General features: G+C 40.3%; 5 protein-coding genes and 1 long non-coding RNA gene across 7 annotated transcripts; 1 reads left to right on the top strand and 5 right to left on the bottom strand.

Moving 5' to 3' along the window:
- Positions 1–16,654: 16,654 nt before the first annotated feature.
- On the top strand, positions 16,655–204,889 carry CASK (calcium/calmodulin dependent serine protein kinase). Of its 2 annotated transcripts, XM_084201210.1 has the most exons (26): positions 16,655–16,925; positions 66,406–66,518; positions 96,399–96,504; positions 102,280–102,357; positions 103,668–103,740; positions 122,283–122,385; positions 132,684–132,859; positions 134,943–135,065; positions 137,351–137,434; positions 139,011–139,110; positions 151,836–151,957; positions 167,239–167,316; positions 168,607–168,687; positions 172,405–172,593; positions 173,751–173,829; positions 176,128–176,213; positions 177,273–177,341; positions 182,758–182,826; positions 184,215–184,250; positions 187,036–187,232; positions 188,467–188,582; positions 193,310–193,390; positions 193,484–193,564; positions 195,688–195,890; positions 197,683–197,766; positions 203,473–204,889. In XM_084201210.1, exons 1-26 carry the CDS (start codon positions 16,867–16,869, stop codon positions 203,647–203,649), a joined length of 2,763 nt encoding a protein of 920 aa, XP_084057336.1. In that variant the 5' UTR covers positions 16,655–16,866; the 3' UTR covers positions 203,650–204,889. The 2 variants fall into 2 exon arrangements, with proteins under 2 accessions (XP_084057336.1, XP_084057337.1); XM_084201211.1 differs by lacking the exon at positions 182,758–182,826.
- On the bottom strand, positions 109,080–110,135 carry GPR82 (G protein-coupled receptor 82; the record flags this gene model as incomplete). The annotated part of the gene is made up of 1 exon (XM_084201472.1): positions 109,080–110,135. One exon carries the CDS (start codon positions 110,133–110,135, stop codon positions 109,080–109,082), a length of 1,056 nt encoding a protein of 351 aa, XP_084057598.1.
- GPR34 (G protein-coupled receptor 34) lies at positions 115,958–120,665 on the bottom strand. Its single transcript, XM_084201389.1, has 2 exons — positions 120,571–120,665; positions 115,958–118,829 (listed from the first exon to the last, which is right to left on the bottom strand). Exon 2 carries the CDS (start codon positions 118,805–118,807, stop codon positions 117,662–117,664), a length of 1,146 nt encoding a protein of 381 aa, XP_084057515.1. The 5' UTR covers positions 118,808–118,829; positions 120,571–120,665; the 3' UTR covers positions 115,958–117,661.
- On the bottom strand, positions 170,637–177,430 carry LOC311151073. The gene is made up of 3 exons (XR_014615974.1): positions 177,296–177,430; positions 172,492–172,625; positions 170,637–170,957 (listed from the first exon to the last, which is right to left on the bottom strand). It is a non-coding gene; the product is annotated as an uncharacterized lncRNA (long non-coding RNA).
- Positions 204,890–221,098: 16,209 nt separating the features above from the next.
- On the bottom strand, positions 221,099–222,505 carry NYX (nyctalopin; the record flags this gene model as incomplete). Its single annotated transcript, XM_084226342.1, has 1 exon — positions 221,099–222,505. One exon carries the CDS (start codon positions 222,503–222,505, stop codon positions 221,099–221,101), a length of 1,407 nt encoding a protein of 468 aa, XP_084082468.1.
- A 30,299-nt stretch (positions 222,506–252,804) lies between these two features.
- Positions 252,805–270,010, bottom strand: DDX3X (DEAD-box helicase 3 X-linked). Its single transcript, XM_084201202.1, has 17 exons — positions 269,859–270,010; positions 267,685–267,742; positions 266,653–266,703; positions 261,905–262,028; positions 260,645–260,788; positions 260,464–260,563; positions 259,791–259,926; positions 259,350–259,435; positions 258,644–258,742; positions 258,410–258,570; positions 258,092–258,236; positions 257,832–257,976; positions 257,330–257,511; positions 257,122–257,239; positions 256,546–256,702; positions 255,628–255,755; positions 252,805–255,327 (listed from the first exon to the last, which is right to left on the bottom strand). Exons 1-17 carry the CDS (start codon positions 269,901–269,903, stop codon positions 255,245–255,247), a joined length of 1,962 nt encoding a protein of 653 aa, XP_084057328.1. The 5' UTR covers positions 269,904–270,010; the 3' UTR covers positions 252,805–255,244.
- Between the last annotated feature and the right edge of the window lie 18,348 nt (positions 270,011–288,358).

A 288,358-nucleotide genomic window follows, 5' to 3' on the forward strand; every position in this document is an offset into this window, starting at 1 on the left:
GGTCATGAGCTCCTCAACCTGATAAAGGAGCTGCTCTGTGCCTATACACTGACTGTCTCCTGCTGACTGAGACTGAAAATATCCACAAAAGCATTCCTTATAAACAGAAATACCTGCATCTAAGTATAAACATATTGCCTAAACTAATTATTATAGTCAATTTTATGTACCCCTTGTGAAAATAAACTCCCTGGTTAAAAAGAATGAAGCATCTGACTATCCCAAATATGAAAGTGGCTCTGTCTGCTGGGTTTTTCTATTGTTCATATTCATTCTTCTAATTAGCACCTTTGATTTCCAAATGGGTAGACTCAATGACACCAGCTCATCTAGGATCATGTCAGCAGCTGTTGACAGTCCCTGGCGCTTCAGATGAGGAAGACAAAATCCAATTTTTTAATGCAAAGATGAAATAGCCACTCCATTTCCTCATTTTAATATTTGTTTTTACTATCTTTTCTCTTCAGTGCTATCCCTCGTTTAGTATGTTCTAATTGAGGACATAAGTCTTTAAAATTCCTCCATCTGGCTCTACTCTTGGCCTCAGAAGTATAGTACAGTATCCATTGCTACCTATTATCCATTCTGTCTTCAGTTAAATATGATGTTTCATCTCTTTTGTTTGATGTTTGGATTGTTTGAACATCTTTTTGCTCTTGTATCGCAATTAAAAATACAAGAACATGAAATATCTTCCCTTTTTTAATGTGCACTCTACAGCTACATATTCTCTTCTTACCTAGATAATCCTAACATGGAAATCCTTTATATGGAAATCTTTCCACATCATTCCTCCCAGTTGCTTCTAAACTCTTCTTTTCTGCCACTCATTCTTTTCATATGATATGTAGAATTGAAAGGTTCCAAATAAACATACCACAGATTTATTCCATACAAATCCATAAATTCTTCCATGCCACTCCTAGGTGTGCACCGACATTTTCACTCAAATTTTTTTCTTTTTACTGGTTGCCATTAACTTTGACCTCTGACAGCAGTTCAGGTAATTCTTCCAAACTGCAATACCCACATTAATTTTCATCTGATGCTCAGTGACCTAGCTGAGCTATCTCTGTAGTGCTCTTTGGTCTTCTCTTGTTTTAATTATCCCAGACAATTTTGTCGTATTGCAAACGTTGCCACCTCACTGACCATTCTTTTACAGATTGCAAATTACATTAATCACCGAGTCCTGGTACTCAGCCTCAGGCCATTCTGCCACTTCTTCTGACATTTCTGTGTCTGTCTCTCGGTGTTTCTATAACAACTTTCTTTTCCTCCACAACAGCTAGCTTTTTTTCACAGGTTTCTACAAAGAATTTTTCAGACATTAAACATTTTTTAATTATTATTTTCTGTAGAAAATATTCCATCTTCCTTGATGGAAAAGTGTTTGTTCCTACCACGTTATATCCTCTTAGGTGCCTCGTACCTATTCATAATTGTTTAATCCCATTTACCCAGCAGTCAAGCAAAGCTCACAAGGGCTGTAATCACAAGATTGTCCAGAGCACTTACAATCTGTTCAGCTCTCTAATACCTCTGCAGTGTCTCTCATTCCCCATTTGAGCTGTAGCTCCCTGGAATATAAAAGCCGGCCCGGTGATGCAGGCACAAGGCTCAGAGTCAGCTCTGGATTCTTGCTCCGGCTCTGCCAGCTCCTGGCAGCGTAACCTTCAGTAAGTTTCCTAACCTTTCCACGCCTCCCTCCTTTCTCCAGTGCAGGTGGTGCTTCACAAGGTCACAGATTTGCCAGATCCCTGTTTGTCTCAGTGCTGAATCCTGGGGGTTTCTGCCATGCCTCCATCAGAGCAGCACAAGGCAGGGTACGTGAGCACAGAGCAAGCAGCGTCCTGCTCCTCTGCACATCCCTGAATACTCTGACAGCTATCCAAGGATTTCCTCTCTGGGTGGAACAGGGAGCACCAAGCAGAGGCACAGCTTCAAACCACCCACCTCCAGGAGCAGACACATCTGGAAAAGCTGTGTTTTCATTTTTTTATGAAGCCTGATTATTAATGTTTTGTAAAATTCTTGGAGAGCCTTGGTAGGAAAGTTTTACCACCTGCTAGGTATTAGACTTCTGTATATATTTCCAAGCAGGGCACAGTTGCCAAATGTTTAGGTTCAACTTTAACCATTCTAATGCTGGGCTGGGGGGAAATTCTCATGAGAAACCAAATATTCTTGCTGAATGAATGTTTTACACCACTCATTTTTCTGGTTTCTGTCTCAATAGCCCCCATTGCTTCCTGTCCCTTAAGTGGTCCTTGTAATCATGTATTTAAACTTTTTTGTCAAATGTGTATCTTCCCTCTCAAATGCAGAATTTGATAGTATTAAAGCACTGATATGCTGCAGATATTAGTTTCAAGGTCCTGACACATTTAACATAATTAAAGCATCTGAACAGTTTGTTCCAGTATTGTCATTTTAGCACTGTATTGGTTTTTGACTACATGAAGTATTACACAGTATCCTAACTGCAGAAGGTCTGAGATAAATTACACCACTTGAACTTTTAATATATTTACTCAGGCAGTAGCTTGAAGGAAAGTTCATAGAAGCAAATCTATTAGGCAAATTAGGGTTGTAACTTTTTGGCAGCTTCATTTAAAATATTAGTCAAAATTAGTGAAGCAATTTAGTCCCATTCAAAATTATGCAAGACCAATATGCAAATAGAAGGGAGAGAGCCTTAGAAATGTAGAACAATTACTATTTGAATACATGGGTATTTAAATAAATGCACCACAGAAAGACCAGCCAATGACAGCTGGTTATCCTACAGTGTAGGCTGGCTTTGATCTCCACATTCCACGTATTTCTTTCCTTATTTCAGCAGAACTTTTGACTTTCTCTCTGCCAAAGCATCTATGGCTGACTTCAGAGCAAACCTTTTTTTTTTTCTCTTTTCTTTTCTTTTCTTTTCTTTTCTTTTCTTTTCTTTTCTTTTCTTTTCTTTTCTTTTCTTTTCTCTTCTCTTCTTTTCTTTTCTTTTCTTTTCTTTTCTTTTCTTTTCTTTTCTTTTCTTTTCTTTTCTTTTCTTTTCTTTTCTTTTCTTTTCTTTTCTTTTCTCTTTTCCACATGCTGATACTTGAATCAGAAAATATTATTCTGATTTTGTGTTATGTTTGTGTAGGACACAATTCCTCCTTACGTCTGTATGCTGTGTTAAAAACAGATTATTTAATTGTTTGATCATTCATGCTGAGTTCCTGGCAGCAGCCTGTCATACTATAAAGATAACTTTTCACTGAGTATCTCTCCCATAAGTACTAGGAAGACAGGAGAAAAAAATACATAAATTGTAATAATTTATCCATGTTTATGTCCAGTCTACATGACCTGAAGGTCAACTCTAAAGGTTTGGTGTATCCAGCAGCAAGAAGAAGCAGCAAAGAAATTATCCAGGGCAGGCTATATACTGAATTTGGTGGGGGACTCCTCAGCTGGTATTTCCCCTGCATCATCTCCCCCTTGGAGAAAGGTCTTTTTACTGTGGTGGTTGAAAATGAGCCAGGCATGCTTTCAGAGGGTACTTGGATTTAATTATCACCATCTAGAGGGCTGATTCAGGTAAACAGACAACACAAAGTTTTCAGACACTTAAACACACACTTAGCCCTACATATTAGGGGTCCCAAGTTTAAGGAGCAGATCACACATGTGATCTTTTACTGTGCTACAGAATTGAACCCCAGGGGTTTAGAAGTGTGTGGCAACAAGCTTTCTCTGTGCTATTTCTCCTCAAAATGTTTTCCAGGACGTTGTGCCTATCTGTCAAAGAATGACAAAGGTGCTTAAAGTTGACCTTGAGTCAAACAAAGAGGAAAAAAAAAAGATTTAATTTTTAGTCAAGAACCAAGTTTAATCAATTATTTTAATAAGATTAATTTAACACAGTCTCATGAGCAATCTTCTGCTATATTTAGGGCTACCGTGTCATTTTTGTAACATGGAAAATCAAAGAATAAAGAGGAAAAGGTAAAATAAAAAATCAGGCAAGTGCATAATCCAGGGCAAAAAATTACCAGCTTCCTCTTATTTGAAGCGAGAGGTTAAACTTACAAGAAAACAAAAATCAGAAGTTCTTTTGAAAACCTTTTTATTTCCAATGTAATCCCAATAAAAGCAGGCTGTGCTGAGTAACAGCACCGTGGTCTGCTGAGGGTGACAGCTGCTGAGACCTGTGATGTTTTTGCATTGAAGGTGGAAACCCTCAAGTGTTGAAATGGAAAATTTTTAATTACTATAAAATTGCCAGCAGGTTTTTTGCCTATCCACAGTAAATTATTTCTGTAAACACTTTCAGCATTGGGGAGAACGTTTCAGAGATGAGTGGTTAGTTATGAGTGACATGCAGAAACTCAAAGTGTGAGACCTGAACATTTCCTGAGCCACAGCTACTGTGGGCTGACAGTGGCAGCTGTAGAGCAGCCAGGGCAGGGAACCACAGCTTTCCAGAGCTCTGGAAAATGCCAAGAGCTGGTGCTCAGAGCCAGGTTAAGCCATGGCAGTCAGAGAGATACCAGACAGGAATGAATCACCCAAACATCTTGGCTCTGTAGGCTTACAGAATAAAACCCAGGACCAAAAATAAAACTAAGGGTGTAACTTCACTGACAACTACAATGGACAGCACAGATACCTGAGGCAATTTGAAATTGGTGAGCTTTCAGGGGAGCAAATTAACCCATGCACAGCTTTGTGCTTTCATGTACAACCAGCTTAACCAGTGAGCACACTCTCAGAGATTTTGTCATAGCTGCTTTAGTTTATGAGGTTTAAACTAAGGCATATAATCTTAAAACTGGGATGTGCTGGATGCTTAGGGACCAATAGACATCCATTCTGCTTGTAGCAGTCATGGCAGAAGCTCCTGTGTTCAGTCAAAAATGAGCTGGGTACCTTGAGCAATTTAAATAATAAGTCTTCATTAATCCATCTCATTTTCTAGAATGGTTTAGGAAATGATCACACGAGGGAGGTTGATGTTATCATTAGTATACCTAGCCTGACAGACAAGAAAGGGTTTAAAGATTCCTTGGAGAGACAAATGTTGCATGCAAATTTGTGCCTGACAGAGCTGCCAGAACCAGCTTTCTAAGCCTGGCACTCTGCAGAGCAGAGGACACAGCAAAGCACTCGAGAAGCAAGTGCCACTGCCAGTGACAAAACTCTTGAGAAGCTGAAGGAGTGAGAGGCCTGTGAAAGTAATCACAACATAAAGTTTTCTTCCACCCACTCCAAGAAAGAAAATGGTGCAAGCTCTCTTCCAGTGATGGTGCTGAGGCCCTGGCACAGGGAAGCTGTGGCTGCCCATTCCTGGAAGAGCTCAAGGCCAGCTTGGATGGAGTTCTGAGCAACCTGGCCCAGGGGAAGGTGTCCCTGCCCATGGCAGGGGAGTTGGAATGAGATGACTTTGAAGGTCCCTTCCAACCCAAGCCATTCTGTGCCTCTGTGATTCTCTTTCAGTTGCATGTGGGTGTCAATAGTTGCCAGCACCACAACTAAAAAGGTTCATGCTCTCATTCCCCAGAGATAAGTTTTAGCTGAAATTGGCTGTCTGCCACAGGGACCTGGGAAGTAGCACTTTAAAGAACAACATTTAGCTACAGAAACATGATTTGCAAGTTAAATGCAAACCTAGGAAACTTTTGGTGGCTGCAGACACACTCACCCACTTAAAGACTGAGCTGATTCCAGGTCCAGAGTCAGATTTTACATGAATCAAGCAGATTAAAAAAAAAAAAAGTCAACACAGAATACAGACTTTGTTTGTCAAACCTGCTCTTACAAACAAGTTTTTTACAAAATATAATTAAAACTATTTACATACTCTGCCTAGTATATTATTCTGTCTTTACTGATAATCTTTATCAAGCTCGAATTGGGGGATGCTCTTAATGTCAGATGGATGCTTAAAGAAACTGTAGTGATCATTTTAAAGATGTCTTTGAAAAATTATAAAATGAGCAAAGGAAATTCATTTAGGGATTGAAAACTCTAAGAAAAGGGTATAGAGATTTGTCCTGATCCTAAACAAATGAATTCATCCAGGAAGTGGTAAGACTTGCCATATGATACAGCAAGTACTTGTTCCCAATGCAAAGGAGAAACAAGCTTGCATGTCCTGGCTGGAAAGGAAAATCTGCAGTCAGCAGTCCCTTATCCTAGATGTGTATTGAGAGTATTCTCATTTTCCTGGAACAGTGCTGCCAGAAAAGATAACAGCTTAGAAAGATGGCATTTAATTTTGGACCCTTATGCTAGGCCTGGCATACCTGATACAGGAATGTCTGACATCTATTGGGCTCCTGTTTACCCATTCTGTTCTGAAATATAAGTTTAGTCATATAACCATAACCTGCATCATCCCCAGCCTCTACAGGCCAGCAGAAAGTGTTAAAGAATACACAGGAATGGATGACAATTCTGATAGTACCTAGTGCTGTTAATAAGTGGCACCATTGTAACATGACTTGTTACTTGCTTACATTTTATTCAACTGAAAACAAGAGTGCCTGCTCTTGAGTGCTTACTAGGAATTCATGTCAGTCACAGCAACCAGCAGATACATGGGAAAAATAAGAGGTGGGGGAAGGTAAAAGGGAAGCATAATCTGGGATACCAGGAGCTGTCACCATTTTGTAAGAAACAACTGTGGGAATGAGGAGCAATGACTGTAAACAGCAATGATGTTGTAAGAAATATCCTATGGCCAGAGACAAACATGACACAGCAGGGGGACAGATGCAGAGGAATACGTGACACTCTCTCCAAAGGAAAAGTCCCAGCACTGCCATCTCACCTGAGAATTTCTGACAGCCAAGAGCCACAGCAGGTTGTGTCACTGATGTATTTTTTCTGAAAAATCCTTTTGCCAGGATTTCTTATCCTGGGAAGCTGAGAAGCCTCAGAGAAGAATGAAAACAATAATTATGTGATTGCTTCTCCTGTGTTTGCTGCTTTGGAATGTGGTCTGGACATTGTTTACCAGCTGGTCATTGTTTCATTGGTTTCATGTGAATTGTTTTGACTTAATGACCAATCACGGTCCAGCTGTGTCAAGGCTCTGGAAAGACTCACAAGTTTTCATTATTATCTTTTAGCCTTCTGTCTGTATACTTTCTCTATTCCTTAGTATAGTTTTAGTATAGCATTCTTCATAATATAATAATATCATATCAAATTAACCTCCTAAGAACATGGAGTCAGATTCATCTTTCCTTCCAATGGCAGGGACCCCAGAAAATACCCCAGGTTGAGATGAATTTGTTTCAGGATGTGGCACAAGTGGAGCTAACAGACCTGCTGCCATCTGACAGCAGGAGTATTGATACTCTGGGAGATATTTCCAACTCCATGAATCAGCGCAGAGCACCTCAGACTAATTGAACATGTGCTTGTTCATTAAGTTAGATTAAGTTAGGAACTGAACTTCCTTATTATGTTAATGTTTAATTTCAGGATGCAGAGGGAAGTTGCTGAGAACCTTGTCTTTAAGAGGTTCTGGCTTGAACCAGTTGTTAAATACAAGCTACAAATTGCACTGCTCTTGTTAGGAGCTCACACTCCAAGTCAGACAGATCCCTATCAAACTCCGTGGTGCCTGCTGGTTCCAGAACACAGAAATATTTAGGAGACATTTTTTCCTTTCTGTGAAAGCCAGACAAGGAAAAAAATACCTTTCCCATTTTTTTAAAAGCTAGTAATCTTCTCCTTTTCTTTTAGGGCATTTATTACTATATTAACAGAAGAGTTTAAAGCATCCCCCTTTGAAAGATCAAAGGAAAAAATCTCTATTTTTTTATAAAGGAAACTTGATGGAGCTCCTTACTGCCTCCCCAGCATATCCAGAGTGATTATGCCTTAGAAATGTCTCTATCTGTTGCTGACTGTCTGTAAAGGAAATCCAGACAATTAGCTGAGATGGAGATCATTGAGGCCTAAACTTAATGAGATGATTTTTATATGATTCTTTGTTAGAAACCTACAGGATGAGAAAACCAGAATTGACCACTGCTTGTCAAAATCTTGGTTTACCTCACCAGCTGGCCGCTGGCTGTATGTGCCTAGCAGAGGCAAACCAAGTGCTTTTCCCTGTCCATAATTCATTCCTGGTCTTTGTGCCCTTCACATCCTTGAGCTGACGTGATTCTGGACAGGTACAGCTACTCTGGGCCACATCTGCTCTCTGATTAGCTTCATACTTTCAACCAAAGGCACCAAAGGAAGGACAACACAACCCCATGTAAACCTCTTAGTACTATGAGTCACAGCTTTTCCACTTATGATAGTACTTACCCACTGATCTGACAATTACTGCAAATAAGTACTTAGAAGATTTTTAGACAGCATCTCCTGTCTTCTGAAAGGAGGAAACACTTGCTCTTGTCCAGCCCTTGTTTGAAATAATCAATTATTATGACTGAACTCAAGCTTCCAGTCCAAGAGGTGCCCTTCACTGACACCTGTAATGACTGAGCATAGGCACAGCCAAAGCCTGTGGGTGTGGAGCACAAAATGGACACTGGAAAAGCCTCAGAGAGAACACAAACAGCAAGGGAGACTGAGGGATCTGAGGGTGACAGCATGGGAAGGACACCATTCTTCTGTGTGCATTTCTGCTCTGGGCTGGCCTCAGAGATGTTTCTCTGTCCCTGTGCGTCTGACAGGACAGAGGTTTGGGTGGACTGTCAGCAATATGTGTTACTTCTGGCTATTTTCCTCACAGAAAAATTAATTATTCTTAGAGGTTTGTCCTTCTTAAGTTACTGTAAAAATATAATCCTGAGAACTTAGTTCTGCTAGATTCTTTTTTATTCCTTGTGCTAAGGACACCACCAGCATCAGACAGAGCTTCTGATTAGGAGTCATCATGCATAATATGAGGTTAGAACAGGTATTTGCAGCTCTTTAGAAAGTGTTTACATATTTCCATGATCCTTGGTTTTTCTCTGCTTCTATGATAACATATTTTACATTAGTGAAGGAGCAGAGAGATGTGTTTGATGATGCTGTACACCTGGAGCTGAAAGAAAATTGAGGGCAAGTCTTGTCTCCAGATGAGCACTGATGGCCAAGAGAAGCCTAAAGCTGAGCATATTGGCCTGATGTAAAAACACCAGGCAAAGCATCACTGAGGACCACACTTTACTACAGCATAAATAACAATTTGCTCACCTATGTGTCTCTCTCCTGTCCTTAAATCAAGATCCTTCTCCCACTTCTTCCCACCTTCTGTTATATTCTCCACTGGTGTTCCAATAGTGAGAGCAAATAGGGCAGCAATCACAAAAATAGGCTCCTACTTAGCACACAAGTGCCTTTTCCCAAGGAGAAAAAATTGCCTTTGTGGAAGCATTTTTTCCTTCCAAATGAAAAGGCCCCAAGCTACTCACAGAAGTGTCCGCTGAGATTTGGACTCTGTGCAGTGCACAGGTGATCATCAAGGGAGAATGGCTGGAATTTCTTCAAAATAAGGCAGAGCCAATAAAGGAATTGGCCAGAGAGAGGCTGTGCACTGGGTCTAGAGAGAGCTGTTCTAAAGTGTGGCAGTCTTTTTCTCTCTCTGCTTCTCCAAACTTCAGTTTCACAACAGCTTTTCAGCTGCAGCCAGAGTGTCAGGCTCCCAGCACAGTGAATGCTGTGGACACTGCCAGGGATGAGGATGCCCATGGCCAGTCCCCTTGGATGGCTGTCACAGTCCTGCAGCCAACATAAGCCAGAGGAAAAAAGGACATTTTTCAACCCATTTTTCCCTTTGACAGACATGAAAAGAACTCCTGGAAAACCTTACCAGGAGTTTTTCTCTTACTAAATTTCAAAGATCTGTTGCAAACCATCTACGGTTTGGATTCCTGCAGGTAAAAAGTTTACAATAATTTTCTCAGTTGTAACTTGGCCAATCTGAATCAGGAAGCCAATACCAATTCTTTCCATTGCAGGTGGTTTTACTCATGAAGTACAAAATAGCCTTTAAGTTTGGGTGTGAATAATCATGCAGTCCCAGCATAATACTCTAGAAAGGGAAAGCATAAGAGGGAGAAGGAAGTGGGAAGTAACTAAATGGTCAGGCAGAGGGTGCTCACTCTTCTGGGAAGATATTCCCCATCTGAAAAAAAAAAAAAAAAAAAAAAGGAGGCTGAGAACACCAGGAGAAAAAGAAAAAAGCTGGATGACAAAGAGCAAGATGAAATACTTAGTAAACAACTACTTACAGAATTAGTATTTTCTTCTAAAGTTATAAAATGTGGCAAGCTTAGCTTACCCTGAGGCTATAGGATAAGTGGTAAAGCCATAGCTGTGTCTTAGAAGACTTCAACTGTAAACCTTGTCAGCTTTTGTATTGCATTACTGCACATTAATAGTGATCTGGGAAATGCAGTAAGAAAAATTAGGTATTTTAAACCTCATAAATAGGGTTTGGAAAATAAATTGGTGGCAGAATGGGGACAAAATAGAGGACAAAGTTTGGAATGAAAAATGAAACACAGAATAAAACTATGAGGGGCTGAGAACACAAGAAATGCCCTAATGGGTTCACCTAACTCTCCTTACCTGAGAGGGAAGACTGAGATCAGTCTCAGTGGCCTTCCTGGGTAAGGAGATTATTTGAATTCCAGGTGTGATGACTCTGGGGACTCACCTGAATGTAAAGAAGTTGACTGTATAATTTGTAGTGAAAACTGAATTTACACCTTCAAAAATAGAAACAGAGCAGTGGCAGTAGGAGATAGCTTTGAAAGTGCATGAAAGCCTGGTCACAGCCTGCAACCCTTCCTTTTCCCAGCACCTACTGTTGTTGTACCAGGCCTGCCCCACAGCCCACCCCTGCCTATTCCATCCAGGGGTTTTCTTTTAATGAAGTGTCATTCCTGAAATGCTTTCATTCCTTTTTGAACCTCCTGGTATTATTGGTGTCCACAGCTTCCCGTGGCAGCAAGTTCTCAAAAAGTTTGCTATCCAGTGTGTGTGTGTACAATATTTTTTGTGAAAGTAGGATCTATCTTAAATTACCTTCCTGCTTGCTTTATGGATCAGTAGTGCAGGGTTTGAACAACAACTCTGTTTTCACCTTCATGCTTTTGTAAACCTCAGTTATACCTTACCTCAGGTGTCTTCTCTGCAAATTGACAAATCCCACCCTTTTTCCCTCTCCTTGCAAGGCAGCTGGCTCATCCCTGGGTTGGTTTTCTTGCCGTTCTCCCTCTGTTCCCTTGCAAACTCCTTTGCCATCTTCCTGGAGATGGGAAGGCCCAAAAAGTCCCAGCCCTCCAGGTGTGGGTGCACCAGAGTTTTATGTGGAGGCAAAATGACACTTTCTGCCTTGTTTTCATGCCTCTCCTGACACACCCAATACTTTTTTTTGGTCACTGTCAGTGCACCCTGCAGCAGTGGTTTCAGAAAACTACCTGGCTGAGTCTGAGGGATCTTCCCAGAGCTGCAAGCACCAGTTCCAAGCCCAGCACCCAGCAGGGATGGTGTAGCTCAGGATTTCCTCTCAATGAAGTATTCCCTGCCATTTATCTACATCAAAGCTCCTCATTTGCTCTGCTTTGTGGGGCCCTTCTGGAGTTTCTATTAGGGTGGCACCTGTCTAGTCAAATGAGCTTAATAATCTTGTACAAAACACAGAAGAGTGAGAAATGCAAGAAAGAAGGAAAGAAAGACATGAAAGGAAAACAAAAAGGTAACTACTTTTCATTTTTTTTTTGTGCTAGTACTTAGCATTTTGATATTGCCTTTAAAATGTGATTTTTAATTATTTTTCTTTATATAGGTGCATGACTGCAGCATATGGTTGCAAATGATGAAAAGATAACTGGAATTTTCAGTTGGTTTTATTACCTGGTTTTAACCCCTCTAAGAAATTTTTACTTTAAGAAAGTTTCAATAAAAGCATCCTGGAGAGATTTCCTCTACAGTTCTCATAATTTAATCCATACTCATCAATGAGGAAAAGCTGCAGCTGGGGAGAAATAAATAAACACCTCCAGTAATGCAATCAAGGCACAGCTACATGGTACACAAGGAAGGGGAAAATCAGCAGAATGGCAAGGAATAGCTAAAGAAATTCAATTAAATAAGGGTTTGTGTAATTTTAAAGTGTTCCTCTCTCTTTTGATGTTGTCAGCTGTTCTTACCTGGAACTGTTTCACCTTTGGAAGTTGATTTTGAAAGGTGACTTGTGATACTTCTGACAGTATCAGATTGGGCTACCTTTGGTTTAGTTTAATGCCTATCTCCAGTAGTGTTACCATAATTTCTGTTTAATTCTGAGTAAAATCTAATTGCAGGTGAGGAAAGTGACCAAGACCTGTCTGGTTACTGGCCCTGGGTCAGCGTGAGCCGTGCCAGAGGAAGGGGATGCGGTCACCACGTCTCAAGGGCAGCGAAATCAAATTCCTCATTCCAAAGAGGCACCTCTCAGCCTGCTGCCCAAGGAAAGGAGGTTTTGCCATGCTCACACTACACCGAACTTTCCCAGGAACTTTTGAACCTGGCGGTCAATTCCAACAGAATCAGTCGGGGGCAAGGTACAGATGCCTGAGATAAGCTCCAACCGCTTTTGGAAGAGAAGCGGCTGCAGAAGAGATCTGGTGGTGGCTTCCATGAGGAAAGGTGGCACTGAGAGTCCCCTTCTCATTGAGCCATGCAGAACTGACACTGTGAAGGAACTTAAAAACAACTCCACTAGCGGGGAAAAAATGCAGCTGGAGATTATCTTCCCAGACAAACATCACTCACCTGTTAAGACAAGCATTCGTGGGAAACCTGGCCTCCTTAATTGCAGTGTGGCACAACTTGTGTGCTACACCTGAGCTCTGCAGCTGCAGCCTACCCTGCCACATGGCAGATTCTGAGCTGATTTAATTACAGACTTTTGTAAGAAGTCATCCAGACCTACTCCAGGTCAGCTGATGGCTTTTGAGGGTTCTTTTCACGAACAGCTTTTACAAGGACTGAAAATGTCTGTGCCTGTGATCAAAACACTTTCTCTTTTCAACCAAAACACATTTCTACTGCCCAAAGTATGAACTGTTTTCAGCTCATAAAACTTGCACACCTAAACAATATGGCAGTATGTCAGAAACCTGGTAGGCCTGCAATATTCTCTCTTACAAATTACATCAGCTCATACTCATCTTCAGTGTTGTTCTCAAAGTTTGTAAGAGGGAGGGAACTAATACCTGGGTTACAGATCAAAGCACCCTGTTATAACTGGAATTCCTGTTATAATTGGAATCTGAGGAACAGGATTTGGTGCTTCCTACATCTGTGGAATAACAGAACGCTGTCAAACCGCTGAAATTTCTTGTTCTTCATGATCATCTACTTTTTCCATCAAACTTTTAAGTGAAAATACCATAAAGGTTCTTTGGGTAACTGTTCCAAAACCAACTTTTGAACAACTTATCTGCCCTGTGGCTCACGCTGCGCAGACTCTATGTGGAAACCCTGAGAAGACCCAAGGCAAATAAAATTTGAAAACCCCACAAAATTTTTAGAAATAAGTTTTCTAGTGCCCAAGCCCACACTCAGCTACTCCTTAGCATATTTTGAATGCAATAGTGGTTAACCTAAACATACACAACCTTAACCAGCCTGCCCAGAATCTGGCAGACAGGCAGCTCAAACACCTGCAGTGCTTTGGGGAAGGCTACCAGGGGCTGTAGGGCATTCCCTACTGTGAACATTCAATGTCCTTCTCTTGCTCTTTCCTGATCAAAAAGTCCCTCTCCCAGCTCTGTAATAACTGATCTGTTTGCAGACCATTACCTTGCCAGTAAATAATTTCAGGTCTCAAGTGCAAAGTAGCTTCTGCTCCTACGTCAAACATTATGGTTACACACTTCTTGATGAGATGTTAGACGTACATATTTCAGAATTATTCATTTAATCCCAGAATCTATAAGTATCCACACTGGATACATGGGTGAAAATCAAGAATGCTTGCTTACAAAAGGGAATGGCTACTTTTGAACTTGTGGCTGGAATGTCTGATCACAAACACACCTGTAAATGCTTCGCTTGGATTATCGTGCTACTGGGTCCTGGCTGCTGGCAGACTAATGCTCATATTATTCTGAGCCCATTCAATGTGAAAGAGAGTTACAGCACAGTTCTCAATTGTTCCAGTAACTGCTGATGCAGTGGTATCCTTGCTGTGTTTGCTGGCTCACTCTGCAACTTTTTATGATCCAGATCTACACACAAATCCTGCTTCAGACAGATTTTTCTCATGCAACTCAAACAGGAGGCAGCACCCGTGTTCACCCTCTTCCTGCACTGAGCTGGACAACTCACAGTTTTGATGGATCCACCTTGCTTCTTGTGAGCCTAGTGAATGCTAGGCTGCTCTGAAAAGCACATTCTTTGCTCAAGGATGGGGAAAAAATAAAAGACCAACCAAAAAATAAATGCAAACCCCCAAAAAATTAGTAAGCTCGGTCCATCAGATTAAAAAAAGCAGTCACAACCTTTGTTCCTTAAGTAAGCCAGATGCCTACTGGCATTCCCTGGATGGCTGGGAATGGATCACCTCTCCTCAGCAAAAGCCCATTTTTGTTCCATGTCTCCCAGCTTCCTTTGCAGGAACTTCCTCCCCACAACCAACACCCAACCCGGGCCCCAGGATCTTGTCCTTTAGCAGAAAGCCACATTTATGTGCTGCCTATTCCCAAAACCAACCCAAGGGTCCTCTGAAGTTCTTAAAGGGTTTGCTCTATTCCAATATTCTGGCACAAAGGCCCCCATATATTATGCCAGGTAAACTTTTATTCAGTTTAAACTGTCAAAAACTGGGCAATGTGGCCTGGTGTGACACACAAACTTGGCATCCAGAGGAAGGCAACACCTCAGGCGATGCTGCTGGAGCAGCCAAAGCATCTGCCCCAGCTCAGGAGGAGATCCATCACCAGCAGTTTTCTCCCTTGTGCACTTTTTTATTGTTCTTTATGTTTCCCATGATGGCTCTGCAGACAATTTCAGCTCAAGTGAACACTCACCCATATTCTAAAAATTCTTACTGAGTGACCTGTGTGGGACTCAGCCTTGTGGGCCTCCAAGAGGAAAAAAAAATGGGTGCCCACGTTTAGCTGTGTGAAATTTAGAGAACAGTTTAAATATATCAGCTTTCTGTTTGTAGTCCAAAGAGCAGATGGTGGTTTAAATATTTTTAAAAGGTTTGTATGGGATGGAGTGCAGCCCCACAGGAATGTCTCTCACCCTGTAAGACAGCACTGTGCAGCGATGTAATTATTGGACATAATTAATTAGATGTAATTATTTTCACTATTTTTTCTTGATTTTTTTTTTCCTTTTTAAAGTTGTCTGGAGACAGGAACAAGGTAAAGTGCTGTCAGCTTTATCTTTCAAAGCCAACCTTTAGACCATTTCATCAAGCAATTCTGCTCTGACAGTTTTTTTCTCTGTCTGGGGAATAATTCCACCATTTACCTATGTTAAGGAGCTTTAGGAAGTCGCACGTGTGCTAATGTACCTTAACAGAAACACTTTTTATAAACTGCAAGGGCTCCTGACTAATCCCTTCAAGAGAGCTTTGCTTTCTTCCACAAACCAGCCAAGTTTTCAAAAACTTGGAGAGGCACACACGTGCAACATGTTACAGACGGTGTAAGGATGAATGGGGGAAGCACTCAGGTGTTTTAAGGCTCACCGGGGTCCCGCACGTTGTTTTTAGGGCCTCTTGCACGAACGCCAGCCAGCGGTGACGCGCACAGCTGGAGCGGCGGCCGAAGCCGCACTCCCAAAAGGCGAATTCGCTGCTTTCAGGGATAAAGAGCGGCTTTCCCAGCAACAAAGGCGCTTCAGATCGTGCTGCAGAAAATACTCACATCCCGCTGGAATGAACAGAATGAAAATTAAAGCGCTGCACAAAGCTGGACGAGCCCGGTTCGCGCAGAGGTTCTTTATTGCCACAGCCCGGTTCGCGCGAAGGAGGGCGCGCGGCGGGAGCCCCCTCGTGCCCGCCGCGGGGGCGATGGGGGCGATACGGGCGATAGTGGCGATAAGGGCCGCCGGCGCGATAAGAGCGAGCGCACCCGCGCCCCGACCCCCTCCCCGCGCCATGACGTCACACCCCCCTCCTCGCGCCATGACGTCACCGCGCCTGCGCGAGCCCCCGCCCCCCCCCCCCGCGCCTTCCTGGACCCCTCGAGCGGGCGGTTGGGGGCGTGGCTCTTCGTGCGCGTGCGCGCGCGCCCCCGGCGGCGCCCGCCCCCGTGACGGGTTTGCGTGACGGCGGCGGCGGCACCGGGAGCACGCGCGCGTGCCCGCCCGCCCGCCCTTCGGTACTGCGAGCGCCTATCGCGACCGCCTGTCGCGACCGCCGCCTCTCCGCCGCCGCCTCCTCTTCACGCCCGGGAGCGGAATCAGCGCCCGCGCCTAGGCTCCCCCCGCCTTTCCCCCTCCCACTATTATTCTCCCTCCCGGCGCTCCCGCCCGCCCGGGAACGCGCGCCCCGCTCCCGCCCGGCGAGGGAGTGACCCGGCGCTGCCGCCCGCCCCGATCCCCTCCATGGCTCCCGCGCCGCCCCGCTGAGCCGGAGCCGCCCGCCGGGAGCCGCGGCTGAGCGCGGGAGGGAGGGGGCGGGAGGGGGGTGGGAGGCGGGGGCGCGGGGGGTGCGACACGCGCGGGGAGCGGCGGCGGCCGCGGCAGGAGGCGGAGGAGGAGCGGCAGGAGCGGGGAGTCCCGGCGCGGCCGCGGGAGCCCCGGGCGGGCGGGCGGCGCTGGGAGCGGCCGGGATTTACCGTGGTGGCGGTGGGCGCTGAGCGGCGGGGGAGCCGGGCGTCCCCGGGGCCGCCGCCTCTCGGGCTGAGCCCCCCCGCCCGGACCATGGCCGACGACGACGTGCTGTTCGAGGACGTGTACGAGCTCTGCGAGGTGATCGGCAAGTGAGTGCGGCGGGGAGCGGGCAGGGCAGGGCAGGGCTGGGCGGGGGGAGCGCTGCCCCGCGCCCCCCGCCCGCAGCGGGCACCGGGATGCTCCGCCCGGGACCCACCTGAGTCGCCGCCGGCGGGTCCGTGTGGGGTCCGGGTCCCCCCCCGTGGCCGGTGCCCACCGTCCTCGTCACACGGGAGGCGGAAGGGGGAGAAGTGACCCCATGTTTCCTCAGCCACCATGATTAACCACCTCGCCTCGCCATCGCAGCCTGGCTGCAGCAAGCGGCAACCACTTCCCACCCCTTTTCTTCTCCTCCCCCCCGATATCCCATTCCTGGCACACCCATCAAGGATTGCCTCTTGGGGAAGGGAGAGGGAAAATAGCTCTCCGTAGATCCACCTATTCGCTGGGTGTCTGCATATTTGTGCGCCAGGTGTTGGATTTTCCTCTTCTTTGCTGCATAATAACTGGCTTGGTAGTGGCGCTCGGGTAATGCTCGGTTCTCGTCCAGATCCATCACTCTGGCTCGTGTGGAAATGGAGATGTACAAGGCAGGAGGAGTGCTTGGCCTTTTGAGTCTTATTATGCAACTGCTGTTAAACCGATGCTCGAGGCTTGTATGAAACCTGGGAGTTGAGGCAGCGGCTGGCGTTCCCCAGCTGCTGTTTCGGGTTACCGCTGTTGGGTGAAAATGACAATTCGAGTCACCAAGAATATGCAGAGACTCCCCCAAATCAGATGGTGATAAAGAATTAAACATGAACTCTATTCTCCCCTGCCCCCATATTTCTGTGACTGCTCAGTTTTGAAATCCATTCTTTATTTCTTCATCGTCTTTTATGTATTTTCTGTAGTTGTGTCTGTGTTGCAGAAAGGACAGGAAAGATACAGTGATACTGAGACTGCCTAATTTTCTGTGTGTCTGATTCCAAAGCTGAGATTGCTCTGCAAGCCTTAGTAGTGACACTGTTCAGCGTGCCTGGAGTTTTCTTCTTCATGACAATGGATTTTATGAGAATAATTGAGTGTGTTTTGGTTATAAACAAAGAATGTTTCCTGCATGTATTCTCTTGCCCGCTCTCCACCCTGATGCTTTTCAGTGTATATGGAGTGCTGTCTGCTTTCAAAGCCGGGGCTAAAAATATTCCAGAATTAATCTTTTCTCGAGATTATACTGAAATGCTGGTCTTGGACATAGCAGGTGGCTTTGTTGTCAGCAGAAGTTTCAGCACTCAGTTGTGTCGTTTCACAAGACACTACCACCTTGCTCCTAACACAACTTTTAAAAATATTAAGCTCAAGGGCCTTGTTTGCCATCATAAATGGTATATGATTGCTTTAACTTGATGCTGTTGAGGAGCTTCTGTAGAAGCAGAACTCTTGTTGCTAAAGGTGTTTTGAATACAATTTTTGGCACCCTCCTTTCACATGTGGTTTTATGCTAACCACTGCAGCTCACACTCGGATTTATTCCTGCCGGATTGCCATTAGCAGGAAGGTGCAGTGCTTATGCATGACCGCACACCCTTTCAGAGGATGGATGATCGATTCACAGGGGGCCAGATGTTTGCACATCTCCACTGACTTTTTGTTCTGTGGCCGGAGATTTTCGAAGCTCTAAACCGGTGGATTAGGTGTTAGCTGCAGAAGTTCCGCACGAGATTTAGGTAGTGTAGAGAGTGTTGTGATGTAACTAGATCTAACAGATAAATATTGAATCACAGCAGCAGGGTGATGCCAAGAACAGTGTAGCAAAAGCAGGGTGTATCACTGAAAATAGCAGCAGTGGTGGTGTGAAGGGCTGATAGCTGGTTGTGATTACTCAGGTTTTTCCGCACAGATGTCAAGTCCATCGTCTAAAAATACAAAAACATTTAAAATATAAATACACAACTTTCACATACAATTTATGAGTGGTATTCCTGTTTCTTAGCAATGCTATGCAGGTAAATTCCAAAGGACCAGAGGTGCAGCATCTTTATTTAACTTACAGATTCTGGGTGCCACCTTGCCTGTCCATAAGAAACTTCAGGAAAGCTGCTGTAAATCTGATTTGAATCGCTACATATGCATCTGACCAAACATTTTTCACTGAAACATACACTAAATGTCTGCATGGCCCTGGGATTTGTTATTGATTGAGACAATGATTTAGTTCTTGCAGCTAGCACATCTGGCTCTGATTTGCATTTCGGACACATGAAATACTAAAATGTGTAATTTATCTTTCCTAAATAGATAGTTACCATTGTCCCTTAGGGGTAGTAAAAGGTATTTTCATAAAAGGTGTGGGAAAGAGGTCTTTGCCTGTAAAATGTCTGAGTGTTTAGTCAAAGTTCTCATACAATTTACCAGAGAAATCAGGAGATACTTTCTTGGCTGACAGTAGACAGTCTAATTTGTTGAGGCATATTCTGATCTTTAGGATAAGCTTTAAACAATTCTAAATACAATAAACTGATAAGACTGACTTTGAGTAAACGCAGCAATAATAGCTTTTGGTAAGGAACAATTACAGGGTAATAGTATATGAATGAATTGATGGGAATGACAATGATAAATGTTCATTATGTGACATTTAGTGTGTTTAAGTTCTGCAAACATGCATTTTTCATTTTTAAGGGGTGTGGGTGGAAAGAAAGGCCAGGAGGGATAGAGAGAAATTCTAGTTCATGTTTTCATTAGAGAAAATGTTAGGGGAAATCTTATTTTGCATATATTTCCAGTATACCTTTCCATTGCTGAAAGCTATATGAAAATACAAATTGGAATAACAATTCAGATTTCTCATTGAACTTTTTAAAGTGGCATTTATGACACTAAATACATTAGTCATGTATTTTTACTTAACCAGACATGTTGTGTTTGAGGTTACCATCTCTTCAACTTGGCTGACACAAACATTCTTCAGAAAGAAATAAATTGGGGATTTCTTTATTAGCCTTCAAAAATTTGTTAACATATCTCAGGATAAGTGATAGTGATGAAAAATACAAGTGTGCCATTTTTTTTCTAACTTGATTCCAGGTGACTTTGAAGAGATTCTCCCTGTGTATTGGTTGAGAAGTACACAGTCTAAAATCTCTAAGCTGTTCCTGTGTGGCTCAGGCCATGTGTTTGATTGACAGCTCACAGATAGTTGTGCTGAGTGTACTTGTTTATTTTTTATTAGAATTTTCATTCAAAATGCTTTGAGTAGTTTATAAAACGTAGTAGGTGTAAAATTGAAACTTCTTGGCTACTCATCCAAGGTGCAGACTGTTCTATCATAGAAGCTCCACATACACATAGCTGGAGTTTTCTTTATGCCAGAGAGGGAGAATGCCTGTCTTCAGTAGGTGTTGAATCTAGAAGCGTGAGGTGAGGTTTTTATGATAGAGCCTTGTTCTGCAAGGACTTTATTTTAAATTATCTGGTTTTACGTTTCTGTACCTCTTAAGATCCATATCCGTTTATGTTAGCATTAGAGGAGAACCATAAAGATCGTCTGACCTTTCTAACAGTAGGACTTACTTAAAATTTCTCCAGGTGTTTAAGTTGTAAATACAATGGGATAAAGATGATAGTCATTTATTTGTGTTTAAAAGGGCTTTGGTCACAATTGAAGTCATTAGTCCTGAGGTGCTTAAGGAAGAGCATGGCTGGCAGCTGGAGGGAGGGGATCCTGCCCCTCTGCTCAGCCCTGTGAGGATCAGCTGGGGTGCTGTGTCCAGTTCTGGGCTCCTGAGGACAGGACAGACATGGAGCTCCTGGAGCTGATCTACTGGACAGTGACAAAGGTGACGGAGGGACTGGAGCATCTCAGTGAGACAGGCTGAGGGAGCTGGGCCTGTCCAGCCTGGAGAAGAGAGGGCAGAGAGAGCCCTCATCCCTGTGTGTCAGTGTCTGCAGGGAGGCTCAGGGGATGGACCAGGCTCTGCTCTGTGGGGCGATGGGACAAGAGGCAGCAGGAGATTGATGCCCAGAAGTTCCACCTGAGGATGAGGAAGAATTTCTTTCCTGTGCACTGGAGCTGATTGTCCAGAGAAGGCGTGGAGTCTCCCTCACTGGACACAATCCTGTGCCATGTGCTGTGGGATGACCCTGCTTGAGCAGAGAGGTGGGACCAAATGACCGACCCATGGTGGTCCATTCCAACCTGATCCATTCTGTGATATTAATAGCCACTTAAACTGTACATTTTTGTAATTTTTTTCTTCTGTTTGTGGGCTGTACGTGCCATCACTGTGTGTGTAGTAGTGCAGTTGTTGGCATTTCCAGTACCCAAGGATACCATCATGTTTAGTGCTAATGCTGTCAGAGCTTCCAGGACATTCTCTGCAAACTTGGTTGAGGCTAATCCTCTTCTGCACTGCACGTGTGAGGATTTTAGTTTGTTTTTATCCCTCCTTGCTCTGTGCTGGGATCAATCTCTCTGCTTGGGCTCTTCCATCTAGTAAAGAGTAGTTAAAGGGCAAGAGCCAGCAGGCATTGCTCCCTTCTCCTTCCAGACTGCCAACGCAGCTGGAACACCACAGATGTGAGCTGAGGATGCAAAGTCATGGGACAGGGTTTATTTGTTTGTTTGTTTTGGTTTTTTTTTCCATTAAAATTTGAAGGCTTCTAGCCCAGTGAAGTCAGACAGGGGATGGTGGTTGCAATTCTATCCTAAGCTCTTACCTGGAGTTGGAGGTGCTTTAGATGTATGCCTCAGTCTGGGAGTGTTCAAGGAAAAGGATGACAGAGCTTATGGATTCCTTTTCCAAGAAATACTGAAAACTTTTAATAATTGTAATTATTGTGGTAACAAAACTATGTAGAGATATTTTGATGGTTTCAGTGGTATTGTTTTTTATTATTGCCTCCATTTTCACTCACAGGAATTAGAATGCTGTTGACTCTCAAACCCAGTTTTACTCTAGTACGCTGTTGAGATTTTGCATTTCCTGTAAAACCAATGCAAATAACTGATGGGTGTAATTAATGACAAATCAAATGGAAATGTGAAACAACTGTTGTATGTACTCACTGTTTGTAAAGGGGGGGAAGGGAACTTCTTTGGGATATGGCAACTGATTTGTCTAGTTTAGCTTTTGAGTTTTTTAGTGCTGTTTGAAACTCTTTGCTAATAAAACATTCTTGGCTGTTGTCACTGTAACAGTAAGAGTAACAGATTATTACAAATATTTGATTTAAGCATGAGGTTGTAATGTGCATTTCTTCAGGAAAATAGTGGTTGATTATTTGTAGTGTATAATTGCCAGAGTATATCCTTAGGTAAGTTATTCTGCTATGGATTTTAGCTGTAGCAGTGACCCATTTCTACTTAAGAGGCTCTGCCTACTTAAGAGAAGCAGCTGAATACAGAATAGAATGAACAAACCTGGTTGCAGAGTACATTTCAACTACTACTCTATTTGTATGGCTTTTTCTAATATTGATAACGAGCAGCCCTCCTGTGTAGCTCCTTCTTGAGCAAGACTTCTTTCATGGAAGAGGTTGCTAGGCGCATTGGAATGAGCTGCCCAGGGGGGTGGAGGAGTCACCATCCCTGGAGCTGTTCATGAGATGACTGGATGTGGCACTCAGTGCCATCCATGGTTGAGTTGACAGGGTGGTGATTGGTCAGAGGTTGGAGTCAGTATCTTGGGGGTGTTTTTCCAACATAAATGATTCTGTGATTCTTATGATGTGAACAAGACAGCTGTAGCGATTGGGAAGTTGAGTATTGCTTAAGAGGGGAGTTTGGAGGAATTTAATCTGGGAAGATACAAGCTGAGTAAGATTGTGCAGGGGCTTTGCAAATATGTTTACTTGTTTAAATACCCAAGAGAAGGAAGCCTCGAAAATGACCAAATCTGAGCAGACTAGTCCTGTGTAATTTCAGCCTGAAAGTTTGAAGATTTTAGACCAATTCGCTACTGAGATTCTGGTTCAGATGTCTGTGAGAAGTTGTGGGATGAAAAAAGTGACCTTGACTTGAAGAATTGCTAAGTTAGGAGTTTGATATTTTAATAAAAATAGTATGAAGCTTCAGAAAAATGGGGGCCAGGCTTCAAGACCCAAGTGATTCTTGCTTCAATCTTCTGAATTTCAATTCAAACATAGTACTTAAAATAAAATGCTCCAGGATAAAGAAATATTAGGGAAGGAAGAGAGACATTTTATGTCAACAGCCACTCACCTACTTAGCCCTCTCTCTGATACACTGTGCTTTTTTATAATCTTTTATACAGATGTCACTACTATGAAAGGTAATCAAGCATTATTAACCTCAGTACGATGTTTCCAAAGATCACTTCTCAGAAACTTGTAGTCATATTAAATGTGTCATCTAAAGAAGGATGACTCCAGAAATGAGTGGTTGTTATAAGTAGGTATTTCGTGCCGAATTGTGGAGTTCATAAAAATAGCTCTCATGAATGAAGGGAGTACTTTTTTTAATATGCAGCATGACTATTAGCGTGGCCAGAACTATCATCCCTACCTGTTAAAAAAATTAAACTTACTTCTTGAGATAGTGTATCAGCTATTCCCAGCAAAAGAGTCCCAAGAAACTTTTATTTTTCTTTGCCTACATCAGATAAGTGTGTAAGAAGATACCTTGGTAAGGCATCTAAAGCATGGGAAGAGAGTGCCTTGAGTTCAGCATGGCTGTAAACTGAACTGTGCTTTGTGTGCCAAGTTAGTACCTTCTCTTCATAAACTTTGCGCTGCATTCAGAATGGGTTGCAGTGTTCCTTGGGAGGTGTCTGTTGGTGCAAGGAATGCTGCCCTTGTTGGAAACAGCAGTGCACAGCAAAACTGTGGCATTTCAGTTACCTTTGTGTGTCCTTTTTGGAAATGAAAACAGTGAAATAAAGTTTGAATAATTTTTGGAGCTTGACCATCAAAGACCTTTACATTGTAATTGGGGTTTATTTTTTCACTTCAGTTTGTATCTCTTTCCAGACATATTACTAAAACCTTTTACAGGATAAATTTAAGACTAAAAGGACTGAAGATTGTTGTCTAATGTATTCTCACAGGACAGAATTGAATGTACCTTGGTTGACAAGTGCCTTGCTCTTTTATTTTCATCACTTTTTTTTTAGAATAGGATAAGAAGGGGTAGCCAGCAAGTTAGTCCATATGTTCTTTTGTTGGAGTGGGGCTGTGTTTTCCTTCCAGGCTTAGATTTGTTAGAATTCTTGTGTTATCAATATTTTGCCAATTTCTGTGTTGACTTAACTTTTGCAGAAGTCAGTAGTTAGAACATGTTTCCAGCACCTGAAAACATTAATATTTGATGCATAGTTCTTACAAACTTTCAAAGTTCATTGTCTGTTTAAGAAGTTCTGAATATTTGCCTTCTACCAGGGATTCTAAATAGCATTTGGTTGAATAGATTTTTACTTGGCTCCTTCACCTGTTTCTTTGGCTACCCAATGGGAGGTCACTGGGTGCAGCTACTCTGATTTCATTTTTTCCTAACACCTCAGTTTTCTTTTCTGGATTATGTGGACATAAGCAGTTATTCCTAGCATTTACTATTGAGTAAATTTCCTAGGAAATTTATGAACTAGGAAATTGTGAACTAAGAAAGTTGTACAAAACTTTCCTCTGAACAAATTTTTTAGAAGTGAAAGCTGGGGTGTATAGGCATTTACAGTGGTTCAAAATGTGTTCTGTTCAGTTGTTTGGAAGCACTTTAAGGCAAGTTGCAAAACTAGTTTTGTCTTATCAAAGTGTCAGTTCTACTGCAGCTGAGATTAAGAAACCCTTAGAATTTCAAAGTGTGCCTTTCCTAGGAACACGTAATTCTAGGGTAACTTATGACTTTATATAAATTCAGTTACCAGAGTTTGGAAGGCAGTTGACTTTTGCAAGTTGAATTTTTGTTCCAAAGATCACTAGGAGTAAGGAAGGAAGTCTTAACTGTAGAGAAGTTGAGGCTTCTCAGGTACAGTCTTTAAGATACTCAGAACTTCATGTAATCTTTTTCTAGGTGTCTTGTTATGTGGGTCTGTGAAGTAGACATAACACCACCAAAAGCAAAAAAAAAAAAAAAAAAAAAAAAGAAAAATCTAAAGAACTACTTCTAAAGAAAGTTCAGCTTGTCCTGACCATCTCAGAACTTAGGCATGTTCCTCTACCTCTTTTTTTCTCCCACTTTCATTCTGGGGAGAGGGTCTATGAGTGAAATCTTTGGCTGTGTCCTTGATGTTCCAGCTCAGAGAAGGCAGCCGAAGGAGTGTGTAACTGCTTTACTTCCACACTGCTCCAGAGAAATCCTGATAATCCAAATGGAGTTGTCATCTGCCCACTTTCTCCTTTTTATTTTGGCTCCAGATGTTGCTCCTGATACTGAATGGAGCTGACCAGCTCTGAACCGTGGGAAAGCACTCATTTACACTCAATTAGAGGGATCAATACACCTGTAAATGGAAGGGATAGTGAAGAAGCAAGTGAGGTAATCTTATCTCCCTTCTTCAAACCACTCCTCCACCCCCCTCCTTCTGGTTAGGAGAAGATGATAGAGGAGGTGGGAGTGAGGTGGCCTGTGAAGATGACAAACAATTTAGGGAATTATATATAAAGTGAGATGATCTTTTCTACATCAGTAGTGATCCAAACTAGTAATTTTTCCTAGAAAAGAGCTTCGTGGAGCTCTTTGTTTACCGGGGTTAAACTTGAATGCAGCAGCAGATAAGTTGTGTTTGGATGGGTTTAGAGAAGAGACCTGTCTGCTCAGCACTGGTCTGGCTGCATGCAGAGCAGGAGCCAGGGTGGGAATTGAGGTGAAATGCTCCACCTCTGTGATCCTACAGCCTCAGCAAGTATATCATAGTTCATATGAAGGAGAGCTGTGACAAGTTGTAGCTGTGCTGGAGGTTGTGCAAACATGGCAGTGTACCCTTCTCCTCTTTGTGCCCTGTGTTAGGAGTGTGTGAGGGCATCTTGGCAACAGGAGCTGAATTAAGTTTGCTGCTGCTGGAAGAAGGAGGCATTGCTCTCGGAGATCTTGCTCTCTTTTGTACCCCAAGTGATCCCCCCTTCCCCTGTGCCAACTCCCACATTCACCTGGTCTGCATGAGCCAGGTGCCTGACAGAAATGCTCACTTGCTGGGTGGTTTTTCTGCTGTTTTCACTGGCTGAACCAGACCTACAGTGCAGTCAGGGCTTGCTCAAGGTAGAAGACTCAGGGATGGAGAGAGATGAAGTGTGCAGGCACCTCTCCCCTCTTCTCATCTTTGGCAACAGTGAGTTACTATGACCATAGAAAATGCTTTGTCAGGTTTTTTTTTTTAAACATGTTTTGCTTTTTTTGTATAATCAGGAAGTTAGCTTCCAAACCCTTTTCTGCAATAATCCAGACAATGGTAAGGAAAGGGCAAGAAAAAAGGAAACAGTTTACTTTTTTTGAGGGAAAGGAAATTTAACGTTCCAGATTAACATGCAATTATTAACACACACACACACACACAAAAGGAGTTGTTTTTATGATCTTAATTTGTTTTTTCCTTCTTCCTATACACATATTCCTATTCCCTGTAATTAAAACCATGCACTAACTTTACATCAGAACCTCACTTCATTCAGGTTTTAATTGGTGACACAGCCAATTAAAATTAGGAAGGCAACTGAGTCTGGGATTTTTATTTGTTGAATATTTGAATTAATTCTTTGAAGCATACTAGCTTCTGATATGGTTAGATGTTCTTCAAATGTGCATGTGCCTTGTTGGGTCCTTCAGAACTTAAAATGTTCACAGTTGAGTGTACTCGGAACAGCAAGTGTGCTTTGATGTTTGTGGGTAATTCTAATCTTTATAGAAACCAAATCTGTTACTTCTGGTTCTGGTGTGATTGTGTGCAGAAGCTCTGATAGCATATTTAGGAATGTTGAAGAAATTCAAAACCAAAGTTTTCCTGAGCAACCTATTTTTAGATTTTGTTTTACTCTAAACTTAAATGTATAATGTGTTGTATTGATCAAGAACTTGTTTCAGTTAACATGTCTGCCTTTCTGTCAATTTGTTTTTTGGGGTTTTTTGTTTGGGTTTTTGTTTCCTGTCTTTTTAGGAAAAGTTCTGTGTTAGTGCATCTGGATCAAGTTTAGATTGAAAATTACCAACTTCCATTTGCAGAAAACACTGTTTTCCTTTCTACAGCCCACCAAACTAGAAGTAACCTTTTTCTTAGTGTGTTTCTGCAAGTATCCTAATTTCAGACCTTCAGCATTACAGACATGACAGGAACAAAAGGGGCTTTCAAAACTGAAGGTCAGACAGAACTGTATTGCTCAGTTAGAGCTATTAGATTAAGATGATTTTTCTTACTTTTTCCTTTCTGGAAAAAGCAGTTATCTGTTGGCCGAGTTTCTCGGATGTTCAGCCCTTAAGGTTCAATTATCTTTAAAAGCATAAAGTAAACAGGGTGCTTAAAATATCAGAAGTTCTTTCCCTAATCTTAGATCTCAAGTGTGTCAATTTTTTTTATCAGCTGCAGGCACTTGTAATTGTAAAGTATTCAAAACTTCATAGCTGCCATTGAGATACACTTTGAGGATACTTCCTCAGCTCTTGCAGATGAATCTTCTTACTTGGATTCTTAGTTTGAAGTTTTCAAAAGTTCAAGTTGTCTGTTTGCTGTGTTGATAAGAGGTGTTTCCAAGTAGATTGCTGACTGTAGAGTTGTTTTGTGTTTGTGCTTGAAATACTTAAAATTTGCTCAGAACAGGGACTGGGATTCAGATTTTTTGCTTTGTGAAGATTATCATCATGGATACTTCACTTCCCTTCTTAGTGGGTCTGGTGATTTTTAAATGATTCCATAAAACATCAGCTGGGAGTTTTGATTCTTGTATCTTCCAGCCTGACGAGTGCTTTCACAGACACTGTGTGCTAGGGAAGGATTTTAATTTGAGTGTCCTGATTTTGGGAAGATTGCTCCAAGCAGTGATGATGCAGTGGCATGGACAAGTTCTGAGAACATGTTCCAGGTAGCAGCAAGGCAAAATCCACAGCAGAACGGTTGGTTTGGGTATTCTCCATGCTGGTGAGCTGCAGTGTCTCTTGAGATGGTGCTTTTCAATATCCAGCATCCTTTAGGTGTTGTGTTAAACAGCAAACTCAGAAGTATAATCTGAAATTACTCTCAGGGATGCAGTTAAGCAGAAAGGTGAGGTCACTCTGAAAGGTGAAACTTATGTGATTGTTTCCCTGAATGTTCATTGTATTTCATAATGGGACTCATATTGCCAATGTATTTTTAAAAATTTAAAGTGTTCCAGAAAAGTAATTTGGGAGATTCTCTTCTCAAAACCCAGACTATATCCAGCTTTTCAGTATTTGTTAAAATTGCAAAGACAAGGAAGAGTGTAAGAATAATACCTTCCTGAAATGTGGTTTCAGATATATGGCTGGAACATTCAGAAATCAGTGGTGACTTGTGAGAGTATTGATGCATGTTAGAATTTAAACATGTGTTTTGCTGAAAGCTGCTTTCAAATTCTTTCTTTCATATGTGCTAAAAATTGATCTGTGATGTTTTTGCATTTAAAAATAGTCTTGCAGTGGCTTGTAGCTGTTCTTACTGATAGGTTTCCCCTTTTTTTGTCACTTTTTGAAAAAGAAAAAAAAAGAAAAAGCAACTTGAATTGTTTACCATTTGGACAAAGCTGTAAGAATTACTCAGAACTTTTTGTTTAACTTTTCCTCGTACATTCAGATGCTAGCTTGAGACTTTGCTGCCATCTTTCGTTTCTTGATGAAATTTATCTTGAGCTGCTATTTGGTCCTGTATTTTCATCTGTATTCTTAAAAAGACAGATTTTGGCTGGATTTCATGACTGCTGTTAGAAGAATTTGTTTTGTAAAGCTTGTGTTAGTGGGACACATAGCTGGCCCCTGTGGTTTTTTCCCCTGAGAATACATTAGGGAGTTTTTCTAAGGAGAAATATCTTGTTTTTTTAATATCTTTTATTCTTCTTTGTTTCACCTGCAGATACAGCTTTAGTTAATAAACCCATTTCCTGCATTTTTTGCTCTCATTTTGTCTATTAAATTTTGTAAGTCTTCTGTTACTGTATTTACTGTGATAAAGGCAGTATATTCTGTTGGATGGTTATTGAATATAGAACAGGTTTGGATTTTGTTGGTCTCTTCAGTACCAGCATTTTATTTCCAGTTTGAGTGTCAATACACCTGAATGTTTTTTAAATGTTTCTTTGCCAGTTTTCATTATTTTAGCAGATCTTTTGTAATGTGACACTCCTCGGTAGTTCTGCCAAAGCTTCATTCTGGATTTTTTTCCCCCTGCTTTTCCTCATATTTCTTTTCCTATCAATAACAACTTTTCCTAACAACTTGTATATGAAGTTTCACATGGTATATTCTGGCTCAGACTGAGATCTCCTTTAGTTTTCTTCAGACTCACTGGGCTCCTAACAGACTGTAGGATGGCTGTCAGTCAGAATTTTGCTCCCATGGAAACTGGCTTGCTGCAAAATCAAACTGCAGTTTCAGTGTCTGAAACCTGAGCTAACAAAAGGTTTCTCAGAGTTACAAGAGCCTTTGAAAAAGTGTCATCATTTTACAGGTTTATCTTTGAATCTCCAACTGAGACTGTAGTGTTGAGACCTGTGTTTGTTTTCTGTTGAGGGAGTGGTACAGGGTAACCTGTTCTGTTACTGTCTCAAAGTCCTGATGACAGTTCAGGTATTTAATGTGACTTTTTTTATTTTTTTTGGTTGGTTGGGTTGGGTTTTTCCCTCTGTAAGAGCTGTAGAGGAAAGTGCTTTTCTTTTCACAGGTTGACTTTGCCTCTGCAGCATGGAAAAAGTAAAGTTGTGTGGCTTCACTGTTTCTGCCTAGAATTCAAGGAAGAGAGGTGGTTCTCTGCAGTGGAATTGTGTTCCTGTGAGCATGTGTGGAAGAAGGAAGTTTATCTGATCTCTTCTCACCAGCGGGAAATAAGATCTGGGCCTACTTGTCTTAGCAACCATTCTTCTCTACCCAGTGTGTTTCTGGGAAAATAAGGGTTTTTCAGCAACAATGCTTATAAAACAAGTGCTTTACGCCTAAAATGTATGAACCTGCTCCACTCTTTCCTGTATACTCTAATTAGCAGAACGTGCTTTTTGTATTTTTCACATTTTCTACTTTCTCTAATCTCTGTGATTTTTCATTAAAAAATGCTGCTTTTTTTTTTTCCTTGCTGCTTTATTTAGGCTGATGCTGTCTTACAGGATAACTCCTGAAATCACAGGAAAACTTACATACGTGCTGCTCAAGTTAAAGGAGTTCCAGAAATACAAGTCTCCAAGAGAAAGGAGAAAGTTGTATCTCCAAAGTCTGAAGCATGTCTTGTGCAGGAGTTCATGTTTTGTAGAAAACTCATTGGAAGGGTTGTGTGATCCTGCCCTGTTAGTATGTCAGAGCTGATACCAACACTGTGTGTTGGGTTGGGTTTTTTTTTTAAGTTTATCCACCTGTAAATGGGCTGGTAAAATCCTTCTTTTTTTTTGCCCATTCTCCTTCACTTCTAGCAAATATTAATATTAATCTTCTGTCCTATCAGCTTAAATGCTCTTTGGAAATGTGTTGTTTATAAAGCTTCAGAAAATATGCTGTTCTTTAATGATGTGCAAAAGTCTTTAATCAGCATTCCTTTGAGCAGCTCAAATGCTCAGAGGTGTGCTATGTCCAAAATCACATTTGACTGAGTGCTGGTTAAGTAATTTCACTTGTTTCCAGTTAAGACCCTGCAAAAAATGCAAACCTCCTATTTTTTCGTCTGTTTTAATGGATGGGAGCTGAGTTGTTATTGCCAGACTCAGGAGCACATTGTTGATCCTGGCATACTTAGTGTCTGCAGTAGGAGTGAGAAAGAGGACAGTTGGATCTGATGTGAAAGTATCCTCTATTTTTGTGGTTGTTGTTTTGTACCCCAAGTAGTTCCAAATGTTTTCACAGTCCTTCCTAGTCCTCTTTCTCAGTAGAGCATCTTTATGTTACTCCTCCTTTTTAACAGGTAGGTTGGGAAGGGCTGCTGTTCAGTGTTAGTGAGCTACTAATCAACGAGGTAAATATGGTTTGGAATGATCCAATGTCCAGAATTCTCAGTGTGTTTATGAATGTTTGGTGCTATTCAGAGTGGACTGAAAAAAGTGTTCAGCTTCTCATATTTGAAGGTGAGTTGCTAATTAAAATTGATTAGCATGTGCTCTTTTACCAGTTAAAATGGTTTCTTGATTTAAGTTCTTGAGAAAATGTGTCTAGTAGTAGAGATTCTAACTATAGTCAGATAGTTCTCATAAAAACAGTTTATTTAAATTGTAGTCCATGTTAATTTATGTAAATAGTTGGTAATGTTTATGCAGTGTATGAAAATGCTACAGCTTTCTATAGGCAATTCTGTAAAATGAGAATTATCTCCTTGTGAGGAAGCTAACAGCAAGTAGTAGAAAATATTTACAATATTAATATCATGGCTCAACTTTATCTTTGTCTTGTCCAGAAAGGAGTTTCTGTGCAAGTGTTCATTTTCAAAGCTTTTTATGTAGTAAAATGTATACAATGAAGTTCATAAAAAACCCAAAAAAATCTTATCAAGCAGTGTTCCTTGAGATGTGTCCCCGCTCCCTTTTTCTCATTTTTGTTCACGTTCTTGCTCTTTTGGGTGGCTGAACTAGACTGGTGAAAAAAATCAGGATTAAAAAGTGTCTTTCTCCCCTCACCCCTTTCATAGGTTTCACACTCAGTCATTTTCTTTAGGGATTTTGGCCAGTTTTCCAACTACACTGCAATTACTCTTAAAATTTTAATCTTCACCTGAATAGGAATTGGGGAGCAATGGAGCCATGAAAACAGTTAAACCAGGAAGCCAGTTTATCAGAAAAAAGATTACATGTCTGTATCTTTGGAAAGAGAGCAAGAGAGCACAGATTATACTTTTTTTTTTTTTTTTTTTTTTTTAATCTCCCAGACAAATATTTTCTGCTTCTCAGTGGATTGATTACATGTGGTTGTCATGTGCTGGAAAACATTAGTGGGAGAAGGGACCTTTCAGTGATGCTGCCTTAGTGGTACTTGGAATCTAGTTTGTCACAGAGGGATATCACATAGTTAACACAATTATCTATTCCTTGAGTGTCATGTGTAGAAATTCATTTGTTGAGAACCAGACTAGCACCTTTCTTGAATGATCCAAAGAAAAAAAACCCCAATATGTGGAGGAGGATCAGGAGGTCATTAACAGTTTTGAATATACTTTTTTTTTTTAAGAGCTTTTAGTTTGGCATAGTATTCCTCCAGATTATATTTGAAGTCACATTTGGACTAAACCCTTGACAATAAAGCAGATGTTTTAAAGCTTTGTTTAGGCAGATACCTGCAGAAAGGTGAAGACTGTAAAGATGGAATTTTCTAGCCACATGAAGGGAGTCCTTTCTCCTTAAGAGATGAAATGAGCAAACAGTTGGAAATAACCAATCTTGTAAGTAAGGCTCGACCCAAGTGCTGCTACCCTGGACACACAGTTGAACTGTGACATCTGTGAACTATTTAAAATGATTTCTAGATACCCTATAGCACTCTTTGCATGGATTGTTTTCTGCACCCAGAGGGAAGGGAAGAAGCAAGATCTGAATCTCAAGAGGTGTGCAGTATTGCTTTAGTCTTTTCAGTTGAACTTTAACTTAAAAATGGGGCAGGGGGCTTTCATTATTTAGTCTGTAGTATGTGTTTGCACCGAGAGTCAGAAATGGGATCTCCATTCGTTGGGGTAGTTGAGGTGGCAGCTCTTGACCTACTCAGCTGCTTCTCACTTGAATGTGGAGAGAAAAAGCAGATAACTGTGACCATCATTCTTCCTGGTTCTGTCACTGGCACTTTAGGTTAGGAGTAAATCAGACTTGGTTTTTTGCAAGGTAGGATAGAATTGAAATGAATGCTTGAACAAACTGATGAAAGAAAACCTTGCTGAGCTGCTTCAAGTCCTTATTTTAATTAGTACATTCAGTTCTGAAATATGGCCTAAGCTTACCCAAGAGAGTTTTATAATAAGCTGATAAATGTCTGTGGGGGCAAAAACGGGTTTGTTCATTTGCTTCTTTTTAAAACACATGCATAGCATAATTTTCAGTGTATTGGGAGAGAAAAACTGAGTTTTATACAAACTGCTTGGCTGTAAATCCTTCCTTTCAGCATTCAGCCTTACTGCAGCTGGGAAGGTTCATGTGGAACAGCCTTGAAACTTTTTTCTACTTGTTGTTGCTGTACTGAAGCTGCATCTGCACCAAAGGCTGTGGCAGATTTATCATCTCCTGCCGTGTCTATAGAAGTCTTTCACCACCAGTCACAGTGTGTATTTCAGTTGTCTTTTGCCAGTTTCTCATTGCCAAGACGGAGCCTTGTCTGCACCCAAATTTGAGGCAGGTAAATGCATTTACTGTAGCATCTGCAAGCCTCTTTTCTTTTGCCTTCTACTGTTGCTGTTATTTTTGTTGTTATTATTATTGCTGTTATTGTTATAGAGGTAGGTGGATGTTATATTTTGTGAGAATTTGTTTTAATTCCATTTCTGGGACTTCCCCCCCCTTGACTTGTCTTCAGGTCTCAACAGTGACTGAACACTGTCAGATACCTTACATCAGAAAAGGTAATATATGCTCAGAGAAAACTACCTGCTGAAATATTTTCATGCTGCTCTGTCCAGGCTAAAGATGCTATTTTTTTGGACCTATCACTCATACTGAGCTGCCAAGTTTTAGCTTAATTAGTATTTTGCCATTGCTGCTTTAAGATGAATAAAATGATTATGTTTTTCCAAATATCCCCAGTGCAGATGTTTTTGGAACATATTCACATCTCTTATGGGTTATTACACATAAAAGCAAATTAAAAGTTTGAGCTATTTTATTGTGACAAGCTGAAGGGATACTTATCTGTGGTTTAATGGCATTGAGTTAGTCATTGGGCTTTTTATCCTGGTAGCAGTAAATAGGCAGTTTCTAGGGATGAAGTTCTACATTTAAAAAATCCCAGCTTTATATATCTACAATGTAATTTCATTCTTTTGCCCCCTCAGAATTAGCTTTAGTCAGATAATGTGCCTCCTAAAGTCACTGGTGAGTTCCAGCCACTGCTTTTGTCAAAGAATCTACAGCTGTGTATTAAATGGAATTGATTCAGGGCTGTGTTTAGACCAAAGGTTTTGCCCAAATTCTACTTGGAGAAGCCTGGCAGGGCCTTGGCTGTAGGCTATGGTTCACTTTGTAAGCATTCTGGTCTCTTTATGTCCTATTTTAAAGCTTTCTGTGTACCTTAATTTTATATTGTGTTGAACAGAATTGATGGTTACATTCTGGACCAGTCAGTCAGATGTGGAGCCCTACAATCCTGCTGTTCTACCTGGGTGTTTCTGTACCCAAAAATACACAATTCTCCAGGTAGTGGGGAATTTAGGTTGTATTCTTGCCTGTGAATTAAACTTCAGTTTACAGGTTGTAGCTTCAAATTCTGTTTATTCATCTTGTTCCATGCTGCTGTAAGGAAGAGCACTTCAGTCCATTAAAGTGTGATGTGCTCCTTCTGGCTGTTTGTGTACAGTCCCTCTCATGAATGCTGGGTTTTGGTTTGGGTTTTGTGGTTTGGGATTTTTTATTTTTACTTTGAAGAATCAGTTTGGTTTATTAATTTTTCCAGGTGAAGTCTTTTGTGCAATAATGACTGTTTTAGCTTGTATAAAGAGATAAAAGGTATATCATAACAAAAATAGTTGAGGTAAAAATTGAAGAATGTCATTGAGGGTCATAAAGACGGCTTTAACAAATCCAGGAAAAAAGGAAGAAAGAGAATAGATGCCAATATTTAAAGAATACTGACCTAGAATTCTGTGAAATTGATTATAGTTGCATTTTCGATCCAACATACAAAACTTCTGTAAGGACGATAAATACAAAGAAATGAAGACTGGAGAAAAGCAGAAGCAACAATGTTTTAGAGCATAAAGTTGTAAAAACCCTTTGTTTTCTCACTAAGAATTACTGTGTTATAATGTTTTATGGAAAAGGTATGAAAAAGCAGTCATTGGAACAGACAATACATTGGAAAAATAGTAATTCTAAAATTTCCTGCAGCAGCTTTTAAAGAAGTGACTGATTCATTGTTTATGTGTTTGGTAAGTGAAGGATTTCAAGGTTTAGGGCTTCTGTAAAAATCTGAGAAAAATCTACATATTTTGTTTAAAAACTAAAACCTAGTTTTAAAAAAAATTTATAACTTCTCAGTGCTTTGCCTTTTCTCTTTTTTTTTTTCTGTTATTCCTGAAGGGGAGGGAGTAGGAATCATTGAAATCCTGGCCAAGTGGATTTTTGGAAGCTTGCTTTTTTAATTGGAGCATGGTCCAGCCTGCTTCTGCTGATGCTGCAGGATGAGAAAGAAGAGGAACAGAAGTTGGAATAGGAAGCTGCTGAGAGAAAGATTCCTACTGAGGGTGACTGTGGGAGGAAGAAAGAGGAAAAAAGATGAGTAAAGTAGGTTCTTAGGAAGGAAAAAGGAGCAGAATTTGAAAAGTGAAATTGAAGAACCAGCCAGAGGAGATCTTGTGATTACCAGCCTGCAAGGATAGACGAAGTGAGTTGAGGGAGGGAAAAGCAACAGCAAGTAGAAATTTATTTACTGATTAATAACAGGATATTTGTGAAGATAAGAGGGAAAAAATCCCAGATGAGCTAAAGGTTGTGGAAAAGGCACAGCTGGTGCTGGAGAAGGGGGAAGAGGAATGGAAGTGAGAATTATGAAAGGCAGGATTAGGATTAGTGAGGTGATAATCAAACATGAGAGAGACCATTTTGGCAAAGCAGAGTTTGCAGAAGGGTGTAAAGACTGATTCATGAGTAGGGATGGAATGTTTGACAAGTTTATGGCCATCAACTCTTCTGCATTCAGTGGCTTTTAAGTTGAATGTTATTTAATTGCAGTGATTTATTTCTTTATTTGTGTGCCATTTAGCCAGAAGAGCAAAAGAGTCGGGGTTCTTAGTATGATAAAATAAGATATGAGCAAAAATGTGGATTTCAGAAAACTGTACTGAGCTGAATCATGGGATAATGGTGTGTGGTAATAGTTGATTGTTGTCAGCCATCTCAAGTTATATTTTCCCTGTTTCTTAATCCTTATATTTTAACTGATTAGATTACTCCTGCTAAATCTTCCTTCTTGCTCTTCCCTTGTCTCCAGTGGTTGTGGCACAGCTTCCTTCATTTTAAATAAACTAGGTTAATTTAAATGTTTCAAAAATTCTGTGAAGTTAGTCTAGCTTGCTCAGACTAAAGCAGGTTAGGGAACAATTGCAGGAATCCCAAGGTGAGGGATGGAATCGTGTTCATCTCCAGTAGAGGAAACAGCACTTGGTTATAGCTCTGTTTGACAGCTCTCTGCCAGCTTGGATTACCTGATCCTGTTTGCATGCACTGTGCATAGAAATTCTCAATTTAGCAAGAGTCATTTGGGCCTTTTTTTTATTAATACAAACTTGCTAACATTATATGAAAACATTATTGGCACAACCGACCTTGAAGACATTCGCTTGACAAAATTTGTCAACTGATGCTCAGTTGACAGACTTATTTTTAGACAGTGTAGAAAATACAGAAAAATTTTGTACCTCTTGGCAGACTTCTCTTAAAATCTGGCTGTCAGAACAGACCTTTCCTTTGTTTGTTTAGCTTGCTTAAGTTTTGGTGGGTTTTTTTTGGTGTTTTGGGGTGGGGTTTTTTGTGATGGTTTGGGGTTTTTTTCGTCTCCTGCAGTTGAATGATCAATGTATTCTCTATTAATATCAAAATTCTGAGTCTTGTGGATTTCATCTATCTACGTGTTGCTTCTACTTCTGTCTTTCTTCTGAAAGACTAAGTTTCTCCACTTTTTGGAATTCTTAGTATTTTGTTTTTCGTTACCACTTCCATATGACGCATGTAAATCACTGGTTTAAAAAAATAATCCTGCTAGCATTGCAAACTGAAAAATTATCCAGGGCTACTTAGTAAGTGTGACTTTTAAAATTAGCAAGTGTGACACTTTCTTCATTTCCTGTGATGTGCAGTGTGAACACTGTAACCAGACTGGCTTTTTAAATCTAGTGTCTAGACTTGAATGAGTGACGCAGGAATCAGCATAGGGCTGGTTTGTATCCTTGTATCTTGATTTCCTGTATCCTCTCCTCACAGTGTTCCTGAGTAAGAGTGGGATTGTACAAGGTCAGCAGCTGACACAATTCACCTTCAGCTGCTTTTGGCATCTTACAAAGAAAAAGAGCTGATTAAATGTTATGGAAGGATGTTGCTATGTAGAAATACTTATTTTACAAACTTAAATCTGAAAATTATCTTTGGAAGCACTGCTTTTCTGTAAAAGAATCTTCTGTACAGACATAATAAAAAATAGCACTTGCTCATATAGTATTTTTGTATAGTGGCTTACCAGAAATCAGGCATTGTAATTTTACATTTCCTTCTTAGAAATGTGCAAGATACTGTGATGCCATTCAGCTTTCCATGTCTCTATAGAATTGTGTGATGCTCTTATCTGTCACTGAAAAAGAAGATTCCAGTGTATGGATGTAGTCAGAAGATGGGGTTTTGTGTCAATCAGACAGTTATTTATATTCAGTCAACAATAGAAAATGGTGCTCTGTCCCTCCTCCCTGCAGATTTTTTCTGTCTTTTATGCTGCTGGAAAGAAGCAGGGCATTGTCACCTCTGCCTCAGACTAATAAGGCTGGAAATGCTTAATGTATTGTATAGTAAAAAATGCAGTGAAAACTCTCTTGCTGCTGGCCTCTTTCAATGTCTGAAGATTTATGGGTGGGAATAAAAAAGAATATCCTTTTAAACCTTTTTTGCTGTTGCAGTTTTCTCTCTTGTATAGTGACCCATCATTCCAGAGGCAGTAGAGTGGATAAATAAGATTTGTGTTGCATTGTTGCTTGGGCAAAACAAACAAAAAAAGCTTGAGGACTCAGATAAGTGAATGAAGTTTTGGAAATGAATGAGTTATGCCATGCATGATCACCATGTGTGTGCTGTTGGACCAAAGCAAAGTGCTTGGCTGTGTATTCCTGATAACCTCTTAGCTGATGAAAGACTAGTGCCAGCTAGTCCTTTACACTTCCTCTTCTCTAGGCTACACAAGTTCATTTTCCTCAGATTGCCCACATGGAACAAATGTTTGAAATTTAATTGGATGGTTGATTTGTCAATTGTTTTCAAGGATCTTTGGTCCCTACTCACAACTGGCTCATCCTGGTTTTTTTTCCCCTCCCATTGGAAAAAGAAATCATGGTAGATAAAGAGAAAGCAAAGGATATTGTCTCTCTGGACTTCAGAAGGGCATTTGAAAATGTGTCCCTTAAGATTCTTGGGAAAGTAAAGGAATAGAGGCTGGTTGAGCACACAGTGAGGAGGATTGGACAGGGTGCTTATTGGTGGCACAGAGTCCAGCTGGAGGCCAGAAACCATCATGGTACCCCGAGGGTCAGGACTGGGTGCAGTGCTCTTCAGCGCGCTCATTCATGGTCTGGGTGATGGCACGGTCTGCTCCTCAGCAGCTTTGCTGATGGCACCAAACTGGGACGAGTGGCTGCTACCCCAGAGAGGGTCCTGATGCCACCAGGGAGTCCCTGGCAGGCTGGGGCAATGGGCTGGCAGCACCCTCATGCAGTCCCACCAGGATAAGTGTGGAAAGTGCTTGGTGTGGGGAGGAACACCCCCAGGAAGCAGAAGGGCTGCAGGGGGTGTCTGTAGGGCAGTCTGTGCTGGTGGCCAACAAGGTGAACACCAACTAGCCATGAGCCCTTGTGATAAAAAAGGGACTGTGACGTCCTGGCTTGCCTCTGGAGGAGTGTCACCAGAAGGCTTAGGGAGGTGAGAGGAGCAATGGGCACAAGCTGAAACACGAGACTAACTGATGGTGGGGAAACATTTTACTGTGAGGATGACTGAGCACTGTCCCAGATTGCTCAGAGGGCTTGTTGAGTCTCCATCCCTGGAGATGGTTCAAAGCAGATGGTTCTTGGCAGCTCACTGTGTGTGGCCCTGCTTGATGAAGAGGGGTGGACCAGATGACCTCCAGAGTTTCCCTCCAGCCTCAACCATTCTCTTATTCTGTGTACATGATTTAGAGAAACATCACTCCTGGCTTTTATAAGGTCTGGGACAAGTTTCTCAGCAGGAGGCTGAAGCATTGAGTTTTTAATTGGATGCAGGCAAGGTTTGCATATGGCAGCTGCTTTTGATGTTTCTGAGGTAGAATGGCCTCTGTACTTTATTCAGTATCTTACAGTTTATAAAATCAGTGGGAATGGGATGCACAGTTCCTACGTGCTCAGATTTGCTGAGATCAGAAGTATGTTGAAAATCTGGCTATAATATACCTTCAAGTTTGTCATCTTAAGTTGGAGCTTTCATTTAGTACTAAAAGGTATTAGAAAGCACTTCAGGCCTCATATCCTTCTAAACCTGAGGGCCATACGCAACTTCCAAAACATTTGGAAACATTTCTTACTATGTCTCAATTCTTAATTGCTACCTCATTCACTTTGTGTATATGGCAATGACTTCTCCCACAGTGTGGTGCTATTGTGTTTAACTCTGTAAAGCTGGTAACAACTGGAATAAATCATTCTTTAAAAGGGTACAAGACAATAAAGCTGCAGCTAACAAGGATCCTAATGTTTTCCTCCTTTTGAACACTGCTTTCCACTTAACATTTCTTGTAGAAGCTGTGAGAATGGACAAGGTTTGCATGGAGTTATGTGCTAGTAAACCTAATTATTTTCAAAGTTTTAATGGCTTCTCAGCCTCCTCTAATTCTGCATGGTGAAGAGAAGCAAAAAATGGAATGTTTTTCGAAGCTTGTGTTTCACTGCATCCATCAAGAAACATGAATGAACATGCATGTTCCTCTTGGTTTTCCATGTGGACTTCTCTCAGGAAGGGAGATAACAACAGTAGGCAAAACACCTGGGTACAAGGTGCTTGTAAATCTCTGCTAAATTATTGTAGGTATTTGACTAGGCTGCTGGACCACCATTGCTAAACTTAGAAGCAAATGGTCTTCTGCACAGAAGTGGAAAAAGATGAGCTTAACTTAAAACCATTATATAATTATGGAGTTGATTTTCTCTTTCCTCCCCTTCAAATGATAGTGAAATTTAAACTGAAATGTTAAACCAGGGGGATATTATACAGAGATCACCTCACATTGAAAGTCAGGTGTAAAAAAAGGTCACCATTAATTGTTTTATTTCCTGTAATGAAATGTGCCCAGCTGCTTGAAGTTCATAGTTTGTTCTGCTTGTTCTTTTCTTTTTTCTTTTTTTTAAATTTTGTTTTCAATCTTAATTGTGACCCAGGAATTTGTGTTTCCTAAGAGGAAGTTGTTTCTTACGACTGATTTACACTAACGCGTCCATGAATGATTCTTAGGGCTTTGTTTGCCTTTCTGGCACGCACTTCAAGTACCTTATTTTTCACTCCATTGCATAAAATGACTTCAGATTATTTTTCTTTCTTTTTAAAAATCTGATCATCATGTTCTTCTTTTACTGAGTTGCATCTTTCCACCTCCAGTGGCATCTGTGCAGCAGTAATGTTTACTCTTGTCTGTTTTAGCCACGTGGGTCTGTGATTTTATGCCTCTCCTGTTGCTGAGACCTAGTGCCAAAGACCAAAATTAGCTTATCTAAATCCAGTTACAAAAAGGTATTAGTTCTTGAATTTGTCTTGCTGATTTAGTATGCATATATAGGCTTTTGCTTGAAGGTGATGTAATGAAAGGCTTGTTTGCTGTGATTGTTGGAGTTCAGGAGGTCCTTTAATGCAATATTCTGCAGTTATTAAAGGTGTGAAAAGTTTTCAAGGGTAGTGTTGCTAACAGCCTTAACATGGTGTTGCTTAAGCTTTAAAATGTTTTGAAGAAACTGAAGCTTATGCAGTTATTTTTAAGCTATTGCCTCTTAAATAAACAAATCTTCAAATAACTGTTAAATAGGCTAATGAGACTTATCTGGCCTTCACCATGTTTATGCTATAAATAGATCTAAAGCCAGTCCTTGGCAGCAGGCCCCTTAACAGGCTTGTGGGTGCTTTACAGCCTGACCTGTGTGTCTGGGGGACCCACCTGGTGACTAAGCTCACTTTTTAAATGGACCTTCTTTCAGTGGTGAAAGTAAATAAGAAAAGAAGTAAAAATTTTTAGTCATGGGAAAAGAGGGAGGGGGATGAATCCTTCTAGTGATTTTTAGCTCTTAAAATCTTCAGGAGTTAGCAGCATGCCTCACTAATTAGTTGGATAAATTCATTGTAAAATATCCAGGGAGTGTTCAGCTCTTCTCTTGAGTATACCATGCTTAACCCATCACAATTGATATAATTTATCATTTCCTCAGTGATTAAAAAAAGATATAAGTATAAATTGATATGCAAAAGAGCACAAAGGATCACCTGTTTCAGACTTGCAGCTCCAGAAGAGTAAATGTAAAATACCTTTTCCATAGTTACATTATACTTGAACTTGTGTGGTAATTGGACCAAATGTCCTCAAAATTTACTACACAAGAATGGGAGACCAAAGATCACCTGAACTGTTTATATATAGAATTTAATTTTTTGCAGAAATTTTAAGATGATGGGGGGCTTGTCAGATAGAAATAATTTTCTTGTCAAGAGAAAGAATTTAAAAATCCTTTTCAGGAAAGCATAATGCTATTTCTCTAATTTAAATGACCTTGTAGGTATTTGATGAGTAATTAGGTTTTCAAAGAAGGACTATTTAGATTATTTTCTGAAAGTGGTTAAACACCCATGTATACAAAGTGGCAGAAGTGCATCAGAGTTGTTGCCTATTATGCTTTATCCATTAAAAAAATATATTTGTGATGATGTGCTGTGCATTCTAACTGTTTTATGCAAAGCAGCATGTCGTGGTTTCTGTACAGTACAGTGACACACACGGAGGAATTTCATGAGGGGCAAAGCAGTTTCTTCATTAACAGGGCCAAGATGTGTGCTTAGGTGCTGGTAGTACTGAAACCTGTCAGTTCTGTGCTGTCTGTAAGCTGGTTTTGCTTAATAGTGGAATTAGTTGCAGTAGTCACTTGCTTGGAAGTCTTGACTGCTTAGGAGATTAAGGGAAGTTTCTGATTTGCAACCCAGTCACAGAGAAATTAATTTTAAAACAAAACTACTGAGACTAACAGCTGAGAAACTAATAATATCTCATTATGTTTATGAGCTGAAAAATAGTAAGGCAGCAAATTAAAATTTGGGAGAAGTTGGGGTTTTTTTAATCTGTACTCCTTTTTGCAGTGAGTATTATTAATGTGTGCTTGCATTTCCTCCAAACATAATTTGTTTGGGTTTGAGTATATGGTTATAGCTTTAGTGCTGGCCATGATATAGAAAATATTGTTATTCTGTAAAAAAACTGTTTTGTAACATAATTCTGGCAAATACTTTTAATATCAGTACATAAAGACAATTAATTTCAGGAGCACATTCCCCCTGCCAATTCTGACAAGTCCGGCTTTGGCAAGCACACAGGGAAATAAAGAAAATAATTTCACTAGTAATTGGAGAATGTATTATTTGGCCATTTTATTTAGAACTCTTAATTTTTTTCTAGTGTAAGATAAGTGAGAAATAAAAAAGATACCATTTTTCTCAATTCCACACTTATATGTCCAAGCACAGTCAGTATTCTAGAGCTGTGTTTGTCATGTGTACTGTGTATGCATATAAACACAATTTATAGGGTATCTAATCTGTTTCTTAGAAAAATATACATAAATTTGTCAGAAGGTTCATCTTATAACATCATGGAGAAAAGTGAACATTTGTCATTGCATTCTTGCATGGTCTTGGGAGCTCTTTGTACCTCTGTGTCTGAGAGATTTTTGACGAGGAGCATCACCAGCAGAGGCAAATGAGTGTTGTAATTGCTCAGATTCTGTTGTTTTGGGCATAGTGAAACTTACTAATATGGGCACTGTTTAATGGGTTTTCCTGTGTGTGGTAATGCCTTACAGCATAGTCCTTGGACAGTAATTTTAGTGGTTTTACTTCTTTTGTTTGAGGTTCTCTAAAGCCAAGGTTGTGGCCTAAGCAGATGCTACTTATGAGTGGTGAGACCATTTTCAATTAAGTGTAAACAAATGAAATATTTTCCAAATCAGCCACCAGTGAGCAGTGATTCTTTAATATAAACCAACAGTGCTACTGTTTTTGATTGCAAGCACAATGGTGTAAGTTAGACACAATGACAACTTTCTTAACAACTTCCTTAACTGAGTTTTTCTTCTTTAACTTTTCCCGTAACTGCTTTTCTTATATTCCTTATGAATCTGTTTATCTTTCTGTTCAAAACTGAAGAATAATTTGTGATACTGAATAAAACTAGATGTCAATATGTACCAAAGAGCTAATAATCATTGAAGTGCCTGTGGAATTCCTGTACAATTTCCAGCTAACTTTATTGCATGCTGTAAAAATTTCTGTACTGCTGCTGTTTTGTAAAATAAACTGATCTCTGTACATCATCTTCAATGGATAAAATACATCTCAAAATAATACTACAGGGGTTTTTTTCCTAAGAGCAAAAAAAGTTTGTCCTGTGCACAAACTGTGACCAAACAAAAAGAATTTTCAAACACAACAAAACAAAAACACAACAAAACCAAGCCAGAAAACCCCCACAACAAAACAAAACCTCACAAACATACACAACCCTTCCTGCATTTCTTGTTGAGGAGCCACATTATGTGTTTACAGAAGCTCTGTAGTGATTCAAGTAATGAAATAACATTAAGTGAATTAGGTGACCATAAGGAATATGTGCAGAGTTTAATTCTATGTTCTCAATGTGTCTCAAATTAAAATACATAGCACTGCAAGGGGCTTTATTTTGTTGTGACTGTTGAGGGTAGCATCTTATTTTTTTGTGTTAGACATGCAGACTCCTGTTCTCTAAACTCCTCTTTTGTGTGTGGCTTTTCTAGCCCTGACAGATGGTTCAAACTGGACCAGAGGAGAGAGTGCCCTTCTTTGTGTCGTTAATGTAATCATTGCTGTCTGTGAATTTTCGTGAGTGAGAGCTACTTAATCTTGTTTCTGAGACAAAACTACTGGTTTCCTGACATTTTTATTAGTTTTAACAAGGATTTTGGCCTTGGACTTTGTATGTGTTTTGAGAATTGTTAGAATTACTGCTTGTTCATGATAAAATATTCAAAGAGAATTGGAATGCAATCAGTAAAATGCATGTTGTTATGGGATTAGAGTTACATTAAACTCTTCTGTCAGCACTCATTAGAGGAAGTATTGTCTATGATTTTTCAACCTGTGTGAGTAAAACTTGCTTAACTTCTTCCTACAAACACTGTTCTTCCATAGTTGTTATGGCTTGGGCATATTTCAGTGTTGGTAGAAGTATTTGCTTTATTTCTTTAATATTGGTAACACTAAGTCTGTCATTCAGATAAGCAGTAGGACTGCAATTCAGGTTTACAGACACTTAAGAGATTTCACTATTTCTGGACTATGGCTTGCTTTACACCTGCAGTTCACATTTTGGGTAAATTGAGTTACATCTTTCTCAAATAGAATTCTGTATTGTCTCTTTTAAATATGTAGAAGTAAATATCATCTATCTCAAGGTTGTGTGAATATAACTTAGGGTTGACATTTTCATGATAAAAAAATCCTTTCAATGGCCTGCATTGTTTTATATAAAAATTGTGCCCTGGCAGTACTAATAAATTGAGAAATGTTAAATCTACCAAACTTGGGTTATTGATTTTACCAGCAAAACAGGTCTGTGTTTCAATCCTCTAACATCTAACATGATTCTGTTTTTAGTATTATCTGTACATAGCTCTGCAGTTCAAAGCTGATCGAGCATTCAGTGCAAAACCTTTTGTTCCAAGCCCTGGTTACAGCAGCTTGCTCTTTGCTTTTGAGACTGACTCTTCAAACTGAAGAACAGAATGAATTGTGTGCTGATTTTGGATTTGTGGCACATACTGAAGTTGCTTTCTAGTTGAAACATCTCTTGTTAGCTGATTCTTACATCGTGATGTTAACTGAGGGTGAAAAAAAGCACATGAAATCTGAACTTGAGCAGCAGTGCCTGGGACCAAAACTTCTACAAACTTCTGTAGTGTACAGCTAAACAAATTCTGCTTTCTGGAGTGTCATTTTTGGAAAACTTCTTTCTGCATTGGTCACTGTCCTGCTTTCAGCTGGGATAATTTTCCTCCTAGTGCCTAGTATAGTGCAGTGTTTGGGATTTGGGATGTTGGTGTTGTTGCTGAGCAGCACTTCCAGGGAGTCAAGGCCTTTTTGGTCCTCAGCCCATCCCAGCAGGGAGAGGCTGGGGCTGCACAGGGGCTGGGAGGGGACACAGCCAGGACAGCTGGCCCAAAGGATATCCCAGACCATGTAGGTATAAACTAAAGGGAGGAAGATGGCAGGAGGCTGCTGCTCAGGCTGCTGGACTTCAGCCAGCAGGTGGGGAGCAATTGCATTGTGCATCACTTGTTTGGCTTGTAATAATAATAAATCATTATTATAATATTATTATTAATACTAATTTCCCCTTTTACTTTTGTCCTGTTCAGCTGTCTTTATCTCAGCCCACAACTTTCTTTTTTTCTCTCCCCATCCCACTGGAGCTGGGGAGTGAGTGAGTGCCTGGGTTTGCTCCTTGCTGGGTTTACCGACCTAGAACAGAGACTGGATGGAGCTAAAGAATAAAGTGGGGATTTATTAAAAGGCCTCAATGATCCACCTTGGGCAGTACAAGAGCCCAGCCAGGGCTGTACCCAAGATGAACCCAAAATGGTCACAAAATGGACAATGGGTCACAGGGTCCCAAACTTCTATAAGATCTGGTCCATTTGCATATTGGAGCTAATTGTCCAATTACAGCTTTAGCCCATGAACTCCCATCCTTCTTGTTTTTCTCTCTTCAGTCCCCATTGTTTATGCTCTTGGGCCTGAGATCTGGATTGGCTGTCCTTGGTCCCCAGCTAGGGAAGGAATTGTTTTGTCTCCCTGCTCTGTGAAGAGAGCTTACTACCCCTAATATGAAGCTTAGACTTACCCACTAAAGCAGAAAAGAATCTGAAAAATATAAAAGTTAAAACCTGAGGCATCAAACCCACAACAGTTACCAACATAGTGCCATTATTAACTAGTACTGAGAATATGAGCCAGTGAAATTTTCTTTTATTTTCTTTATTTTATTTTTATTTCTTTCATTTTCTTAATATCTGTATTTTAATACTCATGCAGTGACTGTGGCTAGATTTCATACCACTTGCATGCATCTTGCCCTCCAGATGCTCCAACTGTATATTATGATTTAGGGCATATACCTGTGATCCTAAAAAAAGCTTGGAAATAAGTTCAAATAATACTGGAAATGTGAAAAGGAGTGTAACTATTTCTGCCCATAGGTTACGTGGTGTATCTCCTCATAGAGTGTTTTTAGAAGATTGCTGCCAAAGCATTGAAATGTTGAAGTTAATTTAGCATTCACTTTGTGAATTCAGAAAAGAAAAAAGGAAAATCAAGAGATTAATTACACTATGTAAATTTGAGAAAGAGCAAATTGAACTCTTCAGTCACTTCTTAATATTAATTCTTCAAAGGGAAACAATTAGATTTTTAATATGTGTTAAATTTTTTCGTTTGTCTGATATTTTTTCTTTTTAGTTACTGTTTTTTCTAGATGTCTGCCTAAGAGTGGTATGACTTAATGTTTCCAAGTCACATCAGTATATATCATAGTTTAATTCTTAATGGTGTTTGAGAGGAAGATGGATATTAACATTGGACTTTAACAGAGCTGTGTAAACCATATGACACTTCTGGCCTTTCTCAAAGCATCTTTAAACACTCCAAAATTTACCCATGTAGTACTTGAAAACGAGCCTATCTTTCCCCAAGAACAAATATGCAAAAAAGATGTAACAGTGTTAATCCCTTTCTGTTTGCAGTTTAGGTTGTTTTGAAGTATGTGATGTATTTTTCTCTATTACCAATGTGAGATTTAGATCTCTTTGTAACGGAGAAATATTGTTTAAAATCAGTAGACCTGCAGTATGGGTGTGTCTCCATTGCTGTTTTTTTCTTTTTTTCTCAGTTCAGAAGTGCTCTTTTGAATTAAGTCTCTTGATCATCCAATCTTAATGTGTTTTTTGGTTTGTGACAGCCCAGATGTTGGTTGTGGTGTGTGTCAAGACTCACACAAACCTGATGGAGTGACGTCAACACAGATGTAAAGAGACAATTTAATGTATCCTGTTAGCAGAACAGAGCACTGTGGTTTAATGCACTGTGCATTCTATTCTGTAAATATTGTGACATTACTGGAGAGCTGGACCTGTTGAGCCCGGAGAAGGGGAGGCCCAGGAAGGATCTCACTAATGTACAAATATCTGAAGAAAGGGTTTGTCCTGGTTTAGGGCAAATTTGGGAGAAAACCTCCCAAGGGGGCCCCTCCAGAAAGCAAACCCACACAACCCCTTCCCCCCACCAGTTTGGGAAGGAATCTTGGAGAGAAGTGGAAAGAACCTGTTTATTTAACAGGCACAGCACCCCCCAGCACACAAAATGAACAATACAGGATGACAGCACTCTGTCACAGCTCTGAAAAAGATGACAAATTCAGAAAGTCTCTCCTGGGGTGGTCGCTCTGGTATCAGTCCCTCCGGCGCTGGGGCAGCTGCTGCAGCCACAGGGTGAAAACTCTCGGTGTTCCCAGGGCCCAGTCCAGAGCAGGTTTGAGTAGGTCCAAAAAAAGGGAAAGGAGAAACAGTGCAGAAAGAAATTTGTACTGCTTAGCTAAACTAACTCATGAGCAGAAGCAAAAAGCAAGAGCAAGCAGAAGCGCAGCAGAAGCAAGAAGCAAGAGCAAAGCCAAAAGCAAAAGCAGCACTGTGTACTGTCCCGTCTGTGTGTCCTGCCAGCCATGGGGGAGCGGCTGAACAGAAGCCAAAACAAAACTTTGCTCTTCAGAGCCAGCCTTGAAGGCACAGAACATAATATCCAGCATAAACAGCACACACGAATGGGGATACAAGCATCATAACCTCACCCTAGGACAGGGTTCAAAGAGGACAGAGGCAGTGGCACAAAGTTGAGCACCAGGAAACACTTTTTAACTCTGAGGGCTCCCAAGCCCTGGCACATCCTGCCAAGGAAGATTCTTGATTGTTGGAGATAGTCAAAAGTCACCTGGACATGGTCCTGGGCAGTTGGCTCTAGGAGGCTCTGCTGGAGCAGGGGCTTGGACCAAATGGCCTCCAGAGGTCACTTCCCACCTGAGAAATGCACTGTACAGTAAAAAACAAATATGGAAGCAAATGTGGAAAATACAGATGGTCTGAAGTCTGTGGGAAATAGCACTGCATTGCTTTAAATAGTTGGTTCCCTTCTAAAAAGAAGGGGTTTGTGTACATAATTTAGGAACTTGTTTATATGTACATATTGGAAAGTCTGCCAAATAGTGCTCACTTAAAATTATTTTCTATTTGGCTTGTGACTTGGGAGATTTTTTCAGGTAGGTGTTATGCCTAAAATAACTTCTGAATTTGCATAATTACAGAAGTGCAGTGTAGGTTATCTAATTGATAGTGAAATAAGTGTTTTGGAGAGCTGCTTTTTAGTGGTCATCTGTTTGTATACAAAATCATTGAAATTTCAGCATTTTTAATATCTAGGAAGAGCAAAAAGGTTTTGTTTCAGCATTTTGTATCCTGTGATTCTCACCTAATTTACATGTGGTTTTGAATGATAGGTTAACTCTTTGAATCTAAACTTTAAGCATAAGTGAATTAGCTTTTAATAGAAAAGTCATGGGATGTGAATTCTGCTTTCATATGAGTGAGATATTCGCTTTTTTTTTATAATTAAGCTTCTGGCTGGAATAATTTTAGTGGAATTTGAATTAGTGTAAAATAGAAGAGTATCAGTACAAAAGAGAAGCCAAACTTGTTTTGTAAATAAAATTTTTCCAATATTTTTGAGACATGTCTGATTCTGCTAGCAATCTTTTATCCTTTAACACTGGCAGCAAGCGCTCAGGTTACACTGTCCTTTCCTTGTTCCACACTGGTTGCAGTAACATCTGTTTCTGAAGGAGGTGATCCCTTCCAAGGGCCAGAAGAGAACTGAAAACCAACCCCTAAAAGCCCAGTTCTTTGTGATGGGTTGTTTTTCACTGGGTCCCTTCCTTGCCTGTCTCACCCCTGTGGCCACACCTTTGCCCAGGATGACAGGAGGAACCTGGCAGAAGTGGAAGGACAGGATTTCCTCATTTCCTGATTACCTGGATAATAGTTCTTCTTAAAGCACCCACCCAGCCATAGTCCAGGTGGCAGCTGGAGTCACTTTTGGCATTTCCCCAACTTTTCTGCTCTTGTAAAATGTCCAGAGGTGCAGCAGAGCACAGAAAAGAGTCATTGAAGTCTGGCCAAAATAATCTGCTTGCATGTAAAGTAGGTACATAAGAGTGGAAAGCTCTCTGCTCGTGCTGGAAATTCATGTTCAGTAATAAGTTTTTTATTGGTGGTATTTGGTTTTGACCCAAAACAGTGCCTAAATTGCATTTAAATTACTCTAAGGTATGTACAAAAATGTTTATACTCTCTTTTTTTAGTAAATGTGTGTTCTGTTTGTTATTTTAATGCATTAAGGACAGCTGCTCCTACAGTCTGTCCAATGCACAACCTGCTCTCTGGGTGTTCCTGGGAAGGAAGGCTGCTAGGAAGGCAGCCAGCCTTGAAAGACCTGTTCAGATGCTGTGAGAAAGTTTCTGTGCTTTAGCTTTGTTTTGAGCATTTAACTTTGTCATTCAGCCACAGCTGTAACATTCAGGCAGTTTGGTGTGGCCTGTGTTGATCTTAAGGTGCAAAGAAAGGTGCTCTGTGCAAGACAGAGGCAACTTAAAATGGAAGACAATGCATTTCCAGGAACTGCAGTTGATGTTTAGCTTTTAAGGATAACTTTTTAATTGTGTTACAAATACAACAGAAAAAACATTTACTGAAACTGTAGTTCTTGCATATAGGAAGTGCCTTCACTAGTGAGGCATCCTTGGTCACCTACTGAAGGAACTTATCTCTAAAGATATCAAGAAAATGTGGTCATTTAGAGTGCTGCAAGGGAGGCAACCAAAGAAGGGTCATGCTGAGCTTCATGACCATGGAGAGAAGAATTTTAAGAGCTTACTACAAAGTTCTAATATGAACAAAGTCTGAGCAGATTCTCACTGTTGCTGTGTTGGCAGCTGTAGTTTTTTTCATAACTTTCAGCATAACTTTTTGCAAACAGAAGAAGACTAAAATGCTTTGAGAAAAGGAGGCTCATCCATTTGTATTTTCTCTGTTGGTAAATTTGTGATACCTGTATTTCTTTGCTAGTGTACATGAAAGCACAGAGGTACCTTTTTCTCTGTTGGTATATCAGGATTGCTTGAATCCCACATGAAAAACTTCATAAACTGCTTTTTGCTTCTCCCAAACTGGCCTTATTTGCTCTCAGTAGAGCAGTTGGAAACTTTAATTTAGGCAGGCTGTGATGTGGCTTTTAAGATCTTTTTAGGGAAATTTTAGGTTTTTTTAGGGTTTTTTAAGGAATTTTAGGTTTTTTAGGGAAATTTTTAAAAAGTAGGGAAGGGGCTCTCCTATGTCATTTTGGTAGATGGTAAGGTCCTGTGGCTCTGCATTTCACTCACAGCTTCTGAAGAGCTGAGAGGTGAAGGAGAGATGTCCCCTGTAATTTCCTTCTGTAGCTGATACCAGGGGTTTAGCCAGGGAGAGGGGACATGAATACCAGATGTAATTGCATACCTGCAGTGAGCTCTTGTGAATATCTGTGCTTACCAATGTGGAAACATAACCAATTTTCAAAGCCTTTAACTTTTTTTAAAGAGCTTTGGAAATGAGCATTTGTGATACTAAGATAATTTGGTGTTGTTGTTAAATTATGCCTGTGGATTTAAGTAACTCAGCTGTTTGCAAATAATCTGCATTCTGTGTCCTTCTGTTTCACTTCTGCTGTCTGTAGAGGAATTTTCTTTTAACTTAAATTCAGGGCCTGTTATTCCCAGATAAAGATCTGATGCACAACATAAAAATATTGATTTAAATATTTGTGTAGGACTGTCTGTTGTTAGATTGTGATCTGAAGCTAAACCTTTGTCAATAGATGGGAAAGATTGATAGGCAGACAGAGAAGATGGGACATAACTGTGCATTCTAACCAAAAATCCAACTCTCTGCTGGAATAAACTCTTCATTATAAATCATGAATATAAATGTCACAAAACTGGCATGGGCTCCTTGTGTTGCTCTTTAGCTTGCAATTTGCAGTAGTGGAGCTTTCCATGTGCTAAAGACAGTGATTTCTGCAAATTACACATCAGTAATTGTCAGGAAGTGTGGTAGATTTCAGCAATGCACTGAGTTTACACTTTTATTGGGATTTGACTTCTTTAACTTTCCTGAAGAAACAATAAAAGTCTGTCCTTGTTTTTCTGTTTGCACTAATGTGCAGATTTTAGCTAATGGGTGAAAAGAGTAGAGAACACAGTGCCAATGAAAGAGCTTTTTATGCAGCTGACAAAAGATATCAAAGTCAGTCCTGCTGAATTGGGTTTTTGCTGTTCTGAGAAGTTAAATCTTGATGTGCTTCACAGACACGAGCACATCTCTGTCTTTTAGTCAGCTGAAGTCTGTGACTGCTGAATTTTGCTCAATTCTTTTTACAGGAAGGCTCAGTTTGTTGTCTGATGCACGGTGTTGTTGATAAAGGCTTCCAAACACTATCACATTTAATATCACTTAAATTACTGGGGTTTTTTGCATTGTTGACCCATTGTGTGAGAAGTTTTTGTGCTGGTGTGCTATAATAATTAAAATATCTAAGGGAGGGGAAATTGATACCTCAGATGTGCATTTTTTGCAAGAATAAATGAAACTGAAAACATATTATGGTTGTATCAGCCTTTTTTGTTTGTTTGGGGTTTTTTTGTTCAGAAGGCAATAACTTGGTTTGGTATCTTGTATGCTTGGTCTTTGAAGAATAGGAACTTCAGTAAAATTAAAATATAGAAGAATGATCTGAGCTACTTAATGATGGCCCAGTAACGCAGTCTCAGATGCACCTAATTTTCAGAGAAGAAAAGCAGATTTTAAAATGATTGCAAGAGATTTGACTGGAACGTATATTTGAATTGCTTTGCAATACAACATTTTAATTACGTGTGCATATATGGGGGGAGGTTCAGGGTGTGAATATATGCATCACATATATCTATGCCAATATACATTACAAAAAATGTACTCATTCAACTCTTGAAAAGGCTAAATCTGGCTTGGAAAGGCTAAATCTTTCAATCTCCTTGAAATTGCTGTTGTTTTGAATGAGTTTTGAATATTAGAGCAGTTTTACCAGGGAATTTAATATAGGGATTTCTCATGGTGTGCAGCAACTGCTGCTTTAAATATGTTGCCTTGTGTTCATTTTAATTAGAAATTTACTTTAGTGCTATCAACCAATAAAGTTTCAACCTTCAGGGCATTGCTGAGGTTCCAGTGAAGCCATAACTTGTTGGAGGAGTTTATCAGGGGAGAGCTCACCTGCAGTGCTGCTTCCAGCTCTGGGTCCCCAGCCCCAGGGAAGGATGTGGGGCTGATGGACGAGGGGACACAAGGATACCCAGAGGTCTGGGTCACCTCTGCTGCCAAGAGACCTGAGGTTGTTCATCCTGGAGAAGAAAAGGCACCAGGGAGACCTTATTGTGGCCTTTCAGTACTTTAGAGGGTATTTTAAAATGGAGAGAGACTTTTTTACAGTCCTGTGGTGACAATAGTGTGTGCAACAGTTCTAAACTGAAATGGAGTAGGTTAAAATTGGACATGACTTTGGACATTCTTTGCAGTGAGGGTGATGAGACATTATACTTTGGTTTTTATTTCCCTCTCAGTCCCAAAACATTGCCCCATATAGCTGCTATGAAGAAAATCAACTCCCCAGCCCATAACAGCACAAAAGTGTAAAGTGCTCCTTTTCTAGGGTGATTATCCTGTTGGCACAACTGCTTTGCCCTGGCTTTGTGGAACCTGTCTCTTCCTAACAAGCCTTAGCTGTCAAAGTTGATCTCGTGGACTCCTAAAAGCCAAATAAACCCTTGCTGACAACTTCACTTGCATAAGCAGTTGCCCAGTTACTGACTCAAACAGTGCTGGATGGGTGTTTGAAGGGACTAACAACCATCATAAGCTTTCTTGGAAGTTTTGGAGGTTGGTTGTGGTTGGGTTTTGGTTTTCACTTTCACATGTATCACACGAAGTATTGGTTGTTGGGTATTTATATCTTTACGTCTTTATAAGCAGTGTTGTGTAGTTATTTGGAAAGCATGCCAGCAGGGAGTTGTGTTCTGTGGTTGAGCAATGCTGTGTATTCTCTGCAGTCTGTAGCACTTGTCTTTCTCTTTTCTTCCCTCTTCAAATTGTTTTGACTAGAGAAGCATAATAAAGAAAATATAGTATGATAATTTGATTTCTTCGTCCTATTTCCTTCTCCCCCGTCTTCAACTGCCAGCGCATTTCTCCTCATTCACTTTTCCCTAAATGTTGCCTTTCTTAGCAGTTAACTTCTGGTTCTGTTTTCTGTAGCCTTCAATTCATCTAAAAATATGGTTAGGCTTGAATTTTCAATGCAATTTCTAGTATAAAACAGAAGGCTGCTATGGTAGGGCTCCATTGTGTAGGTATATACTATTAGTCCAAAAGCAATTGGTACTTTTTAATCCTGATTTGTTCACATTTGTAACCCGATTTTTTGATTATTTGGGATTCTTCATAGCCTTAAGAATATGTCATCATTCAAACCAGAGGAGCAGTTGAATTCTATATTTTTGCCTTTTTACAGCCAGGGAAGTTGGTGTGGAGATGTGCTTATTTCTCATGTGTGTATAGTCTGGAACAAAGCTGGAAGCTGCATTTTTGCTGCTGGGCTCCTTTCCAGTGACAGCAGCACCAGCTGCTTGTGGCAGCCAAATAAGCAATGCTTGGGAATGCCTCAAATAGGCAGCAGCAAGTTTCTTACTGATCAGTCTCCTGATTCTTCTTTAGGACTTCTACCAGTGTCACTGGATATTTTTAATTTTGTTTCATTTTAAGAACATCAGTGCACAGGTGGTTTGGTGCTTTGAGACAGTAATTTAGGGAAGGAATTTGATTCTGTGGCCCAAATGAGGAACCACAGCATTTATCACTTCAGGTGAAATCACTTCTGGTTTGGTTTGAATTTGAAGTGACATGACTGAAAGAATACTTCTGCTTTTTGGTGTGAGAACATAAGGAAACAAACTGAGATCTGCTCATGGACCCAAGGTGTTGCTTGGCTGCCTCATTTCACTGTTCAGTCCTTGAACATAAGTAAAGGGCAGCTGGAACCTGCTGGTGAAATGCTGATGCTGTTCCTGACCTGGACCATGGATTCAGCTTCCTATTTTTGTCAGTGCCCAAAGGTCAGATAATCACTTGCAGGAGTGTGGGATGTTTCAGCATGAGCACTTTATTTGGTCATGCACTGATGGAGTCAATGCTCTGATTCCTGCTTTTTCTATTTCCAGGAGTAATTTGTTGTTTGGTCTTTTTTGAAAAGCAGTAGTAAAACCCTTGTCCTCTCCTGGCACCCTGTGCTTTCCTCACAGTGGTTCTGGCACAAACTTCAGTACAGCTGTGCTCAAAGCTCACTGGGAAATGCATCCAGGCAGCTTTCCCTTTTTGTAATGAAAAAAAAAAAAAAAAGAGAAATATTTTATGTGGCTTTTAAATAAAGGCTTTACTTAAACTAAATTAGTTTCAGCTAGTTCTGCTAAATGTTTAGCCATTAGAAAACGTTGTGGGTTTTTAATAAAGGAGTTGTGAAATGGTCATGTAATGCATTGTGCTGCATGTGTACTAATAATTGTCATGTAGGTGGTTATAGTTCACACAGGAATAATTGTCCTGCAGTTAATATGAGAGATTCTCTGTGGCTGAGTCTTCATGATGGCAAGATTTTGTTAAGGACAGACCTTAAAGTTTTCTTTGGCACCTGCAGAGAAGAGATGAATTTAAAATTCATGAACACTTGTTTTACAGGAAGCTGATATTTTATGTTTAAATGCTTAGGGAGGGTATTTGTTACCATCCATATATTTAGTTAGGTAAATAGTTCTTTTCTGTTTCAAAGTTTTTTCTAGTAGCTGCATTAGCTTTTCCGAGGAATTGTAGTCATATAATAGTTTTAATTTAATTTTTGAAGTTCGCAAGAGAGATGAAATTTCCCAGAATCACAGAATATTATGATTTGGGATGGACCCATGGGAATCATTGAGTCCAACTCTAAATAAACTGCTAAAAATTAGCTTATTTCAATGTAGGAAAAGGCTGAACTTAATACAAGTGGTGTATAGACTAATATTTTTCTCATAGAGATTCCTAGACTCTTGAAATATAATCTATTCTTAAAAGAAATTTATGATCTATACTTAAAAAATAGAAAAAAACCCCACCCCAAACTGGAAAGAATACCATGACATCAAACAGTAGTTTATATGCATTAAATATGTAAAAATACAAGAAACTGCTGTTCAGAAATCCAACAGATCCATATAGAGAAACTACATTTTCCTCATCTGTGACAGGTTTTTCATTTCAGTACATTGTTGAAAAGTTCAGACCTTAAGAGATCAGAATTTATTAATTTCTCCCCTGGAAGGAGAATTCAGCAACCTTCTATAAATATCATAACCAGAAAGTTTTTTCCCAATATTCAGCTGAATGTTCTTAATAAATCCCATAATCCTTCCATAATTTAAAATGTTATGAATGACCCTAAAGGCTGGTGATTTGAGTAGCAAATTCAATTTCTGAAATATTGGAAGTCTTCCAATATTTTTTAAAGAAAACCTCAAGTATTTATGCTTTCCATCACTTCATACACAATTTTGATGACAGCTTATAAAATTTAATAGTTTTGAAACACACAAGCCAGACTTTCTTTTCAGGATACTTTTCTTTTTCCTAGCACATGAGTGTGTTTGGCATTTCAGAGGCCACCCTCCTGTAAGAGGTACAGGAAAGTCTGTCTGGATCAAGATGTTTCAGATAATTTGGTTTTACTGATCAGTGCTACAATGGAAAACTTCCTCACTTAGAAACTTGATTTCTCTTACTGGTCTCAGTAACTTCTCTTTATTGCTTCCAAAGGGTCTTGTGAATTTGTATGCACATAGAAATATCCCTGAGCCTGGCATTGTTAGTGACAGCCAGACTGGACTGAGTTGTTGGTTTTGGTTTGCTTTTGTTGGCACTTTTTTTTTTTTAAATAAGAATTAATTCTGAGCTACACAGAAAGCAATTTTGATTGAACTGACTATCAGAGTGAATTCTGTTTAGCTCTATGTGTGTGTTATGAAAATATTATTTTGTTTGACCAGCTGTTTTTCAAGTTTTGGACTTTACTGCGTAGTGGTAGCAAATTAAATGGGAATTTTGTTGTTAGTCAAATACAGGGAACAGAGAGGCCTTTAAAGAAGTGCTGGTTTTTTGCATATAATACAATATAAAGGTGATACATTTTCAATTTTGAGGAACTGTCATGTTACCACAGACATAATATCAATATTTTAAAGGGGTTATTTCCATTAAAAATCTGGAGTTTCTTCTCTACTTCTGTAATGGCCTCTGCAGTTAGATGTACCTTTGTCCTTTGTGAACCTGAGAAAGCTTCTGGTTTTGTAAGGCAGTAGTACTGGCAGCTGAATTAGTGCTGGTGTATTTCAGGCAATGAGAAAAACACTTTTATGAATCAGATCTTCCAGTGCTTCTCTCTGACTTCCCTCTTGTACTTTGAGTTGCTGGAATTTTTTAAAACAAACAGAAGGATAGCAATATGATAAATCTAAGTAGTCTGTATTGGATTAAAGAAGAAATTAGGAAGAAATAGTGTAAAAATGAAGGTTTGTCATTGGCCAGTTTTGGATTAGATGTCTGTCAGGTTATTTTGAAATTAAAAAGTGCCAAATTGAACAGTGCTATTACAGTTTAAGTATCCTTCTTGCAAGGCAACATTTGAGGACAATGCAGAGGAGGACCTGGACACCATCCAGAAAGGACTTTAGTAGTGGAAATTATGAACTTCTAAAAGAGGACTCACCACTTGAGAATGGAAAAAGTAGTAACAGCCTGTGGGGTGGGCTGAGGCTGGTTGAGTGTCAACAACTCAGCAGAAGAAGGCAGCTATAGTGGGTGGCTCAGTGATCTGTGTGTCAGCAAGGCAAGCACAGGACTGTGTACCAGGCATAATATTTCCAGCAGAGAAGAAAATATTGCTAGCATTGTGCAGCCTCTTGCTAAGAGCTCATCTGGAGTTCTACTCACAGTTCTGGTTACTTTTGTTGAGAAAAATTAGAAGTGGAGCAGGCACTAGGAAGAGATTCTGAAAAGAGAGATCCTGTCATTAAAAAAAAGTGTTTTGTTAGGCATGCATTGATCTATGAGAGAGAGTGGAGGAAACAGTATGTAAGCTCAGTTTTGTTAGCAGGCCTGATAGATTTAAAGTGGACATTAAAAGTCATAAAGGAGAAGTCTAAAATATAACCAGAATGCAGGGGGAGAGATGATGTAGGGAGTGGTTAATGCATCTGCATTCACCTGAGGGTGTCATTTCATCAAGGAGTTTTTGACACCAGTGGTGGCTGACATATTCCTATTTGTATTGCTCATCTTGCTGTGTGTGTGCATGCAATCAGCCAGCTGGAGTTGCAGCACAGGTAACACAGTGGAGGCAGCTGTGTGTGGATTTGCCCAAGGCTGTCAGATCCGTTCCTCTGCTTCACTGCACGAGTGCAGGGTCAGGGAGTGGTGCAGGTACCACAGGGGGCTGTGGGACCCTGTGAAAGAGAATTGTGGGCTGAGACAAGGCTCAGCTTTAGCAGCAGCTGTGCTGCTTTGTTAGGCCTTTGTTTGACCTCCTGTCCCAGCTGTTCCTTCCTGGGTCTGACTATCTGGACGCAGCTCTTTGCACAGCTATGCTTTAAGCCAAACCAAGCATCTGCCCTGACTGAAAAACAACACAGTAAAAAAAGGGAGAATTGGTAGAATTGGTTTTTCTGGGGTATTTTCAGTAGTTTTAGTTTCTTCTTTGATTTGGTTGAGTTTAACCATGCCCAGGCTGTTCTGGGATGATGCAGTGGCCAGAGGGGCTGCTGGTTTGGCTGCTGCTCTGCTGAAGAAATACTGGTGAGGCCACAGCCTGGGATGGAACAAGGCTGTGCTACACATGAATGGGATAAAAAAGTTCTCTGAATGGAAAAAGAGAAAAATAGTGATCATCATCTCCATCTGATGAGCTGAGTCTGAAGGTGCTCTACCACATCTCTTCTTTTGAAGGCAAGCTGTTATTTTTAATATACTCCCTTTTGTTCCTGTAATTGAAGTGCTTTTTCTGACACATTTGTTCATTCTTGCTGCTTTTCTCTTCACTGTTGAATAATTTAATACCTAAAGTAGTTTTACTTTTTTTTTTCTCTGTTTTCATTCACTTCCTCCTGATCTTTTTCTTCACAAGGAAGAGAAACAGGCAAAACACTTGGTCATGTATTAAAGGAGTCTGTTAGAACAGCATCAGTTTTTCTGAACACTCTTGAGCTGATTCTTTGGATTCAGCTGCTGGCATCTTGTGTTTTTCTGTGAAGTGTTATAGGATGTTTGAGTGTAAAATAAAATTTTGAGGCTTTTGATTCTTTGCATTTATTCCAACACTCACAGTGGAAATATATCAGTGGACAAAGCTCTCCTTATTTCTCCCCTCTCCTGTTCAAGTACTAGAATCTGTGTTTTGATTACCAGTCTTCACTGGCCCAGAATCACTTCTTGTGTGAGCTATAGATTCTCATCTACCTCAAGGTGAACTAGAGAGAAAGTTATATTCGTCATCAATTTCTTGAGCTCTTTGTTGCTGAGGGGGCAGAACATTTCATTTCAGCTTAATGAACCAATTTTGATTCTTCTTTCGTACCAAGAATTAAAAAACTAGTCCAAAAAACCTTATTGGTTAGTTCTGTTTTCTAAGATCCTGATAATTATTTCTACCTCAGGGAAATGTCTCATCATTTACCTGTGTATGCTTAGTACATACATGCCCAAAAACAATTGTTGCTCCTTCTTTTATCCATCTGGTAATGGGAGTCAATCACTTCCTTGAAGATTAATTCTGGAATCATAGTTTTGGACCTATGTGTGTTCTATGAAGGTGAAAAGAGCGTCCAGTGTGTAATCTTGCAGCAAAAGCAAATTAGCACTGAATCACTGGAAACATATTCTCAAGGAAGAAATGAGCTGAAAAAGAAATCTGTGGAGCCAAGAGCCTGAACTCCTTAAGAAGTTCTACTTAGTAGCTACTTGAATTTGAGGTCTTGACCCTTTGCTAGGAAATGACCTTTAATGAGTTGAAGAATAGGAAGGGAGGGTCTGAGGACCGGCTCTTGAAGGGCTGCCTTGTGTCAGGAGCTGTTGCTTCTGTTTGGAGCAGTCCCCACACTTCAGTGCCAGACCTTGAGATGCTGTGCTGTGACCTCCTGTGTGTGCCATGTGGCCCCTGGGAAGCCACCCAGCAGCTCCTGTTGGACCTTTCTCCAAAAGACCTTGACAAAGTTCATTTCCTATTTTTGTACCTGCCACAGCTGCAATTCTTTTAAGACCATGAAACCTCTTACTAGAATATTGAAAACAGATTTTGCTTGTCTGTGTGTTGAGGTAAATAATTATTTGCAAATGCTTGTTTTTGAAGAGGGAGATAGTTTGTTTTCTTAAAAAATAAACAAAAAAAAACCCCCAAAACCAAAACAAACCACGGAAGTATCATTTTTGATAGCAGCAACTGCATGTTCTGATAAAATTTATTAAGTACATCTCTTCAGAAGTACTCTCCAGCTTAAGCCCTTTTGTGACTCTATGAATAAAATAGGAGAATTGACAAGGGTAAGGTCAGTGTTAACAGGTAATTGTGGAATTCAGAAAATGAAGTATATGTGAACATAAAAATACTTTCTGAATCCTTTGTGTATGAAGAATGTTGCAGGTGCCTGGTGCTGAAATATTTATTTCATTATAATAGAATAGCAAATTTAGTGAGCATCTTATCTCAGTGTTCTTCTTTTTCATCCCCTCAATATCTCAGCCAGTGTAAAAGAAGAGTTGTTTACAAACTATAGATACATTAAAGATATTTTTACATACCAGCATCTGTTTATAATGGATGCCTAATGGATACCTAAGAGATTTAGTGGATATATAGAGTGACTGATAAAATGCTTGTGATTTTTTTGTTTGATAGGAAGAGAGATCAGACCCCAAATGTACAATTTTATTGGCAGAGGTGGCTGATCATTTAAGGGTAGCTTATCCCCATTTTAGCTCAGAGATATGAAAGACAGGACAGCAGAAGAAATCACTTTCTGCCTGTATTTTGCTTTTTTACTGACAAAACCATGGAAACACACTTCTGAAGTACTTCAGAAAATCTCTGTAATTGAAGGTAAATATTTTTTCAGTTTGCTGCATGAATTCCAAGCATATCCTAAGGTTTTCTTGGGGAGTATATCCCTTTCACAAGCTCTGGAGTGCTGCTCCTTCTCTGCTTTCTTGTGGATGGAAAGCAATGGTTAAGATTTGGTGCTATATATTCTTTTTTTTATTTTTTTCCTCTTGGAATAATATTAGAAAATATCTATGAATATGTATTCATATTGGGCTGAGATCCAGTGAACTGCTGTCTTACGCTTTTGGTTTTTTTTTTGTAGGTTTCACCCTAAAGCCCAGTTTAAACAATAGTCTTGGTTTCAAAGATGTGAGCTGTTGAAAAGTAGAAATAGATAGAATGTGATAGAAATATTGCCGTCTGGGAACTCAGTTTTGTGGCTTGTACTGGGATATCTATTTTTCCAAAGCATCACATCTTCAACCCAAATGTTCTTCTGTGCCATACTCATCATAATGCATTATTTTAAATTTTCCTTTGAGAATAAAACAAAAAGTTTCAACCCAGCATTGCCAGTGATGGCTTTCTAAATGTGGATGCCCTCTAATCTGAAGTGCTATTTCACAGAAAGGTTCAATCTCTATTTTAAGCTGCAGTGCCATGTGTAAATGAGCTGATACAGTGACTAATTGGATGTTTAATTAATTTTGGGAATACTTAATTTTCGAAAGAGGTTCAATAGAAGGCAAAGGGAAAGTTAAAGAACAAATCTATGTTATAAATTTTGTGGGTGAGTAAAGAGGGAAAAAGATCTGTCTCTTTAAATGTAGTAGCAAATTCTTTTCTTCCCGATAATTGTCATCAATTTGAATACAATTGTTTTGAAAGTATTAACCACGTTAGAACAAAGCAGTGTTTGCTGCTTAGGTAAGTAAATGTAAGCCTTTTAAATAAGAAAAAAAATCTGGATTTAAATGTCTTTTTTTAAATGTATATACTGCTATGGTACCTTATTGCAACAAACTAACAAAACCCTTTTTAGAAAACACTGATCTTGATCTAAACACTTGATCTAAAATGTTGAATTAAGGTGTCTCTAAGGCCTGTGTTGCATGTTTCAAGTTCCTAACTATTAACTCTTGTTAAATAAGGAAAAGGAGTCACAGGCCTTTTACTTCTAAATGGAAGATCATTTTTAAAGAAGGAGATATTTCTCATTATTTGGGGTTTTTCTGTCAAAATGTTCAACTTCTGTTTCTTACCTTTTATTTTAACTAAATGAAAAAGAATTAGAGAGCCAAAACACCTTGTTTTATGTTAAGTTCCTCAAAAATCACTTGGAAGAGATGTTGAGCAAATTCATGATGGTCTGATATGATCTGAAATCTCAAATTTTGAGGCTCTGAAGTAGAAGGGTTCAGGAAATGTCTTTACAGGAATTCCATTCCCGCAGGTGGGTTCATTTCATTGAGGGAACATGGGAAGGCAACAGTCTGTGCTATATTCCAACCACAACCAGTTCTCCTTCTTGCAGACCACCAGGGATTGAAGGAAAGGATACAGGAGGCAGAACAGACAGATAAATGACAAGACTGTTGTATAAAAAGATAGTTTGCAATATATTGGTTTGTGATCGTTGTCCTTGAAGTCCCAAAGTAAATGACACACAAAGTAAAATAATTTAAAGGGAAGGAGATGGTAATAAAGGCTTTGATGTTATCAAAGTTTTAGGGTTTTATTCTTATTCAGGTGATGTACTCCTGAAGGAGAGAGTAATTAATAATTGATTTTCTTCAAGTTTGTGCCTAGCTGATAGAAAATGAACTGCTGTGTGCTAGACAATAAAGTTACCATCAGAAAATAGTTTCAGTAGGGTTAAGGTTACATCAGGCCTGCTTTCCTCATTTGAAAGTTTGGACTAATGAAAAGACATGAGACGGCCTCTTTAGCATTTCAGTCCACATTTTCTGGCCTGTATGTACTCACTAACCTCCTCAGTAATGTAACTCTTGGATTTCCATCTGCATAAGACAGAAAAACCCATCATGCATCCCAGCTTCAGTTCAAGTTCATAAATTTTGGATTTTGGCATACCCTGTAGGTGGGACTCCAAGTGTTCCAGGTGTTGGAGTGGGCTGCTGCCAACCTTGATAAAACATCAGTGAAGAAGTCATCTGTCCTTACTGCTTGCTTGCATGTTTTAAGGGTCCTCATCTTTGAGCTGCTGTAGTCTCTGGTGTGCCAGCTGACTGCAGGGGAAGGTTTTGTTAGCTCGAGTTATGTCTGTTAAAGATAGCACAGAGAGAAATGAAATATAAAGCACATGACAGGATTACAGTTTGTATGACTTAGGAAATGAAGTCTTACACAACCTAACTCAGTTACTCTTAATAAATAAGCAGTCTTATCTATCTCTGACAGCTTTGTTGATCTGTGTCTGGGGTTACAGTTGTTCCTTCCCCAGTCTGTGCCACCTCTGTATTTCAGATCTGTAAAATTTGAGCTGCAGGGTTGGCAAAATGAGCTTTAGAAATTGTCATTTAGCAAGGATGTGATCCACATTCCCCATCTGCAGGCACAACTGTTGAGCAGCTCATCTCAGCTGAGAGATGAATTGTTGTGCTTCCTTTCCTCACTGGGTGGTTTCAGTGCTGAGACTCAGGGTGGGCTGAATGACTTTTGTTACTCAGCTTCTAAACAAGGCTTGAAGCTCTGGTGTTGGGAAACAGGATTCTTGTTTCCTGACTCAGGTTATATAGCATCACTGTGGGCTGTTAGAACTTCATTTGTAAACTTGCTGTGTGCCATTACAGCTGGAGAGGACTAACTGCAACCATGATTTATTTAAAAGTTCCTTTGTGTTACTTGGCACATGGAAGTGATGGTGTCTGCTTAACTGATCAGGGCATGTCTCGTGAGTGATTTAAAATTACCTAAAATTGGACTATACAAGCTTTTGTTGTGATGTTATTGTCATGGGATGCATTCATTTAATGTAGTGTCTTAACACTATTTTGAGGCTGTGTGTAGCTTGAGTGTCAGAACGAGTGTTTTGAAAAAGTTGGAAGTCTGAGGTTTGTAAATAGCTAAGTCTTCAGGTTGTGTTTAAAAGTATTTTTATTTCTGGATGAAATTGGATGTATTGTTTCAATAGAATGAGTTAATTGTGGTGTCACTGAATTCATAGAATCATAAAATGGATTGGTTTGGAACGGACTTTACAGATCATTTGGTTCCAACCCCAGTTCTTGTATTCTGTGCTTTACAGCACATTTCATTTGCTTAAGAGTCTTTGACATACCTCAATCCAAGTAGAGAAGCTTCTGTCATAATCATAGTGAAGTTTCAATGTGGCCATAAATTTTGAGACTGTAGGGGTGTCTCTCTACGTTTTCTTTACAGAACTGAATAAAATGCTCTAAATTTTTTGTCCCAGATTTAATATGCAGGAAGGAAATTGCTCAAGTCAGGATTTTAAAATGTTAATAGATAATGGAAGGAGAAATCAGGGCATGGTGGTACAAGATAAAGGCAGGCTACACACAGGTCTGATCCTCTCAGAACTGCAGTTTATAGGCTTCTTTTTGATTTATGATTCCTCCAACTCTCTTTGCCTGCTCAAAGCACATGCACATACTGTGATGGTTGGGCAAGCTCTCCTGCTCAGGCTTGGCAAAACCAGGAGATAAAAAAGTAGCTCAGGCAACAGTGGGAGTTACTGATATTTGTAGAGTTTGGGTGAATTTACAGAATTTGAGGATCTGCCTGCAAGTAAGGATATTGTGAGGTGTCTGCACTCTAGTGATCTACTCTTCTATATCAGAGTATGTTAAAAGCATTATTTCATGTATCCAGAAAGGCTTTGGGGGCAGGGGGGGAGCAATGGCAATGAAAAGAAAAAGCATCATTTGAATTAAATCTGTTTAGTTTCTAGCGATTTATGACAATTAGAAGTGAAAGGAGGTGTTGCCAGCATTATTCCAAAGCTGTCGTTTAGGTTTTGAAATATTTTTAGATTAGCATAATCTAAATGTGTTGATAGTGTTTTAAAGCAATTTTACTTTGAATGCTAAAAGAGGAGGAAGGAACTTGGAATAAGAAGGTGACACTGATCTGTATAAAGTGGAACTTTTTCATAGAAGATCACTTTTTGAAACATGGAGGGAGGATTCTTAGTCAATAGCTGTATCCTTCCAATGCCAAATGAAGTCAGTTGAACCTTTTCCATTTAATGATGAAAGTGGATTTCTATGTATGAGAGGTTTAATTGATAATCTTTTTTAAAATATCTGTGGTAATTTTTGGTAAAGGACCAAGTACTGAATAATAGTGGTGTGTTGATTCAGAAGAGAAAATAGCCATCAGTATGGATGATTTAATTGTGTGTTTGGAGTAAGGAAAGAAGAAAGAAAACAAACATTCATTTTCTTGAGTAGCTTTCTGAGTACATCGTGTGTCCATAGTTGTGCTAATAAATATCTTCCTTACTTGTGAATATTTAGACTGGGATTCATTGACTACGTTTGGCATTCATGTTGTCTGTCAGAAATAATCCTATTTCAAGAAATCTTTGCAAGTATGTTGTATGTTGAAAGAGTACAAAACCTGGAGTTTAGTTATGTGAGTACAGGTTTGGTAGTGTGATGGATTACTCACTTCAGATCACCTGGTGTGTAAAGGAATACCAAAAGCCAGTTATTAAGGTTTGTGAGTGCCCTGAGGGACATTTCTGCCTCCTCAGGGTACCTTTTATTTTGAGAATGGTGTTCCTTTGCAATCTCATTGCTCAGGAACATGTCAGCTAACTTCCAGTTCATTGTTTGAATGGAAGAATTTTTCTTTCCAGCTATATTAAAGCATTTATTTCACTCAGAAGGTGAATGTTCACTCAAGAAACAAAGTCTCTTTCCATCCTCAATTTTTCCGTCACATCTTTTTGAGAAGACTTCAGAATGGATTTTAGAACTCACATGTTTGTCATTAAATAAGTAGCAGTAAAAAAGGATTGATTTGCCACAGCTAGTATATTCTTGAAACAATCCTATTCTGTTTTCATAACATACTAATATTTCATGTTTGAAAGCTTGACATACCCTGTTTATCTGATTATATTGGTTGTCATTAACAATGGACAGAAGATTCCATACTAGAAGTTAAGGCACCAAGAACTTAAATCACCTACTAGAAGGTGCTTCCAGAAGTGAATATTTGTGCTGGTGATTTTTAAAAGATTGCCATTGTTCTAACTGATGTTTTGGCAAATGTAACTTCAATTTAAAAAAATAACTACTCTTTTTATGTGAGTGGCAATAGTGACATTTGTCTGAACTAATTTTAATATTTTAATTTCTAAATTCTGGGATTCTCTAAGTGTCATAGATGAGAGAAAATAATGAGCTTTTGTGGAATTTCAAAGTATTGTAATGAAGGTTGTTTGTATCTAGTGATTCCAAACTTGAAATAAACCCAGTTTGTGTAAAACAGATGAACTGAAACCGCTCACAATTCTGTTACTCTTGTTATTGTCCATTATCCTTTCAGATTAGGACTGAAAGAAGGGACAGCTTTCTCACCTCTGTTTTCCTCCCCATTTGGATTTTTCATCTAAATAAGGTCCACTTAAAATTTAATAATGATGATGTCAGTTGCATATTACATAAGGTTCTAAGAGTAGAGCCTTTCTAAAAGGGCAGGGCAAGAGAAATTTCTTTAATATAGGAAAATACAGAACTCAGAGATGTTCTTTACACCACTCAATGGTTGGGACCATCAATTTTTCTTTTAATGGGCAGCAAGGACGAGAGGTATATTCTGTGTAAATACTACACCTGAATGCACAAATCAAAGTCTTGTTGAGCAGCAAGGGAATGGTGGCCCAGTGAGGAGGAGGAGGATGGTTTTTCATTGCTGGTCTCTGTGTTGCAGGGGTCCCTTCAGCGTCGTGCGGCGATGCATCAACAGGGAGACAGGGCAGCAGTTCGCTGTGAAGATCGTCGATGTAGCAAAATTCACTTCAAGTCCTGGATTAAGCACAGAAGGTAAGAATTAATAATTAAGCAAACTCCCAGCAGATAGGTTTTTTTGATTTGTCAGCCTTTCCTTTGTTTGTTCTCTTTTTGATACTTTCTGGTTTATATTTTCTAGAAGTTTTAAAGCAAGTTTGTATATCTTAAAATTCACTTAGTACTTACATTTCTAAACTTTAGTAGTTTCTACATATATTCAGTGGTGATCATAAATACTAGAAAGATAGGTCTAAGCCATTTCTATTTTTGTTTGGAATTTTTTGTCTTAAGAATGTGAATTTTGTAAAGAAAAAGGTACTTAGGAGTCAAAAAAGCACACACAGGAAGTAGAGCAGAAACACATGAGTTTTGGTTATACTAGTCCAGATTTAGCAAGTAATTTGCTATAAATGGGTGAAGACTTGCTATTAAAGTGCAAAATTATATAAAAATATATTTTTATGTAGTCAGGATTACAGGCAATGATGCAGAACTGCTACAGTGTAAACCCAAGGCTGTAACTCTCTAACATTTCCTGCTTTAGAGTAAAACAGTCTATGTTGAATACAAAACTTGCGTGTGCATAATGTTCTTCTTTTATCCTACATGGAGAAGAGCATTGCCCACTGAGTGACACTTGCTGAATTCTGCATGTCCTGTATATTTTTTCTGGAGATCATATTCTTTTGTACAGTACTGTTTTTGGGGGGTTCCACTGATGCCATCGAAATCCTTGTAAACCCTACTTCAGCAAAAAAGGATCAGTGACTTTTGTTGGTGTTTATAACAAACAGTATCTTGAGCCATAATGACTCACTTTATTTACAAGGTCAATCACGGGTCTTGCTTCAAATTTTACCAGATAGTTTCATTTAATAATGCCATTGCTGTTTCTTTTTTCTAGCCCTATAACAAAATATAAGCCACATTTTCCACAATATTCAGCCTCTGATTAGCTCCATCATGGTTTTGGCAAGTTATACCAAAACCATTGCATTCTGAGCTACTGAAGGTTTATTAAAATGATTTGATACCTTTTAAATAAATTGTGTCCAAATTATTTTTTTCTAAGCCTCATTTGAACTGCTGATGATAGGACACATTTCTGCCTTTGGTGGAATATTACCTTCCTGGCTCCATGACAGTAAAATTCAACCTTTTGAGGCCTTGAAGAATTTCTGAAAGGAAAAGTCATAGGCAAAAGAGAAAGGACTCATCAGGAGGGAAAGAAAAGCCAACAGTAAAAATAGATTAACTGAAAAAAGGATAAATGTAGATGGTTTGAAATTTCTGCCTGGGTCTAAAGAATAGGCTTGGGAGTGTATTAAAAACTCTGGGGTTTTTCCAATTCCACTTTTGTTGTATTGTTGTAATTTTAATTCAAGGTAGCAGATCATTGAGGTACAATCATAAACATTTTCTGGGTTTAGGGGTGCTTTGTTTTGTTGTGTGGGTTTGGATTGTTGTTTGGGTTTCTTTGTTTTTGTTGTTTTGGGGCTGGTTCTTTTAAAGGTTTTGAATTGTTATGCCTTAGATTTTTAATATTAAGAACACAGAGACGCATAAATGTGTAAGTGAGCGTGGAGCAAGTTCTTACCACAACATAAGAATGTGAATTTTTCACAGACCTTTCCATCTTCTGTACTCTTTGTTTTTCCTGTTGTATATTGGCTTGTTTTTTAGTTGGGTGGATTTTTTGCATCTCTATCTAGGTTCTAGGGGGGTTTTAAAGATTTTTGTTGTGGTTTGTTTGTTTATTTCTGATGTGACATTCCTTAAGCACACTGGTGGGCAGCCACCATGGTGGTATTGGTATAAAGTAAATATACCTATGAGGAAGCTGTGTTTGTAAACTGTGTTAAAGTGTGAGCTGTAATGAAGTGATAAGATTAACCCTTGGAGATACTCTTTACCTTGAAGTTTTGACCTCTGCAAGTTCACTTTGCTCTTGAAGGTTATTTTTGCACAACTCCACCTCCAGTCTTTCTTTGAGGCAGGGGAGTGGGAGAACAAGACATTCTGCATGTGAGGAAGCTGATGACAATTCCTTCCATTAATTCTCATATATCTAGAGTGCTTAGAGCTAAAGGTCCCAATATGCCTCCACACTTTCAGATTAAATCTAAAAAGTCTTTGTTCTTGAGTGCTTTTATATAAATACCCCTGTAGGATGATGTGTTTATGGGTAAGAACTTCATTTGTGTTTGTCAGCAGTGTACTCTTGTGGCAAAGGCAGCCAACTGCAGAGCAGAGCGTCGCAGAGGTGCAGCCACAAAGGCAAAGCAAGTGATTGTTCCCTCTGTTCATCCCTTGTGGGGCCACACCTGGAGCACTGGGGTCAGTCTTGGTTTCTCCAGTACAAGAAAAGCAATGATGTGCTGGCAGGAGTCCAGCAGAGATGGACTGAGTTGGTGAAGCGTTGATAAGAGAAGCTGAGCTGAGATTTGGTGCTGTCTTCAATAACTTCATAAAAGCATATAGAGCAGATGGAGCCAGTCTCTTGATTTGGGCACACAGTGAAATGACAAAAGGCCATGTGGACAAATTGCAACATGAAGAAATGCCAATTAGAGACAAAGAAAAGAAAAATGTGCACTTGATTGCACAGAGAGCTCATTGAGAACATCCTCAGAGATGCTCAGAAGTGGATTGCACAAGGCTCCAAGCTGCTAGGTCTAATTTGACCTGCTTGGAGCAAGAGTTTGGACTAGCTCACCTCCAGAGGGTCCTTCCAACCTAGATGATCCTGTGGTGTTTGTAGCAATGTGTAATCTGTGGGCCAATATAGCTGCAATTCTACATAGGGAGAAAATTTAGGCATAGCATTACTGTGCTAAAAAGGAGATAATTTAAAACTAGTTTTGATACAACTTTTAAAACTAGTTTTGATTTTTTTAACCTGTGAGACAGCAGGGCACTGAATAGATTTTAAAGGGACTGTTTTCTAAACAATTCATTTAGAAAAATGCATACTAGTATCTTAAAATAATGGTATCTCCTTACCAGGATAACAAAAACAAGCTGAAATGCTCCTCTAGGCTGATGTGTTACCAGTTGGTGTTATTGTGGGCATTTGTGGCATATGATGGAGATGCCAGTAGTTCACAAGACAAACTTTTATCAGGTATGTTGTTCTTTCCATGAGGCTGCTCAATACTCATAGCATGTGTAGACACAGACATCTCAAGTGATTTTTGTGTCTCGCTGCATCTCTGGAGTGGTTTGATAATAGCAGGGAAAATTAATGCAATGTAACGATGCCTGACAGCGAGCAAATCTAATCTAGGCTAAATTCTATTGGATTTATATATTAGTATTCATGGTCTTGCATATTGTGTATCATCAATCTCTGTAGTGTTGTAATTCAACCATATTAATGAGGTATATTGACACCTTGTCACCGCTCAAGTGGCCACGTGATCTGCTGGATTAATGTTGGATATTTTACATGTTGACAGATTCTACTACAGTTCACTCATATCACAGAGATACAAAAAATCAAAAATAAGAAAATGTGAAGGTTGAATATTTTTAGGCATGAGAGTCTCTTTTTTACTGTTCAGTTGAGAGAATCCACGTGGAAGAGTACTTGATGCTCTCAGAAGCCAGTAGTAGCAGACTCATTGAGGTCTAAAAATAAATATCAGCGTACATAAACTTATTTTCAGGTACAGCTCTGCTATACTCAGAACTTTTGGTATAGAAAACTGCTAGAAACATTGTCCTTATTTCTGAATTTGTTACAACTCACATCCTGGTTTGACTGTCCATTTCCTCAGCTGCTCTCTTCACATCCCATGCATTTTCTCTTGTCTTTTTTCTCAACTTGCATGTCTAATTTTTAGTTACCTGCTCTAACACCAAATATATCTGAAGTGCAGCCACCATTTCTCAGGAACAGAATGGTGATCAGTCCTTACTACTTAGAAGCCAATACACATTATTTATCTGCCTTTTCTAAATCCAGATTGCTTTCTTGTAACATGCTGAGTGTTTTTAAAAGCAATTTAAAGGGCGGTGTTTTGTGCTTATAGTGCATTGAAGTTGTTTTTCAGAATTTAATTCAACATATATTAGATTCTCTTACCTGTAGTTCATTTCTACAGAAATGTCCTCACAAAGAAAGTGGTTACCAGTTCTTCTCCAGCCTTCTAATAGTCTACACCTTATTTATTAGGGTGATGTGTGTGGTTGATATATAGGTTTGTATACATTCAGGCCACTGGTAAGCTGAATGAATAAGCTGATAAGGACAGATTGAGGTTTCCTTCAGAACCCAAACTGGTTCTTCTGGAAGCAGGCTGTGAAAACAGTCTGCAAAATACTTTTTTCTGTGACAAAGAGCAAAATTCTAACCAAGAAAGCAGTGTTTTAAATACAGTTCTTGGACTACCTCTAGCACAGAGTGGGGCAAGATAATTGAATCTAAACTGGCCTTGCTATGCATAATCCACTTCAGGGGAAGAATTCCAAAATTAGGTAATAGGGAATCGGAATGAGAACTGGGAGGGCTTTGTTGTGTTTTAGTTGTTGTCTTCTGGGTTTTTTTCCCCACAAAGGGCCCCACAGATCTTATCCCTGACTAATTTTCAGATTGTGAGAGATTTTCTTAAAGTTGAGGCCTTACTCTTGTTCTGCTTATTTCATTAAACAGCTTACCCTTTTTGGTTTTCTTATTTTTATTTATTTAATCTATTTAGACTTTTATTTTTTAGAATCATTTTGTGGGGGCAGTGTTTTTAAAAGGCTTTATTTAGTTCGTAGTTCATAGGAATTGCATGACAGTATCTTTAGCTTTTGGAAGGCTGTAGTGAATCATAAGTTATTTTTCACAAAAGTATCTGTAAGATTCTGCACTTCCCTCCCTGCGTGTTTTCAAGGGTTTCAGAAAAAAAATGTACTGTCAGCATCAAGCTCGTCTCTTTTGAGTAAAAAATACTACAAATCTATATGTCATCATATTTCATGATAGTGTACCATATATAGACTGGATTTGAAGAAAGAACAAGTGAGTCATTGCCTTTGATTTGGAAATACCAACTAATCTGGAATTTCTGGTGGTTGTCAGTTCTGTTTTGTACCATATTTCACAGATCAAGGGCAGGTGCCTTCCTTCTCTGTGACATTGTTGGGCCAACACCTGAACTATTGTGCTCAGTTTGGGGCTTCATAATTTGAGCTGGAAAGGTCCCTGCAAAGGACAAGATAATCAGGACCCTACAGGACATGATGGGCAAAGAGAGGTTAAAGAAGCTGGGTTGGTTTGGTCTGGTGAAGAGGAGGCTGAGAGTGTGGTCTTCAACTACAAAAATGTCAGAGCCAAGCTGTCCTTGAGTGGAAGCTGCTGGAACACAGGGAAATGCCAGGAATTGTTGCCTAAAGGCTCAGGTTCAGGTTGGACATGGCTTTTGAGAGTTTACTCAATGAAATCACAGCAATCCTGACCCAGTGTGTGCAGTAATCTCACACTGAGTGGGGTTTGGACCCAATGTCCATCAGAGGTCATTTCCCACCAGCTTTTCTGTGATCTAATGAAAACAGGAGGAAGGCACCATTATAGATTTCATTTCATTGAAGGCAGAAAATATGAGGATATTTCAGACAGTGAAGAGCTCTGTACCAGCTTGACTTTGCTTTGACCCTATGCTTTGACCATTTTAACCCTTTGAGAAGCCACAATGCAAGTATTTAGTGACTGTAGTGTTGCAGGTGTAACTGTTACACAGGAGTTTTCTTGAAGAATTGTCTAGTGTGTGTGTCTCAGTGGAGAAAAGTTTGAGGCATCTTTTTAGAGACCACAAAAATCACATGGTATTAGGGACACTTCTGTTCATAAGAAAATGCACAGATGTGGAATTTTGAAAAGAAACTCTCTAAAATCTTGCTGATTTAAAACTAGTCTGACTGTCATGGAGTTTGTTGCTGGTACTTAAAATAACACTCTAGTTTCTGTGTGGGGTGAACAAACAATAAAGCACGTTGGGGTAAAGAGGTAGGAAGAATTTGAAGTAATCATGTACCTGTGGTAATATAAAATAAAATATAAAAATAAAAAATAATGCTTTGTAGGAATTTTTTTTTTTTTTCGTCTGGGTCATGATGGAAGGGACCTGTAGTAATTTATGCCTCTCAGGAGGACTTAAAGATTGATACTTGAAGTCACTTTTGATGTGACTCTGCCTTTCTGGGGAATGCATTGTTCCTGTCTCAGCTCTCCTTCTTCCCCTTTGGGGAACGAGGAACTGGTCCTGTTTTGGTACTGGGAATGTTACCTGAAGCTTTCTGAGGGGTTTGTTTCTTTTAAAATGAAGGATTTGAGGTTTCTTTGTTTTTTCTGGAGAAGCTGTCAGCTGGTTTGGTTATAAATACAGTTCTTTCTATGAGGAGTACAAATTTCATAAATATCTAAATTTAATAGCTCTGCTGTGACTTTCATGGACAAAGTGTCATTAGAATTAAATACTTCTATGCAGAAATGTAACATAAGAGATGGAAGCAGGCTTTTCCCCCAGCAGACACTTCTGTTAATGTGGCAGCATGTTTACCATAGAAGAGATCCATACAGAGGATCACAGGAATGCATGAACACTTAACAAGGGTGTCTTTCTAAGGGCTCATTTTATCCTTGGTACTGGGAGTTAGTTCACTGCAGAAATGGTGCCCATGTTTTTCTGATTGTAAATACAGAATTCAGTGTTGGGGCCACATTTCACCTTTTTTTTTTTTTCTTTTAAAGTGTAAAGGACAGCATTTTGTATTAGGGGTTTTCTCTTTTTTTTTTTTTTAGGATTTCCTGGCATGTGCCCAGATACAGGCTTCCAGGAGTGGGATACTAAGTGTCACTGACCAAGTCATCATTGTTCTGACCTTGTTTGGAGTCACACATGCAAATTTGATTCATCCCAGGAAGCAAATACGATGTTCTGTAGGGAAATAGGGCCTATTATCCACATCATAAGCAAAGAGTTATAGAGATCAACTACATGGTATTACTTTACTTCAAGAACATAATATTTCTGGAAATACTGATGCAAGCATGTTAACAGCAGTGTTCATGAAACATTTCTCTTTTCCATCTTCAGCAGGGAAAGCATAGCTTGGGAATTTATTACACCCACTTTAAAGCATAAAAGCATATTTACCTAATTTTTTTATGCACTGTTGCTTTAGTAGAAGGAAAATAATTAAGTTTTTATGTGTCTCAAGCAATTGGTTCTTTATTCCTTCTGAACTGATTAGAAGGAATAAAGGACAGCTTTGTTTGCTGTGTGACTTCAGTCCCTTGCCTTTAATATGTATCTGATTTTCTGGGTTTAGTACAGCACTGAACACACAATGGCTCTGCAGGAGTGCACCTCTTCCTCCCTCTCTTTTAATCTTGGCTGCTTGCTGGCTCTGACAGCTTTGTTCTTCTGCTCTTGGTTTCACTGTGGTGCCAACACTGTGAAAAATGATTGCTGTGCCCAGTGGCTGAAACCACTGTGGACTTGCTACCAGATGTTTGCCTAACATTATCATGAAGCTGCTTTTGAAAAAGGTGTCGTGCAGCTGAGCAGCAAGTGCAGGCAACATTTCCCAGCTTTATAAATAAAAATAGTACACTTTACAGGTTTCAAAATGCAATTACATGAAGTGTATTTAACTGCCATTTTCTTATTCTAAGAATAACTTATTAGGGTGCTAATGAAAAAATTGCTGTATCTTGGAATTCTTAGAACACATATAATAATGGAAATGATTATGTAATTAGCACTAAACAGATTTTATGCAGCAGATAATAGATAATTTAAGTGTTATTTTTGTTACATAACTGAGTATTCAGTTGGCCTAGTTTGGGGTTACTTTAAGTAATCATAATTGATTAAAAAGTGCTCCTGTAGTAACATCTCTGTAATCTTTTTTTCTCACTTTATATGAGAGGCACTAGAACAAGTTACCCAGGGAAATTTTTGATGCCTCATCCCTAGAAGTGTTCAAGGCCAGGTTTGCTGGGGCTTTGAGCAACCTGATCCTATAGTGGGAGGTGTCCCTGGCCATGGCAGGGGGTTTGGAACTACGTGGTCTTTATGGTCCTTTCCAACCCAAACTATCCTATGATTCTATATCACACTTCCATATATGTGAAATAAGAAAATATATTCACATTTGTAAACAAGAAAATAAGACTAATGCCAAGAAATATTATTATGAAAACTTTCCTTTAAGCTTCATTTAAGGTGAAATAAGGTTTTTCACTTAAAAGTTAATTCCTCTTTGTACATATAATATAGGAGTTAGGGACCATTTGATTAAAATCTTTACTGAAATAACTGGTGAATCTATTTTGGTAGTGTATAATATTGAAACATTTTTCAGGGAAATAAACATAATTTATGCTCATTTTGGTCATTTCAAGTGTTAAAGGGTATTTGCTAATTCAGGAAAACTTCAGTGAAGACTTATGTTTATACATCACCTCACCTGGGCAAAAGCTGGTTGGTCCTTGAAATCTGTTGTTTGAATCCCATCTGTTCCCAGCAGCTCACAACCATTTAGAATGCAGGTTTCACTGAAAATTAAACTTTAAAATGCTTTAAATTCTGAGTAGATTTGGCAGAAACATTTTCAGATAGGGCTTGTGATCCAGCATGAATCATAGAAGTGAAAAGGTATGCTGCAGTTAATACCACTTATTCCAAACAGGAATGATGCCTGTGGGTGTATTGAATAGCTTACAAAAGTCTTGGAGATAGCTGTCCTAGGTTTGTTCTGTGGGGGCTTTGCCAGTGGTAAGCCTGTCATTGAAATGCTCATCTCAGTCAGCTACAGGTGCATCCTCAGTCAGGCACTCTGAATGTGATTCTGCTTTGCAAGTCATATCTCCCAAACCATAGTGTGAAAGATTGTAGCTGAGCAGGATTCTAAAGAGCCTAATCCTTGCTCTGCCCAGAAATAAAATATCACAGGCACACTTCACTGTTATTCAAAAAATGCTTTAAAATCTCATACTATTTCAGCCTTGTCTGTCCCTTTACTGAATATTTAGTTGGATGCATAGGACAGTTTAAGAGTATGATGACTTATGTATTTGCATTTGGTGTTTAAATATGTGAAGTATGCAGCAAAAGAGATGTCTGAGAACTCAGTGTTGTACCAATCTGAAACAGGCCTGAAGCACCTGAGGATAATGAATTGTTAAATGTATTTACACAGATGTGCACCCAGAAGTGCTGACAGAGCTTAAAGATACCACAGAGAGGACATTCAGGATAATCTTGGAGTGAACAAAGAGAGGGAGAGGTGCCCAAGGGGTGGAGGAGAGCAAATGTGTTCCTGTGCTGGCCCTGGTGGGCACCAAGGTGAGCAGGAGCCAGCCATGAGCTTTACCCCTGTGCTAAAAGAGGAGCCAGTGGGATCTTGGGCTGCCTTGGGCAGAGTATTGGCAGCAGGTAGAGGGAGGGAGGTGTCCTGCCCCTCCTCAGCACTCCTGAGGCCACTCTGCACTGCTGGCTCCAGTTCAGAATGCCCAGAACAGAAAGAACATGGAGGTACCAGAGAGAGCCCAGCAGAGGGCTGGCACTGAGGTGAAGGGACTGGAACATCTCTTCTGTGAGGAAGAGCTGGGAGGGCCTGGAGAAGGAAAGGTTCAGGAGGGATTTGTTGATGGGTACAAAGAGGACAGAGCCAGGCTCTTCTCAGTGGTGCCCAGGGACAGGACCAGAGGCAGTGGCACAAACAAGCACAGGAGGCTCAGCCTCAGCACCAGGAAACACTTTTTAAACTGAGAGTGACCACTGCACAGGTTGTCCAGGGGGATTGTGGATTGTTGGAGATGGTCAAAAGCTGTCTGGACACAGTCCTGGGCCATGGGGTCTTGGTGGCCCTGCTTGAGCAGAGGGGTTGGACCACATCACCTCCACAAGGTCCCTTCAGCCATCCTGGGATTCCACTGGATAACTGTGATGGGTTGGTGGCTCTCCTGTGAGCGCCTGGCAGCAGCTGAGCAGGGCAGGCTTTGGGCTCTTCCCTGGTGTGCAGATGATGTTTTATCACACAACCTAATGTTTCTCTTCTCTAAAACCCTGGTTTAATTACAGCATCCTTCAGTGTTTGAGACAGAATTTGAGTAAAGCAAATGTATTTGAAAAAGAAATTTAGGTTGGAGGGGTAAGGAAGGATATTCCTGCTCCAGCTATCCTAGAACAGTAAATAATGCTTGGAGCCAAATGACAAAGGTGTGTTTCTTCACCTTCTTTACAAATCAGTCTTAAATTTACTTTTAAAAATCTGTAAGTACACTTTTAAAAATATTTATTTTATAAACATTCTCAAGACTTCATTCCTAAACATTGTTGTCTTTAATTTCTGCAGAATTCATGAGGTATGTCCAACTCCTGTTCTGAAAAATTAAAATGCTTTTCAAAACACTTCTGTCTCTGTACACACTCTGTACTCATCTAACAAATCCTGATTCTTGCCAGTAGTCCAGAAATAGGCTCTAGCTGTGCTTGCTGGAATTCAGGCTGGTTACAAACACAGGGAAGGAAGATAATAAGCATCAGCTGTATTTTCAAATATTTTCTGTTTGGATGTGCTAGTGTGTATTCTGTTCTGGTTTGTGCAGTCAACAAAATTCAAAATTTATTGCAGCTGAGCTGCAGTTTCTGTTAATTCACTGATCCAGAGAGAGCCTTTTTTGACTCTTAAATCCTGGGGTTTGTTGTTTTGTGAATCTAAAAATATATGTCACAGTGGCATGATAAATTATGATCCTTGTGCAATAGCACTGTTAGAATGACAAACCTGTATCCTGCCATAGCAGTAGGACATGGGTGAAACCCCTGTCTTTAGTTGTGTGGGTTTTGGCTGGGGCAGTTTCAATTCTTTGCAAATCTTGCCTAAAGAATTTATTTATTTATTTTATAAAAGCAAAATTTATGGTTTCTGATGCACAGATTGCTATTCTTTTGTAGTGTCCAGAGTTTTCTGCTAAATTTGGTAGGTACATCACAGTCTTGGGCAATTTTCCCATCAGTCAGCTACAAACATTCCTCTTGGAGCTTTTCTGCACTTAGAGGTATTTTAAAGGGATTGGAAATGAACATGGTTTTGAGCTATAGGCAGTGGAAATTTGCAAAAGTAAGGATGTGTTGGCAAATCTTAATGGACCCCCTAAATTATCGGTTGGGAGTGAGAATTATAGAGTTTAAAAGTGGGGGCATATTTTTCATCTGTAGTGTATATATGTCTGTATATTCAAAATAAAATGAACACACATAGCATAATCCTCCTATGATCCAACTGCTCTTCCTGCTGAAAAATTAGGGATGGAAAAAATGGTGAAGCTGAAGACCAGTGTCAGAGTGCCACAATCTGTACTGCAGTTCTAGAAACTGCACCCTGATCTCCATGGAAATTTTCATTCTAACATCTGCATCAGCACGTACTTATGAGTAATACATGAAATATGTAGAAGCTGAGAGCTCTCCATAGTATGTCATTATGTAGGAGAGTGTTTAGTCCAGTTGTACACAGTGCCAAGCAATGGCTGTTTCCCAGGGTAAGAGTTGCTTCAAAAGGGGAAAAAAGAATAGATTTGTAATCCTTCTGAGTAAAGAAAATCTTTGAGAAAAGACAAATGTTAAGAGAAACAATTAGGTCTACTTGATATGAAGGCAGATGGAAATACTTGTGTTTGGAAGCTGTCTTGTAAAAGTATATCTTGGCTAACATACTCACTAGAATACTGAAGCTTTTTTGCTGCTCAGTCGAGAGAAGCATGAAAATTTAAATAAGTCTTAAGACCAGAAAGTTCTGAGGAGATCTATGAACTTGTTTCTTCAATACTTTCTACATTTTATCTGATGTTCGAGTTCTACCATCCCTACCATCAGTTTTCTTCCAGTATATTACTTGTTTTAATGGAGTGAAAGAAGTTAGGTACAAGCAATAAATTGTTGTCTATACAGTTACATTTTCAGTAAAAATTCACTTAATAAAACCTTGAATGAACATGTTTTATATTAATTAAATTTTATGTTTAATACACTGCACTGATTTTTTTTCTGGTTCTGTATTTTAAAACTACTACATGTATGAGCAGTAACTTTGGGAGAGAGACCTGTGTTACTGAGCACTTTCTGGCATGGCATTTTCCAGCTACAAGCCATTTATTTTAATGATGACATTTACCAGGGACAGGCTACTCACACTGAATATATTGTATGTATTTGATTCCCTAATATGAATCCAGCCAACAAATACACACAGTGACAGTGAGTAAATTGGCAATGTAAGTAAAATCACTGTGATCTATGGTTGGTTTACTTAAAGTCTATGACACAGATTTTCATAGGATGTTGTTTTTTTTTAAGATCACTTCATATGAGTAAGATTTATGGTGTGTTTCTTGGTTGGGGGAGGGTGTTTGCTCTATGTATTTCTTTTGCCTACAATATTCAATGGTCAGGGGTTTTTTTCTGTTTTTTGAAGTTGCTGTAGAAGGAAAAGCCCAATTGCAAAAGAGGCTGGTGCTAAAAATGTTTTGTTGGTTCAGTGTCTTAGCATTTGTTAAGGCAGTTAAATAAGAACTTAATTTTAATACTTTAAATAACTAAAAAATTATTTTACAAATATATTCTAAGTTCCACTGAAAGCTCCTAGCACAGTCAGCAGTCTAAACCCCAAGCTTCTTGATTTCCTTTAGAAGACTAAATAAAATTAAATTTTAAAAATATAGTTTTATCTACTGTGACAGAACCAGTTGCTGTAGATTTCTTAATGTCTGTCACTTTTAACATTGCCTGTGATATAGTGACAATTTACAGTTGCAGGTCTTACTGAAAATACTGCCTTAGTTCATAGCTTTATGAGTAGTGAAAATTACTTACAAAATATTACTTTGCCTGAGCAAAGTAGATTTTTTTTTTTTCCTTTGCCAAATCAAATTAGGATTTAAATCCAAGTTGCTGCCACAAAAATGTTTGTTACAGTATGTATGTGTTACACATCTCTTTTCAGGTCTGTGCAGGTTATCATGGCTGTATCCTCTTGTGTCCTCCATTCTCTTTGAAAAGCTGTTCCAGGCTGGAGCCTGTGTTTCCAGCAGGGCCTGGACAGGTGGGGCTGACAGGTTTGCAAAGAAGCTTTTCATCTCTGATGTTGTAGTTCTACAAGAGCCAGTCTTGTGCTGCAGGCTGATAGGGCACCCACCATCTCCACCTCTAATAGCTTATCTGATCAAGGGGAGAACCAGTAAAGGAGCTAGGCTTTCCTGGAAATGTAGGATGGTAACATCTAGGACTGTTAGATGTCACTATCTGTGCAGTGTGTGGGTGAGTATCAGTGCTTTGCATCCTCCCCTTCCCCCTCAGGAGAACTGAACAGATCCTGGCTGCTGAAGGGGAAGGCAAAGCTCTATTTCTTCATTCCACTTTCCTTACTCTGCACTCCTGTGGCTTCATTTGCATTTGCTTTGGTGCTTTCTTTACCTTTGGGCTGATTTATTTTAATTCAAGTTGGGGGGAAGAGTGAAGAGAGGACTTGCATCCTAAATCTCCTGGTCTTTACTGTCTTGTTGATTGACTTGCTTCCTTTTTAAAATGTGCCTTATTTAGAAACCTGTTAGGGTTGAAGAGGAATTGTCCTCTTAAGGGGGAAAGAACAAGGAAACATAGTTTGAGTTTGTTCAGTTGAGACTTTTGCTAGTCCCTTTAGGGGAAGATAATTCTGTGTGCTGTGTGTTATTCTGGAATCTGAGATAAACTGGTGAGAGATGGTCAGAAAACAGAAGAGATTTTCACTTCTTCCAAGGGCTACCAGTGACTTTGTTTAAGACAGGAATGTAGTCTGGGTTTTTGGAGTAAGAACTATAGGAGCATGTATTGTAAATAGCCATGGCTGATACCTCAGTTCTTTCCTAAATAGCTTATAGGCATTGTTCTGGGTTTGGTTTTTGGTTTTTTGGGGGTTTTTTTGCCTTAAACCACAAGTACCCTAGCTGGAGGAAGTGCATGCACAAGGTATCACAATGGAGGGAGTGGAGAAAGCCTCAAATCTTACCAGAACTGCAATAAATAGTAGTTTATCTGTGTTCCTGTCTACTTGGTCGGACTGATCAGCAAATAAATACCAATTAAAGATTTGAAAATATGCGCTTCATTCTAGAAATGGTCTGGGCTACCAGGCTTTTTGCCACCAATTTCCTTGTTTTGGTCATGTCCTGTTTAGTTGATGTGGTCTGTCTGTGTGGTTAACTTCTCTTATTCTGGATTACTGAAGGTAATTCAGCTCCTTTTGTGTCATCATCCTCACTTTTGCCCATCACATACCCAAATTAAGAGTTTACTAATATGAAGGAAATTCCAGTCAATTTAATTAATTGTCAGTTAACAAACTTTTAATTACTGGTTCTGGTATTGAAACAAACACATTAAAACTTAGGCAAAGCATCCCTCCCCTTCCCTGGTCTCCATCCCAGTGGCCACTCATTGGCTTTTTCACTCCTATGTGAAGACTTGGTCATTTGCTGATGCAGAGCACTGCTTTGTTCATTGCTTATCCTTCTGTGTTTTATAACACAATCAAATCTTCTGCCTTGGTCCTGTTGTATTTAGTAACTAGTGAGGAATTATGGGCTGTACAGTAACAGTCAAAGCTATTCACAGCTTCAGGGCAGCTTAATCTGCGTTGCAAATGCTGGTCTAAGGACTGAGGGCACTTACATGTGCCAAGATCTTTGGAAGAAAATAATATTTTAATATCTATTCTAGAGGGTTTTTTTCTTTTTATAAAAATAATTTACATTTTGAAGTCATTTTTCTGTTTTTCATGTAGCAATAACTGCTGCAAGAAAAATTGGTTTCTTCGGTGTTATAAACCCAGATGGGGAGAGAAGTTCTCTTTATAAAATTGTGTCTCTTCTGTGTCAGCATTTAGACGTGTTATGTTGTAGAACAGAGCTTTAGAGCTGGTCATGCTGTGGTGACAGTTTGTTTGCTGATAGGAAGGCAGGTTCAGATCCTGAATCAAATCTGTATCCTCATGTGGCACTGCAGTAACTTGATTCCTCCTTGCTCTCAGCGCTGCACTTCACTATCTTTGCCTTTTGCAAACTGATGGCTGGATTTGCACAAGAGAAGTAGCTGCTCTGGACCAGTAGTTGGACCAGGTAAAGAGGATTCTGCAGGCCTTTGTTTTGCTGAATTTGCAATTACTCTTCTGAATAATAAGCCTTGGACTTCCAGTACCTGTACATGCTTTGTTGCCTCAGTTTGATTCTGTATTTGTGATTGTCCTGGTTTGTCTGCTGGCCCCAAACACTAATCAAGTACAATTGGTCTGGTTCTGAGGTTGCTTGTAGTGAGTAGGAACTGATAAATGTGGGGGCACTGGCTTTGCTGAGATAAGGCCAATTTCAGGATTTGTTTTATATGTCATCAAAGATTCTGCCCTCCTGTATCAGTTGGTACAAAGCTTCTAAGTTTTGCATCACCCTACTCTTGTTCCACTTAATGTTTTGTAGGTACTGGGTGCATAGCTGTGCACTTGTGCATGGTTTTGTTTTGCCCTTCTTATAACTAATGAGGAGAAGGTAAGAGTTCCTTACATCTCTGGGTGAATCAGATTCTGGCTTTGTACCCCTGCAGATTGAACTTTCCACTGCAGCTGTCTGAGACTGTGAGAGCTTAAGGAATCTTGTTCCTTTCATAGTTGGATGGAGCCTGTTTGGCAGCAGACAGCCTTCCTGTTATTAGTAGGTTAATTGATGTCACTTTGACATTTACATATAGGAAAAGTTGAAGAAGTGCCCAGTTCCTGACAAGATTTAGAGACTTTAAGGACTACAGTGATGTAACACTAATTTACTTTGCAATGTGGTATGTGTTGTTACTTGTTTGTGTAAATGGAGATCCTGGTAGCTGTCGGTTCTCTGAAGCACTCTGGGAGGGACAGAGAAGCAGTTTTGTTGTGCTCCTAAATTACTGAGGTGTAAATTGTCATTTTCATCTGGTCTGGAGGCTTTTGCACAAAGGCTGTCCAGGAAAGTGTTCTGAGATCTGCTAGCTGGCTTTGGTGGCATCCTCTCCACCTGAGCTGTTTCCAAGAAGGACTGTGTGTTTCAGGGATCAGGACTCAGGAGAGCTTGTTCAAACAAGCCAGCTCTGTTCTGGGCCTTGCCTGAGCCTCCTGTCTGGGCAGGGCTCTGGTGGATCCTCTTGCAACTTCGTGGCTCCTTAGATCTTGAAAGATTATAGAAAGTCAGTGATTTTTGCCCTTTCATCTGATGCTATCCTGATGAGTTATTTCAATGCCCAAGTCCATTCTCGATCAGATTTTACCCATGTAAAGAGTGATCAAACTTCAATTATTGCTGAATGTTTTGTAACTTGTAGTATCAGGTGAGTACAGTGAACATGTGTTATAGCAGTGAGGGATATCTGTATACTAGAAAAAGAAGAAAATTATTTCACTTTTCAATTTAAAGAATTGAAGCTTTTGCAAATTTTCTTACAAGGTTGGGAGTTTTTTCTGCTTGTTAATTATACTGTGTGTAAATAATAGATTTGTATCTCAAAATCCTTTTTCAAACCGGAGACGATGAGTCAGATTTCATGACTACTAGCAGGCTACTGGTTTTGTGTCCTTTTTATCATGTGAACCTTAGCAGTATTTTAAAGTTAAATTTGCAGTTGTAAAACAACAAAACAAAGAAAATACTCTATAGAGGAAATGGTTGCTACGTTTGTGCAGTATTTACATTTTTACTTCCATTTTTACTTTCATTAACATCCATTGTAATGTCCTCAAAGTTTTATTTGGTACGTGTGTTTTTGCAAAAACTCTTAAAAATGGATTATGGCAGATGTGTTGTTTGCTTTGATTCCAGTATTCATTGCTGACAGCACACAGCACTTTTGTGTCTATGATTGTGCTTAAGTTGGCCCAAGTATCGCTTGAATAATATTGCTTGTGGTAACAAAAGGCTTAAATGGATTCCAGTTTCATGATTTTCTGTGGCATTTGAGAAACAAAAAGGAGAGGAAAGCCAGTTTATTTAATAAATTTTCAAGAATGCAGAAAAGTTCAAAGCTTTAGGGTTAGGTTCAATGCTGAAGGCTCAAAGCTGTAAAAAATGTGTTGAGCTTTAATTATTCTTTTTTCAGCTTAAGAGTGTTATGATGCAGTTAGGCTGTTTTTAAATCCTACTTACCTAGGAATTATGAATAGGCTAGCCAAACTGACTGTAATATATAGCATATAAATATATATATGTACACACATATATATAGTATTAATTTCTCTGTGCTCTGAGGCCATTTTATTTCCTTAATTAGTTGTTCATGACTGATGATTTATGGAGCAGGATGATTTAACCAGTCAAGTCTTAATTCTCCATGTAAATGGAGACTGAGGTGTACTGTAGCTCATAAGAAAAAACAGGTGCAATAGTACAGCTATTGTTAGAAAGCATTTGGATGTGCCAAACATGTACAGTGTATTTTTATTACCTGTCAAGGTTTGTGAGCTCTACCATAGCACCAGTCCAGAGCTGACTCTTTGGAGAGTGTCAGCCCCATTTTCCAGGCACTCCATTTCAGGGGTGTTCATTGGCATTTTCACAGCTTGTGTTTAGCTGGGCTGATAAATCCTCAAGAATCAGGGTTCCTGTGACTTTGAGGCGACTCTATGTGGTGCTAACTCAAGTCCATCATGGTTTATTAATCCAGGTATTGACTGGCAGAGACTCTTCTGTATCATTGTGCCCTGAAGCAGCAGAACTGCTGTGCATATACTGCATTTAAGCTCATAAATTCTGCTAGGACCTGAGCTGACTTTTAATTCTGTTGCAGATGCATATACAACCTGCATAAACAGCTCATGGGTTTGCAAATTTGAGGTTTTATGTCAAAGTAGCAGGTGCATAATTCATCTCCTTTCTGAGTGGAGTGTTCTGCCCTTCCCTGCCTTGTTTTCTTGTTTTCCTGCTGCGGCATTCTGGAGAATGAGAACAGGTTGTGCAGCCTGAGACACACTGGACAGGTTGCTTCACCAAAAGAGATTTGTGGGGGAGGGAGGTCGGGCTCTGGAATACTGTTTGCTTCTTCCTTCAAGAAAGGGTGGGGAGGACACCTTGTGCAACTCCCTGTGCTTCAGATTATTTTCAGAATCCGGACAAGGCTGCGTTCAGTGTGGGAGTTGTGCACTGTCATGTTAAGAGAGCTTTAATTTTTGTTATACAGACAGGAAAGATGCTCTAAAAAGCCTCTGGAATGGGTCAGGGCCCTCTTTAACTCAGATGACTGATGTGTCACGTTTTACATTTCCATGTACCCTATCATGTCAGTGATATTCTTTATCCATGACAGGCATTTAGCTTGTGAGGAAAGGAAATGTGGGTTTATTTTAACAAAAGAACCCTGCTAACAGTTTCTTACAGTGCTCTTGTAAAGCTATTTTGCAGAGAGGATACAGATTATTATCAGTTATTTTACTTCTGTGGACCTCTAAAATATAGTTGTGGATATATGCTTTGATAATTTCATATATATGCAAGCTCATTGTTGGCTTTTGCACTTTAGAGCAAGAAAAACAGGTGGAATTTATTTTGTTGTTCCTAGTCTAATAGATCATCATTTCAAATTTGGGCCCTTGTGAAAGAAATTTGAACAAATTTGAGTCAAACATTTTAGCACCTGAGAAAGCTCATTCAATTTGAAAGGGTTTATATGCAAGTACTTAAACAATCTTCGCTCTGTCTAGCAGGAGCAGTCCATTATTCCCAGCTGGCTACTACAAAGCTTTATATATCCATGTCAGTCCTTCAAAATGCCCTGTGACAGTGAAGGAAATTGTGTATTACAATGTGATTTTTGCTGTTGGCATTACATGAAAGAAAGTTCAGAGGCATTGGGAAACTCTCTCAAAAGTAAGGTAAAAAGCCATGCGGGTGTACTCTTTGCAAGCCCCATCTCCTACTTTGATAAAGTTCCCAAGGTCACAGATTTTTTTAGCTGATCAAACTAACTAGTTGTGTTCTAACTCAACTTTTGCTAAGTATGAATTTTAGGTGATTTTTGCTTATCAACAGATAATAAAAAAGGGGAATGAAATATTATTTGCTTAATGCTAGGCTGAGATTTAAGAAGAAAAACCCTTCCTGTCTGTATTGTTGAAGAGATATTGTCCTTTAAATAACATGAGAAGTGTGTGAATGTTACGACAGAAAATATTTTTTTGATGACCTGTAATTGTGCTGGGACTCAGTTAATAGGCAAAATTGTCACTGGATTGGTTCTTTATGGGGGTATGTTACCTCTGTCAGCTTAATCTGTTTTAGAAAGGAAAGCATAAGTTACAGTCTGTAAAGATTTGTATTTTCAGCGTCTTGTAAAATCAGAGACAAATCAGGCAAGTTAAAACCTTATTCCTTGAGCTGTGACCTCAATGTTGCTAGAAACAGGCTTGAGCTCAGTTGCACTGCCTTCATCATTAGCATCTGGTTTCTGTGGAATGAAAGGAGGGGGAGTGTGTTTTAGGAGCATTGGTTTCAGAGGCTTGGAGGAGTGTTGCAACTGCACAGGCAGAGAAGGGACAATGTGCTTCTTAAAAGCATTATAAACTTGGTATGCAGAAGTACTTTATGGCTATTTGGTAAGTAGCAGCAAGTCTAGTTAAAACTTTGTTGGTATGGAATCCTGAAAGTGCTGCTAAAAAGTTCATCCCGTAGTGAATTTTTTTAATGACTGAACTAAAACATGCATACAAGTTTTACAAAACTTGCTTTATAACACGTCAGTTGACAAAGAAAACAAAAAAATGTTCGGCTTTTGGTAATAATTGCCAAGAGAAGCATGAGCAGAAGTGGAACAAACCAAAATTAAATTTTCTTATATCCTGGATTATTACTGCCTAAGAAGAATTTTCTGGTTCCTGACATTGTTCTGTCACTGAACCAGAAAACAAGTTTTGCTAAGGTAGTTGTTCTCCAGCATTCAGACATGATTCCACTACACAATTTCCAAGTAGAACAGAATTGGCATCATTCTTACATTTGCTAGGTAGTTGTCTATTACTCAGGGTGCACTGTAGGTGCTGTTTGTGCTGAGTTCCATGTGCTGTGCAGGGACTTTGAGAATTCAGCTGTCCCTCACAGCAGCATTTACTGCAACTTGTACTATTTTACCTGAGAAAAACTAAATTAACCTGAGCTGTTTGCCCATTAAAACGCTGTCAGTCACAGAGCCCTGTGGCACTGTGGAGTTGGAGTACATTTTAGATGCTGGTGCTGCTTGGTTTGTCTAGACTTGAGCAAAGTAGATGATTTCCTTTCTAGCATTAGTGTGCAACTGGTTTTGTTTCGTATTGGCTGTGCAGAGCCCAGCAGTTCAAGACCAAAGAAACTTTGATCAAAGCAAACAAGTACATTTTATCTGCATGAGAGAAGCATCTTAGGCAGTCAGTTCCCTTTGTGGGTGCCTTTGGGGTGTTCCTCCTGACTGTTAGTGTTCAGCAGCAGAAGCAGTGTAATGGATTATTTAACCCTTCCTCGAGTAGGAGTTACAGACAGTTTGTCTAGACTAGCTGAATGTGTTATGAAGAGATTTCCTTCGGATCTTTAAAATACCAGAGTTTTTCCTGTAAAACTGAGATTATTTTTTAATATCAAAAAGTAAATTTGCCTGTCATTACATTTAAGTAAAGGCTAAGTCACAGAAGAAAAGACATTTCAAACAAAGAAAACCCAAGAACCTTCAAATGTTAGCCTGATCAGCAAGAGAAATCACTTAATTTATCAGGATCAGCTAACATCCTCTTCTTGATAATGTTCCATTGCCTCCGAGGGCACTTCCTTGATTTAATGTCATTACATTTTAGTACATGAGTACTAAAAACTCACTTAAAGGACTGCAATGTCTATAACCTTTAGTTAACCTGATCAGCCTAAGTGAATTCTGGCCAAAAGATATCAACGTTTGGCACAAAAACGTTGTGCCAATCTAAGCATAACATTGGTAATAATGCTTTTAGCACGTTCTGAGATAACACATTGCCTGCACTGCCATGGCCAAAGGCTGGAGAGAAACCCTGAACACACACATACGTACACACACACCTGCAGCCAAAAGAACCCTCTAGAAACAAACAAATGTACAAAAAAATGAAACAAAGAACTCCATTCTGGGTGACTAACCTTTAAAAAAGGAGAAATTCCAGTGATTTAAAATTGACTACTTGCAGGTTTTAGCTTTCTAAAGCTTTTTGCTAGACTTAATAGCAATAAACACACTCTGTGTTATAGTTTGTGGATTAACTGAAGAATTTCTGGTTTATGAGAGAGAAGTAAATGATTCTAGTTGTCTTATACACCTCTCAATGTGTGTAGTGTAGAAGGATACTGGTGTGTTGCCCTCAGCTCCAAAGGGCTCTGGTTGGAAGAGACTGGTCTTGTACAGAATCTGGATAAAAAAGGCACTTAGCACTGGCTGTACCTTAAATATTTTTGAGTGGCATCTTTTCTCTGCTCTTAGGCCTGAACTGTAATTGTCATTAGTCAGATCAAGGGTGCAGAGCTGGCCAAACACAAAGCTCTTTGCAGCTGAATCCATGCAGGCTCCCTGTGTGTTCAGCTGCTGACTCCAGCGGATCAAAGCTGGAGCTGCGTTGCCACCTAGTGAGAAATCTGCAGGGACTCGTGTCCACGTGGAACTGCACAGACTGGACACTGCAGAGGGGGAAAGGAAATATCACCTGACCTAAAGTTCATGTCTCAGTTTAATTTGAGGTGCAGTTAAACATATGAAAACATAAAACTAAGGCAACTTAGCAATTCCTGATAATATTGTGCAATCTGGTTTTGTGGCTTCTTTACTCGTAAGGAGAAGGAGAGCACTGTACAAACTGTTGAGATTTGACATATTGTCAAATGTGTTTGGCTGCTGTAATCTGGCCGTTGGTTTCTGTTGCCAGGCTATCAACGCTGTTGTGCTCAGAGGTGTTGGTGCAAGTTCCCAGGACTAGCCAGAACCAGTCTGGTGGAAAAACAGCTCAACGAGGGAGCTCCACCAAGTGCAGAGGGAAAAGGATTGTTTGCAGTGGAGGTGGATCATTCCTTGATTGTGTTAGTGGTGCAGTTGCGCAAGCTTTGCACCAGCATGAAGGGAAAGATGTTGCAGGAGGGGAGAAGGAGCTGACAAAAGAGGGAACAATTGCTGCATTTAATGGGGCTGCTGCTTTAAAGTGTTAGTTTTCAGTACAAGAAAGCACAATCAGTGTAACTTCATGAAATTACAGCCTTGCAATTATTTCAGTGAAGTCCTCTGTGACCATAGAGGTGAGAATTTTGCCAGTTCAGTGCTCCAGCTAGCATGTAGAATTATTTTTATCAAATACACACCTTATGGCCTGTTGTTTCTCTGTTTTATTTTTGTTTGGTTTGAAAGGAAATTTCACAGCGTACTCTTGACAGATCTGCTGCTGCACTTCACTCTTAAGGAACTCATTGTATCATAAAGTGTTTAAATTTGTGGTTTGCAGTGTAAAATCCTGTGGTCCATGGTACTTGGGAAGGTGTTGGGTTTCAGGCTGTTACACAGTGCTGGGAAACAGGTGGGAACGTGGGATTTAATAAATGTGGATATCAGTAGTGAGCCCGCTTTCATAACTTGATTGATCACAACTTGAGAGTCAATGGCTATTTTCAATTTCCTTTCATTAATTATTGAAAACAGTGCAACATTAGAAGTGTTTCAGATTTTACAGCGCAGGTTGTAAAATGTCTTCAGCAACAATTCCATTTCTATTTGGAAGGCCAACCTCACAACAGAGAGAACCCTCCTTACTCCTTTTTAAATTAATTTATGGAGTTTGTAACCATGCTTCTGATTATTACATTCTTTCTTGAGTTTGTGAAGCACTTCAGAAACTGCTGCTTTGCTGTAGAGAAAAGACTGTGCATATAATTAATTAAAAAACAATAATAATCCAGAAAGTTTTACTTTCACATTCTTATGTTTCCTCTTTCCCTTTTTCCCCTACCTCTGAACCTGCTGTTGAGTATTAACCAAGAAGACACAGAATGTAGAAAGTCTTAGATGAAAGATATCTAATCTTTGTTCTTCCTTGAAAAATGGTAGATATTTTTTCAATATGGTGAGTGCTTTGCAAAAAGTTGCTAAGAATTACCATTTAATTAAATGAAATGGGCTTAGATTATCTGCAGTAGGCAGCTGTTAAATACTCTTTTGGGCATTCTTAAACATTTTTATTAGTTCAAGTGGATTAATTTCCTAAAATACACCATATTATTTATGAAGCATTGCTTATTTGCATGTCAGTAAAAAATGAGGAAGTGACTAAAAGGAAACTTACACTGTCTGTCAGATACTTGATTCTGGACAAGTCTGGTGGATGTATCAGAAGTTGAGAGGAAAGTGGGGGTTTTTTACACCCAGTTTCGTGTTCATCATAGCTGACAGAGTATAAATTGAGGAAGGAAAATTGCCTTTAAGTCTCCCAAGACACCCAGCTCCAGCTAAAAAGCCATTAATGTGTTGTATTTGTGTCCAAACACTGAGAAAGAATAGAGTAGCAAGTGAAAGTAACTCAGAATTTAGCAAGCATCTGCCAAGTCTAATTCCACAAAATTATGATTTCCATAGGTTTCTTCATGGAGGTCTCAGAAAGGGAAATATTAACTGTAACTGCATTTTGTTGTTCTAGCTTCATGCCAGCATTTTGTTTACAAATACTACAGTAGCCTTAAAACAAAAGATACTGGTGGGAGATGGATTCTCTCATATTTCCACTGTACTTGTTGATTCCTGTGGTGTTTTTATCAAGGGCCACCCACAGCCACATGAATTTGTTTCTTTTTGGTGCATGTTTCAAGCATGTTTGCTAAGGTACAGATGGATTATGCAATAAGGATTTGGTGACAGTGGAGACACTTTCAGGGAGAGGTGTTACTTGTTCCATATTCCTTCTCTTTCTTTTAAGTCGAGTTCCATAATTGAGGTTGCTCATGAGCCATTTCCCCTGCTAAAACTGCAAAACAGCGAGCCAGTGGAGACAAAAATAAATTTAAATTTTTCTAAACTGTGTTAACACTGAAATGGTTTTGGTGTGTGGTGTGACAAGCTGCAGGCTGCTGGAACAGAGGGCAGGAATGTGTGTGGGATGAAGGGGGAAACAGCCAGCAGTTAAATCAGTGTGGCTACCCCAGAGCCTCAGCCACCCCAAGGTGTGTGGGAGGAGAGGCTGGAGGAGCTTTTAGTGCTCGTTGAGGCAAGGAGTCATTAACTGGTCAGATGTATCTGTGTGATGAGGAATCGCTCACATATCCCAGGAAGACAGCAAGTGCTGTTTTAATTAAGGGAAAGGGGAATACTCTCTCCTGGAAGAAAAAAAAAAAGTACTTAAAAAGAACAAATCTTTGGGGCTGAAACGTTGCTGTGGTTCTGCAGCAGCACGGGAGTTCACTGCCAGCGGCAATACAGGATGTTCCTCCTCAGCTGCGCGTTCCTGTTGTGGTGTGTTGGCTGCACTGAGAGCTTTTATGACTTCCCTGATGTGTTATTAGAAGAATAGAGCCTAGAAGTAATTTTCACAGAGCAGCAAGAATGGGCAAAGAGAGGAGATGGGGAAATTTTTTGAGTCAGTATTTCCCTGGAAGTTCACGTGGTTTTGGAAGTGTGACCTGAGGTAGGTGTGGTTGGTTAAGCTGGAATTTGGTGTTGTGCAGGATGTTCCACGGGGTTGTTACAGGATCATCTGAGGCAGAGGTGTGTGGTGTCCACAGCAGAAAGGGAATTAGGCCTGGATTAAATGTAAGTGGTATGTTTTTGATAACAGGAGGGTGCAGGGACGGCCTTTGTGGGAAGAGGCCTCAGACAGCCCCTGTGGGCCAAAGCTGAACCCATCAGCCTCGTGTGTGGCGCTTGTGTGCAGATACATTTCAGGAGGGGTCCGAAACACAAAAAGAGGGCACAGCAAGGTCAGGGAGGGAGGAGATTGACCATGGCAGAGCAGATGGAGGACCCTTGCTGGGGCAGCAGAGAGGAGCCTGCAGTGTGCTGAGCATGGCCCTCACCCCTGCACCCCTGACAGCTGGGGCTGGAGGGGCTGAAGGGAAGGAGTGGAGGTAAGCCCATGAAAAGGTGGAGGAAATTTCTTGGTTCATGTTTATCTTCTTTTAATGTGCAAAAAATAGGTTAATTTCATCAAGGCTGTTTGTTTATCAGCTATTTTCAGCCAATCTCCCTGTCTGTATCTCAGCCCATGAGGTTTTTTTGTTCTTGTTACTTTTATTTCCTACCCCTGCCCAGCTGAGTGAGAGTTTAACATCTAGCAAAGACTAATAATCCACAGGACAATTGTGTGTAGGGTGAAACAGCTAGGGCTGAGATCTCAGTCCCTCCCTTGTCCCTGCTTCAGGTGGCACATCAGGCACATTTCAAGACACACAGCTCAGTTTAGCTGTTTCTGGAAGAATTCCATTTGGGTGATCAGGAGCTTCTCCATGATGCTCACCAAAGGCTGGTTGGTGAGAATGACATCACCAAGTGAACAAAGCATATTGATTTCCCTTTAAAACTTAGTACTGCCAAATCTATTTAAGTTATAAATAATCATATCTTGCTGTACAAAACATATAGAAGCATTTTTAGCAAGAAGCTTACTGTTGAAGGTACTTCTTTCATTATACTGTCATACCCTAACTGTGGCTGGAAAACTAATCCTTTAAAGGACTGAAACTAGAAAATCAGAATGGTGTATGTATAAAAATGAATTGTGTACACATTAAAATGACATGTGTCTTCCATCTTGCTAAGAAACTTGGAGCTGTCTGTCCCAAAAAAAGATGGGGCTGCTACAGTCTGTGCACATCACTTTTAAAATAATGAAATGGTGCTATTATGTAGGCTGCTAGAGATCATCTAATTCTTCCATGAACATACTTTGAAAATATGTTCAGTGTATTTGAGATGTTTTAAAACCTTGGGTATCAAATTTTGAAAGGAAATTAGGTGTTTGCCAGAATTGTCAGAGATGTGTAGGATATTAGGTTGTTAATTCCCCTGGGAATTTTAAGTGATACTCATGTTTTATGTTTTTTATCAAAGACTGATATATCTTTCTGTGCAATTATATGGAGCAGTTATCTTTTTTAGTACTTCCAGCAATTCACTTTCAGTGTCGCTATCCACACATGAGGCTGCATTTTCTCTTTGTGCTGATTATGGTTAGGAATTCCCTTTTCCATCTTAGAACTTTCCTTCTTTACTACTGAAGTCTGAACTTTCCTGCCCTTTAAACAACTTGAGGGCCTCTCTAAATAAGTAGCTAGGTCTAAAATGGAAACTTTAACATGTCTTCAGTTTCTAAAAAAACCCTCAAAGTTTTGTAAACAGACTGAAATTCTGGAATATTTATTGGTAACAGTTGTGTAAAAGGATAGCTTGTAAATGCTTTTTAAATTATGATGTAAAGTATGAGCCTGTGTGTTAAACAAGTTAAATGGAACACCAGGTCTTTTTCCCTGTTCCTGTTTGTGTAACAATACCTTTCATGCAGCTGGCAGAGAAACTTCTAAAATTTGTGCTTTTAAAACTTGCAGTTCTATTTATTATCATTGTTGTCAATTATGTTTAATTTTGAAAAAAGTCCTGACAGGGAAGGCTTGAGGAATGAACCAGAAAGTAATTTCTTCAGCCATATCAAGAACAAGAGAAGAATGAATAGAAGAAGGGTTCAGAAAGGATTCAAATGAAGTTAAATAGTCCAGCCAATAAAAGATGACAGTTTGGTTTAGATTCCAAGGCATGCAGGGTGTGTTATTTCAGCTAAATTTTGTTTACTAGTGGAGGAGACTGCTGTAAATATGGGACACATGGCCATTACTAAATCACACATCACCTCTTGCTGCTTAAGGCCATCTTGCTCCATTGGCAAGATTCTAGAGTTGTCTTGAATCTTTTGTAGGCATCTGGAGTATGAAAGGCTAATTTGAATATGGGATATGTGTCTGGGACCTTTACTACTACACAACGTGGCTCAAGTACTCAGCAGAAGTTTAGAAAACTTAACAGGATGTAGCAAATAGTTCATACAATGTGGTATTCAGAATGATGCCTCAGATAATATTGTGGCTCACAAGACAGTAATGGGATTTTTCTTGGGATATCCTCCGTCACCTGGTGCAAGTGAGCATCTGCTTGGATTTGTGTTGGATTCAGAATGTGTCTGTGGGTACTTGGGACTTTATTTACCTTTTTGACTTGAGGTAAAATTTAATTCAGTCTAGAAAAAGCATTTGCTAAAGGAATGAGTAGATGCTGATGTCATTTTTTTAAGTGCAAACAATGAAACATATGTGTCATCTCTGCCTTTTCTCCTCCTCCTCCCCTTTCCTTTTTACTGGTCTTAAACATGACTTATTTCAACCTTTGGGTCACGGTCCAAATGTACTTCAGAATCCATCATCTCTTCACTGCCCTGTGGCTTTGTTGAATCAGTGTGGTATGTGCTTGTCTGCCTCCTTATACCTTGTTTTCTTTTTCTTAATAGAGCTACTGTTGAACAAGTCCCTGCTGTGTTTGAAATAGGACTTTGTTCTGCTCTTAGCCCCAAGACCCCTTAGTCATAAAAAGCCTTGTTCTGTAACTTCTATTCATTTGTTTTCCTGTTTGGAGATTTTATTTTCCACTTTGTTTCTCCTTCCTCGTGTGGTGGTGCTCAGTCTGAGCAATTGCTGCACTCATCCAATATTACACAGAGGAATGAGGAAAATGGCAGCATATACTTTCTTCCTTTCAGTTCTAATTCTTTTCAAATAAAGCCCACAAAATATTAATAAAGGGAGCAGCCAAAAAAAAACTATTTTGAACACAATTTTTGCCTGTAAATAAAGCAGAACTTTCCTGCAATTTCATGTTGGATATTTTCACTTGCCTTTCCAGCTGAAAGAGGTATCAGATCCACAGTGAAGTGTGGTGGCATTAAAGTTGTTACAAAGTGAGAGACAAAATAAAAGCAGCCAATTTTCTGAAGATCATAGTCATTTACAGAATCACAGATTTTCATTCTCTTACACTGCTCCTCAGTGTGCTCATCTCTGATCCTGTTTGGAAAGGACTGGATGTGTACTTAAATGAACCTCTGCCTAGGACAGGGATGGGAACCATTTAGTGTCAAATCATTGCCTAATGTGATGGAAGGGGAGGTTCCAGTGTGGCTTTAGTAGTATTCTGCATTAAGGTGGTGTAAGAACTGATGATGTATTTTCCATAGTGAAAGACACACTGCTGTTTCCTTAAGTTGTAGAATTTAATCTAAATAAATAGATGGACAAATAAAGGCCAAATTTTATATTAATTTATTTATCAAAATTTCTTCTGCATCACTGAATGATATTTCTGTTTGCTGCTCTGCTTGCACCTCCTAAGGTGTCATTACATGATGGTTTCTAAAGGATTGCTCAGTCATTTTGCTTTTAGATTGTATTTGCAAGGTTGTGAAAGAGGGGACAGGTAATGCAGGTGTTATATAAAAGTTCTGGTAATGAAATTTGCACTTTGTCGATCGGAACATTTTTCTTGGATTGGAATTCAGTCATTTCCAAAATCTCAGCTTTTCATTTGAATTTATAGATGGCTGAAAGATCCAGAGTCTAGCATAAATCTGTTACCTGTTAAATGCTTCACATAAAGGAATCTTCATCTTGCTGCTTGCGTTTTTCAATATAATTGATTCATATTAAGAGTGTAAGAGGACACATGTGAAAATAGTGCATTGTAAATTTCTTTCTAGTGTAGCCCAATTATATGGTGAATATTCTCAAACCAAGAAATGATATTTTTATTTCTCCATAAATGCATGTGTCGGTCATTCTTGAACAATGACCAATTGTATGGAAAGAGAATAGAAAAGTAAAATGTCTGCTTCAGTATTCAGACTGATATTTTCCTCACTTATCAAATTATCATCAGAGCTATGCATTCAAGATTTTGCTATTCTTTCTAGAATAGAGGTAGTTAAAAGAAAAAAAAAAGCTTAAGGATGATTAAATAACAAAAATACCACATTGTTTCAACAAAGAAGAAAGAAAATTAATTCAGTGTGGTTTGGTTTTTTGCATTTATTTTTGTGCAGAATGATTGATTTGTGATCAGAAAAAGCAAAAGTGTTGTTTAAAACAAAATCTTTTAAGCTTTGAGAGATTTCAGAGTGGTTTCTGCTCTTCTTTTAGCTGCAACTTTTCCTGCTTTATTTACTCTTCTATAGAGCAGAGATGCAAACTAATGTATGCTGATTAAAATTTATGCCAGTGTCATTTAATATATTGTGATTTAAAAATAAATACTGTTGAAGAAGTAAACTGCTAGAAATTTAACCATAAGAAAAACACTTCTTTACTTCTGAGGATGATCAGGTACTGATGTAGGTTTTCTGGGCAGCGTGTAGAGTTTCCACACCTGGACATGTTCAGAGCTCAGCTGGGTGTGACCCTGCACAATCTGCTCCAGTTCACTTCACTTTGAGCAGAGGATTTAGAGACCTCCACTTATTAATAATTCTGTAGTGTGGTGAAAGTCTGTCTTCTGCATTTGGAGGTAATTCTGCAATGTTGTTAAATATTTAGGATGGAAATCTCAGTGTAGTCTGCAACTGTACTTTCAAGGAACTTATTTCTGTAGAGCTCTTCAGTCTATGACTAAGGAGATCTTCTATTAATGTATGAATTCAAGAATCTGTTAAATTTTGAGAGATATGTGAGTATTTGAATTAAGCATAATTAAATATCATCTTGTCAGAGTTCTTTATAAAGATTAATGAATTTTTTAGAAATTTCAAATGTGTACGTATTTCCAAACATCGTGTTCTAAACAGCTTGAATATATAGCTAATCTGCAACTACCTTCTTATCTTCCACAGATCTGAAGAGAGAAGCCAGTATTTGTCACATGCTGAAGCATCCTCACATTGTTGAACTGTTGGAGACATACAGCTCAGATGGAATGCTTTATATGGTCTTTGAGTTGTAAGTTTCTCTCCTTGATTCCACCTTTCTGTGTTGTCATTTGCTAAATAAAATCCTGAAAGTGTGGCTGCTCATACCTGTAGGTTTTGTAGCTCAGAGGGCTTGAGTACTTTGAAAATACTTATTTCTGGCAAGTTCAGGTTGTCCCAAATAAAAAAAAAGTTCTCCCACTCTCTAAGCGGTGAAAATCAGAGCTTTGCAAAGACAGGCATGGTCTTTTTTGATGGCTGCAAGGTAAGAGAACAAGTTGAAATCTGCTGGTAGACATCATCTTTGGGTAACAGAGGGTATTTTGTTCCAGTTGTGAAATTTTATTTATTTCTTTCCACGCTGTTGCTTCTTTAGCACTGCTTTCATATTACTAGATAAGAAAGTAAAGTTATTGGTGTTTTTAAGTGTTCTTGTAAATCAATATACCTGTTCACAATATATGAAAAGAGGCTTTGGTCTACAAGATTCATTGTGAGAGCTTGAATGTAAAAGTTTAGTTGTAAGAAGGAACAAAACATGACTTTTCAGCAATGGACAGGTATTTTTATTCAACATCAAGAAACAAAGAAGAGGGGCAGCCCTGAAATTAGCACATTCTTTCTTTGAGAGAAAATTATTAGTTCTTCCTGACTTAGGTTTTATCTCAATGGGTAGGATACAACCAGACATGTGAAATGGTTTTTTGTGCATGTTCTGTATTTGATCTTCTTTCTTTCTGCCTACCAGCTCTTCTTTTTATGCTCCCTATATATTCATTCCTAGTCAGTCTGGGCATATGTATTCGTACCTCTTAAATTTCTCTGATCTTCCTCCATTGTGTTTTCTGGTGGATTTCAGCTGCTGATGTTGGAGTAACCACATCACACAGGTTTGTTAGGTAAAACTGGTTTACCCACTAGGGCCAAGAATTTGATTTGAGATGTCCACATAAAAAATAATTCTCACATGTTTTACCACTGAGGTAGTAGAAAATCCACAATAAAAACATTAGGTAAACATTAGACTTGTTGTTTGCAAGTCTTCTGCATTTTTTAAATCAGTTTATAAACTTAGAGTTTTGTGAAATAATTGTTCTGTGCTTTCCTCTCTGTACATTTTGATTCAATACTGCCTTGCATTTTAGTTTGAAAATCCCAAAGCATTGACCGAGGCACTTTAATTACCCTGTTATTAAATAATTATGTTCACCTTGGGTAGTCATACTCAGATAATTAACAAGATTTTGAAATGGAAAAAAAAGGGGTTGCTTCTATTTTTAACATGCTGATAGCTCAGAAATATGAGACAAAAGCAGTAATTATTTTTTAATGACAACACTATTATAATTTATGTTTGTACACATAAAAAGCAAGTCTGAACAATTAGAATTACTGCACAAATACTGCACCTGACTTCAGGCCACATGAAAGAAGGAATTACAAAGCTAAATTGTTTGAGGGATGATGATTGTTTATCATATGTATGTCCTTGTCTCCTTTGTACACAAAAATCATCAGTCTTTTGTAGCAATGATAGAAAATGAGGCAGTAGGAGCACCTGTGCTCGAGATGTGGGAGGGAAGGACTGTGGCAGGATGTGTTGTTGTGCTGGAGGAGATACTTTGGTAAAGGGATTCAGCAGCAGGCTGGTGTTTGTGTGGAGTGAGACTCCATTGTCTGAGTGTGAGCAGTTAGGGGCACACTCTGTAACTGTGACCAGAAAAACAAACTTGGAGTTAGCAGAAAAGCATCTCTGTGCATGTAGGTAATTCATTTTCCTCCATACTGCTTTCCGTTCATTATGCTGTTACTGTAACCAGCTCAACTGATTGGCAGCAAATTTCTGTCTACAGTAATAAAATATATTTCATTAGGGTCTAGTTACTCTGAAGGGACTGCAAAGGGGAAGATAACACAGATCTGCAGAGGAGACATAAACCCAGCTGTAATGAGTGATTTGTGGGCTCCCAGGTGCTTTGCATGGAAACTAAGGCAGGCCCAGCACATAAAACGTGTGGAATAACCAAAGCTAAAACTTGGTGCCATCACTTGCACATAAATGATACATTGGTTCACTGCTGTTCATAGGCTGTGAGCTGCATGGGGCAGCTGCTGGGAGAACCCTGAATACCTTGCCAAGCCTACAGATACAGGGAAAATACAAGTGAAATAAGCAATGTAGCATGTAGCTGGGAACAGCTGATTGAACCACTCAGGAAAATGTACAATTTGTGCCCAATTTTCAAAGCTTTTGTGAAAAGAAACATTTTAAAAATCAAACTGCGATTCATAGAAGCACTGATGAAGATGCACAGTAGCAATGAGGTTAACACCAAAAAATGAGCTCTGTTATGAAGCCCTTATTCATACACAAGCCCAAGCACTCTTTAGACTGGCCTGTGTCTCAGATTACCAGCAGGCTGCATGGTGCTGCTCTAATAAATTGCAGGGAAGTAGGTGGCCATAATAGATGAAGTGCATGTGTAGAGTAAGAAGCAGACCCTATCTCAGAAGGCCTTATTGCTAAGCTGAAAATATTATTTTTAAAGTATTTAGGTGTTACTGCATTACAAATGAGAGAGGATCTCTTACCTGTGCAAAATTATTTCCCTCACACACATCCCAGCTGCCTCCCCCCCCCCAAAGGAGCTCTTTACTCTGAAGGAAATGATCCCTTGGAGGTTCTGGAGACGCCTTACAGCTGGGAAAGGCCAATTCTACTCTCTTGAATAAAGTTGCAATTTTCTTCCCCATTTTTGGTGTTATTTGCTGGCAGCTGTATAGCATCATGGGGTCATTTAGGTTGGAAAAGACCTCATAAGATGATCAAGTCCAGCCATTAACCCAGCAGTGCCAAGGCCACCACTAAACCAGATCCCTGAACTCCCCATCTACACATCTTTTAAAGAACCCTGGGGATGGTGACTACACCATTAACCTGGGCATCCTGTTCTCATGCTTGACAACCCTCTCAGTAAAAAAGTTTTTACTGCTATGCAATGTAAACCTCCCCTATCACAAATTGAGGCCATTTTTTCTTATCTTCATTAAGTAATAATTCAGTTCCCTAAATGAAGCCATGCTTCTAAAGCTTTCTCATTCTTCATCTATAAATTAAATTGTAAGCCACATCCTATTAGGTCTGCAGATTCAAAGCTATCATACCCCCAATATGAAAACACAGATTTCTTATGCAGTATGCTGTCTGTTTGTCAGTCACTGCTGGTGTCACAGCAGATTTATGTATTTTTTTTTTAACTTATTGTGTATATCTATTTATTTTAAATATATCGGTCCCAGTCAGTTCATGTCCCTTCCGTGAGCTCCCTCTGCTGGTGTCAGGGAATTCTCTCAGGTTATGACTGTGTTGTGATTTTTCCCAAATTTTTTTGCATCATCCACTTATGTCTTCAGCATGAATATATTTGTATGTTTACTTCAGTGGATTTTAACTCACGTTTTTTCTTTTTTTGTGGTTTTCACATGCTTATGCTGATAGTTGGAAACCTTGAAACTTCCTGAACTTTCATTCCATCAATATTCAAAAGCTTTATTGCTTTTTTATCATACAAGGCTTTCAGTTTCTGCGAAGTCATCTTGTGGTTGAGCTATTGCTGAGTTTTTAGTCTGTTGGGGTACTGAATTTTCTGGGATTTCTTATAACTGAGGTTGACTCTGGCTTTTTTTCAGCCTCAGCTAGACAAAAGTCTCATGATTTTCAGGTAAAATTCAATATCATGTATTGAATATATTGTATCATATGGAGTGATAAAAGCCCTCTTTACATGTGAATCACAATCTTCTCTTTAAAAAAAAGTTTTGTCTTGAAAAAATGGTCAATTGAAGTGAGAGCTTAAAGTACACCTAACTCATATTTGTGCCTGGGAGGCCAGCAGAGTTCATCTTAATGGAGTAAAACTTTCAAATATATTTTCCAAGAAGAAATTCAAACTGGCCATTTACTGGTACAAAATTTCAATTAAAATGCTGGAATCTGTAAGTGGAAGGTAGAAATAGGTGTTAAAAACCATACTGATTATAAACACCTTGTGTAATAGAAAAATTAATGTAAAAACATTACACTCCTCCCTCCATATCACAGAAACTATTGATGCTGCTAAAAAGCTTGAGTGCCTCTGGATCTTTAATTTCCCTGACTTGTTATAAAGCGCAGATAATTAGTCTTCTAAAGGGTTCTGCTGCTTCATAAGAATGACATCTCCTTATTTTTGGTAGCTGATCATACATTTTGTGTATTCTACATTTGAGAGAGTGTTGAGAGGTTGACATCAGGGATTTTTTCCAGTGAGCCAGTGAATTCCAGGTCCCTGCCCCATGGCTGCTGTATGGACTCTGTGATATCCTCTGGGTCATATTAATATATTTATATTTCTTTTTATTTTAAAATATTTACATCCTCTGGGATGTATGGACTCTGTGATATCCTCTGGGTGATATTTAGCCCTCTATGCAGACTTTGTGTGAGGAGTTGTGCCAGACAGAAAAACTGCTGGGAGTAAAACCTACAGAGAAGAGTATTGATGCAGTGAAGAACAGACAAGGTTAGGCAATATGGGGCTCTTTTTACTCTTTACTTTCTTTTTGTCACCAGTCCCTCTTACAGTTGTCAGTGCTCTATTCACATGGTGGTGTATTTAGCATGAGGGAGACCTTAGGGATTTATTTGGGAATTAAAGCTTCTTCACATGGCTTGTGACTCCCTAAGCAGAAGTTTGGCATTGCAGGTATATAACAAAGCAGAAGTCATGCTGATATTGTGAATAACTTACTGAAACAGCCCTGGGAATGTTGGCTGTCCAGATGCCCTGGAAATTCTGCCTTTTGGGTTTTTTCCCACTTGATTCTTTGTGGAGAGTAAAAAGAAAAGGTGTAAAGGCTGAAGATGTCATGTTACATTTGATATTTTTGCAAGTGCCTAATTAAACATGAGTTATGTGATATTTTATTGTTCCTCTTAACTCTTGTTACTCTCTTCTTGCCCCGCCGGGCTGTGAACATTTCTAGATACCAATCTTAGTATCCTCCTCTTTCAGGAGAGGGAAAAGAAGAGCAGCACCAGGCTGCTTTCATTTTAGAGAAAAGACAGGCTAATTTCAGACTAAGGTCTGTGAATATATCTGCATCCAAAGTGTAGTGCTGCTCATTGTGGGAGGTATGGTGATCAGAAAGATGAGGGAGACGAGGAAAAAGGTATAAAGTTACAGACCTGTGATATAGTATGTGGGCTGTCAGTGTTCTCAGGTGTCTGTGAGCTGTAAAATCTCATCTTGGCTGCTTAATTATCCATAGGAGAATGCCAACTGGCAAGACTGTACTGTATTTCCAGAGTATTTTTTAAAGTCTTCATTTAAAATTCAAATTGAGTAACATTTTTTTATTTCTACAGTCATTAGTATAGAGTTGCACTTGTAATGCTTATAAGAACACACTTGACCTAATATCAGGAGCTAATTGTTAAATTGCAGTGTCCTCTTTGCAGGGCATTGACTTTTCTTGCACACTTTGTTCAATGAGCAGTTTAAGCAATTAAGTAAATGTTTGGTATTGGTAATGCTTTTAGAGAACTGTTACATGACTTAAGGGACATAAAATGGTTAACCTGTGGCAAGCCATTTTCTATTAGATTACCCATTAAATGCTGTTTTAATGAGTAATGCACTGTACTTGTATCTAGAGTACTTTATGTAAGATTTATGTAAGGGAAATAAATAGATTTTTTTAAGCATTTTTATGTAATTGATTGTAGTTACCAGCTTTAAGCATTTTTGCCTCTTTTTACCTGCAGTATGGATGGAGCAGACCTGTGTTTTGAAATTGTGAAGAGAGCAGATGCTGGATTTGTCTACAGCGAGGCTGTAGCCAGGTATTTATTATAATTTTAATTAATCCCTCAGGATAAATAGAAAAGAATGGAATATAGTGTTGTACAATCTGTTAGCTAAAAGTTGAAAATTTTACTATAAATAATCCTGTTTCCACAATCTAGATGTTTATTGCCATAATTAGGACAATCAAAGTAGAATTTTGGAGCATTTTGCCATTTACTGGTTACAGGTTTGTATGAGATTACTGAGTAAAACTGTATTTTACATCAATGCCTGATTGGCTGTGTTTGCCTTTATGGATCTCTCATATGATAGCATTAAGTGACTTGCCTGGCAGGGTGAGAATTTTACTGGTCTTGCTAGATGGAATTGGTTTGGTTTTTTCTTTCTAATGTATCACTGTATTAATGGTCACCTCACCTTTTCACTTATGAGATTAACTAAGATGAAAGAGTCTATAAAATTGCAAAAGGATAATGAAATCCACTGTCCTAATGGCTTGATAGTTGAGCTTAAAGCCCATAGCATTCTTTGTTTGCTTTTCTCAGCACTGTAGATTTTTTAGCATGATAGGAACCAGGTTGGAGGAGACTTCAATGTCTGTGTTTGAACCTCCTGCTCAGGGCCGGCTCAGCACAGCATTTGTGTTGTGCTGCTCAAGGCTTTGTCCAGTGGGGTGTAGAATCCCTCCAAGGAGGGAAATTCCACAGCCTCCCTGAGCAATTTGATCCAGTGTATTGTGATGTTCCTATGGACAAAAACATTGCCTATAACCAGCTGGAGCCCCCAGAGGACAAGGATTGGCTCTCTGAGCCACAGTGATGCTCTGAAGCAGCACAGGGTGCTGCTGCACGTGTTGGCCCTGCTGTGGGCAGTGATCTCTTTGGGCATCCTTTGGATACAGTGGAGAACGAGGTTGCTCTCCAGTCTGCACCAAGCAAGTCAAGACCTTGGTGCAGTCCTTTTCCAGATAAATCAAGCACTGATACTCACTTTTTTCTTTCTTTCTTCTTTTGTGTTTTGTTACTAAAAAAAAAAAACAAAGTCTCTGACTTCCTTCCTTGTCATATCAAGCAGAATTATTGAACGTTTGAAACCTTTACAAAAACCTGGAAAACACAGATTTTTCATTTCTAATTTCCCTCATCTTCAATCAGAATAATTCTCAAGCTTTAGATTGTATTATTCACTACTATAAACATAAACTCCATTCTACAAAAATCTCTATATTTAAATAGGTTAAATTGGTTGATTCATTTTATACAGTTAGACTCATAATACTTAGATTGTTAAATGTGTATAGTAATTTTTCCTGCAGGTTTGTCATGCATAATGTTTGTTTTTTCAGTCATTACATGAGACAGATACTGGAAGCTCTACGTTACTGTCATGATAATAATATAATTCACAGAGATGTGAAGGTAAGGGGGCTTAATTACTTTTGTTCTCTTCACCACAATAATGCAAAGTACTGAATTTTAATTTCTATAATTTAGAGAGGGGAGGAGCTGTAGAAAAGGAATCCCTTTTATGCTGAGTGTGTCTTTACTCTTACTGTGTCATATAAGATTGAAGTGCACCCTAATTCCATCAATATAGAACATCTAGGAGGTCTGTATTCACAAATTATATGTGCAGTTGATTACAACATGCTTTGAAAATCAGTTTAATTTCTAGTTTTTGAATATTCATATGGAATCTGCTTGCATTTTCTTCTTGTATGAAAAATGTGTGTATAAATTAATTGCATAAATTAAACTGGAATTGGTAGTTTATTGGCATCAATTTGACAGCATAATGACAGCCCTCATTCACACTAAGATTTCATAGAGATGCACAGGCTTAAATGCTACAGTATTAGTAATATTATCTGCTTCTTGGAGATGGTCCAATTAACATTTCTTATTATGAAAACTTCTTTAATATAATTAAGTTTGGGAGGATAAGTGCAGTGTTTAAGACTGGTGTGTGTACATATTGGTTTTAATCTGGTAAACTTTGTGCTGTTTCTATGGATATTTATGGAAGTAGTTTATCCTAAAGTACTTCATTCTAAGTAGCTGGGAGTTTTAACCCAAGTGGGCTTGACTCTCTTCAATTTGAATATGCATATTCTTTGTTAATGTCGTTTCCTAAAGTAGTAATTCCACTTCTCCAAGAGTTTGGTTTCATCCAAAGTGAGTCAAGCACTGTTGGAATTAAGGAAAATACTAGCAAGCTCTGATGATGCAGTTAGAGAAGTGATTTTAGTGAATAGAGAAGATTGGAGGGAGGGTAAACTGTGCTTCAGACTCCTGCAGGTGACCTGTGAGGGGAGAGAGTACAGACACTGAACTGGTGGGTTTTATGAGGAGTCATTTGGTCTTCTGTACCCAGACATTGCAGACCATGCACGACCTCTTACTCCTTTCCTTTTAAAATCAAGAAGATCATTATGTAACAGGCTTTCTGCTTTCTCTTTAAGTTTGTTGTTTTAATAGTAATTTCTTAAAACAGTGTCCAAAAATTAGAATTATTGAATACCAGCTCTTAATTGCTGGTAGAATGTCTCGTCCTGTTCTGTGTTGGGGGCTCTCGGTACTTTTAATTGTTTGGTTTTGGTACCTCATGATTTTCAGAATTAACCTCATCTTTATGTTGCTGCGTCTTCATGAAAGCTCCACTTGTTTTTCTTGGACAACATTCTTGAAAGAAAACCAGGTGTTTGCTTCAAGGGCCTTTGAGGGAGGCTGTTTCACTGAGGGTAAAGTGGGGATTTATTTTAGTGCTTATCCTGTCTCTTAGAACCTCAGAATCACAGGGGTTGTTTAAAAATACCATCCTTAGAAATGAACCCGTTCAAATTACATGGTTTAGGAAAAAATGTCTAAGGTGTCAGTGTAAAGCAGTGTAAACCAACAGTGTTTTGTTTTGGCAAAAGCAGTGCAGAGCTGTGGGGTTTGGGAGTTGAACACATTAAACTGCAGTATCCAGGCTCTAGATGTCACTGTAGATGTTGTTTTAGAAGGCAGTAGGCTAAATGGCCACTTTAGAAACTACCTGAATGGGTGAGAGTGAAAGTGCCTTGATAAAATCTGTAAGGTTGATACAGTCAGGCTACATTTTTCTCCCTTTTAGACTTTCTCTGAATGTTATTTTGAAATGTAAAATGCTTGGTCATTTTTTGCCGCTCAGGAAAATTGGCACCTTATAGTCCATGTAAGGTTCAGGTGTCTTTCAGCTGTTTTTTGTGCTCCCTTAGCTCCTGGCTAATGAGAAGGTTAGACAGTTTAGAGTAGACAAAATTAAAGTTTGTTGTTATCTGGTGCCAGGAACTTCACCTGACATTTCCATGTGACTGCAGCCTGGGACAAACTCCCTGTGCCCCACATTCACATCTGATGTCAGAATCAAAGCATGAAAGCTTTCACAAGATGGCCTGCAGTTGTCTTAATTGCTCTGAGAGACCAGAAGTTTCTTGAGCCTGTGTACATCATTTGACCCCCTTCAGCATTGCTTAAAGGCTTTATAATCAGTGACAATTACAAATTTGCTTCACCCTCAGTTAACATGATCCTGCAGTGCTTGGAAGCTGGATCATATGGTAAGGAAAACAGAGGATGCAGGAAGGCAGAAAACTCAAGACAGCTGTGCATCAGAAATGTGAATGCCAAGAACTTTTTCCCTTACCACAACATTTGTTCCTGTTCTTTCAACCTACTGATAGAGGACTCAGCAATTCCTTTTCTTCTGTCATAACCTTGCTGTGTCAGGAATACCCAGAAGGTGGCTATTGAAAGTAGCAGCATTGAAAGGAAGTCTTTTCCATTACCAAATGTTATTACAGAGCAGCTTGTGTACAGAGGAATCTTTATGTAAGAGAATAACGAAAGGGAAAGGGGGGGGATGTGGCTCTGAGTGAGATTCTTGTGTTTTCCTGTAAAGCTCCTGCTGCAATTTGAGTACCATTTGTCACTGGATTATTTTTGCAATAACTTTAACAGAATGGTTTTTATCGGTAAAACATCAGGAGGTTTTGCAATCCCTTTCTGAGCCTTTATTGTTGTGTAGACTTTTCCATAGTTGCAAAAATCTTGTTATAAAAATACCTCTTAGTATAACTGAGGGATGTAAGAGTGAGAGTATATAAGGTGTAAGAGTAATTTAATCACATCAAGAGCTTTAGTTGCTGAAGTTTTGTCCTTAACTCATTCCAAGTACTCCAGCTTTGTTCCATAATTTCCATGTAGTTTGAGTACCTGTGTATGTTACTGATTAGCAAATTGGTGTGCAGCTGGGGTCAGGGTGAGCCTGTCAGCAAAATGCAGACGTCCAAAATTATCATTAAGGCTTTATCTTGATAGGTATGAATGTTTGTTTCCTATATGTGATCATCTAAATAGATAAACGTGCTGAAGCAAAAATACACATATTCTACCTTCTCTGTCATTAAGATTCAGTTCAATACTTCTGTGACTGGGAGTCAAAACCAGGGAGTTTTTCCAGGGAATAGCACCAAGTATTATGCTCTGCCCTGTGTGTCATGTACACATCTGAGTTGGTCCAGGTGACTTGAGACTTGACCTGTGGATAGATTTGCATGGTGATTTTTGCACTATACAGAATTTAACCCATGATATGAATTCTGAGAGCACACTCAGTTACCACTTCTGTCTTTCATTGCCTGAACTGCTTCTAGCTCAGCATTCCAGATTTTGCTAGTAGAGTTCAACACTCCTGCACTTCTGCTTTTAGTCATATCTAAAAAATGAGTAAAAGTAGTATATATGTGTTTGTGTGTGTTTATGTAACTGTATATTTGGCTATTTAAAAAATAACCAGGATAGGATCTGTTATTTTTTTCCATCTTTGAATACCCCAAACAAGAAATCTGTTGCATGTTACTTTCCTTCTAGTCTTTTCACTTTGAAACTTCTTTTATGCTTTGTAATTACATACCATAATAATTGGTGTTTTGTCTGTATTTTCTAGAATTTACTAGATCCTTGAGATCCAGTAGCAACTTCTTGGTGAGGATTTTGTTACATATTAAGGTGTTAAAAAGTTCTTAAGAAAGTGTTACATTGTTAAGGCTGTGAAACCACTATCAGAGGGGCAATTGATCTGGCCACATTTTTTTCTGAGGTACGCTTCCTCATTCAATATACAAGTTAAGAGACTCCAAAAACAAAACTTTCAGTATCATTTCTCAGTGTTTCTTCAGGCAATGCTCTTTTCCCCGTTTATTTTCACCCCTGTGCCCCTGCTTCCTGTCTCAAGGTCCCCTTGCTTGTTTTGTCCAGCCCTTTTCCTGTTGACCTGTTAGTATGTTCAGAAGCAGTTTTGCTGAGAAAAGTGTATTTATTCTGCTTGGCCTGCCTGGAGTTGAACATTTACAAACTTTATGGTCAATAAGTTTATATCTTTCAGTCATTTGCTCACACAGTCAGAAAACTCATGTCTTCTGATCGATGAGCTGGCTTCCCATGCAGCACATTTGAATGGCTTAACCAAAAATTTGACAGACTCTTGTGGTTTCTAAACTGCTTTGCAAACCAGGTGCTGTGCCTGTTTGCCTTATGATTTTGTAATCACTGCAATAGAAATTAGTTGTTTTATTGTTTTTATTAAACAATAATCACCTGCTAACTTCTGATTTTGGCACAAGCATGTCCAAGCAATGCAGGTTTTCCACATGAGCTGTGTTTTGCTGTAGAATTTTTCTAACTCTCCTCATCCCTCGTGCCTTTAAGTTTTGGGGGATTTTCCTCCATGAACTCTTCTGTCAAATGCTAGACCAATGCAGGACTCAATTTGTAGTTTCTCAAATTGCCTGTACTGCACAAAAGCTTTTCCACTATTTGAAGCAAGAAAAACTTTGATGCAGTTAAGAACTTTAAAGGACATCATCTTGGGCAGATTACATAGGAAAAAAGTCAGGCATATATAATTTTTTGGTGCTATGTAGAAGTGTTGAAGTGGGATCTGGCTAAGAGTCTATCACAAGTTATATTAGTTCCCAAAGTTTCATTCATTTTCTTGCCTTTTTGATAAGCACTGGGGAACAAGTAGTTGTGACTAGAAAAATGTAGGAGAAATGTCTGCAGCCTATGCTGCCCTCAAAAAGTGTGTTAAGAGAAACAAGCCCAGGCAGGCATTTTGCTGAGATAACTGCAGCTACAGAAAGTGTACTTCAGGAAGGAGAGAAGTGGGGTTTGAGTTTGTGTCTGTGCAAATCAGAAGAGCACTTTGGTAGTGAACTGCTCTGCTCACCCAGACTTGCAGCTGATGATCCAAAACCAGTCCTGTCAGCAGTACTTTGCCATCTGGAAAGCTTTGAGTGCTCAGTTCTGCCTTGCTGTGGTTACTTGGCTGTTGGATGTGTAGCACAGTTGTGGTTCACCCATCCCAAGAAAATTGTCTGTGCTTTGTTCAACCTTCTTGTAAAGGAAACCTGTGTCCAAAACGCTTGCTTATAACAAGAGAGCTGGGTCCTCAACTTCAGCCTAGTTTTTACCTTCTTCCTTGACTTTTTAGGTAAAAGGAACTGTCCATTGGTCAAATGTAAAACCTCTTTTGTACTACATGGATGAATAGGTATTACACTCTATAGACTCCTTGAATTCATATGGATATACACATTTGGATTTATTATGGCCAATGTTGATGCAGCAAGCAAGATAATTTGAAAAGAAGATACAATATGTTACCATTTTATTTAAATATTTACCATTTTATATCAAAGCCTGCCTAAAGGTAGTTAAAATTAGTTTATTATTATTTATAATCTATGAGAAAATCTTTCCATATTCCTTCCCATTTCAATGAAAATATCATTACGTTTTGGATGTTCTGGTGTGGATTTTGTAAACAGGCCATAAAGACTTTTCTTAAATGTTTTATCTAACAGAAGGGTTATAACTGGATCTAAACTGCTTTTAGTAGCAGCAAGACAAGTAAGGACATTTTTAATTTCCACTAGATAGTTTAACCTTGGACATTCTGTGTCATTACCTGCAAGCAGTACATAGAAAATTGGCCTAAAAATATGGTATGGAAGAAAACAGACAGTTAATATCATCTGGATGACAAGAATGTTTCTTTTCACTGTTCTATAAATGAGATGTTTTTCTTCAATACAGGTGTTTTTTTGTATTCTGCTCAGATGTCTGGTAAGAGAATAGTATGACCACAAAACGGTCATAAAAGACAGAAAGAAGCACACAGTGGCAAGATAAGCTGCAATCATTGCAGGACGTTCACCAGCTTCTACCTTGATGTTGTAGCACGTGGGGAACTCTCCTGAAACCCTCTCCTGGACGTTGTAGGTGATGGCTGTGACTGTAATGCAGAGCACAATCAGCCAGATAACAATGCACAAATATTTAGCGAACTTTGGACGTCGGAACTCGTGCAGCAGGCGCCCATGGAGGGTTCCTGGCAGAGCTGGCGAGTGTTGTGGGCCACAGTTCTTCTTCAGGGTGGCATACTGGCTGAGGGCAATGGAGCACAGGATGGTGATGGTCACGTACATGCTGACGTGCATCACCAGCGTCCCCAGGTGATGGGCGATCCTGCACGCCGCCGACTCGTAGGGCCAGCGGTGCCCCTCGGCGAAGTAGGCGGCCAGGAAGGGCATGGTGCTGCAAACCAGCAGATTTGCAGTCACCAGGTTGGCCAGATAAATGTACTGAGTCCTTCGGGTGGGCGCTTTCCGTGAAAATATCCAGGCACTCAGAATGTTCCCAAAGATTCCAGCGGGAAACAGGCAGGAGTAGAGGATGGGGAGAGCTACGGTGGTAGCTGGCGATGGCTGAAGACATGATGAGTTGTTCATTTATGGCAGGATTTCTTGAGTGGTCAGAGCTGAAACACAATTTAAAAATTAATATTTCTGTAATGTGCCTCTAACATCTCTTCTTTGATCTTATCTCAGCTGTTTCTGTCTCCCTGACTTTTCAGTGTTCATTTGATACTGTTCCCTTAAGTTTGCATGAGGTTACAGTTTGGGCATTCTCTTCCACTGAAATTTCATGAAGAAAAATTAAACCCCAAAGCTTTTATGTGCATAGAATCTAATAAAATAAATTAGGAAGCTGAAGGTTCAAGCTAGGGTCTGGCAATAACTTCTATGATCTTGGTTTATTTCTCAGTCTTCTGGAACGTCTGTAACCTAATTTGGAAACCACTTACAGACCATTTAAAATTAAATGAGCAAATTAAGTGCAAAGAATTACTTTAATTCCAGAAATGCAGAAGAGTATCTGTACCTCCATTTAACTATAAATTATTCTGCATACTGCAAGAATCTCACTATATATATTTATTCTGTGCTCATGTCTGTATGTGATGTTACTTTATCACAGCTCTAATGTCAGATGTACATTTAACAACTCGGTCTTTTTTTTTAATATATACAGTGATTGTTGAAAACTGCAGTATATTAATTTTTTCCAAGTTCATTTTTTAGTCTTTTCTCAATTTCCAAACTGAAAATAAGAAATGAAAGCTCTGTGCAATGACTGTGTGTAAAAAGTGACATTTCAGCTTACAACCCTGTAGTGGAGAATTTTGCTGTTCTATGCATAGATATACATACATATTTTAGTGGTGTGTATCCTAGTTAGCTTTTTTTTCATATCAAATCATATTTTTAAGAAATCAGATTTCAAACTTAGAGACTAATAATAATTTTTTAAAAACAGCTGTAAACAAATTAACTCAGATGCTAAAGAGGGTTCAGTGTAGCAATTTAAAAAAGCCCAGACACCAAGTATAAAAACTGTGCTGTAGGCAGTGTTTGACAGACTTGCAAATTAAACTAACTTCTATAGTTCTTGCATTTTAGTGTACTCTTAAGTTCCATATGTATTGTTGAACCAAAATGTAATAAATTTTTATTATAATGAGTTGAATTCACAAAGTAATTGTTGAATTTGCTAATTTTAGAAGTCTAATGAAAATTTTTGTGTAACTGACCAAATTTCATCAGGTAAAACAAAGAGGTAGTAATTTTAAGCTTACCTACACAAGTTGCAGGCACCTTCTTTTGCTGAGAGGAAATATTTCTGTCTGATATCTGTTTAATCTCCACTTCTGCAGTGAAAATGATGGCACTGGAACCTGGAGAGTGCAGTTAAAAATTTCTCTCTGACATAACTAGGTTTTCAGAGTGTACAATGTCAGGAGGCAGGTAGGCATTTAATGTTCTGAAGATACGATGTCTGTACAAAAAAATGCTTTGAAATTAAGTCAGGATCAGCTCCATTAGGAAAAAAAAAGATGGAGATAGCAGAGAAGAGCAGCTGTGGCAGTCCTTTAGGTACAGCACAGAAAAAGCACCTTGCAATCCATTACGTAGTGCGTTCCTCTTTTGTGGGAGTGGAGGGGTTCTCTTTAGGACTGCCCACTTTCCTTCACGCTGCTATTTTATGAATGGAAACTTGTCTTTTCAGTCATATTTAACAGGTTTTCAGCTCCACAAGCTGTCACCAAGCTGTCTATTCCCAAAGGCCACATGCAATAGCACTGAATCCATGTTTGTCCTCACATGAGTGACCACATGGACACATCTGTCCAGTCAGGTCATGGATTGTGGGCAGGCAATTTACACCTGATGCATCCAAGGGTTCTGGCAGGGAAAATGGACTCAATGGACTGTCCAAGAAATGCAGTGTTTCACACAAATCATCCAGAGGTGTACACAGGACAGTTTCCTTCCTCCACAGCATAGGTATGATCACAGGGCAAACTCTGGCCACCTTTGCAGAAGTTGGGACTTTTGGGCTTTCTGCTTTCCGATACATCTGTGGTTGTGAGATAAGGCTTTTCAACGCCTATAAATAAGTTCCTTTATGAGAACAGAAGTTTGGTAAGGTTCTTGTTTTGCTAGTTTGGCTTTATGTTTAAGCATAAATTCACCTCATGATCTGTTATCATTGTTCAGTCTCATCACTAATTATTTTTTCTAAAATAATGGGCATATAAGCTGGCTTCCTATTCTGAATTCATAGTTGAACTCATTTACAATTATATTTATTTACTGTGGAGTATTAGTAATTAGGTTGTGAAGCTGTAATTAATTTGCATGTACTTTAATTCTTGTTCTTGTTAGATTTAATTATAGCCTGTTTTCCACTTCTGAATGTATATTATATTAAAAATCATTCTAACAGAGAGAGTCTTTTATTTATTGCGTGTTTAATAGTTTCTTAAGTAGTGTTAGAAGTCCTTGTTGCTGTGGCATTCCACTGAGGTTTAGATACAAGAATGCATATTCTGAAAAGTTGCTGAGTGGTGTGAACAATTCCAGTTAGCAGGTTTTTTTAATTGCTAGTATTATTTGTTGGTTATTAACTGTTGACTGTAATATTTATAATTTAATGATAATAACTCATGCTGTAAGAAGAGGTAACTGCTACATTTTTTTCTGAATTACTGTATGATAATAGATTGTTGTCGTGAACTAGAGTCTATCAGACTCTATTTTGGAATGGATTACTGAGAGCAGTAGCAAAGTAATGAAGTATTATAAGTTTTTTAAAAATGCCACCTGTCCCGGGAATACAGTTGCAGTTGGTTCTAAGCTGTAGCAAGCACCTTCCTTATTCTTTCAGTGTACTATTTCCATTCACCTAACTTATAAATGGTGTGTTTTTTCTAAATATATTTGAATATACTCAAATGGAACACATGCATTTTTATGCCATTCTCACTTAAGCTCTTCATAATTATTTTTATGTGTATCATTCACCTCAGTGATTTTCATTTTCTCTATTCTCAAATCATGATCACTTTTAATTTATACATGTTCTAGATTTTATATGGTCAATAGGAAGCATATGTTGCATTTAATCATTATTTGCAGACAACTTGTTTTCTGGCGCTAAAAACACAAAACCCAGGAAATTCCCAGTGGTGGAATTTCAGCAAGGCTTTGACACTGTCTCTCCCAGCCTTGTGTGCTGTCAGAGCACCAGACTAAAGCTTCCATGTGTGAAGCTCCCAGTCCTGGGAATAATGTGATTCTCACGTGTTTTTCAGTGTTGTAAGTTGCACTCCTCTTTTATAAGTGCTATTTGTCTGTCCTCAGAAACACCAGTTTGCAAGTTAAAACCGTAATTGCATTCAATTTCAGTGCAAAAATTAAAGTTGGTATTGTGGTTTAACGCTGGTAGGCAGGTGAGCCCTCACAGCAGCCCACTTACTCCACCTCAGTGAGATGGGGAGAAGAATCAAAAGGGTAAAAGTGAGAAAACTTGTTTATGATTTTTGCCTCTTCCCCCTCTTGTTGCTGTGGCTGCTGTGCTGCAGAACAGACCTCCCCTTCTGGTGCTCCCTCCTGCTTTGTCTGACACACTGATCAAATCTGCCAGAATTTGCCAAAGTAGGTGGTTGTGGTTTATCCCAGAAAGCTCCTAAATCCCACACATTCACTTACTTCTTCTCCAGTGGGCTGGGAGGCAGAACCAGTAGGGTAAAAGTGGAAATTCAGGGTGTGGAAACTCAGCGCACCGCTCCTGATGTCCAGAGTTACTGAGAGAACCCTTGGGGGGCTCGGGAGCCTTGGGATGTTGCCAGAAGTACCTGGTGGCTCGACTTTGACCCTACAAGAGATGTACCACCTGTATATGGGGATATGATAATCACTGGTGTTTAAAGGATATAGAAATAGCACAATTACAGGGCAAAACACAGATTTTCAGATTTTGGTACAGGGGGGTTGGAAAAACAAGATGGAGGGAGTTGGGGCCTGCCTCGTGGCTCTTCTTCCTTCTTCTTGTCTTCCATTTTCTGTGTGACGTAGATATTTTTGATAGGTTCTTAGTAAAGGTACACTTGGTAATAAAAATGATAAGTATTGGGGACAAAAGATAAATAAGATTTACGTAGTCTTTGTTATAAAAGGATGCGACCGCCCTGTAGGCAGTCAGAGTGCCTTTGGCTGCCTTGCTGGTCAGACCCCGGCTGGGCAGAGAGAAAACTTTGTAGATAAGAAATAATAAAGAACCTTGAAGACCAAACCTGAGAGTCCAGCCTCGTCCTTTGAAGCCCAGGGAGCGAACCCATCTCACACGTGTCTGGGCAGAGACAGACAACAGCCGGCCCGGACACAGGGTTTGTGAGAAAGAGTTTAATAAGCTTAAAGAAAAGGAAAGCAAAAAAACCCCAAGTGATAGAAAGCAACCCCATCTGACCAGTGCCCAGTGAGTCCCTAAAAATAGCAACACAGCCAGGCTTCCTTCTTGGCTTCTATTGCTGAGCATGGCACCATGTGCTCTGGGATATCCCTGGGGCCAGCTGTCTCTGCTGTGTCCCCTCCCACGTCCCTGTGCACCCCCAGCCTGTCTCTGCTGGGGTGTTCTGAGAAACAGTGAGGTCCTGCTTGTTGGGCAGGGGCTGCTTAGCAATGGCTGAAGCATCCCTGGGTGTCAGCGCTGTTTTGTTCACAAGCTCAAACCACAGCCCACATTGTGAAGAAGTCTTTCCCAGCCAAAACCAGCACAACACTGGTACATGTTGATACACCAGCTGAAATTCATGTGTTTATAGATTTGAGGAGAATGAGGTTCGTGCAGTTATATAGGGATGTGTGTTGAGTTAGCCTTTAAATACAGAAAGCAAAATAAATAGAATTACCTTCATATTAAAATTCACCTGAAGACTAGGTAATCAGGGAGCCCCGGGAAGAGGAGAAGACACACTATTTGAGTGACTGATTCTGTGGTCATTGGACACGTCACAGTGTGACGTTCAGGAGGTTTCCCAAGATGTTTCAGGACTGTTTGTTCTTCAGTAATATTTTCTTGTGAGGCCTGGTGTTTTACCCTTTAAATTTGGGAAAACTGATGGCAGAAAAAAATATGTAAGAATTAAATATTTTTTTTAAGAGTAAATATACCTGGTTTTGTTTCTTGATCAGTAGTAGCTGCTTCCTACATGACAGTGCTGTCTAGTTTCAGATCCCATTCTGAGCCAGTTGATACATCTGGCCTTTAACATCTCGAAGCACTGATTTATAGAGTTGTAGAAATCCAAAAGTATTTTCTGATTGCTTTCTGTAATTGTCTCTTTGTTCTGACTGCTGCTCCCTTAATGCTGCACTTTGCCAAGATGATGTGGTCATTGTTCCCCTCTTCTGTGCCATTCCTGCTCTTAGAGATTTTCTTATAGACCTGCTCCCTCTCAGATTTTCATTTCTGGCTGGAGAGTTGGTGAATTTAATGCATTTTGGATTTTCAGTATCGAAACCCTGTACTGCTACTTGATCTTCTGAAGAGATCTGAGTTGATTTTGGCAATACTGCTGTGTCCATGAATTACAAACCTTGTAAATGAAAATTCTGGTCTACCACTTCATTCAAAAGAATTTTAGAATCACATTGTGTTAAAGCTGCTGTTGTTCATGTCTGTCCTCTCCTAAGTTCCCCAGCCCACACCCTCACCCCAACCTGCTGTTCAGTATCATCAACCAACTGCTCACAGAATAAGCATAGAAAAGAAAGAATGATGAGATAACATATAAATCTTGTGAAATTATGGTTTATAAACTCCACTAGATGTACCAGAATTGATGTCATTATGTAGAACTACAGTATTGCATAATAAAATTGCACTGGACAAATACAAAACCAAGAGAAGCTTTAATATAATAGGATGGCAAAATGATAGATCCTAAAATGCAATTTCTGTGAGAATCAGTCAGAAATTATTGTACAGACACCTCCGTTGTATGCTGAAATGTTTTAAGAAAAAGTCAGTTACCATCATATCTTTATGAAATTGCACATTTGTGGGAATCTTTCTTTTAAAGATGAGAAAATCCCATAATTTTTTATAAAAAAAAAAGGAAAACAAAACAGACTGGCTAGTCATTGTAATTTGTTTGACGTGTTTATATCCAGTTCCATCAAATCTGAATGATGCAAATTCACATCAAAATTAAACCAAGTTTATATCTGGCTGAAGTGAAGCCTTATGTTTACTTTGTTCAATGAGAGTATTGTGAGTATCTTCTGTAAAATCAGAGTATTGTATGGAATTAGTAAAAACCCACACGTTTTGACACAGATTTTGCATTACAAGTCCCATGATCCTTTAAAGAAGTTACTGGTAGTCTTATTAAAACCAGCTTCTTTACACCTGCTTATTTGAGCAGTATTGTTTGTGTGTGTAAAGACAATAAATCCTTCTTTTACAGAGTTTGATGTCTGGCCTCTATATCTTTCACCTTTCTGGTCTGTTATGCCAGACATTTAATTTGTTCATGGTTGTGCTGCTTTAGTCATCTTGGTGCCAGACATTCCCCACCTTCAGCTCTCTGGTTTTTGAGAAATGTTACAGTTTGAAATTTGTTTGTGCCTAAATCCATAAAGCTGTTTAGTATCTGAGAATGTAGCTGTAGCTATGAAATGTTGTCATTACATTGCTGTTCACATGGCATCAGCAATTATCAAGATTATTGTAATCACATGGAAAGAAAAGTGTCCTGCCAGGGGGGAAGCATGCAGCTGGAATGTGTGGCTTTGGAAATCTAGGACCAGTGCCTGAGCCTGGCTGATCTTTTGGCTCCATTCTGTGAGTTAATGTTCCTTCCTGAGCTACTTTGTGCAGTTGTCAAATTTATCCCATTGAAGGAAATCTTAGGAAATACCCACATCATCTCTCCTTCATTTATTTAGAATTTTCTGAAAGTGTTGCTTGCTTTTCCTCAGGTGTCAGATGACCTTGACACTCATTAAAATGTTGGAAATACGAGGGTCTTAGTAGGATTGAATATTTTAATTTTGCTGCTTAATATAACTAAGAGTGTCTTCTGTACTTAAAATTGAATTGATAGCTGTTGTATTCTTCACCTCATTTTTAAGACTCCTGTTACTAAATTCTCAAATATTTTCTTTTAAAATACATTTGTAAATGTAGTAAAAATACTAATCTCTTGGAAACCTATTAAAACAGAGAAAACCATAAAATACATAAAATCTGTAATGGTATCGAGATCTTTCAAATAAGACAGAATTTACTTTTTGCAAAATTTTCTATTATGTACATACACAAGCTACTAATATTAATGTATATATACAAATTTACTTTTACAGGTTCAAACCCCTTTGTGGAAATGTCCCTAAAGAGTTAGTGTTCTAGTTTAGTCCAACACAAAATGTCTGAGAACTTCCTAATTTGTTTTCTTGGATAAACAAGAGCAAAAAAATTCTTCTGAAAAGTAACTTCTCATTTTCACAAACAGAAGTACGACTTCTCATTTTTCTTTACAGGAGGAAAGAGACAGAATTAGTAGCTCTAGAGTAGAGGATTTTGTGATCTGAAATTGATGATCTGGAGTGACAGAGATTGATTTAAACATTCAAATCACAGACTTCTTCCTTGAGTAGCTGGAGTGAGGAGTGGTGGTAGATAATCGCTCTTGAGCATATTGCCCAAGTTTTATGTCTGAAGTGCTCTCCAGGTTTAGGCTTTTCTCTCCATGAAGTTTTCTGCAAATCAGTTGGAATACAGTCTTACGAACGCTTCTGGACATTAGGAAATACATAACTGGGTCTAGGCAGCTGTTAATTGATGAAAATATGAGCATCACCTCATTGCTCGTGTGAATGATCTCCATCCAATAACAGGATGGGTTTTGTAACTGTGATGTGATGTAGACAACTCGGAACATGTGATAAGGCACAAAACAGATGGTGAAAATTATGAGAACAATGAAGGAATTTCTTGCTGTCTTGGTGTATTTTCCTGCATTGGGAAAATTTGCCCTTCTCCTCGAAATTTTCAGAAGGTTCTTGGCAATTTTAACATACGAAAGTATCAAAAGGAAAAAAACTATCCAAAAAATCAGTACAGTAATATAATTTAAAATTGCTTCTGCCTTCTCTGCATTCTTTTTGCTTCGGTAATGAAAGCATTTGGTAGAGTTGCTGTCCTCAGCATTAAGGAAAGATGGTACAACCACCACTATAAATCCTGCCAGTGCGACGGCCCACACCGTGCAACAGATCTGCACGCTCCGGGTAGTGGTTAGCATCTTTGGACGCTTCACAGACTTAGTTATCTTTATAAAACGATCCAGACTAATTAGTCCGAGCAGTACTATGCTAATGTACATGTTCATGTAAAACAGAGTTCCCACAATCTTGCAAAAAGCCCGCCCGAACATCCAGCGGTTGGTGGCGTGATAGAGGATCCGGAAGGGAAGGCAGAAGATGAGCAGGAGGTCTGCAACAGCTACGTTTAGCAAGTAAACTTGGATAGAATTCCTCTTCTGATGAATGCCCAGGAAAGCAAACAGGGCTACAATATTTCCAACCAATCCAACAACAAAAATAATGGAGTAAAAAACTATCAAAGCAAGTGAGAGTGAGTTGTTGTCATCCAAGGAACAGCCGGCATCATTGTGACTTTCTGAGGCATTTATGGTCAGGTTGGTTTGGTTACTCCAGAATTCTTCCTCGTGTGGACCAATGGTTGGTAAATCAGCTGAAGTTGCAGCCATCATTTGAAAAGGGGTTTTAGCTGTTCTGCAAAAATACAAAGAGAGATTTTAAGAATTAAATCTCAGGTGTCTGTCTGCTTTATAGCCTACAGTGGTATAAACATAAAAGGCAGTAGCTGAAACGAATAAATGCACCAAGTTTTGATGTAGCTGAATAGAAGGAGTTTCAGCCAGATATCATAAAATAATTTAAGTGTAGGTAATCTGCAGACAAGAGAGAACAGATAGTGTAGAGTACTCACAGATAAATATTTCTGTAATTACAGCGTTATTACTGTCCTGTGTTGTTTTAAAAGTCAACTATTGCATTTTCCTGCAAACTTAAGAATTTTCTTTATCTATAAGAATAAATAGGTTTTTTAAGTTCACTTCTTAGGACCAGAATTTCTAGCACAGAAAAAATTTTAACTAAGGTGCAGGGACAGGTAAGCATAGCTAAGTATTCTCAGTGTTGACACAAAGTACATAGAAGCATATTAAAGGAAGTCTAAATTCATCTGTGTTAATTTTAAATAATTCACATCTCTCACATGTGACTCACTGATTCTCAATTTAAAAAAAAACTTTCATCAATTAATAATATTTATTTGGCTATGTACTGTGTTATAAGTAACCCTGTGAGACAGTATTATTGCAGTAGCTTGTCTTTAATAATCTGTACCTTCACATAAATGTGTTTTTTTTCTTTTTCTTGACCATTCACAAATCAGTATTACACAAATAAACTACCATTAGCTGGAGATCACAATATTGCAGTAACAGATTGTTTTCAAAACTTTCTTGTTTTTTGCTTTCATTGAATAGTTTTTAATTTCACTAAGCTTATTGCTGACCAGGTAGGTACAATGTGAAAGATAAAAATCAGCATTGACCAACAAAGGCAAACCAGAAGTCTGTGGTTTGGAGAACAGTCACATGAAGGCGTTTACAGAGGTGTTTATCACTGAAAAGTAATGATAAAACTTTAGCCTTCAACTTGTTTGTCATAGCAACAAGTTGCTATGACAACTGCCATTAAAAAATTTATTTAGAATATTTTTGTTTTACAGAGGAAAAAAGTTTTTTTCCCATAATCTCACAAAATTTTCACGAGTGGTTTTAGCACTCTGCACTTAGTTTTCTGGCAGCTGTTACGGGGAAAAAACAAAAAACCACTGCTGTATATGTAATCTTAAAATAACTTTTATGCTAGGTCTATGTCTAGGCCATGGAATTTGCATGCTAGGTCTTAAAAAATGCAAATTTACATTTAATTCTGTGATGCAGCCACATCAGTGAAAATGGCAACACTTTAGGCAAAATTCTTAAGACCTGATGTACTTACAGAATCTGAATTCTTGAGAGGAGAGTCTAAAATATTTTAACATCCTTTGTTGCCTCACCCTACAATTGTATTAAACTGGTAGGGTACATTAGCAGTTTCCAAACCAGCTGTTCTCATACTTGCCACTTGATATTGTCGGGGCAAGTAATTTCAAGAGGCTGATTTCAAACTGCAGTGTTTTCAAATATATCTTGAAACCCCTCTACTGCAATGACTTCATGTTTAAGTTGCTTTTCTATGAAAATGTTTGATATGGGGACTTGTGTAAGGAAGTTTAGATTAATGAGAGAGAAACTTGGGTTACACTGCAAATGGATTGGGAACAAAACTTCTCACTCTCGTAAGTTGTGTCACCTCTAAGCAAGCAGACGTGCTTAAACCTAGATATTAGGAGAATTACAATTAGGAGAACTATAGCTTAAATATAAAAGAGGTCACTTACCATTTATGTGCTAAGAAGTTCTGCTGGTTCTCAAAAGCACTGGTGAAGACAGGGAGGAGAAACGTGCAGGTCCTTTTATTAGAAAGCTGCAGCGGCAGCTTCTCTCTGAAAGTGGCGAGCTCCAGCTGACTCGTGCACTTGGCAACAGGGGGAAGTTTTAACTGGTGTTGCAATTGGTTTGCTTTGTTTTTTTAAAGGCATTTTTAACTGGCTCTACCCAATTTATTTGGGCTCTGATGAGAGAGTTTCTGTAATAATTTTTTTTTCAGTTTTGCTCTGAATTGGAGATTGGAAGTTTTTTTCTCAGAGATTTTGTTTCTGGTGAACAGTGCCAGTGGTTTTTTGGGTGATGGTGATGTTGATACAATCTGTCATCTCTTTAATACTTCGTGGAAATAGTGTCACTTTTTTCCACTGGAGGGTAAAGATAAGTCAGCACCACAGTGCAATGGTACATGTTGTAAATGTTTATATAGTTGCCCCATCTACCTTTCTCCTTGCCTGGGATTAGAATTCTTTCTCACTGCAAATGACAGTGAGGAGAGGATGTGAAAGTGCCCGAAGTGTGCATCTGAACCATTTCACTAAGGCAGAAGTGAAATACAATATGCAGCAATAATACCACCTGCTAATATTCTTCCTAGTGGGGCATAGGAATTGAAAATTGCATTTCTAAATTGGAAATTTAAGAGTGGATTCTAGAAGACCTAATATGACAAGGCCTAAATTAAACTAAGATCTCAAGAACATTGCTTTGAAGTCTTTGTTCTCATATAATTTAAACTTTTACAAAAAGATGTCGGTGGTTAGAGATGACAACTTCACAGGTAGTCAGAAGGAACTTCTGGTAGATCCTGTGCACTTTTTTGAGTTCTTAGTTTTGCAGTTTAAGCAGTAAAGTATTCTCAGGAGGTAGTATACAAATTTGAGGTTCTTCATTTTAAATAATATGGTATTGAAAAGAGAGGTTTTGAGTAAATGCAGGAAGTTCTAAATTAAGTGCAATTGTTTGGGTATGTGTATTTAATACCAAATTGTGTTCTGATAGATTTTGTCCGTATTTTGCTTCCTCATGCAGCAGTCAGTACCCATCTGAATTGTTGTATAATCTTATTTCATTTTCATACATTACACCTCACTGTTATTTGTGGAAAATCAAAGGTATAGATGCCTATGGCTGAAATCCAGTTTAGACACATAAAGAATATCCCTCGCTGGAATATTCCAGGGGTGTTCCTTTTCTTTCCTGCACTTGAGAAGTGCAGAGTAAATTCTGTGATTAAGGCTCAAAACGGAGTTTTATGCTCTCTGTGAGAAGGATAAGACCCCACAAAACATATCATGAGCAAGATATTTCAGCTAGGGAATTGAAACAGTGTAAGGGTTAATGGGATGAAAGACAAAAAGGAAAAGTAATACTAGGTAAGAAATTATAGACATGAGGTTTTTATTGCCATTTTATCATGATTTTACTTAGTGTCCCTTGCTAGTTCTGATAAGTTCTGAAAGGATTTTGCTATGCCTGGGGCAATAAAAGGGAAGCCAATGTAGAAAGAGGAGTCCATGCCAGAAAAGAAGATAACTGAAATTAAGAAATTATTTTTAAAAACCAAAATCTAACCTCTGCTCACAGATGTATGAAAGTAAGTTCTAAAATACAGATTGTTTTTCTCAAACAATGTAATAATTTGTCTGGATTTTTGTCTTTTCAGCCACACTGTGTACTGCTTGCCTCAAAAGAGAATTCAGCCCCTGTAAAGCTTGGTGGCTTTGGGGTAGCAATTCAGTTAGGAGAGTCTGGGCTAGTTGCTGGAGGTAAGAAATTTTCCTTCTGAGTTATTTAGTATTGTGCATGTTGTACTGCAGAGTTCTGTTCTTCAGACACAGCCTGTCCTGCAAAACAAGAGCTCAAAAATAATATTTCACTACAGGCTGAGTTAACATGGTAAATGCACAGTGCCAAGCTAAATTGGTAGTGGAACACAACGTGCATTCACACATTGAGCATTAAATCCCTGTAAATGTTATTCAACGGGAGCTCATGCTGGTTTGATCAAAATAAAACTGAGAAAACCCAATAAATTTTCTACTTTAATGCAAGCTTTGGCTTCATTCTGCCATGCTTGGTAAAGCAAAGAAAATAAAAATGCAGTTATTGAAGCAAGGACTTACTGCAGCATCATCAGTGCTGCCCTGTTTGGTAGGCAATTCCTGTCAGAATGCTGTGCTGTTTAATAGCAAAATCTTACTGGTTTTCACGTGTGACTCTTTTCTGTGTTTTAAAATTTCATTGTAATTATTGCATAAGACATCAATATCTTGATACGTATGTATATTTTTGACTGTGTTTTGTTTTCTGTGGATTTTATTTCCTCTAGCTGCCTTCCATATTGTTCCAGACAATAGGGTTGTGCTTTAATCAGCCTGCACAGATGAAGACCCAATCAATTTTCTGATGCTTTCATTGCCAGAGTAGGAGACCACAACAAAACATTTTGTTAGTTTTAATATTTTTTTCTTCAGAATTAGTAACTTTCTTCAGTACCATACATCTTCAAAAATCTCAGATTTCCTAATTTAATCACTTAACATTCTGTGTCAATTTGAATTTTGTACATTTTTTTAAATAAAAAGCAAATCAAATACAAACATAACAGCTTCCCTTCCCTTCCAGATACTGCTGATACCCTGGAAATATCCAAGTATCTTATTAACTAGAGACATCTTTTCCAAGAAAATACCCATTCACTTAAGCTGTAATAAAAAAGTCATTGTTTTCTTGTGTTACTCAAATTATCTGTACCTCAGTCACTGCTTTTTTTAGTGGTAGTTTCTACACTTTTGTTTCTAATTATCTCATTTTTCTTCTTTATGTTCTACTGAGCAACTTTACTCACTCCTTCTGTTTCAGCCATTCTTCTGGAGGTAGTCAGATGCTGTGTACTTTCAGACTACCAATTGTCTAGCAAGAAAAATTCAAGTTCAACTTTGAAAAAAGAATTTACAGCATTTTTCCTGAAGTTTACCATGGCCTTCCTTTTGTGTTACTCTTCCCAGTGCTGTGATGCCACTCACTGCTCCTGTGCTCAACCTCCAGCAGTGATCAGTGCTGGGGGTTCTGTTTGCAGCTCTCACAGAAGATCTCAAACCTCATCACTGTGATATTTATCAGTATTTTTTTGCTTCTTCCACCTCAACTTCTGCCATGTTAGTCTGCCTTCACACAATTATTTTTTTCCCTTTTTCTCAACTGGCATCTCCAATTTGCAGCCTTTTCATTGGCACTTGTTGCTTTCAGCTTCAAATTCCACTCATTTTCAGGGATACCCAAAGTAATTCCATTCCATTTATATACTGTGGAAAGTCCTCTAAACATCTTTCTTCTCATCTTCCATTCCAGTCTTTTAGGCACAAATTACCTCTGTTATCTGGCACTTCTCTTCCCTGCCAGAACCCTACCTGAAGGCAAATTACTAGACAGTTCCCTACACAGAGCTGGCAAGGTCTTATTTATTCAGTTTTACAATGTAACACGTGTTATATGAAAGCTGTCAATACTGGCTGTTTGAACTGGACTATAAATTCCTTATAAATCAGTGTTTATCCATACATTTGTTTAAGGGTGTTATTCATATGGATAAGTTTTGTCATAATAGTAAAAATAATTTACAGGTACTTCTTATTTCTCAATTGTTTCATTAAAAAAGTAGAAACTCTCCAAATGGAGAAGTCTGAGCAGCATCATAACCAACCTGTTCACTTTCACATTGCTTTTCTAATTTTTAGTGAAAAACATTGATTCCTCTTGACGTAGTCAATTATTTCCCCTTTAGCATGGCATTATTTCCCTTTTAGCAAGGCAATGCCTGCATTTGGTGGTTAGTACATAAAAAAAGAAATTCTCTATTAAATAAGATCTATCATGGCATGAAGATAATTTTACCCACCTGAAATCCCCTGTGCTTTGTTTGTGCTGTTTTTCCTACTTCTGTACACCTTGGCACACCTGTGCCTGGCAATCCCAGGATCTGTGTAGCCCCAGGAGAACAAACTAAGGGAATTTTTTCCCTCAGTGTGTTTGAAGGCAGCCTTCAAACTTACAGTTTTTGCTTTGTTTGGGACTGTTATATTTTTTGACTTGACAAAGGTATCTTTATCAGAGTGTGCATAAATTGCTGGGGAAGGATTTTTGTAGTGAAGTTAAATTAAGGTATTAATATCTTTTTATGTAAGTCCAAAGACAAACTTGTGAAGTTTGGAAGGAATGTAACTAAAGGATTCTTTCTTTCAAGCAGGTAGATGGCTGTTTTACAGGAGTGTAAAAGAGCTCATGAGAAGCTGTGACATCATACTAGATGTCATTGATAAAAATGTGTATGGATGAAATTTTAGGAGTGACTGTATTTTATCAGCTAACAAAGTTCAGTTGACATTATTTTTAAGAAAGCTCAATTATTAGTTATTATTTACTTTAAGTACAAGAAGGTACAAAAAAAAAAAGTATGTACATAACTCATTTCTTCATAAGGCCAGAGGGAAAAATTTAAGGACATATTCTTTGTTCCACGCTATTTGCCTCCAAGCTGCAATAAATGGCTAAGAATCATGCGTTGTCATATGAGCTAAAGGGAATAGGTTTCGTGAGCTACTAATCTCTGGAGGTCTCTTCTTGCTTCAGTTCTTATGATCAGAAGTGGAAAATTGTTCTACAGGCTTCACTTGAAGCCTTGAAGTAGGTACTTTATAAAGGAACTCTGGCAGTATACATAGGAGTTAGAGATCCTCATAATTTATAAGTGAATTCCTTTAAGGAACAGCACAGTTCCATAAGACAATAAACAGTCTATGTTGCATTATTATGATGCAGCTGGAGTAGTGGAACCTCTGGGAAGGCAGTGATTTAATAGACTAATCTTACATTATGATCTCTGTCCCCTTCCTTGAAGAGCTTTCTTGCAGAGCATAGTATGAATTATGACAGTATTTTCTTAACTGTGACATCAGATTTATCTGATATCAAATATCTTAGATGCTAAATCTTGGGATTTTTAGCTAGTATATGGTATAAAAGTCTGAAGGAACAAAAACCATCGAGTTCAAAACTGATATTTCCTTCACTTAATCTACTTAATTTCTCCTGGTTTCAACTTGTGCAAAGATAACTGCACAGACTTAAATAGGATGAGGTTCTTTATCTGGGGGTAGTTAACTGTCAGTAGTTAAATTTCACATTTTACCTTCAGCAGCAGAATGTCACAGATACCATAATGCTAATCCAGTCCAGTATTAATTTGCATGTATAATAATACAGTTAGTTAAATGCCCCAAACTCCTGTAGTATCCTAATGTAAATTATTATCTTATTGGAAAACATCTTGTGTGCTCTTAGTGCCAGCACAGCACATAAATACCAAGTGCTCTTGGTCCCTTGTGAGCTGTGTTTTTAGACTTACTACCAAAACAGCAAAGGAAGGCACTGCCATAAATTTCCCTCTAATTAAGGTTATGAAATGGAGGGAAAGGGGGCAGAATTTTTTAGAGTTCCTTATTTTTTGTTTTGTTCTCATCAATGCAAAAAAGGATCATAGAATGGTTTGGGTTGAAAAGAGACCTTTAAAGCTCATCCAGTCCAACCCCCTGGTAGGAACAGAACACCTTCCAACAGATGAGGTTGCTCAGAGCAACCTGATCTTGAATGTGTCTAGGGATGGAACATCTGCCATCACTCTGGGCAACATCTTCAGTGCTTCACCAGACTGAATCTTGTGGTTTTATAGACCCCTGGTTAGAAAACTATTTTTTGTTTGTTTTTAATGTTGGGAGGTTTTTATACTGCGCAGACGATTTTTCCTTTTCATCATCAGGGTCTGATTGGTATTTTGAAGCTTTAATTTGTTTTCCAATGAGAAGTAATGTTTTGTAAGCTGAGATCCTACACTACTATTCTTCTTTCTCTTACAGGGTAGTGTTTTCACTTCTTTTTTTTTCCTGAAAAATAAAAGAATGTGAATCCCTTCACAGCTTTGCCTTTAAGAGACTTTGTTTCATTTAAAAGATACAGCTGTGGTTTACTGTCTCACAGAAATGCTACTTCACATCTGGGCTGATTTGAGAGTGCTTACAGGAGGCTAATGTTAGAGAAATCATTTAGGTTTGCTTCCTCCATCATAGTTTTATGACAGAAAAGGCCATTGAATTAATTATGATTAGTCTCGTTCACCTGTGAGCTTTGTTTTGTTTGTTTTCCGGACACTCATATCCAGTGGTCCAGTTGTCTGCTGATGCATCTTTTAAACACATTTTCTTCAGACAATCTTCTGTGCTGAAGCTGAATTACCCCTTTTTCTGCACCCTTTTTTTCCTTTTTTTTTTTTTTTTTTTTTTTAATCTACTCATCTTCTCTGTAGACCTGCTTTAAACATCTCTATTGTCTGGAGTAATGTGGAAAGGAATTAATAGTAGTAAAGTACTGCCCTCTCTGATCTGTTGTGTGTGATTCTTTGATTCCTTCCACATTATTCTGGACATCCCACTCTTTTAGAAACACCTTAATTTGTGAGCATATTTCTTATTACACTATTGTGAGAGGTCAGATGGTGATGTTTATTAGTACCTCACATTTTTTTTCCTAAAAATTATTTGTTCCAGTTGTTTCCTTATACATCGTTCAGATACTACTGCTGTTGAAAGACTCTCCTTCTGATATCTTGGTCATCAATCCCCTGCCTTAGGGATGACAAAATCTGATTGGGTCTCTGTATATACTCTTCTTCTTGTGGAAAGCATAGTCCTATTGTCTGGAATAATATGGAAAGAGTCATAGAAACTAAATTACTAAAGGTAAGTCAAAATTTATCTTTAGTGCTTGTAAATGATATCAGATTGACAGCACATGAAGACTGAAGCTCTCTGTTTATCCACAGGAAAAATCAGCATAATTAGCAACTTAATAAATTTACAGGCAGCCAACATGCCTTAAAAACTGGCTGGTAAGAAAGTTTACCTCTAGAAATAAGGTGTCCTTAACAATGTAACCTGGATGTCCCTGTCCAGGCACTGAGTGCTTCCTAACTCAGCGAACACTTTGGTGCAGGCATTTGCAGTGAAATGCATGGAGGCAGGGATCACATGCCACTGTTGAGTCTTTGTACAGTGACAATTTTCTGTCAATGTCACTCTAGAACAGAGAAGAAGAACCTAAATGCACACAGACAGAAAATTGATTCCAGTCTTCCATATGATTTCTTCTCATATATGGATGCAACTAAAAATCCTCTGTGTGTGCATGCATGCAGTCTATATTCAGTTAAAATGTTGTTTTTTCATGCACAGTCATTTGAATATATCCATGAGTGTGCTTATTTTCTGAAGAATAAAAAGCCTGTGGAAGGCAGAAGTCACCTGTTTCAGAGAAAAGTGCCTTTGCTTACTGTTCGTTCTCAAACTGCCTCCAGAAAGATGCAGACTTTCTCCAAAAATACCAAAGACAATTCAAAAGTTTCCAAAATATTTTAAAACTTAGCTATTTAGAAGAATTTTAAAATTTTACACTGGACATGTTTAGAAGGCAGATTTTCTGCTAAATAATTTTCAGCAGAAGTGATATTTGATCTAAAGGGCAGTGAATATCCATGTTTTTAGACAACTTTGCTGTATATTGACTGTATTTATGCTGTTACTGATATTCCTTGCAGTTCTTGTATTTGCAACATAGGAAAATTCCCATCTGTGTAAGTTCATGTGTACACTCTGTTCATTTTCCTGAGCTAAGTTCAGTTCAAAGGTGCAGCTCAATAGTCCTTGCTCAGGTCAGTTTTTAGAATAACTTCAAAATCATCATTTGTTCCTTTGATGAACTTAGTAGAGGGGACACAAGGATAACAGCTGGCCCAGAAACTTCTATAGCCTTTTTAAGATTCCAATACATGCGTACACATATATATATGCATTTTTAAATCCTGTTTGACTGGACAGTTCAGTCTCAACCAGTTAAGTTTCTGCTTCTTCTGGGTTTGCTTTTTCATTGACATAAAATTGTGATTTCCTCCACCATAAGTACCCGCCTCATCCCTCTCATCTGAAGTATTGGGATCTTGTAATCAGCATTAACAAGACCAAATCTGTCTCCAACTGTTTCCACCAATTATAATCTAGCAGTGGTAAATTACAGGATTTCATTAACCTAGCCTAGTTTTCTTTTTCATTTAATTTGTATTTATGGAGTTTCATTTTAAGTTTTAAAGTGAGTATTAGGGTTTTGTAGCACTGATTTTTCAGTTAGCTTTTAAGTAACATCCATTTTTCATCTGGGTTATGGCAGCAACCTGGTGGGGACTTCAACAGCTGTGTAGTGTTTCCTTTTACAAAATCACTCTAAGCAGTTCATCAAAGTGGATTTTTATTGTGTCCTGGGTTTAGACCAGGCCAACAAAGATCAAGTTCTTCTATCTGTGATGGAAGAAACACCTTCAAACTTCAGGGGACCAGAAAGAAGTTGTGTGATGATCAGAGAGGTTTTTAACCATCACTTGTCTCTGTAAGAGCACTTGAGCACCAAGTGAAGGTGCAGCCTCACATTCTGATGTGAGGTCTCCAGATGAAGCAAAATAGGAACTTTGAAGTATCAAATAGATTTGGATAGTGGGAAGCAAAGACAGAAATCAAACCACCTCCTCTCCTCACCTTCCCAGGTTCAGCTTCACTCTCTCACTCCTGACTCACCCCCAGCCCCAGATGGTTCAGGGATGATGGGAAATGGCAGTTCCCAATCTCCTCACTTGCTGGGCAGTTTTTTTCCCAGTTTTCTTACACACACTTTCCCTGCTTTCTCACACATCTGTCCTGACTGCTGGGCTGAGCTGTGCCTGCAGTGACCCCTTGGAACTGTCTGTGTCTGGGATGGGGCAGCTCCAGCCCCTCCTCACAGAGACACCCCTGCAGCCCCAGTGCCAGCACCTTGACACCTAAATCCCTACACTCCATCATGCTATTGGATTGCTTTTATAACATGTGTTGCTGCTAAATATGCTGTTTACACCAGGAGAAAATGTAATTGTTTGCAAGGACACAAGATATTCTTCACTGAAATGCCCAGCAGACTTAAGTGCATTGACAAAAAACCCCAAAGCCAAAACCCAAACCTTTAAGCGTTGTTCTCACAGCACACAGTCATTTTTGTACCGTGTTCACTGCTGCAATTTTTTATTGAAACCACAGAAAGTTCCTGAGCTGAGAGGGCTGGCACATAATTGTTGAAAACACACATTAAATAACTTAAATATCATTTGATAGCTAAGGTTCATGGTTTCATGTGACAGTGATCACAGGGTCTTAGGATGAGGGAAGAGACGAGAAAGTTGACTACATGTTCAGAAGGCTGATTTATTATTTAATGATATATATTATATTAAAAACTATAGTAAAAGAGCAGAAGAAAGGATTTCATCAGAAGGCTCAGCTAAGAATAGAAAAGAAATTAATAACAAAGGTTTGTCTCTGACCGAGACAGTCTGGACAGCTGGACTGTGATTTGCCATTAATTAGAAACAACCACATGAGACCAATCCCAGATCTACCTGTTACATTCCACAGCAGCAGATAATCGTTTACATTTTGTTCCTGAGGCCTCTCAGCTTCTCAGGAGGAAAAATCCTAAAGAAAGGATTTTTCATAAAATATCGTGGCTACAGTTTCATTAACTACTTTATCCAGACTCTTTTAAATAGCTTCTTACCCTATGTGATATTTTGTATTCTGCTGATTTCCCCTGTTTGTCTTCAGAATAATCCCTCTTTTCCACACTTGTCAGATTTTATAACAGCATTTATAAAGCATGGTGGGAAGGCAGAATTTTCAGAGAATATACGATTTTCCATTTGTATTTATGAAAAATATTTAAGTGCGCTTTAGTACCACAAAAGATTTTTTTTTTTTTTTCAACATGTAAGAAAGGTTACACCTGCTCCAAAATTGCACATGGGTTCCTTTGCACCCAAGTCTCAGGAAGTTCCCACTTAGACAAACAAGCCTGAGGTAAGGCTCTGTGGTCTGTGCTGATCTCCTGAATTAAAGGTTTCCAGTCTATGGTAGGTACACCACGAACATCACGTGAGCAGTCTAAGGGATAGAAAGATGCTCTTTGAACAGGCAGGTGTTGCTGCTTAAGCACAGACATAGCCTGATACAGAGCTGGAAATGTTGATGCTTTTCCTGTCACCAATGAAGGCATCCAAAGACGAAAAAAAAGATGAAACTGCAGAGATATAAATTTTTAGGCATGTAAAAAAAAGACAAAAAAAATCACAGCAAGTTATGCATACTGGATGTGTGTGTATATGATTTCCATTTTCCTTGTCTTCCCTGCCACCAGGCATCTAAAAGAGGGAGAGTCATCTGAGGAGATAATTCTGTACCACCTATATGTGATTTTGAAGATTTGCCTTTGAGGTTTCTCAGGCTGAAATTATGCCATGCAGCTACAAAGTGTGTACAGCCCACAAGAAGAATGACTCATCTTTCCCTATGTGGATCTCTTTCTCTGTCCAGACTAAATATCCTTCCTCCTCCCCCTGTGATATGAGGGATGAATTGGACTTGCAACATCTTGGTGGTTTAATCTTTTGTAGTTCAGGAAAGAACTGCCCCTTTGCTGTCAGGTCAGCCTCTTAAGATGCCAGCTTAGCCTAGCCTAGCACAAGCCTAGCCTAGTGATGAGGTAGCATCCTTTTGTCACAGACAGATCCCTAACATTTGTTTGGCAGAGGAATTCCCTGCTAAACTGGGATTGAAAAAGGTTTAACAGAAAGCCATGTGAAGAGGTGAAGAAGTTTGACAACGGTGGTGTTACTTCTTGAGTGTGGTTGAAAAGCTGCTGTCTTTCTGACAATATTTTAATCCTTTAGATGCAAAAAGGACTAATTAAAAGAACATGGTCAGATAAAGCTCCTGGATTAGGTGGGATAACCAAAGGATGGTGTTTACTGAGGAAGCCATGTCCAGATAGTCCCCCAGGTGCTCTCAGTGCTGTGCCTTGGCTGACTCCCATGCAGAGGGTGAGCAGGACAGGTCAATCAAGCAAGAGTCTCTTTACAAAGACTGAGTTAAATACATGCCCTGCAAACACCCTGGGTCCTCTGGGCTGCATTTTAGGCTCTTCTACCCAGCAGGTGCTGCAGGCCTGGAACGGGGCCTCTGAAATCCACTGTAATAAGCAACAGTAATTTATGAAGCAGGTACTAGTGGTGAAAGTTTACTACACTGATGTTCTCTTTCTTCTATTGGTACTTGGTGGAACCAGGGTAGTCCAAAGATTGCAATGTTTGAAGTGTCAGTCATAACCTGAGCATTCCAAGCTTAAGTTTTGCAATGGAGGCAAAACTCTTTACAATGGGAAACATTTATAAGGAGAGGTAAAATGTTCGTTGCTTTTATTTGGCTTAATGTGTTACATAGAAATTGAATGAAGTTATTCTAATCAGTTTTATCTGCTCATAAGATCAGTTGGTGCTAAATACATTTTGTTTTCATAGGAAAACATTATTAAACTCAGTGAAAGCACTCTGTGAAATTAGCATTATCTTTTCATCTGCAGTGAGATACTGCTCTCTTGAAATAAATGAACACCACATTTGCTGGCATTTTGCGTTTTTGCTGGCAGCAGCCAGGGTATGGGCAGAGCATCAGACCAAACTCTACTCTTGCCTGTTAGATGCAGCTTTTTCAAGTTATCATTGTGGACTTGAACTCTACAGCATCTTTGTATTTTCTCTCTAAATAATTCCTGTTTCAAAAATTGTCCAAATTGATGGGTTTACTTTCATATGGCAAGTTTCACTGAAGAGTCCCAGTGCTCTTACAAGTCTTGTTTCACATTTTGCCAGCTTGGGTAGACTATTCCTCAATTTATTAAAGCAAAAATTAAGCAAAAGGGAAAATGCTGATTTCTCTCACTACATATATAAAAAACCATAAACTTAAGGTAAAAAAATTGTGTTAAAAACTTTAAACCATGAACAAAATGTATTAAAACTGTTTTTGTTTGATGCAGTGATATTCTTCATTTCCATGTTTGACACATATCACTTTGACTCAATTTTCTTTTTGTTTTCATTTAGGACGTGTAGGAACACCTCACTTTATGGCTCCAGAAGTGGTAAAAAGAGAACCATATGGGAAGCCTGTAGATGTCTGGGGTTGTGGTGTGATCCTGTTTATCCTGCTAAGTGGTTGTTTGCCTTTTTATGGAACCAAGGAAAGATTATTTGAAGGCATTATTAAAGGCAAATACAAGGTAAATGACAGCATACATGAATCCTTTTCCAATGAGATGAGCTCCGTTGGTAACATTTCTGAAAGTTGATGTTTGTATTTAGCCTGATTTAAATTTAAAGCTTATGGAAATCTGTCACATAGGTAAAGAGATTATTTTCCCTCCTCAGTCTGTCATGTACCTGATGTGTTTTGTATCATTGGTAGGAATTAGAATATGGAAATATTTACCTAGATGAAATAATAAATAATTACAACCAGCCCCTAACTGTACATTGAGCCCAGCAGGAAGACAAGAGGTTTAGCTGTGAGTTAGAACATACTGTAACCTCAGATCTATAAAAAATTTAAAGTTTTTGATCAGCTAACAGATCAAAAATTTGATCTGTTATCTGTTTATAACAGAGCTGTCATAAACATTCGTCATCATCATATTGCCTTGATTTAAAACAAAATGCATGTTATTTTACAAATGCAGGCAGGCATTAGTGCAGTAAAGTGCAGCTGGTGATTCAACAGGAGCCACTTGCCAAGGGTGGGTCAGTGTGCACACAAGAGAAGCTGTTACAGCCTCAGCCCACAGACCATTGTGGAGACAAATTTAAAGCTGCAACTTCACTGTGGGTTTGCCTAAGATCAGCTTTGCTGTGCTTTGGAACCAAGGTCATGCATGAGCTGTGCATTAGCGAATTACAAATGGAAACTCCCAAAGCTGTCTGATTTATTATATCACCTTAACAGTCTGCTAAAATGTAGGTGATAGCAGTGTTACTGTATGGGGTCAGGAGCACCTATTTAGTTTTTTTTAATTTTATAATCCTGGAAACAGCAGCATTTCTTCATGGCACTAGTTTTGGGATTACACAGACTGACAGATATTTCACTTTATAGAAGATTTCTTTATGGAATCTCTTAAGCAGCTAAAGCCTCCTGGAAGGATACAAGTTAACTTCTGTTTTTTAAAAAAAAAAAGTTGCAACCAGTACACTGTGTCCTCTTAGTTCCTTTTCTGTTCCTGTTTCCACAGTAATTTGTCTATTCAGTGAAAATCCTGTCAAATTTGAAATAACCTTAATTTCGTTAGAGAAAAAAAAATTAAATCACAGCTATAAATGTGCATTTCATAGCCAGATAACATTGCTGAGTGCCCCAATTCAAAGTGACCATGTTTTTGTAAAGACTTATTTTCAATAAAATGGACCTCTTATAATGATCAGGTTGTAACATTGAAAAGAGTCTGGTTATAATTTTGAATTTGCATTTAGTACTTTGTAAAGTTAGCTGTCTGTCATCTAAATAATACTAAGCTTCTTCATAATTTAAAGAAATACTGGAAATACCTTAAGGATATTATCCTTTATAACACATAAAGAATTTTCGTACTTTGGTATGGTTTTATCAGGTGTCCATCATTTTGACTGGTTGGGCACAAACCTGCATATATGCACAAAATGAAAATATAGTCTAAATCATCCTGCACCTTGTATCTCCTAAAGCTCTGCTCTGAAAGTGTTATAATTGCTGGTATTGTCTTGTCCTTTTATGCTTTCCTAGTGGAAACCTGTTGTGAAGTTGGAGGGAATTTGTTGGGAAGAGCCATTGTCCATAGCACCTTCAGGACAGGACCAGTGTAGTTCACAACAGGCATTCTCTTATTCCCGTCTTACCCAGAATCACTGGCATGAAATTGTGGGTTGAAACAGATGAATTCTGATGCCATAGATTGATTTCAGGAGTAGATTTAATTTCTGCATTTATCATATGCATCATTAACAGTTAAACAGAGCTTAATTATTTTTTGCTTTATCTAGTGAATGGACACTTATCTGAGCAGAATGTAGAATAGGTAGAAATTACACTGTGATTATAACATAATACTAAGGACATGTCAGGGTTTATGTTTTCAGTTTTTGTGCCATTTCAGTAGCAACAAGTGTTCCATTTTTACAAGTTACTAAAACCCTTAGAAATTTCCTTTTACGTTCATTACGCAGAAATGTTTGCAAGCACCAGCCACTGTTAAATCTCTGCAATTATTGTAGATAAACACCAGGTTATTTTCTACATTCTTATTACTAATGTTTTTTTTTCTTGCTCCTAATCAGATGAATCCTAGGCAATGGAGCCATATTTCTGAAAGTGCCAAAGATCTGGTGCGCCGCATGCTTATGCTGGATCCAGCAGAGAGGATAACAGTGTATGAAGCACTGAATCACCCCTGGTTAAAGGTAGCAAAAGCAGCTGTTTGCATGCTACTGTCTCATTTAAGGGAGAAAGCCATGGATTTCTTTGTTTTTCTGAGCTTTTCAAAGTAGACATGAACTGTATAAAATGTGAGATAATATGCTTTAAATGCTTTCTAGGATTAGAGCCTGAGATTTTAATAATTGCCAGGCTTAAACTCTTGCTTAAGAGCAAACTCAGTTGGACATCTTCAGCAGCCCCAGAGTGCAGGGAGTAGGGTTGCATAACATAAAGCTTTAAGAAGGTGTTAATGTGTCTTTCTGTGGCTCTCAAATTCCAGAGAAGTAATTTCTGATCTCTTTTTTGCTCAGTCATATCTAAACCTTTTCCTGTTAGTCATGTAGCCACACACTGCTGAACTGTGCTGCTTCCTTACATTAGATTCTTGAAAATATCCCACCAAAAGGGAAGGAAGTAAGTGGGGTGTTGCTCCAAGGCCACTGTGACTGCATAAAATTATATGACATCTGGTAATCAAACTATTTTTCATTGATGGCAGAACTTAAAACACACTTTTAAGCCAGTGGAAGAGTAGTTGCTCCACACTGCAGCAGGAGAAAATACTCCTGTAGCTTCTCAGCAGTCCATCACTAGGCTGTGCTAAACATTGGGGTTGAAGAATGATGGGTTGTGCTGCAGAATTAAAAGGTGAAAAGTGCTGGTTCAGAGCACTGTATTTTCTTTGGCAGAAGCTGATGAATTTACTATTTTCTTAGTTATCCTTTGCTTTTCTTTAGTTGGTGTCCAGGGTAGAAAGAGTCATAATAGCATTAACTTCAACAGGGCCCTTATTTTGAAAGGGGGCTGATCTGGTGGCTGCTGCTGGCCTCTCTTTATGCTCTACATGAGACAAAGAGAAACCCACAAAGAAAGAACCTGGGAAGAACAGGATCCTATGCTCTTCTCCCTCCAAGTAAATTGTGTAACCACCAGTGAATGGAGTCATTCTTCATTTCTCTGCTCTCTTTCTGCCTCTGACTCTTGTATTCCAAGCTGCAGAATGGTCTAGCTTATCAGAGGAGGTCAGGAGTGTTCACTTCTCAGAAATGAAAGTGGTAAAGGCAGTTCTTCTGTGTGTTGGGAAACTGCAGGTTCAAACCATTCTATTCAAAAAAAGGCAAAGTTCTGTTTGTTGGTCTGGGATGTACATAGTGTGTCAGATATCAAAGGGTATGGAAATGATCACCATGTTTTGGAATCCCAGAATATTATACAAACACAGATGATCTGGTTTTACCTGCTTATAAGTAGACTTTTTCTTTGCTTTGAGAGCATACCCACATGGAGATGCCAAAGCTAGAGCTTAGTTGAGGGTTATTTTGGCAGAAAACCTGCAATTTTTGTTGTTTGAGCAACTAAGCTAATTAGGTTTGTTAAAAAGACAATTCTGTAATGTGCATGTGCAAGCTCTGCCTCTGCAGCTTTGCACTTTTGGTCTCTGTGGTCTCTTTTTGGCCATGTTGTTGGAAGTCACATGGTTTAGTTTATGACAACTTTGTTTGCCAGGCATTCTACCAGTCAGTCCTCTCATTTTTGCCTACAATAAACTGCTTTCTCTGCTGACTCTGACCTTTCTAAACCATTTATAGATAGGAGCAAATACAGCATGAGACAGAAACATCTTTAGTGCCATAGGGACTGCTGTGGTTTCACTCTGATTCTGGAGAAGAATGTGATAAACACATTAAATTAACATTTTTATATAGCTTCAAGGGGAAAAGGTAGATGGCTGCTGCAAGTTTTGTCCCTTCTGTCACTGCAATTGTTCATTGGCACATTTTTCATCTGCACCTACAATGGAGAATTCTTCCTGTACCACTGGTTGGCACTGGGTTGGCATTTCCTACCCTGTTGGACATGTACCCCACCTCCCAAACTCACCTGAAGTATCCAGCACCCTGTCAGAGAGTGCTTGAATATGTTGCTTCACTGAGGTTTGTGAATTCCAAACAGCAGAACTGCTTTCTGCTTTGAAGTTCATTGCTAGACCCAGACTGACAGCACAAGAGTAAAACAAGAGACTGGAGTCTTACTCCAAGGTGGGAAACAATTACCAAAAGCAAATATCCTCGGCCCAAGTTAAGAATTCTGTCAAAGCACTTTAATCCCTCTTAACTTCTGGAAGTTTTCCTTAAGTTGCAACAAATCCTCATTCTCTGTAGGATATTTATGAGCTGGTACTTTTCTTGTCTGGTTTCTTAGTGTCAAGAGGATATTAAAAGCTTGTATTTAATGTTCTTTTGGTTTGTTTTTTGTGGGGTTTTTCAAGGAGAGAGATCGCTATGCATACAAGATTCATCTTCCAGAAACAGTAGAACAGTTGAGAAAATTCAATGCAAGACGAAAACTAAAGGTAAACTCAATGTAGTGTTAAAACAATAGAATTCCACAGCTTGAATTTTCTGTGATACTTGATAATTTAAAAAGTACTAAGAGAAATCCATTGCTTTAAAGTCAGCAATAAAAGACAAAGTTGCAGCAAGCCTTGGCAGATGTTTATTGAAATGTTATCTTAGAAAGGCTATTTGTCCTTTCTTTCTTTCTTAGTGAATATTTTTCAAATTTCAGTGCAAATTGTCTGGCATCAACCAAGGTGTATATGAGGCCCTCATCTTCAATAATTCAGTAATTCTGTGTAGTATGAATTACTGGAGAGACTCGTGCAATCACTTCTGTTGTTATTGTGTTACATTTAGAATAAAAGTAACATAGTAATTTTTAATGTCTTTGTGGAAGAAGAGTAAATACATACTCTTCAGTTTATCCTATTCATATTTAACTACATACTAGTTTATTTCTTAGCCATATTGAAAAGAATGTTAACATTTCAGCCCAAAACAACATGGTTTTCCTTCTGTTCCTGTCATGGAACGTTTAACAGAAACAATTCTGAATTCACTGAAAGGTTCAGAAAATTATGACAGAAACATGGAGCATTACAGTTCATGGGCTGTTTTACAATTTGTAATAAAACTCTGAGTCAAGTATTCACATTGAGCTGCTGCTTTGCAAAAGTTTGATGTGGCTGATGATGAGGATGCACAGCTGCCACAGTTCATGAACAACTCTTTCTCTTAGTGGTTTGTATGCCCAGGTAACCCTTCCATTAAAATGTCTATCCAGTACATTTTAGAATATGACCTGATTCCTGTTCTAGGTGCAATTTCAGATATTCCTGGATTTCTTCCTGGGGAGGCCACTATATTTAGTTTCCTGAGCTTTTATACCTTCATTATTTTTTTATGCCATTTTATCCAAAGCACTGTTCTGCAGTGTTTCATGAAATTCATCCATACTTCCATAACTGTGAGGCGTTAAAACCTGAGTGGTTAAAGTGTAATTTACTTGAACAAGTAAATACATGTTAGAGCAGGTGACCATTTTTCTGGGTTTGTAAATTCCCATGTAATGCTCATTCTGGGACTCTGCAATTGTCTATATAAATGTGTTATTTTTATATTGATGCATTAGGGGTGTCAAAGTATTCTAGTGCTGTCAGTGTCAAATTATGACAATTTCTAAAATAAAAACATAGTGTTTTGCTTCAAAAAGTGAATTTTTATTCCTGCTAATCCATTCAGTCTAGGTAAGAGGAAAAGATAAAGAGATTAGTTATTTTGTTTACGTTGTACTACAATGTGAATTTATGCCTCACAGTTACTATTTCAAAATGCATTCACATAAAGAACTGTTCTGATAAATCCCCTTGCAAAGAGTATTTTTACTGGTTATTAGTATATCACCAGCTCTTCTGTTAGATATGGTCACTGTGAGAAGGGAGGCAGAGCTGAAGATTAGAAAATATATTTGCTCTTCACTAAACAGGTGAACAAACAAGAGACCTCAGGAGACTGAGTGATCCAAGGGGTCTGGAAATGTTTTGTTATCCTGCTTTGTGTAATTGAGACTGTGTGGGTATTTTTATTCAGGGGGCAGTACTAGCAGCTGTGTCAAGCCACAAATTCAACTCCTTCTATGGTGACCCCCCTGAAGAGCTGCCAGACTTCTCTGAAGACCCCACCTCCTCAGGTATTTTAACAGAAAGTGTATTTACTGCAGTCAGCATGTTTTAAGTCCATACTGACCAGACTACCAAGTATTTACTCATTTCTTAAGATTCCATAAAATTGAATATTAAGTTAACATTTACATGTGAAAGGATGAATAATTTTCAGTCACAGTGGCATTCACAGCTGGCAAAAATAGAGATAAAATCTTGGCACAGTTTTAAGCTTCTGCAGAAATTCTGTCTGATTTTTTTATTTTTTTAGTGTATGTACATTTAATTACAAATAATGTTTTAATCTCACATTTCTATTTATATTACTTGAGTATAAAAGCTTATTGAAATTTTTTCTTGAATTCTTAGGCAGGAGCAAAGCTCTGGTACCTTACTAATAGTTATTTATAAAAAGAAGCCATTATGTACGAAGTTTCCTGACTCCTGTTTTAGAGAAAAATATGATTGTGTCTGTTTAAAAACTGGACAGTATTTCTGACCCCAAATCTTCAGAGAGGCAATACATGTACTCAAAGGGGAAGATAATACTTGTGCTGTGATCTAGGCCTGTGACAGGACAGTGACCTTACCAAGCAATCCTTTTGTCCATAGCCCAGATTCAGAAATTTAAATCACCTGTCAGTCCCTAAACTAGCACAGCCCTGTAATAGTTATGGATCTTAATTTTACAAAACATTGCTCAAAATACTTGCAGTGCAAAAGTCTGGGTTGGTTTGTCTGATCTAAAATTAGGATTTAGGATGAATTTAAATGAACCTTTAAGGAAAACCTAAGACCAAAAGGACTGTTTGTAATTTTTCTAAACACTTCAGGAGTACTGGCAGAATATTTTAGCTATATACTGACTTCTCTAGAAGACATTTCAGGAACTTAAATGCGTGTGTTGATCTGCTGTGTGATAATTCTCTGCCCCAATATTTTTATAGGTGAGAAAATGATGTATTAACCCCATATATTAATTATTTCTTTCCTTCTATTTCATATAAGCAAGTAATTTTTATAAATTGTTTCAATGTCATTAATATAAGAACAATATGCCCTAGAAGAATGGGGGCAACTTTTCTTGGTTGAAATTTTCCAATTTCACTTCTTGGAATCCAACTTCAGTACTAAAATTAAAAGATTGCTTTGTCCTTAAAAATGAACACCATTCATCATTCCCATAGAAGTTAATGAGAATCTCAGATATTTTATTGCAAATGGGTAATCAAAGCCTCATGGCTTCAGTTCAGCCACACAGCTTTTGGATACTTGTACTTGCAGTTAAGGATCCACCTATTCTTTTAAAGAAAGAATAAGTCAGTTTTACTTCACCTAGAACTACTTGCAGTGCCTTAATTTTTGTTTCCATCTACTTCCCCCATTTCAGTGGTGAATGGCCACCAACATGACTGGCAGTGGCAACTTTCCTAATCTGGAAACAGCAGTTCTGCTTTCCAGTTTCAGTCTCACATCAACAGGACATGTCTCTTCCTCAGAATGATGTAATTGCAGATATCACTATACAGGAAAGTTCCAAGTTCTGGTTTTTTCTGCTCACAGAATACTTGAACCCAGTGCACATGTAAATTGTACAGAATATCTTTGTTGGATCCTTTGTTAGCTTGTGTTCATCTCTGAAATAACTGAAACAAAAGCTTGGAATTCTCAGGAAAGCAAAGTTATTCTCTAGCCTGACATTGTTGATCAAACTGATGGGGATCACAGTGATCAGGAAACCATCCTAAGTGGGTAGTTTTCATTATATTTCTCTGACCCACTACTTTAGCTGACAAAATATTTAATATTAAACCCTAAGCCTTGCAAGAAAAGACTCTACAACTCTTTCAGCTTTTCTCTTTCAGAGATTATAACATTTCAGCTGAAATTCCTAGATACTGAAATCTATTTTGTTTCCTCTTCAGAAGTACACTAATAGTATTTTCAAATACTTCTGGCTTGTAGGATGGGTCTTGTGATGATTGTAAACCAAACCAGTTTGGAGAAATTAAAACTTGAGAATTGCAGTAGAAACTTGATTATCTTAAGGTTATTTAAGTTTCCTTCCTAGTACCTCATAATGTTATTCCAGGTCATAAACTCTTAATGAAGACCATTTAATAATTTAGATGTGGTTGCCAGATATTCCTCCCATAAAATTTCATGAAGCCTGTCGCTGTAATTAAATGGTTTGTCAGAAACAGGCAAATACAGAACTCCTATAGAGATAAATATACAGAAATATAGATGCTTATTAGGTTATGCAAATCACATTTCCTGTCTTCCAGGGCTTTCCAAGCACAGAAACAGAAAAATTCAGTTCTCTCTTTTTACCCAATGAATCTAGAGGTGTTCTTCCTCAAAGTTCAGTATGGAAACCTGGGGTTGCTGGAACCTTGGAGCATCTTCCTGTGCTACCAGAGGGCTATCCCAGGATAGGAAGGCACTGCAGGCAGCCAGTCAGATGACTTCTGTAGATGCAGACTCACAAAGGATATTCTTGTTAGAGAGTTTTCCAGTGAAAGTCAGAAAATTGCATAGCTAAATTAGATGGGAATGAACAGAGATGAATTTCGTTTAAGGTCAACCAGGTTTTTTTCTGAACACATCTTCCTTTCCTTTGTACAGTGTTAACAGCTCTTGGTTCCAACCACTTGCTGACCACTGGGTGGTCTGTTTCCTCTTTTGTCACAAACCACCCTCTGAAAAACTTGAATTAATCCTGCTACCATCCTGTTGGTAGCATGGCAGAAACTAGTCTTGCTGAATTTTGAGTGCAATAAAACCTTTTAAAATACTTTTAAACTACAATGCTGCTTTATTGCTGACAGTCTGTGTTCAGTAACTTCTCCAGTAAAGCCACCAAGCAGCTCAGCTGACAAGCTTGCTGCAAATGGTCTTCTCTAGAATGTGAAACGTTTGACTTTCAGGTTGCCTATCTTCAAGACATTCTAAAATGTGTATTCCCCAAGGCAACAAATGTTTTGGATATTTTTAATATGCTGAGACAAACATAAATCAGAAGTTAGCAATCAGCAGCCCTGAAGGCTAAATCTGTTGCAGGAGAAGAGCTGGTCCAGTAGGAAGTATTTGAAGTGGACCGTGAGATCCATGAGGTGCCAGGGAAATTCACAGCACTTGCTCTCTGCTGCCCTTCCCCATCTGCCTCCCTCCCTTTCCCTGCCCAGTGCATGGCCCTCCAACCTCCTGATTGCACATTAGCTCTAGACAGGATTTCCTCTCCTTCTGTCATGTGCTGGCCACTTGTCCCTCAGCAGAATGTACAGACATACAGTTTTCAAGTGTTTTCATAACAGTGCCTCAGGCTGGGGATGAACAGCACCAGTAAAGCTTTTAATTTTTCCTCCTTTTTCTTCTTGGGGTTTGACTTGAGAAGCTGAGTTGAGGACAACTGTTTCATATGGGATGTTAAGTAGATTGAGAATGCTTACATTTTCAGGCCAACAGTTAGAAAAACTGATCAATTGAAGAGGTTTTTAATAAACTTATGTTTCCAGAAGCTTTTTGTAGCCACATTTTCTGAACCCAGTCAGTGCTGGAGTTAAGCTAATGGATAGTCCATAGGCTTTGGAAAACTGCATAATTGACTTTTAAATAAAACAAGCCTTACCTTTTGTTAAAGGCTGTTTACTCTCTGATGTCTGCTGGAATTGCTTGGTCTGTGGCTCACATTTCTGAACTGTGACTAAGAGGTTTCAGAGCAGCTTTTTGCCACAGACAGGTCTGGATTCCTGTAATGGATCCTCAAGCTGTGCTTTGGGGTAACCTCAGAGCAAGGAGAGAGCCTGAGTGGCCAAATGTGCTCCGGCATCTGCGGTGAGCAGTGGCAGTGCTGCAGTATTTCCTGTGTTCATCTGAGTGCTCTGTGGTCACTCTGGAAGCAGATAAACAGGAGCAGAGTTTTGCTCTGCACACAAAGCAGCCACACTGAGGCCCCTTCAGTGCTTCTGCCTCTTTTTCCCCACACATGGCATTTTTGCAAATGCTTTTTGTTATTTTGTCTCAGGACTGATGTGGCAAATTGAAATTTTCATCCTTTTCTATTTTGTCAGACTCTGTGTTGTCACAGAGTTTTTAACAGCATGAGATCTTGATTTTCAAAATTGGTAATAAAAATGGGAATAAAGCTAAATCTCTTGGTCCTTCAGAGCAAAGTCAAACAGCACAGATACAGACAAGTTGTGAGCTCACTGTTTCCAACATACACGGAAGTAGCTGAACTCACAAGTTAGAATGATTAGTTGTTTTATGGGATTTAGAATTCATGAAATATTGTCAATACAAGCCCAGATCTTAAAACCCATCAGTTTCATCAACAGAAGTAAGAAAAAACCCCACTTTTGTTATGCAAAAATTAGCATTGATTTTGTAAATATTTGCAAAGGGTGTTGTGTAACATTTTAAAATAAGAGTGCTTGGGGGAAAAAAACTACATTCACCTTATAATTGTTACTAATTCCTTTGCTAGTATTACAAGCACAGCTGTCAGTTTTGAGATCATAAGTTTGTGTGTTTCCATCATTCCATTATTAACTTTATGATTTTCAGCTATTGATTCTTTGCTCTGATATGTGTAAATTTAAAAAAAAGGCATAAAGACAGTGTTAATTAAAAGCAATAAAGAAGTGGTTGTTTTTCTAAATGGTTCACATAACATTTTTCACTGAAGCATTTGATTTCAATATAACATTGCTAAATTTTGCTTACTGAGTATATTAATATGATGTTATGCATCATTTGCAGTATGTTGAATTATTTTATCATTTCAACTCTTACAATATTTTTACTAAAAATTCCCTTTTTGTCCATGAGTTTTTTAAAATAGTTTAATCAATGTTGGGAAAAGTCTGGTATTAATAGATCTCTTAACACTGCATCCATGTGCTGCCTTCCCAATGCCAAGTGTTTGTTTTCCTCCCATCCCAGTCTGCCAGTGCCATTTGCTTCACACATAGAAAATCCATATTAAAAACTGGGGGGATCCTTTCACTTTGTTGAGACTATTTTGTGGCTAAATTAGTCTGCTAGGTTGCAGCTTTATAAATGGCTTGTTCTGAAATCTTCATACTGTTTGTTGTTTGTCCAAATGCTGCCTTCCTTCTAGGACTTCTAGCAGCAGAAAGTAGGTATCCCTTTGTTTTCCTTTAAGGCATATCACTCAGCTATGGTGTGTGTCTTTGCATGTTTAAAAATCCGCTTCCTTTTGCTTCTCTTTGCTCTTTTCAGTTTTAATACTGCCTGTTCAGACAAAATTATATGGTATTGACTAAATCTGTCTACAGTGTAATATATAATCAACAGTATAATTAAGCAGAAGGATTATTTCCAGGGAATTCTGAAGATTCTTATTTAGAGGCAGTATTAAAACTACCTGAGTTTGGGGGTTTTTTTCCCAATATTTAATATTTGCAACACAACTGAACTGAAATTTAATTTTCATTGAATTGATAAAGTATATTTTGGGTTTGCATTTTCATTCCAAAATTGTTTTCATGGACTAATGTTTGCTTTTTTTCTTTCTACTACCAAACATTTACTGTAATATTAGTCAAATATTATATTCTTGCTCTCTGCTTGCATGAACTTTCTTGATCCTTCTGTGTTGATGTGTTACCTGATCTATGCATATGCCCTGTGGATATGCATACACTTGATTTCAATCACTATCCAGAATGTGTCTCCTCAGTGAAGGAATGTTTTTGTTGGCATGTAGGGAAGAGGTTTTGCTGCAAGGCAGCTGCACACTTTGTGAGAAACTGGGACCACAACATTTCTAAAACCTGCAGACTATACTAGGCAGAGAAGAAGCTGTGAAATTTTAGACCCTTTGATAAAACCACATCCATTACAAAAACAACTAATTCAGCAAAACTAATTCCCCAAAAACAAGCTATAGAAAGTGGGGGTTTCCTGCAGCATTTTAATACTTGTAGATTAACAGCTCTACTTCTGTCTTAAGTCAGGACATGTCAGCAGGATATTTGTCCCTGTCTCCATTTCTGATCAATCATGGATTTTGTGGTTGTTGTTGTTTGGTTCATTCTTTAGATTTTACAGATTGTGGGGGAAGTTGTTCCTTTTCCTCCTATTTCCCCATCTCCCCATGTCCAGTAACACGAGAGTGAAAATTCAATGGATTTTTGTATAAAAGTTTTGTGATAGTATTATTTTAAGCAGTTGTAAGGGGGAAGAAAAAAAAACTCATACAGAACCATGATTTTTGGGTTTTTGTGTGTGCATAGAGACTTTTCTTCCACAAACTGACTATAAGGGTGTGCTGCTGTCATGCTGGTCAGAAGGGGGTTTATAGACATTTTTGCAATGAAGAAGGGATCTAAGGAAGGGATAGTGAAGGGCATTAATCTATTAAAATATTTTTTTGTTTAGTTGCTTGTGAGTGCACTTACATGTAAGCTACAGGTCTGGTCTGAAAAACAACACTTCTGCATGTTTCTTTGGCACCGCGCTAGGCTGGCTTCTGTCATATCTGTGGCTGGATTTTCAGTGAGGTGTAGCTGGGACAGAGAGTGAAGGTACCAAGTATAGAGACAGGAGAAAGTGGAGCCTTTCCCACTCTCAGTGCCCCTGTGTGTATAGGATGAAAAAGGTCCCTCTTCAAAATTAAGCATCAGTTTCTTGCTGCCCTCTTTGTCCTCTCCCTCACCACTTCCTCTTCCCCCCCATCCTTTTTTGTTTTCCATACATAGTACTCTCCTCTATATTCCTTCTGCTCTTTGGAAACACTTAATCTCTTGTTTTCTTTTTTTCTTTATTTTTCTGTTTTCCTTTTTTTAGTCTCTTTCTCTCTGTTTTTCTCTCCTGCACCTATTTCCTTTAGTTTCTTTTCTGACTTTAACATGCCTTTCTCTCCTTTCTTTTACTCCTTAGTGTTCTTACCTTCTTTAACGTAGCTGTAAATCCCAATATCCTTCCACTGCACCAGCAATTCTTCTTGAATTGTTGTTGTCATCTCCATAAACCTCCATCTTTCCAGCTCTCTTGCTACACTCTTCCTGATTGTTTTATATACATGCAGTGTATGGATATACATATATTTCTTTTATCACTGCCTTATTTGCTTCCCAGTAGTATTCACAGAACTGTGTGCATGTAGGAGCTTATTTGTAAATTTATAGAGTGTCTAAACTTCACTGTTTGATTTCAGTCCAAGAAGGAAGAAGTCATGAAATGCCATATAGCTCAAATTTGAGCAGGACAGAGCCTTTACTTGCCTTACATTTTAACTATACTGCTGTGTATGTTGAAATGTGTATCTGCCACCTTATTCTAAACTATTATAGTCATGTACATATATACACCTGCTTTGGCTGTCATCAGCTCCTGCAGAGTCAGTTGCTCTGGAATACAGTGAACAGCAAAGAGCAGCAAATTACTGTGTGAGATCAGAGCATCTCGACTCCAGTGACTTTTGCAGATGTTGTAGGAAGTGATGAAGAGCAGCTGGTGCTCAGCTGGCTTTCTCTAAATCTCTAAATCAGAGAAGTTACATCAGTTAAAGTAGTGGAAAGGTCTGCACTTTATAATAATGCCCGTGCTTGAATCCTGTGACTTCATTTTGTGATCCTAATGTTTGATCTCTCTAAAATGTAACAATTTCTGATGATTTTTCATCTTTCCTTGCTGGATGTACTATCCTAAGACCTCTTCACAAACAAAGTAAAATAAATCCTGTCTTCTGAAATGCCCATGCTTTAAGAGCCAGGATTGGTCTTTTAAATTCATTTCCAGCAGCTGCCCATGAGAAGGCAGCCACGAGATGAGGCTGAGAGAAATCAGCTTCTGTTTATTGCAGATTAGCTGGCATAAGGACTGAACTGTGATATATAGAGAAGTTGCAAATGACAGCAAAGCCTTGCTTAGTCATTTAAATACCACTGTAAAATCTTCAAGACACAGTTACTTACCTATTTACACAACATAAAGAATGGTTGAAAAGCCAGTCAAATAAAGATAAGAATGAACAAGATACAAATGAGTGGCTGGTGTCATGAACTTCATTTTATGTTCTACAAATCTACAAATCTAAGAGATTTAGATTTTGCCAATGTCTCTTTCATAAAAACTTGCTAATAGTATAATGGTTATTATAAGTTCTTCTGCAGAGTTATTTCCTGGCATAGTAATTGCAGGAGAATGGCAAAAAGGGGTTTATAGTTCTGTGTTTAAACAATGTCAGGCTTCTTGAGTTCTGGGTTTTCATTACTCAAAAGTGGGTTTATGACTGACCCAAGACTTACATGAGTATTTGTTATCTTCAGTGTTAAAATATAAGTCAAGGAGTTCTTTTGCAGTCAGGATGTAGACTGTGCTTTGTAGCAATATCTGAGTCTCTTTACCTAAACACTTTATTCAGTTGTACACTGTTGCAGATCAGATGTCACATGAAAAGAGGTTCCTGTTTCTATTAACTGCCTGTTACATAACAGAGGGAGCCAGTTGTACCTCCCTGGTGTGCTGAGAAGCCTCAGGAAAGCAAACTTTTGGGATGCTTTGTACTGGGGGACACATGACTACTGCAGAATATGTAGGCAATTCTTGGAATAGTATTTAAAATTCTCTTTTACTCTGTTCTGGGGAAAAGTAAGCAACTCCTCCCTACCTTTAAAGTTCAGTTTCTCTAGTCAAACCACCTGTTCCAGACTAGAATAGCTGGATGTTGTAGTAACAACACTATTTTAACAAAGCTTTGCCTACTTCCAGCCTGATGAACCAGTGTCTGTAGCATCTTCAGGTGCACTGTATGACAACTAGAGACTCAAGAGGCATAATGCAGCTGTAAGAGAAAACTATTTCTCACTGGCCATCTCCAAAAATGAGGTGGCAGAACCTGCACAAAATACCTGTGGTAACTTTGACTATGTAAAGAGAAATTCCCAAGTTTCTGCCTCATAGGGCAAATATGTGTATGATAAATAACAGATCTGCCTCAGTAGGCAGAAAACTGCTCAATTCATCTCTGTCTTCTCACAAGTAATTGGGTATCATCCTTAAGAAGTCATTCCACTAACTATAAAAGCATTTTATGTACTAGTACTGACTGCAGGAGACTGTCATAAGCATTCTAATGTGGTTTTCCCTCTTTTTTACATATGACAGCTCATAGTTTTCAACTTTTCACAGTTGGCAGTCCCCAGGAAACTCTGAATAGCTGCAGCCATCCTTTCTTAGGTTTCCTTATGGGAATACAGGGAAGACAAGGTTGTGTGCATGGCCCATAGTGTCCCTTCTCCTTTTGACACTGAGGTCATTTACTGTGCATTTACAGGAGGATCCACAGTCTTCTCACAGAACCATGTTTGGTGTGGATTTTGTTACTGTTTCTGCAAAGAGTCTTCTATTTATATCACTGGAATTGCAGCCTTTCCTGTGCAATTGGATCTGTTTCTGTAGTGCCTTAAGGTGCAGGGTGAGATTCATCTCACCCAAAAGTTGGAGCTGCTTGAAAATTCTGGGGCAGCAAGCAGCATTTTCTAACAAAGTTTACTTTATGGAGTCTTAAAAAACAAATGAACGCAGCCAGTCAAGTTAGTCAACTTCCTGATTTTTCCTGCCTTACTAATATTTATATATCATTCTAATCTTCATGTTTCTAGATTCTGTCTGTAACTGGTACAAACCATGAGAAGTCTGAGATCTTAGTTTGTATGACTAATCATTCACTTAACTCCTTTGTCATCTGTGCTGAGGTTAAAATGGGTGCACTTGCAATGTTGAAAGGAGGTTAAATCCTGTTTCAAGAGGATATAAGTTTTAATTATAAATATTGAGTACCTTTACACTTTCCTCAAAGGTTAGAAATTAAGCTTGAATATGAATATGTTTTTTTAGAAACAGGTGTGCTGTAAAGGTTGGTTAATTTCATTTTATGTAGTATCTCTTCCCTGAATTTAAAACTCTTCTGAAAGGAACTTTTAGACATTTTAACAGATGTCTATAACAAAGAGAGTTTAGGTGTTCACAAAAATGCCTGTAAAATTGTTCTGTCACTTTTTTTTAAGCACTAACATGCTGTCACTACATTGCTGCTATGCTGTTTGCTCATGCAGGTGCACATTATTTGTAAATGAATGAGGGGCAGGGCAGTAGGTGAAGCATAAGATTATGGGTAAAAATAAAAATATAAGGTAAAAACTGCCCTTTGGGACATTAACAAAATCACTGTCAGAGAGTCCCATCAAATTTCTTAAGGACATTCTTGGAAACTTTATTTTGCAGCCTTCTATTCAATGTGACCAATGGACAGGAGAAAAAAAAGACCTGATGGTCAAAGCCTAATTTTTTTTTAATTCCCAAATATTCAAGAGGTTGTTGAGATGCAAATATTGAAAAATCATAACTTTCATTTCCATTTCAAGGCCCTCAAAGTATTCCACAAAATCAAGTTTGCAAAGGAAATAGTACTGTCAAATAAAAAATGTGGTGATCCAGAGCATTTGGTGTTTCACAATAACACAGCACTGCAGGCAACTTTGAACACACTTCTTACTGGTTCCAGATTTGGCTCAGGTTTTGGAGATTATGGGCAACACTGTATTAGAGACTCTTAAGATCCCCAGGCCTCTGAAGTGAATCTTCTCTTGAGTTTTCCTTAAATACTCCAAATTCACAGAGAGAGGGCTTTGAACCCAGAAAAAGAATCTTTGCTTGAAATTCAAACTCTGAGTATGAAAAGAGCAGAAATAAAAGAGAATTTTAACAAATTTTCTTCTGCCAACTGGTTCCTGGGAAGTCAAGCACTTTCTTTCAGGCTTGGAGATCTCTAATTCCATCAGCCTGTAACTGATGTGCTGAACATGGAAAGGAAGCAGTGCAATCCTTTTGGGCTCCCTAGGTAGGTTCTTTCCCTTGCCTTTGAGGCTTAGCTGTGATCTCTGCATCCTCTTACCAGCAGATCCCCAGTCCTTGTGTTTCCCCAGGTTTCCTGCTGTGTCTCTGGCAGAGGGATGTGGATGGTTCCTTTCAGCTGAGCATTCTTGTTCATTATCAAAGAGGAAGCAAATTTTTCTCTTTTTTCAGTGCACCCGACCTCATGCACAGCAACTACTAAGAGTCAAACTATTTGTTTTATTTGCTGACAGCCAGAGATTTTTAAAAGGACATAAATTAGTACATCATATAGGTGTAAGTAGTCAGACACACTTGATGGGAGAGAGCTAAGAAGTTTTATTGCTCCTAAGACATGAGTTGTGAGTGAAAGGGATATTGTGGTTCTCAGACCTTGTACAGAGAACTTTGAGGAGAATCTTAGGCTGAGGTTTGTACTAAATGTGATGCAAGAGTTTCTAGATTTGTAATTTATTTCTCCTTCTCAGCCATGAGGTTGCAAGTCTTGTATAGTAGTTTTTGTGTATTTTGTTATGTTTATTCCACTTTTTCAAGATTTTCAGAGAAATAAGTTAACTTTTCCTTGCGTGGTTAAGAGGTATATTGTTTGTTTTACTTTCTGAAAATGCAGTGCAAAAGGCTTTGAGTTAAGGAGGGCTGGTAAGAATTGTTCATGCAATAGAAGATAAAACTTCAAGGAATGCAGCAATTTTTTAAGATGTTATCTGTCTTGTCAAAAAGACACAGGCAAATGTATAAGTAAACAGAATAAACATATTGATGAGAAATTAGTGAAATAATGTCTAGAATTCAGTATCCAGAATTACAAATTTATTTATGAAAAAGCATTCAGTTGTTCACTGCCACACCACCAGCATTGCTGCAGACTCTCGCTGGATATGCTGCCTTCTTACCAAATGCTTTTACCATAGTGGAAAAAGTGAAGACATGATCTGTGAGTGTTGAGATAAGCCAAAGTTGGCATTCTAGTAAAGCACACAGATGGCAGCCACCGCTGATACTCTGATTTTTGAACAAGTTGTTTCACACAGAACCACTATGGGGTGGTTTACTGGGGATTTGTGTTGTGTTTCTTTGTCCTCTCCTGCTGAGAGTTCAGCTTTTCCTCATGGACTTCCACCTTCCACAATGCCTCCCATTTCTCCATTTTGTCTCCATAGCTCTCACTTCTCTCTCATCCCCATGCCATATAAAAATCATCCCCATCATCCTCTGACCCAAAATCATGCCCTGCTGAAAAAGCAGGGTAATAGCTGGATAGGAGATAATCAAGCAACCAGGACAAACAGAACAAAAACACATACAGCCTTTTCTGTCCCCCAGAGGATTCAGCAGTTGGGTGTTTCTCCCTCTTCCCTCCTTTATCCCGATGCTGATTTTAAAAATATTTGTGAAAGCATTGGTTCTTCCTGATTTTACCAATGTTCAGATTTGATTTCAAAATAATTCTTATTGATGTTTCAAAATTTTACAGTATGTATTTGAAATTGTCTGGCAGTTCAAAAAGAGAAGTGAAGGTTGGGGTGGGAATGGTGAGGACAGGCCAATAATCCAAGTTGCTCCATGAGACATTGTTGGAAGCAATGCTAAAATAGAACAAAGCTGAGCTTAATAAAATCAGGTTTTAACCTCTCTCCCGTTAAGCCATTTCTTATGTATAATTGCATTATCTGTGAGCACTTTTGATATATGTAAAATTTATTCAGTGAGTTTTCCTGTTAAAACTCCAGCTTTTTGAAGCACCTATTCCAGTTGCACCAGATGAATTGAAAGTTTCCTTTTCCAAAGTTCAGTTTGCCATGAGCCTTTGCTTTATTGATTTTTTTTATTCTCTTTTTTTTTTCCCCCCCTGTCTGTTGCCCCATAGGAGCAGTCTCACAGGTGCTGGACAGCCTGGAAGAAATTCATGCACTTACAGACTGCAGTGAAAAAGATTTAGATTTTCTTCACAGTGTTTTCCAGGATCAGCATCTTCACACGTTACTAGATGTAAGTTTTCTGGGATTAAAATTTGAATGTGTTCCTATGTCTGTTGTTCATTAGATAATATTTTATTTTATCCTGAGCATATTCCCTTTTCTTGTTTGATACCAAAATCAATTTCTTTAGTTGTAGAATGTAAGAATCATCCAGTACTTCATGCAAAATTACATTTTTAGGACTGTAATATAGAGTATTTTAGAATATGTAAGTGATTAAGAGTTTGAGTTAATAGGTTTGCTTTTAAATAATTCATCAGAATAGATTTTTGTCTTTTAATAAGGGCCAGATTTTTGTTTTTATTTTAAATGTGAATTGCAACTTTATAACTGTACCTATTCTATTATTATTAACATTAAATGTACTAATGTTAGGCCAGTCTGGGGATATTCTTACAAGTGTGAAATTCTTTGTGTGATGCAGCAAGGTATGCTCATTTCTCTTTCACACTTGGACATGGTATGTAATGGGCTCAGTCACCTAAAATCTGTATTTCTCTGTGTTCTGGAGAGCTGCTTGTCCATAAGGCAGCAGTGTCTTACTGGAGTGCCAAAACACTCACTGAATGACAAATTCAAAAGCACACCATGCTGTCAGTGACTTTGTCTCTGCACAGTGTTGAAGCCTAAAATAAAAGTCAAAAAAAGTAGCAGAATAAATATTTTCCCTCATGTTTTTTAATGGGCTATGTGGATACTTCATGTTGAAGACAGATGACTTGCTCTTCAGGCAAGGCCAGCTTTTTCTGAAGCAATCTACACCTTGCACTGAGAAAAAACTCCAGATGGAACCAAATGCACAGAGGCACTTTGGCAGGTGCTGTGACACAGCAGTGGCACATCTGCAGAGTAAAGCAGCTGGCACTGAGGAGCCAGGGCTGCCAGTTCTGTGTGTTCTGAGGGCTTTTACTTTATGCCAGTTGTGCTGCAGTCCTGTGGCCTGAATAACCACCGGTAGGTGAACAGCATCTTTTATTTGAATGTTGTTTCAGGGTAAATATGCTCTGGTAACACTGTACAGTGAAAAATAAAGAATGGTAAGTAGGCATAATGAGATTAATTTAAAATATGCACTCCTGGATCAAACCAAAATGTTTGTGCTATTGCATGGATGATGACCTTTTTAGTACAATGTCTTAAACTGAGCAGCTCAGTGAATATCACAAATCTAACAAGGTGTGTGTGTTTTTCACCCAGTGAAAGAGCCACAGGTCTAGGAGTCATTCCAGCTGTCTGATCTGCAGGTAGATGATATTTGTAGAGACTTGAGAGACTTTCTGCAAAACTGTTGAATGCTCTGGTTCCTCTGTGCAGCTTTGCCAGGAGCGCAAGCTGAATATAAACAGTGCCACAGGTCCTTTGGTGTCCAGATTCTTTGAAATGTAGTGAATGATTTGTACACTTGTTACACTTTGATCAGTTACTTGAATTCTGTGCATTCTTGAAGTTTGAAGTATTCCAGTCTGGATGTGGCCCCATCTGCTGGGTTCTGAGCTGGCCTGAACACAAAGCTGCTGGCAGAGCTTCCCCACAGCACTGCTGCCCCTGGGACTGGAGCATCCAGAGAGGGGACTTGCCTGCTAAGTGATGATGGCATTGCCCTGGCACAATGCTGCAGTTCTCATCTTTGTTCTCTGATAACTGTTTGTGCATTTTGCATCAACGGTCGCTGAAAAAAATTATATGGAGCACACAGGAGGAATGGACTAGGAGCTCATGATTTTCCTGATTGCATCTCCAACAACTCATCTTTGCAATTTGCATTCAAATTGAATTTTTTCCCTCTTTAAGTTTACCCAGCTTGTGTCCCAGATGCTTAAATTACTTTTTATATGCAGTACAGAAAGGTGCTCAGTTAATATGAACAAGAAATAAAAAATCTGGAGAGTAGAATAAAATGAGTATAGTAAGAACCAAAATACTTGTGTATTTTGGTTCATGCAGAAAGGTTTTAGATACTTATTAACCATTATTGTGTTATCAGATAACTTCCTGGGCTTTGGTAAACCACATGGCCTTAGTTTCAGTATTTTTCAGGGTGGCAGGTCTGCCAGACATTAAGTCATGCTTCTGCAATGCTTTTGCTTTTTTTCTGCTCCTGACAGTACCAGTCAGGTTCCTAATACTTCATTCATGACCTGGTACTGCTGTAATGGTCTGTTGTAGCTTTTCAAATAAGAAAAACCAGCAGTGAATTCATAGCATTTTCCCATTCTTCATTGCAGTTATTCTCATAAACAGAAAGGGATGCATTTAATTGCACCTTGTAAAGATATCTCTAAGAACAAAATGCCATCAAAAAGCATTTTTCTTTTTTTATGCTATATGGAGGGGCAATGATAGAATCTTCCCAAGGATACTTTGGTTAGAAAAATACAAACTAAAATTCTGAAACAATGCAGTGTCCTGGAATACATCTTTTAAAGCCTGAAGCAAGTTTCAGTATTATTTGAAAGGACAGCTTTTTCATGTCAGTAACTTGCATGTGGGAGATTGATTTCTGGTTTTATATCAATATTATTCCAATTTTTTTCTCAGAAAAAATCACCAGTTGTACCTGGATGAAGTTCTGTCAGGGAAACTTTTTATTCCTCTTAGAGTATTTGGGGTTACTGAAGCTTCCAGACCAAGTAACCTATAAACCATTATATCCCACTAAGTAGGAATTTTCTATTCTGTTGTGAAGTTGTGGCTGTCACTTTGCATTAAATACTGTTCCTCTTCTGTGGCCATTTTCCACAGTTAAATTTGTTCTCATGTTCCCACTCTTTCTCAAGAGTTATCCTTATTTTTAGATTAAGCACATGATGGTAGATCATGCCTGCTGCTGAAATATCTTATTTTGCCTCTGAAATAACTTTTTCTGAAGGCCAAAAAGGAAAGAAGAATCATTTTGTTAAGGGTGCAAGTTACCCATGTGTTGGGTTTTTTTCAGATTACAAAATAGAAATCTTCTTTCTCAGTAATTCATCAACTTGGGTGTTATGAGGATAGGCACCTCCCAAGGCCACAGAAGGCATCATCCTATTGATTGGTTTTCATTGATTAATTTGTTTAGATAACTGTCTTAAATCTCAATTTACTTGGTGGCCAAAAGTGTTCAAAACAAGGGGAAAAAAGGTGCCAACTGCTTAGAAAGTAGTTAACCACTCTCAGCCAGATTCTGCAATGCAGAAGCATATTCTGATGTGGGTTTATTGAATAGTTTCATTGTGTGGTTTTTTTCATCATTTTAAAGAATCCTATTATTTGTGTTGAGTGGGTTTTTTCCTGCACAGAAGTTTCACATTTCATTATTAAAAACTTAATTGTGTTTACTGTAGAGAGTAAAGAAAAGGCCCTTCTAGAAACAAATATATAGAAACATTCACTGCCTAAAAAAATGTATTGTTTAATAATTGATTTTTTTTTTTTTAGTAAAAGAGTAACTTTGGTTTGGACGGATTTTTCTTTCTCTTGCTCTGTTAATGTGTGATGATCAAAATTTTGGTGAATGCTGTAGGACATTTCTCTGTGTCACTTAGAAATGTCTGGATTTATGACTATATAAAGCTTTATAGACTGTTTCATTCCAGTATCCAATTTAGATGATAAAGAATGCAGTGCAGTATATAAATAACTTTATGGAAAAACAGAGTTAAATTTAAGTAGTGAAAGCAATTTTTTATTACCATGGACAGATTTTTAGAAGCCTTATCAAATGCTTGAATTAAATTCTATTCTATTGCCTTTCATGAAAGACATCCTGGGAGACACTGCTGTCCTGTGTTAGCAGTACTGATAAAGAAGTTGGAGAGAATTGTGCAGAGGTTACTAATTTTGGAGGTCTTTTACTTCAATTATTATTTGCTTTGCAAAGTCTAGTGGGCTTCAAGGCTGTGCTTAGAGGGGAAGAGTTTTATCCATGATGTTTCATCTCTGTCAGTGCATCAAAGGAATTCTGCTCAGATGGAAACCCAGGAGCTGCTGCTTGGTGCAGCTGCCTGCCCTGAAGGAGATCAGAGAAATCATTCTCCTGCGGGGTGGAGTGCTTTGGTCACCTCTGCAGGGCTCTGGCTGGGCTGACTCTGAATGCAGATGTCCCTCAATTTACAAGTGAGATTTTCACCCAGCAGGAGAACAATATCAGCTTTTGTGTGACTGGGGCCTCTCTGCTGGCTTTGTCTGCATCTGTCTGTCCCAAGGCAGAGATAGTTCTCTAGGCTGGTGTCTTTTGCCTGTTAATTTTATAAGTTTGTTACATATTTTCATAGTTGGAATCATTGAGGTAAGTGTTATTTCTGTGATAGAATTGTTACAAGCTCTCTAAAAAGTCTATTTTACTTTTTGCTGGCTTAATACATTACACACATACGGTTTTAACTAAATGAGGATAAATAAATTTTGCTCTGGTCATTTGTATCATATCTATGTGTGCAGCCACTTTTTTCTTTTTCCAGTTTAATTTATATTCACAGTGCATATATTTAAGGCATGATTTCTCAAGAGAATCTCCCTTCTGTGTCTGTTACCCTTTGCTGCTCATGGTAGGGTTTCACAGGAACCTGCATCTGTGCACACTTCAGTTTCCTTAGGATTTCTTTTGAACTCTGTCATCAGGACAGATTTGGTCCTGAAGTCCAGACTTTTAAGGAAACATATTTTCTCTTTTGCTAAAATGAATGTTGTTGGAACCTCAGTTTAGCTTCTTACATGGTTGGCTAAAGCTTTCTGCTGGGTTTATTTTGGTTTGTTCTGTTTACCCTCCCAGTCTGGATGTTGGCACAGTAAATTTGAATGTCCTTTGTAAAAGTTTCAGTTATTCAGCAGTGTCCAGGCATGACTGATACTATAGTCCTCTGTTTGACAATGTTTTAAACTCTCCATGTATTTATCCCTGATCTGCTCTTTTTTGAGCAAAGTGTATTATTTTAACAATTTTTATGTATACTTTAGAATTTTTTTTAAAAGGGGGGGGGAAAGCAAAAACCATTTTGATTTTTCACTTCAGGTTGCTTTTATTTCCTTTTTTCTTTTATATTAAATAATGAATAGACTGGTGGAATATCTGTCATATGATGTAGAAAATAAAACTGGCAGATATGTATAAAAAGCTTAAATATTTTCTTAGATCATCCAGTTTTACTGTGTTTTGATTTGAATGAGAATGACTTTATATGTGAATCACATAGTGTGGTGTGAGTTTTTTTGGATGCACATTGGTCCTTACCCTCTTGAATACTGATTTTGTCAGCACTTATAGGGGAAACATGTTTTAGTGAAACCTGAATGCTTCTCTTTTGCAAAAACAGACCACAAAGTGTGTTATGGATGTCTTGCTTAAAATCCCTCAGAGCATGTTATGCTTAAGTGAAATATTACTTTATCATTTTTAAAACACATAGTTTTCATATTTTTAGTTGTCCTTTATTTCATATCATTGTAAGACAAAAACACATGGAAAATATTTGTTAAAAAAAAAAAAAGACCAGAAGAAAGTATGTTGGCAGGAAGGCACCTTGCTATTTGGGGAATCAAATCTGGCTTTTATCCCAGAGCAGAGGCAGCGTGCTCAGCCCCAGGAGTGGGAGGGACTGTCCCACACTGCAGTGGGAACTCCTTTCCCAAGCAGTGGAGACAGAACAATGGCCAAGCCTTAGGGAGAATTGTGGAGAATTCCTTCGGCAGGTGGGCTGGATCGTCACCACCAGAGCAGTGCATTTATTCTCCAACAGGTAACTTCTCTGGAACTCTGTCTGAAAGAACACAAAAAGCAGAGGCTATCCTGGAATTCCTTCTGCATTATTTCATAATCATTCTGTAAAATACTTTCCATTTTCATCTTCCATCATACCTTTGCATTTCATTTTCTGTGCTGCTGGGATAGGTGGATCACTTTGCCACTCAGCATCCTCTCATTGTTTTCTTGTTCTTCCTGTTCCTCTGCCTTGCAAATTAAATGGAGAATTTATTTTATATTTAGTCTTCAGAGCAGAAAGCGCTGTTCCACATTTTTATGATATATAATAGTGATAAGTGAGTGGGTCTCTTATACCTAAGGCTAATACAAATATGAGCCAAGTTACTTTTATATTAATTGAGAGTAATTTTTGAGAAATTTATGTATCCACCACAGTGCAAAATTCTGGCTCAGTTTTCATGACAGTGTGAGAGTTACTTTGTTATGCTTAACCTGTTTTCATTTTCACTAATATTCTGTAATTTTGAGTATTTATAAGCTTGATACTGATGTGGTGAATCCTCAAGTGAAATTCAGCTTGATAATGTATTTTAAATGGGAATTTTAGTACTTAGCCCATTCTTCTTGGCCTGGTGTCATCCCCCCTGTGTAAAAGGTGTGTCATTGTGTCTGTGTGCATCAACATCTCTTACTCCAAAATCCACAAATTCTTTTATTATGTGGAACTAAAAATCCCCATTATTTCAGTCTGTTTTTAAATTACTGGGCCCTGATACATCAAAGAACAGTAGCTTTGTATTCCTGACACTTGTGGAATATTTAATTAACTTTACTGATACTGTCTTGAGATAAAGAGGATCAATTTCATATTTAATTTTCTACATTTTCTTCACTTCTTGTGTTGTGTAGTTCAAGTTTCTTTTTAACCATAAGGGCTACCTGTTGTGTTTGGGTTTTTTTCCTTAGAAACCTTCAGATTTTTAGGTTTATTATTTCTCCTAGAGATTGGGATCTGCTTTGAGAAATCACAAAAATAAAGAAATGCCCCTGGGTGGCAAATCTTGAATAATGTGGCAGCTTCTTAGTGCTGGGAGCTTAACTTTGGAGTGATGCTTCAGTCTGCACTTAGTTTACATTCAAGAACCCAAAGGCAATGTATGAACAGCCCAGTGAGCTGGCTCTGAATTCAGTCAGTACTCTCTGTCTCCTCCTTCCAGTCCTTCAGGTAGCTGGCTGGGGCCTGTAGACTGTTCTAGGTGCTGGTGATCTCATTGCAGTGTATTTTGTTCTCAGAATATCCTTGCAGAAAATTTATGTGAATAGGTAGAAACAAAAATAGTTGTGAATTCCTGGTGCAAGGTGTGCTCCATGTCACAAAGCAGGGGAGGAGCTGTGCTCTTGTTAGTTGTTGTGGATTTAACTGGTTTTATTGGTTCTGTATCCCTCTGGAATGAGGCTTGTGGTCATTAGCATTTTCTCTTCAGGGTGATGATCCAACCCTGACCAGATACTTTGGCCAACAGCACCTTTGGGAATGAAGCCCATTCAGGCCTAACCCAGCTCTTTTAGTTCCTGTTCTTGGTTATTAGTCCATATTGAAAGGAGGGGGAAAGACATTAGCAAAGCTTATTCTGGTGTTGTCCATGGAATAAATCTCTTTATCAAGCCCTTCTGTACTGAGGGAGTCATTTTTCCTGGTGCTTATTGAATCCTTGAGGTTGGAATAAATCTTTAAGGTCATCAAGTCCAGCTGTAAACCCAACATTGCCAAGTGCACCCCCTCACCAGGCAGCCTGTTCCAGAGCTTGATAACCCTTTTGGTGGACATTTTATCTAATATCTAATCTAAAACTTTCCCTAGCACAACTTAAGGCTGTTTGCTCCTGACCTGTCCCTTGTTACTTGGGAGAGGAGATCAACCCCCAGCTTGCTTCTCCTTTGAGTGACTTATAGAGAGTGATGAGGTCTCCTCTGAGCTTCCTTTTCTCCAGACTAAACACCCCAAGGTCTCTGCTCCCCCTGCTTAGACTTCTGTTCCAGACCCTTTACCTAGTGCCTTTATCTAAACTCCCTCCAGCCTCTCAATGTCTTTTAGTGACATTACTTTTATCTGATCAGCTGCATGGTGTCATCTCTAAAAAGTGCTTTGCCTTGGCTTTGTTAAGATCAGCTTCAGTTATATCCAATGCAGTAAAAAAGAAAAAAAAAAGTGACTCTGTTATTGAAATAATGGGATTTTTGTTTCCTTGAATTCACTAATATTTTAGAGTACCTTGGGAAGTAATGTTCTAATCCCAAGTTTTTCCCAACATTACTACTGGTACATTCCAGAGTGAGAGTGTTTTGCTTTTTTTGAATGGGACTTTTGAATTTTATTGCATTGGTTTTCCAACTGCTGTGCTGGTTTTGTTGGTACTGCCATGTGCAAAGCAGTACCTTTATCTCATCCTAGTTTGGCATATTTCATCTTTGCAAAAGATGTTAAAACATTTGCAGTGTGAACAGAATAAAGTCTGGTTAGGTCTGTGTACTGTCTGGCATGTCTTCAACATCTGCTGTCACTTTTGGAGAACTGCAGCTTCTACAGTCAATAACATTTTCATGATGAGTATTAATGGGGGTTTTCCTTAAAATAGGAGACAAATTACTAGGTTAGAGTCCTGCTTTGTAAGGAAATAAAATGCTGTCAGACACCGGTGTCTGGGTTCATCGTACATGAATGAGGCATTTAGGGACACCTGAAATTAAATAGAAGAAAATAATGTCTGCTGGGATTTTGAGAAGTAGCATAATCATTCATTATCAGTACTTCTGTGAGACAACTTGAAATAAATAAATAAATAAATAAATAAATAAATAAATAAATAAATAAATAACTTCTTGGTAACTGTGAAGCAAATCCAGAGGCACAATTCAAAAAGTCAGTTGTGGGGGAAGAAATGCATGCACCCTGGAGTTTATTTTGTACAAATATAGTCCTTTCCTTGGCTCTTTTGCCTCTGAAGCTTTGATTTTACAGGGTAAGTGCATAGCACTTGATAAACTCTGCTAAAAAGGAGTGTGTCCTACAACAGAGCTAGAATTTGTTTGTAGCACATGTACACTGAATGTAGAAACTTCAACCCTTGCAAAGAAATAGAATATACAAGTCAGATATTACTGAATGTCTGTGGGGTCTGAACCAATGTAAGCAGAAATGTGTCCTTGAATCTGTTTTTCACTGTATCAGTGTGTGGAGCTGCAGAGATTTGTGTAGTCTTTGTTTCAGACTGAACCTGTGTGATTCCCCACAGTTCATGACTGCCTGCAGTTTTGCTACAGCATTATCACATTTTGAGAGAATTTATAATAATTTTTTAAAAAGTAAAGTGCCACAGCATATGTAACTTTTGGCATTTCTAGACTTCTGAATACTTTCTATGTCAGGCTCACTCCTCAGCATCAATTAGTCTGCATTTCCTGGAAAGAAAATTGAAATTGAGAGTTTTCTCTTGATAAGATTAACAATCCCAACTGATGGATTAACAACCTTGATATAACAAACATTATAGCTAATAAACAGTATAGTAGTGCTTATCAAAAACACAAGTTTTGATTTAAATTTTGCATGCTAGAACACAAAAGCTATGAAGAGAATAAACTCTGATACATTTTCACTTTTTAAGGTTTTGTTTAAAATATATACAACAGATATGCCAACACTTAGCTACATAACAGGATGAAAAACCTTTTCGGTGTTCTTTACCTGAACCTTCTGCTTCCCCTCGTGTCTCCAAGCATACAAAATATGTCAGTGGAAGATATCCTTGATAAAATATTGACTGGTAGTGTAATGCCACAGGGCATGTCTCCCTGCTGCTGACACAGGCTGTGTGCTTTCCTTACAGCTCTTGTGTCACCACATTGCCACGGACAGACCCTGTGAAGGCAGTGGAGAGGATTTCTTTCTGGGATCCTTTTTACCCTTTGGGTCACTACAAAGGCAATGCATGCACGGTCTTTGGCTGTGGCTGGGAATGTGTTTTACTTCTCAAAGGAGCCTAAAATCATTTCAGGGAACGGTGTCTCTCACCTGTCATTTATGTTCATCCTCAGTAAAATAAACCTTCATCATTTGTTTTACCAAGATGCTGTTCTGGAAACTCTGCCTGTCTGACAGGCAGTTTGTTGTCATGTATAACACACTGAAGGGTCAGGAATTTTTATTCTATCAGTTCTTGAAGTAGGTAAGTTCTTGTATCTCCTTCTTCTCCCATAGCAAGGCACTGACTCTGAAGAAGCAGGCATTGTCTTCTGTGTGCCTCTTTTCTAAAAGACACATTATGAGTATGTAGGAATATAGGTGACTTCTAAAAACAAGGTACAGTTAGCCTGCTTTTTGCAGATAAAAGTTCATCTAAAAACTTGAGGAGTATGTATTTCTGTTCTGTCATGTGAATGATCAGGCTTAAAATTTAAATTCAGGGCCCAGTTGCTACTGCAACATTTTTTACTGGAAAGATTATTCATGTGTTGCTTGAATGTGAATATGCACAGAGGAATTGAGAACTTCAAATCTGCATAACCCTTGTCAGGGTTACTGAAAGTCTGAGTGCTTCCAGTAACAAGCTGCAGTGTTGGCAGCTGCCAGTTTTGGGGCATGACAGAAACAAACATTTGTTCCAACAGAATTAATGTCTTGCTTCAGACTGTCTTCTGTGTACTCTCTGTCAGGGAATCTTGATTTTAGCTGATAAACTGCTTCCTGAACCCTTTTGTTGAATTAGTTTTGTTTTCATTGCTCAGCATTTCACTGGGTGAGGAACTGCATGCAGATGTTGATTATGCTCCTCTTCTAAGCAAGTATCACAGGAAAAGATTTGAAGGTGTCAAGGGCTGTAGCCAAAATGCTCTAGGAGGCACAAAGTAGAGTCTGAAAGATGCTTTTGACTTTGATACAGGATGGAACTATAACATGTTCTGTAGAATTATGATGGGAAGCAGGTGTTATGTCTCTGATGCTGAAATGGTAAAAATGAACTTCATGCATGGTCCTTAACAGTGGAGAACAGAGGGTTGGAAAGAGTAAACTGTCTTTAAACAAAGTTGAAGATAAGGTCTCTGCTGTGACCTTGCTACTCTGTGTTTTCCAGTAGGAGTTATTAGCTTCAGTTATTAGCTTCAGATGTGTTTCCTTGAGAGCCTAGAATCCCAGGAAAAGAGGCACCCATGGGAACATTATAATATTTTGCATGGAAAAGGAGATGTGAAACAACTGGCAGAAGAAAGTGATCTAGCATAAATCTATTTGGACCTTTAATTTTAGCCATTCTTTGATACTGCTGCTTGTGAGTATTACTTATTCAGTGGGTCATGAATTTCTTTCAGTCTCTGAGCACATAAAACCTCTGGGGTGGATGGAGAACCAGGACAGGAGCTGTGGGAGGTAACAAAGCAAAAACCCTCTTTGTTAGTAAATGCTGCTGTGCAAGGGGCAGCACCTCCAGATGAGAATTTTTTAGATGGTCCCAAAACCTAAAAGTGGTTAAAAACAACCCTCTAATATCACTGTGTTGCCTGTGATTAAACTGTTCAGAAAGTCAAATATATAAGGACATACTGTAATGATTATTTTTAGATGTTTCAATGGGAGGTTTAATATTTGAGGTTGGCAGCTAAGTGTCTGATCTGAATTGCAATTGGATCCCCACAAAATGTGTATTTGTATTGAACAAGCAGGGAGCTTTGTGCTCTAGCAGTTCAGTACCTCTTGTTTTAAGAAGTTTCTCAGTTGCCTCACAGGAACTTTGAGGTTTGCGTAGATAAAAAACTGATTTCACAGTGTGATCTGATCTTTATTGCATTCAGGATCAGAACAGGAGGTGAGGCTGCATTTCTGTTAATTGTGAAATATGTAAATTTTTCAGTGTGACATTGAATGGGGGTTGCATTGGAACAGTATTCTGACTCCTCTTACAGGAAATGGTTAAAAATTAATTTCTGCACATCTGAAAAACTAGTCAGAAGAGAAGAGTTTGTTGTTTTGTCTCGACAGCCTGATTGTGGATTAGGCTTTGGGCTGTCTGCTGTCTGCTTTAAATATCAGAAGAGAGGAGCTCCCTTTGTACGGGCAGAAGGCAAAAAGCCTTGACACTGCAGAAGCTGCTGAACTGATAGCAGCTCAACTTGTGGGTATTTTCTTCATAGCTTTTGTGTTCTAGCATGCAAAATTTAAATTAAAACTTGTTTTTGATAAGCAGTACTAAACTGTTTATTAGCTGTAATGTCAGTGTATGTTTGTTATATCAAGGCTGTTAATCCATCAGTTGGGATTGTTAATCTTGTCAAGAGCAAGCTCTCAATTTCAATTTTGTTTCTAGAAAATGCAGACTAATTGATGCTGAGGAGTGAGCCTGACATACAAAGTATTCAAAAGTCTGGAAATGCCAAAAGTTACATATGCTGTGGCATTTTACTTTTTAAAAAAATTATTATAAATTTTTTATTGATATGTTTATGCTTCTTGCTGGGTGAAATTCTTGGATATTGGGTTCCTGGGCTGAGGGAGCGGAGTTATTTGCAGGAAAATAAAGACTCCCAGCAAAAAGAAAGCTATGATTAGGGCACACATTTTGTCCTGCTGTAAGTCTGTTGCTATTGCATAGAAAAGCTTTCTGCAGAGGACAGTGAAGAATGAGCCAGTTTATTCTTCTCTACAAGAAACCACCTTTGGTGTGGTCCCTGTAGAACTTAGATTTTCAGGGTTGCTGAAAGGAGGCAGAATTGTGAACAGGATGGGTTTCTGTGATGAAAATGTTGTAGCTAACTGCACAAAGTAATGTGTTCTCTACCACAGGGAGCATACAGAGCCTGACTGAAATGTAATTAATGTTCACTTTAATCTATGATGTGTGCAAACAGGTGTTATTCAAAATTTTCTTATACACTTCTTAAAACACTCATGTAAATGTGTGTTAGGTTCTTACATCCAAGAGAGCAAATGTTCTTTTTAATGTCTGAATGAAACCTTTGCATTCAAATGCTTTCACAGATTAATTATGCAAGCTGTAAATTCCTTAATTCTAAATTGCTTTTGCTATAGCTAGTATTTAAGTGCAAAAATATTGAAAAATATTGCAAAAGTCTTTTTTCAAAGCTTGCAAAGGAGGGGGGACTGCTTCACCAGTTCTGGTGCATTAATGTACATTATAAGCTTTGCTCCTCTTGTAAAAAAACTCCATGAACTAACTTAAATTAGAGCATGCCATTTCAAAATGAAGAGATCTCCTTGTACTGGTGAATCCACATCCTTTCTCTGTGTGAGGCCATGTTCTAGCTCCACAGAACATGAACAATACATCCCTTGCCTTGGGTAATCCTTAAACCTTAATGCAAATATTAAGGTTTTTGTTTTAAGTGCTGTCAGAGTTCCTCCTGATAATTTGGAGCCTTCAAAGCAAACCTCAGTAAGTAGAAATCCTGGAAGATGAAATTTAAGTGCCATGCCTCAGCGTGAAGGCACTGTGGAAAAATAAATGCATTCTTGTTTAGTCTGAACTTTGCCTTGATTTTTTTTTCTAAACATTCTTTGAGGAGCTCTGCTCCCTAATTTTCTTTTTGCCTCCTTCCTAATCTCAGAAGATAACTCTCCCATGTTAGTGGGAGAAAAACTGTAAACTGCTGGTTGTTCTAGGTCACAGTAACGAGAGAAATCAGCAACTTCAGCAGCACAGCTTTTCAACCATTGCTAGAAATAACTAAGAAAAATATTTTCAAGGTAACTTTTCTGTAATTTCATTACTCTTAAGACTGAAAAATACATTCAGTAATATTCATGGGGGGTATCATGCATTTTCTGCTGTGCTTTGGTCAGTACACAGTGCTCAGTGCAGTTTCTTAACTGGCATAGAGTGGTACTTTGTAATTTGCAGTTGTTGGAGTTTGGGTAGATTTTGTTAACTTATTCAAGAGAAGGTAAAACAAATAATTGTGTGCACAAATAAAATATCTCCTGACCTACAAGCTAGCAGAAAGCTTTTATCTCAAAGCTTTCAAGTCTGCTTAAACTGTGGAGTTTTAGTGGTGTTTTGGCAGCACAAACTGAAGTTGTTGCATTGGAAGAAACTGATTTAGCTTGACTTTTCCACTTTTCTTTCCCCAAGAGAGTGGTGTAGCTGTCCTGCAGGGAATGGTTTTTGGAAGTGAAACTGTTTGCTGGTTTTGTGCTTATTTGTGTACGGGCTTGAAATGTTCGACATGTTTGTTAAATTGTTAACGCAGGGAAGTGATGGTGATGTTGGGCTGCATTTATGGCAGTTTATGTATCTAAAACTGAGTGGTATTTCATGTTGTGTGAGAAAGAGAAGAGGGCAGTTCTGTGTCCTGGCAGGATTCCCTTTTTCAAACATCCCAGGCCATTCTGAGCCAAACAGTGGAGCTGTGAACTTCCAGAGGAAGCTCCTGAGCACTCCTTGCTGAGCAGCCTAAATGGTGCTTTCTTGTCACCTCATCCTTGGCAGTGTTAGGGTTTGATGAAGGTTTTAGAGTCACTTTTGTATTTTGAATGCTTTTCTTATTGCCATTATTTTGAATTTCAGTGAAATTTTGAGTGTTTCCAAAGTTGAGAGTTTCCCCAGCTTCCCTGGGCAACTTGTTGCAGTATTTCACCACCCTTGTTGTGATAAAAATGTTTTTAATTCCCTAAAAATGTTATTTGTGTCTTTTTTCTCTCTTCTATATGAAAGAAATAGTCTGACATAATTAGAAAATAATTACAGGCATAACCAAGTTTGTATCACTTGAAATGTAAACCAAAAGGTTTTATTTGAAAATACAGCTTATTACAGTACCTGTTTATTCTTATTTTTTCTTTTAAAGCATGCACAGTGTGTTAGGTTTGTATGAGGAAGAGCCTGTAATGTCTCATCTCTAATTTGAAACTTGAAGAAAGATCTTTCTTCTGTTATGCTTTCCATAGTTGAATGGTTCTTAAAAGAGTTGGTTTTTTGGGGTTTTTTTAATAATTAATGTGGAAGGTTTTCAGTAGCCTGTTTAAATACAACGACATTCTTCTGTCTAACAGAAAATCCTAGTTAAAAAAGGTTACCCTTTTTAATGAGTACTCATTCTTGGAAAGTTTGGTTTTCTGTTCTCAGAGTATTTGGCCTTTGTAATGTTCTATCTTCAAGAACATTTTCCCATATTCCAAGGTTTATTTAAATTACTATTCAGAATGTTTGATTTATTGAGAAAAGTGAGATATGCAGATTAACTTGATTTTATAGCAGAATGTTTGGTTTATAGCATTTATTCAAGATTCAGAGGGTCACTTCTAGTATATAGTTTCTGTAAATCTGTGGCAAAAGCATGGGAGGTTTGCAGAAGCTCTTAACCTCTTGAACTTTCCCATGTCATCCTGTGAACTCTGAATCTATGGCACTGCTCAAATCAGGAAATGTTTAAAAATGAAAAGCCAAAACCCTAGGCTGCTAGATTTTGTATACAGAACATCTGGGGGTTTTGCAGTTTAACAATCATCCTAATCCTGGTAACATGAGCAGGCTATTGTAAACACTCGTTAATTTATATAAAGTAGCATAGGATTTCAATAGTTTGTTTTCTTGTTATTTCAGCTTTATGACAAAATAAACACAAAATCTTCACCACAAATCAGGAATCCTCCAAGTGATGCTGTGCAGAGAGCCAAAGAGGTAATGTATGGTTTTTTTACTTTGAAATGTTGATTGTATTTAAACTGTAATTTACTTTTCTTCATTAAGATGTGTATTCGGGCTCATTATCTGAATTATTTCTGGAATATTACCATTACTTACCCAAATTATGTAACAAGTTGCATAAACTTGCAGAATTCCATTATCTGTGTAAGGATTATGAATATTACTCAGTTTAATCATTTAACCTTTTCTTCAACAGTAGTGGTGTTAAAAGGAACATTCCTGCTGGGTAATTGCAGTATCTTTCCTTTTCAGGTTATTTATCTGCACCAGAAATCTGATGTTTATAAAATGTAGTCACAAAAAGAAATATTTTGAAGTGTCAGCTTTTTTAATTGAAAAAACCCAAGTTTATCATAGATCTAAGAAGAGTAGACTTGGAAATGCAGTTCAGGTGGCCCTCATAGACCAAAGATAGACACAGATGTTCTTCATTCTTATACCTTGCAAATAGTATGTTATTTGCTTATTTATGGCAAGTAGTAAAAAACCCAAACCCATATTGTGTTATGTATTATCAGTAAAAATTCATGCAGTTGTTAGGGGTTTTGTCATTGGAAAACTGTTTATTGTGCTATTAAAGGAGGAAGACTTTAAAACTCTATGTAATACCTTAAGTCACACTGATAGATGCCCTCAAGTCCTGTTCTGCAAAACTTGTGTCACTTAATCTTGGGGGTGCTTCAGAATCAAAATACTCTGCTGTCATTGTCCAACTAGCTGCCTCTGAAAAATAAGGTGTAATAATCAGGTTGCAGGCAAAGGAGTTAAAGCTTCTTTACTCCTCCTTCCCCAGTGATAAAGTGGCTCAGATTTTATAACATCTGGAGCTTGGGGCTAAGGTAGCAGATGGCCCACCTAGACTTGGTGTCTTTAACAATTGATTTTGTGAGTGTTTTTAATTCTGCTTTTAAATCATTTGGTTTAATAAATTGAGACCATGTATGAAAGCAGCAACTGGTGCATGTCACCTGTTAGCACTCCATTCCTGTCCCCACGTATTTAGCTGTTGGGGACATGCTGTCAATTGAAAAAACAAAAATCCTTTAGATTTCTGCTTTAATGTTTCAGAGAGAACATTGGAACAAGGTATTTTATTCTCTTGGGGCAGCTGGGTACGGGCACATTCTCTTAAACCCTTCCTGTGTCAGAAATGTTGGTGTCTATGATCATTTGGGATATTCTGACTGAGCAATGAGAGGTTTAGTTTCTTCAATAGCTTTAAAAAAAAGTTACTATGGGACATTTCTTCTGCTTATTTTGCAGGTATTGGAAGAAATTTCATGTTACCCAGAGAACAATGATGCAAAGGAGCTAAAGCGTATTTTAACACAACCTCATTTCATGGTAAGCAGATCCTACTCTTGTTTGGTTTGTTTGTGGTTTTTTGTTTTTCTTTTTTTTTCTTTTATATTCTTTATGTTAGAAAACTTCAGTAAATTTCTATAATCTGCAGAGGATGGAACTGCATACATTACACATATAAATAAATATTCCTAACCTGCTGCTCTGGCAAAAGAATTAGTATTGGTCCTCATTACTGTGCTGAAAACTGTCAGCAGTTTGGAGTAGTGTAATTATGGAGCAGTTTCACTGTGGTTTTGGAGGTCTGGGTTGCACATGGAAAGAAGGATCAATCCTTTTGGATGTCCATACATAGAGCTGGGATCCTCCTTTTTCTTTTTCCAAAGGTCTTCTTAGGATAAAGATGTGTGAATTCATTGCAAAATAAGTGTTTATTTCATATTATTTTACAACAAATCAGTAGTTTCTACAGTCTGTTGAGTTTGTGTTACCTGTCAACATTTACTGTGTCTGTTTGCCAAATCTGATTTGAGGGCAATAATTGTCCTAAATTCAGGGATGTTACTGCTTTGCAACTTGGTTCAAGTTGCTGAATTCTACTAATTTGAAGGATTTCTCCTGTTTATGCTGTAGGTGAAGTTCATAAATTGAGAAATAAACAACATGTTTGCTTAAATCTGCTGTACACTATTGTCAGCTTAAAATTAAGAATTTGATTTTCTCTACTCAGCTTCATTTGGAATCTGACAGGTTCATTTTATTTACTTTTTTGTGTGTGTAATTAGCCCATAGTACTGCTAAAACATGAAGCACTGTAGAGAAAAAGAGCATTTTTTAAGTATTTCAGAGTAGGCATCAACAAAATGATTGTGGTATATAGAAATTTCATATATTGTATCAAGTGACAGGAAAATCCTCTTTTTTAGGTATCTCTGCTCCCTGATATACTCATAAATCTAAAACCATTTGTTAGAATTCTTTTGCTGCGAATCTATGAAAAATATTTTTTCATAAATAAGGTGTAATTCCATAACAAATACTTTTGATGAGGAGTAATTTCAGCAAGTGAATCTGTGATATCCCAGGCTAAATTGCCAGTTGCTGAAGTCCCATTATCCCTTTTCTCTGTCTTTCATCCTCTCACTTGTAGTTCTGGCATTCATCTAGAACTGCACTTTAATGTTGCCCTCAGCTGAACTAGTAGAAAATTGCTCCCAAAAAAAAAATAAATCCCCAACAAGCCATTTAGCAAAAAGAATTTAAGATAACAGGGATGATGCCAGAGCCAGAATAAGCAGGAGAACAGAAACAGTTTGTGTTAGGGAGGAATGTAAAACAGCAATTAAACCAGCATAAGTTGGTGTGGATCCACACCTGCAGATACCACAGTCTCCAGATGCCAAAGGGACAATTCCACCCTCTCCATCATTCCCACTCCTGCTCCCAGATGCACCTTTATGGGTTGCAGACTTGGAAAATTATTCTTACATTTGTTGCATGCTGCTAAACTTCCCTTCAGAGCAAAAGCCTTAATATTTTAAAGGAAACTGTTAGGATAAGGAGTAATTGTATAAACCAATGCTGTTAACTCACACTCCATGTGTTTGCCAGGTGTTGTACAGAGCAATATTCTGGTTATTAATGCACATTAATTCAGTAATCAATTAGGAGTAATAAGTAGGAGTGTGCATTAACACCTATATGATAATGGACCATTTTAGTAAATTTTTTTAATCTAATGTGTATCCCTAATTAGAAGAAAAAAGAGTATAACCTGTCTTGTTTACTTGGCCACAGTTTTAGTAGGTTAAACTGTGTACAGGCCTTCACAGAACCAAAGACAATGTGTTTGTAACAGATCTTTAAGGTGTTCTGTTCTAATTTTCTTTTGCCCTCATGTGCCTTATGGCTGCAGAAATAAATTATCAATTTATTCTGTGCATGTTTAACATTTTAATTTAAAGAAATGTATGTAAATTTTGCATGAAGGTCTTTCAGTAGATAATTAATTTAAGAATTCTAAAAGCATTGTCAAGTACCTCATTTGTTATGTATGTACACATTTCAGAGAGCTTTTATTCCATTTCACGACTTTCAGTAGTTTTCATATATGCCAGTTTCATTTGTAGAAGATTCTATTATTGAAGTTTAGTATGTTGTAACAGTTGAAATATTTGCTAGGAGACTTTTGCTTAATGATATATTGAAATTTTATCCATCATTATATGCCTTCCTGTTCTCTGCAGTGATCTTGCAGTACAGCAGAAAGCAGTTGCTCTCATTAAACTGATTTTTAGCAGGATTATCATGTTCTGCAAAGGAAAAACACACAGGAAAAAAACCACATTATCAAAATTAGCAGAAATGACTGAAAACAGGCATCCTTAAGTAAGGTCCAATAGGAATCTTTTTATCAAATATTTTCAATATTAAATTGAGGTTGGTGTACCTTAATGTATTTCTGAAATAGTGTTCATTTTTGTGAACATATTCAGAAGTCATTTAGTATAATTACAGACATTTAAAAATGCTGGAAGTGCCTTATATTAACCTCCTACAAGGGGAATATTATTGCTAAAAATAATACAAAGCAGGGCAAATATTTTATGTGATAAAAATGTAAGCACCTGGATTACATAAGAAATGTAATATTAAAGTGTGGAGAGTGTAACAGACACAGGCAGGGGCACAGAAGCACCTCCAAGGTCATTGTGTCCAACCATTAACCTGCATTGGAGTACCCACACATAAATGGACAGACACACAAATAAATCAAATTTTAAATATTGTGTGAGTGGTTTGACTTACTTATATGGTCCAGATCTCTAATGTTGCTTCAGTAGAGCAGACTAATGCAGAGGAATTGTTGGGAGTGAGCTTAGTGGTTGACAAAATAAGATGAGAAATAGGAAATGCAGATACAGGTTAGTATTTAACTAAAGATAGTATGTATGTAAGTAGGCTTGAAACACTGGAAAAATGGGAGGGAATATGGGCAAAGCATTGTTAGTTTAGGGAATTTTGTTCCATTGTTTTAGTGCTGACTTCCCAACTATAGTTTCAAATCAATTAGAGAAATGAGAACATAAGTGTTTAAGAAATTACCTTTTATATCACAGTACACTTTAGAAGCGCTACTGAAGTAGCCAATGAAAGTTAATGAAGCAGTATTTTAGCAGTTTGCTGGTTTGCACTCCTAATTTTTTTTAAGCATTTTGAACTCAGGGTGGTGGTGCTGGGACCAACTTCTAGGGGAATGGGACAGTATGGAAGCAATTATGATAGTAAACAACAAAAAACCAGTATTTTCTTCTTTCAGTTGGTATTGATCTACAGTCTGCCTTTATCAGAGTGAGATACCGTGGGATCTGAGTGGCTTTCCATTTTACCAAAGTAATTATTATAGAATGGTTTGCACAGAAAGGTAAATTCCTGATTCTCTGTCTGTGCACGTGAAGATGGATTCACTCCCACCCCGCAGGTGTTGACAGGATGATGGCAAGGGAGGCAGCATCATTCTCGTTGAAGTCCCTAGAGTAAAAATCACATGAACTCATGCAGGCTTTAGAGTCTCAGTGTGTGAAGGCATTTGCAGTCTGAAAGTTTATCTTAGACTCCTTTAAGGGAAAAGTTCTTCAATAGAAACTGGGGCACAAATATCTCGGATTTCCTTGAAAAGCTTCATAAAAACCCTTACAAGGATTTAGGGACATGGGAGATGATGGAAATGTGACATTTTGTTGGTGTGCTGTCCTGCAGGCCTTACTTCAAACTCATGATGTAGTGGCACATGAAGTTTACAGTGACGAAGCGCTGAGGGTCACCCCTCCTCCCACCTCTCCCTACCTGAACGGGGATTCCCCGGAGAGCGCCAACGGCGACATGGACATGGAGAACGTCACGCGCGTCCGGCTGGTGCAGTTCCAGAAGAACACAGACGAGCCCATGGTATGGAGGGAAGCTCACTATTTCTCTCTGTGCTGGTAAAGACCAGTGTTGTGATGATTTTAGTGTCATTTCCTCACTTTGAGGTGGGGTTGTCAATTAACTGGAATAGTTCAGCAGCCACTCCTTGAAATGCTTTGTGTGCACTCACGCTGTTGCTGTGCCACTAGGGCTGGGCGTCTTGGTTTGGAAAAGACAGGTGCCTGCTAAGGAAGGCAGGAGCCTCCCCTGAAATGGAGAATGCAAACCCTCTCCACCCCTCTGAATTGCTGTGAATTTTAAATTAAGGGGCTCTCAGGCAAAAAATATGGGAGCAGGAAATAACAGTTCTTTCATAGAGAAGGAAAAAAAATAAAAGGATAAAATGAAACAATGCAATACACCAGAACAACACTGACAGAGTCAGAGCTCAACCTGACACCCTGTTGGTCAGGGTGTTGGTAGCAGTCCAGTTGGAAAAGTGGCTGCAGTCTTCCTGAAGTGTCAGATGTGGTTCTGCTGGAGCAGTAGAAAAAGGGTTTATTCTTCCTCCACAGATCTGTGGAAGAAGAAGCAGCTGCTGTTCCTCTGGGCAATCCAGTAGGGGAAGCCGTGCTGGTGTTTCTGAACCTCCAGATTATACCTGGCTAGCAATGCTTGGCTCCTCCCTCTGGGCTCACATCTCACAATGGGATGCTGTAGTTCTTATCAGCCATGCAGTGACATTCAATAGCTGTTATCAGCAGATGTTCCTTCCCAAGGGAGGAGTGATTGCGATCACTCAGAGAGAGAGATAAGGAGAATTGCTCACTTGACATAAGACAACTGCCATACAGATGGTAATAGAATACATCTTGCCTTGCAATCTAGAACACTGGGTTTGTGTAAAAGCTACAGCAAATTAGTCCTTAAACCCAACTGGAGCCTTTACACTTCAGTATAAAATCACTTTTTTAACAAACCAGATCCTTATATTCTCATATGTTGAAGTATTGCATCCTCACTTATAAATAGTGTCTGGTCCTATTGCTCATCTTGAAGTGAGTGACAAAGATTTTCTTTTAATCTTAGAAGTTATACCCTGCCTTCAAGCTTTCAGGAAGCATGACTATTCTTAACCACTCAAGAATCACAGTGCTTAATATTTTATTTTAAAAGTATAAACATTTCTTTTTTTCTAGGGAATCACTTTAAAAATGAACGAGCTGAACCACTGCATTGTGGCAAGAATTATGCATGGAGGCATGATTCACCGGCAAGGTAATCACATCTCATGAAGAGTTTTGTCTTCAAACACAGTTATTTTAGATCCTTTTCTATAAACTGTGTACATTCTCCTGATTTTGATTGCTACTATTCCATAGCAGTGTCTCTCTGTGCCTGCATGGACTCCTGCTAACTGCTTTAGTTACCTTCTAGTTGCAGATGTCTGCCAGTGTTTTGAGGTGAGGGCCCACTGTGTTTCATTTAGCTCTTAATTAGGATAATTACTGTCTTAGTAGTGAGTATAGCTCAGCAAGAGATGGAAACACCAATACTTTGGGAACTGTACTTACTTAATCCTGTGTTAAAAAAAAATCCTTATACAAGTAGCAGCACTTTCCCTTGCAAAAATGAAAGAGCTTCATCCACACAGTTCTTGAGGATCTTTATATTTTTGGTGTTGAGAATCACAAAAATGAGGTTTGAAATAAAAATATTACTTGTGCCTAGATTCTAAATCTTTATTTTCAGTTTTCGCTACCGTAACAAATCCTGCAAACATGCTTTTTTTCCTCATCCTCAGTCTTCTCATTTTTCTCATTTTGTGTGTTCAGATCAGATGTCCAGAAGTAACTGGGTTTTGTCCTGCTTTAAGCAGATGAACTTCCCTTCTAGGTTGTTGGCTGCAAGTTTGGATTGCAGCCATGAAAGGGTTACTTCAGTTTTTTCAGACTGCCATCTTTTTCTTGTGATGAAAACAAAAATTTTCTTAATTTTTCAGACCAGAGTTCTCTCTAGCCTACTCTTCTATTTCAAAGGGAGCTAGGAACAGGTGACTGGGAAGACAAAACATACTCACTTTGTCTCACTGATCTGGTAAAATCTGTCAGGAAGCAGGAAAGACAAAAGTTTTAATACAAAGATGCAATTCAGAGAGAATTTTGTGTCTTTGGAGGTCCTTCTGAATTGAAATTTATTTTGCTTCTGAAAGTGAGTTTTTAAAGGAGATTGCTCTAAGATTCACCGAAGCAAGGTTTTCTTCCAACTGTGCTTAGGTAGTGGTGGTGCTCTGCTCAGTATTGCTTCACATGACTGTGTTCCATAATGGGGCTAATAAAACTTTTAAAACCTGCTAAAACTGGGTAAAATATCCAACTGTGCCCATTACAACTCTTCTTTTTAATTACACAGTATCTTTTATTTCTAAAAATGTGGAAAATTTAACTTAATCTCTGTGTGCTTCATCTAGCTAACGTTATCTGCACTTGAAATTGAGCTTTACTTCAGTGTTTCTTTAGTATGGTCATCTGTTTTTTTAATGCTTCTAATTCTGTTAGTGCTCTAGATGCTTCTTAGATTCACTGCTTCATTCAGTATTGTATTTAGAATATTTTTACTGAATAGAACAACACAAGTGTAATTTGACAGTGATCTCAAGCACCATCTTTGAATCCTATTGGTAGGGCCTTGAATTGGTTTTGGGGAGTGTTAGATCATTTTTCTCTGCTGTCGCTTTGTGTTGTATGGAAAACTGCCAGGCAATATCAGCAGTGTCTGGATAATAAATCTGCTGTGAGGCTTACAGGAACTTTATAATTTCAGGTCCAGCAATATTAAACACAAACTGTGCAGTTCCCAGTCACAAAATTATAGCTGCCTCTTGTCTCTAGGCCAGCTCTGCCTAGTCCTGGTGATTGAAATTGTTCTTATTCCAAAGGTGGCAGAGCTGAAATGGGAAGAAAGGCTTTTAAAGATTCCATCTACTCACACCTTCCAGAGAATTCAGTAGAAATGAAACACCAGTGTCAGTCATTAAAAATTGTCTGTTTGTTGCTGACATGTCTGACAAATGTCCATTCTTTATTCCCAGTTTTTATGTATGCTTCTCCTTACAGTCATAACATAACAATATTCACTTTTGTCAGAGTGACAGAAATGGGAAATGCTGCAGAAAAGGGGATTTTGTTTGATACAGGGATGTTACTGAATCTGATTCTCAGTCTAATATGTAATACCATCCGTTTTATGTTTTGAATAGTATCAGAGAATCTTTATACTATTCCAGACCATATGGTGTTTTTGATTCAATATTATTGTTTAATAACAAAAACATGTTTTTCCTGTTTACTGAGAGGATGCCTGGTTATCTCTTGCTGTGTATTCACAGCACTCTGAAAGACAGATTCATAGCTAATACAAAGTCCTTTTCTGAATCTAGCAAAAAAATTATTTTGCTGTTGTTTTCTGTTTATGCCTTTGTATGAGTATTAAAGTTTATGCCTTTGTATGAGTGCTGTCTTATGAGTATTCCAATTTGTAGAAACTGAGGTGATTGTGTGTTTGATAACTCTGTAGGTACGCTACATGTAGGAGATGAAATCAGAGAAATAAACGGAATCAGTGTGGCAAATCAAACTGTAGAACAACTACAAAAAATGCTTGTAAGTGCCTGAAGTCTTCTTCATATCCTCTATAAAGTACCTGTCTTATTTAGTCAAAACTTTTGTTTAATTGTGTTCTAACTTCCCCTTTTTCTTGTGTTCTAGATAGACTACATGTCCATGCAACAAAAAGTTTTTTCAGTTTAGTTCTTTCAGTTTGTAACAGTTGAGCTCACAGTTACTTAAGTTACAAATTTTAAAAACATTACTTGGAGCTCAGACAGCCTGTCTTTTTCCAGGAAAACTCCACCTTTGACTTTGCTAGTAGAGTCTGTTTGATATTTCCATAACACTTGTTAATTTTTTGCCCGCAACACTAACCTTGACATCTTGGATGGTATCACTAATGCTAGACAAGCTTCAAGGGAAACAGGATTTTTTTGGAGTCACAGTAAGCCAGGCAAAGAGAGAAAGGGGAGAAACTCTGAGATCTCTTGAAATGATCTGCTCACATTTCTGTCCAGATCGAGTCCTGCAGTTGTCAGCCACGTGGTATTCACGAGTATTCAGATTGCCATTTAAGAAAATATGTTGTCACAATTTGCTGCTATTCTGGAGTTACTACTTGTTATAAATATTCTTATGCAATAGTAAATGCAAAGTGGCAGACCCCATGTTCTGTTCTGATGAAAGACTGTTTTTGAAATTCCTACCTTCAGAAAAATGCAGCTTTCCAGAAACTGAATGCAGTTCTGCTATTTAACATGTATTATGAAAGGAAAGAAAATGCCACTTTGGTAGAAAAGACTGTAGATAACAAGAATATAGCTATAAAGAAAAGGTTAACATGGAGGAAGCCCACACATCTCTGAATCTCTTACATAAAAATACAATTCTGGATTCTAGGCATTCAAAACCTGGTTAGGTGAACAAACTGGTAATGCATGTTCGTCCTTTAGATTAATGAGGACAATATGAATGTTTGTTTATAGATGATATGACAACTTATCCATAACATTTTAGCATTTCATACCTGGACTATGATGTTTTCCTTTCTACCATTAACAATTTGGAGATTTTCTCTTCAGTGTTAGTCTCAAAATGCCTCTTTTTTCACAGAGGGAAATGCGTGGAAGTATTACCTTCAAGATTGTGCCAAGTTATCGCACGCAATCTTCATCCTGTGAGGTAATGAATTTAATGAGCCATCCCCTTTCTTCCTCAGTCCTGTAACTAACTGCCTGCTGATGGCTGAATGTTCCTGCTTTCTGGGAAATTGTTTCTGCCTGTCCTGTTAGATCGCACACCAATTTTACAACAAAGATAACGGAACACGAGTAGGTCCCACCTACCTACTCAGCCCTGCCTTCATATTCATCTCATCAGCACCTTAACTAACTCTTTACAGCCTATTAAAGAAAAACAAATTAGGAAAGGGGATCCTCAAGTTGTGCATTTAGGAAGCCCCTTTAAAATATGGCCATTTAAACTCATACTTCAGTAAGTCTATTAAAGTTCCTAAGCTGAGGAACGATCCTCCTCTTTTTTAGGCTTTAAACATTATATTGCTGCTTTGGGCTGTTAAGGGTTAATTGAAAAACCTGTTTCTGTATAACCCTGTTGAGGTAAATTTGTGATGGTCGTGTGTAACAGTTACATGTGGCTTAATATTATGTTTCCATGAAAAAATGGTCTTTGTCACTGCAGAAGAAAAACAGATTCCGAGTTGTTGCTGAACTAGAAACTTGGTATTACAGCTTTTGCACAGCAACGTTTAATTCCCTTCTGCTCACAAAGTTAGATTCCAGATTGCAACTGAAGGGGATTAAATTGTATAAAATGGCTACTTGAGAGCCCCTGTTCAGTGTGAGCACACAGATGGCATTTGCAGCGTGAGGATGGTGCCAATCTCTGAGCCACACGCTTTACTGCGCAAACAGCTCCCGAATTAGAACTCCCCAAGTGAAATCACAACCCCTGCTGAAGTCAAGCACCTTATCTTAATTAGAGCTGTGATTTCACCCTAATTGTTCTTATGGCTCAGCAGATGCTAGAATACACAGAAACTGCTATTGTGGTTGTCAGAACAATCTGTTTTGCAAGGAAAAAAATTGCTGCTTTTTAGTTGCCTTCGGTTCTTCTAGTAAAATTCAACAAAAACGAAAAGGTTTTAGAGGTAGAAGGTTTGACAGATTTTCACCTCTGAGGCCAATTTTCTTAAATATGAAACCAAAAGTTTTTCATGAAATGCAAAGGCCTTTAAAAAAATTGCAACATGCTGATAAGTTCACGTATTGACTTCTGTGCTGCAAAGAGGAGTAATACTAAAAGATACCTCACTTCCCAGTATTGAAATACAGAAACTGGTGAAACTGCAGACTTGCTGAGAAGATGATTATTTGGAAAGACTCAGCATACAGCTTTAAGTTAATACTATTAGTTATCATTTTAGTAATAGCAGGTAATCTCTTTTCTTTAGCTTTGTGTCCACAGGCTTTTCATGACTATTTATTTCACAGAAGAATGGAAAATAGACTCTTACCTTCCTTTGGAAAAAAAAATGGCTAAACTAGAAGTGTGTGATCAAAGAGAAAAGGAAATCATGTCTAATTATCCCACTTTGTAGCATTTAGCATTCATTAAGTCAGAGATGGATGAGTCCTTTCCACCTGCTGAGCCCCACTAAGGCTTTGACTTGATTTTCATCAGTTACAGAAAAACCCCAGTGTTCTTAAATCATCCTGTTGAAGCATCACTAGTCCTTTGGCACACAGAGAATTTTTCAGGAAGGTGACTCACATGATGAATCAAATTCTTAACAATTGATAAAGGCTAAAAATCAATGTTAACTGACAGCACTACCACAGAAATCGTGCTTCTCATGCCCTCCAGCAGGAAAAATAGAGACATATTGGGTCTTTGCTAGTATAATCTTCCTAGTTAAAGTATTTATGGTAACATTTCAGTCTGTGTTTGGTTTTCCCCCTCCTTCAATCATGGACTGGTGCTCAGTCCATAGTGTAGTTTTATGAGAAGAGAATATAAAACAGAATCTAGGACTGGGGGCTTTGAGGCTCCTAGCAGGATCACATCATTGGATTGCAAAACATCTTGTTAATCTTGAATAAGAAAACACTACGTATTAGTAGAATCAGAGATTACATGCCTTTTATTTACCATCTTAGGCCTTCACAAAGGTATGGGGGCAATGAATGTTTCTTTTTTAATAACTGGGATTTGAATTTCACTTGCCATATTTGTCTTCTTTTATAGTCATTTAAAATAAGTGTTATTTTCTAAATATTGAGCCATTTTTGCATATATATATAGAGAGAGAGAGAGAGAGAAGTCTTTTTTCCTACACTATGTAATTCGGGGTCACTGGGCAGTTTACAAAATCTCAGCTGAATTATTTCAGGTTTTTTAGGCATTTGTGGCTTTTCCTGCAGCCATGCCTTCCATTCAGTTGCCAGACCTGCTATTTCATGGAGCAGACCTTGATTGAAGACATAATAATTTTGAATTCCCTTTTGTAAAAATTGGATCAGCTGATGTGGTGTGAGGTGACCTGTTTGGTCACTGGCACGGCAAATGACCTGAGATAGCACACATATTTAGATAAGAAGGAGCCAGGGTGTTGTTTTCTTCATCAGATACCAGGAAAATTGCAGGTTTACATAAACATGAACTTAAGTAACTATTGCAACACATCCTTCTTATGGCTGATGGCTATGTACACTATTTATGTGTTTCAGTTTTATCCTAATGATTAAGCATTTTGTTCTGGCTACATTTGCATTTTTACTTTGTACTGACACAATACCCAGAGTGACTTTTTGTAGTGTCAGATATGTCAGAATGGTAAGAGAAGTACTTTTTTTCCTCTTTTTTTTGTTTAAAAAATAAAACAAAAAAAACAAACAAAAAAAAAAAAACTTCTAAACATTCTTTATCTTTCCAATTGCTTTGTGAAATTCTTAAGTTGTTTCATTAAGAAGAAAAGCCTTTATACATGGGAGTTTTTAAAAGCCTGGTGGTAATCACCAGGGATTTTTTTTCTTTATCTTCCATGGTTTCCATTAGTGCTCAAACATCAGGAGTTTTTATTGTCTAAAACCTTTTTTAAATTTGTATTAAAGATACTGACAGTTGTGTTCCTTGAGCAAGACAGAAATGTAAAAGTATTTCCAGAATTTTGGAAATTCTGTCTGTTTTTATTGGAGGTTTTGGTTTTGTTGGTTTATTAGACATCATTTAGTTCTTCTGTATAGTTTGCATCTCAGATACATTAGTTTATCATTCAAAAACCACACCTAAAAATGGGGAATCAACAGGAAGCTGGGTTTGCCATCATTTGGAAATAAGTGTGGTTGTTTCCTCTAAGGCTCTGGCTCTGTGGCTCTTCAGCTGAATAGTGATGACCCCAAAGGTTTCTGTGTTTTTTGTCTTGGGGCTGGAGAAGGCTGGCAAGTCCAGACAGTCGAGTTTACTAAAATATAATTATAATCATCTTTCTACATTTCTCAGAATCATTGGATCCTCCAAGTGTTTTTCTGCCCCTGTTCCCAGGAAGAGTAGGGCTTCTGCTGATTTACTGGAGAAACAAACTCACAACCCAAACTGAATTTTTCCAGACCAGTCCTAAGCAGTCTTGTTATTCTACAAGGATCTCTGTGCTCATTGATTTGTCTCATTAGATTGTCCATAATACAGTTTTTCTCCTAACTTTAGAGTCTGGTATTTTTTGAAAGAAAGACCTGTCCCTAGAAAATTAAGAATCTAAATGCCTTTGAAATTCTACAGAACAGCCTAATTATGTAAAAGTCATACATTAAAAAATGTCTCTTGACTAACTTGTTAGTTTATTTCTGACAGTACAGAAATCACCAGTAGCACTGAAAATGTATATTTTCCTCAGTATGTTATGATGAACATTTGCTTTGAATAATATGCTGTCTTGTGTTGAGAATTGTTGGAGGAATATAAATCAAAACATTCTCAAACCAAGAAAATTTCCTTCAAAGGCAGAATCCTTCAAGACAGTCCAGAAATAGTGGCATTCTCTAAACTTGTTCTCCACATGATTTGGGTGCTTGCATCAGTTTCCAAAGCTTTCCCTTGCTAAACCATCACTGACAACAGATTATAACAAACCATATTAAAAAAAAAAAAGTTAAAATTTATTTTTCACCTCTTGAAAGTGAGCAAACAGCATATAATTTCTTTATAAAGCAAGGAAGTTGCTGCCTTTTTGAAAAAAGTTCTTATGGTTACAGTTTGATAAAGGTGATGCTGATAATCCTTACACAAAAGAAAAAAAAGGAAAAGGAATACTGATTCCTTTAGGCTTTTCATTTTTTTTGTATTTTTAAATTTTTTAATATTTTTTCACTAATGAGTGGTTTATTTGCTCTCATTTGAATGTTTTAAACTTGTGCTGGAGTGATTTTATAATTAGGATTAGAGCTGATTTCCCCCAGTCTGTTACACATTGCAAATACTTGTGGGAGGCAAGTTTTGTTCCTATGTATATGACATTAATCCCTGATCAGTATTGCATGAACAGTTTGGCTCCAGCTTTTTAATTATTCACAAAATAATTGTATTGATAAAATATGACAGGGTTAACTTTGTTTGCTTAGAAAACTGTTTTGGCCCTTTTTCTCTGCTGTCCTTGATGTTACACAAAATGACCAGACATTCCTAAGCTGACTTCTGACATGGAATGTTATATTCCAGAATTCCTGTGAGGCTAAAGGGGATTTTTTTTTTTTAACAGTATATGAGTGGATTGTTTTATTTTCAGAAGAGATGGCTCAATTATCTGACCTCATGGAATTTAAGCACAATGCAGTCAAAATGGCATGTGAAAAAGATGGCTCTGAAAACCCAACAGAAATTCCTGTTATCCTTCTTGTAGAATTTCCCAGTGTGCTCCCTGTGTCTGCTGTCTCTGCACTGAGGTATAGGGCCACACTGGTAGTCTGGGTCAAGGGAATTGGCTTTTTTAAAGTGCTGTGTTTTGGCAAGGTTTGATACTCTCAAGCCCATAAGAATGTTGGAGGGAAACTCTCATTGTGCTGTAAAATGGATGAGAAGGGAGGAGAGAGAATCCAGCTTTCTCCTCAAGTCCCAGCCTCAGTGTCTGCGAGGCACTGCAGGGAGATGCATCTTGCTGAGTAGAGACTGACAACCACCACAAAGCTGAAAAAATACTCAGCAACATCTTTAAAACAGGATAGGGGCCTCATTCTATTCCAAGTACTGTTCAGGGTATAAGTTCCAGGTACTTTAACCAAGAGTGGCGTGTGACTGAGACCTGGTAGTATTGTCAGCCACGTGAGATCTCTGAAGTCCCAGTTACTTATTAAAAAGCTGAAGGCAACGTAAAGATATTTATTACCTCAGATAAATCAAAATGTCAAACCTGAATCCTAAGCTGTGGAAAAGCTTTTCAGCTCTACAGGGTTTGTAGTGTGGAGGGTTTCACAAATGAAGCAGCTAAGCAAATGGTTATAAGGCTGTGGATGTAACTGTTCTTTGAAATATTTCTGTGTTCCTGTGATAGTGTTGTGTTGTTAATGAACCTTGTGTCTTATTTCAGAGAGATTCCCCCTCTACATCCAGACAGTCCCCCGCTAATGGTCATAGCAGCACTAACAATTCTGTTTCGGTAAGATTTCCAGTTCCACACAGAGAAAGTGTGAAAGTTTTGTTGGTGCTCATCTGCCATTACTGTTATACTTATCGTGTGGTCAGTGGAAAATTTTGTCCTGCTGAGAGAACCCAGGTTATTGCATATGTAACTCCCCATTTTCTTTTTTTTCTTTTTTTTTCTTTCTTAAAGGGCTTTTTCCAACATGTTCTTCTCATTAAAAGCCATACAGTGAATTAAATGTTAATAACTGTACTGTGACGCTTCAGTCATCCTTAAATCATTGTCAGCACTTTCCTCAAAACCGAGCAGAGGTTTAAAGTGGAAGCTTTTATTTCCATCCTGAACTTTGGAAGCAGAGTTTGAAGGAAGAGAGTAACTGTGCAGTTGGTATCCCAAGAGATTTTAGATCCTTTTTTTTTTTTTAAGTTTTGTGTTTGAGAGCCCTCTGGAACGTGTACTGGTTTCCGCTATCTGAGTTAAGGAATTGGTGTGCTCTCTGCTGTCGTGGTACGTGCACATACTGTGTGAAACATCAGCCTTGCCTGGATATGGAAAGCAAAAGGAAGTGGCTTTAAACTGCACTACAAACCAAGCTATTACCATCACATCTTTAACACAAAGTACTTCTGTTTTGTATGTATTCAGGTAGAAAGGTGCTGTCGATCTCCTGTTCTCCCTAAAGCACATTGATGTTAAAATTCGTGTTGTTTCTCATTTGTTGTTGTTTGGACCAATGTAGTAACTACACACAAGTTGCTTCAGTGAGTGCTGTCAATATCATGAGTTCATGGGACTAGCTAAAAACAAACCAAAAAAAACCCAAAACCAAGTAATTATTTCTTTAACTATTGATAAAAATTGCAACTTAGACATTATTTGCCACAAGGTAAAGTGCTTATTAATTAGTAGAATGAAAAATAATTGCGTGAATTAAAAATTTAGGACATTTTTGTGAATTAAATTAAATTTATAACATGAAAGTAGTTATAATCTTAATTCTCAGCACAACTGATCACGTTATACATTTTTAATCATAGGTTTTTTTAACATTTATAATAGCCTCTCTCTTTTAAAAGCAAAACTTGATACTTCATTGGAAAAGGCATTCACATAAAGAGCCTCTTTCACTTGGTGGTGCTTTTGTGTTGAAGATGCTGAATTATTTATTAAAAAGCACATTCTCTATCTGCTTAAACTTTTTACCTGCTTTCTTCAGCTTGCTGCTAAACAGCCTGGGTTTGATTTTTCTTTAAGAAAAAAGTTATTTCTAAACATGAGTCAATGCTTTATACTTTTGTCTAACTTACCATTTTACTGTAATGTAGTATGAATTACTAACAGTCTTATGTACCCTTAAAAAGTAAAATGAAAATTTCTTCTCCTGGGTTGACTTTATTCTGCAGGACTTGCCATCGACAACACAACCAAAAGGACGACAGGTGAATAGATATCCTCCATGGGAATTTTTGTAAACTTAGCTGCTAGCAAACATCCCTGCTCACCTTTTCCCCACTCATATTCTGTATGTGCTGGACTAAAACATTTAAGCTTTAAAAATTTGTTCCATTTTTTTTCATTTTTCTTTTAACTCATTTGTTTGTAGCTAATTCAAAATACCTTTTTTTTTTTATGTGTCCACATGTGTGAGAGTTACAAATTCACTGAGAATTTAACTGGAGATGTTGATTTAGTTCAGAATTCATTAATAGACTTCCTGTTGTACAGGGACCTGTTCAGGTTTTAATCTTAGAGGAAAGCTGAAATTTCTATTTTAGCTGGAATAGAGACAAGTAGGGCAGGTGTGAAACTCTAAAATATTGTGCTGACAAAGACTGTAAAGCTTGAGTTTATCTGAAACTAATTATTAACATTAACAAAGTTGTTCAAAGAAAACCATTAAGGATAGTTTCTAAGGCTTGATAAATCTGGATATGGTCTCTTAAAATTTCAGTCCTTAGTCCCATTTTCAACAACCTCCCTTACCTTTGTTACCTTGACCTGGTGGTTATCCAAGTCAGCACAAACCAAAGAAAAATCTTCCCTCTCCAGAAAATTCCAAGAAAGCATGTGGGGCTCCTCAGAGGATTCCCTATCTTTCTTTTTGCAATTTTAAGAATTTTTGTTTTTTTCTGCAGCCTCCAAATGAGCACATACCATTAAGTGAATTGTGATCATCTCCAGTAACTGCTCCAGTTATTTACAGTCTTTCCAGAATCCACCTCTGAGTTTTTAACTGTGTACTCAGCCTCCTTCTCTACCAGCAATTTTTATAATAGCTCTTCCATTCAAGAAGTCAATCAGCTACATTAACTCTTGTCTCTGAGAATCTTTTTATACTGCTGTCTTCTTGAGTTGGCTGGAACTTCTATTAGAAGAATGGTTTGCTCTTACTTCACTTCCCATTTTTAAAGCTCTCTATGGTTCTTTCAACTTTCATTTTCTTCTGAAGCTGCCTGAATGTAAACCTGGAGAGGCTCCATGAAACACCTTCCAGACATTTATGTTAGGTTTTCATTTGCTCCTCATAGGGCTTTTTTTCCCTCCAGAAGAAGAAACTTTGTTTAAGGCAATATCAAAATAATGGTGTTTCTCTTACTCACACCATTTATAATTACATTATTTTTTCAATTTTTACCTGATTTTTCCCATTGAACCAGCATATTTTTCTTGTCATCCTTGAAACCAGTGAGGGCTTGGCTAATGGATATATTTTTATATGTCAGGAAGTCTGTAATGTTCCATGAGCTGCCAGTATATGGTGGATAATGGCTCAAACTGGAGCAGGGACTTGAAAAGCAGGGAAGTTTCTAGATGCTAAAAATACTGCTGATGTTTTTAGACCTGTTTGAATAAGCTTCAGGCAAAATAAGGGATTGTCTCTATATTGATTACTTCATGAAAAACAAATTACTAAGTAAACATAATTGGTTTCAAAATATCCTATTTCTCAAGTAATTAAAAGAAGATGGGTTGCTTTTTTTAACTCAATACACAGCAGAGCAAGGGTCAGTTTTACTGCATTACAAGTTGAATTCTGTATTGGTTTTGTCATCTGATGCTCTCACTGCAAACCAATAAAAATACATCAGATACAAGAGAAAAGTGATTAGCCATTTTAAGTTAATTTATTCATGTGTTGAGGTGCAGATTGGATTACTTTTTTAAGTGCCATGAATAGTGCTAACACTGCACAGTTCCAGCTATTACTGGAGCAGAATTTGAGCAGAGTTGAAAAGTGATTGTTACAGTTTCTAAGGATATTACTTTGCAATGTAATTATTGGGCATTTTTAAATCTAGTCTGTTTTTAGTAAGAAAATCAGCAGTAGGTGGATACAAGGCTGGCTGAGATGCTGCAGGGTGATGTTGGAAGTTCATGAACTGTAGAAATTACCCATCTAGGACATGACACAGTTTTGATTTTGAGATCCTTCTGTGCATCAGGGCTCTAATTGGCAGCCAAAACTGGGTATCACTTTTATTTTGATTTTCTAGGGTTGAGACCTCAGTAACAGGCAAGGAAAGGATTGGTATAATCTTTTAAATTGTGAAGTCAGAGTCTGGACTCTTTCTCTTCATGTTCTTTAAAGAATAACTTGCTCAAATCATGAGTTTTATTTACACAGGAGCAGACTTTTACTGAAAACCCCATACAGAGAATTCCCACATTCCTCCTGAGTAACTCTGTGATAGGAGCAATACAGGACTTCCTAAAAAGGATTTTTTTTAATGTCTTAAATCTTAAAACTTCTCATCCTAAAGTTAACTAATAAAGCCAAAGTCCTTTATAGTGTCCAGTAAAATTTCCTGTCACAGAAATTTTTAAAACATACCATGGGACTGCAGTTGGAAAATACATTACAGATTGAGTTGTGAGGTGCTGCCCTGTGTTCTGGAATTATTTGTGATAGTTAATAACTGTTTGAGGGACTCCATGAGCTTATTACATTTTTGCTGTTCAGGTTCTATAGAATGTAGAAAACATGAGCTTTTGAAATAGCATCATATGTCTCCATCAGTTGCTGGAGGGTGCATCTTCATTTTCAACTATCACTTATGCTTTGGCATCTTCCTTTTTTATTTCTTCCTTTTTTATTTCTTTCTTTGCTTGTTGCAACCAGTATGTGTAGCTGCATTCACAGATCAGATTTTCACCTGTTACTCTGAATACTCTGAATAACAGTGATGATACTGCAGTGTGTCTTATAAACTCTTTTTTTTCTAGATCTATGTAAGAGCACAATTTGAATATGATCCAGCAAAGGATGACCTCATTCCTTGCAAAGAAGCTGGCATCAGATTCCGAGTTGGTGATATTATCCAAATCATTAGCAAAGATGATCATAACTGGTGGCAGGGTAAACTTGAGAACTCCAAAAATGGTACTGCAGGTCTTATTCCTTCTCCTGAACTTCAGGAATGGTATGACTTAAGTTTTCTATAAAAATGAATTTTGTTTTGATTTTATTTTTGTCTTTCGTACTTTTCATTGTTGTAGACCTAGCCTTTGAAGTATTTTTTCTTTTTCTTCCTTTTTTTTTCTCTAAATCTATATATTGACTCAATTTCTGTTGTATTAATTTTTTTCTTGTGTATGCATAGCAGTAAGGGTTACCTGCAATTTCATACGTGTGATTACATTAAAAAAATAAATTCCTGTGTTAATAAACATTGTGCTTTCTAGTATACTGTAACCAGGATTGAAGATGGCTACATGCAAATTGGTCATATAAGAGGGTCAAATTCATTTCTCTTTCAGCTTCTAATCACGGGTTTCTTTAGTACTGTTTACATGCAAGTCCTGCAGGAATAGGGATTTAGCAAGTTGACCAGCAAAAAGGTCATTGAAGGAGTTTTAGGGTTTTCTTTCCTTTTCATTTTTCATATTAATGTCAAAAAGCAGAACAAAATCACGGTGCCAGTGGCAGGTTCAATGAACAGCAGTGGCACTGAACAGTGCAGAGCCTTTAAACAACCTCTTGCAGGAGCTGCTTAGAAAAAATTTTAAATGTTTCAGCACAAATTCTGGGAAGCGAGTCCTGGGCCTTGGAAGGTGTGGCCATAACTCAGTAAAGTTTTGATAATTTAGCGCAAAATACTTCATACAGGATTTGCTGTGGAAAAGAGCTGGAGTTGTGCACTGCTCCTGTGCTGGATAAGGGAAATTTTGCCCAAAGAGAGACAGAGGCAGACAAGACCTTTGGTTCCATCTCCTGAGCTCTGTGCCAGCCCTGGTGTAAGGGAGGCACAGTCCACATTGCAGAGGGTCCCTTGCAGTGCTCCACCCTAGAGATCAACTTCCAGACAGTCCCCCAGCACAGCCCCACTTGCTCTGCAGGAATTTAGACCATGGTGGCTGTTCCAGACCTTGTGCTCTTCCCTTCTGATCTCCTGCAGAGTGGTCTGGATTCATTCCAGCAGCTGCCCTTCCTCCCATGCTCACTTCATCTGTGAGCTTCCATCATCTACCTCTAAGAAAATATTCTTACATCATAATACCCCTGTATATATGTTCTTTAAAGTCATAAAAAAAAGTTTTTTAAGTTTTACTATACTCATGTTCTATAAAAAAGTCTTGCTTTTCTAATTCATTCTGTGCAGCTTTTTAAAGATCCTTGATTACAACAGAAAATGTTTTTTCTCCTCCTTATGTCAGGCGAGTTGCTTGTATTGCCATGGAGAAGACCAAACAGGAGCAACAGGCCAGCTGTACTTGGTTTGGAAAGAAAAAAAAGCAGTACAAAGACAAATATTTGGCAAAGCACAATGCAGGTATGAACAGAAAATGCAGGTATCTGTAACAGGTTACAGTTTTTGGAGTTTAAGCCTTGCCATTAATTGTTCAGCTGGCAGTATTATATAAACCTAATGAGTTACTTAGGAAAATATAAGTAAAATTCTAATTATGCCAACATTACTCTGCTTGTTCTTTGCTATTTAAATATGGAGCTTAGTCAGTGGAGAGGGCAAGCTGCCACAAAAGCAGTGCATCAGAGGCTTAGATTGTTTGGGGGTTTATGTGTAAAGCAGCATTAGAAACAAACAGGATATGATTTTTGCAACCTATATAACTGTACTGTGCCTTACAACAGACTGTTCTGTGGCATCCTTGTTAATATGTATTTATAGTCACAGATTACATATGTGAAAACATCATGAAAGAGCATTTTTGTTGAAGTGGCACAGCTGGAAGTGGAATAAGAGCCATTGCTCAGTCAGTGTGTTATTTACAGTTACCAAATAGAACCAGCTGTGGAGGTTTATCCTCCTTGCAGTGATTTCTGCCTGAATCCTGAGTTTGGGGCTTCTGCTTAGAGAGCTGAAAAAATGAAATGTTTTAGGAAATTTTATAAGTGTAGAGTAAGAGATCCTTGTCAAGCAAAATTCATTAGTTTTAGTAGTAAAGAAGACAGACCCTGTCATTTATGAGCTGAATTTGCTTCTTTTCTTCTTCTAATATAAAATACTTAAAGTGCTGAAACTGCATTTCAACACTTTTCTGTTGCTCCTGCTTTGGTAGCACATTCTGTGATGCTTATGTTGTAGTGGTCTCCTGAGAGACTTGCAGAGATTAGAATAAGAATAGATACCTGTCCAAACAGTGTAATGAAAGTATTCTATATTGCAAGAGTTTCTGGGGGTTTTTTTCAGTTGCATTCTTAAGCACGCTGATTAAACAATATAAATCCACATTTTCAGGTATTTCTCTTTACATGCACAATGTGTGCAGTGTCAGAGCTCATAATGTGTCACTATTACAGAATGTGTTTCCTTAAAAGTAATTTGGCAGTAAATTCTAAGAAAGCCTAAATTCTAAGACAGTAATTGTTGTTTATACTGTTTAAACTCACTGTTGCATTTAAGATGTTCACAGGTGAATATAGAACTATTTGTAACCCTGAAAGCTCTCACAAGCAGAGATTAAAGCTTTAAGTAGTTTCCTTCCTTTTGCTGCTGTAACACCCTGCTTGTTCTAATGTTTCCCCCTCATTGCAGTAGCACTCAACCACATTTTAATAATTACAACAAAAGCTGTGGAGAGTAAACTGGATTTTATGAGCCCAAGCCTTTCACAATACTGGTATCATCTGCTCCCAGCACATTCTCACTGCCTTGCTCCTCCCTTCACTTGTGGCCATGCTGTGAAATGGATCAAGAACCCCAAAAAAACATGGATTTTTTTTTTTTTTTCTTTAGGGCAGATAAATGCATCTCTCAGTGCAAATACAGAACTAAAAATGTCTTGTGAGTAAGCAGGATCTGCTGCAAGGGAGTGAGCTAAAGGAAGGACAGCCAGGGAAGGAGGAGGAGCAGGCAGCACTGTAGGAGCAGACCTAGCTCAGAGATTTTCTATCAGTAAAATTCCTGAAAGGAGTGTGGACTTTGCAGTCTTGACTTAGGGGGACATTTTGGAGCAGGTTGACGGCACTTTGATTCACACAGTTCACCTGCCTTCACCAGCAGTGTTATATCTTTATTTGCTTTATATCAGAGCAGGTGTGTGCCAAGAATTAGAAATACCAACATTAAAAATTATGGTAATGACCACAAAAGAAATTCTTCCCTTTAGAATACAGCTTCCCCTTTCCCCTAAGTCAAAAAGTTAATGTAAGCACAGATTGAAATCAAAATTTCTTGTAGAAGTGTTATTGATCTTAGTGTCCCTGAGGTACTGAAGGCAATGCCATTACTATTCCAGGGAATGACACCAAATGTAGGATATTCAGTATATGAACATTATGGATTGCTTTGGTGCTCATTGAGGTCAGGTTTAACTGAGGTGGCACTGAATTCACTGAAGTGCTCTGTCACATCCTGGATTGTTGGTCAGAAATATTGCAGCACTGGCCCTTGCAACCTTTCAGTGCTTCTGTTTCAGAATAAAAACCAGATCTTTTCTTCTGCTGGATCCAAAACAAGTATAATCATTGTCAAAATGTTGCTCTTACAGGAAAGTAGAATTTATTTCTCTTTTTTCTGAGTATAAAATGAAATAAATAGATCAGCAGTGTGTAACCTATTTGGACTTGTGTGTTATATTTCTCTTAGGGGTGAGACTGGTCTGGAGTGCTGAGAAACAACCCCGTAAAATAATTCATAGTCAACTCAGATTTGTGTGGCCAGCTGATGATTAGAGAGCTGGTGTGGAATATTGGGATATTACTGGAAGTAGAAATGAGATTATTCTGCAAATCAGACGTAGTTTATGAAGTAAACAGGAGATTATTTCAGTTACTTTTTAGAATTAGAAGCAAATTCTAATACATTCTCCTTTGCAAGAAAAATGTAATCCTGTTGTTCTTTCCTCCATGCTTCATATTAGAGTATTAGACAATTTCATGATCACATGTTTTATCAATATAAAGTCAGTTTTAAACCCAAGCCCACAGAAAAAATGAAATATCTCTTCTATTATTAGATTCACTGACATTTTTATAAATGCTCTAGAGATATGCTGCAGTGATATCCAAATACATTTTTCATTTATTTTACTGAAAAGTTATTGCAGGGCTTCAGAAAAGAGCAGAACATACCAGAACTATCCTCCATATTATGCATAATGTAGAAAATTGCCAGGCTTTTATAAAATATGTTTATCATTTCTTAATGTGATTTATTTGCCTTGTGTTTAGACTATTGCATGGTAAAGTTTATTTTGTGCATATACTTTTTATTTTACTAATATATTACAAGCCATATCTCAATGACCCCTGTACATTTTTCATGCTGTCTTACTCCCAATGGCCTCTGTGCATGTAAGTAACCTGTCAAGTGACAATGCCTCTTTATTTGCTTCTTACTGTTTCCTTTCAAGAACTCCTTTTCTTTTATAAGCAAGTAACACAGAAGCATCGAAGTTCAGTCTTTAAGTGTGCCCTGTATTCCTCCTATCTTTGTATATTAAGAAATGAATCATTTTTCTTTTGCATTTGAGAACCCCACAATCATTAGTTAAATCCATGTAGACTGAGACACATCTTTTCCATGCTACTACTTTGTGATGAAGGCATTAATATGTGTCATTTCTGGTGTTTGTTCCTGTTGTTTGTATCTAACATGCTTTTGTTCAAGAAGAAAATAAAGGATTGATTTCTTTTTTAATTTTTATTTTTCAATGGAAGAAGACACTTGCAGGCTTAGTTGGTTAAAGCTGTTTAGTGTGTTGTAGATCATTATTATGAAATGAATTATTGATTGTAGAATGAAATAAAAATATAATAATATGGATTGTGGAATGAAATAAAAATATAACTAAATTCTTGCTTGTAGTATTTGGGGAAAGGTTGAAAGAGATTCTTCTTTAGGATGAAATTCAAAATGCTTCAAATGGACTAGGAAGTTTTCAGATCTGTATCTTTTCAAGGCCTTAATGAGTTGGGTGTGTCAATTGGCTGATTTGTAGTTTCAGCAAATTGAAGCCATTGCACTTTCTCAGGTGAAAAGACTGACATCAAATTGAAAAACTGAGAGATAGCCAAACTCATCCTAAAAGATGGATTGAATGTAGCTGAGGTGGATACACCACTTAAGCCTTGGAAACACTCAGAGAGAGATTCCATAGTTGTGATGGAGTCTCCCCTGCCTCCTTTTCATAGCGTGCAAAAATACAGAACTGAAAACTCTTGTTCGATATTCTGCTCCACAACTGCTGGTTGCTGCAATCTTTACAAATATAAATAACTGCCTCCTGCCTGCTTCTGTCATTAGAATTCAGCAGGAGTTACCACAGATGATGTGTTGCTGGGCACAGGAGGAATAAGCTGTTATTAATGAACAAAAGTTGATTTGTCAATCACTATATTCCCTGGCAATTGACAACAGATTGATAGGCATGATGGAATTCATCCAATTTCAACTGCAGTTGAAATTCTATCTGAAATAATACTTTTACAATTTTTCCCTAAATATGGTGGAGGTTCTTTTCTGTAATGCCATCACTTTTCATTAGAATTCTTCATTCTGTCACAAGTTTTAAAAGCATGTCAGTTTAATTAGCACGTGTGTTTAAAGAGAACTCTAATTACAAGTAAGTGGTGTGGTTTGAAAGAATAAATACCACAAAGTATTAACACTGCATTTCTCATAGATCTTGTTAAAACATTATTATGAAAGTATCCCTATCTTCAGTGTAAATAGATGTTCTCATATTGTATTCATGTCAGTCACTGTCCACAAATTTTTCTTTAGTATTGCTGTTTCTTAGGAATGCAACTGTGAATGGCATGCTGTTCTAGCTGATTTTTGTGGTCTGCTGAACACTGCATGAAAGGACATGCAAACTTTGCTGAGCATCTCAGTAGCTTTGTTACTGCTCTTATCAGTTTCTTAAATGAACACTTTGTTAAAATTGCATAAGGAATGAATGGTTTTATTTTCCATAACATGTTACTTTGTATTATAAATCTAAATCTTGATAAAATTATTGTTTGTAGCAGAATTAGTTGTCACCCTTCATATGCCTTTTTTTCTTATCCTTGGGGCTTTCTTTTGTGTTTTAGTGTTCGATCAATTAGATCTCGTCACATATGAAGAAGTAGTAAAGCTGCCAGCATTCAAAAGGAAAACACTAGTCCTACTAGGTAATTTTCAGTTATTTTTCTGAGCATAGCATCATAGCTTTGAAGCCCTTCTGGTGGAATAATTCTAAATTATTTTTTTGTGTTGTGGCTCAGGTGCCCACGGTGTCGGAAGAAGACACATAAAAAACACGCTCATCACAAAACACCCGGACAGATTTGCTTACCCCATTCCTCGTAAGTAGCAGGGCACAATGTGCTGCAGAATTGTTTGCCCTTGTCTTGGTTTGGAAAGACAGGTGCCTGCTGAAGGAGACAGGAGCCTCCCCTGAAATGGAGAATGCAAACCCTCCCCACCTCTCTGAATTGCTATGAAGTTTAAATTAAGGGGCACTCAGGCAAAAGATATGGGAGCAGGAAATAACGGTTCTTTAATAGGGAAGGAAGAAAAAAAAAGGATAAAATAAAACAGTGCAATACACCAGAACAACACTGTCAGAGTCAGAACACAACCTGACACCCTGTGGGTCAGGGTGTTGGTAGCAGTCCAGTTGGAAAAGGGGCTGCAGTCCACCTGGAGTGTCAGGTGTGGTTCTGTTGGAGCAGGGGGGTCCTGTAGGAAAGGGGTGAATTCTTCCTCCACAGATCCCTGGAAGTAGAAGCAGCTGCTGTTCCTCTGGGCAGTCCAGTGGAGAAGAGCTGTGTTGGTGTGTCAGAATCTCCAGGTTATATCTGGGTAGGAATGCTTGGCTCCTCCCTCTGGGCAGAGCATCTCACAATGGGATGTTATAGTTCTTATCAGTCATGTGGTGACATTCAATAGCCCCTTATCAGCAGATGTCCCCTGCTGAGGGACCTTGATTATGATCACTCAGGAAGAGAGATAAGGAGAATTGCCCACTTGACACCAGACAACCGCCATACAGATGGCAATAGAAAACATCTTGCCTTGCAATCTGGAACAGTCCTCCTTGACAGCCCCTGCCTTGTTCTGTGTTCAGCTCAGCTGAGACAAATCCTGCCTTGAAGGTGGGAGCTGTGTAGGACTGGGTTTTGTTATTTTGCTTTTGCAAAGGGCACAGCAGAAAGTAACACCGCTTTTGTGTCAAATGTTCCTTATTATTCACAAAACTTCTTGTTGGACCGACTTCTCTCTACCCCAAATTTGTGTTAATTTAGAATGAAGGATAGTTTTCTCATATTTAACTGTGTATTATTCTCATGAGAAGAAATATGAGCTGGCTTTAGAGGGAACCTGTAGTGTTTTAATTACTTCACGCAGCCAAGTCCTAAGGTCTGGTATTGCACTAAAATAGTTTCAAGTTTCCAGAGATGACACTAAGTAAAAGAAAACACAATAAATTTCACTGCTTGCCATTGGGTTGTTATGAAGAGCACACATGTGTTTTCCCTTTATGACAATCTCTGTGAATACCCTGCAGGAACTACAGATCCCATTACATGGTCTCTTGGAGATGCATCCTTTTTCCTCAAGCTGAGAACACCAAAACAAGAGCCTCCAGCCCCTACCTGTCCACTCCATTTCAGACCTCAGAAATGCCATGCATGGCTCACAAGGGACACTCATTTAATTTTCTTCACAGAAACTAGTGCTTTTATCTGCAGATGCTTTTAAAATGGACTCACCTAGACCATGGTGAGCTTGCCTTAGGTTGCCTGGATTAGGTTCCTGCTCTGTGGAGTCACTGAAGTAGTTTCACTGATTTTATAAGACTAAAGAGATGCATTTTCTGCATACCTTTACAAAAGCATGGTCCAGTAGGTAGCTTTTGAGATGGGCCTTAAATTGGGTGAGGAGTTTGGAAGAATGCTTTATGAAGAAATTACTTGCATACTGAAAACCAGATCAAAAATACCAGGTCAGGCACAATGGCAGTTAATTCTAAAGATCAGTAGGTCATACTTCTCTTACCATGTAAGTCTGTAGAAGCAATATTCAAAATACACAAAAAGTGTGTTATTACTGAGTAGCTTTTACCTCTCTTCACCACAAATAATCAGGTTTTTAAACTGCTTTTTAGACTTCTCCTTTTCACTCTCATAAAAACTTATATTAAAAAAAAGAAAATGCAGAAATGTTTTTAGGAAGAAGAGGATTTAGGAGAAATATGAGTATCTTAGGTTCAGTAGACCCTGGGGACTCTGCTGCTGCTTTTCCCAACACATATCCCTCAAACTCCTGCTTTTCCCAGTGCCTGTCATTCTGACTGCCTCATCCTTCATTGCTCCGTGTGTGATCTGACAGGTCATCATTCAGTGAAGAAGTATTGATAAACAGAAAAAAGAAGCCACATATAACCTTAATATTGCTTCTGTACTAAAATATTTTGTATTTTCAGACACAACCAGACCTCCAAAGAAAGATGAAGAAAATGGCAAAAATTACTACTTTGTATCACATGACCAAATGATGCAGGATATATCAAACAATGAATATTTGGAATATGGCAGCCATGAGGATGCAATGTATGGGACAAAACTGGAAACAATACGAAAGATCCATGAGCAGGGACTAATTGCAATACTTGATGTAGAACCTCAGGTAACTAATTAGGAGTGCATAAAAATGGGACTCGTCACAAATCCTTCACCCTTATTTCACTGAAATGTTTTTATTGATTGCATACTAGGTAAGTGCTGCATAAAGTGATGTGAAACAAAAGTCCTTGAAGCACCAGGATATCAGTCTGTGGAATTCTGGTAATCATATGGTTAGAAGAACACAGAGGAGAAAGAAAAATCAGGCTCTCAAGAAACCCTAATAGTTTATTTATTCATTGTAGAAAATCTGTGGAAAATTCTGATACATTTCCTTTGAAACATCTGTGCAGTCATTACTTTCAATTCACAGGGATCTGTTTATATATTTTGTTAAGTGAAACAACATGAATATAGACAATTGTGCTGTTCATATTATTCTAGCAGATGGAAGGAAATGGGAGGAAGGACAGAATTGTGACCGGGGTTATCTACTTAAATGTGCTGACTTGTTTCTTCTTTGTGAATGGATTCAGGAAGTTCAAATTTTTCTAAGAATTTCACAACAGAAATGAGATACCTGACTAAATTATTTAAGAGAGTTCAGAGTATGATGGTGTGGTGGTGTTCTTAAAAATAGACTCCTACATTTAACAGCATTCAGGGAGAGCAACATTTATAATTAGTTCAAATGGAGCAGCTGTTAACAGCACATTCTCTTGATAAACTTTTTCAATATGCATAATTCAAGAACTGTACAACTCTCAGAAGAGATTTGAATCTTTGTTAGAGTATATTTACGTTTGGTAACAGCTGCCTTTGCCACATTTCCTCCAGCTCATGTGCAGCAAGCCACTTTGCTATCCAGCTTCCTCATTCATCCATCTCAGCTCACTGAGACCAACCTGTTTGTGGATTTATTCCTGGTTGTCTTACACCCCTTGCCTGTTCTCCCTTGGGCACTCCTATGGATTTTCTTGCATTTTATTTATGGGGTTTGTCTCTTGTTTGGAGCAGGTTGGCAGAGGTGATTCCTGTTGGTGGCAGCAGAGATGAAAACCTTTTAGCTCAAGGAGAGGGTGGATTATGGGGGTTTTGTTTTGTTGGTTTCTTTAAAAAGAAGAAGGTGTGGAGAAGACAGGAAATCAAAAAAGCAAAACCAGAGTAACCTTTAGCAGTCTGACTTTATCTTGTCCATCCCTTTGGGTTCAGCTGAGGTGTTTAACCCACTCTCCTGCACTTCAGTCCAGCCCAGGCCTGTGACAGAGTGTCACACATGGCAGCTCTGTGTCACTCAGTTCATTAAGGAAACTCTTCAATGAGAGCTTTTCTCTTTTGCACAGATTTGGCTCAGGAGATTGGAGCTGTATTTATTGTATTTAGTTCTATGCTCAATTTTTAAACACTTCAAACCTCTCACATTGCGTTTCTTTTTTTTTTAAATAATAATTCTATAAAAATTAAATTTATGCTCTAATCAATATTCTGAAACACAGTTGGCTCTTTTCCCTATTTACAGTATAACTGATTTTTTTACATGGTATTTCATCAGTCAGTTTAAATGTAAACAGAATTCCACACTTTCTGAGACTCTCTGGGGAGAGGCACTCTGAAAATGCTAAAGCTTTTACTGTCCCATAAACTCACTTTATTTAAGAATAAATACATGTTTTGACCACCAAAAATATAAAATAATAGAAGAAGTTAGGTGTCTGTATTACTAAGGTCTTGACTCCAGTTAAAACAAATTCAGCATTGGTAGATCATGAATTTGTGTCTTTTGCTTGTGTGACTAAACTTACTTCACGTTGATTGTTGGAGATTTCCTCTAAAGTATCTGATTTTTTTTCCCCTAGGCATTGAAGGTCCTGAGAACTGCAGAGTTTGCTCCTTTTGTTGTTTTTATTGCTGCACCTACGATTACCCCAGGCATTAATGAGGTATGGCATGTTGCAATCTGATGTCCTGGCAGAGACAGAATTAAGGATGAGGTTCAGTCAATTGTTTCCTTGTCTGTAAATGAAGAGGCAGAAAAATAATTGAATCACAGCTTTATGGAGTTGATTGACATACATTTATTGTTTATGAACCAGTAATTCAAAATGTGGGCTTCAAGAGGAAGGATCCATGTGCTGTATGCTAAAAATACATATTCTTATTAGTACATTTCTTTTATTTCATTCCTTGCTCCAGCTCAAAGATCCATTTCCAAATCTTTGGCACAAATTACTCACTTGTGAATTGCACAAGTGCGTAATTGCACAAGCTCTGATCCCACCTTTATCTTTAGTATTTTCCCTGCACAGCAAATAAGTATCAGAAATAGGCTTGTTCATTTTGACAACTGTCTTCTAAGAATTGGAATTTTTGACTCCAGGGGTAGTTGCTTGTGGAATGATGCTAAGTATTCATGGAGGTCCACATCATCCATTTCCTACTAAGTTTTATAGGGTATCTGCTCTGCAGATTGCTGCTGATTTCAAAGATACCAAGCAACTCTTTATTTAGCTGACACTAACACTGAACTCCATTTTCACAAACACCTTATTTGCTCAGTCTTCCTTAAACCATGATGTTATATTATTTAATCTGTTGGATTTGATCATGAATCTGTTCCACATATCCTAGATGTCTCCCTTGATCATCAAAACACAAAGTCAGAAGCCATGTCACTACAGCAGGTTTCTATAAAAATGTAATTACAATATCACAAGCATGAAGCTGTGACATCACTGCAGAGGCTTGCAGGAAAGGAAGGAGCCAGACAAGCTCCTTTGCATTTAAATGCAAATAACCTGAATGATTATTCACTTCAAAAGTGGAAAGTGAAAAATTTTGGCCTCAAGCTGGAATTTTACTGACAGCTGAGACATTCTGCTAGTTCACTAAGATGCTTTAGTGAGCTACTTTAGCTCTAAATTGGAGTTCTGTCAGTTTTTAAGCACCTGTGCTAGTACAAGCAATGAAAGAGGGACAGGAGGGGGAAGATGGCTCTGTTCACTTTCACAGCATTAAGTGATGTCATTTCACTGTCTTAGGGACCCACACCCTAATGGTAAAACCCAAGAGTGTAAAAACAAAGATCTCTCAGCACAGCACAACTTGCCATGTTAGTGAAGTGACATTTCATGTAACTGCTGGTGTGATGCTGTGAATCAGAACAATCCGGATAAAATACTAGAATTTTGTCATCTACACTGAATTTTCCTTTGTGTAAACAAATAGCATTGCATCAGGTACCCTGTAAAATTACACAAATGCTTGTTGCCTCCATACCTGCCTCAGCTCCCAGATAGTCTTTCCCTGGCCTCACTCATCTGCCACTGGTACTTAAATTTTAATCTTCCAGTTAGGATGTAATAGAGAAATACTTGGGACAGTTCATATGAGGGAGAAAACATTTTCCCTCATACACTGGCAAGAGAACACAAATGTGCCTTTTACAGTAGTGGTGGGGATGTACTTTATGCCAAAGAATTAGAAGTAAAATATTGTGTTGGTGCTGTAAAACCTGTTTTAAGCTCCTGTGACAAAAGTCTCTGTGCCTGCAGGGTTTTAGCCAGGCACATGAATTGCTGAGCCAAGGTCACTTACAAAACATGCTAATTTAATTAATCAATTAAAGCTAGGGAAAGGGAGGGGCAGGCAATGGGAATAGCAACAGCCCTTACCCACACACAGAATCCTGTTTTCCGAGGTTTTCTGGGCAGGTAAACAAAGTGTGTCTGTGTGTAGCAGCCTGCAGGGCAGCAAACAAGGGTGAGGAATGTGTGTGTTTCCTATTTCCCATTCATGCTTCCTTTTTGAAAGGTTCATTTGCATAATGAGTGTCCCTTTCTGTTGATCCTCTTGCCCTGCCTTGTTTTATTTTACTTGCACTTTTTGAGAACACTTCTGTAATGACTGTCCTTTTTTTCCCTTCCCATGTTTTCTTAAAATTCATCTTTGCTTTTCTTTTCATTTTCCTGCATTCGTACTAATTGTACATAGCTGCCAAAATGGTGCAGAAAACTGCCTGTAAGTACCAGCTAGGGGCTCACAAGGTAGTCCTGGTTATTGCAGTAGTTCTAGAATGTAGACATGCTTGTTCCCATTCAACTTCAACTTTTGCCATCGGAGTCAAAATTTAATATAATCATGACTTTTGATATCTGCACTAAAATTCATCTGCTAGCAAAAAGAGAGGCTGTGAAGTAAAAATTCTACTCTTCCAGATGTGTATCTGAACTTTGTGGTAAAATCAGTGCAGAGGCCTGATCCTAACAGTGTTTCTCTTGAGACACTTTATCCTGTCAAAGAACACACAAAATGTTTCAGTAATTGAGGCCCACACAGCAAGAGTCAGGAGACAAAATATTATCCTTTCCAGTGGATCTAGCAATGCACCCTGAGCAGTCCTGCAAAGCACAAAACCAGTGTAAATCATAGAGGGAATCTCCCAAAGTTCCCCCACCTGCCTAATCACAGAGGAAGCTTAAATCTGATGGTTGTTGTGCTAAAACAGAGGAGAGAGTGCATCAGAAAACCTTGGGGTAGTTCCTCTTTCCTCCAGCTGTCCCTACCTCCTTTGCCCAGACAGCAGCAGAGAGATCACAGGCTCCATTTGTTTGATGTAAACCTTATGGAGCCAAATTCTTCAGACTTTTAGCTGTGCTTCCTCCCTTCCTACAGCCAAAGAATAAAAGGAATTTTTGGTAGGAAGTATGGAGCCCACCAGCTGTTTAAATTGTGAATTTCTTTCTGTTGAAGCAAAACTGGCAAAGGCCTGATGGTGTTTACACATTGTCCACAGCCTTGGAAGGGAATATTAGTAATTTTTGGGGCTGGGCTTTGATTGCCACAAGTGGCAGCTGTTGTTCTCTGTACTTTCAGGCCAAAAAACCCAGCCCTCGGTGAGTGGAGGTGCCACTGGTGGCCTTTATGTACGTGGGTATTTCATGGATAAAGCCATGTTTCACTCCTTTCAGCTGTGGTGGAAAAGGAGAGATTATGAACGTGAATTGAATTAGGAAGAAAGAGTCTGATCCAATAATGGACACACTGCAACTAGACCCACATAAAATTCCTATTGCACAAGAGCTGAGGGAAGCAGGAAATGCAGATGTTGTGCTCCCAAATGTTAATTTCTGAAGTTGTGGCCATTCATTTGCAGCTCACGGAACATTTTGATAAATATCTTCTTTCTTGTCACTATTGAGAGCACAACTGCTGAAGAATTTCCTTCTTGGAACATAAGCTGGGGTGTTCAATATGCAAAATTTAATTTAGACATTTTAGAGAAATTGAGAGGAACTTCCTGCAGCAAATACTTTGATTACAGCTAACTTCAAAGATGAATTTTGGTATTTAAGTCTTGCAGACTCAGAGAAAACAGCCAAGTCTGACATGTACAAATAGATACTCTGTGACAAACACAGGTGAAAGTTCCAAAATGAACCAAATATCAAGAGCTTTGATCTCTTTTCCTTTTGCTGAGCGTAGGAAAGTTTGAACGTATTTGAAACTTATTGCAGAGGCCTATCCCAAACTTACTACTGCCCATTGAAGTATATGAAAGAAGTAATGATTTATATTTCCAGCAGGCTGGGAAATTTAGATATTCCATAATAAAGACCACTTTGATCCCAGTAAAGTTGTATCCAGGAGAAGATAGAAGTCAGAAAAATCCTGAAATTGAACGAATTTATGAAAGACTTAGTTTAGTGGAACCTGTGTGTGCAAGGCAAACTTTACCAGTTCACTTTTTTTAAAATGAGATAGCTGTGAGCTTTTCAGATTTTCATTGTCAGTCACAGGAGGATAGATGCTATAGTGAGAAAAGTCCATATCTGTAGGTAAAATTAACATTAATGGGAAATCTGAATAATAATTCAAAATCTGCATAAGGACTTAACAGTTCTGGGGCTTCCAGGGGCTTTTCAGGCACTGTTAGCTCTGTGTCATGAGATCAAAACTCTTTTCAAGGTGCACCATGATTTGGACAAGACAGACTGTAAATACAAAATTAATCTTAGCTAGATACATTTAAAGCATTGAAAATAGTCTGCATGACAAGTTATTGACCTTCCTTTGAGGTTAATTTAAGCAGGAAAGGTTTGATGCTCAGCTGATACAAATTGATGTCTCTTTTGGAATCTCTGAGAAGTTGGAAGTTCACCTAACTAGAGTTTTGGCTAAAGCCACTGGGCCATATGAAATAATCCACAAAAATATTTAATACTTGTGTTGATCCACATTGTTCTCTATATTAATAGCATAAATTAAATTTGGACACACTGGAGTTTTCTACAGAAGTTCCAGGAGTTGCTGGTGATGCATAATGGCCCATACAGGGAACATCCCTTGTACAGAAATGCCTGTGAGGACTATTTGCCTGACTTGGAAGGAAATTTGTAATAATTTTCAAGTGAAGACCAGCACACCACACAGCCCCCTCCCCATCTGAGGCTGCAGCTTCAGGAGAGAAGCAGAACTGTAACTCTGGCAGAGAACTGCTCCTCCAGAAGTGGCTGGTTTCTCTGCTGCAGGGAAGGAGAACTGTCTCAGAGCAGGTTGTTTCCTTGAGGGGACCTGAAAGCTGTTGTTCCACAGCTGCTTGCCACTGTAATTACAAATACTTGGGAAGCTGAAACAGAAAAAAATAAAGGTGGAGGTCATCTTAACAGCTGGATAAAAATCTGTTTCCAGAATAATTTCTAGTGACGAAGCTGTGGGCACTGTGTCTGTACTTCTGCAGCCTAAAACTCTGTTTAGCAAAGTGTATCCCAGCTGATTGATCAAGTAGAGTCAGCCAATGGATGCTGCAGAGCAGCAGGAGTCACTTTGCACCAAATCCACCCCAAACCTGGGGACAGGAAAGACTTGATTGCTTTCCTGTGGCTATTTCAAGGTTCCTGAAAACAGCAGATGGGTTTGTTGGTTTTGGTTTTTTTTTTTTTTTTTTTTTAATTCATAAAGGTTTTGCAGGAAGAGAATTTAGACTTACAATTGCTGCAGAGCCCTGGGAAGAAGCCTTTTGCATCCAGGTGCCTCAGGCAGGCAGACCTTGCTAACACAGGTCTGATGTCCAGGCTGCCTGGTTCATCTCCAGGATCTCCCACTGAGAGGGGCTGGAAATGCCCTGCTCTGAGATTAGAAACCACAGAGCAGTGATGTGGAGTGAGAACTTCCTTAGCAGTAAATTGTCATTAAAGGAAGCAGACCCAGAGGATTGTGTGGAACAGAAAACATTACCAAAATTGGGAACAGCTGACTCCTGACAGCCTCTCCCCCTCCTCCCATTTCTCACATTCTCACTGGGAAATAGGCCTAATAGCTCTTACTTGTGCACCAGGTCTGATTTATTCACCTGTGGTCTCCATTGCTGCTTTTCCAAGCTTCCATCCTCTACCTTGCTTTTTTAACTGTAGAGCTGTGTTTGTCTCCAATAACGTCAATAACCGAGTGCTGTTTGAGTGTCAGCTTCCAGAGGGAGCCTGTGCCCTTTCTCCTATGTGATTCCCATAGCTGTAGGTGGGAGAGCTAAAGCACCTCAATTCCCTGAGGCCTTTTTGCCCATTCCCTTCTCAGCTGAGAAGCTGTTGTGGCAGAGCACGAAAGAATCCAACTTTTCTTTTCTCCCGTTTTGTCTCCCGGCCGCCGCACAGGATGAATCCCTTCAGCGCCTGCAGAAGGAGTCTGAGATCTTACAGAGAACATATGCACACTACTTTGACCTAACAATTATCAACAATGAGATTGATGAAACCATCAGGCACCTGGAGGAAGCCATCGAGCTCGTGTGTACAGCCTCCCAGTGGGTCCCGGTCTCCTGGGTCTACTAGACCAGGAATAATGAGAGAATTGAGGAAAAAAAACAAAAATCTGTCATTACTGGGAACCACCTCATACATGGAAAACCTCTTTGTTATTGACCTTGTGTCAACAGGTCTTGGCCCCTAGAGACTACCTAGATGTAGTGTGACCTAAAATATAATTATTGTCATGTCCGAATAGATAGGAGGAGGGGGAACAAAAGATGAAACACTAATTTAAAGAGACAGTATCTTTTTTTTAATCATTTCTCCTAAACTTTAATAAAATGTATCTTTAAATATATGTACTATTCAGTCTTTTGGAATGTTATATTTTTGGAAATCATAGCTTTTTATTTCAAGGGCCCCTAAAAACTGCACAAAATAGATGCTGCTTTCTATAATCTATTTTAATAGTAATAATAATATGATTCTGTTACCTTAACTTGGGGGTGGAACACTACATTCTTTTTAGAGTCTGATTTGGACTGGAATACTTTGCTTTCCTTTATTTATTTGAAGTAATTAGTCTAGTGGTTACAAAACAAATTCATAAATTTTAATGGCCTTTTTTTTTTTTTCCATGCTTTTTTTTTTTCTCTCTCCTAGGATAGTATTTTTAATTACTTTTTTTGTGTAACATCCAGATAATGTGATACTGTCTCTTTGAAGAACTCTGTAAAAGTTTTAGAAATTTGAAATTGGGTCTTGACTCTTAATGCATGTGGACAGTCGCAAGCGTTCATGCCGTTGGTGTATCTGTGTTGATAAAACCTGTAATCTACAGCAAAGTACATTCCGTTCATGGGAACACGTACCCAAGGGAATAAAGCAAAATATTATTCTGACTAAGTTGTAAACCTATGCACATCCCTTGCATTTTGGGCAACTTTCTAAAAAAAAAGAAAAAAAAAAAAGAAAAACTGATTTTTATTAATAATAATCATGTAGTGAAATGTGTTTGTAATTTTGTCTCAATTTAATTTGTTGTAAGGTGGGAGGGGGCAATTACTGGTTTCACCATTTCAGATCTGTGTTGTCTGAGAGTATTAACGTTTTAATTAAGTTGAAGCAAAGAAATGCTGATTTTTAATCTGTATGTAATTGTTTAAAGATGCACACATTTTAAAGAAAATACTGTGCAATGAAGAAACCAGTTTAGACATTGCGATAAACTGACTATTCCAAAAGACTCATCTACAACAGCCCTGTAAATTCCTTTAAAAATGGTAATTGACTCTACAGTCTGACCAATTTTTTTTTATTTTAAATATACTTCCTTTTATGTGTTCAACAATTAAATGCTTTTGGGTCCTTCATTTCATCACAGGGAGTTTCAAGAGCAAATCAGTGACTCGTGCAGTGAGGAAAAGTGTCTTCAAGTCTTTAAGGGAAGCCTTTGTAGGGACACAGCCTGCAGTCTGTCCCAGGGGCTCTGCTCCTCCTGAATCAGCACAGGCTTCTTTCCACAAAGCTGGAATTAGGGCAGAGCCAACTAAGAAAGTATAACATGGATGGACCTGGCATTTCATTTTCCTTCTTCGTGCTCTCGCTGGCCCACGTGATCTGCATTTTCTCTGAAAATAGTTAAAGGCAGCAGGCATTGCCACCTCTTTTTAGGTGTCAGAAGCACACTGTTCCTTAAAATGGCTTCTCCTCAAAGTTTGGTTGGCTGTGCTGTTGTATAGCATGAATTTCAGTGTTTATATTAAAGTGATACAGGATTTTTCCTCACAGTGGAACTCACAGCTGGAGTTGGTCTGTGGACTGTTCCAGTTGTTTGGGACCATTGCACATGCAATCAGAAAAGGGTTCTCAAGGTTGAATCTTTCTCACAAGGGTAATCCTATTGCTAATTTTCTCCTGCCTACTCCTTCTGCAGGTTGGGTGGCCAAATATGTTTACAATTCTTGTAAAATCCACAGCTGAAATCTCAGTCTGGCTGTGCCTCCTCCCACCCAGCCAGGGCAGGCAAAGGTGTTTATTTCCTGCAGCACCACAGCCCGGCTTGCAGCCCACAGAAGGGAAATTCATCCATCTCTTTACCCCACCTGCTGAGTGCCCTTAGTGCCACAGCTGGAATCACAGTTCTGTGGCTGCATCCCAAAACAAGAGCTGTTCCTGAGTCCCTGGAGTTTGTAGTTTTGTGGGAAGTAAGGGATGAGAGAGTCAGTGTGGGCCCCACGTGGAGGGGAACAGGGGAGCTGTCAGGAGCTGTAGGTGCTCATCTGTTCTGGGGGGATGGTGCTAACTGTGAACTGTTTAGTGAGTAAGAGGTAATTTTTCAAGTGGCTGTGTTATTTAGTCCTGGTGGGCTGTATCTGGTGTCCTGTAGGCAGCTGTTGCAGTGCTGAGTCCACACTGGCTGAGCTCATGGAAGTGACAGGTTCATTCACTCTCAGAACTACCTCTTTTCCCAGCAAAGCACAAAGATGGGAAGACCTACTGAAAATCAAGCAGTGGAGTGTTTCTGATGTTAGAAATACAAACTTCTCTGGTGAGCATTGGTGTCTGACTTCAGTGACACGTTTTTCATCTCAAATGTTTATGGCATTAAACAGGTAAAGTAATTTTGATAATTTGAGTGTAGTCTATCATAAATGTTTTAACTACACTTTTGACTCTGTTAATGTGAATTTCTTGGAGTTCTGTGTATCCAGCTAATAAGGAAAGAAATCTCACAAGGCCCATGAGGCTGCTTCTGCCTTATGTACATGACAATAAGTAGTGATTTGATGTCATTTTCTTCTCTTAAATGGAACTACCATTCAGTAATGCTACACAGTAGAAAGATTGACCTGGAGAGCTTTGTTTCTTTTATTCTCACTGTATAACCTTTTATCAAGAGACAAAAACTGTAAAGCACACACTTAGCATCCTGTCTTGCCTCCTCTTTACCACAGTCTGTTTTCCTTGGAGCCTTCAGTAGCAAAAGATTAAACTGGAAGCCCTGCCTAGGCTTTAAGTTCAGCAGATCCACAGCACACAGTGAGCTCCATGAGCAGATTTCAGTCCCAGACAGAGCAAGCCCAGGACTCCTCAGTGTGTCCAATCCTCCCACCCTGTTCAAACCCTTCTGAATGTTTCTGTTGTTTGTGTGCTACATAGAGGGCAAAATTCTGCAGAAATTGAGCTGGAAGCTTCACCTGCATGGGGAAGGCTCCTGCAGGTGCAAAGGTGATGTTACAGTTTGTCGGTTTTTTTCAGTCTCCAAGTGGAGAAGGGTCCTCCTGGTACTGTAAATATCACTGCATAATTTGGAGCACCACATGGACTTCTCTAAATTTATGCTGAATGTGACCTCAGAAGCAGCCCTGGGATTGGGAAGAAACAAATGTTTCTGTTTGCCCCTTTTATACTTTATTTTTGTACAGGGGCTCATAGATTTGTAAAGAAAACTTGATCTTATCAGTATGCTGCCTCTCAGTCTGACTGATGCCTGTGATTTCAAGGTGTTAAGTTGGTCCAATAAATGTTCATTAACCTCTGCTTCCATTTACCTAATAAAAGTACACTAGGTTACTCAGTGTCTCAGAGTGGTAAGATTATTGCATGGAAATGGTAGCCTAGTTTAGACTCCTGGCCACTCCCAGATGGACATTCTTAATCTCATCACTAAACCCAAATTCTTCCATGTGTTCTAGGGGTGGTTTGCTTTTTATATGCTTTGGTCAACAACAGTGTTGTGCCATTCACCTCTAAAAGAAAACACTACTACCTTCCTCAGAAACTTCTTGAAGAAGGTTACTCAGTTGACTTTGAAAACACAACAAAGAAGAGGTGTTGAACCTGAGCAACATTGGGCTGGTGTGTATACTCCAAAAACTGGGTACTAGAGGCACTAGGAAAAGTTAAAGCACAGACTAACCAGTATTTGTTCCATTTTTCTTCTTTTCTATAAGGAAATTATTTCAGAGTGCTGTTACTTAAAGAAATACTTGGAAATGCTTCCAGGGGTGCTTTGCAAATCTGCATTGAAGTCCTAGATGCAAACAGTTCTGGCCCTCTTCTCTTCCACTGTAGATAGTATTCAACAACTTTAATGAAGGCTGTTAGGGCTCAATTTCAGGCTTTAAAATACTTCATAGAAAAGGATTTTTGGAAACTACAGAAAAATATATCTATTTCCTGACTATTATAGTAAAGAGTTATCTGGTTTTATAAGCTAAATTGACAGAGGATGAGCTAAAGCAGTCACCATAAAAAAATCTGCTTTTTTATGTAAAGCATATTCATTTCCTTAATAGGCCTGTCTCTCACACTAATTTCTTCTCTACCTTTAATGAGCTCAGAGATAGTCATAACTCTTACCAAGGAAACTGCTGCACATTATGTCAGATAGTCACATATAAATCAAAATATCTGCACAACAGGAAGCATGTCATTGGCCAGCAGAACAGAAGTAAATTCTGAATAATTGTGCCTTGTGTCCACAAGTGGATGAGTGCACAAGCTTAGGATAGAGGAGACTATTTTTACTAATGCTACACAAAACAAAAATGCAAAGCCACTTTCCACATGTAAATGTTTGCAGTGTTTTGGGGGTTTTTTGCTTGCTGATACGGGTAAGTGCACCTGTAGTAATTTCTACTTTCTCCCCTTAAATGACTTTTAACAGTCTCCTGCTCTAATCCTGTGAAAGCTGGACTGAAGCAAATACAGAAAGCTTCTTGACTCCTTAAAATTTAGCCTCAGAGTCAACAAGACCTGTTTCTCAAACCTATACCTGAACAAATAATTAATTCTTACCTCAGAAATACATTTCTCAGTTAAGATTTTGGGCAGAAAGTTGATGCTTTCTCATGTAATCTTTAAGCAAAAATAGTGGGAGGGGGAGTGTTTATGCATTTCCATGCATCCTGCTGAATCTCTTAGCAGCTGCCATGGGACAATCAAGAACATTAAATCTGGCCACATCTCCGTGTTCTTATTAAAATGTAGCTTGAGCCTACATTGGTGTTGTGGAAGATAACTGAACTAGTAGCTGTATGCTTGAAAGAATTCATGTTGATTATCAGCAAAGAAGAACTTGCAAATTCTCCCTTAGAAGCAGCCATAGCTTGTTTTAGTTTCTGCATAATGGAAACACCCGTGAGGAAGGGTGGAATTTGCTTATTTGTAAGGGTAGCCCATCTCAAAGCTGGAACATGAGTCTGTGTTTCTCCATTGTTGGCCATCCAGATGGAACACAGCATTCTTCCCAAAATGTAAATAGATGCAAAATAGCAGAATTGCCTCATACTTGGGTCTTCGTTGCCACCTGCTTCCCCACACTCTTACAAACTTGATTCTAAGGTGCATTTTCCTACCAGTCAGAGGATGTGGTTTATCCCTCAGTATTACTTGGTATCCTTCACTTAAAAGGTCTCTGAAGGTTCATGTTCATCTCAAGCTAAGGAAACTTTCTGTGATCCGTGGCACACGCTGCAATGGTCTGGAATTCCAGTTTCCAGCAAGGAAAAGATGTTCCTGACCTCTAAGGCAAAGCTCTGAAAGGGCTGAGACCCAAGTGGAGCAAGAGCTTGCAATGACATCTCACTGCCAGCCTTCATGACTTAACCCAGGGCTGTTTCAGCACATGGACTGGGGAAATGATGCAGTGAGGCTCTTAGGCTGAGCTGCCATGGGTAAAGACAGACACTGTGAAAGAAGCAGAGCAGGTAAAGGAAGGCAGAAGAGAAAGGAGGACACAAAGAGCACTAAGCTGGGAAGGTGCCACTTTGAAAACCAAAGTGGAACCTACTGAAAAGGAAGGGGACAGAAAATGAAGGATTCTGAAAGTTTTATTTACTGTCCAAATACAATTTCCTCCCTTGATCACAAGTCTCCTCCTGAAAACCAGAGTCATCCAGCATGGTTTTCAGAAAGTGCCTGGATTGAATTTTGCAGGCTGAATTGATTTGCAACTGAATTGATTGTTGCAGGCTGCAGACACAAGGAAACACAGAATGGTGTTTTTCCTCCTCAGCAGAGAACATGATGGGGCACCAGGAGAAAATGGCAGCTTGGGTTTGCTCTTCAATAGGACAAAATGCTCTTCAGTGGAGGGCAAAAAGGTCTCATGGTCTGTAGCTGTTCCCTCAGTGATGTGAGGGCTGATCCCAGACCCCAGGGTCACCTCCAGGGGTGCCTCCATGCAATGATCACTTGGGATTTAAGAGCAACATGAATTAAAACCATGCAAAAAGTTGGTTTGATTTTGTGGTTATTTTGGACAGGGTTTTTGTTTGGTGTTTTGAGAACCAAAGTATGACAAGCATTACTGCCCTCTTTCAAAAAGCCACAAGCCAGCTAATGGGAACCTAAGCTGCTTGTCAATAATTAATGTCATTCATTGTTTCAATTCAATATCAATTGTACAGTTTTCTTATCCTAAAACTTTTATTGTGTCAGCTACACTTCAGTTAATTCTTCCCAATCACACAGTTTGTTTCAAAGGTCTTACTCTAACCACTAACATATTAGAGAAATCAGGGTTGTAATTTCTTTTAAATCCATTTCATATAACAGATTTTGAAGTTATTGCAATGGATTTAAATAACTATATATGTAAACAAAATTAAAAATGGATGGATCTGTCAGGTTTCTATTCACATCAGGAACTTAATCTCCACTAGCCTTTAACAGAAGCAGGAAATTGCCTTAAGGAAAAGAAAAAAACTTATTAAAGAAAAGCATACATATGGAAATAAATTATGCAGAAAGTTGAACTAATTGAATGTTATCTCTTTTGGTTTAATTATAAAGTCTGTTTTGAGGCTTTTTTAAGGAAAAAAGTTAATTTAGTTATTTTTATTTAGATTAATTCTTTTTAATTATTTTACTGCAGATAATCAAGCCTGTTATCAACTAGCTGATCTTGCCTTATTTTTCCTTTTTCAAATTTTCTTCAGATATTGGGTCTACCAGTCTTAATTTTTAATTCATGCATTAGGTAATTCTGAACAATAAAAGAATATTTTGAGACCCATGGCGGAAGGCAAAGAGTTTATATGTAACAAGAGTCAATTTCCCAGAGAATTTGTGCAAGCTCTGTCCCTGGAGGGTTTGAAAGACTCATGTGGATAAAGTCCTGAACAATCCAGCCTAATGTCAGAGCTGACCCTACTTTAAAACTGAGACCTCCCAAGATCTCTTCCAGCTGAATTACCCTATTAAAAAAATCTGAAAAAAATCAAAACTATTACTCAGCTCAGCCGTCTTTAGTTCATGGGAATCTTTGTGCCAACAAAACCACATAGATACGAAAAAAAAGATACTTAGTTGTGGTCAAAAAGCATTTCAGTATTGTTCTACCAACAACTGTAGCAGAGAAAATCCAGTTCCTGGAATGGTAGATTCCAGGTAATGGAATTTGTCTCTGTATTTGTTTATATTTCCTATATACAGGGGACTTTAATTATTCATATTTAGATTCTGTCATTATGCTGCCACAAGTCAAATAGAGATTTGTTCAGCAGGTATTAAAATTTCACCCCAAAATTTAAAAAAATGCTTAGCACTGTACTTCTTATACTGAAACTGACTAACTACAGTAAAAAATAAATCCAAAACCAATCCACAGACATGGTAAAGCTCAGCCAGAAATGTCTACAAGGAGGGGGGAAAAGGCAAGAAGTTTGCCTTTGCAAAAAAGATTTTAAAATATTTAAAGCCTTCCTATTAAATTTGGAATAGAAATTAAGATCTATTTTCAGTGAGCATATTCATGAAATCAACCTAATTAAATTAACTTTTTTTAATAGCTGCAGGTAGAAAAAGAAAGGAACTGGGAAATTCTCAAGGTATAACAAAGCATCTTTGATGCAAGTAAATAATTAGAGAATCAGGGACTTTGTAAATTACACAAAATCATAGAATCATTAAAGTTAGAAGAGACCCCTAAGAACATGGAGTCCAAACTTGGACATCATTATATCAAATAAACCTTTGCTCTAAGTGCCACATCCAGTCATTCCTTGAACTCCTCCAGAGATGGTGTCTCTGCCACTTCCCTGGACAGCCAGTCCCAGTGTTTAACCATCCCTTTAGTGAAGGAATTGCTCCTGCTATTTCCTGAGCCTTGGTGCAGCTTGACCTCCTTTTAAAAACAGCATTAACAACAGCTCTGCTGCTGGCTGCTCTCTTGTGATCTGGCCAAGCCATGTATGTTGCTGTTTTTTTCAAAAGTTGTGTATGTTATGGCCTGCTCTTTTATTTTTAATATCCCAAAGTCACTGTATTTGTTTTATTTGCTGTGAAAAAACTCTTTAAAAATAAACTAGGATAGCAAATTATATAAAGTGTTTGGAGGTAGAATGGCCAGCATTAGCCAGTCACTTTTCCCATAAAGAGAAATAGTTTGTTCCTGGCATTAATAGGCATATTAACTGTGGTTAAAAGTGGGGCAGCAGGCAATGGTAAAATATGTTACATATGCTCATTTTTTTCAGTAGACTTTCAATATATTTGTAGTTTTCAAGAGATACCTAATCTTACTGGGAAAAAACTGAACATTCTGAACCAAGCAATTCTAGCTAACCCTGCTTGCAGGTAGGTCAGATTTCAGAACCTGATGTGACAACAGCTCCAGGTGTTTCCTTGCTAAGTTGCAGCTGCACATTAGAGCAATTCAGAGCTACCAACCTAAACATGCCACAGTTCCCTCTGGGAGACAGGCAGCCCATGATGAGCATGTTTAGGGAAATTCTTATCTGGAAAAATCAAGGATCTGCAGCCTGTGCATAAAACCTTTAGAAGGTTTTCCTAAATTCCTTAAAAAAAACACTTTGGAGAAAAGTTCTGAAGACAATTCAAGTGCCCACAGTTGTGAAAACCCTGCTGCAGCTACCATTGCTTGAACCAAGGGGGTTGGACTCGATGGTTTTAAGACCTGGTTTCCAACCTAAATGACTCTGTAATCAAAACTGGAATTATCAATTGGAAGTATTGTAATTGGAATTAAAATTTATTTAAAAGTGAGTAAAATTTGCTCCTTTTTGTCAAGGATGAATGAGTCATTTGTGGAAGTGGGCTAATCCACTGCATGAATTTTCAGATGGCTTCAACACAATTGTCTGCTTTGCCTCTGCACAACAACAGTTTCCTGAGATGAGTTCAGAGCAAGGGGATGAAATTACAGAAGCACTCATCTCTTAACTAACTTAACTGTGGAGTGAGAGGTGGATGAATTGTTGTGGAGAGTATTTCATTAATAAGCAATAAATATTACTGGTTGCAGCAATGTTACAGCACATACTGCTGAATGCTGAAGAATCCTCCCAGGCTTATGGAGAAATTAAGTTTTTAAAACTCAGTCATTTTCCACTAAATTCAACAATTTCAATGTCTAAACATCTCCTTACTCTGCCTTACAGCCATTTTTGTTTACTAGGATGGATGTAACAAGTCTGTGTCAAAACCACAACCCAGTAAGGATTATTGGATTATAAATCAGTAAAGATTCATGAAGTTACCCCATGGTGAAAGAAGATAAATCTTACAAGGTTGTTTTCTGTTTATTATGAAAATTTTGAAAACTTTTTTGTTGTTGTTTATTGTTAAGGGAAAAAATGCAGACAAGTAAACTTTATAATGGATAAAAAAGATTTGTCTCTGAAATGTACAAGTTACTGATCATGACAACCCTCCTCAAGTAAAATATTCTGTTTCTCCACTCATCAAAATAAGCATTTCAGTAAAGGCTTTAGGGTATTTTCCAAGTGTTAGGAAAGGAAGAGGAGAGAGATCTCCCTTCCAGGAAAATTCCTTGTTGATTTGAGCAGCTGCACCTGCCCAGAGCAGCCTCCAAGGAATTTCAGTGCCAGCCATTTGAGGGTTCCACTCTGCCAACATCATCAATTTGTGATATTAAATTAGCAAGATTTCAGGTAGAAAAGAAAATGTTTAAACTGTCTTGTGGCTGCTGGGCTCAGTGTTATCCCTTTGGCTGTAATTTGTGATATTAAGCCTCTGAGGGCAATGGAAAGACTCAAAATAATTTAAGAATCTTTGACTTTCTGTCTTGACATGTACTTTTATTAATATGTTTTTAACATGTTTATCTAGTTTGATCATTAAAACAGCTAAAGAGTGAGAGATCACTGGGGGTGCCATTCTCTACTTCCCCATTCCTGCCTGTTGTCCCAGCTGTGCTGCAGCTGGGTTGTTCTGTAGGCTCTGGGGCTGGCTGGGGTTCACATGCCCAGTCTCAGACTAAAAAGGACCTTTTAGGATCCACAAAGTGATGAAATCCTCCCTGCCTGGGTCTCACAAACTCAGTCCCAGCTGTGAGCAGTAATGAGGCTTGAGGGAAGAGTGACACTGCTGCTCAATCTAAGCTGAGAGTTCAGCTGTCAGGTTTTTTATCTCTTGTCACTTGAACATTCCTGAACTTCACTTGAGTAATCCACTCCACTTCAGGAGTTCATACCCAATCCAATTTGGATTTTTAAGGTACCTATCAATAGAAATGGAACAGTAGGGTTGAATGAACTGATAGAAAGGTGAATTGTCTACTGAGAAAATAAAAAGGCAAAGCCTTAGAAAGAGAGCTGCAGATGTGGAAGCAGAGTGCAGGAGTCATCTGCTGTGCAGGACAGGGTGAGTGCCTTCACCTCCTCCTGCACTTCCCTCCTGCAGTGTCACCCCTGCTCAGGATGTCTTAGGGACATGCCACCACGTGTTACAGTCAGGCCAAGGTGAGGCTGCAGGGTGTCAACAATGCTGATGGTGAGGCTGGGCAGTAACTGCAGGCAGCGTCCATGTGAGGTAACTTGGGGTTTCATCAGAGATTTTACCCCATCTCAGTAGCTTAGGGATTCAAATCTGGATTTCAGTGGGTGATGCTGATGCAGGTGTTACATCCACTGCCCCAAAGACAGGTGGGTTTACTGAAACACTAACTAGAACTTTTAATGCTGAGCTGCACAGGCAGCATCCTGAGGAAGATCTTCCCCTGGGATCCCTTCCAACTCAGAATATTCTGTGATTCTGTGGCTCCAGTGGCCAAAGAAAGAGATGAGAAATTCCCAGGGCTGGAAGATGGGAGCATAGATGCTCACAAGGAGCACTTCACTGAGCCAAGGAAGCTGCCCACAGACCTTAAAATCCAGGACCATGCAGTCTGTGGGATGGACATAGGTTCCTTTTTTTGTTGTTGTTTATTTCCAGTTCACAGCTTTGAGGCATTGTTTTTCTAAACCTTGTTCTTCAGTGTGACACCAGCTGCAGCTCTCCTGCTGACCTGCATCTGCCTCCTGTCTGGTTTGTCTCTTGTTTTCCAAACTCCTCCTGACAAACACTTGTCTTAAGGGGAGACCTCACCACAGCCTTCCAGTACATAAAGGGGACCTACAAGAAAGATGGGGAGGGGCTTTTTACAGGAGAATGTGGTGATGGGACAAGGGGGAATGGCTTTAAACTGAAAGAGGGAAGGATTAGATTAGGCATAAGGAAGGAATCTTTTACTGTGACAGTGGTGAGGCTCTGGCACAGGTTGCCCAAGGAGTTGTGAATGCCCCATCCCTGGAAGTGTTCAGGGCCAGACTGGTTGGGACTCTGAGCAACCTGACCAGGGTGATTTCTAAGGTCCCTTCCAATCCAAACCATTCTAATTTCAGTGATTTGTCCTGTTTTAGTGACTTAATGAAAAAATTTTCCTCTCAAAAAGGTATGTTCTGTATCTTTGAGAGCTCCATGGTGATTTTTATTGGTTTGTGTTGGCATAAATGCCTCCTGTGCTTTGTTAACCTTAGGTCAAGGGGTGTCCTGAGCTGACCCTCAGATGTCCCAGATCCACAGCTGAGACTTGGTCATAAAGGTTGGCAGCATCACTGGAGGAGCCACCACACACAGACAAGGTCTGAGCCAAGAACACAGAAACCCAGCCCTACTCTTAGGAAAATAGAAAAGCTCTGTGAATCAAAATCAGCTTCACACCCTTAGGGGATCCTCTGGTGAAGGTCATTGTGCCCTGTGGCACAGAGCAGAGATATGTCACCCATCCCTAGAATTTGTGGTCACTTGTGTCCCACATTGCCCATGATCCATGCAGCATTGGATATCTGGCTTGCTCACAGATGCTTTCAAGAGAGACAAAGGGATCTTTGTAGAACCAGCTTTGTCTGATTGCAAGTTTATCACTTCTTTCTGTGCTTTGCCCTCTGGCTCTTTACCAGTCTCATACATCAGGAAGTGCCTGTCCACTTAGAGTCTGATGTATTTCTTATTGTCACAGCACATTGACACATAATCATTCAGCACTGTGAGGAATTGTTGCTGCCAATTCCATCCCAATTTGTGTGGGCACAGCTGGTTGTCCTTTGTTACTGATTTATCACATTTGCCCACCCTGGCACTGTGAACTCAGCCTTGTTCTCATCATCAAAAGCCCAGAAGCAAAACCACTTATATTTTTACACATATTTTTACATCTGGCTTCATGCCACAGTTTGTTGTGAGTCCAGCACATCCTCATCTCACCAGGGGCTCAGTGCTTACTTGCTTGTCCCCTGATCTGCCCCCACAAAGCCCAAGAACTCCCTAAGCCTCTTCCCAATATCCTTGTGCTTGTGGGTCTGTCCTCAGCAAACTGGGCAGCAATTGAGCACCATCTTTCCTATTTAGCTTGTCCCCCTTTCAGATACAACAATAACATTTTATTCCAATTATCCCCAGTTTAACCCCTCCTGGACCAGCACACTGAGGGCACAGGCAGAGCAGAAACAAGCAGGTGAGGAGAGGAGGAGTAGAAAGGAGGGTGTGGAATACAAGGGGAGGCAGAATAAGGATGCCTTGAGCCTCACTGCAAACCTCCAGCCATGTCAAGAAGCTCCTGACACAGGACAAAACCCACTGGAACAAGCACAAAGTGAAGTCAGCTGTTCATTCAAATGGCAAATACATAGAATATGCATGAAGAGTAAACCATCAGGTGTGTACAACCAATGGTAGTTTTAAGTATTTCTCAAATGCCTCAGTATTTTTAATTGAGAATATAAGAATTATGATGTGCAAGTTAAAAATTAGCTCTAAAACAGTCCTTTAAAAGGCAGATGAAGAAGGAAGTACAACAAAGTCAAAGGATGTGGTGAAGGTCAAAGTTGAGAACTGCAGAAGAAATAAACTTCTCCCATTCAAGGCTAAAACTAACCACAGAGTACAAGATCAGACTGGTTCAAGTAACCACAGGGTCAACAAAATCAGGCTTTGGGTGAGAGGCATAGCTAATTCTCTGTCCAGAAATATCTATTTTCTGTGTTCATCTTTATATTGGAGTTTAAATTAACAGCCTTGCCCCATGAGAAATGGAACTTTGGTGCTGATCTTGCACATGCTTAGGTTTATGTTTTAAACACTAGCTATATGTTTTTCTTTGAAGTAATACTTTTTTAAAATTATGATTTCTGGTCTTTATTCCATGGTTAGCATTTTCTTTAAAGTTCTTTTAAAACTGCTTTGAAGGTTATTGCAGAAGATCCTTCAAACTCCACCAATCTCTAACAGATTTGGGTGGGGGAAGAGGAAGGATCAGTATTTTTAGTGTTTCTGCAACAATCCCATACCTTGATTCTATAAAAGCAGGCATTTACAATCACTGTTTTCTCACCCAAACTAGCCTTGTCTTCTGAAGCTCACACTGGAGCAGGAGTGACCATGGCAGGCTATTTGCTTGCAAGGCTTAATATCCTCCACAGCAGGCACAAGAGTTTTCTAGAATTTAACTCAGTTGATTTGGTTCCTCTTGAATTTGTGACCACAAAAATTATCAAAGGAAAACCCAACAAATTAAAATTCAAATTTTCAAAAGCTATCAGCCAGATGTTGTGAAGACAAGAATTAGCCAAAATACAACACCCTTGAAAACTGGCCATGAAGTTCCTGAGTCCTGGCTGGCCAGCAGCTGTCAGTCTCTGACAGCAGCTGCTGCCTCTCTAGAAAAGGACAGCAATTCCTCATGTCCTGCACATCATGCTTCTTTCCAAAGCAAGAAAATATGATAATCCACAAGAGAAGCAAAACAGCCAATAGCTTCATTTCACAGGGGGTCACTGGCAATAGCTGCAAATTTAAAGAAAATAGAGGGGACATAAAAGTGTTCCTGTTAAAACACTGAGTATGGTCCTAGGGGGGAAACATAGTGACAGAATTCTGAGACTCAGAGGTTATATCCAAAAATCAAATTGTTTCTTTCTTCTATTTACATTGACAACTTCTCCCCTCTGCTCCAACAGTAACTCTTGTAAAGCATGAAAACCAGTTGCACCAGTGCAGAGCAGTGCAGCGTCACCAGGTACTACAAATTAAAACAAATTGCTTTCTCTCAGGACCTCAGGTGCCTGGGGACACCAGCTCTCTAATAAACTTCAGTCAGAAGGTGTATCCTAACTCCAGGCAGCTCCAACCATCCCTTCCCACTGCTTCAAATAAAATCTCAGCACCTCATGCTGAGGGCAGGGCTGGGAGAAACAATTTGCTGAAAAATATTTGCAGTTATTCCAAATAAAGGTTTGGCATCTTTGGAGGTGTCCCAGTCCAGAGACAGATTTTGAAAGCAGCATTGATTTGTGAAGGGATTCTGAGCCACAGACTTGTAGCCAACAACTGGTTCAGGTTTACCAGCTGAAGCACAATTTTGCAGAGTCTGGTCTAAGAAAATAAAGAAAGAATCCGAACTATTTATCCAACAAAATGTAATTATGAGTAGTCACCTGCCTGAGTAATCAGAGAAACAAGCTAAGAGTTTAGAAACAAGGATCATGAAAGAATGAAGCAGGAAGTCCTAGTGTCTCCTCAAGGAATGAGGAGAGGAGAAAAGCAACCACAGGCTCACAGACCTTTCCAATCCACTTGGAGTGCCACGTGCCAGCTGCTCTGTCCCACTGGAAACACACATTGCTGATCTCCCAGCTCAGAGCAGGATTTCAGAGCAGAAGGGCATGGAGTCTGTCCCCATTCCTGCAGGGAAGATGAAGACATCACACCCAGCACGACATCAGCCACTCTCTCCAGGCTGTGTCAGAGCAGTGCAGGGAAAGCTCTCTGGGCCAGGCAGGTGTTTGAGCACAAGAGACACTTAAACCATCGACCCCAAGGTCAGTGTCCCTGCTGTCACACGGATGAGTACAACGTACAGCCCTCTTGCCCATCACCTGCTAAAACCAACATTTTAAGATGCTTCACGTTCAGATCTGTCTCTTGCAGATAAAGCAGGAGCATCTTTGAAGCACTGGTTGACTTGAAAGCCACTCAGCAACTGCACAGTGAGTTGCTCTTCAGCTTTAATGTGCCCCAGCATGGAAAATGAATTTGTGCATAATAAAAACAATTCACTTGTGAGGCGTCTGTACTTATAGGAAGTGAAATACAACCATTTGTGTCCTACCATCTGTGCCAGGCCTATTGCTAAACCTCCCCTGACAGGATGAAACAGTGCTCCTGTAAAGGCATCCTTAACCTAATATGCCTTTACAGCACCAGGCTGGACTAGGTTTGAAAAACAGCCTCTTATAATACTCAGATGAATTTAGCACTTAAGAAGATTAATGGATTCATAAATAGCCTGGAAATCCAAACTCACTGAATTTAGTTCACGGAACAGGTCAAATAGGCATTTATCAAACCATCTGGCATTTTGATTCCCTGGGGAAACTGGTCAAGCTACAGAGAAGCCATTGCAGGCTTGGTTTTCCCTGTACTCAGCTTTCCTCTGGAAATCTCAGGCACTAATTAGAAAGCAGTAGATCTTTTAGGACAGAAGTGTATCTCTATATAATCTCTTATATTTTCAAGTGCTTAACACAAACATAAGCACCGTCAGGTTCTAAGTGAAAGTAGTTATGTTGCAATAAATAGCTTGCCATTTGCTCTAGGCCATGAAAGGACCCTCATGTGCACCCATTTGAGTAGCTTACCAAAAAAAATTCACCAGAGTTGTTCAAGGATCTTCAGAAAAAAAACAAAACCTAGGTTTGAGGAGTTAATTTATTTTTGTGAGTAAAGTATCAAATGATTTTATTAATATGCTTTCATACATAAAACATAATTTTTTCTGGTCATATTAGCAGCTTTTATTGATAAGTTATAAGATAAAACACTTAAGATGCCGTATAAAAGAAAATTATCAATATGGCATAATATGAAACACTACATGGTACATATTAGTGGTGGAAATACAAAATATTTCATAGGCCCTGATTGCATTTGTCATCACCATGCTCTGCCCCTGCTGCCATGCCATGAAACAATCTACAAATAAAAAAATGTATTCTTTGAAATAATATATTCACTGAAAAATTAAACACATTGAAATTATAGGAAAAAGTAGGTTAAGTTTTAGTAGCTTTGCCTCAGAGAAGAATGTTTGGACAAACATGGGTCCATCTGCTTCTCCTACACCAGTACCAGGATAACAGGGGGGAGAAAGGATCAAAATCCTGCCTGTGGTCACAGCCAAAATACCGTGCCCATCCCAGATCTGCCTGGGGAAGGTGCCCCCCTGGGCATTTCCCTTGTTCTCACAAGGCCTGTACATGTTTCCTGGATGTTTCCATGAGGCCTGTACGTGTTTCCTGGATGTTCTCATGAGGCCTGTACGTGTTTCCTGGATGTTTTCATGAGGCCTGTACATGTTTCCTGGATGTTCTCATGAGGCCTGTACATGTTTCCTGGATGTTCTCATGAGGTCTGTACATGTTTCTTGGATATTCTCATGAGGGCTGTACGTGTTTCTTGGAAGCTCTCATGAGGCCTGTACATGTTTCCTGGATGTTTCCATGAGGCCTGTACATGTTTCCTGGATGTTTTCATGAGGCCTGTACATGTTTTCTGGATGTTTTCATGAGGGCTGTACGTGTTTCCTGGATGTTTCCATGAGGCCTGTACATGTTTCCTGGATGTTCTCATGAGGCCTGTACGTGTTTCTTGGAAGCTCTCATGAGGCCTGTACATGTTTCCTGGATGCTCTCATGAGGCCTAGTGCTGCATCCCTGGATGTTGCCCAGGACTGCCCGGCTCCCTCCTGTCCCCACTGGAGGAAATCAGGAATAGTTTCCTGTTGTTCAGGTGTGGGTGTCTGTCAGGACATGAAGAGGGGCCTGGTTCTGCAGCCTCATCTTGCTGTCATGAAGCTGAGTCACCAGGGAACCTCATGCTCTCGCAAGCTGGCCCGATGGAACAAACGCCCCACAGACAGACCCCTCTTCCCTCCTTCCCCAGCAGAACATCACTCATCTCCAGGCAAAATTCAACCTTAGGGCTGCTCATCTCCCTGTGAGTAGCCAGGAGGCTCTGGGACACCCACAGGGCAGGTTTGTCACCCAGAGTGGGACCCAGATCTCACCAGCTCCCAGGAGAATCTGGAGCCAGATCCAGCAAACCCAGCCTGGAAGAGTTTGGAGCCCTTTACATCTCAGAGGCCCACAATAAAACTTCTCTGATCACTAAGTAGGCGCAGGGTCTAAACACTTAAGCAGAACCCCTGCTCCATCCAGCCCTTGGACTATTTGTACAGCAGAAGAATCACTGCCAAAAGTGCTGGGAGGTGCAAGGAACAGGAGTCAGCCTGGCTTCTGTCTTCCCCCACGCCGGAAGAAACCCCCTCGGTCTGTCCGTCCGGCTGCGTGCTGTTGCTGTACACCTCAGTGGCATTTGCCACCTCCTCAGGAAGGCCCATCTGCAGCAGGAGTTTGGAGATAAGGCTGTTGAACTTGCTCTCTGTGGTGGACCAAGGCTCCTCGCTGGGCGTCGGCCCCTCGGACGTGACGTTCAGCTCCTCCGGGTCGAGGCAGAAACCTTCGGGGGACCTCTCGAAGAGTACGTCCGTCAGATCGCTGCCGGCCACCGAGGAGGGGGAGGCACACGGAATGTCCCTGACCAGCCTGTAGTTCTCCATCCACTCCTTGAGCCACTCCAGGCGGCAGTCGCACTCCCAGGGGTTGCGGAAGAGGTACAGCCGGCCCAGGAAGTACACGGGCTCGAACACGGAGAAGGGCAGCGTCGTCAGGTTGTTGCTGTTCAAGTGCAGCGCCACCAGGCTGGTGAGGTTCTCAAAAGCCCCTTCCTCGATGTAGCTGATCCTGTTGCGGTCCAGGTAGAGGAACTCCAGCTCCCCCAAGTCCCGGAACCAGGTGTTGGAAATGTTCCTGAGAAAATTCCCCCCCAGGTTGAGCATCTTCAGGCGCCTCAGGCCATCGAAGGAGTTTTCTGGAAGCTCAGTGATCAAGTTGTCATTCAGGTACAGGTACTCCATCCTCTGGCAGCCCTGAAAAGCTCGCTCGTGGATGACATTTATCTTGTTGTCCTGCAGATTCAGGAATTTCAGCTTGCTCAGGCCCTGCAGGGAGTTATAGGCCACCGCTTCGATCCTATTTCTCTCCAGGTACACGTGGGTCAAGTTCTCCATGCCCCTGATGGCGCCTGGGATCCTTCGGAAGTTGTTCTGGAAGCAGAACAGCTCCTGCAGAGCGGGCAGCTCGATGAAGATCCTGTCTGGGATGTTGAAGAGGTTGCAGTCGGCCAGGTCCAGCCTGACGAGGCGGCGGAGCGCGGTGAAGGTGCGAGTGTGCAGGTAGCGGATGTACTCGTTGTGGGCCATCTTCAGCTCCGTCAGGCTGGGCAGCCCCTTGAACGCGCCCGGCGTGATGAAGGAGATGTTGTTGTGGTTGAGCGACAGGGACCTGAGGGAAGGCAGCGTCCCGAAGGCCCTCTCAGACAGGAACTTGATGCTGTTTTTATCCAGGTTGATGGAGGAGGCCTCGCAGGGGAACTCGCTGGGGATCTGGCCCAGGCCGGCGCGGTCGCAGCGCACGGAGCAGCTCCTCTCCGGGGTGCACACGCAGCTGGGAGGGCAGGAGCGCACGCAGGCCCACACCCCGTGCACCTGTGGGACCCAAAGGATCACTGCCATCCCCACAGAGAAAAAAATGCATCGTTAGCAAATTAATTACAGCAGTAAAAAGAAATTACACCGTCTTTTCCTCCCCTCTAGCCAAGATAATTGCCACCTGTACACCAGTGCTGACTGAGGAGCTCGTGTGCAACGTTCCTAAAAATCTTCTGGGGTTTCTAAACCTGCTGAGAATATGTCACCTAGAGTATAATCTCTGATTAATTCCTCTCCCAAACAGGGGGCTCACCTAAAATTCAGTATTTCTCTGCTGCCTGATGGGGACATGGTTTGGCCAGGGAGCAGGCAGAAATGCATTGAAGGACAGCAGCTGTGGGTGAGTCACAGCATTCCTGGGTGTGGAAAAGGGGATGGCAGTGAATGCTGAGTCTGGCAGTGGGCAGGGGAGATCAATTAATTGCCCAAAGAGTGTCAAATCAATCAATCTTTCTTTCTTTCTTTCTTTCTTTCTTTCTTTCTTTCTTTCTTTCTTTCTTTCTTTCTTTCTTTCTTTCTTTCTTTCTTTCTTTCTTTCTTTCTTTCTCTTTCTTTCTTTCTTTCTTTCTTTCTTTCTTTCTCTCTTTCTCTCTTTCTCTCTTTCTCTCTTTCTCTCTTTCTCTCTTTCTTTCTTTCTTTCTTTCTTTCTTTCTTTCTTTCTTTCTTTCTTTCTTTCTTTCTTTCTTTCTTTCTTTCTTCCTTCCTTCCTTCCTTCCTTCCTTCCTTCCTTCCTCCTTCCTTCCTTCCTTCCTTCCTTCCTTCCTTCCCTTTCCCTTTCCCTTTCCCTTTCCCTTTCCCTTTCCCTTTCCCTTTCCCTTTCCCTTTCCCTTTCCCTTTCCCTTTCCCTTTCCCTTTCCCTTTCCCTTTCCCTTTCCCTTTCCCTTTCCCTTTCCCTTTCCCTTTCCCTTTCCCTTTCCCTTTCCCTTTCCTTCCATGTTTCTCCACCAGAGCCATGAGCTGGTGCAGCACTGGAAGGGGAACTCAGCTCTCAAGGAGATGCAATGCCGTGTTTGAAAACACATCCCCACTGTGTACTGCTATGACAGCGTGAGTGAAAACAAACTAAGAGATATTGTTCAACTGCTGGCTTCATGATCTCATCATAGATGAGAAACTCTGCATCTCCAGCACAGTTTTTGCTGCTTTGCCAGTTCTCAAGACAGTCACCATAGTGCCTTATGTTTGGTGGGAGCAGCCACTTTGTCCTTTATCAGCCTGACATGGGAGGTGCAAGGCTGTTGTCTCCTCCCAGGTTAGTCCCACACAGGTGGGTGAACAACAAGGATGAGAAGAAAGCTTTTGGGAGAAATGAGAGAAGAGCAAAAAGGAGGAAAAGGACTGGAAGACATCAGCCTCCACAGACAGGTTTTTTGCAGGGAAAAAATATCCAGTCAAAAAAAAATCTGAAAAGTGATTTTTTTTTTTTTTTAAGTCAAAATGCTTTTCCCATCCGAAAGTCAGGAAATTTATGTTAGATATATGGAAAAAATTCTATACTGTGAGGGTGGTGAGGGACTGGCACAGGATACCCAGAGAAGCTGTGGATGCCCCAACCGTGGCAGTGTTCAGGGCCAGGTTGGATGAAGCTCTGAGAAACCTGGTCTAGTGAAGGTGTCCCTGCTTGTGGCAGGGGGCCTGGAATGAGATGATCTTTTAGGTCCCTTCCTTTCTCTGATTCCATGAATATAAACTCATTAGAGAGGAAGAACTGAAGGCAATTTCCCTAATTGCTCTCCCAGACACACCCTACCTTCTCCTCCACAAAATGAGCAGCCACACCAGCAATCTCTGTGTAGTCACAAGCACAAAATGGTGCTGTTGCTGCTGACTGGTTTTCTGCTGCAGTTTATTAGCTCACATACAAGCAGAACCCTTTTCTTCTTTCTTTTTCAACAAAACATGAGATAACCAACAGCTTTACCAACAGCCACCTCTATTACTGTGCTGCTGGGAGCAGGGGGGTTTCCTCCATGCTCCTGCTGAGTATCCAGAGGGGGAAGCTCCCAGCAGCTGGGCTGCCTCTCCCTGTGGTTTGCAGCATTACAGCTGTATTCCCATGGGCATTTTTAATGTGAGGTGATATGCCAAGGAGCATCAGCTTCAACAAGCATCAAGTTTTCTTTTTGCAGTCCTTAAGGCTTTTATGTACAGGACAAACGACAGTTTGGGCTACAACTGCTCTGCCTTTCCTCCATCCTTTCTAAAGACAATATGCATGGGGCTGTGTTTAGGAGTTTACATTCCCTGTGTAAAAGAGACTTGCAAAACCAGTTGTTGGGCAAGTCCCTGCTGAAGGGCATGAACCCAGGAGCTGCCCTGGAGCCTGAGTCTGTTCAAACCATTCTGGTTATTGCATGTAGGAAAGGTATTTAAATACACAGAGAGCATCACAAAAGGATGAGCTGTGGCCTCTTCATCAAAATTCAGGTCTCATCATGCCTGGGTACACTATTGTGACTGGAGAATTAGCAAAACAACATCACTTCAAGGATAAATGATAGTGAAGGACTCTGGGAGGTGGAAAGGATTTTAGACAGGTTGTCATTTTGTTTGTCTGTTCTTCCCCTTTTTCCCATGCCCTTATCTAACAGCCACAGCTAAAGGAAAGTCCCCTTCAATCCTCCTGACAACAGCTGGAGTCTAAGGACAAGAAGAGGAACAATAAGCTGGTCTCAGATTGCTCTTTCTTTGTGCAGCCTGCCCAGGAGCTGCCTGGTTTGCTCCCCTCTGCACCCGTGCACCCTCTGCGTGCCAACAGGGGCATATGTTGTTTTTGTTAGGCAGTTACATAAACTGAGGGCCAGACAGATTAAGGATTTGCCTGTTCCCAAATGTCTGACTGCAGGTGGTTGTCTGGAAAACGATGGATGAAAAGGTTGCTGCTGGTAGGGAACCTTGTGTGGGTTCAGGGTGACATCCAGAGGGGCATTTGTGCATAGGCTGTCCTATAGGTGAGGCTGTCCTGGGCAAGCTCCATGTTTAGCTCCAGCTGCCCCAAGCTCAGTCACATCCCTGGCCTTCAGAGCAGACCTCCCCCCACTGCTGTGCACATGGTGGGCAATGTAGGAATGAGCCTGCTGGTAATCAGATCCCCTCCTTCCCCCTCTTTGCTTCTCCTCTAATCACTCAATAAAGGAAATGTCTGCCCCCAAGCCATAGCCAGCCTGTTTTCCTTATACACAAGTGCCAAATCTGGCTCTTCTGCTAGTGGCATTTCATAGCAGGCTTCTAAGATCTGTTTACAATGCATCTTGTAATGTGTGGGACATGGACAGCAAGAGTGTGAGGACCATCCAATGAGAAAATATCCCCCCAGCAGCAGGAGCTCAGAGAAACCCCCCAGCAATGCAGCCTTTGTGGGCAATTTCCCCTCTTCCTCCTGGAAAGGAAGTTGGAAAAAATCCTCCACATGAACTGTACCAAACCCTTGGGAGAGCTTTTGCTGGCAAGGTCTCTTCTGATCAACACAGCCTGAAACATTCCCATCTTTCCCACCTCACTCCTTCCCCTTCCCTAAAAAAGGGCAGCAGCTGGAAGCTTTCAGCCCCTCAGTGACACATTTGAGCACTCAAATGAGATGTGTGTTTGAGCAAAAGGGTGAAATAGAGCAGTAAGGTCAAAAAACATTTGTGACATTAAAGAATAAAAAAATTTCCTCCCATGGATGATGCCTTTTGCTCTTTTAAATACTTCAGTAACTCAGTATTTGGAAGAAAGAGTGAGAGACCAAAGGAAAAGAAACAAAACATAAAGGTTGCAGATTCTTAAGAAGGGTAAAGAGGCAATGATTGCAATAATTGAATATTTAACTACCACCTTTTCAAAGGATCTGTCTAATCCACTACTGGATAATGCAGAATAAGAGTATACTCACCATTTAGAACGATGGCAAACATTACCTTGATTATTCTCTAGTGGCATTTCAGGTCTGGTAAGCAAACTTAAGGGATCTAAAAGCACACAGGAAGAATAGAGATGGGTTTCATCCTCTGTCATTTCCTTGCATCATTTTTCCACAAAAAGATTTATGTTTAGAAAGGAAGATGAAGGAAAACGCTCTTCTCTCACACACTTTCAAACTGCAGAAGTCCCCAGCACCTTCCTGGTGAGTATCTTTCTTCCACCACTGACCTTCTCAAGGAATCCTGCAGCTTTGTGCCACTGCTTTTCAGGAGCTCATCTGCGTCCTTCCCACAAGCCATGCCAAAGGCAGATTCCTCTCATCTGAGGTGGGAAAGGATCACCAACAGTAAGGGACTGGCTGTATCCCCAGGAAATAGGTACAGAGGTACAGAGGAGTGTAACCAGCTTAGCATCAAATAGTGGAAACCAGAATTCCCGACAGAAATCATCCAGATGCGTCGCTTACCTGGCCAGGCTGTGTCCTCCCTCCTGCTCATGAGGCTGCCCTTAGCCATACGAGTCAGTCCCTGAAAAGTTGGCATTTTTTTTCTCACAAGCTATCATTTAATGGCAGGAAAATCCTCTGTATCAGAGGAGGATTAGTGGAGATGGAAGAATGTGTCTGTCCTCTAAAGCTCCCAGAGCGAAACAGGGATTGCAGACGAACCAAACGGATGCTTCCTCCCCTCTGCCAACCTGCTCTCCCCCCACCATTAAAAAAAAAATACTGTCCAGAATTGGACTGCTGCCACTCAAACAGTATTGCTAAAAGTCATTACTCTGCTCCCCATTATGTAATGGCAGAAGAGGTAGGAGAGTGCTGTTTAAATGGAATTAAATTTGGGGGCAATCACAGGCTTATGGCTTGCCTGCACTGAGCTCTCCAAACAGAGCTTGAGATTTTCAATCCCCATGCACATTTTCCCAGCCCCAGCATGGCTCACACACTACTAACAGGGTGTCAGTGGGCTTTGCTTCACTAGGAATTGCTCCTGATGGACAAGGAGATTACAACAGCATGAGGAAAAGGGTCAGCAAACACAGGGAGCTTGCACTGTGTATCTGGCCTTGACAATAATAAATTCTGGCCTGTCTATGAGTGTGTTTTCCTTGTGATGCAGCAGCTGGTGCATGGAAATCATAAGGACAGCTTCTGTATGTGGTGATGTTTTAGTATTCAGGATGTGAATTGGAGTCTAAAGCCTTTTTTGACAGAATGATGATGGTTTCTTTGGAGAGTGGGGGCTGAATCAGTGAGTTATCTCAGCCTCCCATGCCTTAGGTAATTGCATTCACCATGAATGCAGGGAAAAATAGCTCCACTCTTTATTTCCAAGTGAATTATTCTGCTTTTTTTTTTCCCCAGGAAATGGAATACCTGATGAATTTATGCTTGATACAGCAAGAAAGATTCAGCCTGCTGCTGCACAGCTCTTTCTGCAAATTAAAGCACCCAGCTACATCATGTTTATTTTGGTTTGGCTTTCCCTCAGTCTTAAGGCATCTGGCTTGCACTTCAGGAAATTTGTCTGTCCCAACAGTCTGTAAGCAGGCTGTGCTGGGGTCAGGCTGGAGGGAAGGGGGTGACCCATAGAGCACAGACTTTAGCTGAATTTTAGATTTTAAGCCTTTCCCCACCACCTGCTGTAACAAACCCTCCAGCTTTGCACTTCAGTGCTTTGCATGGCACCGTTTTGCAGAGGAGGAAAGAGATTTGCAAAGCCACAGACGGGCACATTGCAGTCTCCACCACAGAGCTGAAGCTGCTGGAGACCTTGTGGTGACAGAACCAGCACCAGCTGGGTCCTCACCAGTGCTGGGGCAGCTGATGTTTGCTCTGGAAGCCCTGGTTCCCATGGGAATACCAGGAAGCCACAACTGACGTGATCACAGAAAGGAGATCACTGACCTTTCAGCCATGAAGAAACTGAGAGGGGAGGAGGAGGAAGTGCTACTCCCACTTCTTTCTTCCTCAGTATCTGCAAGAGCCTTATCAGGGGTACCAGGAATGTCCCTCCCCAGGTGCACACATGCTGTTAGCAAGGGGGAAGGCAGAGGGCAAGGAGGGTGTGTGGGATTTGGGGACAAACTGGTGTCTGAGCAGCTGGCAGCTTCCTAGGGATTAGACCTGCAGCTGGGTTTACACAGCAGCACTAAACCTGCTCACAGGGAATGAGGAGGGGCCGGTCTGCACCACAAAATCTCACATTTCTGTGAGCTTTTGGGGCTCCCCTGTGCCTCACTGTTTTTTCCATGTGCACATATAAGGGCTGGAGGGATGGGACATGAAGAACCACTGAGCCCTGGGAAGTGTTTCTGCGATCAGCAGAACCATCTCCCTCAGAGGGGCAGCTTGCAGGACCAACACAATTCCCAATGAAGGACACTGGGACCCTCTGCTATGCACAGCAGTGGGTGGGGGCTGGTGGGTTGGGGACTGGTGGGTTTGATAAACTGTGAGCACCTCAGCAGCCCCTTTTGGAGGCAGGGGCAGTAAGTGTCTACTGAGGAATCAGCAGCCACAGTGCTGAGGAGGTGACACTGCCAAAGCTGGCTGCAGCAGGAGCTGGAGGAAGGCAGGCAGGGAACACCTCTGAGAGAGCTGCTGCAGCAGGCAGCCTCACCAGAGACCTGCACAGACAGCATTTGCTCCTGCAGGAGCTTCTGCCAGCAGCTGTGCCATCAGCATCCACCCCACACACACAGTGCAGTGACTGCAGCCAGCCCAGCTCCACTCAGCATTTCCTGCTGTGGCTGGAGGTCAAACAGCTGGAAGAGTCCATGTCCTGCCCCATCCTGAGCCCTCCCAGCCCCAGCCTCGGCAGCCACACCGTGCTGGCACACCCAGAGCTCCTGCCTGCCCAGCAGCAGCAGCTCCACAGCTCACAGCACTGTACACCATCCATGGGCAGCAGCCTTGCACACCTCCAGCCCCTGGCACAGAGGACACCCAGAATGTGCTGGGGGAAGGCTGGGGAGCTGGGACTGGGAGGCAAATGAGGTCCCAATTTCTAGGAAAGTCAGGGAGCATTGCCCTGTGAGTGGCTGCAGCAGAGCACTGCAGGTGCACCAAGCAGGGTGCTCTCATGAACTTCTGGTGACTCCTGACTCATTTCCTGATAACCCTTGGCCCCAAAAGGGCATGACAATGTGAGAAAGAGGCCTGAAAAGGAGAAGTTTCTTGTCATCTTAAGTAGGAATATTTAAATACCAGAGTGTACATAAAGGAGACCAGCATGTATTCTCTAAAGAAAAAAACTTGTGCTCTAAACCACATTTCAGCATTATTTAGAGCATAACTCATGGCTGGTTAATGTGGAGGGTTGAGCATACTAGAGATGCTCAGTGTTGGGAAGCTGCTGTGGCTGCCAGGCTGGAAGCAGAGTCAAAAGCTACACACTGTGCCACTGCAGCTCTGTGCTGTTAATTTTTTTTGCCACCAAGAGTTCCTTATGATCTATCCTGCTCTTTTTAATCTCTGGGAAGTCAGAGAAGCCAGTGGTCAACAGAGCAGTGGAGACAAAACCAGAAAGCTGCAGAGATATGCTGCCACTGAGAAAAAAAATCAATAGATGTTTATATCTGATCTTCCACCAAAAAACTTTGGAGAATTGAGTCCTGAATGAAGGAACTTGTTCTGCTTCAGAGGTGTGTACTGTGGGGACATTAACCTTTGCACAGCTTCACCAGTTGGCAGTGAGGACAAGTCTGCTTTGCAGGGCAATCCTGTGTAGACTCAGCGCAAAGATTGCTTCTAAAAGCCCATTTCTTCATGGCCAGGGGCATTTCATGTGATGATGACTTAAGGATCTGTAGGTAGCTCCTATCTCTAATATACATTTATATGATTTGAAATTATCACTGGGAACCACTTGTTGCATATTAAAATCTTCCTGTTATTTTCCAAGTATGTCCAAGAACAGCTGGTGGGACTCATTTTACCTAAACAGAGGTGACAGGTTTCAATTTCACCCACTTTGGCCACTCACCTGTTGGCACCACCATGGCCCTCAGCAGGGCTCACCCTCTCTGACAGGATGGCAAGACAGCCAGGGACGTGCAGCTTTGATGGCACCAGTGCTGGATTAGCTGGAACCCAAGCACTGCACATCCCGACGCTTCCAGGCAAGTGCTGCCTTCCCCAGGGCAGTGAAGGAGCAGAGCTGCTGCCTGACTGGTGGCTGAACAGCTTCACTCCCCTGGTTTTTACCTCCCCCAGCTGTTTGCATTCATGGGACAGTGCTGGGGGTGAGGTTCTTGTGCCACAGAGCGCCCGAGCCCCTCTGCCTTCCGCAGGCCTTGGTTTCCTGAGCTCCTGTAAGAGCAGTCCCAGCTCGGTGCACGCTTCCCCCCATCTCCCAGCCACAGCTGTGTCACACATCTGAGCCTTTCCTGTGCTTGTAATCACCAGGGTGACCTTTAAAAGAGCTGCCTCAGCGTTTCTTGGCAGAGCTCCTGCTGTCAGCACTGCCCGTGGGACCAGGCTGCACACAGGACGGTCACACGCAGCCCCAGCTGGGCTGAGTTTGGGCAGGGAGGACGTGTCCTGTGGTAGGACCACAGAGCTGTGAGCAGACAGGATGGATCAGTGTGGCCGTGCTGGGGTTTGCAGCTGCAGCACAGCCTGCACTGCCACCAGAAATAACTTGGTACACGCCTGGTGTGGCTGCTCACAGGAGATGCAGAAGCAGCTGAGGAGCTGACCAGGGCTTTGAGAGCAAGGAGGTGAAGAGCTTTGCCTTGCTCAGAAGAGAGGACAGATTTCCATTTGCAGCAGGGGTTTCATTTTTGTGTAGAGGCCACCAAACTTTGCCCAGGCAGAGTTCCAGAGCTCGCTCACAGCAGGCTCAGCCCCCTCAGGGTGCTGTGCCATGTCCTTGCCAGCCTGCCTTCTCCTGGTCCCACCCCTGCAGAAGACCAACACCACTTCAAGACATCCCTTGGACAGAAGAGCTGCTGTGGTTCCCTCCACGAGATCCTCCCTGTGCATCCTCAGCAAGGAGAGCCTCAAGCTCACAGACCATCCCACCTGAGCCACGTCCCCACCATACACACACACAAGCTGCCATCACAGAGGGGGCTGGGTGGGGACAGGTCCTGATGGACGCCTGACTGTGGACTGAGAGCACCTCATGGTGCCCAAACCCAGCCCAAGGGCACAGCAGCTGCCTCAGAGCAGGCTGCCTGCAGGAGCAATCCTGCAGGAGGAATCTTCACCCCCTGGTCTGTGGATGAGACAAGGCAGCCAGCAGCAGCACTTGGCAAGAAATAGCCACCAAAAAGCAACTTATCCCATGTGGAAAGTGATGAACTAAAGCAAATAAAACAGCAGGAAGGGTCAAGCTGGGCAGCAGATCTCAGCCCCAGCCCAGGTGGTGCCTGACGGCCGAGCCGTGCTGCAGGAGCAGGTCCAGGAGCCTGCAGCTGCAGCAGGAGCATTTCTGAAAGGGAACAGCACACTCTAGGGTAGGCAGCCTGAAGCAGATGCAGTGCACAGCAAACCACAGGCCAGTGCACTCATCTGCCAGCCCATATAGCTGATTTGTCATCTTTAAATCCTGCAGGTCAAAGTTACTTGAACTGTTGACAGTCTGAGGCTAGGATTGGATCCAGCCACCTTCAGGCTCCTCTCTAAGAAGTTTAAAAAACAAGGGGGTCCTCTCTGCACCTCGTGACTCGGTGGCAGGGTTTCTCTAGTAAATTTTGTCTGGAGCTCCCACTCCCAGCCAGGACAGTGACAGGGAGCTGCTCATGTCCTGCTGAAGTCCTTGTGCCACACTTCCCACAGGCTACTGCCCGAGGCAGGGGCTCCTGCAGCTCCTTGTGATCTCATGGGAAGCCTGCACAGAGCGCACAGGAAGGCAAGGACATGGCAGTGAGTTCTGCCTAATTTCCCCTTAGTGCTCATGGGTCCATTCATCCTGATAAAGCTCCTCCACAGCCACATCCAAGCAAGGCACAATGAACTTGAACACAGCTCTGCAAACACATTTTGAAACAGCCTTTCTGCAGTAAAGGCACAGCAGGCCATACGTTATCCAAGCCAACAGCCCTCCCAGGACTCACCAGACACTTTATTTACCTCCTGCTAATTCATCTCTCCCACCTCCAGGACAGTATCTGTGACACCTTCTCCCCATTGTATAGAGTCAATATCTGGGTCAGGTTCATCACTTCACCTGTCTCTGCTTAATTCAGGCATTTATGTCAGGATTCTGCCCTGCAGCCACGTCAAATACTTGGGAGAATGAACCACAAGCCCTGGGACTCTTGGAGGAAGGGACCTGGGAGGTACAGCTGGGCTGCAATGTGATTTTACTCCACCTGTCATGGCACTTTCCCCTGCCTGACTAACACTTCTGAATGCAGAGTAACAAGGAGCACTGCAACATGCCAAGCAAACAAAATTACCTGGTACAGATCTAAAATAGAATTCTGTTGTCTGTCAAAGATGCTGGCAGGCAGGAAAGGAGGAAGGCATCAGATCAGGAATAAACTTCAATACCACAATAACCAGCCCATTAAACAGGAGGTTAGAGCAGTGTACACTCGCAGATGATGTGGAAGATTTGTTAAATGAACTTATCATGCCTTACTGAATATGCAGTGGCCGTGCATTCTCTGAATATATCAAGCCCAGATGGGAAACACATCATTGCTCCAGGACACACCAGAGGGGGATGGAGCAGTCACTGGGGTCAGGAGCTGTGGCCATTGGGAGCCATCTGCCACCTCCACAAAGCCCAAGTGCAAAGGGTTTAGATCCTCCAGCTCAATGCAGCTGCTCAAACATCCTACACCTGACATATGCAGAGTTTTTGCACAGGTCTAAGATGATTAAAGGTAGCAGAGCTTGGGGGTGGAAGGGGAGCAGCCACTGCAGGAGATAAGCTCACATTTACACCCACATATTCTGCTTCCCACTCGTTCCTTGCCTGTGCTTTTATGGGCTGCTGACACCTCCTCCTCCATACCAACCCTGGGTGTTGCCAAAAAAAGCCCCCACAGCCATGACACGGCAAAGACAGCAGATCCCCCACACTGGGGTGTATTTATGGATCACAGAAGTACAGCACTTCTGCTGATGCAAAAGACTCTGTTTCCTGCCAGCTGCAGAAGGCCTCGTTACCTGAGGGACAAGGAGTTCAGCACCTTTTTCTGAGACATCAAATTGGTGGTGGCAGAGGATGCAGCTCCTCTGCAGCAGGAGATGATCCAGGAGTACACTCCTGGATAGGATCAGTGCTGAGTCCCAAACCTAGCAACTGGCAGCAGGAAGAGAAAGCTCCACTCCTGCAAGCTTACCAGCAGCAGCACCACAGCCTGCTCACCCCTTAACCCTTTCTGGGCTGCAGCCAGGGATGCAGGCTGTGCTGGGCTCACAGGAGCCTGCAGGCAGGTGGGGGAAACCCTCTGTGCTCCTGTCAGAGAAGCTGTGCCTCAACAGCTGGGCTTTAGTGTAGCAACAAGCTGCTGGAGCTACAGTGCCTAATTTGAGTTATAACAGAGAGTGTCTGCCCTCCTTGTGTGGTGGGAAACAAATAAATGAGGGGGCAAACGACACATGTGGGAAATGAGATGGAGGGCCAGGCATTCAGCATTAAAAATAAATCACACCAGGGCTCTGCAGGATACAACAGCCCTCAAAAAAACCTGTGTTCCATCCAGAATTTCTCACCATGATTATAATTTCTCTTTGATTTCAGCAGCACTTTCACACTTCACTGAGCCTTACTGGGCTGTACAGGGGAGGTACATTTGGTACATGAGGGTGTGGGAGGGGGAAGGAGCTGCTGAGCCACATAGGGCAGCACCTCTGGGGCATCTAAAACATCCTCTCTCTCTCCTTGGCACTCTGAGCATTCACAGCAGCCACTCAGGTGCACTTGGTGACAGCCTCTACAGCCTGTCTCTCACCAGAGCAATGGACCCACAAGTGTCACAGAAATGCTTCCCTTGCATAGGGATGCATTCCCATGCATCCCTGCTGCTTGGGCTGCAATTGGTGCAGTTTCAAATTTGCAAAATAAAGAGCAGCCTGTGGAAGCAATGAATGAAAGCACCAAGATGGGATGCTCTCAGACCATTATTTGGGGAAGATGCTCAGTGGGTGCCTTGACAGAGCATCCCATCAAGTCTGGGGGACCCCACCAGTGCCTCAAGCTGTCTGTGTGATCCTGGAGAATCTCCAGCTAAGGGCTACAGCACCAGGCCTGAGCTCAGGGTGGGGACAAGAGCACACACAACTCAATGGGCAGCAGCATCAGGGCACTGACACAGCACAGAGAGGTTGGCTTGTGTGAGCAAAGCCCAGATCTGGACACACCTTGCCTGAGACCCACACCTGCAGCTCTGGGGCTGTGCCAGGCAGCAGCACCTGTGTTTGGGTGGTTCTACTCACAGCTGAGAGACCTAAAAAGGATTTAGTGTATGCCAGGGAATGCCAGCAGCACGGATGCTGAAACACCCTCGAGGTTCTGGGCCTGAATGTTTGATCAGAAGTGTTCTGTGAGTCCTAGGCAGCACCTAGGAGATCTAAACATTTTATTTATCCAAGCCTGGCACGTGCCTTTCCATGCCATGTCACTTTTCCATTACAAAGTCTGTGGGGTGTTTGCCTTTTGTCCCTCATGCCTGTGCATGACCCAGCAGCCTGGTCCAAACAGGCTGCATCAGGTGTGGCTGGTGTGAAAAATGCATATTTTATGATTGGCTTTTCACAACTATTAAAATGAATATTATATGTGCTGTGTTAAAAAGTAATGCTGTATTAATTCTCTTAAGTAGTGTGTTAAATATAGTTTTAGGTTATAAAAAAATGTTAAAATAGAAACTCTGCTATGTAGGATACTTTTGTTTTAAGAAAGGACTTGCAGAGAGCTAGCAGCCACAGGACACCAAAATCTTTCTGAGAAAAATAATTTTTTGCTCCATTATCAGAAGAAACGAACTTCTTCCTGCCTCCAAGGTGCGGTTAGGACTCAGAGGAAGAAGGTGATAATGACCAGACCGAATCCTTTGTTTGAATGGAATTTATGCATCATGTGTGAGATGTATGAATATGCAACAGGCTGTTGCTTTTAAGGGTTAATCCTCTGTTAACGGATGTCCTTTTTCGGGCTTGTGCTGCCCAGAAAAAGGTACCCGGACATCCATAACTCTTTGTTTTTATTGTCTCATATTGTCTTAATTCAAATTGTCTAAATTGATATTACTCTAATTGTATTACTATTTTTATAACTATTTTATTACTATTAAACCTTTAAAATTCTAAAAACAAGTGATTGGCGTTTTTCACAGCTGGGACCCTGCTCACAGCCCTCATTCCCTGCAGGGAGCCCAGCCCTGCAGCCTCCCCAGCTCTGAGCTCTGTCCCACGCCAGCCCAAACTGAGCCTTTCCAGCCCTGCCCTGGGAGGGTGCAGGGACAAACTGCAGCACAGCAAACCCTCACCATCAGCGACAGCAGCCCCAGGCTGGACAACCAGCAGCTTTTTCAGTGCTTGCCTGGTGAGCAGCAGCCCCAAGAGCAGCAGCCCCAAGTTCAGGAGAGCCAAACCCACCGCACCAGCTCCCCCAGAGAGGTGCCCCACCAACAGCAGGCATGGCCAGCACGGATCAAAAGGGGACTATCCCCCCCTCCTGTCGGAACCATGACATGTGCAGTGAAATGAGTAAATAATGCCAGCAGCCTCTGGCAGGAGCACACAGCAAAGAGGAGATGGGATTTGCAAACACTTCCGCGGGGGGATGGCGGGGGAAGCATCGCCTTCTGTTTCCTGGGCAGCTTCTGCATTTTGCACGGAATAAATCTGTGGATAAAACACAGCAGCAGCCTCAGGGGCAGAGGCAGAGCCCAAGAGAGTTCCTCCATCCACCATTAAAACCCTCTATGCAGCCCTTGCACTGCCACCCCCCTGGAGGTCACTGCCCCTGGCAGATCAAACTCAGACACTTGGGGCACCAGCAGAGCAGAAGCTGCCAAGGTCACAGTCGTGCACTGTAATTATTTTTGGGGTGGGTTTTTTGTCTTTTGTCTCTCCCAGGCCCATGCAAAGTGCCCAGCAGGAGAGGGTTCCCTGCAGGAGGTGCCGTGGGCATTGTCAGACCCCTGCCCATGCCTGTGCTCCACACTGAAAGGGGAAATGTTAACATTAGCAGGAACACAAATCAAAAGGCTCAGGTGTCTCCTTTTGATCAAATCTGACATAAGGCAAGAAAGCTTAACTAAGATCTAGAAGAGCACTAATTATCAAATGGAAAATTAACAGGTAATTTGTCTCTAATGTGAGCTGATAATTTCTAGGGGAGGAATTAATTAAATGGGGAATTAAATCACCGAGAATTTGCGGAGTGACCACTTCTGATGGGATTCAGTTAATGAGCTATCTGATAATCATGTCAGGCTTCATTTTCTTCTCCTCTGGACACAAGGGGAGAGACAGAGAACAGGAAATTACTGCAGTGCTCCCTCTCCCAGCCTGCAGAGATGCTTGCATCTTGCTGAGCCTCACCCTTTCGTCCTGACAAAACCTGAGCAACCAGAAAGCAAAAGCCAAGAGCAGACCCCTAGCAAATTAAAAAAAACACTGTTAAAGCAAATTAAAAAAAAATTAGTAGGTGAGAGAGAAGGAAGTTTGCTTTATAGGAATGGCCCTCAGGACCACGATGCCCCCTCAGGCGCAAACTTGGTGCCAAAGCAGCAGCAGAGGGTACTGGAGTCAAAGTCCAGCACCAGTGCCCTCCAGCAAAGAGGAGGGGTCAAAGGTGAGTGTCCCACCCATGGGAACAAGAAAACAAACTCATTTTGCTTTGGATTTCAGCCTTGCCCAAGCTGTTCCTCTGTCCTGAGCAGTGGATGGGGGTGAGGCTCCTCCCAGGATGCCCCAGGCCGGGTGCAGGCACACAACCTCACTGCTGTCTAATTAGCCAGAGCCGAGCTTATGCCAGTGTCAGACTTTTAATGACAGCTCCGAGCCAGCTGCAGGAAGAGAAATGATCTCCAGCCTTGCAGAAAGACAGAGCCGCATGGGCAGACACCACCTGATCTCTCACAAAGCCTGCCAGCACAAAAATAACTTCTCAGAAACACTCGAACACATCTGAACAAGGAGAATCAGCCAGTATCAGATCAGCACTTTGCATCACAGGGCTGCTGCACTTGTGATCCAGCCTCCTGAGCCCTAAATTTGGATTTGCTGCGTTCTTCAGACCAGTGTCTGAGCTCACCTACTTTCAGTTCTGCCAACTCATTGCAGCTCTATGTGCCAAATTGTCTAACCACCCTCCTGCATGGAAAAACACGAGCATTTACACTTCAGGGCAGTGGCTGATTTGTGGCACCTGTAATGGGCGAGGCTCTGCAAGTGAAATAATATGTTGAGATCCGGGTGGAACTGAGCAGGGAAGTTACATTATCCACGTCAGACACAGGCTGTGTTTTTCCACATGTGCACTGAGGTCAAAGGAGGCAAACTGAAAGCAAATGGAATTCACTGCTGCTGATTTGTAAAACGATTCTCCAAGTATCAGGATTCTCCCTGATACTGCACATACTTGCTGCAGTAACACAAACCAATAGCTCTGAGACATCTTGCAGTTTATGCCTGAATGACAACAACAATAATAATAATAAAGCTAAATATGAGACCTGTCAGCGCCTGCTAGCCAGTTCACATTACAAACAAAATATTCTCTCCTGGAACATGCTGGGTCTTCTGCAGATTCAACTTTTCTGGGTGACGCAAATGCTGTAAAAACAACTCTGAGTCATAGAATAAAATCACATAATTCCCTAAAGCCAAATAAGGACAGAATTCAGCCCACACAGCTCTGACTTCCCATTTTCCTGGTAGTAGCAATTTTGTTTATCTTCTCTTGTAAATGATACCGTTTCCTTGCTCTCACAGAAAATCTTGCATTTCTTTCACTAAAGCCACAGTTGGTGTAAATACTGATATTGTAAAAACTAAAGTAAAATCCCAGTATGTGCAAGGCCTAGTGTAAAAATCCTGTTATGTGCTCTCTGGGACTGGCTTTGCTAATTGGTATGAAGTCTTTATGAGGAACCTGGAAGGCATTTTCCCAGGCTGCCTGTAGTTTTATTTTGATATATTTTTCACCAAGAGTTCATTTACAGCCCATTAGAGCCAGGCTTGGGTATTTTATGAATGTAATACAGCAGCACACAAAGAGCACTTAATGCCTTAAGTCTTTAGAAGGCTTTTTAATTTTGTAACACAACTGAATTGTTTCATCACCGGATTTCTCATGCCCCAAAGTGGGTAAGGCCTTGTGCAAACAGCTTTGCAGGATGTAAATAAAGCTTTCAGTCTTGATCTGTGCGTAGCATAAAGCACCATCACTCTGCTCTTGTCATTTTGCATCAGCAGCTGCTGAGTTTTCCACTTTGAAACCTTAGGGACATTTTATTAATAGGGTGGGAGGAGTTCTATGCAATAAACAGGATGTGATGTATTAGCAGTACATGCAAGCATATTGCTTTATTTATTTTCCTTCTCCCTGGCTTAACAGCATCTGAGCTAAGCTGTGCTGGAAATACAGGGTGCAATGTTCACCTGGCAATGCACCACAAGCTGGGTCTGACTGCACACAGCAATGAGAACCTCTTGTGCCCTTTCTAGCTGCTGACTGCTCTCTTTAGGGTCCCGTTTGGAAGGCAGTGACACAGCCCTGGCTCTGCATTTTGCACAGCAACAGCCTTTTTGAGCAGGTGGGAATGCAGCAGTGTGTGCACAGAGCTGCTGCCCCATGACTGACACTCGTGACACACTGATCCCTGATAAGACATGCACACACTCCTGGGCACTGGAAGCCATTTACACAGCAAAGCCAGGACATGCTCAAAGTGTGAGACTCTTAAATCAGAAAGAACAAACTGTGCTGTGACCTACCAGAGCCTTCATGGCTGCAGCCCCAGCCAGCTAAGCCATGCTTGCACAGCTGCAGCCCTTGTCAGCTTTCTGTTCAGTGATCCCTCCTTCTCTTCCCTGCTCCTGTCTTCCAAGTTACCACTAGTAACTGAATATATTTACTGAATATAACCAAGGTCTCCAAGAACCTCATGCGCATTTGACATTCTTGTGCTGAACAGTAACATTTATGTAATTGAGGCATGTTTTTCCACTGCTGTATTTCAAACACTGTGAATTCAGTCTGGTTTTAATGCTGGTTTTTTTCCTGAAAGGTCTACCAGGTCTCTAACAGAAGCTTTATCACCAGCATGTCACTTGAGGAAAAGCAAAAGTAGTGATTTATTCAACCCCTTTAAAACTCCTGTATCATTAAATCCAATGTAGCTCAAATGTTTGAGAAGCGTTGAGAGGAAAATATGTCTCTATTAAGGCTCCAAGACTCTTGTCTTCCTGATTAAGTAAAAATAATTTAATACTTCTGAGACCTCCCACGCCATATTCTTCTGAGAGGAAAGGCAGGAAACAGTTCCCTATTTGGGGAGAAATAGAAATACTTCAGAGTTCCTTTATCTATCATAAGCTAGCTAAGAAGAAATTATTGGGTTTTTCTACTTTCTTGCCAGCTTTAATCCACTGATAAGCCTGCAAAAACTCAGTGCTCTCACCTGGGACTGACATGAAAGGATGAGTGAAAGTTGCAGATAATCATCCCTAAATAAGAGAAGTGGCATCATTAGTGCCCAGCCATCCAGGCACAGTGTCTGTGCTGCTGTGTGTGAGGTGAAGGGGGACACAGCAGTGACTCCACTTGGACAAATGACACGTGTAATTCAGCACTGGCTATTGTAACCACTAAGCAGCTTACAGAAATTTCCTCCAAATACTGTTATTCATCTGCCTAACTTGTGCTGTCATAAATACACTACACGGGGGGGTTGTTGTAAGGGATGGTCTTTCTTTTCCATCAAAGGGAAACTCAGATATTGAGATTTAAACAGACTGCACAGCAAATTGGCAGTGAGCCTTTTGGCCAAACATTCGATTCTGTACCTGTGAATAGACATCATGACCCAGTCTGAGGTTTACAGTCCAGGAAGGTCACTGAAGGACTCTGCCCCTATTAAGCTAGACAGAGTCATGTCCTATTTTAGCCTTGCACATAGAAGACTGCAATGCAAACCCTGCAAGGCTTTTCCAGGCTGCTGATGGATTTTACTTCCTTTTGTCTTTTATCTCCTAGAAGAAGCTGCACCTTCATCTCTCAGCTGTGACAGGTGAGGGGTGATGAGGGGTTCATAAATGGCCTGGGCTGGAGCTGTGAGCCCTGACACCAGCACTGGCTGTGGCTCTGCAGAGGCCACTGGTGGCTCCTGTGGTCACTCGTCACACCATGGGCGTGGGCAGGTTCACAGCTGGCTCCATGAATATTTTAAACAGCTGGGTTTTTGCCAAGTCAGAACACACTCACAAACCAAGAGATCGTCTCAGGACAAAGCCTGCCCAGGAAAAAACCTGTTTCTAATTTGGCACAGCAGCTTGGAGCAAGAGGGTTCTGATCCTAGGACTGCCACAGCTGGAGTCTGTTTATGGAGGAGGTTTAAAACACAGCCTTAGCTAATCCCTGAATTTCCTACAGCAAAGTGTAAAACACTGCTTGTCTATTCCCCAGACAGGAATTTCTGCTCAGGTCTGTAACCTCTGGTTACAGTTTGTCAGCCACACTCTCACAGCTCACAGGTGAGACCAGGAGAGAAGACCTCAAAGACCACAATGAAACAACCTCTCTAAGAAGCTCTCATTAGCATCGCTCTGAATTACACAGTTAAACCTCCCTGCTCCCATGACTAATCCTATGGATTTGCACAGCAATTCAGATAAGATGCTACCTTCCTCGATGCTCTACAATGGAGCAAAAGGCTGCAGGACATCACAGATGTCCTGGCACTCTGTTCCTGCTTTCCTACCAGTTTCCCCAGGTTTCCTGTTACCCCACAAGTCCTGGCACGCACACTGTCACCCTCCAGAGGGATGATCCCAGAGAGGTTTGTTCAGAGGGGTGCATTTCCTGTCCTAGAAGTGTTCAAGGCCAGGCTGGATGGGGCTCTGAGCAACTTGGTCTAGTGGAAAATTCCCAGCCCATGGCAGCGAGGTTGGAACTCAGTGATCTTTAGGGTCCCACCTCACCCTAATCTTTCTATGATCCCATTTGGGCAAAAGAGGTAAATAATGGAAAGGAGACATATTCCACAGCTGACAAAGTGGGATGAGATATAAAAAGATGGTCCAAGAAAGACTTTATGCAGGAGTTCTGTGGTGTTAAAACCAAAGCACCTGGCAACAAGGTAAGTGAGAGACAATGAAACAGATGGAAGAAGTGTGGAGCCTGGGACCTGGACAGTTCTCTGCTGTGTGCTCTGGGGCCTCAGATTTCCCCTGAAATTGCTTCTGTCCATCAGAACATGAGCAGCTGTAACACATGTGACATGTGACTGTACACCAAAACAGGAAAGCTGGAAGGGAAGAGTGAAAAGTTGTATTTGAATGTGCAAAATCCTTGTCCAGCTCAAACTGAATTATCCTCAGTTAAAAAGAAAGGACTCTTGCACTGTTTAAGAGCCCAGCTCCAAAACTAATAGAACATCCAGTTTCCAATCCACAAGTTGTCAGTTTTGAACAGACTGAGCAATCTGAGCAGACAGGTCTGTCTCTGCTCCCCTGGGTAACCATCTGCTGTGTGTGACTGTAGTGTGAGGGGCTCCAGCCCTTGAAGAGCAGCATCTTCAATCAAAAGCTGAGCTCTCAGCTAGATGAAGAGGCACTGGGCTAAATTAAAGATTAATGTTAGGAACTGAAGCATAAATTAAGCTCACTATTGGCTATGCGGTGTTGAATTTGAAATTGAATTAATTTCTCATCACACGGAAGGGTCTTGAGCACTATCCCTGGGATTTTTAGTGTCTCCCACTAAAGGACAGTAGTTTTACGTTATTTAAGGCAGCTAGGAGAAGCCTGGCTCCTCTCTAGCCTGGTTCACTGGCACTTCACAATGCAAATATGCATCCTGCACCAGCTGGGCCCTGGAAACTTGAGGCGACAGGGGAGGGAATGTTCTGACACTGCTGCACTCCATTCCTGCCCATCAGCAATCACCCAGCCAAGCCTGACATCCTTCTCTACTGTACTGAAATCACTGTTTCCTCACTCCCTAGCTGCTTCTTTGATCCACAAGAACCTGAACATGTTTCTTTCCTTCCTGCTCCTTTATTAACACTGTCATGTTATCCTGCAGGTAAGCTTCCCAGCATACTTGAAAATGTGCTCTGAAAGTCAGTGGTGACACAATGTACAAGAACAACAGAAATCAAACCCATCAACACACTCATTTTAGCTGCTGCTTTGCTCACTCTCCCATGCCCAGCACTATTCCAGGCCAGAACTCCGAGGACCCCTTAGTGATTCCAGCAGAACCATAGTGGGAGCTTTCTGCTGGGAGAAAAGGAGAAGTACAACCCACTCCAGACTAATTCTGAGGGCAGCACCACAGGTTAAATCAGGCTGGGTGGGAGCTGTCACCCCAGAGCCACAAGGTTTTCTTCACCTCCCAGTCCAAGGAAACACAAATTAGAACTTCAAGGGGGATAATGGGAATAAAGGATAACATCAGCCACTCACGAGTTAAATGGCTAAATAACTCCCACTATGAGAAGGAAACAGATCATTTCTGTATAGAGTGGATCGGTTTAGTGATGTCCAAAAGAAAAATGTGGGATGTACCTTGTGAGCAGAGGGCCTGTGGAATGCTCTGCATGGAAAACCAGGGAGGGACTCACTCCCACCACCTCAGTCTCAGTATTTTTCTCACTTCATCTCTTGCCAGCACGAACTGATCCAGGACATTTTCTCTATCCACAAAGCTGATCAAGCACATCCTCCTGCCAGGCTGCAAGCGTCAGCAGCAGCCAGCCTGCACGGTGCCAGCACACACAGCTGCCACCCTGCACCCTGCCCCCCGAGCGCCTCCGCTGCTGCCAGCCTGCCCCACGGTACCCGGATCGGGACACAGACTGGGATCTGTCCCGTGACTGAAAGCAGGAAGATCCAAAGCTTTGATCTCATTCCCACTCTGCTTTTGATGTTGGAGGGCAAAGCCTACGCTGCAATTTCCTCAGCAAGGCTGAGCTGTGTCCCCCTGGGTGTCAGACCCGCTGCAGAGCTCACTGAGAGCAGCCAGAACCAACCCATGACTGAGCACCTGCTGCCTTCGAGGCTTGAGAAGGTTCCCTCCTTCAGAGGAGCCCCTTGACACAGCAGAGGATGGATCACCCTCAGCTGCCCGCCAGGAACTCCCCATCAGGAGTGGTGAGAGCTGCTGAAATTTCTTCCCACTCAGCACCAGCAGGAAACTTTCCTCTCAAGAAAATGGCAAAAGCAGGGATGAATGCAGGAGTCAGGGATTGCCCCGAACCAGAACCTGGCACTTGGCCTTGTTGAAGCTCATGAGGTTCTCATGGTCCCACTTGTCACCTTGTCACCTGCACCCTTGGGAGGCATGGCAGAAACAGCACCCCAGGAACATCAGTAATTCCCCTCAGTGATCCGTGGCACATGCTGCAATGGTCTGGAATTCCAGTTTCCAGCAAGGAAAAGATGTTCCTGCCCTCTAAGGCAAAGCTCTGAAAGGGCTGAAACCCAAGTGGAGCAAGTGCTTACAATGACATCTCACTGCCAGCCTTCATGACTTAACTCAGGGCTGTTTCAGCACATGGACTGGGGAAAATGATGCAGTGAGGCTCTTTGGCTGAGCTGCCATGGGTAAAGACAGACACTGTGAAAGAAGCAGGGCAGGCAAAGGAAGGCAGAAGAGAAAGGAGGACACAAAGAGCACTAAGCTGGGAAGGTGCCACTCTGAAAACCAAAGTGGAATTTACTGAAAAAGAAGGGGACAGAAATCAAGAATTCTGAAACTTTTACTACTTTTATTTACTGTCCAAATACAATTTCCTCCCTTGATCACAAGTCTCCTCCTGAAAACCAGAGTCATCCAGCATGGTTTTCAGAAAGTGCTTGGTTTGAATGGATGTTGCAGGCTGCAGACACAAGGAAACACAGAATGGTGTTTTTCCTCCTTCTGGTTACTTTGACACCCTCGGGACAGGAGATTCCAGGAAGACAAGGGCAGCCCTTTAATAGAACAGGGTGGGGCAAAAAGGTCTGGTGATCTCTGTAGCTGCTCCCACAGGGATGTGAAGGCTGATACCAGACCCCAAGAGTCCAATTAAGGGGTTTTCCTGCAGTTGCTGGGTATGGAGGGGCAGCATGGAAATTCTGTTCACTGGGCTTTGCAATTCTGCCACAAGCCAGGTGAGTAGGCCTTGGCCTCCTGGACACAAAGATTCTGTGATCTTTCTTTTTTGGGGGAAAAAGCCAGGCTCATTGTTGGCCAAAGCCCAGTGCCCAGAGATGACATTAACAGGATACTTTATTGCATGAAAAGATGTGTGGGGCTGTTCATGTAACTCTTTGTAGCTGTCGCTTAGTGTGCAAACAGCATCACTCAGTGACACTGAGGGAAGGGGAAACCTTTTGTTGGATGAAAACCAACAAAAACTCTCAATTTGACACTGGTGTCTTTGGCAGGCCTTATCTCCCTAAGGAAAGTCCCCTTTGTTGCCTGACCTTGGCGCTCTTCTCATCCCTTTTTGCTCTTCTCATCCCTTTTTACCCAACCTTGGTGTTCTTCTCATCCCTTTTTACCCAACCTTGGTGCTCTTCTCATCCCTTTTTGCCCAACCTTGGTGCTCTTCTCACCCTGTTCTGCCCATGCTGGGTTGTGGGCCAGGGTATCAGCAGAGTTGTGCTGCTGAGATTTCTTCCCACTCAGCACCTGCAGGGAACCCCTTTCAAGAAAACAGTGGTGAAGGCATAGCAAGAGGCAGGATGCTTTGGAAATACTGCCTCAATTGTCTCTTCTGAGCCTGGAAAAGTGCTTTGCAAGAGCATTAATAGAGATGATGTAACACTAGTGTTGGCCTCAGCAGAATCAGCCTTGCACAGTGCACAGAGGGAGACAAATTAACCTGGAGCTGAAAGGACCACTTTTGCTCTTGAAAATCCTATAGACAGTTTCTACATTTCTGACACCAGGATGGGGCTATAAATCAGATATATTTTACAACACTGAACACATAGGCTGCTGAGGCTGTACATTTGTAAATTGGTGCTAACTTTGTAAAATGAAAATATAGAACAGTACAGTGAATAGCAGAGCAAAACAGGAACCCTGCTGCTCACTGGAGCTAAAATAAGGTTTTTCTTGCCAGGTGTCACCCACACAGGAGCCCTGAATGTGGTATTTACATACTTTTTGAACAGAGAGAGACAAAATTCTCTCTCCCAGGATTTTTCTTGGGGAAGGTAGGAGAAAGCTCAGAGAGAGAAGAAAAAAACAATTCTTATCTCTACTTGTTGTTCTTGTTGTTTGGCACGTGTGGAATGTGTTGTGGAGATTGTTTACCAAAAGGGATTTGTTAATTAGATTCTGCTGATGGTTGTTTGGACTGATTGACCAATTGTGTCAAAGCTGTGTCATGACTGTCTGAAAGGGTCATGGGTTTTTCTTTAGAATAGTATAGTATTAGTATTAGTATTAGTATTAGTATTAGTATTAGTATTAGTATTAGTATTAGTATTAGTATTAGTATTAGTATTAGTGTTAGTATAATGTAATATAGGATAGCTTAATAAAGTGTTTGTTCAACCTTCTGAATCATGGAGTCAAGACTTTTGATTCCCTACATTGGGATCACCCTGCATCAATACCTGAACCTACAGCACCCAAGGCTGAACTGGTGACAGGCACAGCAGCTGTTGAGTCACACTGTGACAAAGAAAATGGTGTCACACACTGCTATGAAGTGACCACAGAGCTGGACAGCAGCTGTTCAACAAAACTGTTCTGTGGCTGTTAGAAAATGCTGGTACTTGAAAAAACATTTATAAGGTGGAGGCATTGTGAAAATGGGTTCAGAATTGTCAAAATGTCGCCCTTCTTTAAAAGGGTGTGTTTTGAGAACTTGATTTAGAAAATAAAACCATTTTTCTGCAATTTTTAATAAAGGAAGAAGTAGAACAAAGCCGAAAGCTATCAAACAACCCAGACTTTGTTACAACAAAGACATGCTGTTTTGATCTGTATTGGCAAGGAGAAAAAATTTTAATTTTAAAGTTGAAAGATTCCATGGAAAAGGAAAAACATTTCATCCATGTCTAATTTTAATAACACAGCCTCTTCCTCATTTTGGAGGTTTATCAGTCATTGCATTCTTGTAATTTTTATGCTATTGGTAAAATAATAGTAAATAATAGTAAAAAACCCTAAGCAGCTGTACCTTCTCCTGAACTGATGAAAATTCAAATACCAAGTAGTTCATAAAGCAGTTCTTGAGGACTACGTGCAAATTTGACAGCCACGTCCATTTACAGTTCTGCCAGCTACTGCTCTGGGCTGAAAGAATTCAGTGACCCAGCAGAGCTATGTTTAAATAACCTACAGTAACAAATCTGCTGAGAAAAGCCTTGCACAGCCATATTCCTGCAGCTATTACTTATCAGATGCTGCCTGAGCAGCCCTGCAAACTATTCCTCTAGAAGCAGGCCTGTGGGAGCAAGAACACTGAGGGAAAGAACAGCATGGAAAATTTCTGACTTTGAGAAGGCTGACAGATCTCTGAAATTACCCAAACCAAGCAGAGATTGCAGATGGTGGGCAGAGTTTGGGAAAAAAGGAAGGGTTACCTGGTGCAGAAGGATGAGGGCAGGTCTTTGGGACTCAGAGGAAAGTGTAAGTTCCTGGGCTTAATAGAAAGAGTCAGGGAAAACAGAAGGAAAACAAAGTGGTTTCAGGCCAGGGGGACAAATGGCACAAACACACAGCAGTAAAGGACTGGTGATCCCCAGCTCCATGGCTCACAATTTAACACCCTACCTAGACACTGATGGATATAAAACCCAGCACAGCACAGCACAATCACAGAGAATCTGGTGACTGCAAATAGAAAACCACTCCAACAGCCAAGGTTGAGGGCACCACAAAAAACAATTGGGGTTTCCAATTAAACCATCCATGTGGAAACACATTCCTTGTCCCTAAACTTAGTTTATAATTAACTCACATAATTCTTGATAAGTCTTAATCTAAACTGCTTTCAGATGTTTCCATTGCTGCAAGTCCCATCTCCAATCCAATGCCTTCAGCACAAGAACTGAAACTGAGGTAGGGATGAACCTGTACGTGGTGTCTACAGCCTGTCCACGTGGGCTTCCGTTAAGAAAGATGATCAGACTTCTAAACCAAAAGCTGTGCCAATAATATTACAAGTACTGGTCAGAGTAGCATGATCCTTTCCTGACTGAAGCCTCCCTCCCAGAGGCTCCAGTATCCAAACCAAAAATCATGATTTGACCTCTGGTGCATCCCAGAGTCTCCACTGAGTTAACAAGGCCCTAGAGAAGTGACTGCTGTTATCAGTCAGACATTCTATTGGCTTACATCAACAACCAGATGTCAACAACATCAACAACAATGTCCTGATGCTTCCAGCTTGTTAAGACATTCATAACCCTAGAGCACAGCCCAGGCCAGAAAATTCAGCCCAGGCCAGAAAATTCAGCAGGGCGCTGCAGGGCTCAGCTCTATTTGCTGTGAGTTTTGGGGATGCTGTCACAGACTGCAGCATTGAAAGCTGCCACCCGTCTGTGACGGGCTCCTGTAAGGGCATTTCAAAGTCACAATTAACTCCTTTAAAAACCTTGCAGTTAACACCTCAGAGTTTTATAGCAAGTGAAGCAAAAGTAAATAACTCTGGGGCTAAACCAAAGACCAATAGCAGAAAACTTCCTAAAAGCCTGGTGACCACCACAAGGCTCATCCTGCATGGGGAACTCTCATTCCAAGGGAATTATCCCCAAAGGGTAACGAGTCCCAAGGCATGGGCAGTGGCTGCAGGCTGAGTGAAGTTGCCATGCTATGACCAGGAGCCTGGGCTGCTCACAGATCACTGTGAGAGGAAGCTGATGTTTGTGTGTCAGAGCAACACGGGGTCACCCACTCAGAGGGGAGCTGGGCTTCCACATTAACTCGGCCACTGGCCTCTTGCTTGGCTGCTCTGTCTCCCCATTTCCTAGCAAGGCTGACCTCCTTCAAACTTTGCTGAGAAGTTCTGCAGAAGCACCAGTGGTTGCAATGAGCCCATCATTTTAATTTATCCACATGAAATAGGCAAGTACTTGAGTCCCTGTGGGAATTCTCATAAAGCACACTCTGATTTAACAGTAGCCTAATTACCAGATTCCTCAGCTGCTTAAGGAGCTGTGAGAAGAGGCTGCATCCTTCCTCAGACCAGCTGATAGTCAGAAAATTCAGGCAAGCTTTCAAGTACATGATCCTGCTATGTTTGTAGACTCACACAATTCAACATAATGAAGTACAGTCTTTTCTCCCAGAGAGTCCTGGGTATATCTTTTTCATGTATAAATGGAGAGAGCTGGAAAAGATCAGCAATGTGGAACTCTGTTTCCATAAGCCAGTTCTCAGCTCTCCAATGTTCTTCTATTTCTTCAGAGAACACTTCCCTTAACCTGCATGTAATCTCTGACTAAGCTCAGCACACAAGTGGTATTTAACAAACTGCTTCCATTAAGAGTCCCAGTCCACTTAATTTCTGGCTGTTCCTTCTTTGTAAATAACCCTGAGAGATTGTTTCCCTTGCTGCACAAGAAATGTTTTCAATCACATGAGCCTCTGAGATGTCAAGTGCCACCAGAAGCAATGTTTGTTTTGACTGCAAGAAGAAACAAGTATGTAGAAAAAAAAAAGAAAAGTAAACAACGGAAGTTGGGTTAGAAAGAACTAGGATAAATATTTGAGAAATGCTATCAGAAATCTCAGTTCTCTCTGTTGTTAGAGCAGAATAATCAAGGAATATGCCAGAGGGTGTCCTATGCTCTTACTGGGCTGTCATTTTCTAAGCTGAAAGTACCTGCAAATTACTGGTTTCATGTAGAACCTACAAGTCCCAGGTGAGATGACAGATGAGACTGGATACTGGTGCTGCAATTGTTGATTGAAAAAGCTGATGTCTTTACACTGACAGGATGAGCAAGAGACAAAGAGAACAGTTGCAGCATGACGAAGTGCTTGACCCCAGGTAACCCAGAGCAGCAGCACAGCTGGGAGCAGATGTTTAATGTCTTTGCCAAGCCTGTTATTCTGCTTCCTTTCCAAATTTATCACTACTCCTTCTTTCCCAGTTAGTCATCAACTGAAGGAGATTAGACAAACCCTTTAGCCTCTGGAAAAAACCCCGGTAATCAGGTCCCACCTTGAAGCAACAGTTTCATTTTCTGCACTGAGTATCTAAGCACCTAATGCCAACCCTTGCTCCAGGCTGTACTTCAGCTTTCCCTGCAAAGCCTGCAGTCCCTGTGACAAACTCTAGTTTGCATGAAAGTCCAGTGGGAGCAAAGCTTTCATCACATCAAATACATAATTTGATGGCATCACTTACTGAAACTTGCACATTAATCAGGCCCAGCATAGTTTAATCTATGCTCTGAACACACTGAATGTTTATTTGAACCATGCAATTCCTTTAGCAGCAATATTTTTTGCTGACAAATCAGATTATGGTGAATTTCCCCTGAAGTGGCAGGACAAAGAACAAACCCTACCCTTGCCAGAATGCAGTTTAGAGCAGAATTTCAGTTGTTAACAAAAACTCTCTGAGGAGATGCAGTGCCCTTAATGATTAAATATACAGCAGAATTTGCTTCTCCTAAATGGACAGGCCAGACTTGCAGATCCATAGCACTAACAGCCTTTCCAGACCGTCCCTAAATAATGCCAGGAAAGAGCCAAGGACAGCAGTAGAGGAGCTCTTCATGGTACATCAGTAAAGGCCTCCCACCACTTATACTTTTCCTGTCTTGGCTCTGCTCCAGGCCTGCCTCATTAACCACCAGCAGGTGACTTCAGCTTGTTAAGGGCCATCTTTCTGTGAGCACAGGATAATTACACAAACCACTTCCCACTTCCTGGGACTACTTACACAACTGCTACCCGTGTTATGCACAAGGCCACTGATTCCATGAAGCAACCAGCCAAGGGCTGGCAGAACCAGACAGGATCTGTACTGCTGTTTTCTGACACAAAAGTGGTAACCAAGACAGAGAACACAGCATTAAACTGTCACCTCAACAGCCTTGGCAATCTACCCCTCAAAAACAATCCACTTACAGGCTGTGAGGCTGGTTTGAGTGTTGGTTTGACAGCTCCAGCCAGGTTCACTGAAGTTCACAGAGCTCACAGCACAGCAGGAGTGGAACCCCTGACCCATCCTTTGCTCCCCTCCACCTAAGGATGAGTACTAACACCTGGGATCTGTAATTCAATGTGGCCTGTCATAACTGACTGCAGGCTATTTTCATGAACACATTGATCAATATGAGCAACACTGAACACTGCACTGGATGAGGATTCACAAACTTGGAAGGCTACAGACACACAGCTTCAATGAGGTTTGTAGGGCAACTTTTGGTTGCCACAGCCCCAGCAGCATCCTGCTTGTACAAGCTGCCTCTCCTGTGCTCAATCCTCACACCAAACAAACAGTAACCAAGTCTCTCTGGTAACCCCATTGCTCTCTTCACTTCTATGAACTCCACACCAGGACATCATCCAAGTCCCACCCCTGTCACCACAAGTCAAATAGTTTCAAGACCTCTCCCTATCTGCACAGGTCACAGTGACCTCACTGGCAAACCAAGAGCAGAATTTACTACAACCTTCCTGCCACAACCTCTGCCACTGTTGGCACATGCACATTTATTGCCCAAAGGCTGACTTTACTGCATGTTTTGAAGGCCTCACACAACAAAGCTTCACAAAGACAAATCAATAATCATTTTTACCATTTAATTTCAAAGCCTTTTACTTTACAGTTTAGGATGCCTTGCCCACCGCTTCCCAAATCTTTTCTCATTTACAGTGGGAAAAATGTTGCTGCCCAATATGCCAAGAGATACAAACTTCCACCTCTGTGGGAACATGCTCTATGCTTCTCTTACCCCGGTAGCTCTCCATCTCTGCCATTTCCCCAGCCTAACTTCCATCCCCAGAGGTAAATGGTTTCCTCCAGTCTGTAGAAACTGTCTTCCTGAGGACCAGACTTCCTCCTGTGGTTTTCACCCGCTTTGTGCCCACTACTGCCTTACATTAGCCCTTCCACCACCTCTGCAAGCCCCAGTGCAGAGCCTTACTCACAGTCCTGTGCTCCTGGGGATTTGGCTGCCAAATGACTCCTCTGCCACTCCTGCACTCTGCCAGGGACAATGCTAAGTTTAAGCACCAAGTGCAAGCCTTCACACTCAAAGCTGGAGTTCCAGATCCCACAGGCCACCTCCACAGTGCACATTTCCCTTGGCATATCCATCTCTTAAGTGTGGTTCTAGTATTTCTACAGATAAACAGGGAGGGAGAACTGCCTTTGGAAGGTTTGAAGTGCATGTTGCACATCCAGGGACATGGCATGACAACACAAAGCCCTGCATGATGAGGTTGATAATTAATGCAAGTCTAAAGCAGGTAAATTTAGTGTGGTCCAGTCAGTGTGCTCAGTGCAGCTGCTCCAGCAAGCTATCCTGGGAATCAGTCATCTCCATCCTGTCCATTACTCTCCAAGGCCCATACACAGTACTGAATTGGAGGGGTGGATTTCATTTCCTATATGGATCCTGGACTGCAGGGGCACAGCACACCTTTACCAGTCCTCAGCCCATGCCATTCACCTGCATCACACTTCTATGGATCAGAGGTCCCAGGCATTTTTCCCCCCCCACCCTCTTCCTCACCAGAAAATCACAAGTTTCTACAGTCATTTCAGCACCAAACTTGAAACCCAGGCTCTTTCTAAATCACTTTGTCTCAAATGAAGCAAATTTATCTCACTTCAAAGAAACTGGAAACACATTAATCTATTCCTTCCACTCTGTTCCCTTGGAATCTTTGAACTCATTATGGCTTTTCAATACCTAGAACAATGAACAGGTATGACCTCAAAACTTAAGGCTCTCTACAAGGCACTCCTGTGAAATTCAGAGGGACAACTGTGATATGAGCAGTCAGGGGCTGAGGAACCAAGCCCAACTCCACAAGGTTTAATTAGGTGGTTACAGCCTAACTTGGTGCCCCTAATGAACACACCCAGGTGGTTTTTATCTGTCCCATCTCTGACACTTGACAGTAACCTGCACTGTGGGGCACAGGCCACTTCAGGTTCTTCCAGCTACAGCCCTGAGCCTGGCTGCCATCTGCCACCACACTGACATGTGCCACACTAGAGTCACCTGCTTCCAGAGCTGCACGTGAACAAGACTGCTGGGGCTACAGAGCTCAGAAACCAGGAGTGACGCTTCACAAATGAATAGACTGTGCAGTTCAACTTTTTTATTTTAATAAAATCAAGAATATGCACAGCACATGCAGTGCTAGCATCTAAACTAATACAATAAGCAATTCTAAACCTACAGTGACTTGAAGTTCAATTTTCACATTCAGCAAGTTTAAATCCATTCTTGCATATTGGTTTGAATCCTTGTATCTGAACTGAAAATATTGCTGGCTGATAAAACTTGCTAAAATGCACAAGTCACTGATTATGCCAATACAACAAAGATAACCACATGTTTGAGGATTGCAATGTGCCAGACATTCACTGAAAAAAAAAAAACACACAACTAAACAAAACTCACGCAACAAACATCTGAGAATCTGGACACTTCACATCAGTGTTTAGAAGTGTTTCATAAATATCTTAAGACAAGTGTATCAAAACCTTGGCATGTTTAATTTTAAGTTGCCAATTTTTGTTTTACTATCAGAAAGTTATGGCTATACTGCCAATGCCGGGTCTGCTTAATTTGACTTAAGAGTTTAATATGACTTAAACATTAAAAGCTCACACTACCCCGAAATATATAATTTCACGCATACGGTGACATTCAACATTCAAGTGCCAGTGTTTTTGTACTGTCTTTTGGTCAAGTTTCTTTAAACTTTCAAAGAATCACTTTTAGGCTTACAAAAATAAATATTTGTCAAAAATGTTCAATAAATATTACACAAAACTAGCAGCAAAAAGTATCTAGAAATCTGTCGTGTGCAAATAGTTTTCTTCCCAGCTATCATTCCCATGGTCCCAAATAAGTTTTAGAATCTATTTCCTTCTCCTTAAACAAGCTGCGTTCAATCTCCAAGAGACAAAATAAGATTGGAAGTTAAGGACACGCACACAAGACATATATAAAATTCTCTGAATGTGCAATAAAAGAAGTATTTTGTAAAAAGTTATGGGCAAAATGTACAAGGGCCTAAACCTAGACTTGAAATAGCACCATAACAAATGACCTCAATACTGTCAAGTGCACCTACTTAATAAAAGTTTTAGAACAAGGCACAATACACTTGAAAAAATCTATTGCACTTTAGGAGATTTTTGCCATTTTCCTATGCCACTGTAGATTAGTTGTTAAACGCTCTGGCCGCAAAGTTAGCACAGAAATTCCAAGTGGCAGAGGCATTTTTCTGGTGGACAATACTTATCTTTGGCCAGATTTAGCATAACAGACTATAAATACAATGGAAACCTATGCAACTAAAACTGACTAAAACTGCACTTTAATAGCAGAATTGAAACCTTGTGCAGTTTATGTACATTTCCAACCTCTGTGATCTCAGGTTTGTTTGTTACTCTTCTGGAGCCATTTTACAAAGTCTACAGTAAGCCAGTTTAACATCTCCACGCAGCTTGAACAGAGTAATGTGAATCTGCATTAAAATAAAGCCTGCTGCATAATTCTTCCTGTTCATACCCTCTTGACCAAAAAACATCAACACTAGCATGCGTTATTAGACCAAAAATTCAGTCAGGCCCTTACGGAGGACCAATCACTGCCATGGTCAGCCATTCTACCATTTCAATTTCATATGGCAGGCATTTTTAAAAAGTCTAAATAGATGAATTCTCCTAAAAACTATTTCAAGTTATCAGACCTTTAAACGTTCCCTGTAATGTTCTGCCCACATTTGGCTAGCTCACATTAATGATCTGCCTAAATATTGAAAAAGGAATTGCTGTATTTACTTGCATTAACTTCAAAAACAGTGCTTTTAATGTATGCATGTATCCATACATCATCTCATCATGACTGGAATGGCTTATTAAAGGCTATCAGGTTCTAAGTACCTATCCAGGATAGAGTGAGCAAATCAGAACTTTAACTTAGTACAGTTTTGCCACATTAGAAACTAATTGCATTGATATGCTTCAAGATGTTTTATTTTTCAAATCTGCAGATACCAAAAGCCCTAATGCAGGCTACCGCATAAGTTTTTCTTTGTAATATTATGGATGAATCAGTGATTCCTGTTTAAGTTGTATCACACCTGTGTGCCAAGGTTTGATTTTAGCCCAAGTTCAGTAATTTTTATTTTGTCAAAACAATTGATATCTTGAGCATTACTGAGCCAACAGGACATCAAAATAAAAGTTGTCTAAAGTTAAAGGCACAGTACATTAACAAACAAATGATCCTCAGTCACAAAATTATAAATGCAGTTTCTGGGTGGGGATGGGTGGGAGGGGAGTTAATCCTGACTACAGCAATAAGAGTCTTCAAAACCACCTTCGAGATAGGGCTACTTGTTCCTTTATTTCCATCTTGTGACCTTGAGCTCCCTTAAAAAAAATTTCAGTGGAGAATCACAGCTGGTAATGTACTGCGAGTTCTTGAAGCTACACAAGGTATAGTCTGGCTAAGTTACATGTGGTTTCCATATTAGCTTGTTTGGTGGGGTATCTGCTGCAAGCAGATCAGTTGCCCCACCAGTCCACCCCCTGGGAGTTATAGTTTCCTCCATATCCATCACTGTTGTAGAAGCCTCCATAACCACCACCTACGAAAGGCAAGAGAAAGTGACGCTTAATTAACTCTAAAGATTTGCACCTTTACAACAAGAACACAACCCAGGTATCTGCTATTAAATAACCCCACCCAGCAGTACTGTCAAATGCACAACACTGAACTAACACTGGAAAGGCAGGTAGCATCAAACCACCAGTCAGGTAACCTGCACTGGCCTAGATCCAAGCAGGATGCTGAGACAGCATGACAAGCACCAGATGTTCTCTTATTTCAACATTACATCCAGTTTTACCCCAGCAAGCACTCCGTGTGCAGCTGCCCAGCCCCTCACCTCCGAAGCCCCTGCTGCCGCTCCCGCCGCTGCGGCTGCTGGTGGAGCGGCTGCTGCTGGAGCTGCTGCTGCCAAAGCCGCTGCTCGTCCGGTAGTCCCTGGCTCCGAAGCCTCCGCTGAACCGACTGCTGCAGAGGGCAAGAGACAAGCACTGGAGTCAAATAGGTGGCATTCTGAGCACTGTACACACTGAGATTGATGTACTCTGACTCTGGGTACCAACCACAGCAGGCCAACAGCCACTGCTGAGGTGAGCACACTTTACAAGCATCCCAAGGCTACCTTGAAAGATCTGATTTGGTGAAATCTCTGCCTCTGCAAGATTTCTAACCCTATCTCAGTGTTTAAGCAATGCATTTATGACTATATGCCATGACGTACACGAGTATTTTATAAGCATACTGCAAAATGGAAAACAAAAAATTCACAGCAAACCAAATGATCATGTTAACTACATTAAGAGAAAGTGTTCTCTCATCCTACCCCTGTAAGCCAGTAAACAAAGGTTTGTATTACAGTGTAAGTGGCCTCGCACCTTCATTCTCTTCTCTCCTTGTTTTGTCAGCAAGCACTGCATTACCTTCTCCTAAACATCAGAGCAGCTGCTTAAGGTACATCTCTGGCACAGAGAGGTATGCATGTCTGTGTTTTATAGCAACTTTTACAGTTCTAAAATTTTATTTTTAACATCATTCTATCTCGGCTGTATCTAGCTGCTCACTTACAAGGAAAGAGATTTTATGTGTTAACTGCCTTATAAAAAGATAGAACCAGACAGACCCTGTCACCTTGGCACACACCAGCTCAGCTTATACTGCATTTATCATCCTCTAAGTGTATTTTCAGACTGAGAACAAGTAACAGAACTGTCTCTTAATAGACTGAATATACATCTCTAGCCAAAGCTGTGACGCTTACCTCTTAGATCGCCCACGGCTGCCTCCTCCTTTGTGATGCTGCTCATAGGCCATGTTTTCCAGCCAAGATGGTACCTCTTGCTTAGCCTCCACAAGGAGATCAAGCAAGTCCTTTGTAATGTTTATGTTCCTCTCATTGAAGAATGAAGTGGCAAGACCTGAAGGAGATACTCAGTTTTGGCTACACACAATCCAAGTACACCGCGCACTTAAAACCCATTCCACATTGCAGTTCCTTAAAGCCAAGCCTGAAAACATTAGAATTACTTGAAGAGAAAGCTGTTTGACGACCATTACTCCATCACAGCTAGTCACAAAATCATGTTTACTGACAGATACTACATGTAAGCCTGTTGTCTGCTGTAAGAGAGCCTTTTGATGGCCTTAAGAACATTACCCAAAGGAACCGGTAAACTTCCCACAGTGGCTACACAGCAGTGACCAGCTTTTGGTCACAGAAGGCAGCTCACAGGCTTCTCTCAAGTACTTATTTGAAATTTATTACTCAGCCCATATTAACTGCACTTGTCAGCTTAGGTATGAATTGTTGTCTGTGAAAGCCCCAGGTGATACTTACCAAGGTTTCCTACACGGCCTGTACGGCCAATACGATGTACGTACTCCTCAATGTCACTCGGCAAGTCGAAGTTTATGACATGCTTTACATTTGAGATATCCAGTCCTCTTGCTGCTACCTAGTGGTTAAATGATTCAATCAAATCTCAGTAAGACTCCACAGGCCAAGAAATAGGGCCACATGCTCAAGTTTTACAGATTTCACTTACTGCTGTGGCAACAAGAATGGGGCTCTTGCCAGAGCGGAACTGGTGCAGTGCTTCCTCTCTGTCCCTCTGGGAGCGATCTCCATGGATACTTGTACAGGCATAGCCTTCGTGGTACAGGAAGTCCTCTAGAGCATCTGCCCCCTTTTTAGTTTCCACGAACACCAGAGTCAAGGAATCTTTACCTAATAAAAATTAAAGCCCAGGTTAGCAAGAAGAAAAGCTGCACAGACTAATACAAGCTCCATAACCTGGTAATAGGCAGCTTCAATTCTCTGCCCATTTATTCTAAAGTAACATCACTGGAGACCTCCCTCCCCTTCTTTTATTAACAGACATGCTTACATCAACTTGATACTGGCATTTAAGCAGTGCAATACACTCACTGTATGTCAACAAAATACCCTTTCATTCACCTAATCAACAGAAATTTTTCTTGCTTGGAGTAATTAGATTTGCCTATTATAAATTTTGCCTCATTTGCTTATCTGCAGCTGTTATTTACCTGTGGCATTTAGCAGGTCAAGCAGGAACGATCGTTTGTCTGGCTCTTCCACCCATACTACTTTCTGTGTGATGTTCTCAGATGTAGAACCTACTCTGCCAACAGCCAGAAAGATATATTCATCAAGGAAGTCACGAGCAAGCATCTAAAAAGTGGGAGAAAAAAAAAATAAAAATCAAATCATACTTTTCCCTCCTTCCAAAGGTGAAATTTCTTTGGCCTTATGAGCTTTTTTAAGTATTTGAACTCTCATTAAGTACCTGGATTTCCTTGGGGAAAGTAGCACTGAACATCATGGTGTGACGAACCCCCTTTGGTGGCATAGTATCTTGTTCAACAATTCGACGAATTTGAGGTTCAAACCCCATATCAAGCATTCTGTCAGCTTCATCAAGGACTAGGTACCTAAATAGCAGTAAAAAAAACATCTTAAGAACATTCTTCTGTAAGCTGCGCTCTGGTGTCTGCACTGTGTTACAAATTCTCAACTAGATCTTTAGACAGTCCAAAAGCTACACTCTGAGGTTCTTAACTGTATCTTGCTTTATATCATTTGTACATGGACAAGCAACACTTACTTGCAGAAATCCAGTCCAATCTTTCCTCTTTCCATCATATCAACCAGTCGTCCTGGAGTTGCTACAAGCAAGTGACATCCACGTTCTAAGTCACGGATCTGCTGGCCAATGTCTGCACCACCATATACAACGCAGGGGCGAACTCTGGAGCGGTATGCAAACTGTAAAGCAAAGTAAGTTAGCACCAAGAAAAATTCTACTTGAGCTATGTTAATAATAAACTGTTAGATCTACCTTTCTGGCTTCCTCATAGATCTGCACAGCCAATTCTCTAGTGGGAGCCAAGACCAGTGAGATTGGATATTGCTTACGGCGCCCATACCTCCCATTCTCCTGAAGAAAAAAACAACCTTGACATGAGCATCCAAAACACAAAGGGAAAGAAAAAAGCTACTACAGGCAATACTTAAGAAAGGTCACCAAGTTTAAGAAAGACCAAGCATGGCTGAGAGCCAATTTGAGCACTGCCCCTGAAGACAGTTCTATTACAGTGCCCAAGGTTCAGCAGTGGGTTACTATGGCAAAAGCTGCACAATCCTGGTCTCTACAACAACTTCAGCAGCAGAGAAGTAACAGCCACAGAACCAGTTACTTCCTATTCTGAAATTACTATGACACAGATGTGTGACCAAGTAGCTTTTGGTAGCAAGGGAAGCGTCTTTTAAACTTATGCAACAACAAAACCATTCATTAAAAAAAATTGGACAATTATGCAGCCAACCCCTCAGGTAGGAAAAAAAGCAATCCACAGCCTGGATTTTTTAAGGGAAAACACTTGAAGTCTTTTAGAAGTTGAGATGCTTGGCTATCATACCAAAATGATGACAACATTTAAGACCACCTATTATATTCATTAGCACACCTGTTCAGCTCATGTGAAAAAAGCCCAAACCTATGACATGGTCATTGCTTTGCCAGGAGTGGGTACTTGAATACTTACCTTCATTGCTCTCAAGGCATCACCAGGGCCATCTGCATATATCTGGCTCAGTATTGGTAGAAGAAATGCAGCTGTTTTCCCAGACCCTAATAGAACACAAGCCAGTATTATTTAAGAGTTACTATCTACCACAGCACTAACACTGTATCAGTAGCACATTCCCAGTAAGACCTGCATCAGACTATGGCTGCTACTTGTGGCACTGGAACACCCTCAGCAACCCAAAACCTTGAAGCAAATGTGGTTTAAAGACATGAACATGTCTCAGGACAAACACAGAAAATCTAGTCAAGTCACATCTAAAGCAGATGCAAGACTAAAACTAAAATTAGCTTCCAACACAACTATTTTTACACTGCACAGGAGGTTCTACCTCTTACCTGCAGTAATATAAGACCCCACTTCTACTGTGACTAAGCAACAAAGAGTTATTTGACTTACCTGTCTGAGCACAGGCCATTAAGTCTCTCTTTTCTTTAATAATAGGTATTGCATGTTTCTGGACTGGAGTAGGACGGGTGTAGCGTGTGAGTTCAATGTTTCCCATTATAATTTCTCCCATGTCAACATCACTGAACTGTAAGATAGTTAAAAAGGTTAAGATCAGAATCCCTCTCTTTAACTACCATGTAACACAACATTCAGTTTAGCAAGTCCCTCTTGTTTCAGCCCTTCATATAGAAACTGCCTATAAAGTTACAGAGTCACATAGATACTTTGTCCAGTTCTCTAAAAAATTCTTAAAAAGCCAGCCAAGCCTGAAGTGCAGGCTGCACTAACACACACACTGTGCTTATCCTAACACTGCCCATGCCTTAGCAGCTGCTCCCCAGTCAGCACCTCAAAAGCACTTCCACTTCTTCACAGGCTCACAGTTTAAGGACAAGTTACAGTTAAAAAGTAAGCTATGAGTACTAACTGAAAAAGCTTACACAATTCCTTCCCTTAGGTTCATCATATACAACCCTCTTCTGCAAAACAGCTTAGCTGTAAGGAAGGGAAGACAATGTTTCCTTTCATCCCTAAACTCCAGACATCAAGACATCAAAGCTACCCATGCAAAACAGCCACTATTAGATATTTAAGCAAAACAGACTTTAAAAAAAAAACTTACACTTTCAATGTGTGGAGGACAGTTGCTGCCTGTTGCTTCAACAGGAATATCATCATATTTCTCAAAGTTAATGCCAGTATTGCTTCCTGAAAAGAGTTCCCTAAAAACAGAAAAGTATTTTTTAGTTGCTGGAATTAGCAAGTGACCCTCCCCCATGAATCAGTCCTATTCCATGACTTACTGTTCTAGGCGCTCACTCGGAGGGAGAGGCTTAGACCAGTCATCCTCATCTGATTTGTCACACCAGCGGCTGTTCCCGCCGCCACGGTCAAATCTGCCGAAGCCACTCCGGTCATAGTCCCCGCCTCTGCCACGCTCCTCGTATCTAAATACAGCACCAGAATCAGACCACCCTTCCCAGCAACAGGGGGTACTGACATGCACAATCAAAGCCATAACAATGCAGCACTGTATGCTCTGTGTATTACACGCACAACTGTGGAACAGTTCAAAACCATCGGGTTATCTACACTTGTTTTTGACCTAAGCACAGAAATTACTCCTGACCATCAGACCAGGTCACATTTTTTTGTGTAAGACAGAGTTCGTCATGATTTCAGAGCTCAGTTTAGCTTAACACAGTGAACTTTATATCACCAGTTTTATTTGATTAAGCATAACAAATGTTAACAGCCATCTGCCAGTGGAGCTGCAATCCAAGTTGCTCAGTCTTTGCCATTTCTTTGTATTCCCCCCCAACCCCTTCCTCATTCTACACAGGTTTCCCATGTCCAGACAAAACCCTCCAGGGGTACAATTTCTTCCTTTATTCCCCCACCACACATGTGACCAAATACCTCCATTATGTCATATAATTATTTCATAAAGAGGGAGCTCACCTGTATTACTGACTTGGAAAGAAGGTGGAAGAAGTCCTTACCTCAACTGTTTAGTTTTTGGCCTGGTAAATCATGTTTGAGAAAAGTCTGGATACAGGACTAGGTCAGCTTTACTAAGTAGTCGGTAAAGGTCACTCTCACCACACTTGTGCATACAACGCATGATGTGTGTAAAACTGCTCAAGTAAGGCAGAGAACCTGCAAGAGTCTCACCCAGTTTTATTAACTACACTTTTTAAACAAGAAGAAAAAAAAAATCCATAGTGATGTATTGTCTGTGCTCCCAACAGCTCTTCATGGTTCTCCTGGAAGTAGCCACCCACCTAGTACTTCTTTGATGAATGCTGAAATCAGCCAGGCACTACAGCTGCAGTGAGTGGCTGGTGGCAGACTACAGGGCACATTTTTCAACATGCAAGTTGCCCATCCTTGAAGTCACATAGCTTTAAAGGCAAGGTTCTCTCCCTCTCTCCTCCCCTCCCAGGCTCCTCCTACCTCATGCTGCTCACACCTGGAACCCTAATTTTGACATCAAGATTACAAGTGCAGTGCTAGAGCTGAGGCAGACTTGGTGCGCACCACCCAGACAAAGAGGTACTCGCCTCCCTCCTCTGGAGCCGGTCCCGCGGTCGAAGAAGCTGGATTTGGAGTCGCGGTCGGAGCGCGCACCGAAGCTGCTGTAGGCATCCTTGTCTCGTCTGGAGCTCCAGCCACCGCTATCAAAACCTAGCACAGAAAGGAACTTCAGCCAAACATTGCACAGCCCAGGCTTCTACAAGAAAAAACACTTCTGTCCAGTAAGTCTTCCCTGAAAGGTCAATAGGACTGAATTCCTTCATGAACAGAAGATGCATGAATGCTAAAGACTTGTTCTACAAGGGACTGAGCATTTCTCACCACCCATTACAACTGAAATTTCTCCCTGCACGTACAAGCACGATGGGACTTTTAAGAAAACATGCACTTGCCTTAGTACAAGTCTTTCAGTTGCCTACCCTGGAAAGATGGGTATCAGAAGAAACTTAAAGATGCTAAGTCTTGCCAAACCTCATCTACGTCATCTCTCCAACACAAATCCTTGACAACACATTTAATTTTTGGAGGTTAACAAGGCCTCTTCGATCAATAAATGGTATCAGAAATATAAACAGAGATTAGAATGTTTTATCCTACTGCAAGTACACAAAGCAATGGGATCTGCACAGACTATAACTAACAACACTATACTCAGAAAAGGTATATGGAGCTCTTCACAACAAATTAGCCACACTGTATTTTTTCCACAGCACTTTTACCTTTGCCTACAGTAGGTGCCTACTTACATATGTTAACTCAAAAGAAGTACCTCAGCTTGCCAATACCAGAGTAAAAAAACCTCACTTTTATTCTGCTACCAGGGCCTGTGAGGTAGCAGAAATGGGAAGCTTTAAACAATGCTCTGGTACTGGACTAAGAAATTATAAGTTCTCTTTCAGAGGTCCAACCTTCCAACTTTGTTTAACATACTGGATCTCAGCTATGGGATTCCAGCAGAGAGTAAGTTAAATAATGGAACAGATAATGCCACTCTTGTGAGCATGATTTGCCAGCTCCACAGCACAAAACCAGTCCAGACCTATGCATGAGACAATAACAGCAACCACAGAACAAATTCATTCCCATGAAAGGGGCTGTTCTAGGCCCAGTCTAATTGAAAAGGTTTTGAAAAGGTTTTCGTACCAGAATTACCCTACTTTTTTTGATGTTCTCTAAAGAGTGTTATTCACCTTGCCTCTGTGTTTTTTAATTAAGAATTCTAGTACCCAGAATCCAGAAATGTACTGGTCACAAAGGAACTTTAAAAACTGTGATAACTGTAACTCTTTTGTCTGGATAACTGAAACAGAAAGCAATAATAATCCAATAAGTTTTAGCACACCAGATCATGGAATGCACTTCAAGACTTTTAAAGTGCTTTAAGAAGCAGTATTACTCCTCAAAGATATTAATTTCAAGGAATTTATTTTGGCTTGTTTAAAAGATAGCTAAATACAGATTTTATTATGAGTAACTTTCAACTATTTGGATATGTCATCCTGCCAAGGCATCTAACAGCAGTGGTACTGAAAGAGCCATCTTCAGGGATACAGATGTAGTTTCTGAACAGTGAAAAAACTCAACTGACACTATTTCACATTTTCTACCAAGCCTGAGAAGCTCAAAAGACTCTAAATTTTATACTCCAAATAGCCTACAAAGCAGCCTCATTCACCTAGCTCATTATAGCAGGTGAATAACTAATTTCTGAAGCTGGTACCTTGCCATAATTTTAAGGTAGCGCAGCAACTTCTACACCAAGACAGCTGAGCACAACCTGCTTCACCAATTCCAGGCCGTTCAGTCTGGCATTCCTACTCTGAATTTATTTGTGGATCAGCACAGGAACACAGCACCAGGCTATACAAGTCAATTCTAAGTAAATAACAGGCATAATAGTCAGAATTTCAGACATCAAATGGTAAATTAAAACGGAAAGTAAATGCCCTGAGAAAACTCATAACAGATCAGAGATCATCTCCTCTGAAGAGAATGACTACAAGGCTGTGCAAAGACTACCAGGAAATTCCTTATAATGTCAATGCTTTTGGTTTTTTTTATGTAAAAACCTGCAGAGATTCCATTCAGCACATCTTCCTCACAGCAGGGAAAAGAACTCACTAAGTTAATCAACTTCCAGAGCAGCTCTGTACTTCTTACACCTATGAACAGCATTACAGATGTCAATGCACCTCCCTCAAACAGCATTTTAATTCACATTTTGTAACACTAACACTAACAACTCCCAGATCACTTGAAAACCTGCCACATCAAGTAGCAATAATTTTTTTTTTTTTTCAAGATAGGAGAAATAGAATAATAGATTCCTTTAGGGAGGATAAGACTTTTAAGTTGAGTTCGTAACATTTACTTTTTGATCTACTATAGATCAGATCACAGTTTAAATATCCAGAAGCTGCTTCCAGGAAGTTTAAGAAGAAACTTACATGACAACAAGTTTTAGTATTACAGAGAAGCAAGACACTTCAGGCCAGGCAGCCCTGCATACTGAGCTCCCACAGATGAGAAACACAACTACCATTAAGTAACCTAAGGGCATTATTTTTATGCAGGCTGTTATTTCCTGCAGTTCTGTACTACCCTACTCCCCCCCCACTTACAAAGCTATACATTAGTATTAGTGGGACAGATCTGCAGCTAAATGGAAGACTTTTTTCAAATTACATTACCACATCTGTTAAGGCTGCTTCAATAGTTTGTTGTGTGGTTAAACACTACCATACAAGGTTGCTGCCTCATGTCTGAGCTTTGAAAAAATCTGTCATTAAAAATTCCAAGGAGCAGCCAAAATTCAGAAGTTCCAACACAGCTGAAGAAATCACTGAGTTAGGTAAACAGAAGCAAACATCACTTTAATTGACATACAACTGCAGAACAGACTTCAAATCATCCTACAAAACAGCTCAGCTTTACAAGCCCATACTCATGATGCTTCCAACAGGGTGCTGAACTGGAACTTCTCTATTCAGCAATTATTAACCCTGCCACAGGGAACCAGGAAGATGCCAGTAGTACAGCACTCAGCCAGGTTTAAAGGCAATTTTTGAGCATTAGGTTTACCAACGGAAGTTGGCAGCCAATGTTCTATTAACTGGACAAGCCACAGGTCATATTATGGTCTCATGACCTATTTACCTTTTTGCCAGGTGAAGATGAAGTCTCCAGAAAAGCCTCATGTAATCACACCCACACTGCCATGTCTGAACTCTGGTCTTGCACACAAGAAAGTACAATGCCAGTCCTTCCTATCCATAATAGGTCATGGTAGAACTCAAGGTATTGCACCTTTTACCCACAAAATGTAGGTACTAAACATCATACAAGAAGAAATCTATGAACAGCAAATGTTCACAACCACCTTCAAGCTGTTCCCTGGTTTTCTCAAAACCTGCATATTCTTCAGATTTGCCAAGTCAGTTTCTTGCAAGACTGCTCATATTTGAGGTCAGTATGACTGGGAACAAGAGCACTGAACTGGCTGCCAACCAATAGTCCTTCTTCTTTTCCTAGAACATTCAGCTCTGTTAACACGCTGTTCATCACTTGGTGCTTCAGGCCATACTTCTTTCACGTAACAAAAAATCCCCAAACCAAACAAAAGAAAAACCCAAACAAACAACCCCAGAAAAACAGAAAACATAACAGACCCAAAACCCTAAACACCCAGAAAACCCACTAGTAGCTTGGACACATACAAAGGCAAGACAAAAACAGACTGGTCTTTCTTCAAATGGTCTAGAATGGAGCATTTTTCATCTAGTCAGAGTTAAAGGGACGTAGCTCAAAAACACTGTGAAATATATTATCATATAAGCATTGCCCTCCCACCCACTCATAATGGAAGTCATCCTCCTGCACTATTGAAAATAATCTGTGAAAGTTTACAGCTTTAGAAACAGATGAGATCCAAGTCTTCCCATGCCACAGAACCTCAATTCTTTACGTTGTAGCACTGCAGGAAGTGCTTTAGCTGTTGTACTGTGGTATATTTCAATAGGTGGTAGAGGAAAAGTTTCTCTCATATCCACCCAAGCCACCAGACATGACAACACACGCTGCAGCACCTGCCTCCTTGGGATCTTACACAGAAAGGTCATGATTCACTTCACTCAAGTGTTCAAAGCAATGTTTCTTCTGTATTATGTTCTGTTTAGAGGTTCAAACGGAAGATGGAAGGGCCGTTTCTTAGTATAAACACCTATGTAAACATGTGACCAAAACAGGTCATGTACTTGTTTGCTTCACCAACAGCCTGCATTTCCTTCTGCAAGTACTCCCAGAGGCTTCCATAAAAACTGCAGGAAGTTGAACAAGGACAACACCTCTTTGTGTAAAGATATGCACTTACAAAGTGAAACTGTTCTGTTTGTTCATAATAAACAACTGATTGCTTAAAGTTCCACATCACAGTCACTAGCAGAAACACTAGTACCCACAAAATCCGTTCAGACCAACACTCAAGATTACACAGCAAGTTAAGATGGGAGACTCCACCTTGCTTCAGTCACAGCTAATTGTTACACAGACCCAGAAGGTATTTCATCAGTCAGATACTGAACTTGAGCTTAGGGTTTAAGTTGGTGAAGGGATCTAGAAGAGCACACAAAAAGCAGAAGATAAAGTTGCTATGTCTTGCACAGGACAGTCAAGCAGTCTGTGTAATTGCCTTCAGCAGTACTGTCAGAACCTCCACAGTCTGCTCCTGGAGATGCAAGAGCCAGTTTAGTGTTGCCACAGTGTTTCTGATACATACCCTGCTTTGAAGCTTCCCTGTTCCGCAAGTGAGGAGGAATGTATCGGCCTTCTAAAGGACAAAAGAAAGGCAGTGTTACAGGCCCGTGCGGTCAGCACATCTTGAAACACTCATCTTGTCAACAACAGCTTCTGCTTAGTAAAAACATCTGCCTTTAAGGCCTCTTGCAGCATTTTAAACAGGAATCCATTAATACAGCACTTGGTAGCATGCTCTCAGGTAAAGTTTAAAGTTCCTGCATACCCATTTAGGCAGCTGATTTAAGGCACAGATGTCTTATGTTCCTCTGACCGAATCACAAACCCATTTATGGGTGTTACAGTGTCTATGACAAAACCTGCTTCCTAGAACCCATTAAGGCTTAAGCTGGTGCCAGATACTTGAGCAGCTCAAGATATTTACTGTGACATTCAAGTACTGGCACTCACAACACTACTACCAGTATTTTTCCTTCCCTTTAAATTCACCCATCCCTCCATTCAGTTCAGGTCAAACCAGAAGCCACAATGAACTGCCTCTGAATAGCATTCCCCATTTACAATCCAGAAACAACTGTCTGCTAAAGCAACATGAATGAGAAAATACCAGCCACAAGCTGAATGTGAATTCCTGGAAGATTCTCCCCTCTTAACATACTTAAGCCTTGTATATCAATATCACTTTCTATTCAGTGAATTGATATCAACACAGTTGACATTCCTGTTCTGCACCTGGTATTTTAAGAAGACAAATCACCACACTACTACAGTCAGCAGCCACAGATGAGAGGCAACTGAAAATCTGGGACAGAACTGGAACACTGAGTTCTCCCAAGCTAATTAAGTGCCTCAGAAATGTGCACACATACTGTACCACTACAAAATGAAGTGGTTCTATCTAAAACACACAGTGTTTTCAAAGCAAGCTTAACTGGCAACCTCCTATTTCCTTATCAGCCTCTGTAAACTTTGGCTTTAGAAACTGCTTTTCACAGCTGCAAGCCCCCAATTTCTAGAAGTGTGTTTGTAAGCTTGAGAATTTGCATGTACTTACTACTTGTAGAGCTTCCTTCACTCTGAGAGTCTGAGGAATTCAAGTCTAGACCAGAAAACTAGAAGAAATAAGACAAGTATCAACATGTTTTACCATGAATTTATGCTAAGATACAAGAAAACTTTTCATTTATCAGAAACAGGCTACTGAATTTTTTTTAATATATCGTGCCAAATTAGGTCTCCTACTATTACTCAGGCTGTACCATCTTTAGTGTTTTTATAACCACAAATAAACAGACACCCACAGGGGCAGCAAGGCCGGCAGAGTATCTCACCCACCAAATCACTACCACACTTCTACTTCACACTACCTGCAGGCTAAAGAGCCATTTTGAATAGACTGAATTTCAGTGCACTCAACTGCATTTGGATTTGGGTCAGTGACAATTAATTTTTTGCTACAGAAACTTCAGCAGAAGTAATGCCAATTTAATTGGGCACTTTACTTGCAGAGACTCAAGGTATTTTTTAGCTGTATAAACACTACTAAGACATTACAGTCTTCATGCTTGAGGCAACTACTGCTCACAAAACATTAGGTGATGTCTGCCGACATCTTCAGCAAACACAATTTTTTGGGTTGTTTTTCCAAAAAAAAAAACAAAAAACAAAAAAAAAAAAAACAAAAAAACAATAGCCTTTATAGCCTTCAGTCTCACAGTAAAGTTTCCCAAAAGATGTTCAGTTCATGCAGTCCTGGTGTGCTGCTCAGAGGCGTTAAGTCAAACACAATATGGACTCATTTCAGCAGAAAGCAGTGGGAAACCAATAAAGTTTAAGAACCAAATTATTACCGTCGTTTGTCTACATGGCAGGGATTATAAACACGTATCAGAAAAATAAGGCATGTTTAAATACAAATGAGTTTTGTATTGCACAGAGGTATTTTCCAACATGAGCTGAATTATTCCAAAGCAAAGACTTCAATGCACTGTGCTTTCCGGCGCTCAGCTGCCGCCAAAAGACAGTCAATTCTTTAAGAATCGGCTAGCATCGTAACATCCTCTTCAAAGGTACCTCTTAAAACGCCATCTTTCTAGTTGATCGAAGCATCAACGCAAGGCTTAAGAATAGTTCTTATATTTAACAGCACTTTAAAGGCTCTCTATTAGATCAAGACGGCGCTCCAAAACCAACAAGAAGCGATGGATGAATCCTCTCGCAGTGGATCCCTAGGGTGGAGGCAACACTTCCCAGGCGCTGCCTCGGGCCCCGGTGGCGCAGCCCCGGCGCCATCTCAGTGCGGCACTGCGGGCTGGATTCCCGGCGCAGCAGGAGCGGCTAATCCGGCTGCCGGCGCCCGTCACGTGTGGCGCGGGGGGGCAGCGGGGGAGAAGGGAGAGGGGAGGGCAGGATCGTCTCCATGACCTACTTCGCGGGAGCGGCCGAGGGCGAGCGCTGCCCCGCCACGGTCCCGCTGCAGCAGATGGGGCTCTCCCTGCTCCTGCCGCTTTCCCCGAGGGTTAGATAACCATCGATCCCGCCCAGCGCGGGGAGGGGGCGGGGGGATGCAGGAATGAAAAGAAAATAATAAAAAATGGTGCGGACCAACGCGACTCCAGGCCCAACTGCGTCACCGGGGCCCGGCGGCACCGGAGCTCGAACAAAGGCGGCCGCCAGCGCCGCCTCCCCGGGGAAGGGGCGTCACACAAAGCGCGGTGTCGTGTGTGTGTCCCCCCTTCCCCCGCCCCGCACAATGGCGGCCACTGACCGCCCCTTCCTCCTCCTCCTCCCCCCGCGCTGCAGTTCCCGCTGCGGCCGCCGGGGGCCGCTGTCGTTCCCGGCGCTCCCACACAAAGCGGGTCCGAGCGCGGCGCGGGGGCCACGGGGCCCAAGCGGGACCGGGGCCGGCCCGGGCGGCACCGGCGGCCCCACACCCCCGCAACGCCGCCCCGGCCGCGGGGACAACGCACCCCCGCGGGGGAGGGCCCGGCACGGCGCGGGGCCGCCGCACGGCGTTAACTGCGCAACGACCGAGTGCGCCACAACAGGCCGCGTAGGGGGGGAGGTGGGGGTTACCGCGGGGAGAATTGTGACACGACCGCCGGGGAGCGAGGAGCGGAGTCCCGCGCGAAGAATCCCGACCATCCCTGCCGCCCTCCCTGCCCCAAGAGCCTCCGACGCGCGCCTCCTCCGGGTAACGGAGCGGCCTTTCCGCTTCTCGTCCCTCACCTGCTGGTCTAGACTGAGGGCATTTTCCACCGCCACATGACTCATAACGAGAGATCGGTCTCGGGCTCGTCCCGCTCCGCCTCGAGAAATGGGGATCCGCTGGGCCGGGAGGTCGTGCCGTGGGTGTCACTGGTTCCGCCACGAATCGCTGCCCTGACTGAGCCCCCCCCGCCGCGGGCCCAGCCTTTATATAGGCCCCGCCCCCCGCGCGCCCGGCCGCGCGCGCTGACCTCAGCGCGCACGGCGACCGCCCCCCCCCCCCCGCCCTCCCTTCGCGGCGCTATCGCGAGAACTCCGCGCAGCCCAGTGCCTGGCGAGGGACGCACTCCCGGAGCTGTCGCGAGACTTTGGGGCGCCGGGCCCGCGCGGAGTCCCCGGCGGTACCGCGAGGTTTCCCCTCCCCCCTCTCCCGCCCGGCTCTGCTCGGCAGGAGAGCGGCGGCGAATTCTCGCGAGGTCACGACACATTTTCCCCCCCACCACCAACACACAGCCTGCGCCGCGCTGTCCTTTTGTTCGCCGCTCTCGCGAGAGCGCACCACGCGCGCGCGCGGCCTTGACTCCTCTAGAAGGAGGCGGGCCTTGGGTCACGTGGGCGGGCGCCGCCGCCATCTTGTCGCTCCCCCCTCGGCGGGCAGTGGCGCAGCGCGTAATGGCGGCGCGGCGGGGAGGAGGGGTGGCTGCGCCCGCAACACATCGGCCTCCCGCCCCCGCCTGCCCCTAGCGCAGGCCCGGACACGCCAACCTGCTGGTCTGCAGGGCTCAGAGCATCCCCTGTGAGCCGCTCACCCCAGCACACTGCTGGTGGGTTCCAGTAGTCACTGCTCATTTTCATCAGCCCCTCAGCCATCAGACACACTGACGTGCCAAAGGACTGCCCTTGTTTTCGCTGTAGCGTCAGTTTTGCCAGCTATCTCTACATCCACAAATAGCCCCACCTTGGGCTCATCAGGAATTTTAGACTGTAAGCATCAGGCAAATATTTAAGATTGAACTGTCAGTAGAAAGAAAAAATACACAAGTAACCCCATTCCCTTCTCTCACAGCCTGCTGACACAGAGAACAGTAAAGCTGCTTCCTTGAATTTGGGTCAGTAAAAGCAGTGATGAACGTGCTGAGGGGATCAGGACACGGCCGGGGCTCTGAAGGCACAGGGAAAAGGACTCTGGGTTTGGCTGTCCTTGATCCTCACACAGCAATTATTCCTCCATTTCCCTCCTCCTCAGGCTCCTGCCTCTTCTGAGAAGAAAACCACAGGGAAGATCCATTCTCCAGAAGGATGATTCACCATGGGATTTAAAAACAAGACAGAACTTTTCCACACTATTCACACATTAAACAGCCCATCTCTGCCTAGGTTTTTCCGGCCCTTAAAATTGGAGCTCTAGAGCCAAAGTCTTCTTGATGCAGAAATTAAAACCCTAGGAGACAGAGTTTAAACAAGATTTAAGATTTAAACATCCACAAACAAGCCCTTGAATGAACAACACATGTTCCTCACAAACAAACCACTCAATTCTGTGATGCTCTGGTCTTAAACAAAACATTTACCAGTCCTCTGCTTTCACCTTCCATAATACTTCTCCATCCAGCTACAGTTCCAGAGATTTATGCTTGTATTTCTTCCCCAGGTGCACCTATTTATATAATCTAAAAGCTCACAGGTTTCTTCATTGAAGCTTCCTGACAGTTAAAAGGAAAAGGTTTCTATATTTTTCAATAAGCTGTTACTGGATGTAGGCCCAAATTTTGTTTCTTTTGAAAGCAGGTTTTAAGTAATACTTTTAATTCCTTTTCTTCTTACAACTTTGCAGACAATTCTAAATTCTAAACAATTCTGCAATTCCCTTTACATCCCTGCAAGGTCTGCAGTGTTTTACAAACAAAGGCGTTCTTTGTGATAAATGATATGCAGTAGAAAATGACAGTAATTAATCCTTTGCTGTTTTAGGAGTATCACAGCAATTTAAACCCTGATCCTGCAGTCAGGGAAGTCAGTTTTCCCTCCGAGTTGCCATCTTCTCAGTTTCACTTTTAATTCTCCCCCAGCTGACTCAGACAATTCCCTGGAGGAAGCTGAGCAGCTCATGAGCACTTGAGTCAACACCAGAGTCCTCACAAGTCCTGCTCATGTTAAAATCAGTGAGATTTTGCCAATGGGCTCAACCAAAACTCCTCAAAAGCTGACACTGCCAGGCTCTTGGACACTCAGTTCTTAAATCCCAGCAAATTCCCAAATCTGGCATTCCTTCACCTGCAGAGCCCCACCTGGCAGGTGTTCTGAATGGCTCCACTGAAAGCCCCAGAACAGCCAGAAGTGCAGGTTTCTGAGTCTTGAGGAGGTTGTGTTAGGAAGCCAATATCACCCACTGCCACCAAGCCCCATGTGCTGTGAAGTCAGTGTGTTTATGAAGTTGTATCTGAGTTTTAGAGTGTTTTACCCAATGCTGACAGACAATGACCTTGTGTACACGAGTTTCCTTATCTGTTTTGAAACTATCAACAGGTCCTACACTGCTGACCATCTTAACAAGCAGATTTTTCACTGTACCCAGCCATGGACTCACTTCTGAGGATAGGAGGTATTTTACTAATGGTAAAGCAGCTCAGACATCCAGAGTGTCATAAAAAAATGATCCTACCATGGATGTAATTCTCAAGTTGCAGCAGTAAAGACTTGTTTCTTGGTTTACACAGCTGCCTATGAGGCTAAGACCCCATACTGTATTTTTGTGAGTCTTTCATACTGTGAGGGTAATCAAAATATAAATTTAATGCTCTCCAGCCACAAATCAGCAAAGGGATTTGGAAACAGTCTTTAGTCAGCAGTGAGCATCTCTCATTAATATCAGAGATGTGTCTTTAGCAGCATAATTTCCACATGCTCCATCTGATCAGTTCCTAAATTTCTGTGGACATTTTTCAGCATCAAAAGGCAGAATCTTAGTGTGTGAGGCAAAGCCACTGCACTGAACCCAATGGTTCCTCTCACTGGCATTCCCAGTGATTACTAAACTGTGCCTGGACAGCATTTGACAGAATTCTTACAAAATACTCCCCTATGCTGCAGCACTTTGTTCTATCACTGCCTTTGCTGAGTTCACCTCTATCCTCAATCTTAGCACATAATGCCTTTAACTCAGGTGAAGAATTAAAGGCAATCTGATTAAGAGCTGCTCGTCCTTTGGCCAGTGTGCTGCCCCCCAAGACTTGCTGGCTCCCCTTGCCTTGTCTTTCCATGTTGCCAGACTAGTAGGTGGAATGCACACAGTCGATTGGAGGGGGCTTAGTGAAGAGCAAATTCATGATTATTCTCCAAAGAGATGCCTGGAGTTCATTTTCAAGCTTCAAAGAAATTCTCATCTTGTTCTGAAAAACCACAATAGACTGTTTACAGAAAGCAGGGATTCTTAGCTGAAAGGAGAGACAGAATCAGGAAGTTTTATAAGTTATGACTCTAGAGCAGGGTACACACAGAAGATTCAGTCACTTCAAACATACACTAGTCCTTGTCTGAGGCAACACTCAAGGCTTCTCTCTCTCTCTTTTTTTTCTTTCTTTACTGAAGTCCTGTTTTTATTTTCTGTAATGGTTTAGTGACAAGATCAAATAGCCACAGGCTTCTGTGAGAACTGAGGAAGTACAAGCATAGTTTTGTTCATATTTCTTCTTATTACATGAAGACACAGGGAAAAGTGAGGCCATGAAAGTGGACTCAGACTTTTAGGGGATGGAACAGAAAATGTTTTTTGACTAAAATTCCAAGAGTTGTTGTCCCGAGTAGAAGAATGAATGAAGAATGTGGCAGTTCTCTGAACATTGAAAATTTCTGAGTTGGGCTCTATTTTTTCATATCCCTAGATTCCTTGCTAGCTTGGATTTTAAAAACCTTAATCGTTTTTATTTCTCTGCATTCAGATTTCTGCATCATCCCCACTGGACTCCAAGTTATATTGCCTTCCTCTTTCACTCTCCAAGTCTATGCACTGCTTTGTCTTCCCAAATGCTGTTTTACATGTTCCAATTAGATTAAGGACTTGCCTGCACAGGAAAGTTACACTACTATTAATTTGCAGTTTGCTTTAAAGAAATTACATTAAACCTGGGCAAAAAGCCACGTGGACTCCCTGGTATTCCTCTGCAGGAATACAAATGGCTTATTTCAGGTTACATCAGGTCAATTGGGAGCAGGAAGAACTTGCAAAGCAGTAAGTTTTCCTACATCAGAGCAAAGAGAGTCCAGCAGCTCCTTCTGCAGATTGCAGCCTCCAAATGGGAAGGAAGGCTGGGGACATGGTCCTGACCTCTGCAGGAGCCACAATCTGCTGGACACAGGTAGCACAACACCAGTGACTGCTGCTGTCGCTGCCCTGGCTTGGGCTGTGGAGCAGCTCTTGCCCACTGCAGCTTTTTTCCTACCAGGACAGCCCAATCCGCAGCACTCACAGGACAGAAGTAGGGACTGCTGCCTCTGTGCAAGTTATTTTTTTCCACTCTGTTCATGTAGGTATTAAAAACTGAGTCATTTGCAAAAAAAAAAATTCAGTATGAAGTGTTCAATATGGCAAAGTCATGAGTCCATTTACTGCCCCTCTTTGAGTGGAGGAGAGTGCCTGCAGTTAACTATTGGTACAAGTAGATTGTAACTTTATGAGTGTGCCTTTCTCTTGTAGGCAAGCCCAAAGAAGAGAAGATGAAGACAAAAGAAGAGAAACTCATAGCAGTGAGAAGAAAAGAAGGAGGCACATCAGTAAATCTTGGATTCACATTCTCATTGTGAACTGGTTTGGACTAGTGAGCTCATAATTGCCTAAATCAAAATAGGCACCTAGTCAAGATGGCTCCTACATTAATCAGCATCAGTTATACTTTGAAGGAGGCACTTATGTTTCTCATTTCAGTTTCTGTAAGCCTTTTCTAATTACCATTTCTAAATACCAAGTGCAACTTCTATGTTATGTAACATAAATGTAACATTAGAGTCTTCTTTGAAAGCCCTTCATAGTCTCACTGACCAAGTACCACTTGCCAGCACTCCCCTCCTTTGGTGTGCAGGGGCTTGACTTCAGCTGCCAGCTGTGAGCACCTGGCAAGGTCTGACCTTTGCAGGTGGTGGCTGTGCAATGTGGTGCAGCTGCCAGGAGTGCTTGGGTTGAGAGAGCGGCCTCAGCCATTTGAGGAATGCCCAGTGTTGCTCCTTATTGAGAGGGTGACTCTGACAGCTCAGAAATGCCTGTGGGATTGTCAGGGTCCTGAGGACACCCCCAGCTCCCCACAGCCATGCCAGGAATTGAAAGGACAAACCATGAAGTCCATGAAGCAAAGCCAACACTGGTCTTTGGTAGAAAGGGGAAGGAAGGTCCCTCTTCCTATTTTCCTCCCTGTTGCTGCAGTGTTGGTTCTGTCACTTGGCAGGGGAAGGATCACCAGCAAGGGAATGGGGGTGGTATAGGGACTTGTAATACAAAGGTTGGTGGCCTGAGTTAATGTCACCAGGTTAGCAGGTCATCAAGACCACAGGGCATCGACCTGCTGTCTCTCAGGGCATTCAGATATGGAAAAAATGTGATTAGTCCTGAGACTGCCAGAGCTGAGACAGGTGGAGATACTGGCAGCTCCGAAGAGCTACAAGAGGATACCCAAACCCTGTGCATAGTCACTAATCCAAGAATAACCCAGGACTTCAGAGCTGGCATCCCTTGTGTTCTCTATGGCATCACACAGATCCTGGACCCATTACCTGGGCACAAACTTCATATTGCCTGGATTTTTGGTTAAATGGCTTAAACATGCTGGCCTGGTGCCTGGTGGCAGCTCTTGTGAGTGTGAGAATAGGAATGTGGCTGAGGGAAACCTGTTTTGTTTCTGATTTTATTTTAAATTAAATAATTTCTTCCCCTTCCCCCCTCATCCCCACCCTCCTAATGTTTTCTACCTTGTTTGGAACAGTATTTCCATGTTGGAACAGTATTTCCTATAGAGGAACAAGGAGTAGTAAAGAGGAGCACCCAGAAGCATAATCTTTCAAATGGCAGCAGAAAAAGAATGTGAGTTAGGTTTTATTTAAAAATTTACTGTTAGGAGAAAAGTCTCTTTTTCTAGATAGGTCTTCAAAGGCCATCCTGTTCTACTTGCTGGCTTTGGTCAGCAGTGCAGGTCACACAGCTCTGGCCCCCTCCCTTGTCAGAGGCTTAGCTCAGGCTTCAGTGTGCATATTGCAACCTTTCCACTTAAATAATTAAAGATAAAGGGTTCTGGAGACATCTAGTCCATCACACTGCCTTAAGACTAAATATATCCATCCACTCATCAGACTGAATCTCCAGAATACCAACTGCGTCCCCAAACTGGGGGAGGGCTCCCAGCCCTGACTGACTTCTCCTAAGGGGCAAGGCCCCAGGATGCTGTCACATCACCACAGCCACTGCTCCCCAGCTGTGAGGAAGGAACCCTGCTTTATGCTGAGACTGAAAAGCTGCTTAGTGAGCCAAGGGCTCCCAGCTCCTTTCAGACACCCACGGGCACGGTGGAGCTGTAACCCTCCCACCCCTTTCCAAGGCAGGCAGCTCAGTGCCTGCAGTGAGGTAGGAGCTGCTGCTGCCTCTCTGTGAGACAGCAGCTCCTGGTGGCTTCCCCATTCTCTAAAAGATGGAAGAATGCTGCTGTTCAGCTGTGAGAAGTGGCTGCACAGCTTGTTGTATGTCATCTCACTGTGGGGTAACTTAAGTCTCCATAGGAAACAGGAAGAATAGTTTATTTCCTTCCTCTTTGCAGTTGTTTTTTATGTATTTGTGTGCTGCTGTTTTGTCCCTCTTCAGACTTTGCTTCTTGAGACTGAATTGTTTTTCATTGTGCCTTACAGTTTATGTCTTCTGAACTTCTTGTAGAGCAGCAGTTCAGCATTTAAATGAATGTAGTGTTTATGAAATGAGCTGGACTGACAGGCATAGAAATGGAGACTTATATCTTCACAGATTAGATGCCACAGTGGTAGGAGGAGTGAGAGCTCCATGCCTACCTTGTGATCTGGAACATCTCTAGAGGCAAGAATAGGTTGTAATGATGAAATCCATCAAAGTGGTTCAGGCTTCCTCTTTAATCAGTAGCCTCTAGGCTGTTTCAGCCTGCTAGCATTCATTTGTGCCAGATGTGGTGGTGGCTTTGTGATATGGACAAACCATTGCATAGCAAGGAGCTGTGCTAACCAACTCATTTCACATAAACTACTGGCCTTGTGGGGGCAGAGCATTCAGGCAGGGTTCATCTCTGGCCACAGGAAAGGCTCTGCAGCCAAGCCAGTCACCTCCAGCCCCTGATACAGCCACAGCAAGAAAAAGACACTGAGGTCATGAATAATCTCATCCTAAGGTAGATATTTAAAATAGATCAGATAAGACATACCTTTAAATTGCCTACAGGGCAACAGGCTGAGATGCATTGATAGACACAGTAGACATCTAAAAGTAGGTGAGCTGAGTCTCTCTCACCTGTGGAGTCAAGCCAGTGACACACAGGTCAAAAGCCCCACTTCCCATGGTGAACCTTCAGAGCACATCTTCTGCCTTTCTGAATTTACAGCGACCTCCAAACAACCAGCTGAGAGAATTATGAGGGTCTTCCACCAAATTGCTAAATATTTTCACTGATTTTCAGAAACAAAATTTATTACAGTCTTCTTTTTTAGTTTAGTGTGTAGATAGTCATTTTCTAAACAGGAATAGTTGCTTTTTGACTTCTGCTCATGAAAAGCAAATGCTTAGATTAGGAAGCACAGATATTCATCATGGCTATAATAATGATATTCTGCAGAGGGGAATTTTTATGTTAATTTATCTGATACAGTTGAACTGTAAAGATTTATCTTGCAGATTCTTTGGCAAACAGGAACTTCAAAACAATGGGTTTTCACTCCCACAGCATTTTCTCCCCTTCTCTCATTTTTGTTCTTTAGCTCATAGTTCATTAATAAGGAAAAAGATTCTTTTGATACCATAGCACATCTGCTGACCCATTTCAGTGCAAGTGCATATATAACCACTTGTTTATTTGCACTTCTACAGGTGTTGCTGCTGTGCAGATATGGGCTGTGGTTAAATTTCATAATGGAAAATCTGACAGGCAGTTAACTAATCCATGAGTCATATTTCGTAATAGCCTAAAGGTCTCTGATGTTCGACCTTCATTTGATACCCTTGCCATCAGGCAGTTTATACATAACCCATCTGAAGAACATTCTTTATATAGATGGCTGCATGCTGCCCTTTTATACCTGCAAGGATGGGCACTGCACTCACTGAGCCAGGGGAATCTGCTCTGCCTCTCTGTGAGTGGGGCTGGAGAGCTGCACTGCACGGCCTCACCTGGGCAATGGGAGCAGTGGGAATCTCTCTGCTTAGTTTAAGCCTCCTGCAGGGCCTGGCTGAAAGGTGGGGACAGAGACTGGGAGTTGGTTTTGGACTCCACTCACCCTAACTGGACTTCTGATTGGAACAGCTCCAGTAATGCAAGTAGCAGTGGAACTTCCAGCACTAACAACTGTGCTGATTTCACCTGTGTGTGGCTCACTTCTTGAGGCAAGAGAGACAGAATGAGACATCCTTTTGTCAGACCATCCCAAATGGGGAACCCTCCATTGCTGACAGCAGCAGAGTCCAGCCAGCATTACCAATGCCACGGTCCTAAAAGGAGCACCCAAAGTGCAGAAGGCTCATCTGGAGAATCATCCCCTTTATTTTCTAGCCAAAGGGTGAAAAAGCAACACAGTGCTTACAAGGGGACCATAACATTGTTGGCTTTCAGGACTTCTTAAGTCTCAAAGGCAGAAAAGGATGTTGGCATTGCTGCTGGTTTTGAAGCTAAAATAAGGCAGACACATGACTTCAGTAACTGCATGTGAAGTTTACATACTGTGACTCATCGTAATAAAGAAACCTAAACAAAACCCCAGTTGTCATTGAAGCTGGAATATGTTTTCCATACTGAATTCTTTTAGGTTTGCTTTGGCTTCTTTTTTACAGATGTAGAACAGTAGAGTATCTCAGGGATATTAGCTCTTCTGTTGCAGGATAGAAAGTTCTGATCTTCATGAATAGACCTATATAAAACACAGGAGAAGGTTATCTTATTTTTTGAAACCGTCTGGCACAACAACTTTTAGAGCAGTGCCAAATGCTGGACAAGAGCAGCTGAGAAGATAAATGGAAAGAAGAAAGCAGAGAAAGAAGGGTTGCATCCCAAGATTTAGCAGGTTGTCTCTTTAAGAAGCTCTGCCATTTCCAAATAACTATTTTATAATTGTCTGCAGAGTAGCAGCAGGCACCAGGAGTGATGTATATGTAGCATGTGAGTTGCCTGCTGTATATGGAAAAGTGCCTAGGGAGGGATTGGCACAGTGGGAGGGGGAGCATGGCCAGGCTGGCTGTAGGCACCAGTGAGGAGGCTTGTCATCCTGCTGAGTCAGCAGGAGACACAGCACCTCCAACGGGGCTCTTGCCTGCTGGGTGTGCAGTGCTAGGCAGCTGAAGTTACGTGGTAGGAGCCTATAATGACAGGCTCATGTGCATGCTCATTTATGCAGGGAATTCATTTTGCATGCATGATCTGGATTACCAGCTCCAGATCTCTTCATCTGGAATAAAGCTGGCACTGGGCTGGGCAAGGCTCACTGTGGCTGTTTCTCAGGGCTCTCCCTGCAGCCCTTCTCAAGCCAGTGCAGAAGGTAAGAGAAACACAAATAAAGGTTTCAGTTGGATTCAGGTTCATTTCAGAAGGGCTAGAGTGTTTGGAATCTGAGAAGGGAGCCCCTAAAAAGGGATCAGAAAAAAGGAAAGGATTACACTGCAGATGTTTCTGCCCCACTGTCAGCAGTTCTACCTCTTCACCCACCTCTGCCTCCCACTGTCATTGGAACTGATTCTTGGCTGGTATTTTAATGGTGTGAATTCCTATTTATCAGCACATGATAATAGTTGATACTTCTTATTGTACAGGTCCAGTTGTACAAGTTTCTGTCTAGTCAGCCACAAAATTTCTGGCATCTCAACTATTCCAATGAGCAGGAAGAGTTAGGGTTTTTCCATCTTTGCAAATAACTTCCCAAGAAGTCATCACCAAAGGTTGCATAAACACACAGTTATCCTTGTCACAGTCCAGGCCAAATGGCAGAACAGCCAGAATCAGAAAGTCAAGGGAGTTTTTTGCTGAGTGATACTAATTGAATGAGTAGTACTGAGATAAACCTGGCAGGAGCAGTGTGGTTTAAACTCTAGACCTTTAACCTTAGAGAACTTTCCATCCTGTTCAACTGCTCCCTTGTTCCACCAACTCAGGCCCCAGCCTCACAGTGCCAGCCTCACTGAAAGATTCTTGTTGCTGTCATTTAGGGTCTCAGCAAGAGGATGGGCCCAAATACACAAATCCCACTGGCAGGACAGGGCTGCTGACACAAATGTAATATAATAAAATGCCATGAAGAGTTGTATACCTCTTGTCTGATGAGCTGAGGGACTCTTCTCCCAGTTTGGCCCTCAGTACCCACTGAACTATCACCTCCATCATGACATTGGATCATGATGTAAATAACAAACTTCTGGTTTATATAATTGGTTATGATATACATAACAAATTTCAGGATAGAGGAACTCTATTGTATGCCTGTTCTAAAACAGGTTGAACTCTTGCTTTGGCTGATTTTTTGTCTTTTAAAAAATACTGTTTTCAAAGTCATCTTACTATCAGAAGAGAATTTTAAATTTTGTCCATATTTCCACTTTTTAATTGCAGTATTGGCTGTAATGAAACTTTAAATTACAGGGATATCACTACCTGACATTTTTTGTCTCTTTTCCAAACAATATCTGGAACTGAAAATTAATAAAAGGAGATACACCTTTTCAGTTCTTTGTTTAGCTCCTCTGGCTTGTTTTCAGCTTTCTACAGTGCTTTCCAGGCTCTCAGTTTCACCTCCCTATTTTTTGGTTCCCTGAGCTCATGTGGTGTCTTTGATGCTGCAAAAGGGCAAGGTAAAACACCAGAGAGGAAAAAAAAAAGCTAAAGTACTGTGATAAAAGGACAGGCATCACCCCAGGGATTCATGTACTGAAACATCTTTAAAATTCTTCTTAAAAACGGGCTAGTTGGAAGCTGACAGTGTCCTTTTAAGGACAGTTTATGTTAAGAAATCCTGCTTAGTCTTATGAGCAAGTTTTGGCTGAGCACAAGTGCTAATGACTTTTTGAAATGAAAAACATTTCTAAAGACAAAAATAGCTAGTACTGAAATCTCTCACAGTCATTACTTACAATTTCTGTGTGATCCCTTGTCCAGATTTTAAATGGTTGCTTGCCATGCCAGCAGAACTTACAACTTTGTGGATTTGTCTTTAATGTTGTAATTAAAACCAGGATGATTTTCATGGGCCCCAAATAATTTGTAATTCTTGTGAGAGCTCTGTCTTTTAAATGGCCTTACATAAGATGTATTCTTCACTGACCTAAGCATGCATACACAGTTTTCTTAATGCTTATTGATGTTTTCATCAAGGAGTTGTATACCTTTGAGGTTGTTTCAACCTGATGTGTTTAAGAACAATTTTTCCAGCCTTTCTCAAGAATTTATAATGCATTTAAGTTATCTTGAAGTACAATACTCCTTTTTCTTCTGATGGGTGCCTCCAAATAGCTTGTCTCCCATACTCCTTCTATGAGAGCTAAAGACATGCTCTTGAACAGTCCTTTCTCCAGAGCAACATTTTCCATTTTACTGCCCACCCACTGGTGACACATGCTGGGGACCCTACAGTGACTCCCCAGCATTTCCAGAGCTGTGCAGTCTGAAGGCCAGAACCTTCTCATTCTCCCTAATTATGGGATCATTATGCAGTATGAGCCCCAAAATCTGATCTCCTACTAGTTCTCCATATTTGTTGGAGGGGTGGATGTTCCTTATCATAGAAAGAAAAGGCCAGACTGGCATCACTCACACTCAACAGGGCAGAGTCATGTTACAGCCATAGTCAGTGTGGGGCAGTTATATGGGATGGGTGGAGAGCTGGGTCCTCAAATGTGAATTTCTCCTTATTGGAACACACAGCTATTTTTGAAGCCTGAAATTTCATTAACAGGATTCCTCTACGGATATCTTGTCCTTTTAACTTGTCCTTAAAGCTCTTGTTGGGGGAATATCTCCTGTAAGGTGTTTTGAGCCTTGAACCTGCTTGTGCCTGGTAGTATTAATAACCCGGGGCAGGGAATGTTTATGTAGCACTAAGCACCATGGCAGCACTCAGTAAATAATGAAATAAATCGAAGGCTTTGTTTCTGTTTAAATACTGTGTTTGCCTTCTGTGGATACAGACCTGGATCCTGCTCAACGACCTCATTTGGGTGAAACTGGATATTGCACCACTGTTATTCCAGCTCCTTTAATGTATGGCAACTGTACAGACAATGCACTGCCTAATGAAGAACTCAGAGTCACACTTCTAAATGCTTTTTAAAAAAGCCAGAACCCATGGAACCTGCACCAAAAATATCCATCAGGATTCTTAATTTTGATACAAATACACAATTTATGGAGAAAAGCCAAGAAGCTATTATGTCCAAATCAACACTTGCAGTGTACAAGGACCATTAGGGTCCAAATTCACTGCTCCACATCAGAATTCCAGACGTGCACTGAAAATGCCAGGGCTGGGAAGTTACTCTGGCTGCTAAGGAGGGGATGCCCAAGCATTTGAGAACCAACATAGAATTAGAAATGTGAAGAAAACCCCCACTATTTAACTGCTTCAAAGCAATGAGCAGAGAAAAATTGGGAAGACCAGAGTCATTGCGTCCTATGATCTTGGCCTTCCAGAGCACACAGGTGCAGAGGCCAAGGGGGATGGGTGCTGTAGAGGGGAGCTGTGTGTTTCCCTCAGAACAGTCTGGAAGCTGCTCAGGACTCCCAGCACTTAGGACGTGTCTCAGAGAAGTCATTCTGCGGTCGACCGTGCCTCGCTCTCAAATGTTTTTAATAGAAGCGTTTAAAATAATTTCAAGATTGAGGCGTGTACAAGTTAAACTTTGAATAGAAGCTGAAGAACAAATAGAGCCTTGTAAAATTGGTTTCTGGTACAGCCTGACAATATATTCAAGATGCTGCCTAATCCCAAGTGATCTCATAAAAAGTAATCTCCTACCACCAAGTCAGTCTTAAATTTGTAGGTGAGGTTACTACAGTCTCAGCCTGATCAAATCTCTTTTCCATCAAGAATTGGCAAAGCCAAGAAATGTTTTATGGCTAAATTCATCATATTTTATGTGTGATATTTGTAATTCTCTATTTTGTATTTAAAATATAAGTAACTGTAATCTCTATGAATACGTAACCATGCATTTATTGATGAATAATAACACTGATATTAATTGAAAGATGAATACTATATGTCCATAACTTCATTAATGCAAAGCTGCACTAAGGTGTGGAATCTTCTGGATCTTGAGATGGGCCAGAAGATAAGAAAGGACAAAATTCAACTCCAACAACCAGCAATCAAGGAGTTAAGGTACTAGAAACTGAAGCCTCTACAAATCCAGGGTTAAAAGGCTCTGCCAATTCTGGAATGGAAATTAAAGCCTGCTCCTACCACCAGGAAGTGACAGCAGCGAGGGGAAAATGGGAAGGGATGAAGGAACAGTGAGGTGAGAGACAAAGGCTGAGAGACCAGCGGGGTGAGAAGTGAATTCACCATCTTCAAGTGAAGGCTGTGAGTCCTGACAGTCCCAGAAGGGGTGATGTCCAGCAGAGCATCGGTCACAGCCGTGCAGGAGGCCAAGCTGAGCAGCGTGGGCAGGTTGGGATGTGCAGCTGGAGCAGTGTCTGCTGCCTGCTCTGTGCCACAGCCCAGGGCAGCTGGGCCAGCGAGGGGCTGCAGGGCAGTGCCCCGTGCCGGCAGTGACCTGTGCAGCCTGTGCTCAGTGTGAAAAATGCATATTTTATATTGGCTTTTTTTTTGCAAATATTAAAATGAATATTATATGTGTTGTGTTAGAAAGTAATGCTGTATTAATTCTCTTAAGTAGTGTGTTAAATGTAGTTTTATGTTATAACAAAATGTTAAAATAGAAACTATGCTATGTAAGATACTTTTCTTTCTAAAGAAAGGACTCGCAGTGAGATAGCAGCCACAGGATACCTAAATCTTTCAGAAAAAGAGAATTTATTGCTTCATTATCAGAAGAAATGAACTTCTTCGCGCCTCGTTCAGGCAGGATGGCGCCGTTAGGATTAAGAGGAAGAGGTTGACACTGACCAGACAGAATCCTTTGTTTGAATGGAATTGATGCATCATGTGTGAGATGTATGAATATGCAACAGGCTGTTGCTTTTAAGGGTTAATCCTCTGTTAACGTGGGTCCTTTTTTGGGGTGATTTTGCCCAGAAAAAGGTACCCGGACATCCATAACTCTTTGTTCCTAATTCATATGGTCCAAATTATTATTACTCAAACTATATTACTATTTTTACAACAATTTTATTACTATGAAACTTTTCAAATTTTACAAACAAGTGATTGTCATTTTTCACACTCGGGGCAGGAGCAGCACTGGCGTGCCTGCCCACCAGGGCCAGGCTGCCTTGGTGCGTGGGGCACAGCAGTGAGGAGCTGGAGGCGCAGTCTGAGCAGCAATGGCAGTGGGAAGGGGAGAGGCAGATGCCGCTTTGCATGTCTGGGCTGGCGTGAATTCATCAGGCTCTGCTGCGTTTGAACGGGAGCCAGGTGCAGCGTACAAGTAACTCCTGTTTGCTGTGCCTGACCTAAATCCCAGTGTTGCTTTGTCAGGTTGGAAGCGACACGTGTTGTGTTCGCCTCCTGTGCGGCAGGGCTGCTGGAGCCTGGGTGTTAGCGCTGGGAACCCGATGATTCAGTCACAAACTATGAGGGCTGTCCTGCAGCAACGGGGAGGAAGCGGGGACACGGAGCCTCGCTGTGTATTTTGCGGTGGTCAAAGGTTTCAGTTCACATCAAGAGAATTCTTATCTGGAAAGTTTCAAAGGGCTAAATATAGACCAGCCTCACATGCTAGATGGCGGTGAGGCTCTGCAAGCAACCCACTTCCCTGCTAACAGTGCTCGTGGGGATATCATGCCTCGTTTGGTTGTTTGTTTGTTTATTAAATAGTCGTTTTTCAGGATCGACCTCAATCAGGGCCCAGCCCTGCAACTCCACAGTTTCCCATTCCTTGGCAATGGGCCCCTCAGCAAGAATGCACAGCCAGCACAAGTGCTGGAGCTGCCCCCAGATCCTTCATCCTCACTCCTGCTGGCCTGGGGGAAGACAGGAGTATTACACAAGAGGTCTTGGGCTGGTAAGATAAACATCTGTTATTTGAGACTGTGCATTAAACCACCACATTGCCATGAATGACATGTTTTCAATAGCAGGAAGCCAGGAATTACTCAATAGGAAGACTGAGGAGTGCCAGCACTTCTGTGATTGCTGTCCCTGCCTGGGGCATGAGGGAAGCCCTCCTGGTGGGATATCTGTGTGATCACCAGATCCAACTCACTGCACATCCCATGGCAAGACTGAGCAAATGCACTCTAGCCACAGATGATCCCAAAGTCCTTTCCTCAGTGGAAGAGCAGCCTTGGTGTTGAAGGCAGAGAGGGTGAAGGTGTCATCGGTGAGAGATGAGAAGACTACAGCCAGTTGAGACTGTTTCTGTGTAAATCCACTAGGGCCCCAATCACTGCATGGGAGATTTTTCCAGGCAGTGAAGACAAGATCCATATTTGAACTCTAACCAAACAAGCAATTGAATAAAAAAATAAGCAGTCATAAAAAAGAAAATCTCTGCTTACAGGAGATTTCAAGAGGATGTGACAAAAGTGAATTTATGAGAACACAGAATAGTCTACACCTATAAGCAGTTTTCAGCTTTAATTAGGACAGCACTGCTGCCCTGCTGGGGACCCCCATCCCAGCAGCTTCTGGCCTGGGAGCATGGCAGGGAGGGCACTGCCCATCTGCTGTGCACAGCCCCCTGCTCCCACTGCTTCCTGACATGGATCTAAAAGAATAAAACCAGAACCCATCCCAAAAGCAGAGACTATGAATGCTGTCATACTTGCAAAGCAAAAATAAAATTAGTATTGCTGCAGAATGACAGACGTGGAATAATATGCCAAAAACTAATTTTTGAAAGAAAGGAAATGTGTGCCTCCAGTACCTGAATCAAGATCTCAGTGTACAATGGCACAGGCAGAGAGGCTGTACAAAATCTTTAGCTATTTAACCACTTGTGCATGTTCCTGTGGGAAGGGAAATGACAGATTAGTTTTCCTGTGGAGGATTCATTAGTATGCTGTGATTGGTGAGTCAGTATTTTTAGCTTAGTGAGCTCAAGATGTATTGTGGTTTAGGCCTCAAGAAGTCACCAACTCTGGGCAACAAATTAAAAGGGAAAAAAAAAAAAAGAAAAGAAAAGAGTGTGTTAGGGACAGAAGAGTGATTTTCCAAGCTCTTTTCTGAACCATCCTCCTCACTTGTTTAGAATTAAGTGCCTATTAACTCCATTTGGGGAAGGTGGTGATTAAACTGGGTCAAATGGAAGTGATTAGCTTGGATTATCCCTGTCATGGAAAAATTCACTGGAAGATCTGAGAGGGAGGAAATTGCCACACAGATCCCAGCAAGTTCTGCTGGAAGGTGGATGGATTTGCTTTTCTCCCTGCAAAAGAGCTCTGGCTCACACAGGATCCCTGTAGATACCTCAGATTTGCTTTGAATTCAATTATTTTAATACTGTAAAGTTCCTCAGGTCTGGTAGGGAAAGCAGTTGTCCCAGCATTGCTCCCACTTGTGCCTGTCACCCCAGGCCCACCTGTGTTGGATTTTGGAAGCATCCCTGGAAACACTGAAGGTGCCTTTCCTCAGGGGTCTTTAAGGGAAAAAACCCTTTCACTTCTAAGTGCTAAAAATTATTAAGGAAATGTTCAGATGGACCAGGAATAATAATAATAATGACAATAATGGTATTTAGTACCACCATGCCTGTTGAGAGAGCAAACTCTGCAAGGCCACCAACAGGGCCCAAAATGGAGAAAATAAACCTCATATTTGAGTCTGGGTTGAGAATTTGGAAGACACCCTGGCAAGCCTCTCTGTCAACACAGCCTCCTCCATTATGTGATTCTGCCACAGAGAAACAAATATTTTGTGACTGCCACAATTACTAAGAAATAAGCAGCATTTTATTGCAGGGACTGATACACAGAGTTAGTTTCCTGCTGCCAAGGGGTTGCTTCCTCCTGGTGACATCTCCCAGTGCTCCCTGCTTGCCTGGCTCTGCTGCTCTGGTTGAAGGAGGTTTTCAGCTGACACCATTTCATCCCCTCTGCCACAGCCCTTCCTCCTGTGCTGTCACAGAGCTGCCCTGGAGAAGGGGCTGAGTGCTCTGTGTGTGCAAACAAACGTGTCTGTGCACCAGCATCTGCCCCTGCTCACAGCTGTGTTTACTTTATGTTGCATATAGAAGAAAAGGGGGTTATTTATGATCTAATCACGATGTGTTCCCCAAGCAAAACATTTTCTGCTCTGATTTATTGCTCACTTTAGGCCTGCCCCCAAGCATTGTTCTTATATTTGGAGCCAGTCGCATTTTTTTCCCATTTGGAAATGGAAATCCTAAATGTAATGGCATATTTAATGGAAAAACCCCTGGCAGTTACTTGGAGGGAGGAGGAATTTTACTTCTCTATTTTCCCATTTTATGTTTGTTTTCTTTCTCACCTCCTTCCTTTTATTCTTTCTCTTATCTCTGAAAAAAGGAAGGAAAACCACTATTTGGAGGCAAGGTAGGAGCAATATTTTGTCCTCATTTCAGCTAAGAGATTAGAAAAGTTCAAAAGTTTTACCCAGAAAAAGTCCACATGAAAAGTACCTGTCATTTTCTGATTAGCACTGTGATACTATTGATCAAAAGTATCCAGCCAACAAACCTGTGTAAATTAAACACGTTTGTGCACTCTATGGAGCCAGCATTTCTTGGCAACTACAAAAGAAATGCTTTTTCTCTTTTAATTCAGAGAGCTTTACAAAGCTTATGCAAGTGGCCTTAGAGCTTGGGTTTCTTTTTATCTCACAAATATCAAAAAAGAGAGGTTCCCCACCCCACCCCCAGCCTTCTCTTGCTGAAGGACTTCTGGGAGGACCAACAAAATCAAATTAGTTTTGTAGGCTGCACTTAGAAGATAGAGGAGAATGCAGGTCTTTAACAAATTGAGCTTTTCTCCCATGTGTTTCTCAGGAGTTTTGATTCAATCAATCTCAGAAGAGTTTTTACACAGTCTGAATAAAAATTCTTTCAAAATCCATTTTTAAACCTTTCTCCCTTCCTCCATTTTTAATTCTCCTCAGTAGCTCAGAATTCCTTTCTGTTTTGAGGCATGAAATCCCTTTAGCTCTATTGCCTACACAGCAAAGGAGAAGAACAAAGCAAGAGAATACGAACAACA

Source organism: Fringilla coelebs (assembly GCF_963513975.1).
Source record: "Fringilla coelebs genome assembly, chromosome: 2".
In the NCBI taxonomy this organism is placed as follows: domain Eukaryota; kingdom Metazoa; phylum Chordata; class Aves; order Passeriformes; family Fringillidae; genus Fringilla; species Fringilla coelebs.

Bases quoted from the DNA above. Each gene is read 5' to 3' on its own strand.
- CASK (XM_084201210.1), top strand. From the start codon at position 16,867: ATGGCCGACGACGACGTGCTGTTCGAGGACGTGTACGAGCTCTGCGAG. The intron at 16,926-66,405 runs GTGAGTGCGGCG...TCTGTGTTGCAG, and splicing joins CTCTGCGAGGTGATCGGCAA to GGGTCCCTTCAGCGTCGTGC. The intron at 197,767-203,472 runs GTATGGCATGTT...GCCGCCGCACAG, and splicing joins TTACCCCAGGCATTAATGAG to GATGAATCCCTTCAGCGCCT.
- GPR34 (XM_084201389.1), bottom strand. From the start codon at position 118,807: ATGATGGCTGCAACTTCAGCTGATTTACCAACCATTGGTCCACACGAG.
- DDX3X (XM_084201202.1), bottom strand. From the start codon at position 269,903: ATGAGTCATGTGGCGGTGGAAAATGCCCTCAGTCTAGACCAGCAG. The intron at 259,927-260,463 runs GTAAGTTTTTTT...ACTATCTTACAG, and splicing joins GTCCTCCACACATTGAAAGT to TTCAGTGATGTTGACATGGG. The intron at 258,571-258,643 runs GTAGATCTAACA...TTTGCTTTACAG, and splicing joins TCTATGAGGAAGCCAGAAAG to TTTGCATACCGCTCCAGAGT.